General features: G+C 48.0%; 6 protein-coding genes across 12 annotated transcripts; 4 read left to right on the top strand and 2 right to left on the bottom strand.

The window, feature by feature from the left end:
* Positions 1-1,350: 1,350 nt before the first annotated feature.
* On the top strand, positions 1,351-41,113 carry BNC1 (basonuclin zinc finger protein 1). 3 transcript variants are annotated; one of them, XM_059678287.1, is made up of 6 exons: positions 1,351-1,485; positions 20,785-20,884; positions 23,262-23,497; positions 28,136-30,012; positions 31,052-31,171; positions 38,821-41,113. In XM_059678287.1, exons 1-6 carry the CDS (start codon positions 1,477-1,479, stop codon positions 39,509-39,511), a joined length of 3,033 nt encoding a protein of 1,010 aa, XP_059534270.1. In that variant the 5' UTR covers positions 1,351-1,476; the 3' UTR covers positions 39,512-41,113. The 3 variants fall into 3 exon arrangements, with proteins under 3 accessions (XP_059534270.1, XP_059534268.1, XP_059534269.1); XM_059678285.1 differs by lacking the exon at positions 1,351-1,485 and adding an exon at positions 4,478-4,750; XM_059678286.1 differs by lacking the exons at positions 1,351-1,485; positions 31,052-31,171 and adding an exon at positions 4,482-4,750.
* A 16,018-nt stretch (positions 41,114-57,131) lies between these two features.
* Positions 57,132-92,942, top strand: HDGFL3 (HDGF like 3). The gene is made up of 6 exons (XM_059678042.1): positions 57,132-57,474; positions 82,864-82,940; positions 85,722-85,860; positions 86,194-86,352; positions 88,178-88,324; positions 91,694-92,942. Exons 1-6 carry the CDS (start codon positions 57,391-57,393, stop codon positions 91,697-91,699), a joined length of 612 nt encoding a protein of 203 aa, XP_059534025.1. The 5' UTR covers positions 57,132-57,390; the 3' UTR covers positions 91,700-92,942.
* A 1,277-nt stretch (positions 92,943-94,219) lies between these two features.
* TM6SF1 (transmembrane 6 superfamily member 1) lies at positions 94,220-125,326 on the bottom strand. 4 transcript variants are annotated; one of them, XM_059678039.1, is made up of 10 exons: positions 125,096-125,324; positions 117,963-118,066; positions 115,800-115,897; positions 114,703-114,806; positions 111,758-111,840; positions 110,203-110,324; positions 104,363-104,467; positions 101,400-101,492; positions 101,107-101,226; positions 94,220-95,096 (listed from the first exon to the last, which is right to left on the bottom strand). In XM_059678039.1, exons 1-10 carry the CDS (start codon positions 125,185-125,187, stop codon positions 94,905-94,907), a joined length of 1,113 nt encoding a protein of 370 aa, XP_059534022.1. In that variant the 5' UTR covers positions 125,188-125,324; the 3' UTR covers positions 94,220-94,904. The 4 variants fall into 4 exon arrangements, 3 of the variants coding, with proteins under 3 accessions (XP_059534022.1, XP_059534023.1, XP_059534024.1); XR_009450303.1 differs by having other exon boundaries at positions 94,973-95,096; positions 101,017-101,226; positions 125,096-125,326; XM_059678040.1 differs by lacking the exons at positions 111,758-111,840; positions 114,703-114,806; positions 115,800-115,897 and having other exon boundaries at positions 125,096-125,325.
* Positions 125,327-144,339: 19,013 nt separating this feature from the next.
* BTBD1 (BTB domain containing 1) lies at positions 144,340-180,368 on the top strand. Of its 2 annotated transcripts, XM_059678022.1 has the most exons (8): positions 144,342-144,839; positions 153,220-153,376; positions 159,183-159,288; positions 160,124-160,321; positions 167,586-167,778; positions 173,499-173,586; positions 177,521-177,667; positions 178,609-180,368. In XM_059678022.1, exons 1-8 carry the CDS (start codon positions 144,427-144,429, stop codon positions 178,762-178,764), a joined length of 1,458 nt encoding a protein of 485 aa, XP_059534005.1. In that variant the 5' UTR covers positions 144,342-144,426; the 3' UTR covers positions 178,765-180,368. The 2 variants fall into 2 exon arrangements, with proteins under 2 accessions (XP_059534006.1, XP_059534005.1); XM_059678023.1 differs by lacking the exon at positions 173,499-173,586 and having other exon boundaries at positions 144,340-144,839.
* Positions 180,369-184,620: 4,252 nt separating this feature from the next.
* C21H15orf40 (chromosome 21 C15orf40 homolog) lies at positions 184,621-194,980 on the top strand. Its single transcript, XM_059678048.1, has 5 exons — positions 184,621-184,778; positions 185,674-185,800; positions 189,363-189,490; positions 191,761-191,858; positions 192,811-194,980. The coding sequence occupies exons 1-4, from the start codon at positions 184,665-184,667 to the stop codon at positions 191,854-191,856; spliced, it is 465 nt and encodes a 154-aa protein (XP_059534031.1). The 5' UTR covers positions 184,621-184,664; the 3' UTR covers positions 191,857-191,858; positions 192,811-194,980.
* A 12,110-nt stretch (positions 194,981-207,090) lies between these two features.
* RAMAC (RNA guanine-7 methyltransferase activating subunit) lies at positions 207,091-209,648 on the bottom strand. The gene is made up of 2 exons (XM_059678049.1): positions 209,479-209,648; positions 207,091-208,544 (listed from the first exon to the last, which is right to left on the bottom strand). The coding sequence occupies exons 1-2, from the start codon at positions 209,646-209,648 to the stop codon at positions 208,358-208,360; spliced, it is 357 nt and encodes a 118-aa protein (XP_059534032.1). The 3' UTR covers positions 207,091-208,357.
* Between the last annotated feature and the right edge of the window lie 4,397 nt (positions 209,649-214,045).

Consider the following 214,045-nt stretch of genomic DNA (forward strand, 5'->3'; position numbering starts at 1 on the left):
CCCTAGAACCATAATAAATGAGAAAAATCCACTGTTAATAACCCATTCCCGACTTGCCCCCCTATGGGGCGTGTGCCCCACGTTGGGAACCACCGAGCTAGATGGAAGGTAGGCAGCTGGGGTTTGGAATTCACCAAGCAAAGCTTCCTAAGTACATTAGCCACGTGAAAAAAATAACTCTTCCCAACTCCTGTCAGGCAGGGCCGAGTCCCTCGCAAGGGGCCAGGCAACCTCATGCCTGCCAGAGAGGCACAGGTGCTGCAGACCCAGGACAGTCACCTGGCCCCAATGTCCTGCACGTGTCCTGCCTGTGGAAGGGCAGCAGGGCCCCGCTGGACCTCACGAAGGCGCCTCCCTACCCCCCCAGACCCCTACCCCCAGATAGCCACTCTTCCACATGCACCCTTTTCTCTCCTTTTTCTCCTCTTCCTCCCAGAGGCCTGCATCTCCCCTAGCCTGAACCAGGCATTGTCTGACTGCAACTCCCTTTTCCTTCCATCTCCCACCATCCCCCTCAACCTCAGCTTGTAGAAGGCAAGGCTCTGTTTCACCAGCAGCAAGGTGGGTGGGTGGGTGGGTGGTAAAAATCGGGGAGGAGGCAGCAGGAGCCCCCAAGTCCAGCCTTCAGAGAGCACCCCTCTAGGGAACTGCGTTTCCATGAGGTTCTGCGTCCGCCCGCCCGCCCGCCCACCCCGGTCCTGCTGGCAGCTGCGGCCCATCTCCGTCAGCTCCCGGGGGTCAAGGAAGCCGCTGGCTCCTCGGGGCAGGCCCTCCTCGCCATGTGCTCAGCGCGGGCGCTTGGCGTTTGCACATTGAATTTCATCTCATCCCCGGCACCCCGTAAGAGGGGTGAAAACCTGACCCCGTTTACAGCCGAGCACGCGAGGTGCAGGGAGCAAGCCCCTCGCCCTGGGAGCGCGGGGCAGCCGGGGCGGTGACCTCTCGCGGCCACCGCGGGGCAGGGGGCTCGCGGGGGTTCTCGGCAGAGCCTACGGCGCCCCTGCTCCCCGTCGGGGACAGGACCCACGCGGCCTCTGCGATGCAGCTCCCGAGGGCGCCCCGGGGGAGGCGGGCGGCGGCCCCGCCGAGCGAGACGGCAGCCAGCGAACTTCAGAGCGCGAGGCAGACGCGGACACGTCTGTGTCTCCCGACAAGTGCCTTCAAGCCCGGCGGGGCAGACACCTCCGCGCCGGCCGCCGGCGAGGTCTCCGCGGGCTCAGCGCGTCCGCGGGCGGCCCCGGCGGGCGGCGGGCTCCCCGGGCGGGGGACGGGCGGCCGGCGCGGGGGAGGGGCGGGGAGGGGACCGCGCGGGAGGAGGCCCCCACCGGGCGCAGGGGGCGGGCGGGGAGGGGAGGGGAGCCGCCCACTTCGCCGCGTCGCCCCGACGGCCGGAGCTTGGCTGCGGCGGCGCCCGCCGAGCCGGGGCGGACGCGGGCCGGGACGCGCGTGGGGAGCCGGGCTCCGGGCGGCCGCAGGATGGCGGAGGTAAGCGGGGCGCCCTGTGCGCGGGGGGGCCCGCAGCGCCGCTCGGACCCGGGCCCCGTCGGCGCCGGGGGCGCGCCCCGGCCGCCTCCGAGGCCACCTGCGCCGCGCGAGGGGGGTCCCCGCGGCCGCAGGACGGCGCGGCGGGTGGGAAGCGCGGGCCGGCGAAGCGCGTCAGGCCGCCCCTTCCCTCGGCGCCGCGGCCCCGACCGAGCGCGCCCGCCCCGGCGTCCCCGCAGCCCTCGGCTGGCGGGCGGAAGCGCCGCTGGTCCCTGGGCTGGGTTTCCGTGGAGAGCGGGGGGCCGTGGAGAGCGCGGGGCCCGGCGGGCGGCAGTGACCCGGGGCCCGCCGCGCTCGGGGACGCATCTGCAGTGGAAACGCGCGCACCAGGTGCCGGCGGGCGGGGCGGGGGCGTCCGGGGCGCACAGCGTCTCCTCGGCCGAGCGCGGGGCCCGGGACGCAGCGGAGGGGGCGGGGGGCGCGCGGGGAAAAGCCGGGGGCGCGTCTCCCCGCCTCGGGACGGGGCACCTGCGGGGACCCCGGGGACCGGGCGGCCGGGCTGCGCCCTGGGGAACGCGGCGGGCGGCGTCGGGTGCCTGCGGCCGGCCGGCGGGGCGAGCGGCGCGGGCGGGGGAGGCCGCTGCGTGTCCCCGCGGGGCCCCCCGGCCGTGCCCGAGAGGCTGGGGATTTGTCATCCAGATGTGACAAGATCGCGGAGAGGCGAGGGCAGGAGGAGATCTGATACTCATCAGTGCATAGCTCGGAGCCAAACTTTCTCCGACGCGGTGTAGGAACATGTTCTTCTCATTTAAGGCATCTCTTTGTGGCTGCGCGGCTGCCACCGGCCTGACTTTGACAGCGCCATGGAATGCCCGCGAACAGCCTTAATTGTGGGAGTGAAATGCTGTGTGCTTGGGGGGTGGGCGGGAGGGAGGGGGGAGGATCGGACCCCCTTAAGGTTCAGTAATGTCCCCCGGTTTTATGGCCGCGAGCTCCCCGCGCGCCTCTGAAGGACAGGGCGTTTAAATCAGGCCAGACGCCTGGTCGCAGCCAGGCCTCTGCTGTTAACACTTAAGGGGCCTGCAAGAGGCCCCACTGGTGTCCTGGGAACCCCTGTCAGAGGGTGTGAGTGTGTGTAGGGGAAACATGTGTTACTACAGCTTGGGGTCCGCAGAGCAGATCTAGCAACAGTTTTTTTTTTAAAAAAAAAAAAAATTGATTTCTTCTCATCAAAGCGACCAAGATTCTGGTTTGACCATAAGTGAATTGAAAAACAGCATTTGGCAGGCCCCCCCCCCCCTCGCGTGATGTTTTATTCCTTGTTTATTGTTTTAAGTCACCAGTGGATTTCGGGGGATCTTTCCGCGAGATTTCTTGGACCCTTCGCTTGCAAATAGGTGTTGAAATTTTGGCGCAAGGATAGATGTACTGGCTGTTCAATGGTCCCTTCCCAGATCTGTTGATACACGTTAGTAAAACATCGTTAACATCGGATGTGTCAAAATGACGCCACACTAAAGAGCATTCCTTCGGGCGTTATTAATTGTCCGGGATTTGATTTTTTTTTGCTTTAAATATAGGTGTGAAAACAGGGCCACCACTTTGGCTACGTGTGGGTTTTGATAAATAACTTCGTCCTTTCGGGCAAAGAACAAGATGTGAGTCATCATTTGATTTCTCGTCCAATAGGTTTGCCAACTTTAATTTCACCCCCCCCCCAAAAAAAAAAAAAGTATTACCGTTTCCACTCAGCTATCCGTTGAACACGTTCCTGTTAGAGGGGAACGCCGGAAAGAGGTGGTGAAATCTTCACTTAGCACCACCGCTGTTTCTGCTCCGGGAACTCCTAATGACGTCCAGACACCTGTGTCGTTTAATTTGGGATATCATCTGTACCCAAAGCCTAGGAAAGGGTTGAGCAACATGCTGCTTCTTCGGGCAGAGAGAAAGCGATTCGTGTGACGTGCGAGTTTGGCTGTGAAAACATGGCCCGTTTGCTCTGGTTCGAGTTCCGAGGCAGCGTGGGCTAATTGCCATGCAAGCGTAAGCTTTCCAGACACGGTTTTTTTTTTATTATTATTATTTTACATCTTTCCCACGCGGCCCAGGCCCAGGCCCATATTCTGTACCCCAGAATCAGCAGCGTGGAAAGAAGGGGCATCCAGCCTATTGGGCGAGGAAAGCCGTATAGATTCTCCCTGTGGGATAGGTAGTAATTGTGCTTTAAGGACGCACTCCTCGTTTATGAATGCTTCGGGATAAATATAAATGGGAAAACGATTTTAAAGTTCGGTTTTGGCAGTAAAACCAAGCCGCAGTGTACGGGGTGCGGGGCCCGGGTGTCTTTTCAGCTTCTGGTACGTGCTTTAGAAGTTATTTTGACAGTGGCCATTAAAGAGTTGCCCCGAAGGTTCCACGAGGTAAATTACTTGCAGGAGGAGCGAGAGCGTTACCGCAGGGTGAGTTTTCACCTCCACAGATGTCACTGAGAGTGAGTTACTTTCCTCAAAAAAAACAAAACAAAACAAAAAAAAAACAGCCCTGTTGAAAAAGAATTAGAAACCCCCTCGCTAAGGTGAGAACTCAGCACTGAATTCTCATCCCTTTTTTATATCTAACGTCAACACTTAGGGAGTCAGTACATTTTTTTTTTTTTAACATTACCTTATTCCAGGTAGCTTACTACGGGTTTTAAATTCTGTTGGTGGAGATATTCTATTTTTCCTGACTTGCCTCAGAGATTTCAAGATAACTGGGTTCCGCACAGAATGGGGCATCTGGAAGGATTTTAGTCTTTTTTTTTTTTTTTTTTTTTTTGCCTTTTCAATCGGTTTCTACCTGAAAACCTTGCTTCCTCTTATCTTGTCATGCTTTGAAGCCCTTTTTCCTAATTCTGGAAATTCCAAGATTCCAGTGTGGCCCCATTCCTCTACCCAGCCATATGCCTATTTTATCCTAAAAGGGGTGGCTGGGGGAGGGGGGGGCAGGGGGGAGCAGTGTGGTACCGTGAGGTCTAAACAGAGCAGGCCTGTTTCGCCAGAGTCCAATTTGGTGCCTTGTCAGGCTTGGCAGCACACGGGCTATGGCTGTTGCCGTCCACACATGGACTCATTGCTATAAACCAGCCCTAATGATGTATCGCAGGAGGGCTCTGCCTGGGGGGATGATAATTCCACTGAGCTCATGTGAGAGAAAGGAGAGACGGAGAAATAAGACGTCGCGAGGGCCAGGTCCACGCAGCGTCTGTCGAAGGAAATGGTTGTCCCAGGTAAATTGTAGTTCAGGCTGCTAACACCCACCCCACCCCCCATCCAGCCCTCGTACACTTACATTAAATTGTCTCCTCTTACAGATGATTTTCTGTGGTCTTGCCATGCACTCTAACAAACATGGAAGTTATTTCCCAGCTCTCCACCAGCTTCCAGAAGCATTGGCCTTCTCCTCTAACCCTCTGATTGTTTCTTGTCGTCCTCATTTGTGAAGGTAGAATTTTTATCGGGCCATGCTGATACTTCCTGGTACACCATACTGGCTTTGAAGGCAGTGATCAAGGACAGCGTAATTAACTGTCTGGTCTTTCCTTTTTAAAGACTTTTTTATTTTGAACATCTAGGGTGGTGTTTTGGGTTGGGTTTTTTTTGGTTTTTTTTACACTTAGTTTTTTAAATCTAGTTCTCATTAAATGCCTCAAAGAAACGTTTGCAAAATTGTACTGGGAAATGCTCACGATTTCATCGTTCCTTGGCGGCGGCAGCAATAGTGAGGTTGCGTTGCTTGTGTAACTGGCCACCTCAGTTAAAATTACCCTTAGGAGTAAAAAACAGAAATTTATCCTAAAGGGTAAATAAATGTCTTTTTTGTTTTCTTTCTGTTTCTCCCCTGCTCCTCCCAAGCTGAGGGTTGTGTTCAGACATTCGCTACATGTGTAGTTAGCGTCCTTCTGTTTTCTGTTATCAAAGGTTTCTGAAGATGACCCCCTCAAGTCTCCCAAACGTAGGTTACAGCAGAAAGCAATGTATTTGTGTCCCCTACTTCTCTATAGTTTTTGTTCTCGTTATTGTTAGTTCGTTTTTCAAAAACAAAGACTGGGTTGGGTTTCTAAGGTGATATCTGCCTGTTTTTCTACGTTTTCTATTTTTCTGTGTGTAGAACTAATAATGTTAAGGCGGGGGGGGGGAAGGCACAGCTGTTAAATTATTTTGGCACCCCGTTCAGACTTTGATTTATAGAGATCAAAGAACACGCGTTCCCCAGTCACCTCCTTTGAACCGAGCAGCCAGAGAACATCGCGGCGTGTGTCACGCACACTTTCTGCTCCCAGGTAGACTTGGCCCGACATCTGTCCCGAGCTCTCCCTCCCACCCGACCTTGCCGTGCCTTCGGTCTTTTTTGACTGGTCTCTCTCTTTTCATCCAACTCGTTCAGAACCCTCATGGCTTCATGACCCAACACAGAGACTGCCGGCTGCCCATTGGACGGCCCACCCCCGCCCCCTCCCCAGGTAGCCTGTCTAGGGGGGGCTCTCGCCGCCTGGGACAGATCTGGGCTCTGTGGCCCGGCCTCCTGGGCTTGAGACACATGTCCAGGGTGAGCCTTCTTTGTGCCTCCGGCTGGTATTTCCTGCAAACGCTGCCGGGAGCGTGCCTGCTGCCTCCTGGACGGAGCGTCCTCCCTCTGTGTTTGCTATCAACACTCGAAAAGAAGCCCTAGCCGGTTTGGCTCGGTGGATCGTGCATCAGACCGCGGACCAAAGGGTCCTGGGTTCGATTCCGGTCAAGGGCACGGACCTCAGTTGCAGGCTCCTTCCGGGCCCGGGTCCTGGTCGGGGCTTGTGCAGGAGGCAACCAATCGAGGTGTTTCTCTCACAGCGATGTTTCTCTCTGTCTTTCCCTCCCTCTTTCACTCTCTCTAAAAGTCAATGGAAAAACATCCTTGGGTGAGGATTAACAAAAAAAAAGAAAGAAGAAAGAAAAAATGTTGGAGAGGGGGAATTTTTATTTGTTTTATTTATTTCACTTTTTATTAGAGAGAATTTAAAGCAAAATGAGAGTAGTTTAATGGAGTTTAGTGATAGGTGCTTGGGGAGTCAACAGTGATCAACTTTGGACCAATCCCATTCATCCATCCCCCCCCCTACCCATTCCCCCACCATTACCAACACTGGAGTACATTGAGGCAAATCCTGGACATGATATAATTTCTTTTTTTTAAATATATATTTGTATTGATTTCAGAGAGGAAGGGAGAGGTAGAGAGTGATAGAAACATCAATGAAGAGAGAAAACCATTGATCAGCTGCCTCCTGCACGTCCCTCACTGGGATCAAGCCCACAAGCCGGGCATATGCCCGAGACCAGAGTCGAACCCGGGACCCTTCAGTCCGCAGGCCAGTGTTCTCTATCCACTGAGCCAAAACGGGTAGGGTGACATCATATAATTTTATTCATTAATGTTCTAATACATAGCTCTAAAAGAAAAGCCTTTTGTAAGAGACAAAAGCAATATCACCATATAACACCTAAAAAATTAACAACTCTTTAATGTCATTAAATTTCTACTATTCAGATGTCTTTGATTAGCTTGTAAACTTGATATTGCCGTTGGTTGGTTCAAATCAAGATCCAATAAGGTCCATGTGTTGTCTCTCTTTTTAAAATATATATATATTTTTTTAATTGATTTCAGAGAGGAAGGGAGAGGGAGAGAGAGGTGGAAACATCAATGATGAGAGAGAATCATTGATCGGCTGCCTCCTGCACGCCCCCTACTGGGGATCGAGCCCGCAACCCAGGCATGTGCCCTTGGCCAGAATCAAACCTGGGACCCTTCAGTCCCCAGGCTGACGCTCTATCCACTGAGCCAAACCAGCCAGGGTGTATGTTGTCTCTCTTAACCTGTAGACTTACACTTTACTTTTTTCCTTGCAATGTATCTGTTGAAAAAGCTGGGCTGTTTGTCCTGTCGAATGGCTCCCACTCTGCGTTTTGCTTCCTTGTGATATCATTTCAACATTCCTCTATCATCCCCTGTATTTTCTGTGCACGGGAGTTGACCAAGAGGCTTCGTCTAATTCAGATTTCAACATATTTGGCAAGAACAGCCCGTGTGTAATGGGTATATCCTTCCATCCCAAGGCAAATGAGCTGGTTGTCATCTTTTTAATTAGGAGTTGAAGAATGCTGACATTCGAATTCTTTCTTTATTTATCACTGGAATACTTCTGTAAAGAGAATCTTGGTCTCACCAGTGATTTGGTTGTGCTTGAAGGACAGTTTGTATATAAAAAAAAAGGAATACACACTTGAGTCTTTCCCTTTGTTTACCAGGTTTGTGTTTATTTTTTAAATATGTTTTTATTGATTTCAGCGAGGAAGGGAAAGGGAGAGAGAGAGAGAGAGAAACATCAATGATGAGAGAGAATCATTGATCGGCCGCCTCCTGCACGCCCTCTACTGGGGATGGAGCCCACAAACTGGGCATGTGCCCTTGACCAAAATCGAACCCGGGACCCTTCAGTCCATAGGCCGATGCTCTATCCACTGAGCCACACCGGCTGGGGCTGTTTACCAGTTTGGGGAATAATCCGTTGGTTCCCTAGCATCTGCAAAGGTGACCGGCGAGTTCTGCGTTTATTTTCAGGATCTTTTGAATGGCTAGATCTTAATATAGTGAAGGACTCACACTGATTTTTGACAAATCGCATCGTCTGCCCAGCTATTCTCTGCCCTATCAGATTGTATGACTTGTCTTCCCCCTATTGCTCCCCAAGAGCAGACACGGGGGGTAGTTCCTCATCTTGGTACCCCCGGTTACCAGTACACAGTGGATGCCTTAAGCACAAGCAAACAAAAACAGCCCAAAAACCCAGTGTGTTAAATAAATGGGCATCGCTTTGTCCAACGACTGATGGAAGATGATGGCATGAGATGGACATCTGGTCCGAGTGTTTCTCCGGGAGGGTCTCAGGGCGGTGCTGGGAGGAGCAGGAAAGCTGCCTCACACACAGACGGGCCTCATGGGTGTTCTTCTCTCTTCACCCCGGTTGCCCGGAGACATCTGGCAAATCGTGGTGCTGTTTCCAGAATCCTCGCTGTACCTCTGTGGGTTTGCATGTGTTAAGAAAAACAGTAGAGCACTGGCTGGTTTGGCTCAGTGGATAGAGCGTCGGCCTGGGGACTGAAGGATCCCGGGTTCGATTCCGGTCAAGGGCACATGCTGGGTTGCAGTCTCGATCCCTGGTAGGGGGCCTGCAGGAGGCAGCCGATGGATGATGCTCTCTCATCATTGATGTTTCTATCTCTCTCCCTCTCCTTTCCTTTCTGAAATCAATAAAAAAATATTTTTAAAAGCCCTAGCTGGCTTGGCTCAGTGGATAAAGTGTAAGCCTGTGGACTGAAGGGTTGGGGGTTTGAGTCTAGTCAAGGGCACATGCCTGGGTTGCAGGCTCAATCCCCAGTAGGGGGCGTGCAGGAGGCAGCCGATCAATGATTCTCTCTCATCATTGATGTGTGTGTGTGTCTCTCTCTCTCTTCCTCTCTGAAATCAATAAAAATATATTTTTAAAAATTTTTAAATAGAAAAATGGTAGAAAACTTAAAAAATAAAAAAAGTTAGAGAAAAATTAAAGGGCAGAAGGTATGGAGCGCCCCCCCACCCGCCCCGCAAAAAAAAAAAATCTGGTTTTAATAAGAGACGTGAGAAGTACAAACTGTGGGAAAGTGGCAGAGCAGCCGCAAAGAGCAGTTGGGCAGAGATCTCCCGCCCTTGAACGATAGGGTTTCCTGAACCAGAGAGGCTAGATCTGCAGCCACAGAGCGGGAGTGACCATTTCATTGTCGGTGAAGAGAAACCAAGCCCTCTCCCCACAGGCTAAGGTGGGACAGCTGCTTCAGAAGCTACCCTTGTACTAGTATTATAAATTGGCAGTTTTTCCCCCCCGGAACTCAAATATATTAACAGCAATTGTCTATATCAGGGGTGGGCAACCTTTTTGTGAGTGCGCGCCAAAACCAGCAAAATCTCTGACTCAAAATTCTTCTGCGTGCCAACCCTAATTTTTTGAGAACATGTTAGGCCTACCTGATATCTCTTAAGGTGTACGTATGTGAAGAACCTTGAAGAAATAATAAAATTCATTCAAGCGACAAACACACAGTAGATGATAATGAAAAAATACATTTATTTTTTAATGTATACATGTACACTGATAGTCCGACAGAAAACTTTATGACTCCGTTTGATATTATCAGTGGGACTTTTGCTGCTGCATCACTGATGACAGAGATTTTACATCAGGCTTATATTTCGTGACCTTCAGAGATATGCACACGCTACTACTTTCATCCGTCAGGCTACTACTATTATGAGACTTAACGAAATTCATCACTGAGAACAAAGATTCGCAAGCGTATGTGGATGAAACCAAAACACTGGTCGGATCTAGGAAGGCAGGGAGAGTTAAGGCAGAGGCATAGAAATCGCTCTTCCCCTCTCTCATCCATCCATGTCTATGGTCTTTACGATAACTTGTTATGTAAAATTATTTATGTATCTAAGGTGCACCTACACTGAATTTATCTGAAAAATAAAAAAAGTCGATATTAAGAAAAAAATTGTAAATGGAAGATTATAAGAGAGGGTTTCGCCTGCCAGCAAAAGTTACTGGCGTGCCATGCTTGGCACGCGTGCCAGGGGTTGCCCACCCCTGGTCTATATTTAACATTTTAAACATACAACTTGGGAAAACCTGAAGCACTTTCATCCTAAAGCTCGATGACTTATAAACAGCGATACCGTACGTGAGTTAGCAGGCTGGGTCCCTTGATTTCAGGTCGGGAAATTATGGTTCTTACCCCCGAGAATCGGGCACAGCCTTAGGACCTCACACTGAAGAGAGGGCCGCACACTCTGAACGTAGCCCTGGTGGTCTTGCTGGTTAGCCATTTTTCACATGCTTTTTATGCGGTCCCCTCCGTGGTCCGTAAGATCCGCGTGCGACTTAGGAAATGGATTTGTCTGCGAGTGAAAGGGCTCCTAAATAAGGCACCATCCTTTCTGCTCGGCCGTCCTCAGGGCCTGACTTCAGGGTTGCCTCGTGGTTGCAAACTGGCCTCTGCCGTCCAGCCATCACGCCCGTGTTCCCAGGAGGGAGAGCAAAGAAGGCCTTCAGCTCGGCCGCCTCCAGTGTCCGAGGAGCTTTCTGTAAAACTCCACCACAACTTTGCATTCCACTGGCCCAGTGCCTGACCACCTAGCCGCCAAAGGAGATGTGGAAATGGAGGTTCTCTTACCAGGCAGATTGGGCAGAAGGACATCGAGTGGGCATCTATGATTAGTAAGCATGGTGCAGCTCTCTCCTTGGTCCATTCATTATTCTCTTAAATAATACCAGTGAGCCCTAGCCAGTTTGGCTCAGTGGATAGAGCGTTGGCCTGCAGACTGGGGCGGGGAGGGGGGTCCCCAGGATCGATTCGGGGGCGGGGGGACGGTCCCAAGTTCGATTCCGGTCAGGGGCACATGCCTTGGTTGCAGGCTCCTCCCTAGCCAGGAGCCTGTGTTTAGAACTAATAATTTTAAGGGGTCCCAGAGGATGGCCAGGACCCTGGTTGCAGGTGGTAACCAATCGATGTGTTTCTCTCACATCGATGTTTCTCTCTGTCTTTCCCTCTCCCTTCCACTCTCCCTAAAAGTCAATGGAAAGATATCCTCGGGTCAGGATTAACAAAAATAAAAATAAACATAATACCAGTGAAAGGTTTACAAAGTCTCAGGCCCAGGGTCCGCGACTAGGTGTTGGGTTTTGTTTTTTTGTTTGTTTTTCAACATATTTTTTTTTATTGGTTTCAGAGAGGGAGGGAGAGGGAGAGAGAGAGAGAAACATCAATGATGAGAGAGAATCATCGATCGACTGCCTCCTGTACGCCCCCCTACTGGGGATGGAAACCGAAACCCGGGCTTGTGCTCTTGATTAGAATCGAACCCGGGACCCTTCAGTCTGCAGGCGGACGGACGCTCTGTCCACTGAGCCAAACCAGCCGGGGCTAGGGGTTGGTTTTGAGTTTCCTTTTGTTGCCTCTCGCAGGGATGATTCATGGTGAAGCAGCTTTTATGGAGGTCTTACCGTCAGTGTTGTTGGTAGCTCCGTCTGTGCAGAGTCAGACCCCCTGAGCCCAGCGGACCTAAGAACCCACTTGTCAGAAGCCTGGCAGGAACAGCAGTCTTCCTGGGCTAATTGGCCTTTTCAACTCTCCGTCTGTAAATTCTCATTAACGTGCCTTAGGGGCCTCGGAGGGAGGCGGGCGCAGGTAGGCAGCCCACTTTATGGTCAGAGGCTCCCAGTCAGGGAGCTGGAGCTTGTAGGGCTTAGCAGGAAGTAAGACATACGTCGCCGGAGGCCAGTTGTAAATTTTACTACCTCCCGGTGTAGGATGCTCAGTATGCTGGGGGCAGAGGGAGGCGGTGGGGGGGGGTCGCTCAGGTTCCCCAGCTCCGCATCCGGAGGTGTCATTTTAATAGGCAAATCCTATGAATTTTGTACCTTTAGACTTAGAATCAAACCCATACTCCTTGGTTTGCCCCACAGTCCTGTGCAGAGCGGTCTCGTCACCTCTCTGGCCCCCCTTTCCTGCCATTAACGTTACTAACGCCGCTCCGGCTGGCTACACTGGCGCCCTTTTCTGTGCCATGAAGACTCTCACCCCTTTGTGCCCCAGGGCCTTTGCACTTGCTATGCCCGCTACCTAACACAGTCCCGCTGCCTCCAGTTCTTCTCTGGCTCCTTGCCATCCTCTGGGACTCGGTTTATTTTATTTTTTAATACAGACGGTCCTCAGGTTACGTCGGATCCGACGTACGTCGTTTCGTGGTTACGTCACCATCTCCCGTTTATTTATATACTAGGGGCCCGGTGCACGAAATTCGTGCACTGGGTGTGGGGCGGGGGGGAGTGTCCCTCAGCCCAGCCTGCCCCCTCTCACATACTGGGAGCCCTCAGGCGTTGACCCCCATCACCCTCCAATCGCAGGATCGGCCCCTTGCCCAGGCCTGACGCCTCTGGCCTAGGCGTCCGGCCCGGGCAGCGGGGACCTGCAGCTGCAGCGGCCCCACGATCGTGGGCTTCGCTTTAGGCCCAGGCAAGGGACCCCTAGCTCCTGGGACTGCCAGCTTCGACCGTGCCCAGCTCCCATCACTGGCTCCACCCCTACTTCCTGCTATCACTGGCCAGGGCGGAAAAGGCACCTGATTCTCCGATCATGGCTGGGGGGCAGGGCCAAGGCGGCTCCAGGGCCGCCTTGGCCCTGCCCCCCAGCTCTTAGCTCCCCCCTGGTTTCCGATCACTGTCAGTGGCAGGGGGCTTCTTCCTGCTTTCCCTTTCGCCTCCCTGCATTGTGCCTACATATGCAAATTAACCACCATCTTGTTGGCAGTTAATTTGCATATAGCCCTGATTAGCCAATGAAAAGGGTATCGTCGTACGCCAATTACCATTTTTCTCTTTTATTAGTGTAGATTAAAAGAAAGTTCCGTCATTTTGACGTATGTACATATGTGCTTTATGTTTTTTATTATTAACCACAAGTAAAGGACAGGAATTGTTATCTTTCTTGTAATTTTTTTTTTTACTGTTTCACTTCATGACTGCTGTGTATGTGCTCCCTGTGAGTGAGGTAGGTGCTTATGTAGGTGGGTTCCGACTTGCGGCAAAAATCACGTTATGTCACGCCATAGGAACAGATCTCTGACGTAACCCGAAGACCTACTGTGTATCTTTATTGATTTCAGAGAGGAAGGGAGAGAGAGAGAAACCTCAGTGATGAAAGAGAATCATTGATCAGCTGCCTCCTGCAGGCCCCCTACTGGGGATCAAGCCCACAACCCGGGCATGTGCCCTTCACAGGAATCGAACCCAGGACCCTTCAGTCCGCAGGCTAACGCTCTATCCACTGAGCACACCGGCCAGGGCTGGGACTCAGCTTAATTGTCACCTCAAAGCCTTTGAGGACGACCCTATCTAACAGGCATGCACTCCTACCTCTACCCCTCCATGCCTCCAGTAAAATCGCTAGCTGAGACTTCTGCTCAGCTCCTCCATAGCACTTACCTTATTCCGAAAAGGTATTATTTGTTTACCTGATGATGTTCCGCTCTAGGATATAAGTTCCTTGAAGGCGGGGACCTCATTGGTCTGGTTTAACACTTTAACCCTCAGAGTTTAGAATGTCTAGCTCATCAGTGCTGAGTAAATATTTGGATGGTAATGCCTAACTCTCACAGTTGACGTTGGGATCCAATAAACTCATAAAAATGTAAGTGCAGTTATCATCAAATATGCATAGTTCAAGAAGTCATCTACCCCCAGTGTCCAAATTTGAGACCACCCTGATAGTCCCTAAGTCCCTCAGTTTCCTTGTCTATAAAATGGGAATAGTGCCCTAGCCGGTTTGGCTCAGTGGATAGAGCGTTGGCCTGCGGACTGAAGGGTCCTGGGTTCGATTCCTGTCAAGGGCACATGCCCGGGTTGTGGCCTGATCCCCAGTGGGGAGCGTGCAGGAGGCAGCCCATCAATGCTTCTCTCTCATCGTTGATGTTTCTATCTCTCTCTCCCTCTCCCTTCCTCTCTGAAATCAATAAAAATATATTTTCTAAAAATGGGGATGGGAGTACCTACCTCCTGGCTCTTTCCTGCGTTGCTGCACCCACAAGAAATGCTCAGTAAAGCGCCCCAACTGTGTGACCTTGGGCAATGACAACTCTTCCCTACATTTAAGTTTCCTGAGGACAGTTCCCTCCTTGCGGCGATGAAGTGAGGACTAAATGAGACAGCGCCTAACTGAAAGGCCGCCCCGTGGGAGGGCCGATGCGGGAAGGGTAGCTTGTCTCAGAACTGCCCAGCAGGACTCTGCGATGATAGACATGTTCTCACCGCCACTGTCCAGTATCGTGGCCGCCGGCCACCCGTGGCTACCGAGCGCTGGCCATGTGGCTAGTGTGACCAAAGAACCGCATTTTAAATTTGATTTGATTTTAATTAATTTTCATGTCAACAGCCCCACGTGGCTATCCGCCACTGTGTGGGACAGGGCAGAGGAAGTAGCTTGAACCTACAGAGCCGCCTGGCTGTGCATGGTGTGACTTGGTTCCGGACCCAGAGCACAAATGACTCCCCTGACAGGATCAGTGCCATGAATTTGGAAACCCCAAAGGTCCTCTGTAATGTTTCTCTGCCCCCCTTGCATCTAGTTCCCCCAAGAATATCCCCCTGGCCCCAGCTGGTTTGGCTCAGTGGATAGAGCGTCGGCCTGCGGACTGAAGGGTCCCAGGTTCGAGTCCAGTCAAGGGCACATGCCCGGGTTGTGGGCTCAATTCCCAGTAGGGTGCGTGCAGGAGGCAGCGGATCAATGATTCTCTCTCATCATTGATGTTTCTATCTCTTCCTCTCTCTGAAATCAATAAAAAAATATGTTTAGCACTAACTGGTTTTGCTCAGTGGATAGAGCATCGGCCTGCAGACTGAGGGGTCCCAGGTTCAATTCCGGTCAAAGGCATGTACCTTGGTTGCGGGCACATCCCCAGTGCAGGGTGTGCAGGAGGCAGCTGATCGATGTTTCTCTCTCATCGATGTTTCAAACTCTCTATCCCTCTCCCTCTCTAAAATAAATCAATAAAATATATATTTTTTAAATATATGTTTAAAATTTTTTAAAATAAAAAAGGCTATCCCCCTGAATTTATCTTCTACGATATGAAAATATTTACATGTGCTAGAGATGAAACAACTTTGAAGTAGACAGTGTTTATCCTCAAGCTCAGTAACTCAGAGCTCATCAAATGCATGCACTGTCCAGCAGTGGGTGTTGTGTATCTACCCCACTGTGTGTCTGGCGGCCACTGCTGGGAATTCAAGTCAGCACCTTCCCACGCTGAGGGTAGGGTAGGGGTCCCCGGGAGAGGAAGAGAGACCCTCAGACCTACCTAAGAATGAGGGCATAACTTTCCATCTCAAGACTACAAATAACTGAATCGTCCGTCACATACGAGGGGCATCAGGAATTTCTGGGTGAATGAATGAGCAGAGGATAGTTACCAAAAAAAAAAAAACCAAAAAACCAGAATTTCGAACATTGGCTTGTAGCGCATCAAAGCGACTAATAACAATTCAGAAACAGGCTGATTGAAACGAGTGCGGGAAAAGCAATAATCATGCCTTGATGGGTTCGGAATGTTGTAAACATCTGCTGTATGTTTCCGAAGAAAGGTACTTCTATCCAGAGTCCAAAGGAGAGGATGTGAGTTTTAAGAGTTTTCCATTTTGATTTACATGAGTACTTTTCCTCCTGTAATTACAGTGTGTGTGTGTGTGTGTGTGTGTGTGTGTGTGTGTGTGTGTGTGTGTGGTTTGATCTCATTGTAGACGTTTTCATGTGTCTTTAGGGAACAGTGCTACAATTTTATTATGTTGTGGGATTCTGAGCTGGGTGGAAAAACTCGAGGGCCTTATATCAGAAGTTTTCTAAGATACCATCATTCGCCTTTTTAGTCCACAAATAATTCCTCTGAGATTGATTTCCATAGGTTTGTAATGAGCTTTATTAAGCCTCATTCAAATAGGTTCATATAAAACCACATGTTTCTTTTTTTAAAAAAAATATATTTTATTGATTTTTTTTACAGAGAGGAAGGGAGAGGGATAGAGAGTTAGAAACATCGATGAGAGAGAAACACCGATCAGCTGCCTCCTGCACACTCCCCACTGGGGATGTGCCCGCAACCAAGGTACATGCCCTTGACTGGAATCGAACCTGGGACCCTTGAGTCCGCAGGCCGACGCTCTATCCGCTGAGCCAAACTGGTTAAGGCATGAATGTTTCTTATAAAGCAGCATCCATACATTGGAATTGTGGGTAAAACTGCTTAAAATTCTGTCCCCACAGTAGAAACTGCTAAAACTGAATAGTCAGGTTAGGTCAGTGGGTCTCGTCTGGGGGCAGTTTCACCCCCAGGAGCATTTGGAAATGTCTGGAGACATTTTTGGTTTCCACAACTGGGGGAGGGAGGTGTTACTGGGGTACCTGGTGGGTAGCAGCTGGGGAGGCTACTAGATTTCATGTAATGGTTGAGACAACACTCAACCAACTAAGACACACTATGCACAGCCTCCCCCATGATTATTATTCTTATTTTAAATATTTTTATTGATTTCAGAGAGGAAGGGAGAAGGAGAGAGAGAGAAACGTCAGTGATAAGAGAGAATCATTGATGGGCTGCCTCCTGCACACCCCCTACTGGGGATGGAGCCCACAACCCGGGCTTGTGCCCTGACCGGGAATTGAACGGTGACCTCCTGGTTCAAAGGCCAACGCTCAACCACTGAGCCACACCAGCCGGGCGCCTCCCCCATGATTAACATCCCTCACCCAGGTTCATTGTTACAACGATGAACCTCCAATTGACTCGTCACAATCACCCAGCATCTGTAGTTTACCTTAGAGCTTGCTCTCGGTGGTGCCCGTCCTGTAGCTTTGGATAACTGTATGATGCTGTGTATCCATCATTGCAGTATCCTTGGGAGTATTTTCACTGACATTAAAGTCACTCGGCCCGCCTAGTCATGGCGTGTTGGCGAGGAGGGTGGAAACTGGAACCCTCGTGCATTGCTGGTGGGAATGTAAAATGGTCCCACCCCTTTGGACAACCATTGAACCGTTTCTCAAACAGTTACACTGAGAGTGACTAGGTGTTCCAGCAATTCCACCCCTAAGAACATGCCCAAAAGAAATGGAGACACGTGTCCACCATAAACTTGTACCAGGGTTTCTTCGGGGAAGGATGAAAATCAGATTGTGATGAAGGTTGCACTACCCTGTGAATGTACTAAACATCAGTGGCGTGTGTACTTTAAATGGGTGAGTTGTATATGTGAATTACATCTCAATTTAAAGCTGGTTTTAACAAAAGATGAAAACAGACCAAAAAGAATACCACTCTCCCTTCTCTACCACCCATTAGCATTCCCTACCCACCCGTCATCCCGCCTACTCCCCACAATCCCTGGCAGCCACTCGTCTGCTTTCTGCCTCTATGGATTGCCCCTCCCTTTTTAAATATTTATTTATTGATTTCAGAAAGGAAGGGAGAGGGAGAAGGAGAGAGAAACATCAATGATGAGAGAGAATCATTGATCAGCTGCCTCCTGCACGCCCCCTACGGGGATCAAACCTGCAACCCGGGCATGTGCCCTTGATCAGAATCGAACCCGGGACCCTTCAGCCTGCAGGCTGATGCCCTATCTACTGAGCCAAACCAGTTAGAGCTGGATTGGCCTAATCTTGACATTTCTTGTAAATGGAATCGTACAGCCTCCAACTTCTTATACTTCATTTTTTTGTGTACTTCTTTCTTTAGCTTAATGTTTCCAAGATCCACCCATGTGGTAGCATATCTCAGTACTTCATTCTTCCTTATTACCTAACTAGAGGCCCGGTGCACAAATTTGTGCACAGGTTGGGGGGGTCCCTTGGCCTGGCCGGCGCTAGGGGCCAATTGGGGTGGCAGGAGGTTGGCTGTGGGGGTGCACTGACCACCAGGGGGCAGTTCCTGCATTAAGCATCTGCTTCCTGGTGATCAGTGCGCATCATAGCGACCCGTCACTCAGTTGTTCGGTCGTTCGGTCTCTTAGGCTTTCATGTATATATGTAGACTAGAGGCCCAGTGCATGGATTTCGTGCACCAATGGGGTTCCTCATCCTGGCCTTTGCCCTCTCATAATCTGGGACCCCTCGGAGGATGTCGGACTGCCCGAGGGATGTAGTAGTTCAGAAAGCGGCAAGCCGCCAGGGAGGCACCCAGGTCAGTCCAGACACCGCTCCACTCCTGGCCCCGCTGCGCCTGCCACCACTGCCGCTCAGTACCACACTGCCGTGGAGGCAGGAGAGACTCGGACTACCATAGCTACGCTCACCAGCCGTGAGCCCAGCCTCTGGAGCTCATCAATCAGCTGAGAGGCACTCCCGCTGTGGGAGCACACTGACCACCAGGGGGCAGCTCCTGCGTTGAGCGTCTTTCCCTCTGGTGGTCAGTGCGCATCATAGTGACCGGTCAAACGGTCGTTCGGTCATTCGGTCGCTGAGGCTTTCATATATATAAATGGCATCCATGGTATAGATGTCCACACTTTGTTTATCCATTTATCAACTGAAGGACACGGGGGGCTATTTCCACTTTGGGGAGCAAGCGTCTGTGTGGAGAGAGGTTTTCCGGTGTCTTGGGCGCATACCCAGGAGTAAAGTTGCTGGATCCTGTGGTAACTCTTGTGTTTGTGAAACTCTACCAGACTGTTTTCCAAGCTGCCTGCACCATTTACCAGCCCTCCAGCAACTGGATTTTTCAAAAATATTTTTATTGATTTCAGAGAGGAAGGGAGAGGGAGCAGGAGATAGAAACATCAGTGATGAGAGAGAATCATTGATCTGCTGCCTCCTGCACACCCCCTACTGGGGACCGAGCCTGCAACCCGGGCATGTGCCCTTGGCCGGAATCGAACCTGGGACCCTTCAGTCCGCAGGCCGACACTCTGTCCACCGAGCCGAACAGGCCAGGGCAGATGTGGGGCTTTCACACACACACACACACACACACACACACACACACACACACCCCGGGGCCTCCCAAACACGCACACACTCCCCAGGTTCAAGGCTCTCTTGCATCATATGGATTCCACCCAGCAGCTCTTCCCAGGAACCTAGCTGTCAGAGCCCCTGTGAGAGCGTTTTCTCTTTAGTAATAGATTACGTTCTGCAGGCCTCCGTCCCCTTTTGAGGAATTCATCTTAAAAATGTATGGGAAGCTCTGTTGCCGACACCAGACTCTGTTGGCACGCACATCTCTATTTTCTATGTCCGCCATGTGTTTGCACACTCCGCACCCACCCACCACACACGGCACTTCTGACATGCAGCCTGCAGGCGTCCGTGCAGGCCTTGTCCAGCCCGTGTCTGTCTCTGCCAGTCACACAGTCCAGGGATGGGGCTGGGGAGCCGTCCAGCCGGCACATGTCCTCTTATCTAGCCTGGTATTCAGCTACTGCCACATGTTGATGGGGAACAAATTCCACACGTGGGTTTCTCTCCACTCCGATCAATTTCTTTTACTTGTTCCCAGGCAGCCTCCGGGTACATTTCAGCATTGCTGCTCCCGTCACCTAAGAGATTCGGTGAAAATGTGACTCTTTAGTCCTAGCCGGCTTGGCTCAGTGGATCGAGGATCGGCCTGCGGACTGAAGGGTCCCGGGTTCGATTCCAGTCAAGGGCACGTACTTCGGTTGCAGGCTCCACCCCGGCCCGGGCCCTGGTCGGGGCGCATGCAGGAGGCAACCAATCGATGTGTTCCTCTCACATTGATATTTCTCTCTGTCTTTCCCTCTGTCCTCCCTCTAAAAATCAATGGCCTCAGGTGAGGATTAAGAAGAAGAAGAAAAAAAGAGCACTAGCTGGTTTGTCTCAGTGGCTAGAGCGTCAGCCTGCGGACTGAAGGGTCCCTCCCAGCTTTGATTCCGGTCAAGGGCACATGCCCAGGTTGTGGGCTCGATCCCCAGTAGGAGGCGTGCAGGAGGCAGCCACGTGATGATTTTCTCTCATCAATCACTGATGTTACTTTAAAAAATAAATAAATATATATATATATATATATATATATATATATATATATATATATATATATGTATATGTATATATATTGATTTCAGAGAGGAAGGGAGAGGGAGAGAGATAGAAACATCAGTGATAAGAGAATCATTGATCGGCTGCCTCCTGCACGCCCCCGATTGGGCATTGAGCCCACAACCCGGGTACGTGCCCTTCACCAGAATTGAACCCGGGACCCTTCAGTCCACAGGCCAACGCTCTATCCACTGAGCCAAACTGGCTAGGGCATCACTGATGTTTCTATGTCTCCCTCCCAATCCCTTCCTCTTTGAAATCAATTAAAAAAAAAAACATTTTTTTTTAAATGTGACTCTTCTCCCTTTCCATGTCCTTCATAATAACAACCCAGATGTTCCCTCCAACCCCTCATCTTATAACAAGTCCCGATGTTGGTGGCCTATTCTCTCCTGCGGAATGTCTGCGTGAGGTGTGCGCGGTCTCCAGGTCCTCTTTCCAGGGTCCAGTACACGCGCCTGGGCCTGGCACGGAGCGGGCACGCAGTGCTCCAGGAATGCCGCCGAATGCAGGTTTTGTTCTGGACATGCCGTGTGTGTCCCACACACCCCGAACATGCTCAGCGCACCTGTGTTCTCTTTCCCAGGCGATTGGCTGTACTCTGAACTGCAGTTGCCAAAGTTTCAAACCAGGCAAGATCAACCACCGGCAGTGTGAGCAGTGCCGACACGGATGGGTGGCCCACGGTAACTTTACTTCCCTCTAAATAACTCTTACGGTTTTTCAGGAATGGATGGGATATCTAAGAACAGAGCGGAAGGCGAGCACGCCTAAGTTACTGCTGTGTGCCGGGCAACCGCCTAAGTCACAGTGGTTCTCAACCTTCTGGCCCTTTAAATACAGTCCCTCATGTTGTGGTGACCCCAGACCATAAAATTATTTTCGTGGCTACTTCATCGCTGTCATGTTGCTACTGTGATGAATCGTCATGTAAATATCTGATAGGCAGGATGGGCTTAGGCGACCCCTGTGAAAGGGTCGTTCGGCCACCAAAGGGGTCGCGACCCACAGGTTGAGAACCGCTGGCCTAAGAGCTCTAGATATGTCATCTCTTTGATAACAACTCCACATGATACGTGTTTTGTTAGCCCCATTCTAAAGGTGGGCACACTGGTGCCTCACTGCCATCATTTTGAGATGATAGAACTGGTCCGTGCCGTCTAATGCAGTAGCCCTAGCCCAGATAAAATACAGACTTGTTGCGTTAAATTTGAATTTCAGGTAAACAAAAATTAATTTCCTAGCCCGGCTGGTGTGGTTGAGCGTCGACCCCATAAACCAGGAGGTCAGGGTTGGATTCCCAGTCAGGGCACATGCCTGGGTTGCAGGCTCGATCCCCAGTTGGGGGCATGCAGGAGGCAGCTGATCGATGATTCTCATCATTGATGTTCCTATCTCTCTCTCCCTCTCCCTTCCTCTCTGAGGTCAATCCATCAATATTTTTCTTAGTCTAGGCATATCCACTTATTTGGTGTTTATATTCAGATGTAACTGGGCATCCTGTATTTATATTTGCTGAACCTGACCCTACACTAGCCATGGGTGGCTACCAAATTCTTGAAACATGACAAGTGTGACTGCAGAATTGAATTTCCGGTTTTCTTAAATGTTGATGAATTTCTTTTTTGTTTTGTTTTGTTTTTGTTCATCCTCACCCGAGGATATTTTTCCATTGATTTTTAGAGAGAGTGGAAGGGGAGGGAGAGACAGAGAGAAACATCGATGTGAGAGAGACACATCGATTGGTTGCCTTCCCCATGCCCTGGCCAGGGCCAGGGTCAAGCCTGCAACCAACGTATGTGCCCTTGACCGGAATCGAACCTCAGACCCTTCAGTCCGTGGGCTGACATTCTATCCACTGAGCCAGACCTGCTAGGGCATTGTTAATGAACGTAAATCTAAATTTAAGTAGCCATATGGGGCTGATGTCTATCACATCAGACAACATAGGTTTCTTTGGTTTCTTTTTTATTATGTATTTTCAAATATATTTTAAATATATTTTATTGATTTCAGAGAGGAAGGGAAGGGAGAGAGAGATAGAAACATTAGTGATGAGAGAGAATCATTGATCGGCTGCCTCCTGCACGCCCCCGACTGGGCATTGAGCCCACAACCCGGGCATGTGCCCTTGACCGGAATCGAACCCGGGACCCTTCAGTCAGCAGGCCGACGCTCTATCCACTGAGCCCAACCAGTGAGAGCTGGGTTTCCGTGGTTTTATTTGCCAAGTCTGTCAACTAGGGGGTGTCAGGCCCGGGTCTGCTGGACTCCCAAACCCAGGCTCTCACCTGGTGCTTCCCGATTTCCATCCTCTGGGTTAGGCACCTGGGCCTTTGTTTTTACCACCACCACCCCCTTTTTTTGCACTCCCCCTACTTGCAGCTCTGTTCCTCCTCAGGGATGCCACGGGAAAGGGAGGAGAGTCTCGGGCCAGTCCACGTTATAAGTGCCTGTGAAAGCTATTAAGATAATTCATTATTGGTATAGTCTCTTTTTTTTTTCGCTGTTGGAACAGATCGCCGAGAGTTGGCACCAGCCTACTTCCTATGCAGTGTTTCTCTTGAGAGTAGGATCCTGAAAAACGTCATTTCTGCCCTGGCTGGTTTGGCTTAGGGCAGTGGTCGGCAAACCGCGGCTCGCAAGCCACATGCGGCTCTTTGGCCCCTTGAGTGTGGCTCTTCCACAAAATACCGACTTCTGCACGTGGGCCACGAAGTTTCAATCGCCCTGTACGTGCGCGCCCGCACGTGGTATTTTGTGGAAGAGCCACACTCAAGGGGCCAAAGAGCCGCCTGTGGCTCGCGAGCCGCGGTTTGCCAACCACGGGCTTAGGGGATAGAGCGGCGACCTGCAGACTGAAGGGTCCCGGGTTCGAGTCTGGTCAAGGGCACATGCCCGGGTGGCGGGCTCAATCCCCAGTTGGGGGCGTGCAGGAGGCAGCCGATCCATGATTCTCTCTCATCATTGATGTTTCTCTCTCTCTCTCTCCCTCTCTCCCTTCTTCTCTAAAGTCAATAAAAATATATTTTTAAAAAATCGTTCCTTCCTTTGGTTTCCCAGCGCTCAGCAAGCTGAGGATCCCCCCCGTGTATCCCACGAGCCAGGTGGAGATCGTCCAGTCCAACGTGGTGTTTGACATCAGCAGCCTCATGCTCTACGGGACCCAGGCCATCCCCGTGCGCCTGAAGATCCTCCTGGACCGGCTCTTCAGCGTCCTGCAGCAGGACGAGGTCCTGCGGATCCTGCACGCCCTGGACTGGACCCTTCAGGACTACATCCGGGGATACGTGCTGCAGGTGCGGCCAGCGCGCCCCCCTCCTCCGCCAGGGTCTTCTCCCGTCCACTTCCGCGTCCCCGAGGCAGCCCAGGAGCCTCGGGGCGCTACAGCCATTGCGGGCGTCCTTCCCTTTCGTCTTTTTTCTGGCGGCCGAACGCCCTACCCCACCTTCTGGGAGGAATCCAGGGCTTTCCTCAAGATACGTGTGAGCCCTGGCTGGTGTGGCTCAGTGGATAGAGCTTCGGCCTGGGGACTGAAGGGTCCCGGGTTCGATTCCGGTCAAGGGCACAGGCCCCGGTTGTGGGCTTGATCCCCCAGTAGGGGGTGTTCAGGAGGCAGCCGGTCAATGATTCTCTCTCATCATGGATGTTTCTCTCTCTCCCTTCCCTTCCTCTCTGAAATCAATAAAAATATATATTAAAAAAAAAAAGGTACCTGTGAAACTCAGGATGGAGGAGCGTTACCTGATCCTCTGACTTGGGTTTCACTGGGCAGCTCTTCCACAGTAAACCACTGGCCCTGCCTTGGACACTTCTTCTTTTTCTTAATCCTCACCCAAGGATATTTTTCCATATTTTCCCAGGATGCTTAGAGAGAGTGGAAGAGAGAGGGAAAGACAGAGAGAAACATCGATGTGAGAGAAACACATCGATGGGTTGCCTCCTGCACGTGCCCTGACCAGGGCCCAGGTCGGGGAGGAGCCTGCAGCCGAGGTACATGCCCTTGACCGGAACCGAACCCGGGACCCTTTGGTTCTCAGGCTGATGCTCTATCCACTGAGCCGAACCTGCTGCGGCTCCACTTCTTTTATTATCTGCAAACTGCCTATTGGCATAGACGCTGTCTCTGTGAGATCTTACTGAGGTTTTGGGGGTGAGAAAGCGAACTTACCTTGCAGAACCACAAGCAGACAATTCCGGCCCCTGTTCTCTAACACGTCTGCACCCCACTGCTGGTGTTCCCTCCTAGAATGGGTCGTCTTGTGAGGTTTCTGTGCTCTTGCTCTTTTTTATTCTCTGCACCCCCCCGCCCCCCCCCCATTCTCTTTCTGCCTCCTCACATTTTGTCTCTCCATGAAGGAGAGATGGCAGGCATATTTCTCTGTGCCTTTCATGCCTTCTCTCTTCTCTTTATGTGGCAGAGTAGTTTTTGTTTGTTTTAATCCTCACCTGAGGATATGTAATTTCAGAGAGAGAGGAAAGGAGACAGAGAGAGAGAGAGAGAGAGAGAGAGAGAGAGAGAGAGAGAGAGAGAGGGAGAAACATTGATCGGTTGCCTCCCGTACTCGCCCCCACCGGGATCAAACCCCGCAACCCGGCACTGAACCGGGAATTGAACCTTCAACCTTCTGGTGTGTGGAATGGTGCTCCAACCAACCGAATCACCCGGCCAGCACTTCGCAAAGTGGTTTTACCTCCCGTTCTGTAACAAGCTCTGGGGGCAGGTTTCCTGTTTCCCATCTAGAGGCGAAGGATGTATTTCCTGATATAAATGAGGTCGTTTTTATGAAACAGATGCAGCTTTCTACATTTTTCTTCTTGCCACTATTCCTAGGAAATGGTATCGTCCAACTTCGGTCAAAATTTCAGTGAAATGGAGGTAATGAATTTATTTCCAGGACACGCGTCCATGTTGGTCTTACTCAGAGAAAACTGTGTCACTGAAATGAACACTAATGACCAGTTACTGACCTAGACCAGTGGTTCCCGATGTGGGGCACACACCCCACAGGGAGGCAATTCGAGAATGAGTTCTTAACAGTGAACTGTTTGCATTTCTTACGGTCCGAGGGGCCTCGTATACAGTCTATAAATGTATGTTGTGACATGTTTATGCGTTTCAGTTCTCTATTATGTTTTGAAGCTGTATTTGCTATTTTTTCCTATCATTTTATATTATTACTATTCTTTTTAACAATTCCCTAGTGATTTCTTCCTCCGTCCTTCCACTGTCCTTTCGTTCTTTTATTTCTCTCTCTCATGGATTGCCATGTTCTTTGGAAGCTTGTTTAGACCAAGTTCATGGCCTTTGAGGCTTCCTCCATGTGAATAAGGAGCTCACTTTTTGAATAATAAGAATTATATGTGCCGGGGGGGAGGCATTAGGATTTTATTTATTTTTTAAAATATACTTTTATTGATTTCAGAGAGAAAGGTAGAGGGAGAGAGATAGAAACATCCATGATGAGAGAGAATCATCCATCGGCTGCCTCCTGCAGGCCCCCTACCAGGGATCGAGACTGCAACCCAGGCATGTGCCCTTGACCGGAATCGAACCTGGGACCCTACAGTCCACAGGCCGACGCTCTATCCACTGAGCCAAACCGGCTAGGGCGGCCACCAGGATGTTAGAGATGCTTAGGTGGGGCGTGGCCAAAAAAGGTTGGGAACCACTGACCTAGAGCCCCTCCCAGTAATCTTAGGACCTAGACCAGTGATGGCGAACCTTTTGAGCTCGGCGTGTCAGCATTTTGAAAAACCCTAACTGAACTCTGGCGCCGGGTCACATACAGAAATTTTTTGATCTTTGCAACCATAGTAAAACCAAGACTTATATTTTTGGTATTTATGTTATAGATTTAAATGCCATTTAACAAAGAAAAATCAACCAAAAAAATGAGTTTGCGTGTCACCTCTGACGCGCGTGTCATAGGTTCGCCATCACTGACCGAGACCCTTTGCCAGGGATCTTATGAAGCAGGTAGGATATCCCCTTTTTCCGTCGAGAAACCAGAGGCTCCGAGTGGCTTCTCAATCTTGCTGGAGTCATTCAACTCCTATGCAGCAGACCCCGGATTCGAACCCCCATTTTTTTCTGAGCGTAAAGGCCCATGATCCTCCTCTGGAAGCACACGTGTTCACCTCGAGAGCAGGCCCCCCCGCAGGTCGGAAACCACCTTTTAAAATGCAGAGTAGCATTACCGTCTCACATTATGACAGAGATCAATATTTAATGATCCTAATAATCTTGCTTTCCCTCGTGTTGGGATTAAAAATATGGAATCAATTACCTTGAACCTCTGGCGCATGAAAAATGTATGATGTTACATTCCTCGCCATCTTCGGAACGCTCCCATGCACTGTGAAAAATCTCAGTGGGCCATCGAGTACATGTTCTGTGATAAAATATTTATTGCAGTTTTGGGAAAAGTTAGGCCTTGCTAGAGTTTGAACGGTCTCCAACACGCCAGCGTAATTACAGCTGCGCTTTGTGAACACGGGCCGTAGATCAATATGGTTCATTTGTTTTCTGATGGGAGTGGCTTGGGCAGATTATTAATATGCAGTGAATAAATACTCCAGCTATATGGCGGTCTGATTGCTCCATCTAGAGTCTTGAGGTAAGGAAGTTACTATTGTTGCCCTGGCCAGTGTGGCTTAGCAGTTAGAGCAGCGATGACGAATCTATGACACGCGTGTCAGAGGTGACACGCGAACTCATTTTTTTGGTTGGTTTTTCTTTGTTAAATGGCATTTAAATATATAAAATAAATATCAAAAAGATAAGTCTTTGTTTTACTATGGTTGCAAATATCAAAAAATGTCTATATGTGACACGGCACCAGAGTTCAGTTAGGGTTTTTCAAAATGCTGACACGCCGAGCTCAAAAGGTTCGCCATCACTGAGTTAGAGCATTGGCCCCCCCCAGACCAGAGGGTTGCCAGTTCAATTCCCGGTCAAGGGCACCTACTTGGGTTTTAGGTTTGATCTCCGGCCTCCGTCGGGGTACATGTGGGAGGCAATCAATCGATGTGTCTCTCTCACATTGATCTCCCTCCTCTCTTTCTCTCTCTCTTCCTTCCCTCTCCCTTCCCTTCCACTCACTCTTAAAATCAATGGGAAAAATATCCTCTGGTGAGAACCAACAAAAAGAAGTTACTGTTTTTCAAAAGATACATTGTTGGTTTTTATCCTCATGTAAGGCTATGTTTATTGATTTTAAAGCGAGAGGGAGGGAGAGAGAAAGAGAAGCATGGATGTGAGAGAGAAACATTCTATACACACCCCAACTGGGGATGGAACCCCCAACCTTTGATGTCTAGAGCAACCCTCCAGCCACCTGAGCCACCCGGGCAAGGCAAAATATATGTATTTTAATTTTTGTGGCGAAGATTATTATGCCTAATGCAAGGCGACCACTAAGATGGAAACTAATCACCAAATTTCCCTGAGGCTTGAGTACAATTATTTATGTCTCTTTGGGACTGCCACTTACATTTGTACAGTCTATTTTCTTTCTTTAAAAAAAAAATACATTTTTATTGACTTGAGAGAGGAAGAGAGAAGGAGAGGTAGAATCAATGATGAGAGAGAATCATTGATCGGCTGCTTCCTCCACGCCCCCCTGCTGGGGATCGAGCCCACAACCCAGGCATGTGCCCTTGACCGGAATTGAACCCGGAACCCCTCGGTCCGCAGGCCGAGACTCTAACCACTGAGCCAAACCGGCTAGGGCCACAGTATATTTTCTGCACAGTTTCTGGCCTAGGAGCGTGGCATGAGTGGGGGCTGAACCAGCCCCGGGCTCACCCTGAGGGTGTCATTTTCAAATGTGCACAGAGGTGCCCTCTGGTCTGGGTGCCAGAGGAGGCCCTGACCACCCTGCTCCTTTCTGAGAGGACACTGACCGCCCCTTTCGTTTCCGGTCGGGGTGTAGGACGCGTCGGGGAAGGTGCTGGACCACTGGAGCGTCATGACCAGCGAGGAGGAGGCGGCCACGTTGCCGCAGTTCCTGCGTTTCGGGGAGACCAGGTCCATCGTGGAGCTCATGGCCGTGCAGGAGAAGGACGAGCCGGCCGCCGCCGCCCCGCCCTCGGCGGCCAACGCGGACATCAGGGCTTTCATCGAGAGCTGCGGCCACAGGGGCGCCGGCCTCCCCCCGGCGCCCGCGGACAAGGGGAGCCCCGGCGGCGGCGGGCACCCCTTTGAGAACCTCATCAACAGCATGACCTTCATGCTGCCCTTCCAGTTCTTCCACCCCGTGCCGCCCGCGCTGATGGGGCCGCTGCCCGAGCAGTACGCGCTGGAGCCGGGTCCGGACCCGGGCCAGGGCCAGGACCCCCGGCAGGACCTCCCCGGGCCCTTCCCCGACGGCCGCTTCCTGGCCTCCGGCTCCACCCCGTTCCAGCCAGAAAAGGAGCCGTGTCCGAGCTGCCCCGACGCCGCCCCTCACCAGGAAGACGGCGCCCGCCTGAGCGACTCCAGCGCCTACAGCCTCGTCACGAAGCTGGAAGGGACGCAGCTGTCCCCCGAGGCCCGGGGGAAGCCAGAGCGGCACGGCCTGGGCACCAAGAAGGGCCGGGTGTTCTGCACGGCCTGCGAGAAGACCTTCTACGACAAAGGCACCCTCAAGATCCACTACAACGCCGTGCACCTGAAGATCAAGCACAAGTGCACCATCGAGGGGTGCAACATGGTGTTCAGCTCCCTGCGGAGCCGCAACCGCCACAGCGCCAACCCCAACCCCCGGCTGCACATGCCCATGAACAGGAACAACAGGGACAAGGACCTCAGGAGCAGCCTGAGCCTGGCCGCCTCGGACGGCTACAGGCGCCCGGGGCTCGAGGCGGCGTCCCCGGACCGCAGGCCTCTCCCCGGCTGCCCCGGCTCAGGCGAGGATGCCAGGGGCCACGCGGTGTTCCCGGGCGCCGGGCAGAACGGCGTGCTTTTCCCCAACCTGAGGACGGTCCAGCCCGTGCTCCCTTTCTACCGCAGCCCGGCCACGCCCGCCGAGCTGGCCACCACGCCCGGGGTGCTGCCGTCTCTGCCCCTGCTGTCGTCCTCCATCTCGGAACAGCTGGCTTCCGCCGAGATGCCGCCCGACGCCCTCCCCAAGAAGAAATCCCGCAAGTCCAGCATGCCCATCAAGATCGAGAAGGAGGCCGCGGGAACGGCTGACGAGAAGAGGCGGGCGCTCAGCTCCGATGAAGATCGGCCCCTGCAGGTGGTCAGCGAAGACGAGCTGGAGGCCTGCAGCCCCGGGTCGGACGGGGCGCTGGAGGAGCGGCAGGGAGGATGCCCAGGCAGGCCTCCCCGCGAAGGGCAGCCGGCCTGCCGCCTCTTGTCGGTGATCGAGCCCCGGGGGGTCATCAGCAGGACCCCCGAGCAGGCCACGCGCAACTCGGAGAGGGAGACGGAGCTGGAGCAGAAGCCAGCGCTGACCCTGGTGCCCGGGGAGGCGGAGGACGGTGGCCGGGAGCTCCGCCTCCCTCCTGGGCTGGAGCCCTGCATCCCTTTCCCGGACTACGTCAGGCTGCAGCAGCACCTGCTGGCCGGGGGCCTCCTGGGCGCCTTGTCCGCCCGAGGAATGGCTTTCCCTTGTTTCGAGGATTCCAAGGACCTGGAGCCCGCGGGTCAGCACGCGTTGGAGAGGCAGAAGGAAGAGAGTCGCCACCAGTGTGACATCTGTCAGAAGACCTTCAAGAACGCTTGCGGCGTGAAGATGCACCACAAGAACACGCACGCCAAGGAGACGCACGTGTGCACGGTGGAGGGCTGCCAGGCCACCTTCCCTTCCCGAAGGAGCAGGGACAGGTGAGGTGCCTGTTGGCAACTGTTTGTCCTAACGTGGCAGTTCTTTATAAATATACTAGGGGCCCGGATTCGTGCACCGGTGAGGTCCCTCGGCCTGGCCTGTGCCCTCTCACAATCCGGGACCCTTCAGGGGATGTCAGAGAGCTGGTTTCGGCCCAGTCCCCGCAGACCCAATCTAGACAGGAGGGAGCCCAATCCTGTGTGTTGAGCGTCTGTCCCCTGGTGGTCAGTGCACGCCATAGCAGCCGGTCAAGCGGTTGTTCGGTCACTTAGGCTTTTATATAGAGATTTTTTTTTTAAATTGATTTCAGAGAGGAAGAGAGAGGGAGAGAGAGAAACATCAATGATGAGAGAGAATCATCCATTGGCTGCCCCCTGCATGCCCCCCCACTGGGGATCAAGCCCACAACCAGGCATGTGCCCTTGACCGGAATCGAACCTGGGACCCTTCAGTCCACAGGCTGACGCTCTATCCACTGAGCCATACCGGCCAGGGCAAGGTGGCGGTTCTTAAACTCTAACCTGCATCAGAATCACCTGGCTCCTAGAACGTCCACTGTCGGGGCTCTGGGCGGAGCCTAAGACTTTGCATTTCTTCGTGCCCAGGTGATACAGAGGTCACCAGGCCGGGGACCACAGTTTGAAAAACACTATCCTACAGACCCACTCTCCTGAATTTTTGCTTCCAAAACCTTGACTCATTTGGCCCCAAGACGTGACCTGAAATGATGTGAGGCTATTTGCAATGTTTTTTAAAATCACCTTTTGTGTGGAATTTTTTGTATCTGTTCGCGCAGAAATAGCAATGGATTTGTTAGGGAGGCACTAAAACGATATTACAGTCTGTGCATCATTCTGCTTTTTCTGAAGTCTGAGAAATTCTGAATTCAGAGACACATTCCACCCCCAGGCTTTGGCATGAGGAATTTGTGAGCTAGCTCTCCCAGGGAGGCCTGCAGCCCTGGGTCAGACAGGCCGCTGGAGGAGGGCGATTTTATTGTTAATCCTCACCTGAGGGTATTTTTCCATTGATTTTTAGAGCGAGCAGAAGGGAGGGGACGAGACAGAGAGAGAGAAACATCCATGTGAGAGAGACACCTCGATTGGTTGCCTGCCTCACACACCCCGACCTGGGCCGGGGGTCGTGCCTGCAACCACGGTACGTGCCCTTGACCAGAATCGAACCTGGGACCCTTCAGTCTGTGGGCCGACGCTCTGTCCACTGAGCCAAGCCAGCTAGGGCTGGAGGGTGCTTTTAAAACAGTGGTTCTCAACCTTCTGGCCCTTTAAATACAGTTCCTCATGTTGTGACCCAACCATCAAATTATTTTCGTGGCTACTTCATAACTGTCATGTTGCTGTTTTTTTGTTTTTTTTTAATATATTTTATTGATTTTTTACAGAGAGGAAGGGAGAGAGATAGAGAGCTAGAAACATCGATGAGAGAGACATCGATCAGCTGCCTCCTGCACATCCCCCACTGGGGATGTGCCCACAACCCAGGTACATGCCCTTAACCGGAATCGAACCTGGGACCCTTCAGTCCGCAAGCCGACGCTCCATCCACTGAGCTAAACCGGTTTCGGCAACTACTGTTATGAATCGTCATGTACATATCTGATATGCAGGATGGTCTTAGGCGACCCCTGTGAAAGGGTCGTTCGACCGCCAAAGGGGTCGCGACCCACAGGTTGAGAACCGCTGTTTTAAAATGATCCCTTTGGCTTCCCAAAACTTGTCTGGTTTTCACTGTCTAACGTGAAGTCCACCGAATGAAACGTTTCCTCCAATATTTCCTCTGATCCCTAGTTAGCCAAGCTCTATTGGAAAGGAGGGGTGATGGATGGCCTAATGGGGGATTTTTTTAAATATTAAGATTTCAAAGAGGAAAGGCACTTCACAGGTTACTTCGGGAGGTTGGGGTGGGAGACGAGACGTCTGTCAGTGCTGGGTTTGCCTGACCCTCAGGAGTCGAACTGTTTGCAGAGTTTCCCGGGTGTCTCATCACTCGGGGCCCGGCACTGGCATTACCGTCTCGCGTGTGCTTTTCTTCATGAACTTGAGTCCCGTCACCCCGCTTCAGGCCACCTTGCTCCCCAGGCTTTCAGGGAAGGACCGGCTCTCTGACGAAACGCAGTATGATTCATGCTACACATGGTTCTGAGAGTATTAACATGTCACGCATTTTGCTCAAACGAGCGTGACCCGAGGCAGCTCCATGCCACCACCGTCTTAGTCCAAACTCTAAGGCCTGCTTTATTATGGGGAAATGCGAGACTTGGTTGGAAATGCTATGAAAATAATTCTCCAAGAGGTCGAAGGCCTCGAGGGGGACCTGGCCGAGGGCGGCAGACCCTGCCTTGACTTTTCCAAACAAGTCTGAGCCCCCAGGTGTTTTACTGGAATCTCTTTATTTAGTCTTTAGACACGACCTTGTTTAAAAAACACTAACAATACATATATTTTCTCAAAAATACCCTGCTAATAATACCTAAAAATTAATTTTAATTCAAGCTATCACTACAATAAAAGCCTAAAAAGACAAACGGGACTGTCTGGTTCCTTTAGCCAGGCAGCCCCTTAACCCTCTCTTTCACAAAAACGTATGTCAAAATAATCATTCATCCATCACTCGTGGTCTGCTGGTCAGTCCCAGCACTTTATAAACAGGGAGAAACCATAGACCAGAAGAAATTCTGTGTCTTTGTTATGGGGTGGGCGCCACAACATTAGTAACAAAGAAACAGAATTTCCGGAGGATGAGGCCCAGAAATCAGGATTTTAAGAAGATTCCCAGGTGATTCTAATGTGCAGCCAAGGTTGAGAACCACTGACGTAGACCCTCCCCACACTCAGAAGCACACACGCAGAGGAGAGAGCACAGGTGATAGTGGTTAAAATGCCTGTCTCCGCCGCTGCGATGTTGAACCAAACCACCAGGACACCCTGCTGAGCGGCCCCGCCTTCCCCATCCATCGTCCAGGAGGAAGGTCTGTTCGCGAACAAGCTGTTATTGTGAAGAAGAGAGCGGCGTCTGTCAGGTTGTCCTTCATGTTGACGATAACTGTTCTGGCCTACCGCGTCTACTAAACTAGAAGTTATGCTGAATTTCACATAGGATTTCATTTTCTGTTTCTTTTTTTAAAAGATATATTTTTAGCCGTAACTGGTTTGGCTCAGTGGATAGAGCGTCGGCCTGCGGACTGAAGGGTCCCGGGTTTGATTCCGGTCAGGGGCATGTACCTTGGTTGCAGGCACATCTCCAGTGGGGAGTGTGCAGGAGGCAGCTGATCAATGTTTCTCTCTCATCGATGTTTCTAACTCTCTATCTCTCTCCCTTCCTCTCTGTAAAAAATCAATAAAATGTATTTAAAAAATAAAATATATATATATTTTTATTGATTTCTGAGAGGAAGGGGGAGAGAGAGAAAAACATCCATGATGAGAGAGAATCATTGATCAGCTGCCTTCTGCACGCCCTCCACCCCCCCACCCCGCCCCGGGGATGGAGCCCACAACCCTGGGCATGTGCCCTCGCCCAGAATCGAACCCGGGACCCTTCGGTGTGCAGGCCAGCACTCTATCCACTGAGCCAAGCCGGCTAAGGGCTTTTTCTTTTTTTAATTATTTAATATTTTCTTACTTTCTGTCCTACTTGTACATGCACGCCTCCTCCCCCAGCACAGGAAAACATCTTGCTTTCTGAAGTTAAAGTACTAGTTCTAGTAACCTGGGCTTTGGCATAGAACCTGGGGTTACAAAGGCACCAGGTGAGCTAAGACTCTGTGGGCAGCCCCCACTCCACCGGCTCCACCATCGGAGGAGAGACCGTGTCGCCGTGGCGACAACTGTCTTCCCCTCTTCCAGCCACTCTGCTCCCGCCAGGGGCAGTGACCAGGACCCGGCCGGAAGGGGCTGGGGCCGCACCCTCGGTGCTTATGTAGCCAACAGACTTTTTGTTTTGTTAATCCTCACCTGAGGATATTCTTCCATTCATTTACTTTGATTTTTTTAAATATATTTTTATTGATTTCACAGAGGAAGGGAGAGGGAGAGAGAGAGATGGAAACACCAGTGATGAGAGAGAATCATCCAGCAGCTGCCTCCTGCACATCCTACACTAGGAATTGAGCCCGCAACCCGGGCCTGTGCCCTGACGGGGAATCAAACCGTGACCTCCTGGTTCACAGGTTGACACTCAAACCACTGAGCCACGCCAGCCAGGCTTTTGACTTTATTTATTTATTTATTTTTAGAGAGAGTGGAAGAGAGAGGGAAAGACAGAGAGAAACACCGATGTCAGAGAAACACATCGATTGGTTGCCTCCTGCACGCTCCCCAACCAGGGCCTGGGCCGGGGAGGAGCCTGCAACCGAGATACGTGCCCTTGACCAGAATCGAATCTGGGACCCTTCAGTCTGCAGGCCGACGCTCTGTACGCTGAGTCTAACCAGCTAGGGCTCGTCAACAGATATTTACGAACTGTCTGCGTTGGGTGCTGTGGACACATCCCTGCCCACGAAGGCCTGGGTGGGGACAGGCCCATTAAACAGGTGCTGACACTGAAGGTGGTGGCTGCTCTTGTGGGAGAAGCATAGGCTGCTGTGGGCACGGGGGGGGGGGGGGGGCGCACCTGACCAGACTGAGGAGTTAGGGAAGGCTGCCTGGAAGAAGCGGTCGGAGGGAAGCAGTTGCTCTCAAAAGTTTGGGCCGCACAATCCCTTTTACGAGTTCTTTTCCTTTTAGAGAGAGAAGCGGGAAGGGAGATAGAAAGAGAAACATTGATTTGTTGTTCCACTTACTTTCCGCATTCACTGGTCGTTGCTTGTATGTGCCCTGACCGGGGATCGACTCCACAATGTTGGTGTATCAGGACGATGCTCTAGCCAACTGAGCCACCTGGCCAGAGCCCTTTATAAATCTTTCAAACCTCAAGACTCTTTAAAACTGAAAAAAAAAAACTATATATTTTATATCGCTTAAAATACTAAACCTGCCCGGTTTGGCTCAGTGGATAGAGCGTTGGCCTGTGGACTGAAGGGTCCCAGGTTTGATTCCAGTCAAGGGCACATGCCCGGGGTTGTGGGCTCGATCTCCAATGGGGGGCGTGCAGGAGGCAGCCGATCAACGATTCTCTCTCATCATTGATGTTTCTATCTCTTCCTCTCCCTTCCTCTCTGAACTCAATAAAAATATATTTTAAAAATTAATAATAATAAACCTATTATACACGAGCATAAATAACATTTTCATAACACATTTTCCAAAACAAAAACTTAGAAGAGTGGCTTTGTTTGAGGCTTTCAAAAATCTCTTTAGTGTCCGGCTTTAGTAGAAGACAGCTGGATTCTCACAGCAGCTTCTGCCTTCAACCTGTCGCCACGTCACGTGTCATGAAGCCTCTGGAAAACTCCACTGTACACACCTGAGAGGATGAGAGTAAAAACGGCAAACAATGTCTTTGAATCATGATGAAACGAGTTTCCACTTCAGGGAACCCCTAGGGGTGCCCAGACCACAGTTTGAGAACCATGGGTCTCAACTAATCTAAGTAGCCAGCAGCCAGTGGGGAAGAGTTGCAGGGGAGATGGAGGATGCAGAGGAGAAGTACAAATCCAGGCAGTGGGCACGGCACCAGCAAAGTCCCAGGAGCCGAAAGCCTGCCGCGAGGTGCAGAGGGTCCTTGCGGTTGTGGTTGTCACTGGTTTTAGGGGACATGGCACCCCGGGAAATGCATCTAACCCTTGAGGCTTAAGAAGGTTAGAGGAGCCCCAGCCGGTTTGGCTCAGTGGATAGAGTGTCAGCCTGTGGACTGAAAGGTCCCGGGTTTGATTCCCAGTCGGGGCACATGCCCAGGTTGTGGGCTCGACCCCCCAGTAGGAGGCGTGCAGGAGGCAGCCGATCCATGATTCTCTCTCATCATTGATGTTTCTATCTATCCCTTTCCTGTCCTCTTTGAAACCAATAAAAATATATTTAAAAACAAAAAAGAAGCAGAAGGTTAGAGGAGCCACAAGTCAGCTCCTGGCATTTGCGGGACACTTGGCCGTTGAGCGTGGGGCCCAGAGCCTTGCCCCGTTACAGCAGGGATCTTGCCATACAAGGTTCCAGTTGAATGTGTTTGTCTGGCTTTTTTTTTTTTTTCCCTTCAACCCTTGTATGTACTGGAACCTGCATGTCAACCCCGTGTCTGGTTTTCTGCTGACACGTTCCTGCCCCTTCAACCCAGAATGCTGACATAATCACAGGTCAGAGTTGTAGTTAAGAGCTGCCTGCAAAGTGGGTGATCTGGGAATATAATTCTGATGGCGGCCACGAAAAAAAGGACGTGTAAGGGGAGACGGAGAGAAGCCGAATAGTAAATCTGAGGTAGGATTCAACCTCCTCCCCTCCTCATATGTCTTTGGAGATTTAGGCTAGGAAATTCAATCCTTATTTATTTTGTTCCCCCCCCCCTCCCCCGGCATGCATTCTGAGCTGTACTGGGGGAGTATTTTTTCTGTTTAGCATCATTCTCCTATCTCCTTTAAGAATGTAGCCCTTGTTTGCCTGGCTGGCGTGGCTCAGTGGTTCGGGAGCCAGAGGTCCCGGGTTCGGTTCCCAGTAAGACCATATGCCTGGGTTGCAGGCTCGATCCCCAGTGTGGGGCATGCAGGAGGTGGCCGATCACTGATTCTCTCTCACCATGGATGTTTCCCTCTCTCTCTCCCTCTCCCTTCCTCTCTGAAATCAATAAAAATATCTTTTTAAAAAAGACTGTAGCCCTTGGAAAGGGCTGTGTTTGCTCGTCAGGTCAGCACGGAATCTCTGAGCAAGGCCAACAGTGATTGACAAGTTACATCCAAATGATATCATATGCGTCCAAGGCCTGTGTCATAATGGGTATCATTATCTGCCCTGCAGGAGTAATCACCAGGTAGCAGGTCGGTGATTGGTGGTGTGCTCAGTGCTGCATTTGCAAAACCCCTGTCTGGTAACAGTGAAACGTTGCAAATATGAATTGAACTAGGTTCTTTCTCTATCTCTCTCTCTCTCTCCCTCTCTCTCTCTCTCCCTCTCTCACTCACTCACTCACACACCCTACTATTTCTAGCCAGTCAGATTTTCATACCTGTAGAACTTCTGGGATGATATGCCTGCCAATGCGCTAGAGCAGCGGTTCTCAACCTGTGGGTCGCGACCCCTTTGGGGGTCGAATGACCCTTTCACAGGCGTCGCCTAAGACCGTCGGAAAACACATATATCATTACCTATTGTTTTTGTGGTTAATCACTATGCTTTCATTATGTTCAATTTGTAACCATGAAAATACATCCTGCCTATCAGATATTTACATGACGATTCCTAACAGTCGCAAAATGACAGTGATGAAGTAGCAACGAAAATAATTTTATGGTTGGGGGTCACCACCACATGAGGAACTGTATTAAGAGGTTGCGGCATCAGGAAGGTTGAGAACCACTGTTCTAGATCCTGATGTGAGCCACATAGGAAATTTTAAATTTTCTAGTAGCCACATTTTTAAAAAAGTAAAAAGAGCCCTACCGGGTTTGGCTCAGTGGATAGAGCGTGGGCCTGCAGACCAAAGGGCCCCGGGTTCAATTCCAGTCAAGGGCATGTGCTTTGCTTGCAGGTTCCTCCCCGGCCTGGGCCCTGGTCCTGGTTGGGGCATGTGCCGGAGGCAACCAATCGATGTGTCTCTCTCATATCCATGTTTCTCTCTGTCTTTCTCTCTCTCTCTTCACTCTCCCTAAAAATCAATGGAAAAAAATATTCTTGGGTGAAGATTAACCAAAAAAAAAAAAAAAAGTAAAAAGAAACAGGTGAAGTTTTAATTATGTGTTTTATTTCCGTCAGCCCATTCCAAGTGTTCTGGTTTTATTATATGATACAGCCACACCAGCACTCAGTAGCCACATACGAGTGAGTGAGTACCCACATATTTGTGACCAGTTATTTCCAGTGTCCCAGTCGAATGGGTCTAATTGAAATAGTGTAGCCATTCTTTCTTTCTTTTTTTAATATATTTTTACTGATTTCAGGGAGGAAAGGAGAGAGAAGGAGGGAGAGAGAGAGAGAGAAATGATGAGAATCTTGATTGGCTGCCTCCTGCATGCCCCCTGCTGGGGATCAAGCCCACAACCTGGGCATGTGCCCTTGACCAGAATCGAACCCGGGACCCTTCAGTCCGCAGGCTGACGCTCTATCCACTGAGCCAAAGCCTCTAGAGCTAGCCATCTCTTTAGGTCAGGTCCAGGAAGTTACCTGTCAATCAGACGGCGGAAACTGAAGAGAACCACATCTTCCCAGGCCCCTGGCTTTCCTACGAATGCTAACTTCTGACAAGCGGCGAGCAGCCGTGGGCCGGTGTCCACCAGACTCCCATTGCACCCCACGCCCCTGTCATCACTTCTCACATGCTGCCGGCTTCTTCTGGCATCTGCCTAGTGTCTCCACTCAGAATGAGGACTGTTTTTAAAACAACAGCTCAAGCCCTAGCCAGTTTGGCTCAGTGGATAGAGCGTCGGCCCGTGGAGCAAAGGGTCCCGGGTTCGATTCCGGTCAAGGGCACGTACCTTGGTTGCAGGCTCCTCCTCAGCCCGGACCCTGGTCAGAGTATGTGCAGGAGGCAGCCCATTGATGTGTTTCTCTCACATGGATGTTTCTCTCTGTCTTCCCCTCTCTCTTCCACTCTCTCTAAAAGATCAATGGAAAAACTATCCTCAGGTGAGGATTCGCAAAATAAATAATAAACAAACAAACAAACCACAGCTCGATTCGTTTCTAACCATCTTTTCACTCTTGCAGACACAGTTCAAACCTAAACCTCCACCAGAAAGCACTGGCCCAGGCAGCGCTGGAGAGCGGCGAAGACCGTCTCCGCGCAGCCTACCTTCTGAAAGACGTGGCCAAGGAGGCCTATCCCGACGTGGCTTTCACGCAGCAAGCCTCCCAGACGTCTGTCATCTTCAAGGGCACCAGCCGCACGGGCAGCCTGGTGTACCCGATTGCCCAGGTGCACGGCGCCGCCCTGGAGAGCTACAGCTCCGGCCCGCCGGGGGGCGAAGGCGCCGTCCTGGACCTGAGCGCCACCTCGAGCATGAAGTCGGAGAGCAGCAGCCATTCCTCCTGGGACTCGGACGGGGCGGCGAGCGAGGAGGGCGGCGCCGGGCTCCTGGAGGACAGCGACGGGAACGGCGAAGGCGCCGGCCTCGTCTCCGGGGAGGACGAGTATCCCATCTGCGTCCTGATGGAGGCCGACCAGAGCCTCGCCAGCCTGCCTTCCGGGTTGCCCATCACGTGTCACCTCTGCCAAAAGACGTACAGCAACAAGGGGACCTTCCGGGCCCACTACAAAACCGTGCACCTGCGCCAGCTGCACAAGTGCAAGGTGCCCGGCTGCAACACCATGTTCTCGTCCGTGCGCAGCCGCAACAGACACAGCCAGAATCCCAACCTGCACAAAAGCCTGGTGGCCTCCCCCGGTCACCTCCAGTAGCAAGAGGGGAGACGCCGCGGCATTGTTCCTGGGGGAGAAGGTAGAACGAGGGTCCGTTTCGGTCTTTACCACCATTGGGGACAAGCCAGGCCGAAAAGCATTGGAGTTGACTTTCTAGTCTTCGGCTGCGGGATGAGCGGGGCGCTGGGGCGTTGGATGAGCGGGGTGTTGACGTGGGGCAGCCTTTCCTATCGTTTGTTCTCAGCCCCGGGTGTTTTTTCACTGACAACGACGGAAACGTGCAGCAATGCAGTTTTTCCCAGCTCTGTTTACACGTTCCCTGGGAGATCCCTGGGCCTGCAGATGGCCGTCAGGGGCCCCGGGCCTGGAGGCGGCTTGGAGGGAGGCTGGCTGGATTTGGGGTGGATTGAGTGTCCCGGGGGGGGGGGGGGGAGCCGGCTGTCACCACGGGTGAGGAACCAGCCCCCTAAAGATCCCATTTTTTTTTTCAGTTCTTGCTTTCATGAGTCTGAAAGCCAGATTTCAGTTTGGGAGCGGGACTTTCGGAGACAGTCCCTCCGTTCGGAGTGGAAAATCGCCGCCCCCCCCCCATTCCCCCACAAAGGTCTAGGAGGCCGGTTGGCCCCCAAAGCCCGGAAGCAGGAGTGTTACCAACCAAGGATGTTCGTTCTCGCTCTGTAACACACATTCGAGAAGCTGGGGACGGGGGAGACCATGCACTTAAAAATAGCAGTCTTCGATTTAATTTAAGATAATTTTGATGATATTTAATTTGTGTTTATATATGTGAGCATAAGGGGTGAGTGCAGACATGTCACAGTGTGACTGGCGGGGGGGGGGGGGGGGGCGGCGTCTCGATCGAAAGCAGAAGGAGTGACGACCCTAAACGTCGAACCCACTGCCCGTGTTCATTGGGGGAAGTTCAGAGTCTGCTCCCGGCGCTGCCCTGCGGAACGGGCACGGGCGCGGCCCCGGCAGGACTTGTTTGTGTATATATTTTTGACCCAAGCGTTCAGAGAGTGTGGTTCGGAGGGTGGATGTGCGTTGTCAGTGTCCCCGGATCCTTCCGTCTCCATCCTTTATAGACCTGTCAGATTAGGGGGAACTTCCGGAGTTACATGGTAGAAAGAAAAGTAGGATGTTACTGCCACACTGTGTGTCTTAATATTTAACTTATTCTGAACAGCAGTCCACGCTGTTGTACACCTTGGCTGTTGTAGACAGGAAGCATGATCGGTCCCATCTCGTGGAATTCGGCGTTTACGGTTCTCTAAAAGCCCGAGGTAGGGAAAAAGGAGTCAGTTTCATATGAAGACGTCAAGGTCACCGTCTTTGAAAGTTCTGGTTGCTTTCAGTAATGAAAAACATCCTTAGAGAGAATTGGGGGTGGTAAGAGAGAGCATTCCCCTGGCCTAAAGGTGAAAGAAGCCAATAAGCTGTTCCTGATTTATTTCAACGTTTAAAAATAAATAAATGTGACAACTTCAAACTTGTCTGTGCTTAAAGGGAGATGTATTGTTCATCGGTTTTGTTACCCAGCTGTTCGATATTCCAGGTTTCCCCAAATGGAAAAAAAAAAGTGTATACAAATGAGTTTTCTATGATTTAATAAAAATATATGGCATACTTTTTGTTTAAGAAGACGAACATTTTGTAAAGCCAGTTTTGATTTACATGGGCTGCTTGTTGTGCGGGTGCTGGTGGTCACACACACAGACTCATTCACACTCACACACACGCACACACACTCTCACACACACACCATGAATCTTACAGAGTTGAAAACCCAGGGGTGGGCTGGAGGACTGGCCTTCGGATCCGTAACTTCTGCCACCTCAGGACAGGAAAGGCAGCAATTCTTGAGGTCCAAAGAAAGGAGGTGGTGCCCTTGGTCGGTTTGGCTCAGTGGATAGAGCGCTGGCCTGCGGACTGAAGGGTCCCGGTTCGATTCCGGTCAAGGGCACGTACCTCCGTTGCAGGATCCTCCCCAGCCCAGGCCCTGGTTGGGGCTCCTGCAGGAGGCAACCAGTCGATGTGTTTCTCTCTGTCTTTCCCTCTCTCTTCTACTCTCTATAAAAATCAATGGATTCCCGGCTGGCGTGGCTCAGTGGTTGAGCATCGACCTAGGAACCAGGAGATCACAGTTCGATTCCCACTCAGGGCACCTGCCCGGGTTGCAGGCTCGATCCTGTGTGGGGCGTGCAGGAGGCAGCCGATCCATGATTCTCTTTCATCATTGATGTTTCCATCTCTCCCTCTCCCTTTCTCTCTGAAATCAATAAAAAATATATATTTTTTAAAGAATCAATGGAAAAATATTGAGTGAAGGTTAAAAAATAATTTATATTTATATAATATTTTTTAATGACATGTTTCTCTGTGGTGCACCCTGGTCCCTCTTGAGCCTTTCTCACACCTCACACTCACGCTCTCTCGAGGGCAGTGATGGCGAACCTATGACACGCGTGTCAGAGGTGACACGCGCACTCATTTTTTTGGTTGACTTTTCTTTGTTAAATGGCATTTAAATATATAAAATAAATATCAAAAAGATAAGTCTTTGTTTTGCTAGGGTTGCAAACATCAAAAAATTTCTATAGGTGACACGGCACCAGAGTTAAGTTAGGGTTTTTCAAAATGCTGACACGCCGAGCTCAAAAGGTTCGCCGTCACTGGTCTAGGGTGTCTCCTTCGCCCCCACGACCTTGACTGTCTGCCCCAGCAGGGTCCTTGGAGCTGCCCTCTGGACTGTTCTGGCATATCACGGAATGACCAACAGCTTCTCCAGCTCAACTTGTCCCAGTTCAGTGTGTCATTGCCCTGTCAATCAACCTTTCCCTCCTTCTGCTTCCTCGCATCGAGGGGTGGCGCCACCACCTGGCCAACTCCCGGTAAACACCTGGGGCCGCCCTGGGTCTGGTGAAGAGCCCGCTCTCCACGTCCCACTGTTCTTAGCTACTCCGCCTACTAACCGGGTGGCCTCGGCCAAGTAACAGCTTCTATGGGTCTCCCCTCCTCAGCGTTCGCCCCTCATCTGGGGCTTTCCTTGTGGACGAGAGGGGCCACATGCTAACCTGACAAGCTCAGGGACGGCCTGCGTGGCAGTCTTGCAAAGTAACCACAAAGGACGGTCTGAAATTAAAACTTGAACTAGCCCGGCCGGCGTGGCTCAGTAGTTGAGCATCAACCTATGAACCCAGGAGGTCTGGGTTCGATTCCGATCAGGGCATATGCCCGGGATCCCCAGGGTGGGGTATGCAGGAGGCAGCCGATCCATGATTCTCTCTCATCATTGATGTTTCTCTCTCTCTTTCCCTCTCCCTTCCTCTCTGAAATCAATGGAAAAAAAATATGTTTACAAAAAAACAACAACAACAACTTTAACTAAAAGCAGTTACGGTGGGTAGTCATGTCCGAGGCTGGTATTTTCCCTGACAAGGTCAATTTTTACTTAACTGGGCCTATTGTCTTTTTGCATCAAAGATAACACACGTATGAAATGTCTGAGTAACTTGTAACTTCCCTTTCCCCCTCCACAACCAAATGCGCCCGGGCACCAGGTCAGAGACCATAAATTCCTTCACAGTTATTGTGATCACGTTAATTATTGATGTTAACTATCCGGCACCACCTCAGTAAAAGAACTGTGTGTCTATCGTTTTATTTTTTATCCACTCCCAGCGTTTTCCCAGCCTTGCTTTCTCCCACCTCCCTCATCTATCACCAACGGATTTCATGTAACCCACTTACATCTCTTCTCTTGATTGTAACGTCTAAAATACAGCGGTTCTCAACCTGTGGGTCGCGACCCCTTTGGGGGTCGAACGACCCTTTCACAGGGGTCGCCTAAGTACATCCTGCAGATCAGATATTGACATGACGATTCCTAACAGTAGCAACATGACAGTTATGAAGTAGCAACGGAAATAATTTTATGGTTGGGGGGTCACCACAACATGAGGAACTGTATTCAAGGGTCTCGGCATTAGGAAGGTTGAGAACCGCTGGACAAGGTAGGAGGGGGGTTAGAGGTCAACCAAAGGACTTGTCTGCATGCACATTAGCATGACCAATGGACACAGACACTGGGGCGGTGGGGGCTTGCCCTCGGGGTAGGAGTGGTGACGGGAAGGGTTAATGGGGGCAGGGGGAGGAGACATGTAAAACTTTAGACCAAAAAAAAATCAATCAATCAATCAATAAACAAGGTGAAAAACCACCATTCTGCAGAGCATTATCCCAGTCCGTTGAGATTCTGCTTCCAGCAATTGTCGACAGTTTGACTCAAATAAACTCACAAAAACTCTTTACAGGTTTGAATGTTTTTACGTTAACGCAATCCACAGGCACGAATTGAGAACTCACCTACTGTGTGCCGAGCACAGGCTGAGTGTACAGCGGTGAGGTACAGGGTCCCTGCTCTGGTGGAAGTTAGAGGCCAACCAAGGAGACAGGTATGAAACCAAAAAATAAAAATAAATTATACGCGCGGCCTGGCCTCGGTGGCTCAGTGGGTGAGCGTTGACCTATGAACCAGGAGGTCACGGTTCAATTCCCGGTCAGGGCACATGCCCGGGTTGTGGGCTCCATCCCCAGTGTGGGGCGTGATGTTTCTATCTCTCTCTCCTTCTCCTTTCCTCTATGAAGTCAATAAAGATATATTAAAAGCAAGCACATAAACAAATTATACCTGCAGAATTTCCAGAAGAGAGGTCTCTATCATCCACTTGCCAGCATCTCTCCTGGCCAGGCCCACCTGATTAAGAGCATGGGGTCATGCCGAAACCGGTTTGGCTCAGTGGCTAGAGCGTCGGCCTGCAGACTGAAGGGTCCCAGGTTCGATTCTGGTCAAGGGCATGTACCTGGGTTGCGGGCACATCCCCAGTGGGAGATGTGCAGGAGGCAGCTGATTGATGTTTCTCTCTCATCGATGTTTCTAACTCTCTATCTCTCTCCCTTCCTCTCTGTAAAAAATCAATAAAATATATTTAAAAAAAAAAAAAGAGCATGGGGTCATGACCTCTCCCCCTCAAGGTTGGCCACTCTGAGTCTCCCCTCCCAGGTGTGTGGCTACAGAAAGGCAACTTAACTGTCAATTATCAATGCAACTCTGAGCCTCCAGCCTTGAGACAGCATTTTCATTTATTTTAAATATATTTTTTATTGATTTCAGAGAAGAAAGGAGAGGGAGAGAGAGACAGAAACATCAATGATCAGAATCATGGAACGGCTGCCTCCTGCACGCCCCCTACTGGGGATCAAGCCTGCAACCTGGGCCTGTGCCCTTGACCGGAATCGAACCTGGGACCCTTCCGTCTGCAGGCCGACGCTCTATCCACTGCGCCAAACCGGCTAGGGCTGGCATCTTCATTTATATTCAAATTAACCTGAGCCTCCACCGCACACTGATGGAGAGAAAACTGATCTCAGCAATCACGTTCCCCGTCAGCCTCAGAACATCGGAAAAGTATGGGCCTCCCAGATTCTGAGCGCATCCTTTCCAGCCTGCAGACCTTCAACTGACAGGTGAAAACTAGCTTTTTGTCCTTAAACATAAGGATCAGACAATATCTGCTCCTCTAATCAAGCTCTCAAAAACTATTTACTTTAGCCCTAGCCCGTTTGGCTCAGTGAATAGAGCGTCAGCCTGTAGCCTGAAGGGTCCCGGACAACCACTAATCTACTTCCTGCCTCCATGGATTTGCTTATCCAATATAATAAAGAGGTAATATGCAAATTGACTGTCACACCCTTGCACAAGATGGCCGCCCCCACGTGGTCAAAGGACCACCACAAGAGGGCTGACAGGGGAGGGCAGTTGTGGACCATGAGGCTGGCAGGGGAGGGCAGTTGTGGGCCATCAGGCTGGTAAGGGAGGGCAGTTGGGGGTGACCGGGCTGGCAGGGGAGGGCAGTTGGGGGCAACCAGGCCGGCAGGGGCGGGCAGTTGTGGGTGAACAGGCTGGCAGGGGAGCAGTTAGGCATGGATCAGGCTGGCAGGGAAGTGGTTAGGGGGTGATCAGGCTGGCAGGGAAGTGGTTAGGGGGTGATCAGGCTGGCAGGCAGAAGAGGTCAGAGGCAATTAGGCAGGCAGGCAGGCAGGCAAGCAGTTGGGAGCCAGCAGTCCCAGATTGTGAGAGGGATGTCTGACTGTCGGTTTAAGCCCGAGGGGTCAAATTCTGCAAATATGTTTGAGATCAGTGATTAAGAAAAGAGGCGGTTCTTCAAAAAGTCAAACACTACAGTTACCCCACCACCCAGCAGTTCCACTCCTAGGTATCTACCCAAGTGAAGTGAAAACATGTCGCAGATTGGAGAGGGTGCAGGCTGGGCTGAGGGACATCCCCCGCCCCCCACCCAGTGCACGAATTTCATGCACCAGGCTTCTAGTCTATATTATAAAAGGCTAATATGCAAAGTGTCCCCTTGGGAGTTCCACCGGGAGAATGGGAGTTCAATCGCTCACTATGACGTGCACTGACCACCAGGGTGCAGCGCAGAACACGGTGGGCGACCAGCGGAGGTGGGGCACTGAGGGAGCTAGGGAAGGAGGAGGCAGGGAGGCGGGGAGGCAGGGAGGCAGGGGGAACCTCGCGTTGGCAGCACATGGGTGGTTGCCGGCCAGGCCTAGGGACCTGACCCATGCATGGATTTCGTGCACTGGGCCCCTAGTCGTCATATAAATGTAATTATACAATATGTGGCCTTTTGCATCTGGCTTCCTTTACTTAGCATAATGTTTTCAAGTTTCATCCATACTGTAACATACATCGTTTCTTCTCTTGGCTAAATAATATTGTGTTGTATGGATATGCCATATCCCTTTTAATTTGTTTTTTGACTCATCAGCTGATGGGCATTTGAGCGGTTTCCACTCTTTGGCTGTTATGAATAACAGTGCTGCCCTAGCCAGTTTGGCTCAGTGGATAGAGCATTGGCCTGCGGACTGAAGGGTCCTGGGTTCAATTCCAGTCAAGGGCACATGCCCAGGTTGCAGGCTCAATCCCCAGTAGGGGGCGTGCAGGAGTCAACCGGTCAATGATTCTCTCTCATCATTGATGTTTCTCTCTCTCTCTCCCTCTCCCTTCCTCTCTGAAATCAATAAAAATATGTATTTTTTTAAATACTATATAATAAAAACCTAATATGCTAAGTGTCCGACCGTTCATTCAACCATTCGACCAATCACTATGACACGCACAGACCACCAGGGGCACACGCTCCATCTGGTAGGTTAGCTTGCTGCTGGGGTCCAGCTGATCAGGACTAGGCAAGACTGGCTGGACACGCCCTGGAGCCCTCCCGTGGTCCCTCCCCCTGCCGCCGGCCGGACCCGATGGGCCATGATCGGAACTGGGTGAGATGAGCCGGATGAATTCGTGCTCATGGATTAAAAGTAAAGTATTTTTGTTTTATATAAATAAGGTATTATGTAAGTAAAGGAAAAAGTGGATGAATCCGTGCACCAGGCCAGTTTCGGCCTGATCCCCGCAGGCCAGGCCAAGGGATCCCATGGGTGCGCGATTGCACCGGGCCTCTAGTTTTAAATAGTAATAATGCTGCTATGAACATTTGTGTACAAGTTATTGTGTGGACATGTTTTCACTTCACTTGGGTAGACACCTAGGAGTGGAATTGCTGGTGATGGGGTAACTGTAGTGTTCGACTTTTTGAAGAACCGCCTGTTTTCTTAATCACTGATTATCAAACATATTTGCAGATTGGCATTTCAGATTGCTGGTGAATGGTGCCCTCTGCTGGAATTTCTTGGTTATTGCGATTGCCGGTGTACATTTCTCTCTTTTTTTTTTTTTTTTTTTTTTTAATATATTTTATTGATTTTTTACAGAGAGGAAGGGAGAGAGATAGAGAGTTAGAAACATCGATGAAGGAGAAACACCAATCAGCTGCCTCCTGCACATCTCCCACTAGGGATGTGCCCGCAACCCAGGTACATGCCCTTGACCGGAATCGAACCCGGGACCCTTCAGTCCGCAGGCCGACGCTCTATCCACTGAGCCAAACCGGTTTTGGCCATTTTTCTTGACTCATGTCAGACCTAGGAAATGTGTGTGGAAATTCCCCTTGTGTACCATCCATGTCTTCCAGCTCCAAGGCTGGCTGGAAAAAAAAAAACATGTTTCTTGAGTGTTCTTTTTTTTAATATATTTTTATTGATTTCAAAGAGGAAGGGAGAGAGAGAGAGAGAAACATCAATGATGAGAGAGAATCATTGATCGGCTGCCTCCTGCAGGCCCCCTACTGGGAATCGAACCTTGACCTCCTGGTTCATAGGTGGATGCTCAGCCACTGAGCCACGCTGGCTGAGCTCTTGAGTGTCCTGAAGCCTGCTTCCTGGAGGTATGATATCTCATTGTGGTTTATATTTGCATTCCCTGATAATTAGTGATATTGAGCACCTTCTCATATACCTATTGGCTATTTGCATATCTTCTTGGGAAAAATAGCCCTTGACAATTTTTTCCTTTACTTATATAATTCCTTATTTATATAAAATAAAAATGCTTTACTTTTAACGTTATAAGACATTTTCATGAAAAAAAACATATTTGCCATTCAAACACAAAATGTCCATTTTAGGCAAAGGGAAATAATTAGTACTATATGGTACATGGTACATCTAGACCAGTGGTTCCAACCTTGTTTTGGCCATGCCCCAGCTAAGCATTGCTAAAGTCCTGATCTCCTCCCACCCCTTGACTTATCATTCTTATTATTCAAAAAGTGAGCTCCTATTCACGTGGAGGAAGCCTGAAAGGCCATGAACTTGGTCTAAACAAGCTTCTAAAGGACATGGCATCCATGAAAGAAAAATAAAAGAACGCAAGAACAGTGGAAGGACTGAGGAAGAAATCACTAAGAAATTGTTAAAATAATAATAATATGAATTGATATGAAAAATATCAAATAAAGTTTTAAAACATAGAATACTCAAATGCATAAATGTCACAATATATATTTATATACTGTATATGAGGCCCCTAGAACCATAAAAAATGCAAAAAAAATCACTTAATAATTCATTCTCGAATTGCCCCCCTTGAAAATCAAATTGCCGCCCCCCCCGGATGGGGCGTGTGTCCCACGTTGGGAACCACTGATCTAGACAAATATAGACATATACACAATAAGATTCGTTTTAATGTTTAGTATTGTGACATGTTCTTCAGCCACCCTGTGCCACTGTTGGCCAACACCTTGCTAATTCATGCCAGACTCAAGAATTGTAATATGAAGATTAGTCCTGCCTGGAAAAGATATTTTGTTACGCAAAGATGTGTTGTATGCAAGCTATCGGAGGATTTGACGAGCTAATTGTTCATTTCTCTTCGCTAACCCTGTCTCCCACTCAGATCTCCACGTTCCCAGCCCTCAGTATATCCACACTAGCAACAGAGCCATCCCCAAACCAGGATTTCATTTTTGGGGTGTTTTTGTCCATTTGTGCTAGCAGTTCCTAAGAGAACTACGTTGACATCTCCTGCTGTAATTGTGAATTTGTCTCTTCTCTTTTATTCCTGCCAATGTTTTGCTTTATGTATTTTGAGGCAATGTGACTCATGTATACAAGTTAAGTATTTTATTTCTTTCTGGTGAATTGCCTCTTTTATTTTGTTCTTAATGTTTTTTTATTGATTTCAGAGAGAGGGAGAGGGGAGAGAGAGGAACATCGATGGGCTGCTCCCTGCACGCCTCCCAGTGGGCATCGAGCCTACAACCCGGGCGTGTGCCCTTGACCGGGAATCGCACAGGTGTCCTCCTGGAGCGTGAGACAATGCTCAACCACTGAGCCACACGGGCTAGGCGGCCCCTTTATTTTTATGTAATGCCTCTTGATCGCAGAACTTCTCCACTGCAGCACTGTTGACAAGCTGGGAGGAATCATTCTTTTATTGGGTTGGGCATTGCGGAGTGCTGTCCTGTGCACATCCTGGTAGGATGTCTAGCAGCATCCTTGTTCTCTGCCCACTAGATGCAATAGCATCCCCACCCCCAATCATGTCCATCAAAAGTATCTCTAGAGCCCTAACCGGTTTGGCTCAGTGGATAGAGCGTCGGCCTGCGGACCGAAGGGTCCCGGGTTCGATTCCAGTCAAGGGCACATGCCCAGGTTGCAGGCTCGATCCCCAGTAGGGGGCGTGCAGGGGGAAGCCGATCAATGATTCTCTCTCACTGATGTTTCAATCTCTCTCACCCCCTCCCTTCCTCTCTGAAATCAATAAAAATATACTTTAAAAGAAGAAGTATCTCTAGATAGTGCCAAATGTCCACAGGGGGGCAAAAGCCTGCCTGGTTGAGAGCCACTCCTCTATAATAATGCTTTGTGCCTTAAATTCTCTTTTGTTTGCCCTAGCTGGTTTGGCTCGAGCGTCAGCCCGCGGACTGAAGGGTCCTGGGTTCGATTCCAGTCAAGGGCATTTACCTTGGTTGCAGGCTCCCGACCCTGGTTGGAGGGCACGCAGGAAGCAACCAATCGAAAGGTTTCTCTCACATCAGTGTTTCTCTCTGTCTCTCCCTCTCCCTCCCACTCTTTTTTTATTATTACTAGGGGCCCGGTGCATGAAATTCGTGCACTGGGTGTGTGGAGGGGTGGGGGAGTGTCCCTCAGCCCAGCCTGACCCCTCTCACATACTGGGAGCCCTCAGGCGTTGACCCCCATCACCCTCCAATCGCAGGATCGGCCCCTTGCCCAGGCCTGACGCCTCTGACAGAGGGTCAGGCCTGGGCAGGGGACCCTCATTTTCCCCCATCACTGGTTCTGCCCCCAGCCCCCTCTGATTGCTGGCTCTGCCCCTTGCCCAGGCCTGATGCCTCAGCCAGAGGCGTAGACCCCCATCACCCTCCGATCACCTGATCGGCCCCTTGCCCAGGCCTGACGCCTCTGCCAGAGGTGTCAGGCTTGGACAGGGGACCCCCATCTCCCCCCGATCACTGGCTCTGGCTCCCGCCCAGGCCTGAGGCCTCTGGCCCAGGAATCATGCCTGGGCAGGGGACCCCCATCTCCCTCTGATCGCTGGCTCCAACCCCCGCCCAAGCCTGACGCCTCTGCCAGAGGTGTCAGGCTTGGACAGGGGACCCCCATCTCCCCCCGATCACTGGCTCTGGCTCCCGCCCAGGCCTGAGGCCTTTGGCCCAGGAATCATGCCTGGGCAGGGGACCCCCATCTCCCTCTGATCACTTGCTCCACCCCCCGCCCAAGCCTGACGCCTCTGACCCAGGCTTCAGGCCTGGGCAAGGGGACCATCATATCCCCCCAATCCCCGGCTCAGCCCCCCGCCCAGGCCTGATGCCTCGGCCAGAGGAGTTGACCCTCATCACCCTCCGATCACCAATCACCGGATCGGCCCCTTGACCAGGCCTGAGGCCTCCAGCAGAGGTGTCAGGCCTGGGCAGGGGACCCCCAGCTCCCCGCGGTTGCAGGCTCCGCCCCTGCCCAGGCCTAACGCCTCTGGCCTAGGTGTCCGGCCCGGGCAGCGGGGACCCACAGCTGCAGCAGCCCCGTGATCGTGGGCTCCGCTTTAGGCCCAGGCAAGGGACCCCTAGCTCCTGGGACTGCCAGCTTCGACCGTGTCCAGCTCCCATCACTGGCTCCACCCCTACTTCCTGCTATCACTGGCCAGGGCGGCAAAGGCGCCTGATTCTCCGATCATGGCTGGGGGGCAGGGCAAAGGCGGCCCCAGGGCCCCAGCTCTTAGCTCCCCCATGGGTTTCCGATCACTGTCAGTGGCAGGGGGCTTCTTCCTGCTTTCCCTTTCGCCTCCCTGCATTGTGCCTACATATGCAAATTAACCGCCATCTTGTTGGCAGTTAACTGCCAATCTTAGTTGGCAGTTAACTGCCAATCATAGTTGGCAGTTAATTTGCATATAGCCCTGATTAGCCAATGAAAAGGGTATCGTCGTACGCCAATTACCATTTTTCTCTTTTATTAGTGTAGATTATTATTATTATTATTATCATTATTATTATTATTATTGATTTCAGAGAGGAAGGAAGAGAGAAAGAGAGATAGAAACATCCATGATGAGAGAGAATCATTGATCGGCTGCCTCCTCCTCCTGCACTGCCCCCACTGGGAATCGAGCTCACAACCTGGGCATGTGGCTTGACCAAGAATCGAACTGTGGCCTCCTGATTCATAGGTTGATGCTCAACCACTGAGCCACAGTGGCTGGGCCCTTCCACTCTCTTTAAAAATCAATTAACAAAAATATCCTCGGGTGAGGATTTAAACACACACACACACACACACACACACACACAATGTCTTTCATCTACCATAGTTTTAAAAAATTCTCTTTTGTTTGATATTAGTAAAGGCATTTTCTATCAGTCATTGCAAGTTTTTAAAAATCATTTTACTATCAACCTTTCAATACCCTTACTCGAGGTACGCCTCTTGTAAACATAGGGTTGACTATCTTTTTAATCCAGACAAAGAGTCTTTTAATTAGAACTGGAGTATGTGTTCTCTTTACCTTTAATGTGATCACTGATATGTTGGGGTTCGACATCTGCCATATGACTATTTCATATTTAATCTACTACTCTATTTTTTTTTCTCTCCTTTCTTACCTTTCTGGGTTATGTGCTATTTTGCTATTTCGTTATCGCCCCTCATTGATTGAGCATTCTTTTATTATTGCTTTAGTTATCCTAGAGATCATGTGTATCGTTAACTTACTGAAATGTAATGTTAGAGCTTTTGCCACTTTCTTAGACCTTGTAACTCCGTTTACCTCAATCTCATTTTCATGAAAAAAAACAAAAAACATAAATGGACACATATGTAATACCCTTTGTAATACTTTAAGCAATAAAAAAAAAAATACTTGTGACTTAATAAAAAAAAAACAAACATTTTTTTAACCCTCACCTGAGGATATTTTTTCCATTGATTTTTAGGGAGAGTGGAAGAGAGAGGGAACAACAGAGAGAAACATCGATGTGAGAGAAACACAAGGATCGGTTGCCTCCTGCAAGAATCCCGATCAGGAATAAATAAAAGGACGTGTACTGCATCCCTGCCCTGGGCCCGGGAAGGAGCCGGCAACCAAAGTGTGTGCCCCTGACTGGAATCACACCTGGGACCCTTCGGTCCACAGGCCGATGCTCTATCCCAGTGGTTCTCATGCCGCGACCCTTTCACACAGCTCCTCGTGTTGCGGTGACCCCCAACCATAAAATTTTCGTTGCTACTTCATCACCGTCATTTTGCTACTGTTATGAATTGTCATGTAACTATCTGATATGCAGGATGTATTTTCATTGTTACAAATTGAACATCATGAAAGCATAGTGATTCATCACAAAAACAATATGTGATTATATATGTGTTTTCCGATGGTCTTAGGCGACCCCTGTGAAAGGGTCGTTCGACCCCCAAAGGAGTCGCGACCCACAGGTTGAGAACTGCTGCTCTAGGACCTGTCTCTCTCCGTGAGCCAATTTCCCCTCCATACCAGCAGGGTGGGTATTTCACATTATTTATAAGGTGGGTCAGGACTCAAAGAGGATGAAAATAGAAGTCTGTGTGCCTCTTGATGCCCTGGCCTACAACTAGCATCCTTCTCTCCACACATGAGCTGAAGTTAAATAACCCAGCCTTGCCTGACCGGAATGACTCCGTGGTTGAGCGTTGACCTATGAACCCAGGAGGTCATGGTTCGATTCCCAGCCAAGGGCACCTGCCTGGGTTGCAGGCTTGATCCCCAGTAGGGGGCGTGCAGGAGGCAGCCGATCAATGATTCTCTCTCATCATTGATGTTTCTGTCTCTCTCTCCCTCTCCCTTCCTCTCTGAAATCAATAAAATATATTTTTTTACATAATACATAAATAACCCAGCCTCTTTCACTTGACTTTCAAGAGGGTGTCAATATACAATAGCCCTTTCTCTTTCGAGGAATGTGCATCCCAGGACTGGGTCAGAGGACATTTGAGAAATACCTCTACGGGCAAAAATAGTAGAAATGAGCAAAGTCCAGGGCGCTCCCTTCTGACATGCCGTGTGTGTGTGTGTGTGTGTGTGTGTGTGATTAACACCAAATTTTTCTGACTCCCTTCCCACAACTCTTTTCATTACATCAGTAAACCAACAAAGATAACAGTATCAACTGACATTTAATGAGCACTGACTATGTGCCAGGCACTGTTTCTAAGTGCTTTTGGGGTTTTTTTAAATATATTTTTATTGATTTCAGAGAGGAAGGGAGAGGGAGAGATAGAAACGTCGATAAGAGAGAATCACTGATCAGCTGCCTCCTGCACGCCCCATACCTAGGATCGAGCCTGTAATCCAGGCATATGCCCCGACCGGGACTCGAACCGTGACCTTGTGGTTCATAGGTCAACACTCAACCACTGAGCTATGCTGGCTGGGCTCTAGGTGCTTTATATGTGTCATACATAATTTGGGGTGGAGGAATAGATTTTGGGCACTTGAAGCATCATGGAATGGGTGAATTGGTGAAAAAAGATTTGAAGGAACTGTGGGAGTTTTATCAAGAAGCTGAGTCAAGATATGAAAGGGGAAGGTGAAAACAGGAGAGTCAACAAAATGTGTGGGTGTCCGTGAGTGAGAAGAAGACTGGCAAAAAAAACACCAAAAAAATAGACCAGAGTCTAGGGAAAAAGAAGTAATAACCTAAAGGGATTTGAGGACGTGGAAAGCAAATGTGATCCAAAAAAGTTGGAGTTATCATTATTGGTGAATGGAGTTCCTTCCAAGTTTCAGAAGTAAAATTAACGTGTGCTATTGTGACGCAACAAATAGATTAGCTTTTGGGGCCACGTTGACTAAAACGAAATACATCAGGCTCTTTTAGTATCAGTGGTATCTCTAAAGCAGGACTGAGGAAGTTGCCACGGGGGGGGGGGGGGGGTGGGCAACTTGATTTTTAAAGGGGGCAATTTGAGAATAAATTCTTAACAGTCAATTTTTTTGCATTTCTTATGGTTCCAGGGGCCTCATATACAGTCTATAAATATATATGGTGACATATTTATGCGTTTCAATTCTCTATTCTATGTTTTGAAACTTTATTTGCCATTTTTTCATATCACTTCATATTTTTTTAATGATTTCTTAGTGATGTCTTCCTCAGTACTTCAGCTGTCCTTTCGTCCTTTTATTTTTCTCTCTCATGGATGCCATGTCCTTTGGAAGCTTGTTTAGACCAAGTCAATAGCCTTTTAGGCTTCCTCGTGAATAGGAGCTCACTTTTTTTTTTAAATATGTTTTATTGATTTTTTACAGAGAGGAAGGGAGAGGGATAGAGAGTTAGAAACATCGATGAGAGAGAAACATCGATCAGCTGCCTCCTGCACATCTCCCACTGGGGATGTGCCCGCAACCAAGGTACATGCCCTTGACCGGAATCGAACCTGGGACCCTTGAGTCCGCAGGCCGACGCTCTATCCGCTGAGCCAAACCGGTTAGGGCAGGAGTTTACTTTTTGAAGAATAAGAATTATATGGGGGGAGGTGGGGGGGGGGGACACATCAGGATTTTCAAGATGCTTCGGTGGGGCGTGGCCAAAGAAAGGTTGGGAACCACTGCTCTAAAGGGCTCCTTATTATTTGTTAAATATTTGAATAGAGCATTGTTCTGGAACAGCACCAGGAACGCATAAAAGCGGAGGAACCAGCCTGAAAGTTCCGTCTGCCCCAAGGGCCACAGGGCAGGGCTCCATTCCCAGCAAAACCGTGTAGACAAGGCGGGCTGCATCCAACCAGGCTGCAGGGATCGATGGGCTCATAGCTCTTGGCCAGGCACATAGGACATTCCTGATGACCAGTCAGAGGGAGCCCAATAAGGGGACCCTATGTGCGAGCGTTGTTGTTTTCTTTTTTTTTTAATGTTTTTATTGATTTTACAGAAAGGAAGGGAGAAGGGGAGAGAGATAGAAACATCCAGGAGAGAGAAACATCGATCAGCTGCTTCCTGCACACCCCCTACTGGGGATCCAGCCCGCAACCAAGGTACATGACTTTGACCAGAATCGAACCCGGGACCCTTCGGTCCGCAGGCCGACGCTCTATCCACTGAGCCAAACCGGTTTCAGCTGTGCTGGTGTTCTTAAGTCTGACTGGATAGGGCACGAGAGGCAGGCAAACGACGTGTACTGAGCAGTCAGACCAGGCTCAACGGAAAACCTCACGCCAAGAAATGTCCATATTCTCAAAATCACCAAACCCCAGCAGTTACCGGCTTTTGGCCTCTGTCTTCAACCACCCTACTGGTTCCTTCTCCTCATTACCAGTTCATATTTCTCCAAGCTTGAAAGACCAGCTGGCCCTAGCCAACTAGCCGGTTTGGCTCAGTGGATAGAGCATCCGCCTGGGGACTGACAGGTCCCAGGTTCGATTCCGGTCAAGGGCATGCACCTTGGTTGCGGGCACATCCCCAGTAGGGGGTGTGCAGGAGGCAGCTGATCGATGTTTCCCTCTCATCGCTGTTTCTAACTCTCTATCCCTCTCCCTTCCTCTCTGTAAAAAATCTATAAAAGATATATTTAAAAAAAGAAAAAAGAAAATCACCCGATCGAGTAGTAAGGAGACGCATGAATGGGCAATGCCAAGCATTACTAAGGACACAAACAATCCACAGAAAGTCTAGGGACTTGCAAGCCCCATCGCTGGGGGTCCAGCATGAAGGTACACAAGCAGGGGTGCACACACACACACACACACACACACACACACACACACACACACTCACACACACAGTCCTCCAGGGCCAGTGAGAAGGCAGATGATGGAAGAAACTTCGATAAAAAGGAGGGAGGGCAGGCAAACCCAGAAGAGAGGACCGACCCGAACAAGGAGCACTGTCCCTGGGACCAGGCGAAGGCCACAGTGTCCGTTACCCGCGGGGCTGCGCCAGCGGGCCTCTGAGAGGTGGGCCTCGGGGTGCAAGAGGCGCCCTTCATCCACCCGCAAAAGCACCTCGTGCAAAAGGCTGCCAGGGTTGGCAACGAGTGCCCCGCCAGACTTCAGTCCCTTCCGCAAAACTACCGGCTCTGCGTCCCGGGCCTGAGGACACACAGCCACGAGTGGGCTCTGGGGTCCCGCAGAGCCGAGTTCGAATCCCGCCTGTGCCCTCCGGGGCGGGTCTCACTGCCCGGTCAAGGGCAGACCCGGGGCGGGGACCCGGCCAGGTCGCCGCGCGCAGAGCAGTGGCCTCTCCAGCGGCCCGATGGGCCCCGGGCCGGCCGCGCCCCCCGCGGGGGGCCGGGCGGGGGCCGTGGGGCTGGGGGCTCCCCGCGCGGCGCGGACGCGGAGGGGCGGCCGGGTGGTGATTGGCTGGGCCGCGCGGGCAGCTCGGGGCCGAGAACAAAAGAGCGCGGCGGCGGGCGGCCCCGGAGTCGGCGCTCCCGCCCGCCCGGCGCGGGCTCGGTGCTGGGAGGACGCGCCCACCGCCCGCCCGTTCCCCGCGCAGCGGCCGGCGCGCTCCGTGCCTGGGCGGAAGCGGCCGCGGACCGAGGGACTGAGCGCGGCGGGCGGGCGCGGGCGGGGCGCGGGCTGCGCGCGCGAGAACAATCATCCGATCGCGGCTGCGGCTGCCGCCCGAGGAGGGACTCGGGGGAGGCGCGAGGCCGGCCCGCCGCGCCCGGAACCGGGAGGGACCCGGGAGGGGACCGGGAGGGAGGCCGGCAGCGGCGGCATGAGGCCGGCGGCGCGGCGGCCGTGAGCGCGCGGCGGCCGGACCGTGATTTGCGAGCCGCTGCGCCCCCCGCCCGCCCCGCTGCCGGTCGCCGTTGCCCCTCGTCGGAGCGGCCGGCCGCCCGCCCGCCCGAGGCCGCGGGGAGCGCGGCGCAGTCCGTTGGCCCGCGGGGGGGGCGGCCTGCTGGCGTCTTCGCGGCGACCAAGGACGTCCGGGAAGGGGAGCGGCCGAGATGGCGCGCCCGCGGCCCCGCGAGTACAAGGCGGGCGACCTGGTGTTCGCCAAGATGAAGGGCTACCCGCACTGGCCGGCGCGGGTGAGTACGAGGCCGCGCGGGGCCCGCCCGCCCTCCATTTTCCCTCCATGATGGCGCGCCGCCCCCTTCCCCTTCGCCGTTCCCTTCCCGTCGCCTCACCGGCCTGCAGGCCGCCGCCCGGGAGCCCGGGAGCCCGGCGCGGGGGGGACCGCGGCCTGGGGCGCGCGGCAGGGGCGTCGGGGCGCGCGCGCGGCAAATGGCCGTCCGCGGGGCGGCGGCGGCGGCGCGTCCTGGCGAGGCCGGGCGGTGTCACGGCGAGGCCAGCGGCGCCCGCTGGCAGCCGCGCACCCATCGCTCGGAGCATCCTCCGCCATCCGCGCTTGCGGAGCCGCCCCCGAGCGCGATGCCCGGGCCCCCGCGCGCCCATCCTTGTCCCGGGTCCGTGCCTCCCTGTTGGCCTCGTGCCTGCGGACCGACGCCCCCCGGCGCGGGCCGGCGGGGCCAGGACGCCCCGAGCGCCTCTTCACCTCCATGTTGGTTTGAGGTCGCGGCTCCCAGACCGGGTCCCTGGCCTCCTCGCCGCGGCGCGCGGAGCTCCCCGTCCTCGGCGGCGGCGGCGGGGTGTCGCCGGGCGCCCTCCCTAGAAAGCATCGGCCTCTCCTACATGCGTGGCATTCGCCGTGTTTTTAGGAGGCCCTTTGCGGGAGGGCCGTGGGTGCTTTGTGTTTTCAGCTTAAACCCCTTTTATTTCCATTTTTTGTGATCGTTGTCAGTTTCTTGCTTGAAATAGGAAGGATCAGGGCAACTTGGGGACCCGGGTTGGTGTCCTTGAGCGAGAGAACCGGACCTGGGGGGGTCATTGGGATCAATGCGAGGGTGAGCTCCAAAATGTTGTCTTGTGGTCAAGTGATGACAGAAGACAAGAAAAAAAAAGAAAGAGGGAAAATACACCCATTCAAAAAAGGAAGTGACATCATGGGTGACCAGACAGCGGTTTGGTAAAGTTGAAGTAGTGGGTGGACATAATCAAGTTGTTTGGGTTTGGGTTTGGGGTTTTGTTGGTTTTGGGTTTTTTAGGGGGTTTTTTTGGACTTAATGATTGTTAAAAAAAAAAAAAAAAGGGAGGGGGGAAGGACACTGGTATCTGATCTGGGCGCCTCATTTCTACGGTCCGACTCTCCGTTTCTGAAAGAGAGAATTACCATCTCTAGGATTCCTTCCACCACTTACAACCTCAGATTTCAAGTGGGAAAAGGGTTCCTATTGGGGTTGCACTGGGCTGTGCCAGTAGCGTTTCCCCACCTCTGCACTGTGGGTGGTCCTTAAGGCGCAGTTTTCCTGGTAGCACAGCTGGTGATGTGCATGGTATAGTCAGTGCCATGCTGCTTCAAGGGGCGAGATTTGTGACGTCAGGGGTTGTTCAGGGGATTCCTGAATATATTTGTCCTGTAAGAAATAAACAGCTATAGGGCACATGAGTGTACACATAGTCAAAAGTGAATTAAAGATTGTCATCCGCAGTTAGTCATTTCCATGTCACACAATGGCTTTCTGGGTTTTTTAAAAATATACTTTTATTGATTTCAGAGAGGGAAGGAGAAGGAGAGAGAGAAACAGCAATGATGAGAAAGAATCATCGATTGGCTGCCTCCTGCACGCCCCCTACTGGGGGTTGAGCCTGCAACCCAGGCATGTGCCCTTGACAGGAATCGAACCCAGGACCCTTCAGTCTGCAGGCTGACGCTCTATCCACTGAGCCAAACCAGCTAGGGCCACAATTGCTTTCTTTAATCTTAAGAGAAATATTCTCAGAGTCAAAAAGAAAATAGTCTTAACATTTCTTACCTTGGCCACCTATTTTGAAACAATAAAGGTGCCACAGAAGTGGTCCTAGTTGTATATCTGGTTGTACATAAAATTCCTAGAAGTTAGCATTCCAAACCAAGACAAACTGGGAAAGAAAATGAAAAAAATAAAATCCATTGGGTTGTTAAATAAGATATAGTAAATACAGAAAAGAAAAATCTGTTTTCACATTTAACTTGAGCTCCTCAAGGAAAGGACTTAAGTGTGTGTGTGTGTTTTAGTGTGTTAGTTTATAGTGAGTGGCATGTTGTAATTGCCAAGGAAAGGTAAAGGTTAGAAAAAGAAAAGATTTTGCAGTCTGTAGGGTTTGCTAGTTGCAGTGCTGTGTGCTTCATATGTTTTTATTTTCATGCCAATCATATGAAACATTTCTCACTATTTCACAAACCTAGCCATAGGTTTGTAGATGATATAAAGTACTAAATGGGGAAAAAAAAATCCTATTCAGATTTTGAATATTATCACTTCTTTTTAATAATTTTCATTGATTTCAGAAAGGAAGGGAGAGGGGGAGAGAGAGAGAGATAGAGACATCAATGATGAGGGAGAATCATTGATCGGCTGCCTCCTGCACACCCCCTTGTGCCCTTGACCGGAATTGAACCCAGGATCCTTCACTCCACAGGCTGGTGCTCTGTCCACTGAGCCAAACCGGCTAAGGCAAATACTGTCACATCTTATGAAGGCCAGTCATGTGGGGGTTCCATATGGCCCCAAGAAATCCAATTCTAGGAGGAAACCGCAGGGGAGACAGATTTCAGCTTTCTCACAGCAGGAATGGAGAAGTGACTTCCCTGCTAGAGGGAAGACATTCGGTCCTGGGCAGCCCCTTGTGAGGAATGTGTGCCAAGAGGATTTGGATGTGTATTAAACTCAGGTTGAATTCAGCTGGTGCTGGGTTTGAGACTCTGAGACCTCGGGCCTGGTTTGTAATCTTCCTTAGTTTCCGTTTACTAGTCTACAATAGGGACCATTAGCCCTAGCTGGTGTTGCTCAGTGGATAGAGCATCGGCCTGCGGACTGAAGGGTCCCTGTTTCAATTCCCCAAGGGCACATGCCTGGGTTGCAGGCTCGATCCCCGGTAGGGGACGTGCAGGAGGCAGCCCGTCAATGATTCTCTCTCATCTTGATATTTCTATCTCTCCCTCTCCCTTCCTCTCTGAAATCAATAAAAATATATTTTAAAAAAATTAAAAAAAAATAAAATAGGGACCATTCTTAACTCGGACTTGTTAGTATAGCAGTCAGTGGTACTTTAATGTTTCTAACTTTTTTCTTTTTGAGCTTCTACCTTTTCTCCTGTATCACTACACTTTTTGAAATTTTCAACTTTTGAGTAGATTTTTCTTTTCTGACATCTTTATCATGAAAAAATTTAAACAGAAAAGTTAAAAGAATTGTACAGTGAACACTCATATACCTACCACCTAGGTTCTATAATTAACACTTACTATACTTGTCTATCACATATCTGTTCCTCTATGCTTGCATCAGTCCATCCTATTTTAATGCATTTCAAAGTAAGTTGCAGACATCACTAGAATTTACTCCCAGACACTTTAGTATGCATAGTATTAGCTAGAGGTCAGTGTTTTTAAGGTAAGATTTACATAGGCTGAAACACACCTTAGTGTACCATTCATTGAGCTTGACAAATGTATGCACAGGTTACAAACCCCTACCGGGATATAGAACGGCACCAACGCCCATGGGAGTTCCCTCACGCCTCTTCCCAGTTGATTTCCGCGCTCCTCTCTATTCTTATAACCATCTGAATAAGGACTCTAGTGTCGTGTCAATTTTTGTATTAAACTAGGGGCCCGGTGCACGAAATTCGTGCACTGGGTGGGGGGGGGGAGTGTCCCTCAGCCCAGCCTGCCCCCTCTCACATACTGGGAGCCCTCAGGCGTTGACCCCCATCACCCTCCAATCGCAGGATCGGCCCCTTGCCCAGGCCTAACGCCTCTGGCCTAGGCGTCCGGCCCGGGCAGCGGGGACCCGCAGCTGCAGCGGCCCCGCGATCGTGGGCCTCGCTTTAGGCCCAGGCAAGGGACCCCTAGCTCCCGGGACTGCCAGCTTCGACCGTGCCCAGCTCCCATCGCCGGCTCCACCCCTACTTCCTGCTATCACTGGCCAGGGCAGAAAAGGCACCTGATTCTCCGATCATGGCTGGGGGGCAGGGCAAAGGCGGCCCCAGGGCCGCCTTTGCCCTGCCCCCCAGCTCTTAGCTCCCCCCTGGGTTTCCGATCACTGTCAGTGGCAGGGGGCTTCTTCCTGCTTTCCCTTTCGCCTCCCTGCATTGTGCCTACATATGCAAATTAACCGCCATCTTGTTGGCAGTTAACTGCCAATCTTAGTTGGCAGTTAATTTGCATATAGCCCTGATTAGCCAATGAAAAGGGTAGCTCGTACGCCAATTACCATTTTTCTCTTTTATTAGTGTTGATAGTAGTAACATTTACTTTAACATATTCTTATTTTGTTTCATTTTTTTAAATACATAGTTTTTATTGATTTTTTTAACAGAGAGGAAGGGAGAGGGATAGAGAGTTAGAAACCTCGATCAGCCGCCTCCTGCACACCTCCCACTGGGGATGTGCCCGCAACAGAGGTACATGCCCTTGACCGGAATCGAACCTGGGTCCCTTCGGTCCGTAGGCCGACCCTCTATCCACTGAGCCAAACCGGTTAGGGCCACATATTCTTACTTTCACATTCCGTAGCAGCGGGCTGTTTTGAATAGAGTATATTTTATTGTATATGACTTTTAATATTAGAAGTTCATTTATACATAAGGATTACCTAGCTAAATACTTATGCTAAAACATAAGGGGAGGGTCTGAACCCTCTTGATTGTGTACACTGTTGATTAAAAAAAAAAATCAGGCATGCATCCCAAAAATGGGTAAATTTACTTTACAATTATATACACTTGTATTTGGTACTGTTATGTGCATTACAAAATCCAAAAAAGGGCCCTAGTTGGGTTGGCTCAGTGGATAGAGCGTCAGCCTGGGAACTGAAGGGTCCCAGGTTTGATTCTGGTCCAGGGCACATGCCTGGTTGCGGGTTCAATCCCCAGTAGGGGGCGTGCAGGAGGCAGCCGATCAATGATTCTCTCTCATCATTGATGTTTCTATCACTCTCTCCCTCATCTTTCCTCTCTGAAATCTTTAAAAATATATATTTAACTTTAAAGAAGAAGCTAAAAGGGACGACATGATGCAAACAGTATTTTATGTTTTAAAATTCTTATTGTCAAAATATTAATATAATAGTCCATATTTTTAAAAGTGTTACTTTTTGGAATGTTTGGTTTGCTGCCTGTGAGATCTTTCTACATGGTCAGTTTTTCTTTTCTAAAGAGATTTTTTACAATAGAACTGTCGGCTTGGCCTTCCTGGTTTGCTTGTGCTTACTTTATTAGTATTATATTTGTAGGACTCCTTTTAGCCACTCATTCATTTGGTGAGAGTTCAGTAGAAGTAGATATTCCATAGTTCTGGTCAACCAGCCACACACAAATGACAGTAAATCATGGTACGCCCAAAATGAATAAATATAACCATCTGAATAAGGACTCTAGTGCCGTGTCAGTTTATGTATTAAATAGTAGTAACATTTACTTTCTAGGTAAAAGAATAACAACTCTCAGGTTATCCCTGAGATGTGAGCACTCTAGTTATGTTACCTCTGCTTTAAAAGATGAAAAATCAGTCTTAAAGCTCTTGTGTTTCAACTGAAGAAATTTTTTCAAATATATTTTTACTGATTTCAGAGAGGAAGGGAGAAGGGAGAGAGAGATAGAAACATCAGTGATGAGAGAGAATCATTAATTGGCTGCCTCCTGCATGCCCCCTACCAAGGATGGAGCCTGCAACCCGGGCATGTGCCCTGGACCGGAATCAAACCTGGGACCCTTAAGTATGCAGGCCGATGCTCTATCCACTGAGCCAAACGGGCTAGGGCTGAAGAGCTTTTATAAATTTAAAAACTTTATATGAGAACTCTCCACTGATACAGTCGCTTTCAATAACTGGCAGGATCTACTATAGTTAAACCCATGTCTAGACCTAGCAGTCTATTCTAGTCATTTATCCACTAGAAATGAGTATTTATGCCCACTCAAAGACTTGTGCAAAATGCTCAGACATGGCAGCTTTACCCATAATAGTTGACTGACAGCAACCCAGATGTCCATCGACACAAGAACGGATACACAAATATGAAGTATATTCATGCATTGGCGTATCACTCAGTCATAAATGGTATGGCTAGCGATGCCGACAAAAATATGGCTGGGTCTCAAAAATATAAGGTGGAAGGAAAAAAAGCCAGACACAAAACAGTACGTTCTGTATAGTTCCATAACAGTCAAAAACGGGCCAGACTCATCAGTGGTGATCGGGTTGTGGTGGGCGGAGGTGGGATGGGGTTACTTACTGACTGGGAGGAGGCCCTGGGGGTGTTTTGGATCTTGGTCTGGGTGGTAGTTACATGGGTGTGCACATCTGTAAAAATGTATCCAGCTGCACATGTAAGACTTGTGTGCTGTCCTGTATGTACTCAATTTAAAAGCACACACTATCTATGAGGTGGGGAAAAAGAAGACTCTAATACTCCAAGCTGCTGCATGTATCGAGGTTTACCATTCTTGACTTTCATGAGGAAACCGTTTTCTTTAAGGCTTCAGTCCTGCCAGGTTGCTGCTCATCATATTTTTGATACAGCTTCACAACCTCTCACTCGATAAAACAATAAAGCATTAAACTTACCATTCTCTGAGAGCTTGAAGAGCTGGACTTTTTTTTAATAATTTTTTTAAATACATTTTTATTGATTTCAGCCGAAACCGGTTTGGCTCAGTGGATAGAGCGTCGGCCTGCGGACTGAAAGGTCCCAGGTTCGATTCCGGTCAAGGGCATGTACCTTGGTTGTGGGCACATCCCCAGTGGGAGGTGTGCAGGAGGCAGCTGATCGATGTTTCTCTCTCATCGGTGTTTCTAACTCTCTCTCTCTCCCTTCCTCTCTGTAAAAAATCAATAAAATATATTTTTAAAAAATAAATAAATATATTTTTATTGATTTCAGAGAGGGAAGGAGAGGGAGAGAGAGAGAAATTTCAGTGATGAGAGAGAATCATTGTTTGGCTGCCTCCTGAATGCCCCCCATTGGGGATCGAGCCTGCAACCTGGACATGCGCCCTTGGCCGGAATCAAACCCAGGACCCTTCAGTCCTCAGGCCGATGCTCTATCCACTGAGCCAACTTGCCAGGGCGAAGAGCTGAACTTTTCTTGAGCAGCTACTGCGACATGATTAAAATTAAACAAAGTGTTTCCATATCCTTTATTGATATAAATGCTGATTGGAAATCCTCCATTCATGATCCCTAGCACTTTGATTTTTTCTTTCTTTCAATAATAAATTCCTGGACTACGAGACTTTATTCCTAGAGATCAGGCTACATATTTTCAGGGCATCGCTTGGGACTTAAATTATTTTTAATATTAATGTAAAGTAAGATGTTTATCCTCTTCATTACTTTGGCCTGGGTCCAGAGAAGTCCGTCATTGGTTCATTCCTCAGGTAGAGTGACAGGCCGCTCAGCCTATGCCCCAGGGACTATAGTCCTGTTGCCAAGGAACTGGCAACGTGTCTGGCTGTCTTCTGCTGTGATCCCGGGAACAAATAGGCAACTTAAGCACTTACTACCAATATGTACCTTTCCCACTGCTCCCGTTTCAACCAGGTGAACCTGCATTTCTGGCATGTCCCCCTTGGAATGCCTGAATGACTACCGTTTCCCCACGATTTGGAAAATATTAATTCTCTGACGTCAGGTTCCTACCATATGAGACTGTGTTTTGATTCTTTTGGGGAAATGACTGGTGGTTTAAAAAAATTACATAAGACCTTATTGAACATGTCCATATGCATTAGGAAAACATGACAAACTAGTAAATCCAGTAACTATGATAGGGGAAGCACCCAGATGTTACTATTGGTTGGAGAAAGTTGTCTTCTGTTGTGGAAAAGTCTCCAGAGGTTAGATTAGAGTCTCGTCCGTTTGACACAGTGATTAGGCCACTGCAAAAAGGCTTCCTCATCGTTTCATGCAAAGCCACCAAAAGCACGGTTTGTGGGCTGTTACCTAAATAGACACAGAAATTGAGAAGAAGAGTTTAGACGGTTTTTTAGCAACGTAACTCTATGTTTGCAAGTCTAGTAATTTAAAAAATGAGGCTTACATTTTGTATGTCTTTTTATTTTCCTACTAATTCATCTTCAGTGTATTTTATAAAAATGTCAGCCTGTAACAAATTAGAAATTAAAAAATAAAATAAAAACCAGTCCTTTACCACAGATAGAGAAGTACTGACTATAAAGGATCCTTAAAGGTCAGTAGTGGTCCTTGCATCTAAAACAATTTGCTGCCCTAGCTGGTGTGGCTCAGTGGATAGAGCGTCAGCCTGCGGAATGAAGGGTCCCGGGTTCGATTCTGGTCAAGGGCACATGCCCGGGTTGCGGGCTCGCTCCCCAGTAGGGGGCATGCAGGAGGCCGCTGATCAATGATTCTCTCTTATCATTGATGTTTCTCTCTGTCCCTTCCTCTCTGAAATCAATAAAATATATTTAAATAAATAAATAAAAATAAAACAATTTGCTCCTACTGTAAAGTACTTAAACTGTCTTTATTTAAAAGAAAGAATGGAATGGCCTTCATGTTGTAAATATTAATTTCACCTTTGTAAAAAAATTTATTATACAAGTAACTAGGGGCCCGGTGCACAAAATTAGTGCACTGGGTGTGTGTGTGGGGGGGAGAGTGTCCCTCAGCCCAGCCTGCCCCCTCTCACATACTGGAAGCCCTCAGGCGTTGACCCCTATCACCCTCCAATCGCAGGATCGGCCCCTTGCCCAGGCCTGACGCCTCTGACAGAGGTGTCAGGCCTGGACAGGGGATCCTCATTTCCCCCCATCACTGGTTCTGCCCTCAGCCCAGGCCTGAGGCCTCTGGCCCAGGCATCAGGCCTGGGCAGGGGACCCCCAGACCCCTCCGATTGCTGGCTCTGCCCCTTGCCCAGGCCTGATGCCTCAGCCAGAGGCGTAGACCCCCATCACCCTCCGATCGCCTGATCGGCCCCTTGCCCAGGCCTGACGCCTCCGCCAGAGGTGTCAGGCTTGGACCAGGGACCCCCATCTCCCCCCGATCACTGGCTCTGACCCCCGCCCAGGCCTGAGGCCTCTGGCCCAGGAATCATGCCTGAGTAGGGGACCCCCATCTCCCTCTGATCGCTTGCTCCACACCCCCGCCCAAGCCTGACGCCTCTGAACCAGGCTTCAGGCCTGGGCAAGGGGACCATCATATCCCCCCAATCCTCGGCTCCGCCCCCCACCCAGGCCTGATGCCTCGGCCAGAGGAGTTGACCCTCATCACCCTCCGATCACCAATCACCGGATCGGCCCCTTGACCAGGCCTGAGGCCTCCGGCAGAGGTGTCAGGCCTGGGCAGGGGACCCCCAGCTCCCCGCGGTTGCAGGCTCCGCCCCTGCCCAGGCCTAACGCCTCTGGCCTAGGCATCCGGCCCGGGCAGTGGGGACCTGCAGTGGCAGCGGGGGGCGCTGCGATTGCACGGGCTCCGCCCCTGCCCCTGCAGGATGCCTCTGGCTGAGGCGTCCAGCCCGGGCAGCGGGGACCCGCAGCTGCAGCAGCCCCGCGATCGTGGGCTCTACTTTAGGCCCAGGCAAGGGACCCCTAGCTCCTGGGACTGCCAGCTGCGACCGTGCCCAGCTCCCATCGCTGGCTCCACCCCTACTTCCTGCTATCACTGGCCAGGGCGGAAAAGGCACCTGATTCTCTGATCATGGCAGGACCGCCTTTGCCCTGCCCCCCAGCTCTTAGCTCCCCCCTGGGTTTCCGATCACTGTCAGTGGCAGGGGGCTTCTTCCTGCTTTCCCTTTCGCCTCCCTGCATTGTGCCTACATATGCAAATTAACCGCCATCTTGTTGGCAGTTAACTGCCAATCTTAGTTGGCAGTTAACTGCCAATCACAGTTGGCAGTTAATTTGCATATAGCCCTGATTAGCCAATGAAAAGGTTAGCTCGTACGCCAATTACCATTTTTCTCTTTTATTAGTGTTGATAATGGTCATTGTTGAAAGATTAATATCCCTGTACCTAGTTATTAGCATCATGAATATGATCTGTATATGTAGGCACATAATTCTGTAATAATATACAATTTTGCATCCTTTTCCCCCAAAATTAAACATTATATCTTAGATGACTTTCAATGGCAATGAATATATTTCTACATTATTTGTAATAGCCATCCGGTAGTTTATGATACAGACCTATTATAAATAGTAACCACTTCCTGTTATAGGACGTGTGGGTTATTTCCAGGTTTATTTGTTTTTACTATAAAATAATACTCTGAAAAACATTTCTTTTAGCCAAATCATTATGTCCTTAGGAAAAGTCTTTGGAAATTCTGTTTGAGTCAGGAGGCATGCATGTTTGAAGCTTTGGATTTATATTGTCACTGTGCCCTTCAGAGAGCTTGTGACTGTCTTTACCCACTGCCAGCAGAATAAGAGAATATCTGTTTTCTCACATATTCATTAAAAGTAGATGATTCAAATTTTTTTTAAAAAATGTCATTTTAATAAATATAAATAAATTTTTTTGCTTACAAGTTAGGCTGAATATGTATATATGATATAGGACATATATCGAATTACTATTTGTCTTGATTACAAGTTAGAATGGATATATAAGATAACATTTCTGTGAGGTATAGCTATCCCTGTAAGAAAAACCAAGATTTAGTTTAAGAAAAATTCACCTATAAGGTCACACTTCTTAATAAGTGCCTTAATCCCAGACTATTAAGAATGCCACAGGCTGAAACCGGTTTGGCTCAGTGGATAGAGCGTCGGCCTGCGGACTGAAAGGTCCCAGGTTCGATTCCGGTCAAGGGCATGTACCTTGGTTGCAGGCATATCCCCAGTAGGAGGTGTGCAGGAGGCAGCTGATCGATGTTTCTCTCTCATCGATGTTTCTAACTCTCTATCTCTCTCCCTTCCTCTCTGTGAAAAATCAATAAAAATATATTTTTTAAAAAAAAGAATGCCACAGAAACATAAGAAATGTGATATTGGATTAAGTGAAAGGGCTGAAAAAGCATTTGGCAGTGGTGTGTATGTAGTGTGTGTGTGTGTGTGTGTGTGTGCGCGCGCGCGCACGCGCGTGTGTGCATTACAAGTTACTGTGAATCTCGCCGTCTTAGTTGTGACATTTTATTTCTCTAGTCTCTATCTCTTTGAGCACCCTTGGACACAGGCAGTTTAAAAATAAATGTTATGCATATAGAGAAAGCGGGGATCTTTCTGAATGAACAGCATGGTGTATTTAGGTATAGGTTCCAAAACCTTTATGGTGAGAGAACATAATACTTTGAACGTCCAGTAGGTAGTTATGAGATTTGCTAGTTCAGTAGAGCCTAGAACAGTGATGGCGAACCTATGACACGCGTGTCAGAGGTGACACGCGAACTCATTTTTTTGGGTTGATTTTTCTTTGTTAAATGGCATTTAAATATATAAAATAAATATCAAAAATATGTCTTTGTTTTACTATGGTTGCAAAGATCAAAAAATTTCTATGTGTGACACGGCACCAGAGTTAAGTTAGGGTTTTTCAAAATGCTGACACGCCGAGCTCAAAAGGTTCGCCATCACTGGCCTAGAAGCTAAATCATAAGAACTCCTACTAGCCTGTGATAGCTTTTTGCCAGTCCACCGCATTCTATAGCAGCATTTTCCTATGTTAGTTCACTGCCGTTCATAAACATAATCTCCTTCTAGTTGATTAAAATAGAAGTAGCGGTGGAATTTTTGTTGTATCTTATTCTTACCTAGATAAGAACTTGCTGCAGTCAGTCAGGTAGATGATCAGATATGTCATCACAGAGAGCCACAGAGGTAAAAAGAATGAAGTTATCTGATGGCTAGTGAGCTCAAGCTTTCAGAATGACATTCTCCAGATTTCCAAGCAAGACTTCCGGAGGTGCAGGGGAAGACGGCTAGACCAGGAGTTAAAAACAAGCGCGTGCCGGGCACACACACCCGGCCCGCGTGGCTCAGGGGTTGAGCATCGACCTACAAACCAGGAGGTCATGGTTCGATTCCCAGTCAGGGCACATGCCTGGGTTGCGGCTCCATCCCCAGTGAGAGGCGTGCAGGAGGCAGCCGATCAGTGATTCTCTCTCATCAATGATGTTTCTGTCTCTCTTTATCCCTTCCTCTCTGAAATCAATTTAAAAAAAAAAAAAAACAAGCACCCCCTTCCACTGTTTTCTTTTTTTTTTTTCCTTTCTTTCTGAGAGGAAGGGAGAGAGACATGGAAACACCAATGATGAGAGAGAATCATGGATCGGCTGCCTCCTGCAGTCCCCTACCGGGGATCAAGCCCGCCACCCGGGCATGTGCCCTTGACCGGAATCAAACCCTTCCGTCCGCAGGCCAGCGCTCTATCCGCTGAGCCAAACCGGCTAGGGCTCCACTGCAGTCTTGATTGTTAGGTTTACAACTTCTGTAAAATAGGGAGGGTGATCATTCCTTTCTTTTCTTTCTTTTTCTCTAAGATGTACATGAAAGAGGTGTTTGCTAATTGAGTATCTAATAGTTACCTGCCAGGGACAGCAGACTCATTATCAACGCTCAGGACCTTGTAAAGTCGCATTAACTGCCTTTGCGGTCTGGCTGGTGTCCGTCAGCCGCTTCCTAGAGGCTCTAGGAGAGTGAGCTGGCTTTAACTCTGGGGATTGTGGGGACTTCCCACTGTTACCCTCCCTCCGACTCCTGCGTGTGACGGGGCATTCCTCGAGTTTCCACATAGCTGCGGGATTTGCCGGCAAGCTAAACTCAACTGTGGGGCCATACAGGAGGGTCTGGGCGTGTGAACTCTGCCTCCTGATCACGGAGGCCAGGCTCTGACCCTGGATTATCTAGGAGTACTAACTAGTAAGTGATTCTGGAGTCTCTCGGGCCACCCACAAGTACAGAGATCCAGTTTCCAAAGTGTAGGCGCCCGTGCTGACAGCACAGTTCCCTCCATGGGGACTGGAAAACTCTCGATAGCACAGTAGGAACTTCTCAGTGTCTGTGGCAGAATGCAGGGTTGGCAAAAGAAGGTTTACAGTTGTGAGTGCATAAAAGTTTATTCGTGTTTGTTTGTTTTTGTTAAACCTCACCCAAGGGTATTTCCCCATTGATTTTTATTTTATTTTTTTAAATAGATTTTATTGATTTTTCACAGAGAGGAAGGGAGAGAGATAGAGAGTTAGAAACATCGATGAGAGAGAAACATCGATCAGCTGCCTCCTGCACATCTCCCACTGGGGATGTGCCCGCAACCCAGGTACATGCCCTTGACCGGAATCGAACCTGGGACCTTTCAGTCCGCAGGATGACGCTCTATCCACTGAGCCAAACCGGTCTTGGCCCCATTGATTTTTAGAGAGAGTGGAAGGGAGGGGAAGAGACAGAGAGAGACACACACACATCGATTGGTTCCCTCCAGCACGTGCCCCAACCAGGGCAGGGATTGAGCCTGCAACCAAGGAGTGTGCCCTTGACCAGAATCCAACCCAGGACCCATCCGTTCGGAGGCCAGCGCTCTATCCACTGAACCAAACCGGCTAGGGCCATTATTTATTCATAATTGGATTATTTTTCAACCCAACAACACACACCTGCTTTGCCTCACCCTGTGTGTTTAAGATGAGGGTAGTAATGAGCCATAGGTTCACCAAAGGTTAGCAAATATAAAGATACGTTTCGCACGATTCAAAATGTTCTTATAGGGAGGAACATCAGAAACCTGTGGCCCTAGATCCCTTCTCCTTTGTCCCTGAAGCAGAGCTTTTGTACTAATGGCACCTTTCATTTCGGAGGACATGCATATTCAGAGGAACCGTATTATACATTCTCAGGTTGTTTTTTTCCTACAGTTAGCATGTGCTGAAGGGCTTTGAAAAGTGATTCCCTGTAGACCTCCGCTCACCTTCAACACTGCACTGCTCCCTGAGGATGAAGTCAGTAATTGTGCAGAAGGATTCAGGCCTTGGGAATGAGTCACTGCTGCTGATGGAGTCTGGTTAACCCTTTGAGTGCCAACCAGTATCCCAGGAACGATGCTGAAATTGCCACCAAGGCATTTTTGCTGATTCTCCAGCAGTGTAGGGAAAGAATTATGAATCGCAAGTAAATGAAGTTACATATTCAAAAACTTCAGGAAACCTTTACTACATTTGTTTTCATCTTTGACATATATTGTTTGCTGATTGTATTATAAAATACTAGGAGAAAAAAAAATTGAACAAAACATATAATGTTAACATAGAGGGACACCCTCCTCCAATATCTTCCACAAAATCGTCATCTTCACAGCAAGAATTGACATATTGAGCAGAATCATCATCACTAATAAAAGCAGGCTTAGAACTGGACGCCATTTCGAAGCTTTAGGGCTACAAAATCTGAGTAAACTTCGTAAAATCGTAGCACCTGTAAAAAATGAGGCAGATAAACGCCAGTGGTCAATCTTAGAGCTACAAACATTCGGCATCATAAGGAATCTGCACTTAGGTGCCATCTGTCAGTAAAGAGTGAACTACTAGCATCTCATAGTGACACTGCAGGAGGAGCGCGATAGCACTCCCGGCACTTTTGGCGAAAGACAGGAGGAGCGGGATCGCGCTCCCCAGCACTCTAGGGGTTAAACCTAGTTTAGTGGCTTTCAGATTTTTTTTTTTAACTTAAATCCACAGTATGAAATAAATATTAATCTCATACACACAACCAGAAAAATCTTACCATCAAATCATAAATGACATAATCTTATATATTTACTAGAGGCCCGGTGCATGAATTTGTACACGGGCGGGGTCCTGCCGGCCTGCACCAATCGGGCCAATCAGGCTAGCAGGGGGAGGCACACCGGAGGTTAGTGGGCCGGCCCTGCCTCCAGTCAGGGTGCGGTGGGGCCAGCTGGCCCTGCCCCCTGGTCAAACTCCCAGTTGAGGGGACAATTTCCATATTAGCCTTTTATTATATAAGATACTGCATTTTGTATAAAATCAGTTTCACTACCTACAGTGTGAAAAGCACCGGTCTGGTGGCACTGGCCGGTAACTGAGTTGGCTAGAGTGTCATCCCAACATGCCAGTGTTGTGGGTTTGATCCCTGGGCAGGACACATACAAGAAGCAACCAATGAGTGCATAAATAAGTGGAACAACAGATCGATGTTTCGCTCTCTCTTTTTAAAGAAAAAGTACTGATCCGGTCTATTAGGCCAAAGAGAAATTACTATAGGAGATGCATCTCTATGTAGGACAGCAGTTGGGTTTGGGGGATGAATGGATAGTCCTGAGCTAAATCTTCTGTAGTCACAGCCTCATCTGAAGATCATATGAACTTAAAAAGTGAAAGTGATATTATGTTCGGTCGTTTAACCATCCAGGCCAGTATTTCCCTTGGTCTCAAAAGGCTGGGTATACAGAGCAAATCTTTCTACTCTCCTCTTCCTTTTAATCTTTGAACTGCAAATGTACCTACAGCTCTCTTGAAGGTAATTGTAGTTCCACGTACATGCCTTCTGAAGGGTCATGAGCTCCGTACGTTTGCTAACTACTGCGCTGTCAGAGCACCTGGTGTTCCCGGGCTGGTAGCGCTGAGGCTCTGGGGTTTCCCTGGGTTTGTGAAGCTGCGTGTGATTGAGGATGAGGGCCCGTTATTTATTTATTTTTTTATTTATTTAATATATTTTATTGATTTTTTACAGAGAGGAAGAGAGAGGGCTAGAGAGTTAGAAACATCGATGACAGAGAAACATCGATCAGCTGCCTCCTGCACGCCCCCTACTGGGGATGTGCCCACAACCAAGGTACATGCCCTTGGCCGGAATCGAACCTGGGACCTTTCAGTCCGCAGGCCCACGCTCTATCCCCTGAGCCAAACTGGTTAGGGCTATTTTTTTAAATATATGTTATTGCCATAACCAGTTTGGATAGAGCGTCGGCCTGTGGACTGAAGGGTCCCAGGTTCGATTCCAGTCAAGGGCATGTACCTTGGTTGCAGGCACATCCCCAGTAGGGGGCGTGCAGGAGGCAGCTGATCGATGTTTCTCTCTCATCGATGTTTCTAACTCTATCCCTCTCCCTTCCTCTCTGTAAAAGTTCAATGAAATATATATTTTTTAAAGCCCATGCTTTAATATATATATGTGTGTGTGTGTGTGTGTGTGTGTGTGTGTGTGTGTGTGTGTGTGTGTTATTGACTTTACAGAGGAAGGGAGAGGGAGAAAAAGATAGAGACATCAATGATGAGAGAGAATCATTGATCAGCTACCTCCTGCACGCCCCCTACTGGGGATTGAGCCTGCAACCCAGGCATGTGCTCTGACCGGGAATCGAACAGTGACCTGGTTCATAGGTCGATGCCCAACCACTGAGCCACAGCAGCTGGGCGAGGATGAGGGCCTCTTAAACCAGAAGACGTGCAGGCGGAGTGGGCTTGTGGTGCCCTCTGAGGTGGGTGTAAAGTCATGGGCCTAGCACATTTCTCATGGTTCTGTTTCCTTTTCAATCACTTTTATCCAACCAAAAAGGGATTTCCTTGCTATTATTCGATCCAGCAGTCTGAGTAGAGAGAACCTAATATTGATGATGATAGTAAGGGATTCTTTGATTTCTAAAAAATATATATATATATACATTTCTGAAAAGTTATAATCAGCACAGTTTTATATCTCACATCTGGCTGATTGACTCACACAAAATAAGTACACTTCTCCTGGCACATAACCCCATTATACTAAACTGAAATATAGGGGAACCAAAGGGGTAATACCACATTAATCTGAGTGTCAAGCCAGGTATTCAAGAACTCTGGCTGTTTAGCTCAGCCTTTTGTTTTCCCGGGCCCTGTCTTGTGTTATGCAGGTGGCAGGGAACGGACAAGGCCTTTGATAGAGTTATGAAATATGATGGCCTCCATTGCCCATTTTTAATAAGCTCCTTGTTTGGGGTAAGGATGTATTTAATGACAAGGGATCAGGTAACCAAGAACAAATGTGTCCCTTGTTTTGACATTGCTGTAAAAGCAAACTACAGAAATAGTAGTTCAACAAGAGCCGACAGTTGGAGAAGCTGGTTGAAGTGAAATGGAGATGACGGTGATTGAACACCCCTCCTTTGCTCCACTAAATTGCTTCTCATTCACTATCATTGTAAACACCCAGTAAACTCTTCTTTTTCTTTAAGTATATTTTTTATTGATTTCAAAGAGGAAGGGAGAGGGAGATAGAAACATCAATGATGAGAGAGAATCATGGATTGGCTGCCTCCTGCACGCCCCCTCCTGGGGATTGAGGCCAAAACCCAGGCATGTGCCCTTGACCAGAATCGAACCCGGGACCCTTCAGTCCAGAGGCCGACGCTCTATCCACGGAGCCAAACCGGCTAGGGCCACCCACTAAACCAGGGGTGGGCAAACTTTTTGACTCGAGGGCCACAATGGGTTCTTAAACTGGACCGGAGGGCCGGAACAAAAGCATGGATGGGGTGTTTGTGTGAACTAATATAAATTCAAAGTAAACATCATTACATAAAAGGGTACGGTCTTTTTATTTTTTTAGTTTTATTCATTTCAAAGGGGCCGGATCCGGCCCGCGGGCCGTAGTTTGCCCACGGCTGCACTAAATTCTTGCCTCCTCATTTTCTCTTGGTGTACCAGCCCCTCCTGGCTTCACTCCTTCCTTACCCAAAAAGAGACCCATGTGATCACTTGAAGTACTCTCACCCTAATCTCCTTTCCCCTTTGATACATTCACCCCGCAAACCTCTTCCTGGGTCATTCTTTTTTTTAAATATATTTTATTGATTTTTTTACAGAGAGGAAGGGAGAGGGATAGAGAATTATCCAAAAAGCACTGTATTGCCCTGGCTGGTTTGGCTCCGTGGATAGAGCATCGGCCTGCGGACTGAAGGGTCCCAGGTTCGATTCCGGTCAAGGGCATATGCCCAGGTTGCAGACTTGATCCCCAGTAGGGGGCGTGCAGGAGGCAACCGATCCATGATTCTCTCTCATCACTGATGTTTCTATCTCTCCCTCCCTCTTCCTTCCTCTCTGAAATCAATAAAAAAAATATATATTTTTTTAAGTGCTGTATTTTCTGGATGCTATTTATTATGCCAGGAACCAAGTCTTGCCCTCTACGTGTGGAACTGTCGCAACTAGCTCATTGTGCTTTGTTTATTTCTTATTTTATTGACAGAGACATTGAAACAGCGAAAGTTACCATCAGTTTCCTAATCAGAATAATTGCCAATTGTCCACTCTCTTAACTGGCACATATCGGTGTTTTCTTCCTCCTGTCTACTTTCTATTTTTAAATATTTGTTTAGCATTCCTGTCAGAAAACCCATATGCATCCAAGTCTTTTGGCTTTGTTCTTTGCTTTCTTATTTTCAGATTGTTGCTTTTGGCAGAGAGACAAAGCTATCTTCACATCTTTATCCTTAAAAAGAGATAAAGTACAATAGGATGCGTTTAGCAGACGGCCCGGCGAAAGCCTTAGCATGTTATTCATGCTGCTGTAAGTTAGATGTGGAGGCGTTCTCAGACTTGTACTTGATTCGGCCAGTCTGCCTTTTGCCTGTTCCCAGTACTCTAGGGCAGAGGTCCCTCTTTGCAGAAGCATTCTGGGTCATTGCTGCAATCCTCAATGTGAGCGTTTCCTCCCTCCTCCTGTCTTTCTGCTGCGTTTTTCCTCTCCCACAGGCTAAATCAGACCGAGCTAGCACTGGGGAGGGGAAAGGAGGGAGACGAAACGCCTATCACGGAGGGTCTCACAGTTACATTAATGAGTTTAGGATTTTTAAAACGATAGAAAGTCCTTGGGGAGTTTTGGGCAGATGATACGATCTGACTTGTGTTGAGGGTCTGAAGAACTGATTGTTGGGGGTGTGGGTGGGGGGCAGGGAGGTGGAGGCAAAGGGCCCAGTTAGGAGGCTTTTGTAGAGGTTGAGGCGTGTCCTAGCCAGTTTGGCTCAGTGGATAGAGCATAGGCCTGCGGACTGAAAGGTCCCAGGTTCGATTCTGGTCAAGGGCACATGCTCAGGTTGCAGGCTTGATCCCAGTGCAAGGCATGCAGGAGGCAGCTGATCAATGATTCTCTCATCACTGATCTTTCTCTCTCTCTCCCTCTCACTTCCACTCTGAAATCAATAAAAATATATTTTTTTAAAAAATTAGAGGCGTTAGGTGATGGTGGAGTAGACCATAGGGGAGCATAGTGGGTGTAGAAAGAACTGGTTAGGTTGGTATTGGGGTGTAATTGAAGGACTTAGTGATAGATATGTCTTTATGGGAAATAAATGAATAAGAACTTACATATTTTGCCCTAGCTAGTTTGGCTCAGTGGATAGAGCATCAGCCTGTGGACTGAAGGGCCAAGGGCATATACCTGGGTTGCGGGCTCGATTCCCCAGGAGGGGACGCAGGAGGCAGCCCATCAATGATTCTCATCATTGATGTTTCTATCTCTCTCTCTCCCTTCCTCTCTGAAATCAACCAATATCCTATAATAAAAGGCTAATATGCAAATTGTCCCCTCGACCAGGAGTTCAACCGGGGGGCGGGGCAGCCAACCACCCACAGCCCCACCCCCGACTAACCCCCCCATCCCAATCAGGGGCAGGGCCAGCCGGACCCCACCCGCACACGAATTCGTGCACTGGGCTTCTAATAAATATATATAAAGGACTTACAGATTTCTAATGGGAGCATCTCATTGGGCAGTGATGCCCATTACATCAGGAATACTAAATGGCAGGCAGGGTAGGCCATAAGGCTAAGAGTTTGTTTTTAGATCTCTTTTATTTGAAATGCCTAGAGACACCCAGCTAGTGAGGCTGAAGCTCAGACTGGAGGTCTGGAGTTTGGGGGTAGAAAAATGAGACACATAGATGCCCATTCAAAACCTTGAAATTGGATGAAATCACCAAGGGAGTAAGTGGAGCTATGTGAGGAAGGGAAAAAAGTATCAGGAGAGTACAGTGTCCTGGAACTCAAAAGAAAATGTTTCAATAAAAAAAGAAAAAGAAAGAAAATGTTTCAATGGACTTATTATATAATGGAGAAAGATGTTTGCTATGGAAATTATAGATATCAGGTTAATATATTACAAATGAATAGTAAAAAGATAGAACCCTGTACAGAAATGCAAAAATGATAGGAATAGTCAGTTCCCTGAAGGGCAAATCCTAATGGCCAATAAACCTATGAAAAGATGTTTAATCTCGCCATTAATCAGGGAAATGCAAATCTAAAAGAGCATGAACACCTCATGCTGTCGGAGATTGGAAGGGAGGTCATTTTCATACCTTGGTGGAAATGTAAATTTTTACAGCCTGTTTTGAAAGCAGTCTGGCAATACCTATTAAAATGAGAAATACCTCTAATCTGTGATCCAGCAATCTCACTCCTGTAAATCTGTCTTGTGGAAATAGAAGCTGCAGTACATAAAAATCAAAATATGTTTACGGGAGCCCTTTTTAAAGGGCAAAAACACTAAAAATAAGATAAACACCCTCCCAGTAGAGAAAAGTTAAATAAATTATAGGTTATCTAATCACTGGATTATTGTGCATCCATTAAAAATAAATGAGTTAGCCTGACGGGCGTGACTCAGTGGTTGAGCATTGACCTTTGAACTAGGAGGTCACAGCTTGATTCCTGGTCAGGGCACAGCCTCGGTTGCTTGCGGGGTCGATTCCCAGTGGGGGGGTGCTGGAGGCAGCCAGTCAATGATTCTCTCTCATCATTGATGTTTCTGTCTCCCTCTCCCTCTCCCTCTCTGAAATCAATAAAAATATATTTTTTAAAAGTAAATAAATGAGTTAGATCTATGCCATTTGATTTTAAGGACTCTTCATAATGCAGAGAATTTAATAAAATGTGATTCGTTTTGTGTGTGTGTACGCATAAAACACAGGAGTCTCCCTCCAAAACACTTCCTCCTGTGTAGGAAACATTTGTATGTATATAAACATGGAGAAAAGCATACTTTGTTATTAATAATGATTAACCGGGGATAGAAGTACGTCTGAGGGAATCTGTGGAGGTAAGCCTCCACTCACCCACTCTCTTGATAAACACACACACCACAATTTAAAAGAAAAAGGATCTGCCCTGACCGGCTTGGCTCAGTGGATAGAGCGTCGGCCTGCGGACTGAAAGGTCCCAGGTTCGATTCCGGTCAAGGGCATGTACCTGGGTTGCGGGCACATCCCCAAGTAGGAGATGTGCAGAAGGCAGCTGATCGATGTTTCTCTCTCATCGATGTTTCTAACTCTCTATCTCTCTCCCTTCCTCTCTGTAAAAAATCAATAAAATATATTAAAAAGAAAAGAAAAGAAAAAGGATCTGCCCTGACCGGTTTGGCTCAGTGGAGAGATCGTCGGCCTGCCGACTCAAGGGTCCCAGGTTCGATTCCGGTCAAGGGCATGTACCTTGGTTGCGGGCACATCCCCAGTAGGGGGTGTGCAGGAGGCAGCTGACCGATGTTTCTCTCTCATCGATGTTTCTAACTCTCTATCCCTCTCCCTTCCTCTCTGTAAAAAATCAATAAAATATATTAAAAAGAAAAGAAAAAGGATCTCCATGATAAAAGTGTCTGTGATATATCCCATATACATATATAGATGTAGATATGATATGAAAAGGTAGTCATCAAAATGATAATGCAGCCAAAACCGGTTTGGCTCAGTGGATAGAGCGTCGGCCTGCGGGCTGAAAGGTCCCAGGTTCGATTCCGGTCAAGGGCATGTACCTGGGTTGCGGGCACATCCCCAGTGGTAGATGTGCAGGAGGCAGCTGATCGATGTTTCTCTCTCATCGATGTTTCTAGCTCTCTATCTCTCTCCCTTCCTCTCTGTAAAAAATCAATAAAATGTATTTTTAAAAAATGATAATGCAAAAGTATAATTTTTAAAATAAATTTTATTGATTTTTACAGAGAGGAAGGGAGAGGGATAGAGAGTCAGAAACATCAATGAGAGAAAAACATCGATCAGCTGCCTCCTACACGCCCCCTATTGGGGATCGAGCCCGTAACAAGGTACATGCCCTTGACCGGAATCGACCCAGGATCCTTCTTCAGTCCTCTGGCCGACACTCTATCCACTGAGCCAAACCGGTGAGGGCCAAAAGTATAATTTTTTAAGTAAAATGCTCAGTTGGGGTATACATTTCACACAGTTTCTGTGGGTTAGGAACCCGAGAATAGCTTACCTGGACCTTCTGCCTCTGTGTCTCTCACAAGATCACCTTCAGGGGATGGATTAGCTTCCAAGCTCACTCCAATTGTTGGCGGGGTTTGGTTCCTCCTGGGTTATTGGCGTAAAGGCCTTATTTGTTCATGGTTGTTGGTCGGAGCCCTTCCTGGGTTCCAAGCCACGTTGAGCAACTCCAACGGCAGCTGGCTTCCTCGGCAAGCAAGCAAGCAAAAGGGCGAAAGTCAGCAAGATGGACCGGACATGTGCCGTAGTCCATTCATTAGAAGTAAGCAGAGCAAGCCCACACTCAAGAAGAGGGGATTGTACAAGGCCAAGAATGCCCGGAAATGAGGGTCACTGGTGCCACTGTAGAAGCAGCCTACACCAGTATTCCTGGCTTTGTCTCATTTTCACTTCTCTACACAGGCTAATGAGCCTCTTTTTGGAAGAGTCGCTTAAAACTGCCCCCTCCCTCCCTCCCTGGCTGTCTCCCGGTACGTTTCTCCCTTCTTCCTGCTGTGGTCCCCTTCACCTCCAGGTGGCCTCTTGGACAGGTGTTAAGACAGCCCCACGCTATCGCCAGCGAATGGTTCCTGGAAGACTCGCATCTTTACCATGGAAACTCTGGGAGTGCAAGTCGCTCCCCGTTCACGCTGCCATCAGAGCAGCTAACCAGAAAGTCCTGGACCCTTTCTCAAGGTTTCTCAGACTTGAGTCCAACCCCCGTCGTCTGTGACTCCCAAGCCCCGGAAGACCTAGCTCAAGCTCTCCAACAGTCTTGGGGAACGGAGCTTTTCCCCCAAATCCTCTCCTAATGTCCAAGTCTCCCTGCCCTCTCCCACCCTATTTGGTGGTGGTGGCGGCAGAGCTAAGTCCACCAGGGTTTTTTACCGCATTCTTCGCAGGGCTGACGTGGTTACCGCCTCATTTAAGGGTGTGTTGCCTGCTGTCTTGGATCTTCAGCTGAAACTGATTCTCAAGAAGTTCCTTGTTGGCATCCTGTTCCTTTGAAGTCATCTGCCCTGGGTAGTTGCCTACAGTCACTGTAACAAGAAAAGTGATTACTAATTTATTAAACCGAACAGTAAAACAAAACAGAGGAGAGATGAAGGAAAGATTAATGAATAAGAAAGGAAGGAAGAGAGGGGGGAAGGACTAAGTACCTTTTTGCTTCAGATTAGAATACATAAATATTGTCTTTATATTATTAGGTAAATATTACCGTTTAAATGGTGATCTTGGAGTATTTGAAGTACTTGTAGAATTAAAAGTGAGGTATTTGAGTTATAATTCATAGAATAAAGGTAAACACAAAGAGAAAAATGCAGGCATAAAAAGGCAGACATGATATTCAAGCATAAATGGTCTCCATTTGGATTGATAACTAAAAACCAACAATATAATGTTTATAAGAAACCAACCTAACAGAAAATAGAAGGCAAGAATTACCCCCCAAATTGGAAATACCCCTTTATCAAAGTTGAGTAAAAAGAGAAATGGCAATATTTTATATCAGACAAAATAGAATTTAAGGTGAAAAAAGCAGATATTGCATATCATTTTACGTTGATAACATCAAACCCAAAGAAATTGATGCCAAAAATTAAGAGCAATGCCCAGCCAGTGTGGCTCAGTGGTTGAGCATCAACCCATGAACCAGAAGGTCACGGTTCGATTCCCAGTCAGGGCACATGCCCAGGTTGCGGGCTCGATCCCCAGTGTGGGGCGCAGGAGGCAGCCGATCCATGATTCTTTCTCATCATTGATGTTTCTTTCTCTCTCTCCCCCTCTCTCTCTCTCCCTCCCTCCCTCTCCCCCTCTCCCTTTCCCTCTGAAATCAATAAAAATATGTTAAAAAAATAAAAAAAGAGTGATGCCCAGATTGGCACAGTCTTATGAATTGTTTTCACAAACATCTGAATTTAGTTTTCCATGATTCTCTGTCTTTCAATACTTTGGGGGGAGGGTTGGAAGAGCTGAGTCAAGCAGTGAGCTCTCTCCCCATAATTAAGATAGGAAACAAAAACAGTCCAAGGAAATTAGTTCCGTTTTAGGCAAGCCATAGCATTCCAGGTTACCTAGTGGAGCCATCGCATTTTACAGATGGAGAAGTCAGGGTCCCAAGAGATGAAGGGATGCCCGCGATGCCACAATGCAGATCAGAAACAGGACCTGACTTCAGATCCGTGGACTCAGCGTCCGTTTTTGCTCGGTTCACCAGAGCGCCCGCTCCGCGCACAGGGCCTATCAGCTCAGAGGTGCACTGTGGCGAGGAAGCCGCCGGCCGGTGTCTTGCACTGTTAGTTGACGAGGCTGCAGGTTCCTTCCAGAGACAACACCAGGCCCTTTCCTTGCTCTCCACACTCAGGTGCCTGCTTCGCCTCCTGTGGGCAGCCCCTTGTCCAGGTTAAGCTGCTTGTAGGACCTCTGGGTGGTTTGTGGGTGTTTGTGATTTCATGCCTGGAAACAGAGGAAAGGTTGGGGCCACGGATGGAGATTTCAGAGTCAAGGACCGTTTCCTGGAACATGCTAACTATAGAACATTCTGAGTGGTTTGGACATAATCCCCTCCAGCTTCTCCGCCTCAGCTGTACCTAAGAATTGGTCGGTCTGGGGAAAGGCTGCAATATTCTTAGTTTTTACTAGCTCCACGGGTTTCAGAGGCACAGCTAGGAATGCTGTGCTCAGCAGCTGCTGTGGAAGGATTTGAAGCAAGGAGGTGGCATAGTCAGAGTTAATTTTTCATCATTCTGTTTGGCAAGGCTCCATTTCTAGGGGGCGTGTGTGTGTGTGTGTGTGTGTGTGTGTGTGTGTGTAAATTCGCTATTATCCCCCCAAAGTGCATCTTTTGAGGTTTTGTTGTTGTTGTTTTAATTACCTCACTAGATCGGTTCCCAGGAGTAATTTTCTTGAATGGAAGGAAGTGAGGAGTTGCGGTTCCTGATGATGTATGTCCACGATGGTTATAATCCGTTTACAGCGTTACACTCATCTATGCGTTGGGCCGCATTGGTCTTTAGAATCATTTTATAACAAACAAAAATAAATAAATTTTTAAAAAAATTTTAAGAAAAAATAGAAGCATTTTGTAAGGTTCAAGCAAAGAAAAACTATTGGGATTTGGGGTTAGAGTAATTTTATTTTGAAGTTAATAAATTCTCAATGTTTGCATCATGTCTATAGTATTTTACATGATTTAACTGCCTATTTAATAACTGACATTTCTCTCTAACAGATTGATGAACTCCCAGAGGGAGCGGTGAAACCTCCAGCAAACAAGTACCCTATCTTCTTTTTTGGCACCCATGAAACGTAAGTCAGCAAACCGACCTAACATTTCAAAGCTCCGGTTTGACTCTGCCAGACTGCATTGTTCATAGAGGATCTATAACATTTCACATGTTGTGCAGATCATGATAATCAATTATATATAAAATTGCAAACCTTAATGTGTTTTTCTTAAGGTAAAGATTTTCAGACAGTTTCCTTTTAAATGTCATCTTTGTTTCTGTCCAAATGTGAGCATCACCCAGAATTCCCCTGTGGGACACTTCTAAGTCCTACGGTGATCCTCTTGCCACCAGTCATTGCTTTTGTAGCTCTTCCCTGTTTCTGTCCAGAGAAATGTTTCCCATTCCTACTTCACAGACTTCCCATTCATACTTCCTGTAATATTACACTCTGTGATAAATGTAAGTTATCACAGAGCAAAATTGTGTTCTCTACGGCTCTCTCAATTTGTGGGACCCCAGAGCACACATACCACAAATTTTTTAAGGTTTTCTACTTGTATTGGTTAGAGTACAGGCTAACCTGTTGAATAAAAGAACCCGAAAGACAGGTATTTTAAATGATACAGAAGTTTATTTCTTTTGAAACAATCCAGAGATAGGCAGATAGAACGAGGTGGGTAGAATGCTGTGTTCTAGGGACCCAGGCTCCTCTGTCTTGCCATTCCCTGTGGTGTGTTGTCCTTGTCTGCATATTTCTTTTTCCATATATTTTTATTTATTTTTTTAAATATATTTTATTGATTTTTTATTTTTTTATTTTTTACAGAGAGGAAGGGAGAGGGATAGAGAGTTAGAAACATCGATGAGAGAGAAACATCGATCAGCTGCCTCCTGCACACCCCCTACTTGGGATATGCCCACAACCAAGGTACATGCCCTTGACTGGAATCGAACCCAGGACCCTTGAGTCCGCGGGCCGAAGCTCTATCCACTGAGCCAAACCAGTGACGGCCATATATTTTTATTGATTTCAGAGAGGGAGGGAGAGAGATAGAAACATCAGTTATGAGAGAATCATTGATCGGCTGCCTCCTGCACGCCCCCTACTGGGGATCGAGCCCACAACCCGAGCATGTGCCCTTGACCGGAATTGAACCTGGGACCCTTCCGTCTGCAGGCTGAAGCTCTGAACCAAACCTGCTAGGGCTGCTTATTTCTTTAAAAATAAAAAAGTTTTCATTAGAAAACAAACAAATTGGCTAAACAGCACCTGTGCATCTTCCAGGTAGAGGGAAGGGGGAAGGAAGAGAACAAGTAACTTCTCGTAAGGAAACAGCAGGCAAGTTGCAGGTGTCACCTCCGCTTGCGTCCATTCCAGTGGCAAGAAGTTGGTGGTGTGGCCACACCCAGCTGTTAGGGCAGCTGGAAAACATAGGCTCGAGGGAGGGGGAAATCGGGAGGAGTAATCAACCCATTAATAAAAGAAAGACGAGAATGGATACGTGGGGACAGTCGGCAGCCTTGACACACTAAGCATGTGTACGGTGAATTACGCACACGTGGAGTAGAAATGGCAAATGTGGGGGGAAGCTGAAAACTATTGCGAAATCTTACACGTCTTCAAATTCAGGGCCACCCTTATGCTCACTTGGGTGTTAGTAGGGGCAGGATGAGCTGTGCCTTAGCCTGCCGCCTGCCACTCTGGCTTCGTCCGCATACGGGCCTGGAAAGGGAGCTCGCCGCGAGAGGGCCCCGGAGACAAATATCTTCCTCGTCTTCACGTGAGAAATAGTTGGGTTTCATTCAGGAAGTTAGTGTTATATTCTTTTGTTTTGCTTTCATCTAATAGACGCTGTGGCCTATGCAACTGACGTTTTCTTTCATAGAGAGATGGCTGGGAAGTAGCACAATCCAGCCCTGGCTGGTGTGGCTCAGTGGATAGAGCATCTTTCGGCCTGCAGACTGAAAGGTCCCCAGGTTCGATTCCGGTTAAGGGCACATGCCCGGGTTGTGGGCTCGATCCCCAGTAGGGGGCGTGCAGGAGGCAGCCGATCAGTGATTCTCTCTCATCATTGATGTTTCTATCTCTCTCTCCCTCTCCCTTCCTCTCTGAAATCAATACAAATATATTTTATTTTTTAAAAAAGAAGAAGAAAGTAGCACAATCCAGGATTGCTAGTTTGTATACCCAGCTATCTGTTTTTTTCTGCCTTGAAGCATGTCTATAAAACATCTGTGATAGGTGCCTAACTCAGAGGATTTATTTATTCATTTATTTAATTTATATACTTTTTAAAATTTCTATGTATTGATTTGAGAGAGAGAGAGAGAGAGAGAGAGATATCAATTTGTTGTTCAGTTATTTTATACATTCACTGGCTGATTCTTGTATATGTCCTGACCAGGGATCAAATCCACAACCTTATTATATCAAGACGATGCTCTAAGGATTGAGCTATTTTTAATTTGTTTACTAAAATATACTCTGGCACCTTAGTAGATATTGATATTAAAAATACTTTACATTTGGCCCTGCCGGTGTAGCTCAGTGGTTGAGCATCAACCTAAGAACTTGGAGGTCAAGGTTCAATTCCCAATCAGGGCACATGCTTGGGTTGTGGGCTTGATCCCCAGTGTGGGGTGTACGGGAGGCAGCCGATCAAAGATTCTCCGTTATAATTGATGTTCCTCTCCCTCTCTCTCTCTCTCTCTCTCTCTCTCTCTCTCTAACCCCTCTACCCCCTCCCTCACTCCCTCTCCATTCCTCTCTGATATCAATAAATATATATACGTATCTTTTTTAAGATGCCTTACCTGTGAAGGTCAGAGTATCAATTCCATTTCTAATGTGTCTCTACAGTGCATTTCTTGGTCCAAAAGATCTTTTCCCATATAAAGAATACAAAGACAAGTTCGGAAAGTCCAACAAACGGAAAGGGTTCAATGAAGGATTGTGGGAAATAGAAAATAACCCCGGGGTGAAGTTCACCGGATACCAGGTCAGTGCGTGCTTCCTTGTCACCTGCTGTAGCTCATCTCCTCGGTTTTTCGTCTCCCTTTTGGGTCTTCCTTATATGGCCTTCGTCCTAAAAGTTACCCTCCCTCCGTTTGAAGCCAGGCTTCTGTTTTGGTTTCGGGAGCATTTGGGGTTAAATATAATTCTGTTACCCAAGAGGGTTCGAGTCAGGGAAATCGAGGCTGGCAGCCCCTTATTGTGAAAATCGTTAAGCGTAAGCTGAACCCTTTCACATTAAAATAGAGCGATTCTTTTCACCGTCTGTGTTCCTGGCTCGTTTTTCAGAAGTGTAACGGGCTAATGTTTTATCTGTCAGGCAATTCAACAGCAGAGCTCTTCAGAAACTGAGGGGGAAGGCGGCAACACCGCCGATGCGAGCAGCGAGGAAGAAGGGGACAGAGTCGAAGAAGATGGAAAAGGCAAAAGGAAGAATGAAAAGGCTGGCTCCAAACGGAAAAAGTCCTACACTTCAAAGGTTGTTATTCATGTTCTGTGCAGTCACTGAAAGTTTTAGGTTCTTTTTATATATATATTTTATTGATTTTTTACAGAGAAGAAGGGAGAGGGATAGAGAGTTAGAAACATCGATGAGAGAGATCGATCAGCTGCCTCCTGCACGCCCCCCAGTGGGGACGTGCCCGCAACCAAGGTGCATGCCCTTGACCGGAATCGAACCCGGGACCCTTGAGTCCGCAGGCCGACGCTCTATCCACTGAGCCAAACCGGTTTGGCTTTAGGTTCTTTTTGCTTCCTTCTTCGGGCACACGGATGTGTGCTCGCTCTGTGGGGCCTCTGCCTTAGAGACAGTAGAGCAGAAGGGAATCAGACAGGTAACCTCAGGTGAGGGCAACTGGCTGTAGACTCAGGGGGCCGGTTGGACCCCGAAAATACCACCTTCTCAGCGAGAGGAGGACTGTTCTTCAGTCACAGACGTAGGATAGGTGTGTGTCCTCCAATAGCCTCCAGGTGAGAGCTGGAGAATTTAGGGACATAGGAGGATCCAAACAATGCAGGACCGTCTCAGTGTGTTAATGATACAATATTCTTTTTCTTTTTTCTTTTTTTTCTTTTTTCTTTTTTCTTTTTTTTTTTTTTATCATGGATCAGCTTAGTAGATAGAGCATTGGCCCTCGGAATGAAGGGTCCCGAGTTCAATTCCGGTCAAGGGCATGTCACCTCAGTTGCAGGTCAGGTCCCCAGCCCTGGTCAAGGCTTGTGTGGGAGGCAACCAATCGATGTGTCACTCTCTCCCATCAATATTTCTCTCCTTCTCTCTTCCTCTCTGAAATAAATAAAAACATATTTTTTTAAAAAAAAAAAGGGGGAAAGAAAAACCATGAGATTGTGAAAACTGTTCACCTTTTAGAACCTGAAACCAAGACAAACAGACCTTTGAAGAACAAAGATTGGTCCAGTTGGTCTGTCAGGTGATTGAATATTTGGATAAATTACTTCCCAGAGATTCTGGTAACCACTGTGACTGGAAATGCTTAGGAAATGCCTTAAAATCAAGTGCCAAGAGTTTATCAGACTGTAAACATTGTATTTTATGGCCTATAAAATCCACCCAACTTGCATACAGGTAAAATGGAATAAATGCATATTATTTCCCATGCACCAATTAATGAAAACCATGATATTTATTTTGATGGGGATAAAGTTTGCAAATAACAGGATAATCAGAATTTTCCCCGCCCTCCAGGGTGCCTTCTAGCTCTGTAGCCTTCCCCAGGTGGTGCCCGCCCGCCCAGCTGTGCTTTCTCATTGACAGTGTTCTGGGTGGGTGAATCTCTGTTTTCTGCTTTCAACATCTCACTGCTGGACAGGACTAAAAGAAAAAGGACATCTAGTCCACGTGTACTTCTTTTTTTAAAATATATTTTTATTGATTTCAGAGAAGAAAGGAGAGGAAGAGAGAGAGAGAGAAACATCAATGATGAGAGAGAATCATTGATCGGCTGCCTCCTGCACGCCCCCTTCTGGGAACTGAGCACACAACCCAGGCATATGCCTTGACCAGAATAGAACCGTGACCTCTGGGTTTATAGGTTGACACTCAACCCCTGAGCCACACCAGTGGTGCTACCTCTGCTTCTTTTGCAGCTGGTTCAGCTGAGGCCCAGAGAGGTGAAGTGACTGGCCCAAGGTCACTAGCCCGGCCCTGGCACCCTGCGTGTTGTGGACTTACGTCCTGTGTCAAGCCAGAAAGGGCAGGTGTAGGTCGGCCCCTTCTGCACCTCTTACACTTGTGCGTTTGGGTTTCTACTTGGCTATAATTTTTAACTTCTCTAAACATTTAGAAATCCTCTAAACAGTCCCGGAAGTCTCCGGGGGATGACGACGACAAGGACTGCAAAGAAGAGGAAAACAAAAGCAGCTCGGAGGGTGGAGACGCCGGCAATGACACGAGAAACACAGCTTCAGACTTGCAGAAAACCAGCGAAGGGGTAAGGAGGCGCACGCGGTTCTCTCAGCTCATATTTACTTAGAAGACACTTGGCTGCAGAGTCAGGACTCGTATCTCAGCATTAGACGTTGTCTTAGTAAATGAGGAAGTACTCTCAGCCCAGTCGGTCGGTCGGTCCATATACCCCTCCACTGACAGCTCCTGGGTAAGAGCAGCTGCTCGACTGCGAACAGGCCAGCCAGGTGGGAATTGCACCTGCCTGTCAGCTTGGAACTCTACCAACAGTTTATCCTTTTCTAAACTAACTTAAGCAACTTGAAAGCCTTTTAAAGTCAGGCGTGAAATATTGAAATTATGAAATGCCACCTCCACATCTGACAGTTGCATTTCTTTAATTATAAGATAAGCGGGCCGAGGCCGGTTTGGCTCAGTGGATAGAGCGTCGGCCTGCGGACTGGGAGGGTCCCGGGTTCGATTCCAGTCGGGGGCATGTGCCTGGGTTGCGGGCACGTCCCCGGTGGGAGGTGTGCAGGAGGCAGCTGATCGGTGTTTCTCTCTCATTGATGTTTCTGGCTCTCTGTCTCTCTCCCTTCCTCTCTGTAAAAAAATCAATAAAAAATAAATAAATAAAAATAAACGGCATGTTCAAAATAGGGGGTTTCCTACTGCTGCTTCTGTCCTAGAAGCAGTCGTCATTTATGTGCCCGTGGGGGCTTTACATATTTAAATATTCAAACAGGATATGAATGCTGATTTTTTTAAAGGACCCAACAGGAAAACTTGTCCACTTTGAGTCTTGTTTACTTTTGTTAACTTCAAAGTCACAGGCAAGAACACCTTTGCCAAGGTGTTAGTGAAGGCGAACTTTGCCCCTGGCCATTTTCCATGAGCCTGTTCTCTGCGAAGACTGAACAGTGGCAAATGGTTTAAAAACATCAACCCCTGAAATATCCGACCGTTACTCGTCTGTTAGTTAAATTCCGGTGCCAGCTTAGCTCTTGCCTGTTCTTGTTTGTACTGTTTCCCTCTCAGCTCTGTCCCTCCTCCATCCAGTTCCCATAATTCCCCGTGGGTAGGGTTCTAGCTGTTCCTTGGTTTCTCTCGTCCACCTCAGCTCCGCTCCGCCCCTGCTTGTCTTTATTCTCCACACCTCTCTCCATTACATAGTCCTCTGTGTTCCCTTTGCCTGTAGCCTCACTGAATGAAGGCTTGAGTACCTGACACATTCGATTCCTTGTGTCCCACCTGCTACCTTGTTTAAAGACACCCCCCCCCAAAAAAAAGCATGTCATTAAAGTGATGGTCACATTTTGGTGCCGCCTTCACTGTGTGGGGGGCAGGAATGATTTATTGAGGCTGCCGTGCGGCTGCCGTGGGACCATCTGTTCTGAACGATTCTTCGATATGGATTGCTTAGTTGTTGCTATGAATTTCCTACCAATGTGGGCATAGGAACTACTGCCTGTCACATTAATCTTTTTAAAAAGACATTACTAAAGAAGTTTCTGTGGTTGGTTAACAGGGGTTTTTTTTTTATTGTTTAAATGGGTGTCTTCCTCCTTCACAAGGGAGGGAAAGCCTTCAAAGGCTGTATAATCTTGTATCTCGTGCTTTTATTTGGGAATAGTGTGGAGTCATCGGGCATTGCATTTTGCAAGTTAGTTCGCAGATTTTATTTATTTATTTAATCCTCACCTGAAGATATTTTTCTGTTGATTTTAGAGAGAGGGAAAGACAGACAGAAATATCGATGTGAGAGAAACACATCGATTAGTTGCCTCCTGCATGTGCCCTGACCAGGGCCCAGGCCGGGGAAGAGCCTGCAACCTAGGTAGGTGCCCTTGACCGGAATTGAACCCGGGATCCTTCCGTCCACTGAGCCAAACCGGCGAGGGCAGGCCACAGATTTTGTTTATTTTATTTTTTAAAATATATTTTTATTGATTTCAGAAAGAAGAAAGGAGAGGGAGAGAAAGATAGAAACATCAATGATGAGAGAATCATGGATCGGCTGCCTCCTGCACGCCCCACTGGGGTTGGAGCCCGCAACCTGGGCATGTGCCCTGACTGGGAATTGACCCATAACCTCCTGGTTCATAGGTCGATGCTCAACCACTGGGCCACACCAGCCGGGCTGGAGCACAGATTTTAAACGGGGTTTGTTTGTTGGTTGGTTTTAAGACGGGCTTTCCCAATTTGGTAGAAACGGAGGCTGAGAAGTGTATTTTTGCCGCTCGAGGGGATGCCGGGTTTAGCAGCTTCCTCTTCGAAGGCTCTGGCCTGACTCACGTACGGCGTCACGTACAGTCCCGTGTAGATACTGGGTTTGAGCGTGAAAACACTCTCACGCGTGAGCCTTGCGTGCTTCCAAACATCCCTCTACTCGGTGAAGTGAAGGCCTGCAGCAGGCTGTTTTAGAATAAACATTTGGGGCCTGGGTTCCCTCTTGCACTCGTCCCATGAGAGCGTACGAGGGGCTTTGGTATTTTTGGGTCAGTGATGGAGAAAACAAAGACAGGATCGCTGTGGGGACGTGGGGCCTGGCACCGTTTAAAGTGGGCCCCACCCGGAGACTCTCCTCTTTGTCACACGTGCCACCTGAATTCTGAAAGAAAGTGGGACTTTCTTTCTGTCCACCTTGATTTTGCCAACTCTAGTTTTTCGGCAAGTCCGATGTCAAAGTAATTAAGTTGTAAATATTACACAGAATAATTTGCATACACTCCAAATGCTTTTTAAATTTTAAAGCAGTTTGCCTTTTTTAAAAAAATGTTTTGTGGCTCAGTGATTGAGCATCCACTTACGAACCAGGAGGTCACGGTTCGATGCCCGTCGGGGCACGTGCCTGGGCTGTGGGCTCGATCCCCGGTAGGGGGCGCGCAGGAGGCAGCCGATCCATGATTCTCTCTCCTCATTGATGTTTCCATCTCTCCCTCTCCCTTCCTCTCTGAAATCAATAAAAATATATTTTTAAAAAACAAAAACAGCCGAAACCGGTTTGGCTCAGTGGATAGAGCGTCAGCCTGCCGACTGAAAGGTCCCAGGTTCGGTTCCGGTCAAGGGCATGTACCTGGGTTGCAGGCACATCCCCAGTAGGAGATGTGCAGGAGGCAGCTGATCGATGTCTCTCTCGTTGATGATTCTAGCTCTCTATCTCTCTCCCTTCCTCGCTGTAAAAAATCAATAAAATATATTAAAAAAAAAAAACAAAAAAAACCCTAGTCGTTCCCTTGGCTTTTTGCACTGACGGGTAGGAAGCAGACCCCCGGGCTGTGCTTGCTAAGTGCGGTCAGTGCCGCGGTGCCGGTGGGAACCGCTGCAGGCCCAGCTGCACGCTCCGCCGGTGCAGAAGCTCCTGTTGCTGATTTCCTCCGTCTCCTAAAGGCTCGTCTTCTCTCTTCTCTCACAGACCTAACCACCGTGGTGAACGCTGCGTATTTGGGAAACCACAGGAAGGTTGCGCGCTTGGTTGTCTCCTGTTCCCGGATTTGCTACGAACCCACCCGGTCCTTGTTGTCATTGACTGAACCCAGTTTGTATGTCCTTGATTCACATTCCTCTCTGTTTGTGTTTAGAGAAAGAAAGAGATAAAAAAAAAAAAAAGACATTTTAGCCTTTTTTAAAGTTACTGATATGATTTCTTGTTACTTGGTTGCATGAAGCTGCCCTTCACCGCTGAGGGTTATCAAGATGTTTGCACAGACTTACACACGTCTAGGATCCTTTTATCAAGGCAGCGACGTTCTGGAGCCTCCTGCCTCATCCCCGCCTCCACCGCACACTCAGTTCAATATACATGTGCATTTCTTTAAAATGACCACTCAAAGCTGATATGTATCTCCTCTGGGTGACAGGACCCGGGAGCCAGTTCCTAGATACGTAAAGGCTGGCATGTTGAAGATGAAACGAAATGGTTCTTCATCTTCGAGGCCAGGTGTAAAGGTTAACCGTATTGTAAGATATCTATTCCGTATTAGAAATAGCCCATTGACAACTTCTACTTCTCCAGACTCACGCTGTTAGGCACACACACCCAGTTTCTGTATGTGAGGTCAGTGCGTCTTTTTGTGTTAACCCCAAAATAGAGGCCACACTTTCTTCCCCCCCACTGCCAAGACCATTGGAGCGGGTCACCAGAGGTGGGAGCTTGAAGCCGGACATCCGCAGCAGTCCAATGGGAAGCCAGACAGAGCATCGACTTTTAAATACAGACTTTTTAAAAGAACTCGTTTTCTTTCGGGACTAGAATTAGAATAGCTACTCTCCATCCGCACACCATTCTTATGTGTACATTCGCGTTGCTGTTGTGTGATCATAGAGAGTTTTATTTATTTTTATGCCAGCCTATATCGTGAGGACACATCTAGTCAGTTTGGGTTTCCTCAAAATCCTGTTATGCTCGTCTTTGAAACATATTTCGCGTACTCGAGGTTTGTAGTTGAAAAGTTTACTGTAAAAAAAAAAAAAGAAAAGAAAAAAAAGAAGAAAAAAAAATGTATTGTTTTTACAGAATAAATTTATTGGAATGTGTCCTGGGAGTAAGGTTTAAGGTTGTAAACCACTACGTTGGTGTAACTTGGCTTCATAAATGTAATGTGAGGTATTGATGTGATTCACATATTAAAGCGAAGTTTGTTGACAGCAAGTTGGCAATAGAACCAGTGCAGGTGAGGTCTTATTTTCATACTCTCTCCGGGCTGTAGGGGTTTTTTGTAAACACTGGGGGGAGGGGAAGGAATGGCCTGTGGTTGCTTATACATCTAAGATATTTACCAGCTCACTGGGCCCTAAGCTCAGACACTTGACCTCGTCCGGGTTTTTATCTGGACCCCGTTTTCTTCTACTTTTCTTATTCTGGCGAAGAGCTAATCAGTGACATGAAGACAGAATGTGAGAAGCTGTAAAGGCCCAGGGCAGTGGTCGGCAAGCCACGGCTCGCGAGCCACATGCGGCTCTCTGGCCCCTTGAGTGCGGCTCTTCCACAAAATACCACGTGCGGGCGCGCACGTACAGGGCGATTGAAACTTCGTGGCCCGTGTGCAGAAGTCGGTTTTCGGCCTGAGCGAGTCTATTTTGAAGAAGTGGGGGTACGTTTGCTGAGGTCGACCCTCAGATTGGGGACGTTTTTAGAAAGGCCGGCTTAGGAGGACCCTAATTCAGTTCATAACAATGTACCTACCTATATAGTTTAAGTTTAAAAAATTTGGCTCTCAAAAGAAATGTCAATCATTGTACTGTTGATATTTGGCTCAGTTGACTAATGAGTTTGCCGACCACTAACCCAGGGCCATTCATGATGGTGATGGTGATGGTGACCATGGCAGCCGAGGCTCGGAAATCCCCGCCTGCCCACCTCGGGCTCTGAGGAGGCAGATGTGCTGTGGGTTCTCTCATTCAGCAAATACTTTTCTTTCTCATACTGTTCTCACTCACAGTTCCACATGTGAACATTCATTAAAAGATAGTAGGAAATGCCCTCACTGGTTTGGCTCAGGGGACAGGGTGTTGGCCTGCAGACTGAAGGGTCCCGGGTTCGATCCTGTTAAGGGCACGTACCTTGGTTGCGGGCTCCTCCCCAGCCCTGGTCAGGGCATGCAGGAGGCAACCAATCAATGTGTCTCTCTCATTTCAATGTTTCTCTCTCTAAAAATCAAAGGAAAAATATCCTCCGGTGAGGATTAAAAAAAAAAGAAAAGAGAGTAGAAATGACAATCCAGTTCTTTTTCTTTAAAGGTCTTTTTAATTTTGAGTATTTTAATTGAGTTTAAAATTAATGAAGTTTGATTCATCACACGACCTCTTCATTGCTGACACTAAAGCATAAGGAGAATGTAGGTGGCATTTTAAATTGGAGCATATAAATGACAGATTTTTAAAATAAACTACAAAACTGTATGAAAAAAATGTTTCACATTAAATAAGATTTGTCATCATGAAAGGTCAAAAATAATTTTATTAAAAATATACACAGAAATACAATAGAAATCTCTCCTTTCACCAGTAAAACAAGTATTCCCTTAAGGATAATAATAAAGTTATCGATCCCTCCTTAGCTGTTTAAACTCACAAAAACATTTTAGTAAAAGCAGTTTTTAAAACAACAGTAAATAAGATACTTCCCCTGGGAAAACATTTTTCAAATAACATTGTAAAATACTCTGGTAACTTGCCTTGTATATTGATGTTGATAATGAAGCATAGACATCTTATATGCAAAAATATTTCTCAAATCTCAGTTTGCTTTTTTGAATCTTTAATACGCATAAAGCATATTCACTTTTGAGTAGTTTTGTTTCCATGCTCACTGTTGTAGGAGCTAAATAGTCATTTTTCACACATATACTCAGTATGCGCAAACAGATCATTGAGACGGTCAAGTTTCCTCACAATAAATTTTTGAATAAATTTCTTTAAACAAACTGTTTCTCTCAACAACTTCAGCTTTCCTTCAAAGAAAAATAAAAATAAAAAAGAAATTGACCCACGCAGTCCCATAGGTAGCTCACATACTCAGTGCAGAACAGCGTTGGTGTAGGGGAAGGGAGTGGAATGAGACGAAACCCCAGGACCCGGGAATCAGAATCCCGCCATCTCGACAAGAGCCACAGGAAGTCATGTTTTCATTCAGCCTTCTCCTCTGCCTTTGCTTTGAGGAAGAACTCCGGCTTGTAGATGCAGCGATAGGCCAGGAGCTGAGGAAGGGCTCCGTAGGCTAGGTTGAACGCTAGAAAGAGGATCTTGGCTTCCTCGGGGACTCGGTGGATGTAAGCGGTTCTCGCGTGAAGAGAAGCACCGATGTGAGAAAACTGAGCCTGTGGCGTGAAAGCAAAGGGGTAAGCATGAATTCTGTGACCAGCTGGATGCCCGACGAGTGCTGACTCATTCCTTCAGACCATGTCTCTATGCCAGCCGTGGGCAAACTACGGCCCGCGGGCCGGATCCGGCCCGCTTGAAATGAATAAAACGATTGGAAAAAAAAGACCGTACCCTTTTATGTAATGATGTCTACTTTGAATTGATATTAGTTCACACAAACACTCCATCCATGCTTTTGTTCCGGCCCTCCGGTCCAGTTGAAGAACCCATGGTGGCCCTCGAGTCAGAAAGTTTGCCCACTCCTGTTCTATGCCCTAAAGGACTAGTGCTTTTGACCAATCCGTACTCTTGAATATGTCACTGAGTGTAGGGCCGGTCTGGACGGAACTGTTCAAATAAAGTGTACCTTCTTGAGCGTGGCTTTAGCATACCAGCTGTTGTATGACCCATCCAGGGCCCCATCACTAACAAACATCAGCCGGTCAGTGTAACAGAAAAAATCGGAATAAAATCTCAGGTGACTTGTTTTTGCTTTCTGATTTGCATCCTGAGGATCCTATCATGAGACTCAGTCGTGGCTCACAAAAAGTGTTCCCGCCGAAACGGGTTTGGCTCAGTGGATAGAGCGTCGGCCTGCGGACTGAAGGGTCCCGGGTTCGATTCCGGTCAAGGGCATGTACCTGGGTTGCGGGCACATCCCCAGTGGGAGATGTGCAGGAGGCAGCTGATCGATGTTTCTCTCTCATCCATGTTTCTAACTCTCTATCTCTCTCCCTTCCTCTCTGTAAAAAATCAATAAAATATATTTTTTAAAAAAAATAAAAAATAAAAATAAATTTAAAAAAAAAAAAAAGTGTTCCCATATAAATAAAGTACAGCCCTCGCCGGTTTGGCTCAGTGGATAGAGCGTCGGCCCACGGACTGAAGAGTCCTGGGTTCGATTCCGGCCAAGGGCACATACCTTGGTTGCAGGTTCCCCTGCCCTGGTCGGGGAGGCGTGCAGGAAACAACCAATCGATGTGTCTCTCATATTGATGTTTCTCTTTCTCTCCCTCTCTCTAAAAATCAATGGGAAGATATCCTCAAGTGAGGATTAACCAAGAAAAAAAAGAAAAAGTACGGAATTGAGAAACCAAAAAGATTTTTTGACGTAACTATTTAAAAAGCAGCACTGGGACCTCGGTTTCCTGTATCAGTCTTTTACCTGTTCCCTGGAGCAAAAAGCTCAAAGCCCTTGATTATGTATTTTTTGCTGGTTTATTTATTCGTGTATTTGTTTCTCATGCAACTTAAAAAACGCCAGGGTTTGTTTTGCGAGCTGGGGTTGTTACCAGCATGGGGTGGGGTAGGGGTAAGGGGTGCGCGCAGGCCACCTTTTCAAATCCAACTGTACAGAATGGAAAGGCCAGCACTTCCCGCTTGTACCCCTGTGCTTGGTCAGAACACACAGCAGAATGTGCTGGGCCGTCTTTTGTTGATGCTTTTCATAAGAACAGGGGAAAACTGTTAGAAAAGGGCTTCTGTGAGATTTCCTCGGGATCCCGGTATCATTACAAAAGGCAGTCGTGGAGTCTGCATTTCAGTTTCATATCTCACTGAAATGCAAGGTGCACGTGGATAAAGAGCTGGGAGTCTGAATGTAGTAAGTGGTGGATGATTCATCAGGATCAAAGCGAAGAGACAAAAGACGTTACACTCGAAAGAAGGCGCGGAAGCGACAATGAAAACTAACCTGCTTTAAATAAAGGTACGTTGTCTTCTCTTTCCTTCCCTATGAAATCTGTTTCTTCTGCCCAGTGGCTAACGGATAAAGGTGTTACTGAGCCCTGGACCTTATGCATAAGAAAAGGACCAGCTTCCTTCAGCAGCGTGTGTATGGGTCTGTATCAGGGACGTCGTCACGAATTCCCGCTACATTCTGAGGGCCTCTGGTTCAACTCTCCTTGTCAAGGACACCCCTGCATTGTGACCCGTGAGGCCCTGATTGGGCTCTGCCCCACACACACCTCCCCAGCGCAGACTCCAGGCCGAACCCAGCAAGTGGTCAGCTGGGTTTCATTCATCTCTGGGCTCTGAAGCCAGGAGACCCTGAGAGCCCAGGGCATGTGCGGGGCTGCTGCTGTGGACATTCTGGGACCCGGAACCGGAGCTCGGCCCCCGGCACTGTGTTTCCCAAGAGCCTATTTTCAGTAACTGTCTGAATACATAACCAAACTTTGTACCTGAGGCCAGATTCAAACCCTGATTTTCTAAAACGTGGGTTTGGTGTCTCTGTCTTTATAGACGCTTGCACTGTACGCACCACAAAGATCACCAAATTGGGGACGTGCCAACCATCGTGGAGAGAATGGGTAATACGAGGGGTCATGCCCAGCTGCGGAGGAAACCCGCAGGCGGTGAGGCCGTAGGCTCCTCTCCTGCACCAACAGTGCGGCTAATACCTCACTGTCCCCAACAGCACACTCCCAGCGGCAGCAGGAAACAGTCACGTCCTTAGAGCGTAAGCCCGCCGGGCAGGTCCTGTGTCTCATGTTGCGTGTGGCACCCGTCGCATTGTGAGAGCTCAATAAACATTCTACAGTCCTGGTCTCGCGACTGTCAAAACCCTTAAAGCTTCCACAAAGCATTTCTCCAAAATGCGGAGATGTGAGGCTGAGCATCTACCTGATCATTTGTGAGGTGTTTCTTACAGGTTTCCATAAAGGAAAAAGCTTATAAAGGGTGTCCCAAAATTCACGCCAGAAGTAATCTTGATAGAAAACACAGATTTATCATTAAAAACTGTAAATTTTTTATTGGTTCATAAAGTATACAGTATAGGGTTATGTATGGAATAGCATATCGGGTAAGTGGCCTCCACGGCTTTGCTGGCACATATGCACTCTTTTGTTGAAATTTTCCATGACCAAAATGCGGCTGCTCAGGAAATAACAGTTAATGGTGCTGGCTATGGCGACATGATAATCCAGTTTTTTGTGCCGTGGAGGCCATTTACCCGATATGCTATTCCGTACATAACCCTATACTGTATGCTTTATGAATCAAAAAATTTACAATTTTTTATTATACACCTGTGTTTTCTATCAAAATTACTTCTTGCGTGAATTTTGGGACACCCTTTACAATTCACCTCCAGTAGAGTCAACTCTTTACAATCAAAGTCTCCACAGAGCAGCCTCCAGACCCTTCGGTGAGGAAGCGCAGGGCACCTGCCTGGCCAGGGGATGGGAGTCCCGAGGCCGCGGTGGGAAGGGCGTTGCCTGGCTGCTGGATCCGTTCCTGCTCCCGTGGCCCTGAGTGTGTTAACTGGATGGTGCGCCGGGCTCCCTGCCAAACCCATTGTGAGGCTGTCCCAAAACTCTCTCCCGGTTCACTTGAGTTTTAGGGAAAGAGACAATATTCACCGCTGCAGATCAGTAAATGAACCTCCAGGGTCACACAAGGCATTTCCCCTCCAGACTCTTACTGGAACTTCTGACAATAAAAACAGTAATCGCACCCTAGCTGGCCTGGCTCAGTGGATAGGGCGTTGGCCTGCCGGCCGAAGGGTCCCGGGTTCCATTCCAGTCAAGGGCACGGACCTCGGTTGCAGCCCCACCCCCATCCCCACCCCTCGCCCAGACCGTGGGCAGGGTTTGTGCAGGAGGCAACCAATGGATGTGTTTTTCACGTCGATGTTTCTGTCTGTCTTTCCCTCTCTCTTCCACTCTCCCTAAAAATCAATGAAAAAAAATATCCTCGGATGAGGATTAGGGAATAAAAAGAAAAGGTGTTGGGTTCGAGAATTACCCTTGAGACAGCGCTAAGCAGACCTAATGATGGGCTAGATGTAAAAGGGGAGGGAATAGGAGGTGTGAAGAATTATACCACGAGTTAAGCTCCTACAAAGTACCTTAGATGGGAAGTCACCTTTCCAACCCTGTAAATTCTAGTAGTCTTGTTGCCATCATAGTGACTTGGCTGTGATCCAATTAACTGGCTAAGCCTAGAGCAGCAGTTCTCAACCTGTGGGTTGAGACCCGCCTAAGACCAGCCTGCATATCAGATATTTACATGACGATTCATAACAGCAACATGACAGTTATGAAGTAGCCACGAAAATAATTTTATGGTTGGGTCACAACATGAGGAACTGTATTTAAAGGGCCAGAAGGTTGAGAACCACTGGCCTAGAGTTTCTGGAGGAACCTCATTCTTTTTTTTCTTTTCTTTTTTTAATATATTTTATTGATTTTTTACAGAGAAGAAGGGAGAGGGATAGAGAGTTAGAAACATCGATGAGAGAGATCGATCAGCTGCCTCCTGTACACCCCCCACTGGGGATGTGCCCGCAACCAGGGTACATGCCCTTGAACCCGGGACCCTTGAGTCCGCAGGCCGACGCTCTATCCACTGAGCCAAACCGGTTCGGCGGGAATCTCATTCTTAAGCTTGCTTGAAAAGAGCAAGATGAAGACGATCATTTTAAAAGGTAAGTTCATTTGGCTCTTTTACCGACAGTAAGAAAATAAAAGGTACAATGACTTCATTTTCTTCCTTGCTCATAAGAGCCAGTTGTTTGGCTGGTTGTTATTTCGTAAAAATGCACTTTGCGTGATGAAGTCATTCCATAGCTAGTTCCGTTCGCAGTTCAGTGAGCACCTACTGGGGCCCGGGGCGGGGCTGACAGCCGGGGGAGGAGCAGACCCTTTAAAATGAGCCCTCTGGCCCTGACGGCCTGGCTCAGTGGTTGAGCGTGGACCTATGAACCAGGAGGTCACGGTTCAATTCCCGGTCAAGGGCACATGCCCAGGTTGCGGGCTCGATCCCCAGTAGGGGGTGTGCAGGAGGCAGCCAGTCAATGATTCTCTCTCCTCATTGATGTTTCTCTCTCTCCCTCTCCACTCCTCTCTGAAATCAATAAAAAATAAATAAAACTAGTCCCTCTGGTTCTGTCTAGGATAGTACAGTGGAATTCCAAAATCTCAAATTTAGAATGACATCTTAAGGTTAACAGCTCTCAGTTCTCTTTGGTGGCCGTGGTGTTGAGAGACTGGCAACTGGTACTGTAAACAACGGAGCCACCTGCTGCCTCTGTGGCGGTGGACAAACCCCACAACCTCGCTGGGCCTCATCTGTGTAACTGATGGAGCACCTGCCAGGTGGTTACTGCGAGACTTAAGTAAAATAGGTCAGCAGAAACGTCTTCTGAGGAACCACAAAACAAAGGGGCCCTAGCCAGTTTGGCTCTATCGAGCAGTGGTTCTCAACCTTCTGGCCCTTTAAATACAGTTCCTCGTGTTGTGACCCAGCCATAAAATTGTTTTCGTGGCTACTTCATAACTGTCATGTTGCTACTGTGATGAATCGTCATGTAAATATCTGATATGCAGGCTGGTCTTAGGGGACCCCTGTGAAAGGGTCGTCCGACCGCCAAAGGGGTTGTGACCCACAGGTTGAGAACCGCTGGGATAGAGCGTCTGCCTGCGGACTGAAGGGTCCCGGGTTCGATTCCAGTCAAGGGCGCATGCCCCGGTTGTGGGCTCGATCCCCAATAGGGTGCGTGCAGGAGGCAGCTGGTCAATGATGCTCTCATCATTAATGTTTCTATCTCTCCCCTCTCCCTTCCTCTCTGAAATCAATAAAAATCTATTTTAAGCCCTGACCAGTTTGGCTCAGTGGATAGAACGTCGACCTGCAGACTGAGAGGTCCCAGGTTCAATTCCGGTCAAGGGCATGTACCTTGGTTGCGGGCACATCTCCAGTAGGGGGTGTGCGGGAGGCAGCTGATCGATGTTCCTCTCTCATCGATGTTTCTAACTCTCTATCCCTCTCCCTTCCTCTCTGTAAAAAATCAATAAAATATATATTTTTAAAAAATCTATTTTTTAAAAAAGCACAAAAACAAAGGAGACATGTCCACCTAGTGTTTCCTACCCTAAAACACCGAGCAGAGGTGTATGGGATCCTCAACCAGGGCAGCCCTATGCCCAGTCAACGTTCACAGCGGAGCGCGTTCTCAGGTACCTGCGCGAGGCCTCCCGCGTGAATCAGGGTGACGTCAGCCATCCAGGAGCACCCGGGCACCACCAGTCCGTAAAGCGCCACCACGAAGTAAGGGACAGAATAGAACAGGTACACCAGCATCTGTGCCAACAGAGAAACATCATCACACACCAGCCGGCCCCGCCCGAGGAAGAGCACAGACCACGGACCCTGGCAAAGGTGAGCATGTTCATTCCCGCTTCCCAGGCGGAACCACGTGTTCCCATTCTCCAAGAGCGAAGACAGAAAAAACTTAGGCTCCGTCACTACTTGACCTGGATCTTGGGATAAGCGGCAGGGTCCTTCAGGTAGGGCTCTTGAAACTGGGTATAAAATCGGCAGAAATCGGCTGGGCAATCCAGAGCAATCTGGGAACAGAAATGAATTCGTTATCACGATGCAGTCACAGCCCTCGCTGGTTTGGCTCAGGGGATAGAGCATCAGCCTGCAGCCTGAAGGTCCCAGGTTCAATTCCCAGTCGGGGCACATGCCCAGGTTGCAAGCTTGATCCCCAGGTAGCTGATCAATGATTCTCTCTCATCATTCATTTTTCTCTCTCTCCCTCTCCCTTCCTCTCTGAAATCAATAAAAACGTATTTTTAAAAAAAGATGCAGTCACAGCTGGCTCTTCTGTTGGCTGATGAGGCCAAATGCGCCAGCTTTAGTGACAAACAGCTTTGCTCTGTAACAAAAACTATGTGTGGGAGAAGCTCCCAGTGAAAGGGGAAGGTACCCTGCAGGTGCCCTGGGAGCAGAGGAAGCGAACGGGAGCAGGAACTGGAGCTAACGCTCTGCTCCCGGCTGCCTTTCGAGGACTCGGGTTAAGTTCCAGGTCCCGCCAGCAGAGCACGCACAGCCTGCTTCTCCAGGGAAGAGCTGGTCTCCGCCCCCTGCCTTTCCGTACCAGGTTCATCTTACTATGCTTTACAAGATTCAGAAACAGCCGCCTCTGTCCAGTGCCTCACAGCGTGCATGGCCTTCGGGGGCCAGTGAAGAACAAGGGTTTAAGCCCGAGTTGGTTTGGCTCAATGGATAGAGCGTCGGCCTGCGGACCAAAGGGTCCCGGGTTCGATTCCAGTCAAGGGCATGTACCTCGGTTGCAGGCTCCTCCCAGGCCCAGGCCCTGGTCGGGGCACTGCAGGAGGCAACCAATCGATGTGTTTCTCTCACATAGATGTTTCTCTCTGTCTCTGCCTCTCTCTTCCACTCTCTCTAAAAGATCAATGGAAAAACATCCCCTCAGGTGAGGATTAACAACAACAAAAATAACCTCCTCTATCCAGTGCCTCACAGAGTGCATGGCCTTCGGGGGCCAGTGAAGAACAAGGATCTGTGCCCTGGTCGGTTTGGCTCAGTGGATAGAGCACCGGCCCATGGACTGAAGGTCCCGGGTTCGATTCCATCAAGGGCACATATCTCGGTTGCAGACTCAACCCCCGTGCAATAGGCAACCAATCAATGTGTCTCTCTCACATCAATGTTTCTCTCTCTGTCTCTCCCCTTTCATTCTTTCTAAAAATTAATGGAAAAATGTCCTCGGGTGAGGATTAACATAATGAATGAATGAATGAATGAATGAAAAAAGGACCATTGAAATAAAAACACAAAAACTGGGGGGAAAAAAAAAGAACAAGGATTTGGAAGCAGGGTCCTCATCAGAAGTCACCTCCTGCGTCCCTCCAGCGTCCCCTCTGAGAGCAGAGCAGGTTTAGTCCCAACACAGTAGACTCGAGGCCACAGAAGAGACCAAGTGTTTCTTTGGCATGTTACTGGGTCCCCTCTCAGTCACCTCCCTCAGCCGTCATCCGTCATCCCACCCAGACAACACACATGAACCCGGGTCAGGGGCAGAGTCGGTGAAAGGACTCCCAACCTAACAGCCCCACCCACCAAGCATGTACACACACACACACACACGCACACGCACACACGCACGCACACACGCACAGGGAAGTGGGTACAGCTGTGCAAGGTGACAGGTGGCGCTAATTTTGTTGCTGTCCTTTTTTATTATTATTTCAGAGAGGGAGAGAGAAATATCGATGAGAGAGAATCATTGATCAGCTGCCTCCTGCATGTCCCCTATTGGGGATCCAGCCCACAACCCGGGCATGTGTCCTTGACCGGAATCAAAACCAGGACCCTTCAGTCCGCAGGCCGACGCTCTATCCACTGAGCCAAACCGGCGAGGGCCTGTTGCTGTCCTTTTAACTGTGGGCATTACAGCAAACTAACCAAAGGGCAGTTTCACGGCTCTGCGGTCTGAGCAAAGCCCACGGCCTGGCTTTCTCCTTTACTTCCCTCCCCTGAGTCTCTCCTAGTGGCCAGCTCTCCTCCAGGTAGTTTGCAACCACCCACATCATAAGAAAGCTGCTCCCCCTGAACCCAGCCAGCTGACCCCAAAACAATGAACCCGCTACCTCAGCTTACACTGGCCACTCTGCATCCCAGCAGCTGTGCAATAGCAACAGGCTATCGCCATGAAAGCTGAATATAACTGACCGCGTAACTCTGGCTGCTAAGAAGAACTCATGAAACTGGGACGTTGTGAAGGATCCTTAATAAATAAACAGCCCTGGCTGGTTTGGCTCAGTGGATAGAGCATCAGCCTGCGGGCTGAAGGGTCCTAGGTTCGATTTCAGTCAAGGGCATGTGTCCAAGTTGCGGGTTTGATCCCCAGTAGGGGGGGTGCAGGAGGCAGCCGATCCATGATTCTCTCTCATCATTGATGTTCCTATCTCTCCCTCTCCCTCTCCCTTCCTCTCTGAAATCAATTAAAAAATATTTAAAAATAAGTAAAACTTTAGCTGCTGTCCTTTTTTATTATTATTATTTCAGAGAGGAAGAGAGAGAGAGAGAAATATCGATGAGAGAGAATCATGGATCAGCTGCCTCCTGCATGCCCCCTACTGGGAATCGAGCCCACAACCCAGGCATGTGCCCTTGACAGGAATCGAACCTGGGACTTTTCAGCCTGCAGGTCGACGCTCCATCCACTGAGCCAAACCAACCAGGGCAGAGGGAAGATACTTCTGGGTAGAGCTTGATCCAAGGACCAGAAGGAGGTGGCACAAAGCAGCCCAGAATAGGCCCGCCCCTGGAGAGAGGAGGTTTGGGGTTGACCCTGGCAAGTGAGCAGCAGGAAGCAGGCCCCGCCCTCCAGGACCTAATGGGAGGAATATCTGGTCAGTGCGCTAGGAAGTCTGGTATATGTGTCACTTTGATCAGTACTGCTTACCAAGCCTCTAAACAGGCTAAATCCAGTTGCCAGGAGGAGGCAGATGACCAACAGGAAGTCAAATGGTCTTCTCAGCAGGTCCTTTCCTTGGATTTCTTGAACGACCTAAAACAGAGTTTGTAACCGCTGAGCAGGTCCGGGGCCGGAGGAGACCGGAGACCCACTGAGACAAGGGTGGCGGTGGTGACGAGAGAGGCTGGAGATTCCCCATTCATAGCATAACCCCCAGCCGTGAAACTTTAGGAAATCATAGCATAACCCCCAGCCGTGTAACTTTAGGAAAATCCTAGCATAACCCCCAGCCGTGTAACTTTAGGAAATCATAGCATAACCCCCAGCCGTGTAACTTTAGGAAAATCCTAGCATAACCCCCAGCCGTGAAACTTTAGGAAATCCTAGCATAACCCCCAGCCGTGTAACTTTAGGAAATCATAGCATAACCCCCAGCCCTGAAACTTTAGGAAATCATAGCATAACCCCCAGCCGTGTAACTTTAGGAAATCCTAGCGTAACCCCCAGCCCTGAAACTTTAGGAAATCATAGCATAACCCCCAGCCGTGAAACTTTAGGAAATCATAGCATAACCCCCAGCCGTGAAACTTTAGGAAAATCCTAGCATAACCCCCAGCCGTGTAACTTTAGGAAATCATAGCATAACCCCCAGCCGTGTAACTTTAGGAAATCATAGCATAACCCCCAGCCCTGAAACTTTAGGAAATCATAGCATAACCCCCATCCCTGAAACTTTAGGAAAATCCTAGCATAACCCCCAGCCGTGTAACTTTAGGAAATCATAGCATAACCCCCAGCCGTGTAACTTTAGGAAATCCTAGCATAACCCCCAGCCATGAAACTTTAGGAAAATCCTAGCATAACCCCCAGCCGTGTAACTTTAGGAAATCCTAGCATAACCCCCAGCCATGAAACTTTAGGAAAATCCTAGCATAACCCCCAGCCATGAAACTTTAGGAAATCATAGCATAACCCCCAGCCGTGTCACTTTAGGAAATCCTAGCATAACCCCCAGCCGTGTAACTTTAGGAAATCATAGCATAACCCCCAGCCGTGTAACTTTAGGAAATCATAGCATAACCCCCAGCCATGAAACTTTAGGAAATCATAGCATAACCCCCAGCCGTGTAACTTTAGGAAATCCTAGCATAACCCCCAGCCGTGTAACTTTAGGAAATCCTAGCATAACCCCCAGCCATGAAACTTTAGGAAAATCCTAGCATAACCCCCAGCCGTGTAACTTTAGGAAATCATAGCATAACCCCCAGCCGTGTCACTTTAGGAAAATCCTAGCATAACCCCCAGCCGTGTAACTTTAGGAAATCCTAGCATAACCCCCAGCCGTGTAACTTTAGGAAATCATAGCATAACCCCCAGCCGTGTAACTTTAGGAAATCCTAGCATAACCCCCAGCCGTGTAACTTTAGGAAATCCTAGCATAACCCCCAGCCATGAAACTTTAGGAAAATCCTAGCATAACCCCCAGCCGTGAAACTTTAGGAAAATCCTAGCATAACCCCCAGCCGTGAAACTTTAGGAAATCATAGCATAACCCCCAGCCGTGAAACTTTAGGAAATCATAGCATAACCCCCAGCCGTGTAACTTTAGGAAATCATAGCATAACCCCCAGCCGTGAAACTTTAGGAAATCCTAGCATAACCCCCAGCCGTGTAACTTTAGGAAATCATAGCATAACCCCCAGCCGTGTAACTTTAGGAAATCATAGCATAACCCCCAGCCATGAAACTTTAGGAAAATCCTAGCATAACCCCCAGCCGTGAAACTTTAGGAAAATCCTAGCATAACCCCCAGCCGTGAAACTTTAGGAAATCATAGCATAACCCCCAGCCCTGAAACTTTAGGAAATCATAGCATAACCCCCAGCCGTGTAACTTTAGGAAATCATAGCATAACCCCCAGCCGTGAAACTTTAGGAAATCATAGCATAACCCCCAGCCGTGTAACTTTAGGAAATCATAGCATAACCCCCAGCCGTGTAACTTTAGGAAATCATAGCATAACCCCCAGCCGTGTCACTTTAGGAAATCATAGCATAACCCCCAGCCGTGTCACTTTAGGAAATCATAGCATAACCCCCAGCCGTGAAACTTTAGGAAATCCTAGCATAACCCCCAGCCGTGAAACTTTAGGAAAATCCTAGCATAACCCCCAGCCATGAAACTTTAGGAAAATCCTAGCATAACCCCCAGCCATGAAACTTTAGGAAATCATAGCATAACCCCAAGCCATGTAACCTTAGGAAAATCATAGCATAACCCCCAGCCATGTAACTTTAGGAAAATCCTAGCATAACCCCCAGCCGTGTAACTTTAGGAAAATCGTTTTCCCCTTCAAGACTCAGTTTCCTCATCTGTGAAATGAGCAAATGAGGCCATGTGACCTCAAAGGGCCCTTCTAGCTCTGGTTCCATATTTTTTCTTTTTTCTTTTTTTAATAATAACTTTTATTTCTTGAAGTATTACAAAGAGTATTACATATGTCTCCTTTTTCCCCCCTCTTGACATTCCCCCAGCCTCCCCTACCCCCTAGTGTCTTGTGTCCATTGGTTCCATATTTTTTCTTGAAATAGCTTTCTTTTGCGTGATTATAAATATAAGGCATACTCATTTCTAAAATAAACCACAAATCGCCCGAGCCGGTTTGGCTCAGGAGATAGAGCATCGGCCTGGAGACTGAAGAGTCCCGGGTGCGATTCCTGTCAAGAGCACCTGGGTGTGCACTCGATCCCCAGTGTGGGGCGTGCAGGAGGCGGCCAGTCAACGATTCTCTCTCATCGTTGATATTTTTATCTTTCTCTCCCTCTCCCTTCCTCTCTGAAATCAATAAAAATATTTTTTAAAAAATAAATAAAAATAAAATAAATAAACCATAAACCCACCACGCTACTACTAAGAGTTGCTTTATTTTTCACAAAATTAGGACTTCATCTATCAACAATTTTGTGTTTGTTCTTTCGGCTCTCAACATCCACCTAACTGTAAGCACTTCCCCACGTTAGTAAAATTCCTTTAAACACTTAATGTCCCACGGAAGCACCGTATTTGACTTGTTGGACGTTGAGGCATGTCAACTGTTACACCTGAGGGGGCGGTGAGCACCTTGAATACAGGAGTTTGGCAGCCAGAACGACTGGGTTACAGGGCTCCATTCGTTAAGGCTGAGAACATAGCCAGACTGCTTTGCAGAGCGGTTCTGAATTTATGTTCCTGTCAGCACTACATGACAATGTCTACTTCGCCCCGGCTGACTCTGTGTTTTAACTTTTTAAAAAAAATAATAACAGTCATGTGTCTGATGATCACTGCTTGACGCATTGGCATGGAGCCTTCAAATGCACCAGAGGGAGGGCCAAGGCTGTGGGGACTGTTTTTTAACAACCACCTCATTCCTCAAAAGGATGTAAGGGGCGCCCTAGCTGGTTTGGCTCAGTGGATAGGAGTGTCGGCCTGTGGACTGAAGGGCCCCAAGTTCGAGACCCAGTCAGGGCACATGCCCGGGTCAATCCCCAGTAGGGGGAGTGCAGTAAGCAGCTGATCAATGATTCTCTCTCATCATTGATGTTTCTCTCTCTCTCTCTCCCTCTCCCTCTCCATGAAATCAATAAAAATATATTTTTTAAAAATGAACAAATGGGACTACATCAAAATAAAAAGCTTCTGCACAGCAAAAGAAACCATCAACAAAACAACGAGAAAACCCACTGTGTGGGAAAACATATTTGCCAATGACATATCTGATAAGGGCCTAATCTCCAAAATTTATAGGGAACTCATACAACTTAACAAAAGGAAGATAAACAATCCAATCAAAAAATGGTCAAAGGACCTAAATAGACACCTTTCAAAAGAGGACATTCAGAAAGCCAAGAGACATATGAAAACATGCTCAAAGTCACTAATCATCCGAGAGATGCAAATCAAAACAGCAATGAGGTACCATCTCACACCTGTCAGACTGGCTATCATCAACAAATCAACAAACGACAAGTGCTGGAGAGGTTGTGGAGAAAAAGGAACACTTGTGCACTGCTGGTGGGAATGCAGACTGGTGCAGCCACTATGGAAGACAGTATGGAGTTTCCTTAAAAAACTGAAAATGGAACTCCCATTTGACCCTGTGATCCCACTTCTAGGAATATATCCCAAGAAACCAGAAACACCAATCAGAAAGGATATATGCACCCCTATGTTCATAGCAGCACAATTCACCATAGCTAAGATCTGGAAACAGCCTAAGTGCCCATCAGTAGATGAATGGATTAGAAAACTGTGGTACATCTACACGATGGAATACTATGCTGCTGTAAAAAGGAAGGAACTCTTACCATTTGCAACGTCATGGATGGAACTGGAGAGCATTATGCTAAGTGAAATAAGCCAGTCAATAAAGGAAAAATACCACATGATCTCACTCATTCATGGACAATAGAGACCATTATAAACTTTTGAACAATAATAGATACAGAGGCAGAGCTGCCTCAAACAGATTGTCAAACTGCAGCGGGAAGGCCGGGGAGGGTTGGGGGGCAGGAGGTAGTGGGGTAAGAGATCAACTAAAGGACTTGTATGCATGCATATAAGCATAACCAATGGACATAAGACACTGGGTGATAGGGGAGGCTAGGGGACTGTCTAGGGCGGGGGGATAAAATGGATACATATGTAATACCCTTTGTAATACTTTAAGCAATAAAAAAAAAAAAAGAAAAAAAAAAGAAAAAAAAATAAATTGCAGAACCTGAAAAAAAAAAAAAAAAACTTTAAAATTTTTTTAAAAAGGATGTAAGGGGTTCCAGCTGTCAGTGTGCCAACCTCAGTCTACATGGCAGGTGTCTGAATGTGAACAAATGAAATGTTTGCAAATTAAAATGCATTTTAATGAATTCCCTTGTAAATCTTGTTGTCAAATGAATAAGCATGTTCTGATTAGCTCTAGTAATGCATCTTTTCAAATGTCAGTTTCTCTCAAGGGATCTTAAGGATCTATGAAAGGAAGAGAAACTTAGGGAGATGTCACTAGCTTAGAAATAAAGATCTTAAACAGAGTCTCTGCCCAGCCAGTACTATTGCATCTGGACACCTGGCTGGGAATAAGGGAGCTGTCTCAGAAGGCGTCCTGTAGCCCTAGCCAGTTTGGCTCAGTGGATAGGGCGTCAGCCTGCAGACGGAAGGCTCCTGGGTTCGATTCCGGTCAAGGGCACGTACCTCGGTTGCAGGCTCTTGGCCCTGGTCAGGGGCATGTGGGAGGCAACCCACCAATGTGTCTCTTCCCCATCAGTGTTTCTCTCTGTCTCTCCCTCTCCCTTCCACTCTCCCTAAAAATCAATCAATGGGGGAAAATACCCTCAAGTGAGGATTAAAGAAAGAAAAAGAAGGCGTCCTGTAGCTGGCATCCATGTGCCTGGATCTCTTAGTAATTGGACCCTATGGCTGTGAGTGCTACCTCAAACACAGTATCCCTCCAGTTTCCCCTCAGGGCCGTAAAGGCACAGGTATCTCTGAAGAGATGCCCAGGTGCTCAAACTCCAGGCCACAGACAGCCCCAGACCAACCCCACACAGAACTCATGCAGAATGTGAGGGGGGCAGCCCAGGGGACCACTGGCCCCGGAAGCGGGCGCCGTCGGACAGACAGTCTTGGCCACCAGAGCTAAGGCGTGACAGACACTGCAGAACCGACACAGTCACGCCGATGGATCACGGTCCCCAAAAGCTCCAGTCCCCGGAGGCGCGCGGCTCAGTGGCCCGTGGATGCGGGGGCGCCCTGCCAGCGTGCAGACAGGTTACATGTGACTTAATAAAAATCACCTTGGACGGGTAATGACAATATTCCGACGGCTGGTTATAGATTCTGAAGCCGGCCCAGACAGGAAGGCACGTGTACGGTATGCTTAAGATGAAAGCAGGGCAAACGCGTGTTCCGAACTTCCCTATTGACAAGAGAGAAAGGGAGAGCCAGAAGGTTACCAAAAGCATCTAGAAACACAAGTAACATTTAGGATACCTCCTATCTCCAGCCACCTAAAATTTCGCTATGAACCAGACAATATTTTTAACCAGAAAAACCAGATCAACTCAAAACTTAGGTGTTTAGCAGGTATGTCCCGGCTACAGTATTTTTTTGTAATATATTTTTATCGATTTCAGAGAGGAAGGGAAGGGGAGAGAGGAGAGAGAAACTCAATGATGAAAGAGAATCATTGATTAGCTGCCTCCTGCACGCCCCCTACTGGGGATGGAGCCCACAACCCGGGCATGTGCCCTTGACCGGAATTGAACCTGGGACTAACTCTTCAGTCTGCAGGCTGATGCTCTATCCACTGCCACCTACAGTATTTGTAAGGTATGTGTGGAATATCCTGATTTCTCGCATGCATAAATAACCTCATTTACATTAGCCTGAAAGAGTATTTCATTTTCAAGGACATTTATTGAGTTCCCACAGTGTGGCAGCGTTATATACAGGGCAGGGGAAAAGTAGGTTTACAGGTTTTTTTTGTATGGAAAATAACACAATAATTAATAAATAATAATACAAGAATAGACTCTGTTTCATGTACTCACAGCTATCAACTACTTCTGCCCCACCCTGCACACCGCAAAAATTGTAAGAAGTATTTGCACGCTGCATGTAGCCACAAACACAATACTTAACCCCTCCAAACCCCTCTCAAAGTCAGGCATCACTGATATTAAATTGTTTGGTTGTGCCCTAGCTGGCTTGGCTCAGTGGATTGACTGTTGGCCTGCAGACTGAAGGGTCCCTGTTTCGATTCCGGTCAAGAGCACATGCATGGGTTGTGGGCTCGATTCCCAGTAGGGGGTGTGCAGGAGGCAGCCAATCAATGATTCTCTCTCATCATTGATGTTTCTCTTTCTCTCCCTCTCCCTTCCTCTCTGAAATCAATAAAAATATATTTTTTAAAAATTGCCCTAGCCAGTTTGGCTCAGTGGATAGAGTGTTGGCCTGGGGACTGAAGGGTCCCGGGTTCAATTCCAGTCAAGGGCACATGCCCAGGTTTCGGATTCAATCCCTAGTGGGTGGATGAGCAAGAGGCAGCCAATCAATGATTCTCTCTCCTCATTGATGTTTCTATCTCTCCCTCTCCCTTCCTCTCTGAAATCAATACAAATATTTTTTTTAAATTGCCTCGTTGTTCAATGTACATTTCTGAAAACTGCTCTCAAAAGCATTTTTCAAGGTAAGATTAAAGAGGGGAGGGAGGACTAATTCCACAAAACAGCTTTTTGGTGAGCTCGGAAGGTCTTGGTGCTGTGACAACCAAAATAGCATCTCTCTTTAGAAACAATCCCCATTGTTTCAGAAAAGGAAAGTGAATGTCAAGATCAAGTTTTTTCTTACCTACAATGTTTCCTGGCACAAAAACAATCATGCTCATCATAATCGATCCGACCCAGTACAGCCCAATGTTTCTATAACTTTCCCTGCAACGAAAAGACCTTGGCTTAGCATGCCATCTGCCGAAGACGAGCCAGTGTTACCTTTATCCTCACTAACGAAGTACCTGGATGGAAACCCCAGACACAGGGAACCCTGGTGCTCACCCTCCATTTCCTCGTGTGACAAACCACAGAACCCTCCCTGTACCTTTTTGTTATTTCATTTTGGGTTTGTTTGTTTGGGGGTTTTTTTGCTAATCCTCCATTGATTTTTAGAGAGAGTGGAAGGGAAGAGGAGAGACAGACAGAGAGAGAAACATCGATGTGAGAGAGACACATCGATTGGTTGCCTCCTGCACACACCCCCACCAGGGCCCGGGGCCAGGGAACCTGCAACCAAGGTACGTGCCCTTGACTGGAATCGAACCCGGGAACCTTCAGTCCGAGGGCCGACACTCTACCCACTGAGCCAAACCGGCCAGGGCTCTGTCCTTTGGAATAGGAACTACACTGCTACCCTAACCTGTAGACCACAACGCCCTCGTCACTGCGAAAAGAGACCTGTGTTTCACTCTTAGGTACGAAACGGAAAAGGAGGCTCAAAAAAGTATGGAAAATGGATCCCCTTTCCAAACCATTGGAAGTACGAGTAATGGGTGTGAAGTGGACTTTCCCTGGTGTGACAGAATTTTGGCCAAAGCCCTTAAAGGTAAAGATAGTAAGTGATATATAGCCCGGCCGGTGTAGCTCAGTGGTTGAGCGTCGACCCAGGAACCAGGAGGTCACCAGTTCGATTCTGGTCAGAGCACATGCCTGGGTTTCGGGCTTGATCCCCAGTGGGGGGCGTGCAGGAGGCAGCTGATCGATGATGCTCTTCTCTCATGGATATTTCTACCTCTCTATCCCTCACCCTTCCTCTCTCTCTAAAAATCAATTAAAATATATATTTTTAAAAAGTGATATGTACCCCTAATCTTCTTAATAGGCGATGGCTGACAAACAGATCTTTCAACCGATATCCCCATAACCCACCTCCATAAGGGGCTCCAAGACAAAGGAGAGTCTTAGCCGGGACAGAGGGGTTCCCTTCTGAACTGTGTGCTTCCTGCCCCGCCCCCACCCATCCACCACCCCCGCCCCCAAGCCAGACCCATAGATCCCTCCAGGCAGGTCCGTTCAGTGACTGGGCCTGTCAGTAGGACAGGCAAGAGCCCTCTCCCCCTGTGGGCGCTAACAGAGCTGCAGAAACTCTGGCCCACTCCCGACAGCGTCCACGCAGAGCACGGGCAGCCTCAGAAATACGAGACGTGTTCCCTAGAGCTTGGGAAGGGGAGGCTGGTGCCTAGAAAAGTCCAAAAATTAGCTGGAGCTGTCCTTGAGTTCACGATTGGGGGGCGGGGGTGCACGCACAAGCAGGGCATGCATTTGGTCCAGCTGAACTTCAGCCTTGTACTGAATGCGTGTCCCTAGCCGGTGTGGCTCAGTGGATAGACCATCGGCCTGCGGACCGAAGGGTCCCAGGTTTGATTCCCGTCAAGGGCACATGCCCAGGTTGTAAGCTCCTCCCCGGCCTGGGCCCTGGTCAGGGCTCATGCAGGAGGCAACCAATCAATGTGTTTCTCTCACATCGATATTTCTCTCTGTCTTTCCCTCTCTCTTCCGCTCTCTCTAAAAATCAATGGGAAAATATCCTTGGGTGATTAAAAAAGAGAGAGAGAGAGAGAGAGAAGAATGCATGGCTTTCCCTCACCTGCAGCCACGGGAGGTCTGGGAAGGTGGCTGGACTTGACTGTCCTGGGCTAAGGGACCTCAGCGGAGAGAAGCTGTGGTGCACCCCCATGGGCAGGGGAGTCACAAACTCACTCACTGCAGGGATCGGTGCAATGCAGAGCGTCCTGTGCAGGGGTCTCCAGAGAGCCCACGTGTGTGCCCCAGAGCAGACCCAGCATATCCTAAAGCAGGGCCAATCCCCAGGAGATTGTGTCATTGAAGACCCTGCCCCTCTTCCTTTAACCCCGTTTACATACATACATCCTCAGAGAATCCAGCCCAGGCTGACTGGAGAAGGAATGGAAGGACAGACCCCCACGCCTCAGGCCCACACCTGGACGGGGGAAAGGCAGCTTGAACTGGCGTGAGGCTGAAGCTTTGCATTAGAATGTGCTGGGCTCGCCCAAGCCGGTGTGGCTCAGTGGATAGAGCGCCAGCCTGCGGACTGAAGGGTCCCGGGTTCGATTCCAGTCAAGGGCACATGCCCAGGTTGCAGGCTCGATCCCCAGTAGAGGATGTGCAGGAGGCAGCCAATCCATGATTCTCATCATTGATGTTTCTCCCTCTCCCTTCCTCTCTGAAATCAATAAAAAAAAAATGTGTTGGGGCTTAAATTCCTGAAAAACAGTGTTCTCATAAGAGAACAAAATCAGCCGAAACCGGTTTGGCTCAGTGGATAGAGCGTCGGCCTGCGGACTGAGAGGTCCCAGGTTCGATTCCGGTCAAGGGCATGTGCCTGGGTTGCGGGCATATCCCCAGTGGGGGATGTGCAGGAGGCAGCTGATCAATGATTCTCTCTCATCGATGTTTCTAACTCTCTATCTCTCTCCCTTCCTCTCTGTAAAAAAATCAATAAAATATATTTTAAAAAAAAAAAGAGAGAGAGAACAAAATCAATCAGGAAGTTAAGGGCCTGCCCGAGCCATCACCGCGTCAAAGGTAACCTGGAGAGCCAGGTGCAAAGGGCCGGAGAGCGCAGGACGCCGGGTCTGACTCATCTCCAAGGAGCAGCCTTCAGTCCGGGGACACCTGTCTGTCCACTCGCCTCTGTGTTCCCCTTACCTCCCCGAGGACCGGTCGCTAAGGCGGCGGAGACACCCCCCCCCCCCCCCCCCCCCCCCCGGCGAAGTGACTTACTCCCATGCGATGGCCGCCACCATCACCAGGTACATCAGGTAATGGGCGGAGCCGTCCCAGTAGCAGACCATGTGCCCATGCGCCGTGTTCAGATACGGTTCACCCTGAGGGAAGCATGGAGAGGGGTCTGCTTCACATGGGGCTCAGACACCGCGCAGAACCCCAGGCCTGCACCTCGCGTAAAACACAGCAGACCTGATGTGTGCAAGTCTGCTCAAGTGAAACGACGCTGCATCTCAGAAAGTTACGAAATCGGCGGGAAGGGGAAAGTACAACTTTAGCCCTAGCTGGTTTGGCTCAGTGGATAGGGCATCGGCCTGTGGACCGAAAGGTCCCAGGTTCGATTCCAGTCAAGGGCCATTACCTCGGTTGCAGGATCCTCCCCGGCCCGGGCCCTGGTTGGGACTCATGCAGGAGACAACCAATAGGTAACTAATCGATGTGTTTCTCTCACATCAATGTTTCTCTCTGTCTTTTCCTCTCTCTTCCACTCTCCCTAAAAATCAATGGGAAAACATCCTCGGGTGAGGATTAAAAAGTAGTAAGTAGCCTTAACCGGTTTGGCTCAGTGGATAGAGCGTCGGCCTGCAGACTCAAGGGTCCCAGGTTCGATTCAGGACAAGGGCATGTACTTTGGTTGCGGGCACATCCCCAGTAGGGGGTGTGGAGAAGGCAGCTGATCGATGTTTCTCTCTCATCGATGCTTCTAACTCTCTATCCCTCTCCCTTTCTCTCTGTAAAAAAAAATCAATAAAATATATTAAAATAATAATAATAAGTAAATAAATAATAAAAAGCCATATCCTTGGATAAGGATTTTTTAAAAAATGCTTACTGTCGCCCGGCTGACATGGCTCAGTGATTAAGCATCGACCTACGAACGTGGTGTATGGGACGATGATTATCTCTCACCGTTGATGTACCTTATACGCGTAAGACTAACTTGGGCTTTCAGATACAGTGATATTTTAATAATATTACACAAATTCTCAATTCATTTAAAGTTCGTCTTTTCCATTAAATGTAAGTGAAGGAGGCTGGGTGGGTGGATGGCTGGCCCTGGGGCTTAAGGCTCAGACCGCGAAGCGGGGCCATACCTCTCGCAGGTAGTGCGTCATGAACCCGTCGATGACTCCGTCCTGCTCCAGGCCTATGATGAGGTTCACCACGCTGGTAAAGCCGAACACGGCGTACACTGGGGAGAGAGCAGCGGTGTGCACGGAGCAGCCCGGAGACGATGCCACGAGCTGGCATCCGCCAGCAACAACGGACCGTTTTAATGTTTTCCAGAAGGTCCCGTGGACGCTGTCCACACGGGCCAACAGGACACCCCTCCGGCACACGCAGCGGGATCTCCGCCCGTGTCGTGGGTCTGACATCGCTGCCCACGTGCGCTCACCGAGGGGACACACGCCAGGGGTAAGAATGACAAACTCAGCCCCTAACTCTGTCGCCTCCTCCACTCCCTACAAGCAGATGCCCAGGGCACCACCAGCACCCAGCTGGACAAACCTTGTAACCAGTGGCCACAGCGTAGAGGTGACCGCCAGGCTTAAAGTAATGACTTAGAAGAGTTAATTACCGAACAGGCCAACTCCCCACGTGTCTAGCGCAGTGGTCAGCAAACCGCGGCTCGCAAGGCACATGCGGCTCTTTGGCCCCTTGAGTGTGGCTCTTCCGCAAAATACCGACTTCTGCGCATGGGCCACAAAGTTTCAAGTGCACTGTACGTGTGCGCCCGCATGTGGTATTTTGTGGAAGAGCCACACTCAAGGGGCCAAAGAGCCGCATGTGGCTCGCGAGCCGCGGTTTGCCGACCACGGGTCTAGCGTGTCTGCCCGACACCGCATTGGAGATCTAGAGATGGACAGTGGCTGATGTGCAAGGGACAATGGCTTTAAGAGGACAGGGCAGTGCCCTGGCGTGGCTCAGTGGTTGAGCGTCAACCTATGAACCAGGAGGTCACGGTTCGATTCCCGATCAGGGCACATGCCCGGGTTGTGGGCTCGGTCCCCAGTGTGGGGTGTGCAGGAAGCAGCCGATGAATGATTCTCTCCCATCATTGATGTTTCTATCTCTCTCTCCCTCTCCCTTCCTCTCTAAAATCAATAATATATATATATTTTTTTTAATTTTTTTTTTAAAAGCACACCCTGGGGAGCTGCTGGCCCAGGAGCAGGGAGACCCCTGGGACAGCCCTGAGTCCCACCCACAGCCTGAAGCAGAGCCACCCAACCAACCTGGGGACCCACGAACAAGGAAAAGAAACATTTATAGCCACAGCAAGGAAACAACCTAAATGTCGGGCAACAGAGGAATGGACCGTGTGCGTTTATATTATCTACTAGAAACGTATATTCTTGCCCTAGCCGGTTTGGCTCAGTGGATAGAGCGTCGGCCTGTGGACCAAAGGGTCCCGGGTTCGATTCCGGTCAAGGGCACTATCTCAGTTGCAGGCTCCTCTCCAGCCCGGGCCCTGGTCAGGGCTTGTGCAGGAGGCAACCAATCGATGTGTTTCTCTCACATCGATATTTCTCTCTGTCTTTTCCTCTTCCACTGTCTCTAAAATTCAAGGGAAAAATATCCTCAAGTGAGGATTAAAAAAGAAAAAGAAAACATTAAAAAAAAAAAAAAACCACCTGATATTCTTTGGCCATATAAATGAAGGAAGCCCTAACCGCTTTGGCTCAGTGGATAGAGCGTCGGCCTGCGGACTGAAGGGTCCCAGGTTCGATTCCGGTCAAGGGCATGTACTTGGTTGTGGACACATCCCCAGTAGGGGGGGTGCAGGAGGCAGCTGATCGATGCCTCTCTCTTATCGATGTTTCTAACTCTCTGTCCCTCTCCCTTCCTCTCTGTAAAAAATCAATAAAAAATACATTTTTTTTAAAATGAAGGAAATCCTGCCATTTCCAACACCATGGATGGGATCCTGGCAGAAGCACAGCCTCCTCTCCTTTCCCCTCATCTCCATGGCGCTCTGACCTCCAATCGGGACTGGGTACCAGCTGGTGGCTGTGCTTCCCGCTGGGAGAGGGTGGGTCACAGCGTGGGAGAGGGGTAGCTTGGAGGAGAGGCCATGCCACCCTGAAATACTCCTCCACTTCCTGCCACTTTACCCACGGGCTCAGCGTATTCACAGCCACGGAGGGACAGTGCCGGAGGCCGTCCTGCTGAGCTGTTCAGTGGACATAGCAGCCCCCCTGCTGGCGGGGGGGTGGGTGGCCGGGGGGGGGGGGGGGGGGGGGGGACAGACGTACCATAGAACAGCGGGTCCCGGGGTGGTTTTCTCTTGACAAGGATTCGAGCCAACAGGGCCACCAGGAGCAGGATGAGGGCAGCAACCCCTACAATTGTCCAGAAGCTGCAAGGACCAGAACAGGGAGGTGGTCACGTAGCAAAATAAACACGCTGGTGCTGGGAATTTCCTGGCTGTTGAATACAGCCGCTCCCAGCCCTGCCTCTGCCAAATGCTGTGGTGTGAGTGACGTTTCTTTGCGGCTCTGTGGCCCCTCTTGCCCCTGCCCCCGTGAGACTTTGGGGGACCAGAGCCACCAGCTCCTCATTCTCTTTTCAGCTACCCCCGCCCCACCCGTCCCTGCACAGAGGATGTGTCCCAGCTCCTCCAGCCCCTATCCCCTCAGTGCCAGCGGGAAACCCTGGGACCGCGCCCCAGGAGCCACGTGGAGTCACAGTGATGCACACCTTCCGGAGGACAAGGCCACATGTATAATCAAAGGTACCAGAGGGCCCTGGCTGGTGTGGCTCAGTGGATAGAGCGTTGGCCTGCAGACTGAAGGGTCCCAGGTTTGATTCCCCGTCGGGGCACATGCCCAGGTTGCAGGCTTGGATCCTCAGTAGGGGGCGTGCAGGAGGTGGCCGATCAATGATTCTCTCTCCTCATTGATATTTCCATCTCTCTCTCTCTCTCTCTCTCCCTTTCTCTCTCTGATATCGATAAAAATATATTTCTTAAAAATAATAATAAAATAAATAAAAACCAATGGAAAAATAGCCTCAGGTGAGGATTAACAAAACAATTAACAAATGAAAATAAAAACATATGGAGGAAAAATATATATATTCTGCACCCCCTACGTGCCAGGCTCTGCGGATGAACAGGATGGGCCCTGGGGACCCATCTCAATGGACTCTGAGCCCTCCCACCCCGGAGGTCACCGTGGGTCCCACAAAGGCACTCTCCCTCTCACACCTCTGGGACCAGCAGGGTTTCCAGTTCCACAAGAAGCACAGCCTGACCCACTCCAGTGCCTGCCACACCAGAGCCTCAACAGCCCTAGAGGCAGCCAAAAGCACCGCTGCTGCCCGGCCGGCGTGGCTCAGTGGTTGAGTGTCGACCTATAAACCAGGAGGTCCCAGGTTCGATTCCCGGCCAGGGCACATGCCCGGGTTGCGGGCTCCATTCCCAGTAGGGGGCGTGCAACAGGCAGCCGATCAATGATCCTCTCCCATCATTGATGTTTCTGTCTCTCTCTCCCTCTCCCTTCCTCGTTGAAATCAATTAAAAAAAATTTTAATTGTTTTATTGCTTAAAGTATTACAAAGAGTATTACATATGTCTCCTTTTTTCCCCGCCCTTGACAGTCCCCTGGCCTCCCCTACCCCCCAGTGTCTTATGTCCATTGGTTATGCTTATATGCATGCATACAAGTCCTTCGGTTGATCTCTTACCCCCCTACCTCCTGCCCCCCCACCCTCCCCGGCCTTCCCGCTGTAGTTTGACGGTCTGTTCGAGGCAGCTCTGCCTCTGTATCTATTATTGTTCATAAGTTTATAATTGTCTTTCTTATCCAAGAATGAGTGAGATCATGTGGTATTTTTCCTTCATTGACTGGCTTATTTCACTTAGCATAATGCTCTCCAGTTCCATCCATGCTGTTGCAAATGGTAAGAATTCCTTCTTTTTTATAGCAGCGTAGTATTCCATCGTGTAGATGTACCACGGTTTTCTAATCCATTCATCTACAGATGGGCACTTGGGCTGTTTCCAGATCTTAGCTATGGTGAATTTTTTTAAAAATCAAAAACACAAAAGCACCGTTTCTCAGATGAGATCCCTCCAGACCCCTCAACATGCAGACTTTGGATCACCTTCGCCGTATGGCCCTGGGACCCCTGGGAAATACCCTTCTCAGTCACAGGCCCCACAGCCCACGGCCGCCTACTAGGAACCAAGGGACCTCCTGCTGAGGTTCGCTCCATGCACCTGCCCTGGGATGTGTGCCTGGCACCATTGCAAAGCGACCCATCCAGCCTGCAGGGGGACGGTTCCCAAGGAGCTGGGCCACGGGTGCAGGGAGCCATCTCCCCAGCACACGGGAAGGGAGTGGGCTCTGGGTATCTGCTCTCCCCTAGACTTGCAGAAGCAGAATGCTTCAGGGGCAGAGCATGGGAATATACACATTTTTTCAAGATACCTGGATGAGGGTGATGCTGAAAGTCTGCCTGAGGACCCCTGTTAAGGTGTAAAAATTGATGAATGGATGAGGGAGGGAATGAGAGGGACAGGAAGGGAGGAAAGAGATATGGATGAATAGATGGATGGTGGATGGATGATGGAGAATGGGTGGGGGATGGACATATGGATGGATGATGGGTGATGGATGGTGGGTCAATGGAAGGATAGATTATTGATGGATGGATGGTGGATGGATAGATGATGGATGGATGGATGGATGGATGGATGGATGATGGATGGATGGATGGATGGTGGGTGAATGGAAGGATAGATGATGGATGGATGGATGGATGGATGGATGGATGGATGGATGGTGGGTGAATGGAAGGATAGATGATGGATGGATGGATGGATGATGGATGGATGGATGGATGATGGATGGATGGATGGATGGATGATGGATGGATGGATGGATGGATGGTGGGTGAATGGAAGGATAGATGATGGGTGGATGGATGGATGGTGGGCAGATGAAAGGATGATGGGTGGATGACGAATGGATGGTGGATAGATGATGGATGGATAAATGGATGATGAATGGATGGATGGATGGATGGATGGATGATGGATGGATGGTGGATGGATGGATGGATGGATGGATAGATGGATGATGGATGGATGGTGGATAGATGATGGATGGATAAATGGATGATGAATGGATGGATGGATGGATGGATGGATGGATGGATGATGGATGGATGGTGGATGGATGGTGGATGGATGGAAAGATGACACAATTTATGATAAGAATGAATATGACTGTGGTGTCCAGGTAGGAGACTGAAATAGGAATTTCCTAGTGGTGAACATCAGTGGACGCTCCAGGCTCCTCCTGTGGGAATGAGCTGCCGATGGAGGAGAGCGTGGGACCGGAAGCTGGTGTAGATCTGGAATGTGATGCTGAGCTGAAGTATCGTGAAGAGGGCAATGGTTTGGTGCACTACGTAAGCCGACGGGCATATTACTCCCAGCCTGAGGCGGGCGGTGGCCAGGGGATACCCCCATCCCTGCTGCTACCGAGGACCCAGCTGACAGTGGCACCGTCGCACGGCTGGCAGGCTGGCGCCCTTCGGGAGCACGGAGGGCAGTGTAAACTGGTGCACGGCACCCTCTAGAGGAGCAAAGATGGAAGAGAAACTAGGGCAGCACACTATCTGTGTCTCCCGCGGACAGCCACGTGCAGGGCCTGCGCAGAACAGGGAGAGATGGGCCCACAAGGACTGGGGGGGGGGGGGGGGGGGGCTTTGAAGAACCCAAGGGTGGAAAAGTTCTTGGTCTTGGGATGGGGGTCGGGGGTGGGCAGAGGCTACGGACGTCCTTCTGAGAACAGGACACCTACTGAGAGGGGATGTGTATGCGTGAGTATGAGCAGAGTGTGTGTGTGTGTGTGTGTGTGTGTGTGTGTGTGTATGAGTATGTGTGTGTCAGAGACAAAGACAGACAGAGAGCCCATCCCTTTTCTGGCTCCTCAGCCTAATCTGCTTTTTCTGTTTGTCAGGTTTTCGTAAAAGGTCTGGTGGGAAGCCCTAGCTGGTTTGGCTCAGTGGATAGAGTGTCGGCTTGCAGACCAAAGGGTCCCGGGTTCAATTCCGGTCAAGGATTTCAGGCTCGATCCCCAGTAGAGGGCATGCGGGAGGCAGCCAACCAATGATTCTTTCTCATCATTGATGTTTCTATCTCTCTCTCCCTCCCCTTTCCTCTCTGAAATCAATAAAAATATATTGTAAAAAAAAAAAAAAAAAGGGTCTGCCCTAACCGGTTTGGCTCAGTGGATAGAGCGTCGGCCTGCGGACTGAAGGGTCCCAGGTTCAATTCCAGTCAAGGGCATGTACCTGGGTTGCGGGCACATCCCCAGTAGGGGGTGTGCAGGAGGCAGCTGATTGATGTTTCTCTCTCATTGATGTTTCTAACTCTCTATCCTTCTCCCTTCCTCTCTGTAAAAAATCAGTAAAATATATTTTTTTTAAAAAAAAGGTCCGGTAGAAGGAATTAGCTTCAGCTAATTCCAACTTATCTGCCTGCCTACTATGCACAAGGTGCTGTGCCACACAGAACATATGAAGGTGAGCTCTGGCTGGACAGGAAAGTTCTAAGATGCAATTGAGGGGGGGGCGGGCTCGGAGGAGGGAAAGGTCACATCTGCTTGGAGGGAGTGTCAGGAAAAGGAAGAGGTGGTATTTCACTCCGGGGAATGAAAAAAGTCCAGCTGCAGCTCCAACAGTCAGGGACAGGGAGGAAGGGGGATCAGCATGCACCGTGGAAAAGAGGCAGGTCAGTCCTAGCCGACTTGGCTCAGTGGATAGAGCGTTGGCCTGTGGACTGAAGGGTTCCAGGTTCGATTCCGGTCAAGGGCACATGCCGGGTTGTGGGCTCGATCCCCAGGACGGGGTGTGCAGGAGGTATCCAATCAATGATTCTCTCATCATTGATGTTTCTATATATCGCTCTCTCCCTCTCCCTTCCTCTCTGAAGTTAATAAAATATATTTTTTAAAAAGAGGCAGGACAGTTAAGGGATGCCCAAGGGTCACAGAGCAGTCCCGTGTGGCTGCAGCACTAGCATGAGGGGCTGGGCTGGGCTGGGGGGCAGCGCACTCAGGCAGGCAAGCCCTGAAGGGAGGCTCTGCTGTGGTCCAGTTCAGAGAGGACCAGTCCCAGGGGGGAGGAGAAGGAGGGAACAGATGCTAGCCCAGCCCCAGGACTTATGGCCGGGGGGGGGGGGGGCGCGGAGGGAGGAGGGGGACGTCCGGCCTGCAGGCCATGTAAGGCTCAAGAAATCATTTGATCTGGTCCTGCCAAGGCATTAGGGGTGAGTTAATTAAATGTTTGACTAAATATAGCAGGCTAATTTTTTTTAATCCTCACCTGAGGACATTTTTCCATTGATTTCAGAGAGAGTGGGAGAGAGAGGGAAAGAAACATCGATGTGAGAGAAACACATCGATTGGTTGCCTCCTGCCCGCACCCCGACCAGGGTCCCGGCCGGGGAGGAGCCTGCAACCCAGGTACATGCCCTTGACTGGAATCGAACCCGGGACCCTTTGGTCCGCAGGCTGGCGTTCTACCCACTGAGCCAAACCGGCTAAGGCTAGCAGGCTAATTTCTAAGTTGATAACTTTGTATGGACCATGAATGATGTTACAAATATCCAAATGGCCCTTGGCAAAAAAAAAGGCTCCCCACCCTTGACTTCTGGGGAAGGGGACAGTGGGAAGGAGGGAGTGGAGGAAGAAGAGGGAGGAGTCCGAGGCCACTGGGATTGTAACCTGCAGGCGGATGGGAAGAATGGATGGCACCAATTATTCATAACCGCAGGGCTCAGCAGTGCGCTCAATGGTACCTGTTCTCAGTAAATGCCATCACCGTCCTCCCAACGGCTCAGGCCAAAACCTCAGGGTCATCCTCAAATCCTCTCCTCCCCACACAACCCTTCAGTAAGCTAAGCAACTCTCCCTGCAAAACATCCCCGTCACCAGCCACCTCCCTCTCCCTGCACTGCTCCCTGTTCCCCTACCTGGAAGGCTCTGTCCCCAGATGTTCCCGTGGCCACCTCCTGCGGCTCACGGGTCACCTCCTCCAAGAAGCCTTCCCTGACTACCAGTTCCCTTCCCGGTCACTCTCTCGTTTTGCCCCATTTCATTTGTTGTCTGTCTCCACACACGCCTCCCCAGGCGTTTCTGGCTTGTTCATAGCTATATCCCCAACACTTACAACAGTGCCCAGTATACAGTAGATGCTCAATAAGTATTTGCTGAATTGCTTTAAATGCCATTTTAGGAGTGCAGGGTCCCCCAAGAGCTATATTCACAGACATGTGACATTCCCTGGGCAGAGTTGCGTGTTCCAGAAGATGTGCCCCGAGACGGGGTCAGACCAAGGGCAGCCACTGCCCCTGCCTGGGGACGGCTCTAGATGGATGGGTGCCAACTGGGCACGGGAGGCAGCAAGTGGTGGCCCGAGCCCCAACAGAGGAGGAAGTCACGGCCCTGTGGGCAGACACTTCTCCGCAGCCTGAAGGTCTGGAGAGGGTTTGCAGCCTATAGTCTGATGCAATTTCCTTAGCACCAACTGCTGTCGGCAACATAACAGGTTACTTCCTCCTCCCGCAAGCAAGGAACATCAGCAGGCACGGAGCCTGGCATCTTTCCCGTCGCCTGCAGGGCAGGCCTGCAGCTGCTGCTGCTGCTGGGTCACTTAGCCAGGGATCTGAGGACTGAGGGGCAGGTCTCTGAACCAAACCCACCTGGGGCCACCTTGGGCCCCACCCATTTCCTTGGCAGCCAGGCACAAGCCCCACCCCCACCCCGGCTCCCTGCTCCCCATCCCACCCCGGTCTCTGTGGGTCCTGCCAATAGAATGCAAGTGTCCATTGGACAGACCAGAACACTGAGTCCAGGCCACACCCTCGGTGCCAAAGTCGGGCCCGGAACCCAGGTCTTCGCCCCCGGTTCAGGGCTAGCTCTGCTAGGCATTCTGAACAGTTCCTAAAATTACTAAGACATGAGAAGTATGTGTGTGTCCATACATGGTAACATTCCCGGGAAACGCGCACCGAGCAAGGCAGGCGCGCAGCTAGCACGCTGGGCACTTCGCCTGGTGTCCTCCCGCCTCCGCCCCTGCCCTGAGCTCCTCAAGGGCAGGTGCACTGCCTCCCTGACCACTGTCCCCGGGGACCTGGCACTGCGCGGGTCCCCAGCACTTGGCCCAGAATTGCGCCAAATGGCAAGGATGCCAGCCTGAGCCAGGACCCTGGTCGGTATCTCCCGGGCGCCTCCTTTCCCCTCCTCACCCCTCTCCGCCCTCCCCTTCCCTGTCCAGACTGGAGCCCTGGAGGCCAGCGACCCATGACCCCATCTGCAAAGTTGCCGCTCTCCAGCCGCACATCCTCCAGCCCCACCCCCGTGCGCCCACTCACTGGTGCTGGGCCGCCAGGTGGTTGAAGACATAGGTGACCGGGATGGCCGAGAGGGACAGCACGAAGACCCCGGTGGCCGCAGTCGCACTCATCGCCGCCACCCGCCGCTCGCCCTTCACCACATTTCGCGCGGCCGCTCCGCCCCTGCTTCCGGCGGGAGCCCTCCGAGCGCCCAGCGACCTGCCCTGCGATCACAGCGCCCCCTCCGCCCGCCCGCTCCGCTCGGTGCGCAGGGCGGCCGCGCCGACCCAGGTGGCGCCCTCGCGGTCCTCCAGCCCAGGGACCGGGGCTCGGACGAGAGCGCCAGGCCCGCCGAGGGGCGGCGACAGCGTCCTGCCCGGGGACAGGGGCCCGCGGGGCACGTGCGCTCTGCGGGGAGGCGCGGCGCCGCCTGGAGTCTGGCGGCTGAGAGGCGCACCAGCCAGGGCGGGGCCAGAACTGGGGCGGGGCCCGTGCGGGGCGGGCCCACAGAGCATCCACTTGGGGAACCCTCGCCCAGAGTCAGGAAGGGACTGATGACCCCGAAACCTGGGAACCACTCCACGGAGCAGCCATCCGCGGGCAGCAAGCACAGCTCCTGCGTAGAGTCCTAATTCCGTTTTATTTTTATTTTCTTTTTTTAAAATATGTTGTATTGATTTTTTACAGAGAGGAGGGTAGAGGGATAGAGAGTTAGAAACAGCCATGAGAGAGAAACATCGATCAGCTGCCTCCTGCACACCCCCTACAGGGGATGTGCCCGCAACCAAGGCACATGCCCTTGACCGGAATCGAACCTGGGACCCTTGAGTCCGCAGGCCGATGCTCTATCCACTGAGCCAAACCGGTTAGGGCATTTTTTTTTTTTTAAATTTCAGAGGAAGAGAGAGAGAGAGAGAGAGAGAGAGAGAGAGAAGATAGAAACATCTATGATAAGAGAGAATCATTGATCGGCTGCCTCCTCTAGGCTCCCCCCACCCCCACCCCCCAGGATTGATTCCAAAACCCAAGCATGTGCCCTTGACAGGAATCGAACCTGGGACCCTTGGACCCACAGGTCACCGCTCCATCCACTGAGCCAAACCATCTAGGGCCCAATCCCGTTTTAAACCCTGGGTGCTCACTCCCCGGCTGTTGACCTCCGTCAAATTACTTCAGGTCTCTGTGTCTTTTCCTTTCTCTATCAAATGGGGATGACCCAGGTCAGTGTGACTGTGGATTCACGAGTCAAAGCACTTACCCTGCATCACTCACTCTCCTGTCGCCGGCAGTTCCCAGTTTGGGGGTTGAAAGTGATTGAAGGGGAGCAATGCTTTGACTTAAAAGATTCAAGTGCGAGTTGCCCAGCCGCTTAGCTCAGTGGTTGAGCTTCGACCTATGAACCAGGAGGTCACGGTTCGATTCCCAGGCAGGGCACGTGCCCTGTGGCCTCCAGAGAGGGCCCGACTGCACACCCAGATTTGGGGACCATCTGCCCAGAGATGTGGCTCAATGTCAAGGAAATGAATTCAATTTCCCAGGAAGAGGGCAGAGTCAGAGAGAATGGTCAAGGGACGCCCACCTGAGAGGGGTTGGTCAGCATTGCCACCCGCAGAGCAGCCCATGGACGTGTGAACTCAGTGGCAGAAGCATCCAACATCCCAGCCCTGAGAGCTGCTCCCTCAGAGTCTGCAAGGGACCACAGCAAAGCGCTGAAGTACTGCGGCCGGCACACACATGGGAGATTACCTTATTTTGTGGACAACAGTTTCTATTAACTGTTGAAAATACGAGTGGTCAGCATACTTGAGAGTTGAGAAGACTGATTGACATGGGCCCTCCCAGGGTTCTGGGGAGCTCACCAATCCAGTGGACAGGACCAGGTTCTGCAACAGTCCAGTACTCGGCAGATTATAAAGGAATTCTAGTCCCAGCCGTTTGGGCTCAGTGGATTGAGCATCGGCCTGTGGACCACAGGGTCCCGGTTTCGATTCCGGTCAAGGACATGGACCTTGGCTGCAGGCTTCTTCCAGCCTGGACCTGGTCGGGGGCGTGCAGGAGGCAGACAATACAGTGGGGCCTTGACTTACGGGTTTAATTCGTTCCGTGACGGAGCTCGTAACTCAAATTACTCGTATGTCAAATCACAAAGTGGACGAGTGAGACACGTGATGCCGGGCTGATGTTGTGGCGTTCACTGTGACGTTCGCTGCGCCCACTAGCGGTGGGGTGTCTGAAGCTGGCTCGTAACCCGAATTTTAGCTCGCAACTCAAAGCAAAAAATCGGCCGAGAGACGGCCCGTATCTCGAAAAACTCGTTAGTCGGGACACTCGTAAGTCAAGGCCCCACTGTATATGTGTTTCTCTCACATGTCTCTCTCTCTCTCTCTCTCTCTCTCTCTCTCTCTCTCTCCTGCTCTCTAAAAAACAAACAAAAATTAATGAAAAAATATCCTCGGGTGAGGATAAATAAATAAATAACAAAGTAATTCCACCGACATGATCTCCTTTGATCCTCACAGCAGCTCCCTGTGGATGAAGAAATGGGAGCTCAAAGAGATGAGAGGATTCGCCCAATGTCAAAGGGCTAAGAAGAGAAAGAGGGTGAATTTGAATTCAGGTTGTCTGATGTTAAGTCACTCTAGCCCGGATGCCACAGCCAACCAGTAGCGAAGCACCAGGCTGGGCACTGTAGAAATGGTGGGGTTGACACACCGTAGAAATGGTGGGTGGACACACAGCCGCGTGACTCACTCATTGCCCAGGGGGCTGAGGCCTCTCTGGAGTTCTGCTCTGTACAGATCGGTAATTACTAAGTTCCTACTCTCTTGAAAAGGGTTGAATATGACTTAAAATACAAGGCATTTAGCTCTAGCTGGTTTGGCTCCGTGGATAGAACGTCAGCTCATGGACTGAAGGGTCCCAGGTCCCGGGTTCAATTCCAGTCAAGGGCACCACCTTGTTGTAAGTTCCCCAGCCCTGGTCAGGGTGCGTGCAGGAAGCAACCCATTGATGTGTCTCTCTCACATCGATGTTTCTCTCCGTCTCTCCTTCCCTCCCTTCCACTCTCTCTAAAAATCAATGGAAAAATATCCTCGGTGAGAATTAACAACAACAATAAAATACAAGGCATTCAGGCAATAAAGCTGTTTGATTGGTTTTTGTGGGTTTTTTTTTTTTTTTCAAGAGCCCCAATCTTGCAAGCCATGAAGGCTGATAGTATAGCTGTGAACTTTTGACTCCAAGCTTCCCAGAGGCAAAAATAGAAACATAGAGGGCCGCACACTGCCCATTCTCTGAAGGGAAAGTCGCAGTTCTTTGTTGTGTCAATTCAAACCTAATTGACTGATCCAGGAATTAAATACAAGGGCCCTTCACCATGCCTGTTTCTGTCGTGGAGAGGAAGTGAAAGCAGAACTCGCCGCTGGGCAGGGAAGTGCACCCAGCAAGTCTCTCCCAGGAGAATAAAGTGGAAGTCGGCCCCCACTTCTCTCTCTAGCCTCCAGTCCATGGCTCGCTCTCTCCTCTTCCCCTCCTCACACGCTTGTTTCCCATTCTTTTTTTAAAAAAATATATTTTTATTGATTTCAGAGAGGAAGGGAGAGAGAGATAGAAACATTAATGATGAGAGAGAATCCTTGATTGGCTGCCTCCTGCACACCCGCTTCTGGGGATCGAGCCCGAAACCCAGGCATGTGCCCTTGATGGGAATCAAACCCAGGACCCTTCAGTCTGCAGGCCGAGGCTCTATCTACTGAGCCAAACCGGCCAGGGCTCATTTCTTTAATCCTTCTGAGAAAAGTTGTGTTTGTCTTCTTATGAAAGGCTGCACACTCTAGATCAGTGGTTCTCAACCTTCTGGCCCTTTAAATACAGTTCCTGATGTGGTGACCCAACCATAAAATTATTTTCGTGGCTACTTCATCACTGTCATGTTGCGACTGTGATGAATCGTCATGTAAATATCTGATATGCAGGATGGTCTTAGGCGACCCCTGTGAAAGGGTCGTTCGACCGCCAAAGGGGTCGCGACCCACAGGTTGAGAACCGCTGCTCTAGATGTATATGCAAGGGGCAGTCAGACTGATAGATCTGTGGAGTGTATAGGGACAGAACAGGTGACCTGAGAATGACCAGGGCAAGGATGGTGTGCCTGGGTGGGTAGATCGCTAGGATCCTGTCCGGAGAAGGGACCACACACTGACCAGTGTACTCAAAACACAGTAAGCAACTCTAGGCGCTAAGTTGCATTAAATGCTAGGTTTGTCTTCTGTAACCATGAGTGCCCTGACGAAGGCCCAGCTGGCACGTGAGAAGAACCCTGTTGGTGTGTTCCGTGGGGAGGTCTCAGAGCTCAAACAAACGGGGGCTCTTTTGGGAGTGATGATGGCTGTATGCCCAGCACTGAACACAGTGCCAGGCATAGAGCACATGCTCTCAATGGATGTTAACTCAAGAGAAAAAAAAAAGAGAGAGGAAGCAAGCAAGGTGGGGTTAAAAAAATCGGGGGAGGGAAATAGAAAGAGAAGGAGGAAGTCTGCAAGAAGGTGATAAGAAAGTGACGGTAGCGGTAAAGTTAGCTGTGAATGTTTGTCCAAGGGTCCAGTGCAGTTACTCCATGAAGTCTGCACCCTTGTCCTGGGCTTACTAGCAACCAAAGCAAGAGAGAAGCACAATCAGTGCTCACGTTCACAGTGCCCATAAGATAAAACCAGAGCAGATGCTCAGAAGAGTTCTCCCAGGGGACCTCTCCAAGGGAACACTGTGTCGTATAGCGTGTCCTCAGCACCGTTTCCTGCTCCAAATATAGACTCTGATTCTGAACAGTTGTCTCTTAGCACAGCCTCCATGCGAGCGTCTGGCTTATTGCCAAGAGCCCTTCAGTGCATCCACGAAGTCAAAAGAATTTCATACAAATGAGCATCTTTCTGGTGCTTTAGCTTGGTCCGGAGATAAACGTTAGAGTATCTGGGGGGAGAGGTGGAAAATACCTTCTCGGCGAGCACACCATCACTTCCATCCAAGCCCAGACATCACCATGGAGATGGGGCATGAGCTCAGAGACCTCCCCACAGGACACACCAATAGGTCCACGTGCCTATCAAGGCATACTGATGAATACCCTTCAGTCAATGTTCTATGACTATTATTTCATACTAGAGGCCCGGTGCACGAAATTCATGCACAAGTAGGGTCCCTAGGCTGGCCGGCCATCTGGACCAATCAGGTTCCCTGTCACCCCGCCTCCCCACCTCCCTGCTTCCTCCTTCCCTCACTCCCTCAGCACCCTGCTGCCATCCCTGGTCACCCACCATGTTCCGCACTGCCCCCTGGTGGTCATAGCAAGTGATTGAACTCTGGGTCTCCCGGTCGAACTCCCGAGGGGACACTTTGCATATTAGCTATATATATATAAATGGTGCACAGATTCGTGCACATTGAAAGGAAATTAATTAGAAGAAATATTTTAATATCGCTATTCGCCCTTTCTCTATAATAGAAGTGCCAACCAAATTCACGATCAACAATGACAGATGGAATCACATGCATGCGATTGGTGCCAGTGAGAGCTTTATATGTATCACACATGCATGTGTCAACTTAGCCTTTTATAGATACAGAATAAATTTGCTTAATTAGACCTGCTTTCTGATTTAGTTAAACTTTCTCCAGCCCAGTGAAGCACCTCAACTTCTCTTTTAGGTAATTGTCAGCAGCACAGCAGTAAATATCAACATGAAGCAGATTATTATTGTAGACCACACAGGGAGAACAAAGGGTAAAATATTTAACTGCAGCAGTGTTTGACTATATTCTGCGCAGTGAGAAAACCTGAAGTTATTTTCAAGGTCCACCATTTCTTACTTCTTTTCAGTTGGGTCAAGTTTCTAAGCTTTCTACATCTCCATTTTCCAGCTAAGGAAAAGAAAATAGGATTCCACTAAGTCTCCTATCTACCTACTGTGAGGATCAAATGAGATGAGACACGGGAAAATGCTTCACAGACATTTGGTTAAAGTGTGAAATGTTTCCACCTGGCTATAAAGCAAGCCATGTTCCTGGGCTGAAGAACCTGCAAGGAGGCTAGTCGCTGGGGAGAGGAAGCCAGGCATTGCTACATGACATCATTACCCAGATGTCAGAAACTTAGCATATTAGCTTTTTATATATACTGTATAGATAATAATGTTTTTATAAATATATTTTTATTGATTTCAGAGAGGAAGGGAGAGAGAGAGATAGAAACATCAATCATGAGACAGAATCATTGACCGGCTGCCTCCTGCACACCCCCTACTGGAGATCAAGCCTGCAACCTGGGCATGTGCCCTTGACTGGAATTGAACCTGGGGCCCTTCAGTCCCTTCAGAGCGTCGGCCTGCAGACCAAAGGGTCCCGGGTTCTATTCTGGTCAAGGGCAAGTACCTCGGTGTCAGGCTCCTCCTCAGCCTGGGCCCTGGTCGGGGCTCGTGCAGGAGGCAACCAATCGATGTGTTTCTTTCACATCAATATTTCTCTCTGTCTTTCCCTCTGTCTTCCACTCTCTCTAAAAATCAATGGAAAAATATCCTCAGGTGAAGATTTAAAAAAAAAAAAAAAAGGAAAGAAGATAACACAGTGCTTGCACAGGAAAGGGTACTTCTGATAGACCAGAAATGTGAAGGGTACATAGAAAATGCGATAGCTATTATTTTGGTGGTGCCCTGACCCACAGGGACTCCAGACTTGGCTGGCTTGGCCAATAGGATGTTAGAACACATAATGTAAACAGAGGCTTATAAGAGCTGGCACATTAGAGTTCGTCTTCTGACGCTGCTCTTTCTTGTAAACCAGCCGCCATGCTGTCAGGAGGCCCAAGCAGCCATGTGGAGGAGAGGCCAACATGGAGCAAAACCAAGGCCTCCAGCAGACAGCCTGAGTTGAGATCCCAGCCAGGGACCAGTATCAACGTGGAAGAAGGTTAGTTGACCTCCTGGCCATCCCAACATCACAGCACATAAAGCAAAAGAACTGCCTGGTCTACCTGTCTGCCGTGGCTCAGTGGTTAAGCGTCGACCTATGAACCAGGAAGTAACGTTTTTTGTGGTTTTTTGTTTTGGTTTTTTTTGTGGTTTTTCTTTAAAATATATTTTATTGATTTTTTACAGAGAAGAAGGGAGAGGGATAGAGAGTTAGAAACATCGATGAGAGAGAAACATCGATCAGCCGCCTCCTGCACACTCCCTACTGGGTATGTGCTCGCAACCAAGATACATGCCTTTGACCGGAATTAAACCTGGGACCCTTGAGTCTGCAGGCCAATGCTCTATCCACTGAGCCGAACCGGTTAGGGCAGGAAGTAACGGTTTGATTCCCAGTCGGGGCACATGCCCTGATTGTGGGCTCAATCCCCAGTGGAGGACATGCAGGAGGCAGCCAATCAAAGATTCTCTCTCATCATTGACGTTTCTAGCTATCTCTCCCTCTCCCTTCCTCTCTGAAATCAATTTAAAAAAAAACAACTGCCTGGCCAACCTGCAGAATCATGAAAAATGACACTTTTTGATGTTTTTGAAGTCTTAGGTGGCTTGTTAGGCAGCGGGGGATAGTGGAAAAATAGAAAACAGTGATAGAGAAAGGGCAGAGGAAACTTAAACCTGAGACCCATATTTTTCCCAAAGGAAACAGGAGTGGGTTTGTTTTTAGGTAGCAATAATTTCACAAGGAGTTGAAGGAGGTGGCCAGGGAGGAGATGTGGTTCCAGTTGGATGTGTTTGTGGGACTCCCCAGAGATTTAGTCACGATTCGATTCCCGATCAGGGTAAATGTCCAGGTTGTGGGCTCCATCCCCAGCGTGGGGCCTGCAGGAGGCACCTAATCAATGATTCTCTCTCATCCTTGATGTTTCTATCTCTCTCTCCCTCTCCCTTCATCTCTCTGAAATCAATAAAATATTAAAATAAATAAATAGCCAGAACCGGTTTGGCTCAGTGGATAGAGCATCGACCTGCGGACTCAAGGGTCCCGGGTTCGATTCGGTCAAGGGCATGTACCTTGGTTGCGGGCACATCCCCAGTGGGGGCGGCGTGCAGGAGGCAGCTGATCAATGTTTCTCTCTCATCGATATTTCTGGCTCTCTATCCCTCTCCCTTCCTCTCTGTAAAAAATCAATAAAATATATATTTTAAAAAATAAATAAATAAACACACAAACTTTTTTTAAAAAAGAGCAAAGGTGGAAAAATTAGCCTTGAAAAGAAGGGAAATTTCAGAGGCGGCTGGGAGAAGAGCATGCCGACCTACTTATACCTGGGTTGGTCTAGTTTCTGTTGCTGGGAAGTGAGCAGCGATGGGCCACATGAAATGCAATGTGTTCACATCGTCGCCTGGTCTATATTTACTTCCCCGTAACCAGAGAGGCTGCATGGCCCAGGGATGTGAGCCCTGAAACCGGACCTGCTGCTTTGGATTTCATTCCTGGCCATGGCATGTTTTTTCGTGGAAGGTCATGCTTGTATCACAGCAACCGTGCTCCGTCTCCGTGACTGACTTCAAAGATTTGGAACGCGCGGGACAGATAATTCCAGCTCCTTAATGACCTTGGGGCCCTGGGAAGATTTTTGTGAACACGACAACAGCCTTGATAATCTGTGGTGAACTGGGCGAATGACAGTTATCGATCTCATGCTTGACCGCATCAAAATAGTAGGTGAGAGGGCAAGTAAGAAAAGTACAGCTGTGACTCTGGGAGGTGGGCCCACACCATGCAATACCCAGATCGTGTATCATAGAAAGGTACGCTTGAAACCCATATGGCCCTCTTAACCAGTGTCACCCCAATAAATTTACGAAAGTAAAAAATACAATAAAAGTTCAACTGGATAGTTAAAATAGATTAAAAAGGAAAAATAGAAACTGTGACAAAAAATTTGAAAACTATTTAGCCTCCATAGTAGTTACAGAAATGTAAATTTGAAAAATGAGCCCTAGCCGGTTTGGCTCAGTGGATAGAGCATCAGCCTGCGGACTGAAGGGTCCTGGGTTTGATTCCGGTCAAGGGCATATACCTCGATTGCAGGATCCTGGCCCTGGTTGGGGCATGCAGGAGGCAACCAGTTGATGTGTCTTTCTTGCATCAGTGTTTCTCTCTGTCTCTCTTCCTTCCACTCTAAAAATCAATGGGAAAAAATATCCTTGCGTGAGGATTAAAAAAAATGAAAAGAAAAATGAGGCACCATCTATTAAATAATCCAAAGCAAAGTCAAATTATTAAGTCTACGCAGATAGACATTAGGAAAACAGCAATGCAGAATGGCCAGGGAATATTACACTGGTTCAGTTTTTTGAATAACTACGAACATTTATTGAGCATTTCTTCCACATCAAGCACTGCTGTAATGTGCATCCACCTGATCTTCATTTCACTATTATCATCTCCAAATAAGCAAAGTGGGGCAAAGTGTGGTTAAAGAAGATTGCCCAAGGCCATGAAGAAAGTAAGTGGCCGAGCTGTGATTCAAAACCAGCTGGACTAGATTACAAAGCCCTGCTCTTTTCTCTCTCTCTCCCTCTCTCTCTCTCTCTCTTTCTCTGTGTGTGTGTGTGTGTGTGTGTGTGTGTGTTTTAATATATTTTTATCAACTTCAGAGAGGAAGGGAGAGGGAGAGAGAGATAGAAACATCAATGACGAGAGAGACTCATTGATTGGCTGCCTCTTGCACACCCCACACGGGGGATCAAACCCGCAACCTGGGCATGTGCCCTGACCAGGAATCGAACCGTGACCTCCTGGTTCATAGGTTGATGCTCAACCACTGAGCCACACCAGCTGGGCAAAGCCCCGTTCTTCCTTTTTAAAAAAAATATATTTTTATTGATTTCAGATAGGAAGGGAGAGGGAGAGAGAGAGAGAGAGAGAGAAACATCCATGATGAGAGAGAATCATGGATTGGCCGCCTCTTGCATACCCCCTACTGGGGATCAAGCCCACAACTGAACATGTGCCCTTGACCGGGATAGAACCCAGGATCCTTCAGTCCAGCAGTTCTCAACCTGTGGGTCGCGACCCCTTTGGGGGTCAAAGACCCTTTCACAGGCGTCGCCTAAGACCATCGGAAAAAACATATATAATTACATATTGTTTTTGTGATTAATCACTATGCTTTAATTATGTTCAATTTGTAACAATGAAAATACATCCTGCATATCAGATATTTACATGACGATTCATCACAGTAGCAACATTACAGTGATGAAGTAGCCACGAAAATAATCTTATGGTTGGGTCACAACATGAGGAACTGTATTAAAGGGTTAGGAAGGTTGAGAACCACTGCTTCAGTCAGCAGACCAACCCTCCATCCGCTGAGCCAAGCGGGTTAGGGTCAAAGCCCTGCTCTTACTCATACTGGTTACCAGCAGTTTTCCAACTTCTTCACACTTGGGGTGCCCCTCCACATGTTTGATTTTTAATTTCTGGAGCCATGCCCTTAGGAAACGCGCTCTCGGAAACTCCTGACCCTAAGGAGAGAGGGCGATGTTGGTTTTTAGGGCTTTGGTCAATCACCTCTCTCTGAAGAGCGCTAATGCTCAGCTGGAAACAGGTCAAGTGTGGGGCGGAAGAAATGCCCTGTGGGCTCAGAGATCTTGCAGATAAGACTGTGTTAGTGTTTTCCCAGTGAGGTTTGGCCAAGGCTTGGGTGGGCTGGTTTAGGATTTGCAAGAAGGGAAGTCTTGGTTCCTCCAGACTTTGACTTCCCTTCTGCCCTGGAGATATACAGTGGGGCCTTGACTTACGAGTGTCCCGACTAACGAGTTTTTTGAGATACCAGCTGTCTCTCCTCAGATTTTTTGCCTTGAGTTGATAGAGTAATTTGAGTTAACGAGCTCGGTCTCGGAATGAATTAACCTCGTAAGTCAAGGCCCCACTGTACTTGCAGCCTGATGAGGAGAGGGAGTGATTTCACCTGCTTATGGGTCTCTGCTGGACACACGAGTCTTTTTTCTGCCTGTAGCCTCTTGACCTGAGCTTCTATTAATACCTGCAAGACTCATCGCTCAGGCAGGGGTGACCCAGTAGCAGTTCCCTTTTCATGCACCGCTGAAATAGAAAAATCCTAAGGACATAATAAAGGCCTCTTATCTATTTTAAACGTCTCCTCTTTCTTTGGCATTAAAATAATTTCCAAAGCCGGGCTCTTCCTCACCCTTTCTCCTGACTGCCTTTTCTCGAGTTGTACTAAATGTGTTGGGGTTTTTTTTCTTCTTCTTTCCAACAGGTCTGTTTCTTATAAGTCCTCACTTTGGTTCTAATTATAAACTAGCACCCATGACGACATACACGGCTTGCCTAGGCGGCATTCCAAACAGCAATGACAGGCAAAGAAAGGAGAGCGCCGCAAGTGAGCTGGATTTAGGGTAGGGCTTTGCACGTTGCCTTGGCTGCCGCATTTTCTTTTAAACGGAAAAGAAATTTTATTTCTAGCTGCACAGGTCATAATGGGTTTCCCCCTTTTTATGAGCTTCTTTGGGGTGAGTGATGTGTTCTAGTGATCTTTGTAATCTCACCCTATTGCAGTGATGGCGAACCTTTTGAGCTCGGTGTGTCAGCATTTTGAAAAACCCTAACTTAACTCTGGTGCCATGTCACATATAGAAATGTTTTGATATTTGCAACCATAGTAAAAGATTTATATTTTTGATGTTTATTTTATATATTTAAATACCATTTAACAAAGAAAAATCAACCAAAAAAATGAGTTCGCGTGTCACCTCTGACACGCGTGTCATAGGTTCGCCATCACTGCGCCTAGTGCCTTGCGCATAGCATGCGTGAGTGCTGAAATGAATTAAATGGCATTTTAGTCAAATGAGAAGTGCTCCCTAACAGCATTTCAGAGGAAGTCAAAGATATAAACTGCATGCTATGGGATAGTATACGAGTGTCCTTGCTATCGCTTACCAGTTAGCTAATTCAACATTTGCATATAGTCAAATCTCACAATATTTTTTAAATATATTTTTATTGATTTCAGAGAGGAAGGGAGAGGGAGAGAGAGATAGAAGTATCAATGATGAGAGAGAATCATTGATCAGCTTCCTCCTGCACACCCCCCACTGGGGATCGAGCCCGCAACCCAGGCATATGCCCTTGACCGGAATCAAACCCGCGACCCTTCAGTCCACAGGCCGATGCTCTACCCACTGAGCCAAGCCACTAAGGCTCTCACAATATTTTTACTTGAAAAGAAAAAAAAAACACCTGAAAAGCCTTTTTCTTACCCTCAGATGAGAAAAGTAATATGAAGTGGGAGGAGTCATCCACAATCTCTTTACCCTGCAGTGTATCAATTAATAACAGCGGTTATAAACTTCCAGTCTTTCATGTATATAATACCAACATTTAAAGCAAAACGGGGTACTCTGAGCTCATAAGACAAAATGGTAAGCTATGTATTGTGCTCTGTATCCTGTTCTTTCACTCGTGTTTGTCTAAAATATATTTTTATTGATTTCAGAGAGAAAGGGAGAGGGAAGGAGAGAGAGATAGAAGTATCAATGATGAGAGAGAATCATTGATCAGTTGCCTCCTACACGCCCCACACTGGGGATCTAGCCTGCCACCTGGGTGTGTGCCCTTGACCAGAATTGAACCCGGACCCTTCAGTCCGCAGGCCAAAGCTCTATCCACTGAGCCAAACCAGCTAGGGCTCACTTGTGTTTTTGATACTTTCTCATCTCCATAAAGCTTCTTCAAAAGATCTTTATTGTGCCGAAACCGGTTTGGCTCAATGGATAGAGCGTCGGCCTGCGGACTGAAAGGTCCCAGGTTCGATTCCAGTCAAGGGCCTGTACCTGGGTTGCGGGCACATCCCCAGTAGGAGATGTGCAGGAGGCAGCTGATCGATGTTTCTCTCTCATCGATGTTTCTAGCTCTCTATCTCTATCCCTTCCTCTCTGTAAAAAATCAATAAAATATATTTAAAAAAAAAGATCTTTATTGTTCCATCCTGTGATTGATTGGCTGATGGTTTCCTTTCTGTGAGCTCTCATGGTCAGGTTTTGCTATCAGAGTTAAGCTAACGGCATGATGTGAATTTGGAAGCGCCTCATCAGAACTCTCAATAGTTTATTTAGCATCTCTATTCTTTGAACGTTGGAAAGCATTCCACTCCCAAACTGCTTGGCCTGAATGGATTTCCACAAAAAATAAAGTTTCAGAAAAATGAAGTTTCAATAAAGAATGATAACATTTTTTATTGTATTTAGGGTTATATTTGTTTAGATAGGTAGGTAATGTTCTTAATTATACAGGCAAAAGTTCAAAAGTATACATATCAAACATAATTGTGCCCTCCCTGGTTTGGATCAATGGCTAGAATCGTCGGCCTGTGGACTGAAGGGTCCCGGGTTCGATTCCGGTCAAGGGCCCATGCCTGGGTTGAGGGCTTAATCTCTGGTAGGGGGGGCGCCGGAGGCAGCCGATCCATGATTCTCTCTCATCATTGATGTTTCTCTCTCTCTCTCCCTCTCCCTTCCTCTCTGAAATCAATCAAAATATATTTTTTTAAAAACGACAACAACAAAACATAATCGTAGTTATTCCAGCAGAGTGGTTGTAACATGGAACAAGGGCAAGAATTGCCAGGCCAGCCACGGCCCCTTTACTCTGGGCACCGCGCTCTGGGATACGCGCGCTGGCCGCGGGGGTGGCGGGTCTTGGGGTCGCAGGTGTGGGGAGTAGGAGGAATTCCCTGTGAGAAGACAGCCCCAGCCCTCACTACTGCTTCCCCGAGCAACAGATTTCAGGACCAACCCTGGCTCAGCCGCTGGGTTTACGTCCTGATTTCGTTATTCACCTATTGTGTACTCTTGGGCAACTTCTGTACATATGCGTTAGTTAAGCCTTTACTTCACACTATGGCGGAGGCTTTAAATAACAGTGTTTTATTGCTTCAATAACAGCATATTAAATACGCAATAACAGTGGCTAGATCTACAAGTAGGGTGGAGGTAAAGAGGAGCGTACCTTCTATTTACCTTGAGTTATAAACTTGAGTTCACTCAGGATGGGGGGGCAAATGTTTTCAGTTTTTAAAAATACAGTGGGGCCTTGACTTACGAGGTTAATTCGTTCCGAGACCGAGCTCACTCAGGAGCTCGTTAACTCAAATTACTCTATCAACTCAATGCAAAAAATCGGCGGAGAGACAGCTGGTATCTCAAAAAACTCGTTAGTCAGGACACCCATAAGTCAAGGCCCCACTGTATATTTTTATTGATTTCAGAGAAGAAGGGAGAGGGGGAGAGAGAAATATCAATGATGATATGCCTCCTGCACACCCCCTGGGGGGTGTATCAAACCCACAATCCGGGCATATGCCTTTGACCAGAATCGAATGGGAACCCTTCAGTCCGCAGGCTGTCGCTCTATTCACTGGGCTAAACCTGCTAGGGCTGTTTTCAAATTTTGAACCTGCTACTAAAGCAGAGTGGTACCATCCTCAGATACAAAGAAGTCGGGGAAAAGAGCAGGTTTTAAAAGGAGTTTGGGCCAAAACCGGTTTGGCTCAGCGGATAGAGCGTCGGCCTGCGGACTGAGGGGTCCCAGGTTCGATTCCGGTCAAGGGCATGTACCTGGGTTGCGGGCACATCCCCGGTGGGAGATGTGCAGGAGGCAGCTGATCGATGTTTCTCTCTCATCGATGTTTCTAACTCTCTATCTCTCTCCCTTCCTCTCTGTGAAAAATCAATAAAATATATTTAAAAAAAAAAAAAAAAAGAAAGGAGTTTGGGAGATGAGGAATGAAGAGAGCAATTAGGAAACAATTGTAGAATTTAGAGATAAAGTCTGGCTCTTCAAAAAAAAAAAAAAAAAGAATTTCCAGGCCACTTTCTACATTTCTCTTTATAATTTTTTTACAGGTTTTTCACATTTCATTTACTTTGTTACATATAATTTATGTAAAGGACACATGTCTCCAGTATGAACTTGGTACATATGTAAACACTTATAGCTGACTGCATTTCCCAAAGATGACTCAGTTCTCACAATGTGACTTGCCACTCCCCCATCAAGAAGAGAGTCTATTTTTTAAAATCTTTATTGTTGAAAGTATTACATATGTCCCTCCTTTCCCCCCATTGGCCCCTTCCAGCCCACCCCCACCCCCACCCCCACCCCAGGTCTTCACCACCCCATTGTCTGTGTCCATGGGTTATGCATATATGCATACAAGATTACCTCCCACCCATTCTCCCCTGCCTTCCCTCCGAGATTCCGCAGCCTGCTCATGCTTTCATGTCTCTGGATCCACTCTGTTCATCAGTGTATTTTGTTCATTGGATTCCACATAGGAGTGAGATCATGGGATATTTGTCTTTCTCTGACTGACTTATTTCACTTAGCGTGATACTCTCCGGGTCCCTCCATGCTGTCTCAGAGGGTAAGAGAGCCTTCTTTTTCACTGCTGCATAGTATTCCATGGTGTAAATGTACCACGGCGTTTCTATCCGCTCATCATCTACTGATGGACACTTGGGCCGTTTCCAGATCTTAGCTATTGTGAATGGTGCTGCTATGAACATAGGGGGGCATACATTCTTTCTGATTGGTGTTTCGGGTTTCTTGGGATATATTCCTGGAAGGGGGATCACTGGGTCAGATGGCAGGTCCATTCCTTTTGAATCCGGCAGACCTTTGTGACCCCCTCCCCCCGCCATGAAGTGCGGAGGACATATGCTGTATGACTGTCAGGGCTGGGTCACAAAAGGAGATACGGCCTCTTCCTGGCCCCCTGGCTCTCAGGCCACCTGCCCTTGGAGCCACCATGCTGGGAGGAACCCGGTTACCCGGACTGGCTGCCATGGAGAGAAATCAACGTCCTGGGCCCTCAACTCCGACTGAGTTCCCAGCCACGTGAGGGAGCCTCCTTGGAAGTGGATTCGCTAGCCCTCCGCCAAGCCACCTCAGATGACTCCGGTGGAACAGACAGGAGTCTGCCCTGCCCAAGCCCTGCCCAGGGTCCAGCTGCACGAGGAAAACGAATCATTGTTGTTTTAAGCCGATAAGTTTTGGGCTGGTTTGTTACACAGTAATAAGTAACCAGAACTACACCCACTAGTTCTCGATATAGAACATTTTTTAAAAATATATATATATTTTTTTTGCCGAAACCGGTTTGGCTCAGTGGATAGAGCGTCGGCCTGCGGACTGAAGGGTCCCGGGTTCGATTCCGGTCAAGGGCATGTGCCTGGGTTGCGGGCATATCCCCAGTGGGAGATGTGCAGGAGGCAGCTGATCGATGTTTCTCTCTCATCGATGTTTCTAACTCTCTATCTCTCTCCCTTCCTCTCTGTAAAAAATCAATAAAATATATTTAAATATATATATATATATATATATATATATATATATATATATATATATATATATATTTTATTGATTTCAGAGAGGAAGGGAGAGGGAGAGAGAGATAGAAACATCCATGATGAGAACCATTGATCGGCTGCCTCCTGCAGGCCCCACCCTGGGGACTGAGCCCACAACTCAGGCATGTGCCCTGACTGGGAATCAAACCGTGACCTTCTGGTTCCTAGGTCGACGCTCAACCACTGAGCCATGCCTGCTGGGCAGGACATTTCTGTGATCCGAACTCGAAGGATCCTGTATGTATCCTCCCTGTCAACAACTCCTGGAAACATGACTGCTATGCTGACATCTCGCACCGCATACTAGTTTTGCCTATTGTGAGGTTTCACGTAAATGGAGTCATGATGTAATCATTGTGCCTGGCTTCGTTTGCTCAGCAAATTTATGAACGTTCATATTGTTGCAGTATTAGGGTTTGTTCTTTTTCATCCATTGTATGAATACACCACCATTTATCCATTCTACTATTGATAATCATTTGGCCATCTATTTATTTATTTATTTATTTGTTTATTTATTTATTTTTAATCCTCACCCGAAGATATTTTTCCATTGATTTTTAGAAAGAGTGGATGACAGAGACACAGAGAGAAATATTGATGTGAGAGAAACACACCGTTTGGTTGCTTCCTGCACAAGCCCCAACCAGGGCCTGGGTTGGAGAGGAACCTCTAACCGAGGTAGGTGCCCTTGATTGGACTCGAACCCGGGACCCTTTGGTCTGTAGGCCAATGCTCTATCCACTGGGTCAAACTGACTAGGGCCATTTGGCCATTTATTATCAATAAAGCTGCTATGTACATACATGTACTTTCCTTTGGTGTGAGTAAGTACTAGTTTCTGTTGGATGTGTACCAGGAGAATGGCTGGGTTATAGGATATGGGTATATTTCGCCCAAGTAATGTGGCGTTTTAAAACATGTTGACAAATTCTTTGATACCACTCCATTAAGAGGTGGGGGACTTGGAATCTGGGCTGGTCTTTTGTTTTTTAACATTTTAAAAGCAATATATTTTTTATTGATTTCCAAGAGGAAGGGAGAGGCAAAGAGAGAGATAGAAACATCAATGATGAGAGAGATCATTGGTTGGCTGCCTCCTGCACACCCCCTACTGGGGATTGAGCCCGAAACCCAGGCATGTGCCCTTGACCAGAATCCCTGGGACCTTTCAGTCCACAGGCCGACACTTTATCCACTGAGCCAAACACGCAAGGGCTAGTCTGGTCTCGGTGACTCATTAGTAACCAATAGAATTCAGTGGCTATGACCTTGCATGAGTTCCAAGGCTAGGTCCGAAAAGCTGTGCAGCTCCCCCTGGTTTTCTTGAGACAATTGCTGTGGGCAATTCCCAGCCAGTGTTTCCTTAACTGTTCTTCCTAGCTGTCTATCTAGCACTCCATTACACACGGGTTAGTGAGCCAGTGGTTCTCAACCTCCTGGCCCTTTAAATACAGTTCCTCATGTAGTGACCCAACCATAAAATTATTTTCGTGGCTACTTCATAACTGTAATGTTGCTACTGTGATGAATCGTCATGTAAATATCTGATATGCAGGATGGCCTTAGGCAACCCCTGTGAAAGGGTCGTTCGACCGCCAAAGGGGTCGCGACCCACAAGTTGAGAACCGCTGGCCATTAGTCCTTTTAATTTTGTCTCATATAATTAACAGACATACAGTCCTTTCTGTATTTTCTGTCTTTTTTTTTCCTCCCTGTGTTTCAATGTGGACATCTTGTACTGACTTGTCTTTGATAGTTATACTGTGATGTGTTTCTAGGAATTTGTCCATTTCATCTAGGTTACCCAATTTTTTTGGCGTACAGTTGTTCATAGTACTCTCTTATAACCTGACCCTTTTATTTGTTGCATAGGTGGGAAAGTCTACACTTTCCTTTCTGATGTTAGTAATTTGAGTCTTCTCTCTTTTTCCCCCCCCTTAGTCTATCTAGCTACAGGCTTATCAATTTTTAAAAAAATATATTTTATTGATTTTTTACAGAGAGGAAGGGAGAGAGACAGAGAGTTAGAAACATAGATGAGAGAGAAACATCGATCAGCTGCCTCCTGCACATCTCCCACTGGGGATGTGCCTGCAACCCAGGTACATGCCCTTGACCGGGTTCGAACGTGGGACCTTTCAGTCCACAGGCCGACGCTCTATCCACTGAGCCAAACCGGTTTCGGCTCAATTTTTTAATATATATTTTTATTGATGTCAGATAGGAAGGGAGCGGGAGAGAGATAGAAAAATCAATGATGAGAGAGAATCATGGATCGGCTGCCTCCTGCACGCCCCCCACTGGGGATGGAGCCCGCAACCCGGGCATGTGCCCTGACCGGGAATCGAACCGTGACCTCCAGGTTCCTAGGTGGACGCTCAACCACTGAGCCACGCTGCAGGCAGGGCTGCGCCGATCTTGTTCTGATACATTTGGGTTTTCTTTGAGCTTTAACATACGGTTATCTATGGGTAAATGGATTATAACACATTAAACAAACAGGAAAAAAAGGGTCCATAAGTCCCCACGGACACTCACAATCAGAACAAAAGAGAGCAAGAAAGAGGCGAAGGGAAGGCGCTGGGTTAGGGGAGGTCGGCGGGCAGGTGCAGAGGGGGCAGAGTCGTCTGCCTTGGCCTCGCCCTCGCCCTCCGACCCCTCCCCTTCCAGGCGAGAAGCAGCCTGGGGAACCGCCCGGGGTCCCGGCCCAGGTCCACGCGGGTGGACTCGGCGGCCGGCGAACCGGGCCCAAGGGCGGGCAGAGGCCGGGGGGCGCGCGCCCAGATGAACGGCGGAGCCTGGGGCCGGGCCCGCGCGTGCGCGCTCCCCAGCCGGCGGGGGCGCGCGTCCCGGAAGCGCCTTCCCGGAAGCGTTGGGGGCGGGGCCGGTGGGCGGCTCCGCGGAGTCGGGAGGCGGCGGCGGGAGCGCTCTCCGTAGCCGGGGCAGCGGCGCCGCGGGAGGATGGCTTCGCTCGGGCCGGCCGATCCGGGCGAGCAGGGCCCGGGGTCCGAGGCGGAGGCGGGCGCCGCGGGGCCGCCGCCGCCGTCGCCGCCAGCGTCGTCGGCGCTGGGGCCCCTGCTCCCCCTGCAGCGGGAGCCGCTGTACAACTGGCAGGCGACCAAGGCGTCGCTCAAGGAGCGCTTCGCCTTCCTCTTCAACTCGGAGCTGCTGAGCGACGTGCGCTTCGTGCTGGGCAAGGGCCGCGCCGGCGCCGCCGCCGCCGCCGGGGGCCCCCAGCGCATCCCCGCTCACCGCTTCGTGCTGGCGGCCGGCAGCGCCGTCTTCGACGCCATGTTCAACGGCGGCATGGCCACCACGTCCGCCGAGATCGAGCTGCCCGACGTGGAGCCCGCCGCCTTCCTGGCGCTGCTGAGGTGAGCGGTCCGCGTCCCCGGGGTGACCTTGGCCGGGCCCCCCGTCCGGCTCGGGGACGCGGGAAGGCGCCGTCCGACCCGTCGGCGCGATCGGGGCCTCCGGGGGCCCCGCCGTTGAAAGGCGCCCTCGTCTCGCGTTCCAGCCGCGCGTTGTCCCGACGGCCCCTGTGCCTGGTTCCGTGTCTGGGTTGTAGAGAGGCGACTGGTGGAAAGGCTTGCTCGATCCCCGACTACATGGCCATTTTTTTTTTCTTTTCCAACAAAAAACCCCGACCCCTTCCTCCTTAGCCCCAAGTGCTCGTGGTCAGGACCCCGCGGAGCGAGCGCCCAAGGAAGTCCGCGGCGCTCACCTGCCCAGGTGCGTTGCTGCAGACGAGGTCACATTGGCTTGAAAAGGCATCGGTTTGCACTAACTCAGCGGTTCTCAACCTGTGGGTCGCGACCCCTTTGGGGGTCGAACGACCCTTTCACAGGGGTCGCCTAAGACCATCGGAAAACACATAGATAATTACATATTGTTTTTGTGATGAATCACGATGCTTTCATTATGTTCAATTTGTAACAATGAAATTGGGGGTCGCCACAACATGAGGAACTGTATTAAAGGGTCGCGGCATTAGGAAGGTTGAGAAACACTGAGGCCCTAACCGGTTTGGCTCAGTGGATAGAGCGTCGGCCTGCGACTCAAGGGTCCCGGGTTCGATTCCAGTCAAGGGCATGTTCCTTGGTTGCAGGCACATCCCCAGTGGGAGGTGTGCAGGAGGCAGCTGATCGATGTTTCTCTCTCACTGATGTTTCTAACTCTCTATCCCTCTCCCTTCTCTGTAAAAATTTAAAAAAAAAGGCCATCGTTTTTTTAGGATCACAATTTTATTTATTTTTTTATCTTTAATTTCTTTATTGGTTAAGGTATTACGAATGTGTCCTCATCCTCCCATAAACCCCCAACCTCCCCACCCCCCTACTCATGCTGTCATCCCCCTGTTGTCTGTGTCCTTTGGAGGGCATTGGTTTTTTGCTCTTGTCTTGTTGGAGGTTAGTTGGAGTGACTTTTGGTTAATTCTGTGTAATGGAAGGGAGCTGCTAGTGTGGCAGTATTGATCTTTTCTTGACAAGGAGTGAGGTATAGGGATTGCTTTGGCACCGTTTTACAAAGGGGGCGGAGGTCCAGTGCAGGCAAGTCACTGGCTGGGACCAGATGGGTTTCCTGATGTCGAGCTGGCTTTGGCTGCCCGAGTCCCGTGAGTTGTGAGTCTTGCGTGGTACCCAGGCAAAGTTGTGCTGGAGTGGTGAGAAGTGATACTCCCTTCTGTTTTCTTCTTTTCTTCGTTTTTTGTAACTAGGTTCAATTACATATAAAGTTCCAAGACAGATGGATAGTCCCAAAGGCACACAACCCAATAAGGAAGATCGATGCCAATGGGTAGAGGACAGGATAGATGACTTAGGGGAAGAAAAACAACACAACTAATTAGCAAAGAACGCTTAACTTCGTTAGTAATTAAAGAAGCACAGACTAGAAGTGAAGTACTTTGCCTCTTAAACCCCCAAATTTTAATTTTTCAAACACTTTATTTTTCAATTACAGTTGACATTCAATATTGTCTTCGTTTCAGGTGTACAGCGTAGTGGTTAGACAATTATATAATTTATGAAATGATCCCAGGATAACTCTAGTACCCACCGGGCACCATACATAGTTATTACAATATTATTGTCTGTACTAGAGGCCTGGTGCACGAAATTCGTGAACTGGAGGGGATGGGGGCTTCCCTCAGCCCAGCCTGCGCCCTCTCACAGTCCTGGTCCCCTCGCTCCTTACTGCTCGGCTCGCTGCTCCTTAGCTCTGCTGTGGAGGCAGGAGAGGCTGCCACCACCGACGCTAGGCTCGTCAGCCGTGAGCCCAGCTTCTGGCTGAGTGGTGTTCCCCCTGTGGGAGCGCACTGACCGCCAGGGGCAGTTCCTGCATTGAGCATCTGCCCCCTGGTGGTCAGTGAGCATCATAGTGATTGGTTGTTCCAGTTGTTCTGCTGTAACAGTCGCTTAGGCTTTTATTATATAGATGGAACTACCTGACAGTCAATGTGACCCCCTGAGGGGTCCCGGATTGTGAGAGGGCACAGGCCAGGCCGAGGGACCCCACCAGTGCACAATTGGAGCTAGGGAGGGACGTGGGAGGTTGGCCAGCTCGGGAGGGACCATGAGACGGCTCCAGGGTGTGTCTGGCCCATCTTGCTCAGTCTCGATTGGCCAGACCCCAGCAGCAAGCTAACCTACCAGTTGGAGCATCTGCCCCCTGGTGGTCAGTGCATGTCATAGCGAGCGGCTGAGCAGCCTCAGCATATCCTTAGCATATTACACTTTGATTGGTTGAACAGACGACCAGACACTTGGCATATTAGGCTTTTATTATATAGAACTAGAGTCCCGGTGCACTGTGGGGGCTGTCGCTCAGCTGGCCTGCGCCCTCTCACAGTCTGGGAGTCCTCAGGAGATGTCCTACTGACAGTTTAGCCGCAGTCTGGCCTCCCTCTGCAGGAGGTGACCAGGCCAGCCGATCAAGGGACAGCACTCCCATCACCCCGCTGCTACTGCCTGGCCTCCCTCTGCGGGAGACAACCAGACGGGCCGATCAGGGGATGGTGCCGCCCCCCGCCCCCCAATCACCGTTCCCTCCCTCTGCCCACTGGCATGTGCCTGGGCTGGCCTGGCACCACCTGCTCACTGGCCCTGCCCCCCACCCACTGGCAGTTCCACCGTTCGGTCGATTTGCATATTACACTTTTATTATATAGGATTCCCTGTGCTGTGCTTTACAGCCCTGTGATTATTTTGTAACTGCCAATCTGTACTTTTTTATTTTTAACTTATTTTTAATCCTCAACTGAGGATATTTTTCCATCGATTTTTAGAGAGAGAGGGGAAGACAGAGAGAATTATTGATGTGAGAGAAACACATTGATTGGTTGCCTCCTGCATGGGCCCTGGGTGCCCTGAACAGGGCCCCTGGCTGGCTGGGGAGGAGCCTGAAACTGAGGTACGCGCCCTTGACCGGAATTGAACCCAGGACCCTTTGTTCCACAAGCCAACGCTCTATCCACTGAGCCAAACCAGCTGTACTTTTTAATCCCGTCACTTTTTTCACCCAACCTCCCATAACCCCCAAATTTTAAAAATACAACATTGGAGGAACCCTCTCAGACAAAGCTGGTGGTAAAAGTTTGGCACTGTAGATTCTTCTCCCACACCTAGGAAGTATTCAAGTGCTGAAAAAATGTTCTGTACTGAAATATTTACAGCAGGATTATTTAGAGTACTGAGGAAGTAGTCAACTGGAGGGAATGCATAGCTAATAGGTTCATTTAACAGAACTAGTGCAGCTACCATATAATACTTATGAAGACTAGGTAATAACATTAACATGCAAAGTATCCTATATAATAAAAGGGTAATATGCAAATTGACCCTAACAGCAGAACAACTGGGAATGACTGGTCACTATGATACACACTGACCACCAGGGGGCAGATGCTCAATGCAGGAGCTGTCCCCTGGTGGTCAGTGCGCTCCCACAGGGGGAGCTCTGCTCAGCCACAAGCCAGGCTGATGGCTGCCAGCACAGCGGTGGTGGCGGGAGACTCTCCTGCCTCCTCAGCAGCACTAAGGATGTCCAACTGCAGCTTAGGCCTGCTCCCCACTGGCAAGTGGACATCTCCCGAGGGCTCCCGGGCTGCCAGAGGGATGTCTGACTGCCAGCTTGGGCCCGATCCCCCAGGGAGCGGGCCTAAACCAGCAGGTGGACATTCTCAGAGGGGTCCCAGACTGCAAGAGGGCATAGGCCAGACTGAGGGGACCCCCCCCAGTGCACAAATTTTTGTGCACCGGGCCTCTAGTCCTATATAATTAAAGCCTAATATGCAAATTGTTCCTTCGACCGGGAGTTTGACCAGGGGGCCAGGCCAGCCAGCCAAGTGCCCATGGCCCCTCGCCCTGGCCAGCAGGTTAGCTGGAGCACACTTTTTTATTATGTTTACAGCTTGAATTAGTTAACATTGAAGGCTTTGGAACTTGAGTTTGAAGCACTTGAAGAAACTGCTCAGTTTGATCTGCCTGACCCGTGTCAGTGATGTTTTTCAGTTGTTCATTTGGGAAATACTGTGTGCCTGCCCTGGGCTGGTCACTGTTTTAGATGTGGGATACAGCAGTGAGCAAGCAAAAGTCCTGCCCTCATGGAGCTTGTACTCCACTAGGGAGAAACAAAGACACATGTCAACCACTAATAAGTGTTTTGAAGAAAAAGTGACCAAGCCACTAGGGAAGGAGCTTGCCAAGCAAGGGAAAGCCCTAAATGTCTCCTGTTGGAGAGCAGCAAGAGTGAAGCAGTGCGATTTGAGCAGAATGAACAACAGGGAAAGTGGTGGGAGGTGAGGTGAAAAAGACGGCCGGCCAGGACCTGCGGGGCCGCCGAGCCTGTGCGCGGACTTTGAGTTTCATCTGGTGTGTGGTGAAAAGCTTTGAGAGAGGGAGTGCTCTGATCTGATTTACATTTTTAGAAACTCACTCTGGCAGCTGCTTAGAAATTAAATTAGACCAGAGAGGTGTCAGATGGGCAGCAGGGAGTTGAATGGAGAGGTTTCTGCAGTAGTCCAGGCAAGAGATGATGGTGGGCCCTACCAGGGTGGTAGAGATGGATGGATCTGATGAGAAGCGGTCAAATTCTGCATAGATTTTTAAAATATACATATTTTTATTGATTTCAGAGAGGGAGAGAGATAGAAACATCAATGATGAGAGAGCATCATGAATTGGCCGCCTCCTGCACATCCTACACTGGGGATCGAGCCCACAACCCAGGCATGTGCCCTTGACCAGAATCGCACCCGGGACCCTTCATTCCGCAGGCTGACACTCTATCTTTCCACTGAGCCAAACCAGCCAGGGCCTGCATAGATATGGAAGGTTGAATCAATAAACTTTCTAAGACTTCCAAGGAGGGATGTAAGAGTAGACAGAAATATGAACCTGGAATTTAAGGAAGAGCTTCTTCCTGAACACAAATTCGAAAGTTAAGAGTGAAACCCTGAGAACAAATGAGACTTCCTAGGCAGGGAATGTAGACTGTTAGGAGGAAAGAGGCACAGGGTGAGCCTGGGGTCTCCAGCCTGCGGGGGTGCAGCAGGGGCTCAGGAGCATAAAGTGAGACTGAGGGACAGCTGTCAGCGGCACGAGAAGGGAGGCAAGGAGGTGGTATCTTGAGTTCAAGAAAGTTTCCAATAGCCCTAGCCGGTTTGGCTCGGGATAGATCGGCAACCTGTGGACTGAAGGGTCCCGGGTTCGATTCCCGATCAAGGGCACATGCCTCGGTTGCAGGTTTGATCCCCGCCCTGGTCAGGGCATGTGCATGAGGCAACCAATCAATGTTTCTCTCTATGCCTCTCCCCCTCCCACTCTCTCTAAAATTCAATGGAAAAATATCCTCAGGTGAGGATTAACAAAATAAAACAAACAAAAAGGAAGTTTCCAATAAAGAAGGAATTGGCAACTATGTTAAATGCTGCTGAGAATTGGGCAAAATGAAGACATTGAATTGATTTCTGATTTTGACGAAATGGAGGCTGTTGAGAACCCTGGCAAGAGTGATCGCAGCAAACTGAGTAGAGTGGATTGGGGAGAATATGGGAGGTGAGAAACTGTTGACATCTAGATAAATAATCCTCTCGAGGAGTTTTGTTGCAAAGAGGAACAGAAAAATGGAGTGGTGGCTGGAAGGAGACCTGGGGTAGCTCTTCTTCAGGATCTTGTCTTCACTCTCTTCTTCCTTTCGCGCTCACCAGTCCCCAGTCCCTCCCCACTGCCGCCACCCACCCGGTTCCCTGTGGTTCCCTGTTCGGTTCCCTGTGGTTCCCTGTGGTTCCCTGTTCGCCATCTGGCAATTGGAGCCTGTGGGCCGGGGGAGGGACCAAGAGTTGGTCAATGCATCTCATAGCGACTGGTCGTTCCGGTTGTTACGCCATTATGGTCGCTGGGCTTTTATTGTATGTTAGTCAGCTTTTGTCTCACTAACTCTATAAAGTACCCCAAAACTTAGGGGCTTAAAAAAATGATCACATATTTTTGCTCAGTGGGTCAGTTGGGGATTTACTCAAGTGGGGTTGGATCCAAGCTGTCGTTTGGTTCCAGTCTGGTCCGCCTGTTTCTTATCCTTTTGGACTAGTCATGAAGGTTCTCTCAATTGATGGATTCTGGCATTACAGGGAAGGCCACGCAGTGATTTGCTTTTGTGTGTGTGTGAGTGACTTGCTTTTTCAAAAAGTCCTGGAAAAAGGAAATCCACATGCCATTGGCCAGTTCCTTATATTGTCCTGGCAGATCTGTGTCATGAGCAGTGGAGCTCAGAGAAGGGAGGTCTGCATGTCGGGGGTGGGCAGGGGGTGACAAGCTGGATGGAACCCTGCCACCCCCCCTACTGCCCCATCCCCCCAATAGGAACCCATAGACAAGGAGCTTAGGATAGAATGTTATCTTTTTTTTTTTTAACATATTTTTATTGATTTCAGAGAGGAAGGGAGAGGGCGAGAGAGATAGAAACATCAGTGATGAGAATCATTGATTGGGCTTCCTCCTGCATGCCCCCCACTGGGGATCGAGCCCACAACCTGGGCATGTGCCCTTGACCGGAATCAAATCTGGGACCCTTCAGTCCGCAGGCTAACGCTCTATCCACTGAGCAAATGGACTAGGGCTAATTTCCTCTCTTTTTATCCATCTCTTTGTCCCTGGCTGTGAGTGGCTGTGCCTTGCTTGGTGTTTGATTCCCGTCCTCATCCCAGAGTGTGGCAGTGACGTTAGGTGAGTCTTGCGATGGCGATACGGATGAATGACTTGAGTCTCTACAAGGAGGCTTTGGAAACAGTGTAATCCTGAAAAACAGCAACTTTCCCTTTTGAACTTGAGATATAGGGGAGCATGAGAATGAGTAGCCTCCACTCTCTGTTATAAGGATGTGGGATTATTAGAGAAATGCCAGCATTTGGTTAGGGTGAGAAGTTAGGGGATGGACCTGGCAAGGCTTTCATCTTGGGTGGTGATTACGGCCACAGGAATAAAAGTAGAGGAAATTGAAAGGTAGAGGGGACAGGGACATGAAATAGAACTTAACTTTCCTCACGCCTTCACGGTAATAGACTGCTCTGAAAGGATGGGTTTCTTAAACACATGCTTTATGACTTGGGTCTGGGGAGTACAGGTCTAGTAAGTGTTGTAAGCCTTTAGTGTCACTCCAGTGAAACACTAGCTCTGAATGCCATTCTCCCCCAGCAGCCCAGCTATTCTGAGTGTAGCTGAGAACTGACAGCACGGGGTGCTCTGAGGAGCCACAGCGGGGGCCGGAAGTGCAAATGTAGAAGCTCAGATAGCCTCAGCAAGAACCACCAGGCCTTCCCTGAGACTCGTACATTTATCCTCAGTTCTATAGAGCTGATTTTACTTTATTTTTGTTAATCCTCACCCGAGGATATTTTTCCATTGTTTTTTTTGTTTGTTTTTGTTTTGTGGTTTTTTTTTTTAGAGAGACTGGAAGGGAGAGAGAGAAACCAATGTGAGAAAGACATATCTATTGTTTGCCTTCCGCATGTGCCCTGACCAGGGCCAGGGATCGGATTGAGCCTGCAACCAAGGTATGTGTCCTTGACCAGAATTGAACCCAGGACCCTTCAGTCTGAGGGCCAACGTTCTATCCACCGAGCCAAATCAGTTAGGGCTGTAGCTGATTTATTTAGTGACCTAGCCTTTATAGGCAGCAAACTGGGAGGAAGGCAGTATTGGTCTGATTGTATTTTGAGAGGAAATTGGATCTAAATATCCCACAGCACCTAGCAATATTTAAGATATTATTAAATTGTTTTATTCCTCCAAAGCCCCAGGACTCTAGTCTTGGTCATAATGCTAACTCTTGGGATAAAAAGGAAAGGTTAGAAAATGCCCAGAATAAGAAAACACCACCACAATCTGGAAACGAATGTTTTGACATTTAGAGATGTGAACTTCCTCTCTCTGTAGATTTGCTTAAGTGAGCACACTTTGATGAAGGAGAAATAAGTGAATCACGTCACCCAAAGCTGCTATGAGGTGTTAACTGAAAATTTGGCTTAGAGATAGGGGTCTGTCTCAGGATTTGGGGAGACGCCCTGCCTCTCAGGATTGGGTAAGAGTAAAGGAGACGCTGTGTGTGCAAGGGCCCTGTAGCCCTGTAAGTCTGATGCATGTTTCAGGTTTCCAGTTTGCTCATCGTCTTTAAACCTATTCCTCAGAGGTTTAAGGTTGGTGGATTGCTTATCGAAAACCTTACTGACCAGCTCTGCAATTTCCCCTTGCTTTCCAGATTTCTGTATTCAGACGAAGTTCAAATTGGCCCGGAAACAGTTATGACCACTCTGTATACTGCTAAGAAATACGCAGTCCCAGCCTTGGAAGCACACTGCGTGGAATTTCTCACCAAACACCTTAGAGCAGATAATGCCTTTATGTTACTTACTCAGGTAAGTCCACGTGACTAAGGGATGTACCGTTGGAGCTTGAAAAATTGAGTGTAACTATACAGTGGAACCTCGTTTCTCAAACTGAATTCATTTCAGGAGGCTGTTCGAAAAGCGATTTGTTCAAAAACAGAATCATTTTTCCCCATTAGAAATAATGTAAATTGAATTAATCCGTTCCAGGCTCCCAGATGATTCCCTGTTTCAACCTTTCTTATATACAGCACATGTCTAATGTGCTGTTTAATCCTGTATAATAAAGAGCTGATATGCTAATTAGACCGAACAGCAGAATGACTGTCCAGATGACCTTCCAGACAAAGCCAAGGCTGCGAGGTCCGAGGCAGCCAGGGCTTCAAGGGCTGAGCCCCTTGCATGAATTTTGTGCATCGGGCCTCTAGTTTATAAGTAAACACTTTTAAAATTTATCCAACCACCCCCATCGGGCCTCTAGTTTATAAGTAAACACTTTTTAAATTTATCCAACCACCCCCATCGGGCCTCTAGTTTATAAGTAAACACTTTTTAAATTTATCCAACCACAGCCTTAAAGGAATTTTTCATCAATCACTGCCTCAGAAATGCACTGCTTTTCATTTATCCAATCAACAACAGTTTTTCTAGCTATTGAAGTGCCTGTGATTGTTGTTTTGTGAGCATTTTCACACCCTTAGCAACATTAGCACTCTGGATGGTCTCTTTATGTTTTAAGATTGTGCTGATCACCAGCAACGAAAGCATCCTCTCCTTTGCTTGTTGCCTGCTAGACGCTTTCTGTCCTGCTGAGGTATCAGCATGAAAGGGTTGTCGGGTCAAAAACTGAAGTTTTGGTCGACAACTGAGACATTTTTGTCTGAACAACTTGGTTGAGAACTGAATTGTTTGAGATGGGAGAGGTTTGAAAACCGAGGTTTGACTGTATGAATATTTAGTATTCCCTGATGAATTAGTTCTAGATCATTATTTTTAAAAATATATTTTTATTGATTTCAGAGAGGGAGAGAGAGATAGAAACATCAATGATGAGAGAGAATCATTGATCGCCTGCCTCCTGCACTTCCCACAATGAGGATCGAGCTCACAATGGGGCTTATGCCCTGACCAGGAATTAAACCTTGACCTCCTGTTTCATAGGTCAATGCTCAACCATGAGCCACACCCACTGGGCTCTAGATCATTATCTTAAAGTATATGTAATTGTTCTTATATTACCATTCAGGGAAATATAGCAGATTTATATGATTTCACAATAGAAAAGCAATTAGAGTTAATACAGTAACATATAGGTAAAGAACCTGAAGCCTCCCTAGCTGGTTTGGCTCAGTGGGTAGAGTGTCGGGCTGTGGACTGAAGGGTCCCAGGTTCGATTCCAGTCAAGGGCACATGCCCGGGTTGTGGGCTCGACCCCCAGTAGGGGGTGTGCAGGAGGCAGCCGATCAATGATTCTCTTATCATTGATGTTTCTATCTCTCTTTCCCTCTCTCTTCCTCTCTGAAATCAATAAAAATAAAAACATTTAAGAAAAAGAGAGAAAGAAAGAAACTGAAGCCTTATCATGAGTATAGGGTGCTGTGACTCAAAGTTATGTAGCTCTTCAGGACTGGGGTTGGGATTAGGGTCCGGCGTGGCTCCAGCTGTGGGTGAGAGAGTTTTTTGGACATCTAAATTTTTGTTGGGTCCAAAGGTTTTTATGTGTAGAGATGATCACTTAACTTCTTTGTTTTAAAACTTCAGTCATAAAGTTCAGAAACCAATCAATTAAACTTTGATAATTAAAACAGACTTGCTAGTTCAGTAAGTACAATAGGAAGTAAATTGCATTTATTTTCAGCAGACTCTCAGAGGTGGGGCCTGAGAGCCTGTGTTTCTAACAGCTTCCGGATGATGCTAGTGTCTCTGGACCACAGTTTGAGCAGCAAGGGCTGACAAAGATTGCCGCAGGACAGAAAAGGGACTTTTCAGTGCCTTGTTTGTCTGAGAGCCCAATGTTACCCACATTTTTCATTGGTGGGGTCATGTGAATTATCCAGCAAACTGTCATGTGAGCCTCTTGTTCCTGCCAAGTGAGTCATTTGAACTGAGCCGGTTCATTTACTGGAAAAGACCCAGCTTCGCTCCAACACAAAGGGCCAGTGTACTGTGCCAGCATGGTTTGCACAGGGAAAACACTTATGATGAAGTGATAGGATCACAGTGATGTTTACCAGAGATCATGCCAGACTCTTAAGTAGCAGTAATGGATTCCCTAGGAAATTGATGCTGCCTGTATAATCTGAGTGGCTGAAGTATTGCTATTCTAGTTAAAGTAATTTTTACAAAAACTTGTTTTTCCTAGAGTGAAAGATGAATTTTTACATGAACACTGAAAATACAGTTGAGTTCGCCATTTAAAATATTTGCTCATATTAGAATTGTAATGGTTAAAAATGTACTGTGTTTTTTTTATATATATATATATATATATATTTAAATACATAAACTGTGATCCTAAGGCAGGATTCTACACTAGAAGGAAAAGTGTTGTAAAAAAAGATCACTGGGTCAGTTGACAAAAAATGAATACAGTCAGTAGGATAAAAATATTGTATTGTTATTTACCAAAGTTAGCACTAATAACAGAATATCCTTATTCTTAGGAAATACACACTGATGTGTTTAAGGGTAAGAGTTGTGATGCATGTAATTTATTGTAAAACTAGAGGTCTGCTGCACAAATTCAGGGCTGTCTTGCCCAATCCCGATCAGGCCGATAGGGGCCGCAGGAGGGCTCCAGGGCATGTCCGGCCCACTTGCCCAGTCCCAATTGGCCGGACCCCAGCAGCAAACTAACCTACCTACCAGTTGGAACATCTGCCCCCTTGTGGTCAGTGCGCATCATAGCGACTGGTCAAGTGGTCAACCAAACGGTCGACAGATTGGTAGGACACTTAGCATATTAGGCTTTTATATATATAGATGGGCCAGGCACCCCCCCTTATGTATAAATATATACATATATGTAATATACATAGCCTCCTTTCTAATACATTACTTATTTTGATCATTAATGAACCCTCTAGGTTACATAAGGTAGACATTATCATCCCATGTATGTATACACATATACATAATTTATTTTATACATATTTGTGTTTCTATTTAGGGCTAAAATTTATTAAAACTTCGACGAAGCAAATTAATGTAAACAGACTTGGTATGTAATCTAAGAAGAGGATTTATAAACATATTTGAATATTCTATAACTTCAAGAAATGTTCTACTGATTAAAAATATATGTTTATATTTATATACAGTGGGGCCTTGACTTATGAGTTTAATTCATTCCGTGATGGAGCTCATAACTCAAATTACTCGTATGTCAAATCACTGTGACGTTCGCTGCACCAACTAGCGGTGGGGTATCTGAAGCTGGCTCATATGTAACCCGAATTTTAGCTCGCAACTCAAAGCATAAAATCGGCCGAGAGACAGCTCGTATCTCGGAAAAACTCGTTAGTCGGGACACTCGTAAGTCAAGGCCCCACTGTAAATAAAATTATGAATCATATATTAGAGATATATTTAAAACTTAAGCCAGTGTGTTTAATGTATTCATTTCTGCCCCTTAAAACACAGATAACTTTTTTTTTTAATATATTTTATTGATTTTTTTACAGAAAGGAGGGGAGAAGGATAGAGAGCTAGAAACATCGATGAGAGAGAAACATTGATCAGCTGCCTCTTGCACACCCCCTACTGGGGATGTGCCCCCAACCAAGGTACATGCCCTTGATCGGAATCGAACCTGGGACCCTTTAGTCCGCAGGCTGACACTCTATCTGCTGAGCCAAATCAGTCAGAGCAACACAGATAACTTTTTAGTTTAGAGATGTGATTCATTTGTTCAGTAGCATCTGAGTTATTGAATCCTTTGAAAATGAATTTTACTTTAAAATTAAATGAAGAGTCATCAACTACACCAAATAATGGTGTCATTTATGGTGTGGCTAACTAATGGCAGCCTTCTCAGCAGGTTTCTGCATCATCCAGCATGAGCACCTCTGAGCATCTGGTGTTTGTCCATACTGTTCAATTAAACAGCTGATGCTAGGTCAGGATGAAAGACTGGCATACGATCATCACATGTCCTTTTTCAGTGTTACGGCTTTTAAAAATATCACTTGAGTTTAGATTTCACTCCCTGTCCCTCAGCTTTTTAACTTTAAAAAAATGGATAATATGCATCCTGATAAAACACATATAATCTTGACTTCTGACTTTTTTAAAATATATTTTTATTGATTTCAGAGAGGAAGGGGAAGGGAGAGAGAGAAACATCAATGATGAGAGAGAATCATTCATTGGCTGCCTCCTGCATGCCCCCCACTGGGGATCAAGCCCACAACCCCGGGCATGTGCCCTTGACCAGAATTGAACCCGGGACCCTTTAGTCCGCAGGCCGACACTCTAGCCACTGAGCCAACTAGGGCAACTTCTGACTTAAAGCCTAGATTAGCTTTGCTGGAATCATGCAGTCTCTACTGTTTTGCTCAATGTATATTGTGGCTTCTTTTATCATTACATTTGTGGGATTCAGTCATATTGTTATGAGAAGTTGTAGCTTTTCATTCTTGTTGTATAAATTCCATCATTAAAGTATGTGAATTTATTTACTTGCTCTTCTGTTGTTAGGTCTGTTGTTTTTTCTTTATTGATGAAAGTATTACAGATGTCCCCATTCCCTCCCCCATTGACCCCTTCGCCCCAGTCAGGTTCCTAGAGGTTCCATGCTCTAAAACTCTTGTACTGTATTCTCTTCCATTAATCAAAACGAGAAAAGGGAAAAAAAATCTGGTCTGTTTGTACCAGTATGCTTGACCAAAGTTGATATTATTGTTTAGTGAAAAGATCATAAAAAATGTGGCTTTAGCCCTAGCTGGTTTGGCTCAGTGGATAGAGTGTCAGCCTGCAGACTGACGGATCCCAGGTTCGATTCTGTCAAGGGCACATGCCCAGGTTGCGGGCTCGATCCCCAGTGGGCAGCGTGCAGGAGGCAGGCAATCAATGATTCATTCTCATCATTGATGTTTCTATCTCTTTCTCCCTCTCTCTCCTTCTCTGAAATCAATAAAAAATATATTTTTTAAAAATGTGGCTTTACATACTAGCTTTGCAACATAACTAGCTTCATATTTATAAGGCAAGTCAGAACACCCCTCTGAGCCTCTGTGTCCTCATCTGGCAGATGGGATAAAAATGTCTCCCTTATGTGTCATAGGGCGTTCATTAAGGATTAAAATAAGTAGTGCATATGAAAGTAGGCAGTGTATACATAAGCATATGAAAATACAGATTACAGGGCTGGGAGTGGTGATGTGAATTTGTTATCTCAGCAACACACTTGTTCTTTTAGCTTTTCGTTTCTAATTGTGGAATGAAAAGTTTTAAGAATATATAGATGTTGTAACTATATTTTAAGTAGGTGTTTTTACATAATCAGCAATTACAACTGTTTATAGTATTAACTTTGAATATGCACAGCCTGAAGATAAAGAAATTATGGAGCCCTAACCGGTTTGGCTCAGTGGATAGAGCGTCAGCCTGGGGACTGAAAGGTCCCAGGTTTGATTCCGGTCAAGGGCATGTACCTTGGTTGGGGGCACATCCCCAGTAGGAGGTGTGCAGGAGGCAGCTGATCGATGTTTCTCGCTCATCGATGTTTCTAACTCTCTATCCCTCTCCCTTCCTCTCTGTAAAAAATCAATAAAATATATTAAAAAAAAAAAAAAGAAATTATGGAAACAAAATAATTGTGGTTTTATGTGTTTAGGCGCGACTATTTGATGAACCTCAGCTTGCTAGTCTTTGTCTAGATACAATAGACAAAAGCACGATGGATGCGATAAGTGCGGAAGGATTTACTGATATCGATATAGGTAAGTTCACAGGGAATTAAATTTTACCTGTAAGTGCTTAATGCCTTACCAGTCAGCCTTGGTGGACGAGCTGTTTTTTGATTAGGTGTTTTTTTTCCAAATGATTTATGTCTACCCCTTTAAGAATTTTACTTTCTTTATTTTGGTGAGATATTCCTAAAAGTCTTAACTACCCCATTGCCTTTTAAAAGATGTCAAAGCAAATAAATATTCATTGACTGTTCACATACGCATGGCATTATACTAGGGTCCTGTAAAAAAAAAAAAAAAGAATTACAAAGACAGGTAAGATACAATGTTTCTTAATAAAACTATCATCTAGTTGGAGAATCAAGGAAACAAATATGTGAAAGTTAAGATTTAAGACATTAATAGAAGAGATGGCAAAGGATGAAATGTGATTTTTTTTTTATTTTTTTTTTTTTGCCTTTCCTGAGCTAGATATATAGAAAATAATTACAATGGAAATTCAAAACATGAAGAGGTTACCTCAAACTGGAGTAGAGTTAGGAAAATCTTGACAGAGGAGGTCCTGGTAATGACTGTTTGTATAAGGAAGAGGGGAGGGCATGAGAGGCAAGAAGTACCACATGAAGACGTGTAAAGGAAGGGAAAGGCAAGGCAGGTTATGTTAAACAAATACTTGAATCTACAATGAATGCATAGATCATTGCAGAATATAATTTAAAAAAAGAAAGTATAGAGTGTGTAGTTTTAAGTATCACCTATTTTTATTGAGATTTGACAACTTAATATAAGCAAATTGGTCTGTATTGTTTTGTTATAGAGCAAGATATTCCTCATTTATTTTTATGTTTTTTTTTTTTACCTGTAGACACACTCTGCGCAGTTCTGGAAAGAGACACACTTAGTATTAGAGAAAGTCGGCTTTTTGGAGCTATTGTACGATGGTCAGAAGCAGAATGTCAAAGACAACAGTTGCCTGTGAGTTTTGAAAACAAACAGAAAGTTCTAGGAAAAGCTCTGTCCTTGATCCGGTTCCCACTGATGACCATTGAGGAGTTTGCAGCGGGTAAGGCATAACTTGACCAAAGTCTAATTTTTAAAATATATTTTTATTGATTTCAGAGAGGAAGGTAGAGGGAGAAAGAGTCATTGATTGGCTGCTTCCTGCAAACCCCCTCACTGGGGATTGAGCCTGCAACCCTGGCATGTGCCCTTGACCAGAGTTGAATCTGGGACCCTTCAGTCTGCAGGCTAGCATTCTACCCACTGAGCCAAACAAGCCCGGGTGATCAAACTCTATTAGAAACTGTTTCAATGGTTAGTCAGCCAGTCTCCCTGTGTGAGAGAGGAAAATAAGCTATTAATTACTGAGGACTGGTCACTCTTCTAGTTACGTGATATATGTATGTGTGTCTGTGTTTATAATTTTATGTAATTCTCCTAATAGTCCTTTAAGATAATATTATAGATTACTAGAGGCCCAGTGCACCGAGGGGTGGGGGGGTCCCTCAGTCTGGCCTGCACCCTCTCGCAGTCCAGGAGCCTTCAGGGGATGTCTGACTTGCCTCTCACAGTCCAGGACCCCTCGCTCCTTACCGCCCACCTGCTCGCTGCTCCTTACCATTCGGCTTGCTGCTCCTAATGCTGCCGTAGAAACGGGAGAGGTTCCCGCCACTGCCGCGGCACTCGCCAGCCGTGAGCCCAGCTTCTGGCTGAGTGGTGCTCCCCCTGTGGGAGCACACTGACCACCAGGGGGCAGCTCCTGCATTGAGCGTCTGCCCCCTGGTGGTTAGTGCGCATCATAGCGACCGGTCGTTCTGTTTGTTAGCTGTAAGAGTCACTTAGGCCTTTATTATATAAACTAGAGGCCCGGTGCACAAAAATTTGTGCACTTGGGGGGGGAGGGGGGGTCCCTCAGCCCGGCCTGTGCCCTCTCGCAGTCTGGGACCCCTCGGGAGATAACGACCTGCTGGCTTAGGCCTGCTCCCGGGTGGCAGAGGGCAGGCCCAATCCCTAGGTGCAGCCCCTGGTCGGGCTCAGAGCAGGGCCGATTGGGGAGTTGGGGCGCCGCCCCCTGTCATGCACAGAGCAGGGCGATCGGGAGGTTGTGATGCCATCCCTAGTCACGCTCAGGGTAGGGCCGATTGGGGGGTTGGGGCACTGTCCCCTGTCACACTCAAGGCAGGGTCGGTGGGGAGGTTGCGGCACCACCCCCTGTCACGCACAGAGCAGGGCCAATCAGGGGATTGGGGCCCTGCCCCCTGTCACGCACAGAGCAGGGCCAATCAGGGAGTTGGGGCGCCGCCCTCTATCACCCACAGAGCAGGGCCGATCAAGGGGTTGGGTCGCCGCCACTCTCACACTCAGGGCAGGGCCAATGGGGAGGTTATGGCTCTACCCCGTCACACACAGAGCAGGGCCTGTGGGGGGGGGGGGGCGGCGGGGGTTGGGGAGCCGCACCCTGTCACACACAGAGCAGGGCCGATCAGGGGGTTGGGGCGCCGCACCCTGTCACACACAGAGCCGCAGGGCAATCAGGGGGTTGGGGAGCTCCCCCCTATCAGGCACAGAGCAGGGCTGATCAGGGGGTTGGGGCGCCTTCCCGTGTCACGAACAGAGCAGGGTGGATAGGGAGGTTGTGGCCCCACCCCCTGTCACACAGAGCCACAGGGCGATCAGGGGGTTTGGGCGCTGCCCCCTGTCACACTGATCACGGTGCTGGGAGGCCTCTCGGCTCCGCTGATCCCGGTGCTGGGAGGCATATTACCCTTTTACTATATAGGGTAGAGGCCTGGTGCATGGGTGGGTGCCGGCTGGTTTGCCCTGAAGGGTGTCCTGGATCAGGGTGGGGGTCCCCACTGGGGTGCCTGGCCAGCCTGGGTGAGGGGATGATGGCTGTTTGCAGCTGTTCACACATCCTTCAGGGTGGGGGTCCCCACTGGGGTGCCTGGCCAGCCTGGGTGAGGGGATGGATGATGGCTGTTTGCAGCTGGTCACACACCCTTCAGGGCGGGGGTCCCCACTGGGGTGCCTGGCCAGTCTGGGTGAGGGGCTGAGGGCTGTTTTCAGGCTGGGGGTGACTGAAGCTCCCAACCGCTCCTTTTTTTCTTTTTTATTCTGGGCCAGCTTTAGCTTTGAGGCTTGGCTCCAGCTCTTAGGCCTCAGCTCCTGAAAGTAGGTTTCTGGCCTTTGCTTACAATGTTGCGATCCTGCTGGCTGAAGCCCGGCGGACTAAAGCTGGTTTCTGGGGTTTTGTTTAGCTTCTATATTTGTTACATAGTTGCTTAGAGTTGCAGCTCAGAGGCCTGCAGCGGCAGGCGGGGAACGTTGGAGTCCTCCATCACTGAAGCAAGCAAGCCTCATGTTAGTTTCAAGCTGCCTGGCTGCTGGCCGCCATCTTGGCTGGCAGTTAATTTGCATATTGCCCTGATTAGCCAATGGGAAGGGTAGCGGTCGTACGCCAATTACCATGTTTCTCTTTTATTAGATAGGACTAGTGGCCTGGTGCACAAAATTCGTGCACATTGAAAGGGAATGAATTAGAGGAAATATTTTAATATTGCTATTTGCCCTTTCTCTATAATAAAAGTGAGAGATAAAAGGAAATGAGTACAATGTATATGAAAATAATACATAATTTTTTTAATAAATAGTAATAAAATGATATAACAACAAACTCATGATGTAAAAACAACACTGATGCGAGAGCAGGTCGGGGGCGTGACTGCGGGCGGACGCCACAGCCGCCCTGCCAGCCCGGGTCTGGGTCTGCCGGCGGTAGCAGGTCGAGGGCGTGACTGCGGGCGGAAGCCGCAGCCGCCCCGCCAGCCCGGGTCTGGGTCTGCTGGCGGGAGCGGGTCGGGGGCGTGACTGCGGGCGGAAGCCGCAGCCGCCCCGCCACCCCCGGTCTGATGGCGGGAGAGCCGGTTGGGGTCTTGGCCAGTAGGGGACAGCTGCGGTCATGCCCCGCCAGCCCTGGGTTGGGTTGCCTGCCATCCAGGTCACAGATAGCAGGCCTGGATGGCGGAGGGGCAGGCAGGATGGTGCTGTCCCATCCTGCCTGCAGTATGCAAATTAGCCGCCATCTTTGTTGGCGGTTAACTGCCATCTTAGTTGGCAGTTAATTTGCATATCGCCATGATTAGCCTATGGGAAGGGTAGCGGTCGTATGCCAATTACCATGTTTCTCTTTTATTAGTGCAGATTAGAGGCCCGGTGCACAAAAATTTGTGCACTGGCGAGGGAGGGGGGTGGGGAGTGTCCTTCAGCCCCACTTGTGTCCTCTCACAGTCTGGGACCCCTCAGGAGATAACCACCTGCTGACTTAGGCCCGCTCCCCGGGTGCCAGATGGCAGGCCCGATCCCTTGGTGCCTACCCCGCCTCCCTGGGTCGTGCACACGGCAGGGCCGATCTGGGGGTTGGGGCGCTGCCCCGGTTTGGGTTGCACAGGGGACACCCGGATGGAGGCCGAGCGGGCTGGCCGATCACTGCTCTACTGCCGGGCCACCGCGGGTTGGGTTGCACATGGACGCCCGCCGTCCCAGGTCGCAGATAGCAGGCCCAGATGGCAGCAGGGCAGGTGGGATGGCGCTGTCCCGCCCTGCCTGCAGTATCAAATTAGCCGCCATCTTTGTTGGTGGTTAATTTGCATATCACGCTGATTAGTCCATGGGAGGTGTAGCCAATTACCATGTTTGTCTATTATTAGACAGGATATATGTCTTAAATTTTACATATATTTATAATATATTTAAAAAGTATGTGTTTTATGGGTTAGACAACTGAACTTGAGAGTGGTTAAGTACTTTGTTCAAGGTTATAATGCTTCTAAAACACCTGAAATTTCTGTGTAACTGTTTTTTTAAAATATTTTTTTATTTATTTCAGAGAGGAAGGGAGATGAAGAGGGAGATGGAAACATTAATGATGAGAGAGAATCATTTATTGGCTGCCTCCTGCATACCCCCCACACTGGGGATCGAGCCTGCAATTCAGGCATGTGCCCTGACCGGGAATCGAACCGTGGTTGATACACAACCACTGAGTATGCTGGCTGGGCTCTGTGTAACTCTTTAGTCTCTTAGCAGCTTCTTTCTGCTTGGTTTCTTTGTCTCAAATTCCTCTTGTTTGTGCATACCTTAGGAATCAGCAAATACAGAAATTATGCACAAAATGTTGGTCTTGTCTCTCCATTTGATCCTTTCTATGAAATCATTTGGTTTGAATTCCAATTTTTGTCTCCTCAGTCAAATGAGGCCTGCCATAGTTTCTAGGTTGCCAGTTTCTCCTTGGCACTTATGCCCCATGAAGCAAATCAGCAAATATCCCATGGGGAGAAAGTGGTGATAGGTACAGAGCTTCTCACTATATTTCCCTTCTCAAGCACTGACAGCCTCAGTTCTCTGTTAACTTGAAGTAGCTATTGTATGTATTTTATCCATAGTTCTCTGGCATAGGTTGTTCCATCCTACAGGCTTCTTAATATTTTTAGTAGTCAAATAATTCATTTTCCCAAATTATCTCTGTATTTATAAAAATGTTTTTATGGAGAGTTTCCTTTATTTTCTTTATTTTGCTATTGCGTGTGCTTTCTTTTCTATCTAGAGATTTGGAAATTACACATTTTGCATTTACCCCCCCGCCTAAATTTTCTTAATTTTCCATCCTATATAATAAAGAGGTAATATGCAAATTAATCCTCACACCCTCACAAGATGGCTGCCTACGACCAGGCCAGCAGGGGGGTTAGTGAGGGACGACCAAACGACTGAACAAGCAGGCTGTGTGTGGGGCCACCAGGCGAGGGAGCCGGAGGGCAGTAAGAGGCGACCAGGCCAGTGTGGGGGCAGTTAGGGGTGACCGGGTCGGCAGGGGGGCAGTTGGGGGCAATTAGGCTGGCGGGGGGGGGGGGCAGTGAGAGGTGACTAGGCCGGCGGGAGTGGGAAGTTGGGGGCAACCTGCTGGGGTCCAACCCCAGCAGGTCCAGGGGTTCCCAAAGGCGTAGACGGAGTCGCCGAAGAAGGAAGGACACGGAGACAGTGTTCAGTTGATCAGCAGCCTAGCCAGGATCTCCAGCCAGGATCTCCAGCCAAGTTCTGGTCTGGGTCTCCAGAGAGGTTCTGCTTAGGATCTCCAGCCAGGTTCTGTGTCCATGTTGTCTTGCTAGGCTCTCCAGCCAGGTTCTCCAGGTTCTCCAGCCAGGTTCTGTAGCCATGTTCCCTCACTAGGTTCTCCAGCCAGGTTCTGTCCAGGTTCTCCAGCCAGGTTCAGTCATCAGGTTCTAGTCAGGTTCTCTTGCCAATTTCTATAGTCAGGTTCAGTCCAGGATCTTTTGCCATGTTCTCTCGCTAGGTTCTGTCTCTAGATTCTGAGGCCAGTTTCTATCCAGGATCTTTTGCCATGTTCTATCTCTAGGTTCTGTGTAGGTTCTGGTCTAGGTTCTGTGCCTCTTGGTTCTGTCTTCTAAGTTCTGTCTCGTTACATCTGTATTTATACCAGTTGATTCCAATCCTATCAATCTCTATTCCAAAGGTTAGGGCGTTTCTTATCTCCATTCCAGGGAGTAAAGATTATGTAGCTTAAGCATGATTGTTCGTAGTTAAAGTGATTAATTACCCGCCTGGCACTTAGTTAAGAGGTTTTATTCCCTCTCTAACTTCAGGGGAAAATCCCTACCTGGGGAAACAACCTTTCTCAGAGACCTTGGTTAAAACACATAGTGCCAAGAAGGTGAGCAAACATATTAAGAACAGTATGCCATATATGCCAGGTCCCTTGAAACAGCAAGCATGGACCGGCTCCCGGCAGCAACCAGGCCAGCAGAGGGGGTCATTTGGAGGCGATAAGGCCAGCAGGGGGGGCAGTAAGGGGTGACCAGGCCAGTGGGGGGGGTGGCAGTTAGGAGTGACCAGGCCGGCAGGGAGGGCAGTTAGCGGCGACCAGCACACAGAGGCAGTGAAGGGCGATCAAGCTGGCAGGAGGGGGCAGTTAGGGGCGACCAGGCTGGCAGGCAGGTGAGCGATTAAGAGCCAGCGGCCCAGGATTATGAGAGGGATGTCGAACTGCCGGAAACTCTCCATAAAAACATTTTTAGAAATAGAGAGATAATTTGGGGAAATGAACTATTTGACTACTAAAAATATTAAGAAGCCTGTAGAATGGATCAGGCCGCATTGGGCCTAAACCAGCAGTGGACATCCCCCAAGGGGTCCCGGATTGGAGAGGGTGCAGGCTGGGCTGAGGGGACCCCCCCACCCCCATGCATGAATTTCATGCACTGGGCCTCTATTTAATAATAAAACAATATTTATTGACCTTCCCTATTTAAAACAAGAATGTTAGGATGGTGTGTTCTTCCTTTCAGCCTTTCCAAACCACTTTATGGTACCTGATTTCTCTCTCTCTCTCTCTCTCTCTCTCTCTCTCTCCCACTCTCTTTCTCTCCATACTACAATAACACAATTACTATATTAGACATCGTTCTAGGTTGTTTTGCTTTTAGTGTTCATCACCAGTTCTTCTAGGAGAGAATTTCTTAAGTTGTTTATTTTGACTCACTCTCTGTTAACTAGCCTGTGTATCAGATAACTTTCTTTAGGTAGGTATCTGGTACATGTCTGAGAATGTTTTTTCATGATCTGAAGACTTTTTTTCAACAAAGGAAATTTTATTAAAGTCTTGAATTATGACATCTTACTTCTTATTGTTAGTTCTTTGGGAACATTAGTAATGTTTAAAAATCAGGGTTTTTCATTAAAATCTGAATTTATGGCTTCCTAAGCCAAATTTCTAGCTTATCAATTTTTTTTTATAGTTTAAAAATTTATAATTTAGTTTTGTAGTCTCATTTAGATTGTTTTTAACCAGTCTTGGGAGGGATCTCCTGGCTTCTTTTATGAGGAGTAGCCTTTATTTATTCTTGGATAAGTTGAAACTGTTTGGAATTTTTCTGTTCTCAGAAACATTGTATGGGGAAACCATAAGCTATATGATATGCAGCTTCCCCAGCTCTTCCCATTTTAGCTCCTGCCCTCTGCTAATTCCTGAACCCCAAAATGAAAGCACTATCCTATTTCCACTTCTAAATATATTCCATTGTTCAGATTATACCCTCAGACAGGTACTAGGTGGGGAACAGAAGTAACATTGGCTCTGGCTACCCATAGGGAATGACTCTTTCTGGTAAACGAAAGTCTGTGGTACTCGGAGGAGGGGAGTGGATAGAAAAATCCAGGCTTTCATCGAAGCTTTGATTAATGATTTTAACACGTACGTTTATGCGGTTAACATGTAGGTTAACCTCAAATGGATTTTATTTGTATTTCTACAGGCCCTGCTCAGTCTGGAATTTTGTCAGATCGTGAAGTGGTGAATCTTTTTCTTCACTTTACTGTCAATCCCAAACCCCGAGTAGACTACATTGATCGACCGAGATGCTGCCTCCGCGGAAAGGAATGTTGCATCAATAGGTTCCAGCAAGTAGAGAGCCGTTGGGGCTACAGTGGGACGAGCGATCGAATCAGGTATCTGTCACACTGTATGGACGCCATGGTGGGCTGGGCGGCTTTTATCCCCATATTGTGGGAGATAATGAACCAACATCTTATTTTATCCTATAAGAATCACACAGGCAGTGAGGCGTATGGTCTTTTCACTGAATTACGAGGAAACAAGTAATGTAAGGCGGGGTTGGGCCGGGCCTTCTGTTACACGAGTTCTGCTTGGCTTGCTGCTGCGGGTGAGCTGAGGTCGAGACATTAATTGGTCAGACACTGTGTTTACAGTCTTAGGGCTACAATTTATTTTCTCTGTTTAGTGTGAGTTTTTTTCTTTGCACAGACATTGCATGGGAAATATCTCAGTGTAGCAAAAAAGAAGAAAAGAAAAAGAAAATATCTCAGTATACATTTATAAGAGCTTTGAAAGGGAAAGTAATCTTAAAAGATTCAGGTGTATTATCCTGTTAGGAAGTTATCTTTGTTTTATTGTGTTTCTTTAGGTTAAATGTCAAAATTGAATAAGTACCAATTTTCCTAAAACATGCCTTTGGATTTTCACTTATTGAATAGCACTTTTATATAAAACTAGAAATTCATAACAAGTTTGTCAAATATGGGACTCCCAGGGGGAGAGGACCCTTGTAAATAATTGGAATAAGATGGAAATTAAAAACGCATTTGTGGATTATTTAGCAATCATTCACAACGAGAATACTGTATCTGAAACTCATAATAAAAGACAAAGTAGACAGTGTCGCAAAAATAAAGTCATAAAAACTACTTTTACTAAATAAATTATAGTAGAAATCATTTAAGCATTCAATTCAAGTAGCTAGAAAATGAATAGCAAAAAAAGAAAAGAGAGAAAGGAGATAGGTAAATATAGAAATTAATGAATTAAAAGTAATAGAATTGATAAACCATTAGCTGGTTCCTTAAAAGACCAATAAAATAAATAAACCTCTGGCAAAGGTAGTGAAGAAAACAAGCGTACATTTAGAAATAATGGGAATATAATCAGATACTGAGAAGATTTTAATTTTAATTCTGGGTTTACTCTGTGCTAATAAATTGAACGTCTTGATGGAATGGATCATTTTATAGGCAAATATAATTTATCAAAATTGACTGAAGAAGAAAGCCTGAATAGACCCATTACCATGGAAGGAATTAAAAGTTATCAAAGAACTGTCCCTTCACAAGGTGGTTTTTACAGGTGAGTTTTATCAAAACTTCAAGGAACAAATTGTTTCCTTGAGCATTAAAAGAAGAAAATGCTTATTGGTTAATTATTGAAAGAAATATAAACCTCACAGAGGAATCTGACAAGACATAAAATTTGTAGATCAATCTCACTTACATAGAAGAAGAAATTCTGTGTAAAATATTAGTATATTGACTCTGACAGTACCTTGGAAAAATAATACTGTGTGAGCAAATAGAGTTTATTTGTAGATTGAAAGAATGGCTCAACATTAGGGAATATATTAATATAACCCACCACAATAGCACATCAAAGAAGAAAAACAGTTTGCTGATTTCAGTAGTTGTCAAAAAGACTTTTGATAAAATTGCACCTTTGTTCCACATAGAATCATTAATACTAGGTCTCAAAGAACACTGCTTTAAGATGATAGACCAGCCGTGGGCAAACTACGGCCCGCGGGCCGGATCCGGCCCGTTTGAAATGAATAAAACTATTGGAAAAAAAGACCGTACCCTTTTACGTAATGATGTTTACTTTGAATTTATATTAGTTCACACAAACACTCCATCCATGCTTTTGTTCCGGCCCTCCGGTCCAGTTTAAGAACCCATTGTGGCCCTCGAGTCAAAAAGTTTGCCCACCCCTGGGATAGACTATTAAAACCTCAAGAAAGGATGCTTGCTAACCTTGCTGTTTTCAGCAGTGTTCAAGTCTTGTGGCTATAAACACGTGTCTCACCACGTGAATTCTGACAGGACACTTGAACGCTGATTGGGACTTGTTTGGGGAGACTGTCCTAAGCACTGCAGTAAGTCCGGTGTCCCTGGCCCCGCCAGCAGTGCCCTTTTGTAAAAGCCAAAGCCTCCTTGTGGCTTTGGAGAACAACTGGTCCATCTGAACAGCCTCAGCATCAATAAAAATGTATTAGAGCCAATAAAAGAGTAGTGACCACTTATAAAATACGCATGCAGAAACCAATGATGTTCCTATATGTCATCAAAATTCAGTTACGGATGGTTGATTTGGTTCACAACAATGTGAATGTACTTAATGCCACTGAATCCTACACTTACCAGTAAAATGGTTAAGATGGTATATTTTGTTATATATTTTGCCACAATAAAAAATTTTAAAGTGTTTACATTTTCAGTTACAATATCAAGTAAAAACAGATTCCACTTAAAATAGTAACATATGCCTGGCTGATATGGCTCAGTGGTTGAGTGTTGACCTACGATCCAGGAGATCATGGTTCGATTCCTGGTCAGGGCACATGCCCAGGTTACAGGCTCGATCCCCAGTAGCGGGTGTGCAGAAGGCAGCCAATCTATAATTTTCTCTCATCATAGATATTTCTGTCTTTCTCCCCCTCCCTTCCTCTCTGAAATCAATAAAAAAATATTTTTTAAAAATAGTAATATAGCCGAAACCGGTTTGGCTCAGTGGATAGAGCGTCGGCCTGCGGACTGAAGGGTCCCAGGTTCGATTCCGGTCAGGGGCATGTACCTGGGTTGCGGGCACATCCCCAGTATGAGATGTGCAGGAGGCAGCTGATCGATGTTTCTCTCTCATTGATGTTTCTAGCTCTCTGTCCCTCTCCCTTCCTCTCTGTGAAAAATCAATAAAATATATTTTTTAAAAAAATAGTAATATATAACAAAGTAATGGGATTAAATCCTATAAGAAATGTACAGTATAGCACCTTTAGAAAGAACTGGAGACCTTTGACTGGACGCAGACAGTGTCTTTCCAAACTAACTAGCATATCAGAAGTCACATGCTTTTGTTGGGGAAGACTGGCCTGGCAAAATTATCCTAATGGTTATCTGGAAGAGGAAGTGGTTCATTTTAAAGAAGAGTGGTATGGGTCAAACATAAAACTATAGTACGTTAGTGTTGTATGGAAGATACTACGGAGTTTAGAAACTAGTGTAACATAAAGAGCATCTGAGGGAAAGATTAACCACCAGGAAAATAAAGTTAGATCCTTACTGATTCCATCTACCAATAATCGTATAAATTAAAATTTTAACATTACAAATATAAAGCCATGTAGTGCTGGAACAGGGGACTGTTTATTATGAGAAGAGATAGGCCTCTATAATCTTGGCATAAATCATAATTTGGCTACAAAGAATTCAAAATTTTTATGTCCAAAACCACCATAAAGTCAAAAGATTAGTGACAAACGGGAATCTTTTTGTCATGGATATTACTGACAACACACAAGTAGCTATGTAACATAGTCTTTCAAAGAAAAATGGGAAAAGAACATGAGTATTTCATTAAAGAGAAAATCCAGTAGACAGTAAGCTTGTGAGCAAATATAGCAACTCTAATTAATAGAGCGATATGAATATAATGTGTTAATCATCAATTTCTCGACACCAAAAAGAAATGGAAATACTCATGGTTGTTGAGAGAGAGGTATAAATGATTTTAATTTCTTGTGTATGTAGGGTGTTGTAATCAATTGGATGTTTAGCTAGTGCCTTAAGAATATGCCTTTCATTTTCCCCAGTGTTTCTATTTCCAGGAATTTATTCTCAGGAAATAATTAAGACTACAAAATGATCATCGTGGCATCCTATATAATAAAAGGCTAAGATGCAAATTGTCCCCTTGACCAGGAGTTCGGGAGTTTTACCAGGGGGCAGGGCCGGCCCATCAACCACCTGCGTCCCCTCCCCCTGGCTGGATAGGCCCGATCGGTTGATCAGGGCAAGCTGGCTGAACCCCACCCATGCACAAATTCATGCACCGGGCCTGAATAGACCCTGCTAGATTATCCTATTTCCATTATAATAATAATAGACCCTGCTAGATTATCTAACAAGCGGGGTTATTTAAATAGAATGAATTGGTACTCATCTTTTACCTTTATATGAAAAAGAAGATATAAAAATATGTATATTCTGACATGATTTTAAAAACAATCTATAATAATAAAAGCATGATATGCTAATTAGACCGGACATCCTTCCGGACGACCTGCTGGATGAAGCTGGGGCTGTGAGGGAAGCCCGAGTCCCTGGTGCCAGCTGGTCCTGGATGCCAGAGGGAAGCTGGTGCTGGCAGCCAGGGGAGGGAAGGCCTACTCTTGCACGAATTTTGTGTATCGGGCCTCTAGTACATATATATTCATAGAAAAGAATCTTTCCTATTTAAAAAAAGAGTGAAAAGGGAATGTGCCAAAGGGTAAATGGGGGTTCTCTCTGGTGGATTCAGGGATCTTTTAAATTTTTCCTCTTGCTTATTTAACTGCATTTTCTACTTTTTGAAAAAGAGACTATATTGTTCTTTTATAATAAGAAAAAAGTGTATAAATAAGACATTAAGAGTTGTTCCAGGCAGTCCTCATCTGTCCTGGGAGTTGAACATAGTGGTAAGAAATGGGCTTTAGTGGAGACCTGGATCTGTGTCCCAGCTCCGCCACAGGTTCTGATCCAGGCAAGTTGGTTTCTCTAAACCCCCGTTTCTTTAGCTATAAAAACAGCGGATAATAAAAGTAATCCCGTGTTACTTAGTTTGTAGAGCTGTTATGATGATTAAAGGAAGTAACTCATGTGAAGAACTGAAGCTCAGTACCGGCACAGGAAGTATTCTGAGCTGGTGGTTTTAACTGTTAGGACCAAACTGGACCTGCTGATCGTTGTAGTGTGAAATCTCATTCGGCTTCACCTGTTAATTAGGTGCTGTCCCCAGCCCTTTGCGTCCTTCACAGCTCTTATCACCATTCATAATGATTTATTCCTTTATTTGTTTATTATCAGTGTCCTTTATTAGGCCGTAGTGTAGGGGTAGAGACTGCCTTGTTGGCCATCATTTCCCAGTGCCAGGTTGTCAATGTGACGTCCTCAGATAATATTCTTTGTGCTAATGCTTGTCGTAGTTCGGAGTGCTGTGGTTCAGGCCTGGTGACCGATACATCTGTTCATGAAGATGTACAAACATATTTGGACAAAAATCACTGTTACAACAAGAGTGGGTGTTTAGGTTAAATAAATTCCTTTGACTGAAAGGAAACAGGTTCTACTTCAGTTTTCATTAAGTTAACATTTACTCTAGAACAGCGGTCGCCAACCTTTTGGACCTCACGGACCACCAGTGGTCCGCGGACCACTGGTTGGCAACCGCTGCTCTAGAGTTTTTATTTTTATTTTTGTAAACAGATGGTATTTCCAAGGATGTCTAATTTGTGATAGTTTTTCTTTTTTCTGAGCAAAATTATACATTCTGGGTAACACTTTAAAAAGTTTATAAGCCTTTAGAACAGGGGTGGGGAACCTTTTTTTTCTGCCAAGGTCATTTTGATATTTTTAACATCATTTATAGACCATGTAAAATCATTCACTTAAAAATTGGCCTGCTGTATTTGGTCAAACATTTAATTAACTCACCCTAATACCTTGGCAGGGCCAGACCCAATGATATCCGGCCTTATGTGGCCCTTGGGCCAGATGTCCCCACCCCTGCTTTAGAATATGAATTTGTACTGAGTTACATATGTTATTTTATATTTGGTTCATTCTCTCAGGTTCACAGTTAATAGAAGAATCTCTATAGTCGGATTTGGTTTATATGGATCTATTCATGGTCCCACGGATTATCAAGTGAACATACAGGTATTTTTTCCCCCTCACTATATGTCATCTTGAAATATAACAAACTGTAATTTTACCATAAGATACTGTTTTTGACAAAATCCAAATTTCGGTATAATTATCAAAGGAATCAGAAAGCCTCTGAGTGGCGTTTTAAGCCTGGAGAGTTCTGTTTTACAATTGATCTAAAAAACCTGGTTTCAAAAAATGGGAGTCCTGGGGTTCTTCATGGCAGCTTCAGTGTGCAAGGAGCTTTCTTTCCTCCAGGACGCCTGTCCAGCAGTCCTTCCTGCTGTGCATCGACCGTCTTAACACCCCCCCTGCTTTTCTCACGGCACTTTGAACTCTACGGCTTAAAATGGTCTCATTCCTTCTAACTCTTCTGAACACCCTCTGGTTTCTGATTGTCTGACTGCCCTGCCCCATTCCTCAGGCCCGCCCCCTCACTTACAGATATGACCCTGTTACTTCGTCCGGAAGAAAGGTAAGAACCTCTCCGTTTCCTTCCAATCAGTTGGTGTTCCCCACATTTTTTATTGCACACCCCACTTAGTTGTTTTTGAAACACATCAACATGTACTTTTATTTATAAACTGTACATATGCAATACTGTACTTATATATTACACATAAATTAAAACACAGAAAATAGAAATGAGAAAAGTAAACAGTGTTTCGCTCTAGCCTGTTTGGCTCAGTGGATAGAATATTGGCCCACAGACTGAAGGGTCCTGGGTTCGATTGCACTCAAGGGCATGTACCTGGGTTGCAGGCTCTATCCCTGGCCCTGGTCAGGGCTTGTGTTGGAGGCAGCCAATTGATGGGCCTCTCTCACATCAATGTTTCTCTCTCTGTGTCTCTCCCCCTCCCTTCTACTCTAAAAATTAATGGAAAAATATCCTCAGATGAGGATTAACAAAAAATAAAAAATTTAATGTTTCAAGCTTTTGTTTATCAGCAGAAAAAACTACCCTCTCTAAAATCTTATTTATATAGTATTTTTTAATAGTAAATACCTTGGTGAACTTTGTGATCAGACTGCATCATTAGGTTTCAAAATATGCAATTCAAAGACCTGGTTCAATGGCAGCTGAAAGATGCCTCACTCCTCAAAGAGCCCTTGCTCCAAATAGGAGAACTGCATTATTACCTACTAGTGAAATCTTGCTCATTTTAAAAAAACTATTTTTTTTTTATTAATTTCAGAGAGGAAGGGAGAGGGAGAAAGAGATAGAAACATCAATGATGAGAGAGAATCATGATAGGCTGCCTTCTGCACAACCCCTACTGGGGATCGAGCCCATAACCCGGGCATGTGCCCTGACCGGGAATTGAACTGTGACCTCCTTGTTCATAGGTCAATGCTCAACCACTGAGCCATGCTGGCGGGGCTCTTGCTCATTTTTTAATCCTATGTGCTATGGTTTATAGTGAAATTTATTTGATAAATTTATATCACTTATCTCAATTTGTCACTCTTTCTTACAAACCAATTAAAAAGTTCCATTTTTAATATTTTTAACAAATAGGTTCAAAACCCACTGAACTTGTTTATTTGAAAGATTTTCAAAACAGGTTAAAAAAGTTTTTTTCTGCTTTTTTTTTTTTTGAGTGCATAAAAACCATAGCAAATCTCTGAAAGGTATAAAAGATTTTCATGATCACTCTCCATTTAACTTTATTTTCTTATAAATACTAAGTTTCCATGCAATAGGATCGACAAACCCATTTCAGCAGGCTGGATAGTTTGCAGTCCTGGGAAGGAGCCCCACAGTCAGCCTCTTGGATTGTGGAGCCCCTTCCTTCAGTGTCCCTCATGTATTACCAAAGTCACCAGACTCCTTGTGGACAAACTGAGGAGGGCATCAGGGTTCAATGATCCTATATAATAAAAGGCTAATATGCAAATTGACCGAGCAGCAGAACGACCGGTCGCTATGACGTGCATTGACCACCAGGGGGCAGACACTCCACGCAGGAGCTGGCCCCTGGTGGTCAGTGCGCTCCCACAGGGGGAGCACCGCTCAGCCAGAAGCCCTGAGCCGGGCTCATGGCTGGTGAGCGCAGCAGTGGTGGCAGGAGCCTCTCCCGCCTCCACAGCAGTTGGACATCCCCTGAGGGCTCCTCGGTACAGGTGGGGCCAAGGGACCCCCCCCCCCCCGCCCCAGTCCACACATTTTGTGCACTGGGCCTCTAGTAAAATATACTCTGAGTAAAATGAATAAAAATAGGACTTTTTACTTTCTTACCCCAAAGGCTAATCTCAGGCACTGTCCAATAGACCTGCCTGGTTTGTTTTTTTTATTTTTTCAGAGAGGAAGGGTGAGGGAGAGAGAGATAGAAACATCAATGATGAGAGAGAATCATTGAGTGGCTGCCTCCTGCATGCCCTACAATGAGGATCGAGCTCACAGTGGGGCTTATGGCCTGACCAGGAATTAAACCTTGACCTCCTGGTTCATCGGTCGATGCTTAACCATGAGCCACACCCACTGGGCTGTAAATTCTGTACTGAATGAACTGTGATACACATACAGAAAAGTGCACATATGTATAAGTGATGCACATGGCTCCCTTCTTGTAAACTGAACACACTTGTGTAGCTAGCGGCCAGATTAAGGACCTGGGCATTACAGCCCCCACGTGTCCCCTCGTGGTCTTTTCCAGTCACTGTCCCTGCAGAGGTGACCACTGTCCTGACCTCACGGCACACGGTGGTCTGGTCTGGTTTACTATTACTGGTTTTATCTGATGTGGGCAAAAGGCAGGTGTGTGATCCTTGGCCTTGGCACATGCTGTTCCCTTGCATGGGAGACCTTCCTCTTGTTACCCAGTGAGTTCTGACTTGAATTTTTAAAACTCATCTCTGGAGCCTCACCCCTTCCTAACAAAATCTGCTTTTCCTCTGTTCAGCCACTTCACCGTTTGCACAGCCCTCCTCCGGCAGGTCCTGTGCTGAGGCACTGTTTATAGTAACGTCTTCACTGATTGGAAGCCCCTTGAGGGTGTCCCTCAGAGCCTGGCACAGGTTGTGGAACTAAAAAAGACAAAAATTTCACATTTTTATTTTTATTATCTTCTTATCCTCACCTGAGGATCTGTTTTTATTGATTTTTAGAGAGAGAGGAAGGGAGAGAGAAACATAGATGTGAGAGAGAAACATGAATTGGTTGCCTCTCATACGCGCCCTGACCGGGATCGAACCTGGGTATGTGCCCTGACCAGGAATTGAACCCACAGGTGTATAGGATGATACTGCAGCCAACTTAGCTACCCAGCCTGGGCAGTTTTCACATTTTTCATATCCATATATGTGAATACTGCATTTAAGGTCATTTTAATTTCAGTAAAATAACATTTAGATATAGGAAATGCCATGGTAATTTCCTAGGAATGAGACTTAAGCTAGCAAGGAGTAAAGGCTCATTTCCCTCAGCTACCTCAAATCCATGCATTCACCCTAGCTGCTTTGGCTTAGTGGTTTGGCGTCGGCCTGTGGACTGAAGAGTCCCCGGTTTGATTCCCATCAAGGGCATCTGCCTGGGTTGTGGGCTCGATCCCCAGTAGGGTGTGCAGGCGGCAGCCAATCAGTGATTCTCTCTCATCATTGACTTCTCTTATCTCCCTCTCCCTTCCTCTCTGAAATCAATAAAAATGTATTAAAAAAATAAATAAGATACATACATTCAAAAAAGCCTGTTGCTAAGCCATGTATCTTTAATGGAAGCTCCTTTCTCCTGCAGCCACGCTCCCATCCTGGCTGCATGAGTGATAGCCATTTCTTGACGGCATGTCTAAAGCCATCTTTCTGGCGGTTAGAGGCGAGTATAGAAAAATGCCAACACACAGCTATAGAGGCCTATTCTGCTGTTCCTGAGGGCTTTATACAATTCTTTCCTCTGAGACTTCGTTGTAGTTGGTTTAGCTTAAATGAAATTCTCTTTTGGAAATTACAGATCATTGAATATGAAAAGAAACAAACCCTGGGACAAAATGATACTGGATTTAGCTGTGATGGCAGCGCGAGCACATTCAGGGTCATGTTCAAAGAGCCCATCGAGATCCTGCCCAACGTGTGCTACACCGCCTGCGCGACCCTCAAAGTAAGTCGTCGGGGTGTCCTGGATGGGGAAGCCGGGCCCAGGGTTCCTCCTGCGTCTCAGCTGGTGACAGTGAGCCCCTCAGGAAGAGGGAGAGCGTCTGGGCAAGGAAGTGCCTCTCAGCACAGCTCCGCTCTGACAAATGGTTCTTCATCGGGCGTAGCTCTTTGAGCAGGAGAAAAAGTGTTTGGCAGAGATAAAGTAAAACAGCTTTTAAAGATATTTTATTTTACTTTATTGATTTTTTAGATAGAGGAAGGGGGGGAGAGAGAGAGAGACAGACAGACAGACAGACAGACAGACATTGATTTGTTGCTCCACTTACTTATGCGTTCATTGGTTGCTTCTTGTATGTGCCTTGACTGGAGATCGAGCCTGCAACCTTGGTGATTCAGTACGACACTATAACCAACTGGGCTACCCGGCCAGGACATAACTCTTTTCTCTTTTTTTTTTTTTTAAATCCTCAACCGAGGATATTTTTCCATTGATTTTTAGAGAGAGTGGAAGAGAGTGGGAAAGACAGAGAGAAACATTGATGTGAGAGAAACACATGGATTGGTTGCTTCCTGCACGAGCCCCGGCCAGGGCCCGGGCCAGGGAAGAGCCCGCAACCGAGGTGCATGCCCTTGACCCGAATCAAATTTGGGACCCTTTGGTTTGCAGGCTGATGCTCTATCCACTGAGCCAAACAGGCTAGGGCCATAACTATTTTCTTAAAACAATATCACTATTCTCTAATAGCTGAGCTCTCTATTCAGTAATTTTAATAATTAATTAGCTTTGTAGCAACAATACCATTTTCATTAAATGACTTGGCATAAAATTTTATACAGGAGCTATAAGGTAACATAGTAAGTAGATCATCAATCGAATATAAACACCACCTTAAATTGAGTGTATATTAAAGGGAAATGACTAATGAACCTTTTGTTCTCATTTAGGGTCCAGATTCCCACTATGGCACAAAAGGATTGAAGAAAGTAGTGCATGAAACATCTGCTAGCAAGACTGTTTTTTCATTTTTTAGTTCACCTGGCAATAATAATGGCACTTCAATAGAAGACGGACAAATACCAGAAATAATATTTTATACCTAATTTAGCATTATAATACATCTTGGCTAAATTGTACCATACCGTCTAATCTCAGCGGCATAAAAATCTGGCCACACAAAAAATTTGAGTGTTATGCATATTTATAATTTTAAGATGAGAAACATTTTAGTTTCTTAGAGGAGATAGATAAATGTTTATTTAAATCTCTGCATAATTTAAAGGCAGATTTTCCATTTTCTTAAAACATTAGGGGAAAAGAAAACTGGGTTTGTTTAAAAAAACACAGCTATTTCAGCTTTATCTTGTGTAATTTCATAGATCAACTGACTCATGGTCTTTCAACAGTTTTATAATTGAAAGATTTTTGTTATATAGCTGGTTTGTTTTGTTTGAATTATTTTTAAGGTTACATGAGATGACATGGGTCAGTTTTCCTATAGAATCCCTATTCCTCTAATTTCAGACATTAAGAAAACTGACCTTATATTTGGAGTTTTGAAATACCTGTTTGTTAACATTTGGAATATTGCTAGGAATAGGCCTAATAAATGCCCAAGAAAAATTTTCAATGCTTTTACAGAAAAGGATATTTTGAAATAGTTTAGTAATGTGCTACACAGTAGAGTTTTAAAACACAAATGGAATTTGTACACATTCACAATACTGTGATAAAGGATCTGAGGTATAGTCTAAGATTAGATTCTTTATCACTGAACCACACCATTACACCTGTCTGTCTGTAGGGGGATGCTGCCGAGAGTTCCCAAGGTTGAGATGGGGGTGGTGATGGTGGTGAGCGGGTAAACACACTCAAGGTCAACATTGGGGTGACAAGCTTACACGGCACGAAATAGAATGAAATACTAACATTGCTAACAACTACTTTGAAATTTTAAAGATTTCCAACACATCCCACCTGCTGAAGTGACACCATCTTTTGTCACCTACACACTTGTACCCAAGAAGTCAAACATGTTTAATATTCATGACCTCACACATGTCACAGGAACAGCCGTACTAGGAAGGATAGGAAGTCGATGTGGCAGAATGATATTTATACACTTTTATAAAGGAAAATTTTTATATAAATAACATTGTTTTTTCTTTTGAAAACGATTATCTTATAAAAACTTACGTAAAATTAAGTGTAAGTTGTGGAAGATGGTTAAAAATCACAAGTCAAAAAGTACCAACTTAAATAGGATTCATTTTTTCAAAGAATAGTAATGAGTATGTAACATTTCTTTCATTGTATTTCATTGTATATTTTTAAGAAGGTCGTGAGGTTGCATGTGGCAGAGGTTCCCTGACATTGCTGAAGAAAAGGGACGTTTTTCTCTCCCTGGTTCCATGGCCTTATGGATCTAATCCTGAGTTAACTGGAGTACCTGTGGGAAGTGTGGTCCTGGTTAACCAGCAAACACTCTGCACCAGCCACTGTGGAAAACACTTCTGCCTTAAACAGGATGGTGTACTAGCGATAAGTTCATGTTTTCCAATGTTGGAGGCATTTCAAATGCCTCCAGTATGTTGCACTGAACAGTGATTGTAACTGAAGATAGCTATAGCGGAGGCACCAGAAACGGGATTGTTTACTGATATGGGGCATCCCTGGAATTTTTAAAAAAATAAATATTATCCATTTATTTTTTTTGTCACTTGTCTTTTTCTTCTAAAAGTTTATTGTAAAGATGCCATTTTGGCACAAGAGTTCTAGTTAATTGATGTTTAACTTTTTTATTTATTTTAAATATATTTTTATTGATTTCAGAGAGGAAGAGAGAGAGAGAGAGAAAGAAACATCAGTGATGACAGAATCATTGATGGGCTGCCTCCTGCATGTCCCTACTGGGGATCGAGCCTGCAACCCGGGCATGTGCCCTTGACTGGAATCGAACCTGGGACCCTTCAGTCCGCAGGCTGATGCTCTATTCACTGAGCCAAACCAGTTAGGGCAGGTTTAACTTCTTAATTTATAGAAGTAATGCAACACAAATTAAGAATGCCTCGCTGCTGTCGTAAAGCAAGTCATAGGAGCTGCAGCAATGACATCTGCTGTCATCTGTTTCTTGATGAGGTTTTCGTGGCCTTAGTCTAATCTCAGGAGGTAGGAAGTGAAGACGGCTGGTTCCTTACTCTCTGGCAGTGATGGCCGTCTCGCTGTGGTTAGTGTCAGTAACAGCTACCGGAGTGGTTACTGTGCACCAGCCTCTGTACTAAGTACTCAGCACCCATTCTCACTTGTTTCTCACAACATCGCTATGAGGTAAGTGCTATTATAATACCCACTTCACAGGCAAAGGACTTCATGTTTAAAAGGTTATTAACTGCCCTAATGGGTTTGGGTCAGTGGATAGAGCATCGGCCTGCAGACCAAAGGGTCCCGGGTTCAGTTCCAGTCAAGGGCATGTACCTCAGTTGCAGGCTCTCCCAGGCCCGGGCCCTAGTCAGGGCTTGTGCAGGAAGCAACCAATTGATGTGTTTCTCTCACATCGATGTTTCTCTCTGTCTTTCCCTCTCTCTTCCACTCTCTAAAAATCAGTGGAAAAATATCCTCAAGTGAGGATTAAAAATTTTTTAAAATAAAAATGTTATAACTCATTTAAAAAAAATTGATTAACTGGTGGGAGGCAGAATTTAAGCTCAGGTCTATCTCCCAAGCTACAGAGTTGGGCAATATTCTTCTGGGTCCCAAAGTAACATGTCGCCATTTTCTCCAACTTCACAATAGGACCTGACTAACCTGTATTTACTATAGAAAATAAAGTGTTTTCTTTTTTTTTTTTTTTTAAATATATTTTATTGATTTTTTACAGAGAGGAAGGGAGTGAGATAGAGAGTTAGAAACATCGATGAGAGAGAAACATCGATCAGCTGCCTCCTGCACATCTCCTACTGGGGATGTGCCTGCAACCCAGGTACATGCCCTTGACCGGAATCGAACCTGGGACCTTTCAGTCCACAAGCCGACGCTCTATCCACTGAGCCAAACCGGTTTCGGCAAGTATTTTCTTTTTTTAAAAAAAGTGTGATGATTCCAGTACCTACCCCACAAATTGAGATGATTAAGTATTCTTTGTTTTAGGTCTACGTAGTATCCATTGGCACAGGATGGAGTTGTTACGTGGAACTTCACTAAGAACGGAAAAAAGTTAAAATAGGAGTCAGTACAAACATTTACAGTTGGTTTCCTGCCATTTGGATTATAGTCCCTGTCCTTTCCCACACCATTGGGCACTACCCCACTCTTTTTCCCTCTAGAGGCCAAAATTTTGGGCAGAAGCAACAAGTCAGGGAAACAGGTTAGGTGGCAAATGGAGCTGATACCTTTAGGAAAGGCTGAATTTTTTATTTTATTTTTTTGTATCGCAAAGGTGGAAATGTATTGAAGAACACGTAGAGACTCCCACGTGGGGAAGGGGAAAGAATCTCACAGCAGACTCCCACGTGGGGAGGGGCAAAGAGCCCCCTGAATGGTTCTTTCTAGGACTCCTCCACCCTCTTTCTTTACCATCGAGACAACTGCCAGATACCATTCATAATTCACCGTAGCAAGTGCTCCTTTTATATCCATCATAACTGTCAAAGCTCTAATTGAGGCTGTCATGACTTAACCAATTTTATTTAATACAGATTCAGCTTTTGTGCCCCCTTTCCTTTTATATATATATATTTTAAATTGATTTTTTACAGAGAGGAAGGGAGATGGATAGAGAGTTAGAAACATCGATGAGAGAGAAATATCCATCAGCTGCCTCCTGCACCCCCCTACTGGAGATGTACCCGCAACCAAGGTACATGCCATTGACTGGAATCAAACCTGGGACCTTTCAGTCCGCAGGCTGATGCTCTGTCCACTGAGTCAAACCGGCTAGGGCTCCTTTTTTCTTTTCTTTTTTAACATTGTTAGGCTGGGCCTTTATTTTCATGTTTTTGTATAATGAATATTAAATTTAATTGGTTTCTTTGTTGCTATTCTTGTTGTGTGTTTTTTTGTATTTTTTAATCCTCACCCGAAAATATTTTTCCATTGATTTTTAGAGAGAGTGGAAGAGAGAGGGAAAGACAGGAACATTGATGTGAGAGAAACACATTGATTGGTTGCCTCCTGCATACCCCCGACCAGGGCCAGGAACCTGCAACCGAGGTACATGCCCTTGACCGGAATCAAACCCGGGACCCTTCAGTCTTCAGGTCAACGCTCTATCCACTGAGTCAAACCAGCTAGGGCTGTGCCCCATTTCTTAACTGATTTCAAACAAAATATGTCTCTGGTTTGACACCTGATTCACTTCCTACTACCAAAGCCTTCATACTGAGTGGCCTCGGTGTCCATGTGGGGTAGACACCTCATCCGAACCTAGCTTTCCACTTTCTCTCCTCCAGTACCTTCATTCCACGCCAGCCACTTCTCAGGTTCACACGGTGTGCCTTATTGTGTGGAATTGCACGACCTCTGAAAGGTGCAGACATCCTCTCCGACCACAACCTCGATGCTCTTCAGGTCTCCCTCGCACCCCACTCACGTTATTGAACCTTAAGAGTGTCGTTCCCTTCTCGCTGTGTTCTATGAAACCTCTTCATTCTCTACCCAGTTAGACTCCACCTTTGATTCTTCGTTTTTCCTTCTCCACTTTTGACCTTTGATCACTCTAACTACTTCGTCAACAACCCAGAACCCCCTCGCACCCACCTGGATGAATTCAACTGTCCGCCTTATCTTTAACTTCCTGGCTGCTGGGTCCAAAGTGTTGAAAATGATAGTGTACACCTGGAGGCCGTGATGATTTTATGGTCTCCAAGTTCAACTAGATCATTGGTGCAGCCAGGGGAGGGTTCAGTAGTCAGCTCTTTGCCATTCCCCTGAGTATTTAAATCTGTTATACTCTCCTAACACCTCCCCTCCTGTAGCTGATGAAAGAAGCTCCAGCTCCCCCCAGCAAACCTACAAACACACCTGCCTGAGCAGCGAGGCTGTCCGTTTATGAAGAAAAGGTGTCTTGACTACGGCTTCCTGTGGAAGGGTCATTCTCTCCCGTTGTGCTCAGAACCCCACCCTCTGCCTCTGTTTTACCCTCCCTCTCCTGGCTTCATTCCTATCAACATTGATAGGATATCCCTATCCTACTAACTCCCATCCACTTTTTTTTGTGGTTTTTGTTTTGTTTTGTTTTTTCAAAAAGTCAATGCCATGTGCCCCTCCAGATACCAGTTAACTCCTCCACAGTGAAGTCAAATTACTCCCTGCCCCACCGGTGTGGCTCAGTGGTTGAGCCTCCACCCATGAACCAGGTCAGTCAGGGCACATGGCCGGGCTCCATTCCCCCTAGGGGGCGTGCTAGAGGCAGACAGTTGATGATTCTCATCATTGATGATTCTCCCTTCCTCTCTCTGAAATCAATAAAAACATATTAAAAATTTTAAAAAGTATTCCCTACACCAGTTAGCCTCCGCTCCTTACACTGTGGGAGCCCGAGCTCCTGGCACAGGTGGGTGCTTCCCATCTCTGGGTTTCCTGGGACACATCCCAGGACAAGAGGGACCCGCGCAGGCTCTGGAGCAGTGGTTCTCAACCTTCCTAATCCTGCGACCCTTTAATACAGTTCCTCATGTTGTGGTGACCCCCAATTTCATTGTTACAAATGGAACATAATGAAAGCATAGTGATTAATCACAAAAACAATGTGTAATTATATATGTGTTTGCCGATGGTCTTAGGCGTCCCCTGTGAAAGGGTCGTTTGACCCCCAAAGGGGTCGCGACCCACAGGTTGAGAACTGCTGCTCTGGAGGATCCCGAAGTCTTGCTCCCGCCGGCCGACAGGTGTCGCCCTCGCACCGGAGCCGAGGGCGAAGCCCCCGAGGCCGCTCCCGCCCGCGGTTTGCGCAGGCGCAGAGGGCATTTCCGACGCCACCGCCCGCCCCGCCGCCTCCCAGGGGAGGATGCTCCGGCTCGGCTGCGCACTCAGGCGGCTCGGGGCGGGACCTGGTGCTCGGGCCTCCGGCCGGCTCCCTGCGGGCGCCGAGATGCCGAAGAAAGCTGGTGCGACGAGCAAGGCCAGTAGCGAGTCCCGCGGCCGCGGAGGGGTGGGCGCGGGAGAGGAGCGGGCCGCGCGGGTGGGGGCTCCGGCCGCCCGCTCCCGCCTCGCCCGCCGGCCGCCTCCGCCAGGGGGCTCCCTGGGCCGCGTCTGCTGCCTGCGCCGGCCTCGGCCCCCCGCGCCGGGCGGGTGTGAGTCGGGAGGCGCCTTCGGCCTGCGCGCTCCCCCCACCCCCCCGGCTTTGTTCTGCGCCCGCCCTCCGCACCCCTCCTGTCGGGGCCTCGCCGCGCCCCCTCTGCAGGGCGGACTCCGGCCGGTCTCCCAGACCCCGCGGCCAGGTGCCGGGGTGACCCGGCCGGACAGCCCTCCTCCTCCGGGAGTGACGCCCAGCGCGCGGTGCCTCCCTGCAGCCCGAGCTCCCAGGGGGCCGGGGCCGGGGCCAGGGGGCCTTAACTCCCCTTGACACACAGCCTTTGCCTGCAGGCTGCCCGGCGCAGAGTCCGTGTGCGCCAGACGAAAAGTCCTAGAACAACTGATGTTGCACAGCCGGCCTGTGAAAGGCCGCCGCTTTCCCCCCAAATTCACAGACAGAGGCGCTTCCGGGTTTGGTTCACATTCATTCATTAGCTCGTGCCGCACGCGTGGTCCCTGCCTCGGCGGGACGGGGCGGACCGAGCGGACGGGGGCCAGGAGCCAGCGCTGAGGTGCGGAGCCAGAGCCAGGCCATCAGGTCGGGAGGAAAGGGCGTGGGTTGATGGGACGGCATTGGTTGGAGCCACGAGGAGGTTGGAGCCATGTGGCCCGAATTCCCCGGGCGCCGACGGTTTGCCTTGGCTCGAGGTGGAAGGACCACGTGTGTGGGGACATGTTTTGCAACCTGTGAAGTTGTAGTGTGGTTGTTGTTGTCGTTTTAGGGTAAAAGCCAGAGCAAGGAGCCAGAGCAAGCGCTGCCTCCCTTAGGCCCCGTGGCAGTGGATGCCAAAGGCTGTGTCACCATAGCCATCCACGCCAAGCCGGGCGCTAAGCACAATGCCGTGACAGGTACCGCCGAGCGCCGGGGTGGGCGCCCCTGGGAGCCGGGGCTCCCTCCTCCCTCCTCCCTCTGCCTTGGTTATTGGGAGTTTATCCTGTACAGGCAGGTTGTGTTGTCCAGATCTACAGTTAGAGGGCTTTTCATTTCCAGATGCTAAATTCTGATGTACAGTTGTAAAGCCAGTGTGTAAAAGATGAAAAAACAACAACACTGTGGTATACTTTCCTTTTTTAAAAATATATATATATATATTTTTTAAATACATTTTATTGATTTTTTACAGAGAAGAAGGGAGAGGGATAGAGAGTTAGAAACATTGATGAGAGAGAAACATCCATCAGCTGCCTCTTGCACACCCCCTACTGGGGATGTGCCCGCAACTAAGGTACATGCCCTTGACCGGAATCGAACCTGGGACCTTTCAGTCCGCAGGCTGATGCTCTGTCCTTTGAGCCAAACCAGTTAGAGCAGCGGTTCTCAACCTATGGGTCGCGACCCCTTTGGGGGTCGAACAACCTTTTCACAGGGGTCGCCTAAGACCGTTGGAAAACACATATATAATTACATATTGTTTTTGTGATGAATCACTATGCTTTAATTATGTTCAATTTGCAACAATGAAAATACATCCTGCATATCAGATATTTACATGACGATTCATAACAGTAGCAAAATGACAGTGATGAAGTAGCAACGAAAATAATTTTATGGTTGGGTCACAACATGAGGAACTGTATGAAAGGGTCGCGGCATTAGGAAGGTTGAGAAACACTGAGTTAGGGCATATCTTTTTTTTTAAATTAGGATGTTTTAGAAAGGACGCATAAACGTGTCGCTTATTAGTAGTTTGTCCTGTTCCAGAACTAGAGACATTGGCCAGAGAAAGAAAGAAAAGACATTTTGGTGGAGTTTAAGGATCATTGGTCCAAGGAGGCAGAGTTCATCAACTCCCCTGTGAATTTGTTTTAAATCAGAATGATAGAAAACATTTCTGGGTCTAGGTCTTTCATCTGTTTGATGGGATCATTGGACTAAGTTGAAAGCTTTTAAGTTATTGCCTGGAGCCCAAAAGGTGGGCAAAGGGGGAGGCCAACAGCCCGGGTTTCTGAGAAGCTGTGTTTACGTCTGTTTTAAATGGGATTTCAGGGGAAATTGCTGTGTGTGTGTGTGTGTGTGTGTGGTGTATTGGCGGGGGAGGGGGCAGGAAATTCTGAGTGAGGGAAAAAGTTTAAGAACCATTGATCTGAATTATCTTCTGAAATTTTTTTAAAAATATACTTTATTGATTTTTTTACAGAGAGGAAGGGAGAGGGATAGAGAGTTAGAAACATCGATCAGAGAGAAACATTGATCAGCTGCTTCCTGCACACACACACCCCTGGGGATGTGCCTGCAACCAAGGTACATGCCCTTGACCAGAATGGAACCTGGGACCCTTCAGTCCGCAGGCCAATGCTCTATCCACTGAGCCAAACCGGCTAGGGCAATCTGAATTATCTTGAAGGTCTTTTTCACCTCTACAGCTCTGTATTCCAATTTCAAAAAATATTGTGAAGATGAGACCTCAGAATTGGGGTGCTAGGCCTGGTTGTGTGATTGACTATGCCCGCTTGGCCGTACCCTCCTTGGCCAGCGTTTTCTAAGTATTGCTGTGGGCACTTCTGCTGTTGGAATACCAGGTTTCTTTAGGTCTAAGATGCCATCCACTGCAAGGTACACAAGTATTTTATGCACCGGTAAGAAAGGCAAAATCTGTATCAAACACTTTATTTAAAATGTGAGAAAATGTACACCTTAGAATCTATAACAGGAGAGGACAGTTGTTTTACCTCATTCTTTTTATATATATATATATTTCTTTATTGATTTCAGAGAGGAAGGGAGATGGAGAGAGAGATAGAAACATCAATGATGAGAGCGATTCATCCATCGGCTGCCTCCTGCACGCCCCCTACTGGGGATTGAGCCCTCAACCTGGGCATGTGCCCTTGACCAGAATTGAACCTGGGACCCTTCAGTCCGCAGGCCGACCAGCACAGTGGTCGGCAAACTGCGGCTCGGCAAACCGCGGCTCGCGAGCCACATGCGGCTCTTTGACCCCTTGAGTGTGGCTCTTCCACAAAATACCAACTCTTCCACAAAATACCGACTTCTGCACCTGGGCCACGAAGTTTCAATTGCACTGTACGTGCGTGCCCGCACATGGTATTTTGTGGAAGAGCCACACTCAAGGGGCCAAAGAGCCGCATGTGGCTCGCGAGCCGCAGTTTGCCAACCACGGGGCTAGGGCTTTTCCTCATTCTTGTGGATCCTGTGGCCAGGTTGTTCGCACAGGGAAGGTGTGATTGTGTGGAAATGCCTGCGTAACCCCGGGTGTAGCACCAGCTCAAGCTCACTTACAAACTGCTTTGAGCAAGTACTTCTCTCTCTCAGAAAGAACAGGCAGGCTGCTCTTTGTCAATGCAGTATTGATGGGGGAGTCTGTTCCGAAGCAGTGTTCATTGTCCCTGGATTTCACAGCATGGGTTTACGTTTATTTTTGATTCACAACATCACTCGTCTTGATTCCTATTTCATTTTTAAAATGGAGATAATATTGGTAACCGTATCTTCATAAAGCTGTTATGAGGATTACACAAGTTCATATTTGTAAAGCCCTTCAAACATGTTCGTGTGCCCTTAAAATTAGTGTGTGTGTTATGTAAATATTTATTACACGTTACGGTTTGAAAACATTGAGAGGCATTTCACATACGAGACAAATGTAGCCCCGTGCTCTCGTTGTCCTGATGAGGAAACTGAACGACCCTGTACAATCCAGGGCGCTGCCCTGCTCATCCCTCTGCAGGGATGTTCGATGGGCCTCCACCCCAGCTCCTGGCTCCCTCCCTGAGCACTTCCTGTCAGATAAGCGTGTTTTCCAGTTGCCTAAATCCAGGATACTGCCCAGGCTTTTTTGTTTTTCTTTCTTTTTTTTTAAGATATATTTTATTGAATTTTTACAGAGAGGAAGGGAGAGGGATAGAGAGTTGGAAACATCAATGAGAGAGAAACATGGATCACCTGCCTCCTGCACACCCCCCACTGGGATGTTCCCGCAACCAAGGTACATGCCCTTGACCGGAATCGAACCCGGGACCCTTCAGTCCACAGGCCAACGCTCTATCCACTGAGCCAATCCGGTTAGGGCTTGTTTTTCTTTCTTAATAAATCCTTATTGTTGGAAGTATTACATATGTCCCCCTTTCTCCCCTTATTGACCCCCTCAAGCCTGCTCCCACCCCCCGCCCCAGGCCCTCACCGCCCCATGCTGCCCAGGATTCTTTAGGCCCATCCTCGTCAGCGTCAACATAGTTTTTCTTCTCTGAATTCGTTTTCTGTATTAGTGAAGGCATATTTATCATGTTTATGTTCCCCTTACGTCTGACTAGTTTAATTCTTCATTTCTGCCTCTAACAGTAAAAACCTACTGTGTGCCAGGCAAATGCAAATGCAAATTCTTTTACAAAATACTCTCACTTCCCAAAGAAGAACCCCTCAAGGATAAAGTCCACGCTGCTTTCCTTCCAGATTTGACAACCGAAGCCGTGAGTGTCGCCATTGCAGCACCTCCATCGGAAGGAGAGGCTAACGCTGAGCTCTGTCGGTATCTCTCCAAGGTCTTAGAACTCAGGAAGAGTGATGTGGTTTTAGATAAGGTAGGTATCTCTTTCTCGCTTTTATATCTTTTTTTAAAAATCCTCACCTGAGGGTATGTTTTATTATAGATTTTTTGAGAGAGAGAGAGAGAGAGAGAGAGAGAGAGAGAGAGAGAGAGAGAGAGAGAAACATGGATTGGTTGCCTCGCATACGGCATCCTGATCAAGAATTGAAACCGCAACCTAGGTATGTACCCTGATCAGGAATAGAACCCACAGCCTTTTGGTTTACAGGGTGACGCTCCAACCAATTGAGCCACCTGGCCAGGGCTAACTATCTTTGATTATTACACTTCAGTTATTTAAAAAGTACTGATTTTTTTTTCTTTTCCAAGTAATTGAAAAACTAGTTGTTTTTCATTGTCATAGTCATTTAACCCCTAAAATCTAAAATCTGAATTCTTCCTATCTCATCTCCTTCATTTCTGCTGCATCAATCCTTATTAAGACTGTCCATGCACACCTCTTACTTTCCTCAGTGGCCACCATTTCCAGCACTTTCTCCTGCACCTTTTCTGTCAGATTAATTTCGCTCCTCTCTTCCTTCAAGTCACCGTAATAAACAATCTAAAATGGTTCGTATGGTTGGCATCTCCATTAGTGAGTCCGTCAAGTGTTTCTGGTCCTGCACGTTACCCGTGCTCACGGGCAGAAGCTCCTATGAAGTCATTCATACCACAGGTTTGCACTAGGGGTGGGCATCGCGACCACCTGGGAATGCTTTCTCAAACTCGGGTTCTTGGGCACTGCCCTAGACCAGGGATGGCGAACCTTTTGAGCTCGGCGTGTCAGCATTTTGAAAATCCCTAACTTAACTCTGGTGCCTTGTCACATATAGAAATTTTTTGATATTTGCAACCATAGTAAAACAAAGACTTATATTTTTGATATTTATTTTATAGATTTAAATGCCATTTAACAAAGAAAAATCAACCCAAAAAATGAGTTCGCGTGTCACCTCTGACATGTGTGTCATAGGTTCGCCATCACTGCCCTAGAATTACTGAAATAGAATCTGCAGTAGTGAGACCGGCCCCGTCTATATCTCTTAAAGCTCAACTTGTTTTCCAGTGCTACACTCTGCAGCTCCCATCCAGGTTCCAGCCGGCATTCGGTCATTGATTAATAGGCTGCACCTGAAAATCCATTGCACACCAGGTCCCTCATTGTCCACAATAGTTGGCAGGTCATTTCTGGTTTTCTGCCAGTGTGCATGCTCTGCTATTTGCTTGTAAGGCACTCCCCACTCTTCTACCTGAGAACTTCTACCCAACCAGATAAATCCCTGCCTCGATTTACCTTTTTTAAAGGATGTGTTTCAAAACAAATGGTTTTCAATAGTTGCCTTAAGTGGTTATGGAATCACAGCACTTAATATGTGGAATTTTTTTTTTTTTTTAATTTTCAGAAATGTGTAACAGCATAGAGAGTAACAATTTGTTCTGTATTTTGGAATTATTTTTTATTATCTTTTTTCTTTATTGATTAAGGTGTTACATATGTGTCCTTATCCCCCCCCAATAGCCCCCCCATCCCCCCACTCATGCCCTCACCCCCCTGGTGTCTGTGTCCATTGGTTAGGCCTGTATGCATGCATACAAGTCCTTTGGTTGATCTTGGAATTATTTTTATACAAAGTTCATATGAAATTGCAATATTTGTTTTAATAATTTAAAAAATAATTTTCACTCTTTATTAAAAAAATATATTTTATTGATTTTTTTACAGAGAGGAAGGGAGAGGGATAGAGAGTTAGAAACATCGATGAGAGAGAAATATCGATCAATTGCCTCCTGCACACCTCCTACTGGGGATGTGCCCACAACCAAGGTACATGCCCTTGACTGGAATCAAACCGTGGACCCTTCAGTCCACAGGCCGATGCTCTATCCGCTGAGCCAAACCAGTTAGGGCTGATTTTCACTTTTAATTTAAACAAAAGAATTACTGGAAACCAGAATACTATACATCTGGATTCCATATTCATTAAAGAATTTTAATGCCCAGCTTTTATTATTACAAAAATTGATATATGAAGGTAAAAACACTGGAGAGTTATAAATTTTATAATAAGGTGGAATCTAAGAGATAGTCTTTGGTGAGATCACAGTGGCCAGGAGACAGTGGCAGTGAAGCCGTCAGGAAAGTTGCAGGTCACCTGTAAGAACCCCACAAGGATGTGTCCACAATGCATACAACTGAGGTCTGTTTCTAATAGTGTTAGACAGTTTAGTATCTTATCCTCACACTGTCTTTTCCTTTTAATCCAGGGCAGCAAATCTCGCGAAAAAGTGGTGAAGCTTTTGGCCTCCACAACTCCAGAGGAGGTCTTGGAGAAATTGGAAAAGGAAGTTGAAAAAAAATAAAAGTAAGAAAGAAAATAATATGTCCTTGAGAAACTTTTGTTATTGCTAATGATGAAGAGGCTGCTAAATAAGAAAATGCAGTTAAATGCACAGAAGAACATGTAAAATAAATGTATTTAAATAAGAACAGGTCTCCAAAAAGAGGTAGAAATTTTAAAGGTACTGCACATTGGATATAGGTTCTAAGATCCCTGACCCCAGATGGCTTGGAACATGTTGCTCTGATTTCACGGCATTGCAGAATAACAGAGCTGGGTAGGCTATTCAAGATGGCCTCATTCAGCCCGTTTCATTTTGTGATGGTGCTTCTGACATCCCGGAGTTGAGAGATAGGATCACACTGTGCAGAATGACAGCCAGAACCCAGATCCCTGGACTCCCACTTGAATACACTCTATCCTGATTGTAAATTAAAATGACAATATTTCCGCAACACTTCTGGAATTCTAGGGATCGCCTTCTAACCCAGTTTACAAGTGACAGGAAAGCTTGCCAATATATTTTGTACTCTATATCATAAAACGCTTATCTTTATGCAAAAATGTTTTCTGCATCTTTTTGAAACCCTTGAGCATTTTTATGAAAAAGTAAGAAAGAATAACCAAGACTTGTACAGGCATGCCTCGTTTTATTGCACTTCACAGATACAGGGTTTTTTACAAATTGCAGGCTTATGGCCACTCTTGTGTTGAGCAAGTCTGTCCGTACCATTCTTCCAACAGCATTTGCTCACTTTGTGTCTTTGTGACACATTTTGGCGATTCTCTCAATATTTCAAACGTTTTCATTATTATTATATTTGTTATGGTGATCTGTGAACAGTGATCTTTGATAATACTATTGTAATTGTTCTGTGGCACCACAAACCACACTCATATAAGATGGTGAACTTGATAACATGTATGTGTTCTGACTACCCACCAGCTCTTCCCCTATCTCTCTCCCTTTCCTCAGGCCTCCCTATTCCGAGATACAACAATAGTGAATTTAGGCCAATTTATAACCCTACAATGGCCTTTAGGTGTTCAAGTGAAAGGAAGAGTCGCACGTCTCTCACTTTAAATCAAAAGCTAGAAATGATTAAACTTAGTGAGGAAGGCATGTCAAAAGCTGAGATAGGCCGAAAGCTAGGCCTCTTGCGACAAACAGTTAGCCAAGTTGTGAATGCAAAGGAAAAGTTCTTGAAGGAAATGAAAAGTGCTACTCCAATGAACACACGAGTGATAAGAAAGCAAAACAGCCTGATTGCTGATATGGAGAAAGTGTTAGTGGTCTGGATAAAAGATCAAACCAGCCACAACATTCCCTTAAGCCAGAGTCTAATCCAGGCCAAGGCCTTAATGCTTTTCAATTCTATAAAGGCTGAGAGAGGTGAGGAAGCTGCAGAAGAAAAGTTTGAGGCCAGTCGCGGTTGGTTCATGCGGTTTAAGGAAAGATGCCGACTCTGTGACATAGAAGTGCAAGGTGAAGCCGCAGGTGCCAACGTGGAAGCTGCAGCACGTGACCCAGAAGATCTGGCGAAAATAATTAATGAAGGTGGCTACACTACACAACAGATTTTCAATGTAGGTGAAACAGCCTTATATTGGAAGAAGATGCCATCTAGAACTTTCATAGCCAGAGAGGAGAAGGCAATGCCTGGCTTCAAAGCTTCAAAGGACAGGCTGACTCTCTTGTTAGGGGCTAATGCAGCTGGTGACTTTAAGTTGAAGCCAATGCTCGTTTATTATTCTGAAAATCCTACCGCCCTTAAGAATTATGCTAAAGCTACTCTGCCTGTGCTCTATAAATGGAACAACAAAGCCTGGATGACAGCACATTTGTTTACATCATGGTTTACTGAATATTTTAAGCCCACTGTCGAGACCTACTGCTCAGAAAAGAAGATTCCTTTCAAAATATTACTGCTTATTGACAATACACCTGTTCACCCAAGAGCTCTGAAGGAGTTGTACAATGAGATTAATGTTATTTTCATACCTGCTAACGCAGCATCCACTCTGCAGCCCCTGGGTCAAGGAGTAATTTCAACTTTCAAGTCTTATTATTTAAGAAACATATTTTGTAAGGCTATAGCTGCCACAGATAGTGACTCCTCTGATGGATCTGGGCAAAGTAAATTGAAAACCTTCTGGAAAGGATTCACCATTCTAGATGCCATTAAGAACATCCGCGATTCGTGGGATGAGGTCAAAACATCAACCATAACAGGAGTTTGGAAGAAGTTGATTCCAACCCTCACGGATGAGTTTGAGGAGTTCAAGGTTTCATTGGAGGAAGTGACTGCAGATATGGTGGAAATAGCAAGAGAACTGGAATTAGAAGTGGGGCCTGAAGATGTGACCGAATGGCTGCAATCTCATGATAGCTCTTTAACGGATGAGGAGCTGCTGCTTATGGATGAGCAGAGGAAGTGGTTTCTTGAGATGGAGTCTGCTCCTGGTGAAGATGATGTGAAGATCGTTGAAATGACCACAAGGGATTTAGAATATTACATAAACTTAGTTGATGAGGCAGCAGCAGGGTTTGAGAGGATCGACTCCAATTTTGAAAGAAGTTATACTGTGGGTAGAATGCTATCAAACAGCATCGCGTGCTACAGAAAAATCATCCATGCAAGGAAGAGTCAGTCGATGAGGCAAAGTTCATTGTCTTATTTTAAGAAATTCCCACAGCCACCCCAGCCTTCAGCCGCCGCCACCCGGGTCAGTCAGCAGCTATTAACATCGAAGCAAGACTCTCCACCAGCAAAAAGATTACGACTCCCTGAAGACTCAGATGATGGTTAGCATTTTTTAGCAATAATGTACTTTTTAATTAAGGCATGTACATGGTTTTGCCTCCATTGACAGAGCCTGAGAAAGCAAAACCTGGACTCCTGATTCTGTGGGCCTTTCCTCCTTCGCCAGCGAGGGGTTGGAGAGAGAACCAGAGTGTGTAAGTGACACCTTTGCATTCAAAATTCCAAACAGTTAAAAACTCACAACTTTGGAGGCAGTTCTTTTCTGGGCCGTGGGCTCCCCCTACCCCCTTACAAATTCAGGGATTGGGTTAAGTAGCTCCTTTAACTGTATTGCAGAATATACATTTTGGAATCTACCATGGCTCCTGCTTCAGATTTTTTTTAAGTATTGATTTCAGAAAGGAAAGGAGAGGGAGAGAGAGATAGAAGCATCAATGAGAGAGACTCATTGATCTGGTGCCTCCTGCATGCCCCCCACTAGGGACCGAACCCGCAACCCGGGAATGTGCTCTTGACGGGAATCAAACCTCGGACCCTTCAGTCCACAGGCCGGCACTCTATCCACAGGCTAGGGCAGATAATTTTTTAAAACGTGCCTAGAGACTACAAAATGTAAAATCTAGATTTTCAATTTACATCCAAGAGGTGGCACCATAATGCAAAAGCAGCCACATAATTTGAAGGAACTGAGCTGCACTATTAGGAAATCACTTCTGCAGTGCCTGACACCAGTAATCCTTTTTATCTCATCCTCTCAGAGGTACTCCTGAGGCTTGGTCCCCTCATATCTTTGAGTTTCGCTCAGGCCAGAGTGTGGTGTTAACCCAGGCCAACTGTGTGTTCAGAAGTTCAGGGTCACTGCCATAGTGGAGTCAGCATGGTCCCGAATGCCTCCCTCAACTCTGCAGCTTTCAGAAACCCCTTTTAGTTGCCATTTTTGAAAATGGAATTGGGCTAGACAATTGACAGAAACTAATTTCTTAAACCAGATGCCAAATTTATTAACTTGATTCAAGAACACACCTACCAATTAGACTGCATACTGGCATCCTTTAGTGGGTACATTCTGTTCCTTTGGGAAATTTCATAAGAAGCCAGTTACTTGGAGTCTACTTAGAGATCTTGGGATCAGAGCCAAGGAAATTATGGGCCTGGGTCAGGGAGCTATGACCATCCCCTTTCTGCCGCAGGAATAGGCCCATTATATCCCATCAACCCCTCTCCTGGGACAGTGCTGGGCCCTCATGATTTATGGCATAGGAACTCCCTTTTTCTAGGCTCGAGGAGCCCACCTACTTCTGTCCACATAGGCTTTCTCTAGACTGTCCTTATAATTCAGTTGGTAAGATTTTTTTTTCAGCATTTTATAATCCCTACTAGAGGCCTGCTGCAAGGATTTGTGCACCGGTGGGGTCCCTCAGCCTGGCCTGTGGGGATTGGGCCAAAACCAGCCTGGTGCACGGATTCATGCACTGATGGGGTCCTTTGGCCTGGCCTGCGGGGATTGGGCCAAAATTGGTTCTCCAATATTGCCTGAGGGGTCCCAGATTGCGCGAGGGCACAGGCCAGGCCAAGGGACCCCACTGGTACACAAATCTGTGCACCAGGCCTCCGACATACCCTAATGGGTCCAGGGTGTGGGTGAAGCAGATTCAGAGCCTACAATGCTCCAGCAGCAACCTGACCCACGGCCAATTCTGTGAGGAATCAGGCACCCTCCTCTACTGGTCGGAGCACCTGCCCCCTGGTGATCATTGCGTGTCATAGCTACCGGGCAAACCGTCGGATGGTTGCTTAGGCTTTTATATATATAAACTAGAGGCCTGGTGCACAAATGCACCAGCGGGGTCCCTCGGCCTAGCCTGCAGGGATCAGGCTGAAACTGGCAGTCAAACATCCCCCAAGGGTTGTAGTAGTGCGCAAAGTGACAGGCAGCTGGGGAGGAGCCTAAGCCTGGGGCCGGGCGCTGCGCCATTCCTGCTCATCCTGGTACTGCTGCGTCTGCTACCGCCGCCACTCAGTAGGCTCGCTGCCGCTCTGCTGCAGTCTCTGCGCACCCATCCTAGGGCGATAACGGTGCACCCATGACCGAGAAGTGACTGCGGGCTCGCGTCTGTTCAGTCCCGATTCCGGTCCCAGTCCTGGTCAGGATTGGAGAGGGGCACACAGGGGGAGTGTCCATGGGAGAGGCTTACGCCGCCACAGCTGCGCTTGCCAGGTCGGTCAGCTGAGTGGCGCTCCCGCTGTAGGAATGCACCAACCACCAAGGGGCAGCTCCTGCGTTGAGCATCTGCCCTCTGGTCAGTGCGCATCATAGCTACTGGTCGAACGGTCAGGTACTTAGCATATTAGGCTTTTATATATATATATACTAGAGGCCTGGGGCATGAAATTCATGCAGGGGAGGGGGGCTTCCCTCAGCCAGCCTGCACCCTCTCCAATTGGGCACCCCTTGGTGGATGTCTGACTGCCGGTTTAGACCTGATCCCTTAGGACATCCCTCTCGCAATCTGGGACTGCTGGCTCCTAACCGCTCACCTGCCAGCTTGATCTCCCCCAACTGCCTCTGTCTGCCTGCCTGATTGCCCCAACCCAGGGGTCCTCAAACTACGGCCCGCGGGCCACATGCAAATACAAATACTGTATTCCTGTTTTGTTTTTTTACTTCAAAATAAGATATGTGCAGTGTGCATAGGAATTTGTTCATAGTTTTTTTTTAAACTATAGTCCGGCCCTCTAACGGTCTGAGGGACAGTGAACTGGCCCCCTGTTTAAAAAGTTTGAGGACCCCTGCCCCGACCCATCTGCCTGCCTGCTTGATCACCCCTAACTGCCCTCCTCTGCCCGCCTGATCTCGCCCCCAACTTCCCTCCCCTGCCCTCCTCCCTCCTGTCAGGGTCTGGTTTGAAGGCCAGCCATGTACCGGATTGCAGGAGACCCAGAGTTCCACTGTGCCCCAGCTGGCCAGGACTCACAGCCCCCTCCCGCCGAGGGGCCCACAGACTCCTCCTGCTGCGGGCACTGCAGCGACCCAGAACTCCCTCCATGGGCGCTGTGGCAACCCAGGATTCACTGCCGCCGCAGGCGCTCCGAGGGTGGGATCTTCCCACTGGCCTCGCTGGAAACAGCTTTGGGAGGGCGTCTCAGGGCCGGTGGGACTGACGGAAGTGAGGGTGTGGCATGGAGGTGGTGCCTACGCTTCTGTTAACTTACACAGTTTGTTTTATACCACAGCAGATGGCGGCGGCTGTGAATGGTACCAAGTGGAGCCTGCAGGCCGAGCTGAAGCAGCGTCTGCAGGCCATCGGGAGCGCTCACAGCCGCCACTGCCATCTGGGAGTACAGGCTGCCCTTCACAGGGCCTCGCCTCCCCTTCCCCCATCCCCACTGCCACAAGTCCCCGCCCACCCGTGCCTGCTGCGCACGCAGCCTGGCGTTTGGTCGTCCCTCTAGTCGTTTTGGATGTTACGGACCCTGGCTCTTTATATATTAGGATAGACTAGAGGCCAGTGCATGAAATTTGTGCCCAGGTAGGGTCCCTGGGCCTGGCTGGTGATCAGGGCTGATCAGGGCCTTTCTCCAACTGCCGGCCGGGGCCTTCCTTAGTTCTGCGCCGCCCCATGGTGGTCAAACTCCTGGTTGGTTGAACTCCTGAGGGGGCATATTAGGCATATATATATGTATACACACACACACACACACACACACACACACACACACACACACACACTAGAGGCCCGGTGCACAAAAATTTGTGCACTCGGGCAGGGGGTTCCCTCAACCCGGCCTGTGCCCTCTTGCAGTCTGGGACCCCTCGGGGGATGTCCACCTGCTGGCCTAGGCCCGCTTCCTGGGCAGCCCGGGAGCCCTCGGGGGATGTCCACTTGCCAGCGGGGAGCAGGCCTAAGCTGCAGTCAGACATCCATAGCGCTGCTAAGGACGCAGGAGACGCTCCCGCCACCACCACTGTGCTGGCAGCTGGCAGCTGGCAGCCGGTTGGGGGTGTGACTGTTGGTGGACTGCTGCGGTCACCCCACCAACCCCGATCTCCCGGCGGGAGAGCCGGTTGGGGGCGTGACTGCTGGCAGACTGCTGCGGTCGCCCCACCAGCCCCGATCTCCTGCGGGAGGGCCAGTTGGGTGTTTGGCCAGTGGCAGACGACTGCAGTCACACCCACCAGCCCTGGGTCAGGTCGCACACGGGTCGCCCGCCACCCAGGTCACAGATAGCAGGCCCGGATGGCGGCAGGGCAGGCAGGATGGCACTGTCCCATCCTGCCTGCAGTATGCAAATTAGCCACCATCTTTGTTGGCGGTTAATTTGCATATCGCCCTGATTAGCCAATGGGAAGGGTAGCGAAGTTATGGTTAATTACCATGTTTGTCTATTACTAGATAGGATATATATGTATATGTACATGTACACACACCAGCGGCCCAGTGCATGAAATTTGTGCACAGGGTGGGGGGGGGGTGTCCCTCAGTCTGACCTGCACCCTCTCCAATCTGGGAGCCCTCAGGGGGTGTCCTACTGATGGCTTAGGCCCTCTCCCCATGGTTCTCTGCTCTCTGCGGGGCCTGCCTGCTCCACACCGCGGCAACTGCCAAGCAGGCTGTGCTGGGAGCTGCCTGCGGCTGTGCTGGGAGCTGCCTGCGGCTGTGCTTCCCTCCCTACTCCTGGGTCACCACGGCGATAGCCAAGCAGGCTGTGCTGGGAGCTGCCTGCGGGCCACACTTCCCTGCTCCCGGGTTGCTGCAGCAACGGCCAAGCAGGCTGTGCTGGGTGCTGCCTGCTGGCCCACTTGCCTGCTCCCTGGGTCGCTGTGGCAGTGGCCAAGCAGGCTGTGCTGAGAGCTGCCTACGGGCCGCGCTTGCCTGCTCATGGCGACAGCCAAGCAGGCCCACTATCTGCCATCAAGCTGCGCGGCTGCCCTCGCCTCCCAGGGCCGCAATGGTCCCGGGACCCTGCGGCGTAGCACCCAACCCTGGGACCCAGGCTGCTTGGCACCTGCGTATGCAAAGTAACTCATCATTGTTCAGTTAATTTGCATACTGACTACTGATTGGCTGGTGGGTGTCGTGGAGGTATGGTCAATTTGCATCTTTCTCTTTTATTAGTGTAGATATAGATTTGTTGCCTAGGATAGGAAACCCCTATGACAGCTAACAAAGGACAGTATTTCTACAATAATGATGATAATGTTGAAAATTACAAGTGCCTGCCTTGTGATAGCCAGAGTTGTTATAAACATTGTATAAATAGCAACTCATTTTAGTGGGTAGTGTTACTGAACACTGGGCACTTGGCATCCTTTCCCTAATCCACCTGACCTTGGTGACACTAATGGGAGGTAGGCCATGTCTATAAAGAAATAATTTATTTTGATGATGGTAGATAAAGGTTCTGAACCATGAGCTGCCCTTATCAAAGAATGGTAATGGTAACCCAACAAAGAAAGGTACCTTTATTTACCTGTTTTCTTTTGCCATCTTAATGTGCAATGATAAAGAGTTTTGTTTTCACTTTACTTAGATGAAGAAGTTGAAAGACAGGCTAGGCAGCCATCTTAGTCTCATCTTCTCCCCCTCATTCCCCACCCCCACCCTCTCCTATAATAATTAACATAGGACAAATGGGTTTTTCAGATTTAAGTCTTGTCTTTTCATTTTTTGCTTGTGAGATAGTTGCTTTTTCTCTTCCCTTCAGAATGTTGCCATTTTATTCAATGCATTCCCCAGACCTCTTTCTCTCAGCTCAGATCTTGTACTGGAGCAGAGTTACAGCTGCTGAAGGCCACGCCGCATGACCAGTAAGAGGCGGTGGCTTAAGAAAGGGGTTCCCTTAAATCAGCTACCAAGAGCATGAAGGCCAGTCCGCTGCCTCTCCCTCCGCTGGGAGCGCTCACCACCCCAGGCCCTGGAAAGCTACATTTCCAAAACCACACGCTCCCATTCCACACAACAAAGCTTTCTCGGAGCACACAGCACAGCACCCTCTTCCCCAGTCCCTAGAAAAACGGCACTACCAGGCCGGCGGCTCCTCCCTGAACATGCCTCCTGCAATCCTGGGCCAGGACGCTTCGGACCCTCTGGGCCCCTCTGGGCACCCAGTGCTCTGGTTTGAAAGCGGGGGAGTCAGGCGAAGGGAAGCTGAACCCAGGGCAATTTCCAAAAGCCCAGGGAGTCCAGACTGCTGGTGAGCTGAACCTCGCCCACTCACCACCCAAGTCCTGTAACACCACAGCCAGGCCGGCCCCTTGCAGGGGTTGCAAGTTTCAGTGCTCCCTGCAAGAACCGGTGTTCCCTGCATCAGGCAACCCCCCGCCCTCTGGCAACGCTGTCCCTCCTGAGTTAGACACACACCCTGGGATTTCTGTTCCCTGCGTGGAGAGAGGGAGAAATGGAGGATGGGGGGGGGGGGGGGACTGTGAGGGAGTAGGGTGTGGCGATTTGTGGAGGGAATGGGTAAGGGCCGGTAGTTACCTCTCTGCCTAGGACAGAGCCGGGTTAGGGGCAGCGGGCCTGCCCATTGCTTTGTTGTCGGTGACCTGGTCACTGACGCGCACGCTGTGCACAAACACGCCCCCTAAAATCATTGCAACAAGCCACGAGGCCCTTAACAGCCCCAACCCTTGGCAGAAAGAGGACACTTGGCACTCCAGCACCAGGTGCTGCAGTTTGCCTCTGAAGCCAGAATAATAATGATCCTAATACATAAAGAGCCAGGTGCCATCAAAACTGAACGGACGACCCGTCACCATGAAGTGCATGGAGCACCTCTCAGTCCCGTGCCCCCCAAGCCCCTGAGCCGCTCGCCATGGGGGGTGGGGGCGGCAGGTGGGATTGGGGACTGTTGAGTGGCAGTGGTGGCTGCAGGCTGCTTCCCAGGACAGCAGCGAGCTTTGCAGAGCAGTCAAGGGGCAGGTGGAACCTCGCGGAGGATTCGCGGAGCAGTGGCAGGGCAGGGGGTTTCATGGAGCAGTCGAGGGACCATGAGCATCGCTGAGTGTCCTGGGGCGGGGAACTTCAAAAAACATCGCAGGGTGGCAGAGGCCAGGCTGGGCCTAGGGACCCTAACCGCGCATGATTTTGTGTGCGCTGGGCTCTAGTCATTAAATAAAAGAATTAATAGTGTTTTGTTTTCTTCCAAATCTTTGGGAAAATGAAATCAGGTTTTCAACTGATCTGCTAACATTTATAGTTGCCTGTGGTGAAGTGGGGGTGTGTGTGGGGGCTGGGGGCAGATTGGTGCTCAAGGCGGGGAGCGCGAGGAAGGTGCAGAGGTGCACTGCAGGGAGGGGGCAGTCTGGGGACCCGGATCCCTGACCTCATTTGCGGGCTGCGGCGCCTGCCCACTTTACCTGTGGATGCAGTTTCCATGACCACAGCCAGCGGCTGGGTGGGGTTCAAGCCCAGTTCCCAGGGCACCGCTTCCCCAGCCCCTGTGCCAGTCCCTAGCCAAAATCCCCTGCCTGCAGTGTCACCATTTCGTCCTCCCCTTCCTCCCGGTCCCCAAACTACTGGGGCCGGCCAGCGGCAGCAGCTCTTCTTGGGGATCAGGCGCTGCGGCCATGACTGGCGGTCCCGGGCCTGGTGACGGCAGCTGGGGCGATGGAGCTGTGGTGGCTGGACTGGCCAGCGCTCCCTGCTGCTGCCCCCCCCCCCCGCGCCCCCCCCCAGACTTGTGGCTTGGGAAGCTGCAGTGTACATGCCGCTGTGCCCCAACTCCAGCCAAGCTGCTCCCTGCTTCAGCTCCTCCTCCTGTTGGGGGCTGATCGGGCTGGTGGGGGGCGAGTGGGGGGATGGGGGTGAGGGGCCAGCATCGGGCTGGTGGGCTGCCGCAGTGCGCGTCATAGCCACAGGTCGTGCTGGTCATTCTGCCGTAAAGGTCGCTGGGCTTTTATATAGAGAGAGTCTAGCCGTGTGCCACAGTGCCCATCTAGTCTCCTTGCTGTTAGAGCTTGGGCAGGGGATACCCACACTTCGCAGCACCAGTTATAGTCTCTGGTCATTTCCACATGAAACTCATCTCACCCATGATGTGGTTTTACTGTTGCAGTGACTTTCTAACTGTCTTGGAGCCTTAGGTTTCTCCAGTGACGCCCTGGGTATTAGCACTGAGGAGAATAAGGAAGTGAGTTGAGTCAATAAAACTCCAAGCCTTTTGTCTTCTTCTAGTGCTTTGCTGCCCATACTGTAGCTGGCAGCCACATGTGGCTGTTTAACACGTGAAATGTGGCTAATCACATTAAAAAATAAAAGTATCATAAAAATAAAGGCCATGTTGGGAACAACAAAAATGCTGAACATGGCATGTGATTTAGAGGGCAGGACAGAAAGGTGAGCAAAGAAAGGAAAATGACAGGAACAGAAGTAAAATATCAGCACATCATTATTGGAGCCCTTAAGAACCAAAGAAATGGAACAGACAAAAATTTAAAGATATTAAGAAAATGCTGAAGAAATAAGAAATGTACAGAATGAAAGGCACAGTGTCCCAGGTGAAACTCTGACAAAGAATCATCAACACTGAGACACAACCTAGTAAAGTTCTCTGATCCTATATAATAAAAAGCTAATATGCAAATCGACCAAACGGCAGAACAACCGGTTGCTATGGCGCACACTGACCACCAGGGGGCAGACGCTCAATGCAGGAGCTGCCCCCTGGTGGTCGGTGCACTCCCACAGGGGGAGCGCTGCTCAGCCAGAAGCGTGGCTCACGGCTGGTGAGCGCAGTGGAGGTGGCGGGAGCCTCTCCTGCCTCTGCAGCAGCACTAAGACTGTCCAACTGACGGCTCCTGCACTGCAGAAGGGCGCAGGCTGGGCTGAGGGACCTCGCCCTCTCAAGTGCACGAATGTCGTGCACTGGGCGTCTAGTTAAAAAAAGCATGTGGCCACCTACACAAAAAGTTGAAGTCCTAGGGAGGGAGAGGAGAGAAACAAATGCATGCTTACGTGTTCCCGATAGGACTAAATTGCTACAGTACTTTATAAAATGAGGCAGCTTTTATTAAAATTAAAACTACCAGTCCTTTGCCCTAACCAGTTTGGCTCGGTGGATAGAGCGTCAGCCTGCAGACTGAAGGGTCCCAGGTTCGATTCCGGTCAAGGGCATGTACCTTGGTTGTGGGCACATCCCCAGTGGGGAGTGTGTGGGAAGCAGCTGGTCGATGTTTCTCTCTCATCGATGTTTCTAACTCTCTATCCCTCTCCCTTCCTCTCTGTAAAAAATCAATAATATATATATATATATATATATATATATATATATATATATATATATGTATATATATATATATATATATATACCAGTCCTTTTAACCGAACAATTTTACTTTTGAGACTACCCCACAGAACATATAAAAGCACCAAAGGATATATGGACAAAAGCAATGTAGCATTGTAGGGGCAAAAAACTGGAAACAACCTGTCTACCTATAGGAGGATAATTACACTGTCGGTGGTGAATACATACTGTAAAATGTTATTAAAATTAAAGCACTAGTTTTTAACCAATATCTACTGACCTGTTTGTTATATTCTGTTGTGTAAGCAAAGAATAATACATATATGTGCGTGTATTTTTATATATAATCTCACTTTAGTAAAAGGAAAATGTTTATGTATATCAAATTTAGATGTAAAGTCAAACCTCAGTTCTCGAATGTCCCCATCTTGAACAATTCGCTTCTCAACCCTTTCATGCTGATTAACTGTGTGATCAGTCACACCCCTCTCAGGCGACAAAGGAGTGCAAGTGTGAGTCAGTTTACTGTCAAACCTCATTTTATTTTTATTTATTTATTTATTTATTTATTTAAATATATTTTATTGATGTTTTACAGAGAGGAAGGGAGAGAGATAGAGAGTTAGAAACATTGATCAGCTGCCTCCTGCACATCCCCCACTGGGGATGTGCCCGCAACCCAGGTACATGCCCCCGACCAGAATCGAACCTGGGACCCTTCAGTCCGCAGGCCGACGCTCTATCCACTGAGCCAAACCGGTTTTGGCGTCAAACCTCATTTTATGTCCTTTTTGCTTATTAAGTGTTTGTAGATTAAGCAGTACATTACACATGAACTGTATATAAGAAAGGTTAACACAGGGAAACATTTGGGGGACTGGACTGGAGAAATCCAATTTATATTATTTCTAATGGGAAAAAATGATTTGGTTTTCGAACAGTCGAGAACTGAGGTTCTGTATAGTGTGGGCATGGGGAGAGACACATACACAGCAGACCATAATCAGATTATGGGTGCAGATTATTCCTGTTTGTATCGTTTCACTTTATAGTATTTATATAGACACAAAACGCATGTAGAGAAGGGACTTTAAAATGAGAAAAAGCACCCAGGAAAGAAAAAGCTTTGGCCTTTAGCCATTGAGCAGCTTTAGTTAATTCAGGCGAAGACGCCTTTAGGGGGCGTTACAGGCACTGGCAGTGGGAAAGAACACCATGAGATCATCATATGCTACCCTGAAGCTGGAGAAGTCACTGAAACCCAGAGAAGATCTAACTGGTAATTAAAACACATTTGGGGGTCTCTGTGCCCTTAGGGTCAGGGGCAAACACACCAACTGGATTAGCCCATCAGCCCAGGGAGACATTGGCGGGAGATTTTAGAGCTGCCCTTGCACCCGTGTCAGCCCAGAGAGACCCCACACTGCTTCTGAAGCACAAAGCGAACATTGGGCACCTATGGGGGTTCAAGTGCTTGCACTTCATCCTGCAAGGGGGCAGCCAAGCCACGGTACTTTTGAGGGAAGATTTGTTAACTTGCTCCTCCCATACCATCCTGTAAATGTTAAATCCTGAGGGGTATTACCCACAGCTCATCTCCACTTTTGCAATCTGACAGCATCCGTAGCTCCTCATTCACATGCTAATTAATATGTTAATTCATGTAAGGAAAACAACTCTAAGTCTGCCTACCTCCTCAGTCAGTTATTCTACATCCTTTATAATGAACACTACGTTTTACATTTTACCAAATACTTTCCTCTCATTGATTCAACAAATGTTTATGCAGCATCAGTTACGTGCCACTGGTGGTTTAATGATCACAAAGTTCTAGTTCTCAAGCTCTTGTGTTTGGTCATTTATTTTTATAACTGAGAGTGGCAGGGTAGGTATTATTCCCATTTTTCCAGGTGAGCAAGTAAGCTCAGAGTTGAAGTGATTTCCTCAAGGTCACATACCTTGAAAGGACAGGACTAGAAGCCAGAACTTATGCTTAATGCTGTATGCTGTGACAACACTCTATTTGAGATTAATTCCATTTGACACTATTTTAATTCTCTTAAGGTATCATTACATTTTTTGATGTTATTTTGTACCTATGCAGGAAGCAGAAACCATATCTTTTATTTCTCCTGGTTTTGAGCATATAGAGGGCAGTCTGATGGTGACTGCTGTTTATAAAAGAAAAAAGAAAAACCGCCAGCACATAACGTTGATAACTCATGCAGAATGCAGAAATAACTCATCGGGAAGATTCTAACTAATTTCAAGCAGGGCTGGTAGTCAGGTCATATATACCCTACTATATCAGTGCTAAAATATTTAAATATTGTTGGAAAATCACCTTTCTTCTGCGCTGCCTGAGGTGCCTCTCCCTCCGACCCTGCTGTGCACACTTCGATCTCCCTAATTAGTGTCAAAAGCGGACACAGCAGAGGGCCTCCAGGATCCTGCTCTAAAGCTGTGCTCAGCTGCTGTTCCCGTTGGGAGTGACTGGGCTGTATCAACTGATAAATGTTTTTAATAACCCATCTGCTTTTAGAGAACTTCCTGGGGTACAGTCATGCCATTAACTCTCTAGGCTAAATAGGTGGAGTGTCAAGACCTACCATCATGGAGCAGCACTGGCTTGCTGCCTACCGATGTGATGAGAGGGCCAGAGGAAACCCCTCCTCTATTTACACTGAGTGTGAATATGTGGTTCATTAGAGCTGTCCCAAAAATGAGTTACATGAGAGGATGGCTCTTCAGGAGCCAGGGAGACGGGGGAGAGTTGGATCCAGAGCATGGAGAAGCGATACCTGGAGAAGTCAGCCTCAAGGGCTGAGAGCGGAATGCTAAGGGAGAAGGCAGATTTAGGAAGTTGCCTTTTAATTCCTTCGACCTATGATGAAACTTGTACTTTTTTTAAAAAATATATTTTATTGATTTTTTACAGAGAGGAAGGGAGGGGGATAGAGAATTAGAAACATCGATGAGAGAGAAACATCGATGAGAGAGAAACATCGATCAGCTGCCTCCTGCACACCCCCTACTGGGGATGTGCCTGCAACCAAGGTACATGCCCTTGACCGGAATCAAACCTGGGACCCTTGAGTCCACAGGCTGACGCTCTATCCACTGAGCCAAACCGGCTAGGGTGAAACTTGTACTTTTAATATTATTTTTAAACCAAATAAACTGTTTTCAGTGGACGTGAAGGACAGAATAGTAAAGACAAAAACCCATCTCACCACATTGAGTAGGCTAGCTGCCAAAACAGAAATTGATTAATCTAAGTATTTTATTTAAATAAAACCACGTAACGGCCATTACAATTATTTGAAATATAATGATCACCCTGAAAGGACGTTACAGCATCACAGTGTTTATAGAAGAGAATGCAGAAAGGTGCACATTTGAAAATGATTATAACATTGTAAAATCAACCTACATTAAGTACCATAAAAGTAAGTAAAGTCAAATAATGCAACCTTATTTTACACAAGATTGAAGAGGAAGGGGAATATTACAGAGGTTTTTGTCACACTTTTATATAATGTATAAATTTTTACCTACTAGGTTTAGAGTTTGTATAAAATGATTGTGCCTTAATCCCACCCTAGATCATTAGATCAAGACACTAAAACTGAGAATGATTCCTTCCTCATTTTGCAGTTTTATTCTTGATATTCCTTTAAAAAGACCAAGCCCTGGCAGGCGTTGCTCAATGATTAGAGCACTGGCCTGCACACACAGGGTCGCTGGTTTGATTCCCAGTCAAGGGCACCTACCTGGGTTGGAAGTCCAATCCCTGTCCCCAGTTGGGGGAGTGCAGGAGGCAACCAATCGCCTCTCTCTTCCTCCCCCTTCCCTACCACTCTCTAGACTCAATGGAAAAAATATCCTTACTCCTCAGGTGAAGATTAAAAATAAAAAGAGACCAAAATGATTGGGGAGCTCATACCTAAAGAGTAATTAGAAAGTACCATAGTCACATAACAAGACCCCAAAAAGAAATACAACTACAGTTGCTTTACCTTCCAACTTCTGAAGTTAATGTACAACACATTACGACGAAGGATAGCTGTGCATTCACTAGTTCATTTTACCAGTCTCTCAAAATTTTAGGAATGAGCACATCCAAGTACATGGATACTTCCTTATATTACAAAGTAAAAGCAAGCATTTTCTATTTTAAAATTCCTGTTTTATTTCTGTGTAAAACAAAGACAGAACTGAAGGTCAAACAAGGAAAAGATATACCAAGTTCAAAGTACTATTAAGTCATGAAACGAAGAGTCTGAGGTAGAAGTTAAGTAATATCCACAACTTTTTTAGGGAAGTGTTTATTCCCAGCAACCATCACATCGCTCCAGAAAGATCTTATTTTATTAAAAATGTCTCAAGTTCCAAAAAATTAATTCATTTTCTAAAATCAGATGCAAATGATGACCAACAGAAAATACACGCAAATGTTTGTCTTGTTAACAAAGGAAACAGTTTTACTAAAAGCTGCGGACATTTCTATCAGTAATAGCCATAGGGAGGCCGTTGGTTGTAACCGTAGTTTCCATACTGGTGAGGGTGGTAAGGTTCTTGTCTGTGCTGCTGGTAATTGTTACCCCAGGGTCGTCCATGCCATTGATTGGATCGATTGTCGCTTGGCCACCCCCGTCTGCTGTCCCTGCCTCTAAACTGTCTGTTATCTTGCAACCTACAACAACAACACAATTATACTTGTCTTTTAAGAAAACACATGACAAATCTGTCCTGTTGCATGTGACTTCTCAATTGAATACTTAATAAACAAAAGAATAAGAAACATTTTTCTCTATAGGATGTTATAGCACCAGTTATTAAAAACATTCTTAAGATTTAAATCATTCTCCTAGTTACATTGGACATGTTTTGCAGAGAAACAGGCAGACTACAACAGGCTAGTTTTCAATCAAACTAAAAACTATTCAATTGTTTAAAAAACACAGTATGGTAATTTATTCCTTTTATCTATTTTGAATTATTAAATAGAAGTAACTTCCACTGTATAAACTTTCTAAAATGAAACCAGAAACATTACCTTTTCATGGAATTGTATACAAAGTTTTGTATAAGACTCTAGGTTTCTAAAGTGTATTTGCATATAAAATATTAGTCCACAGAAGGAATGTTTTAAAAAACAGCATTAACACACATAGGGACACACAATTGAACACTAAGGAAAAAATACATGGGCTGATAAAATATTAAAGCAAATATTTACCAGCCACTTAATTAGTGCCAGGCACTAGGTATATCATACTGAACAAAAACACTGGTCTGCTCAGCCAGCATGGTTCAGTGGTTGAGGGTTGACCTATGAACCAAGAGGTCACAGTTCAATTCCAGGTCAGGGCATGTGCCCCGGTTGCGAGCTCCATCCCTAGTGTGGGGCTTGCAGGAGGCAGCCGATCAATGATTTTGTTTCTATCGTTGATATTTCTCTCTCTCTCCCTCCCTCTCTGAAATCAAAGTATATATATTAAAAAAACAACAACAACAAAAAAAACAATCACTGGTCCCTGCCCTCAGTGGTCTTCTGGACTAGCAGATTAAAGCTATTCTCTTCTGGATCAGCCATCTGCAACTCATTCTTCTGAAGTAGTACATACCAGTTGCCTCGATTTCTTTGGCTCCCACCAGCTCTGCTATTCCAGTCCTCGACAATTGGAGGGGTTGCAGGAGGGCGTGTCAGGTACTCCTGGTATTCTTTGTCATCGTTTGTGAATCTACTGGCAAACATCTCTTCAAAATTTGGAACAGCTTCAGGAGTATCAGTCATTCTGAAATCATGTACAGTTTTTAATATGTTTCTATTAGAATTTTTTTTAAAAAAGTAACACTATGTTACCAGTGGAAAAACCAAGAAGTAAACAATTTCAGACAGGTTATTCTAGACATTCAACTGAGTATTTCTTGATTATTATAATACAGGTACTGTGCTAACCAGAATCGTGGGATACAAAGATGAACAATATATCATGGAGTCTGTCCCCAAAGGGCTCTTAGTCTAGTAGAAGAAACAGATATGTTGTAAATATAAAGGGAGAAGTGAATATGAAGAGATGAAATTGGAAAAGTAGACAGTGGTCAAATTGTGAAAAACTTCGTATTCCAGACAACTTTGCACTTTCTCTGGTAGCAATGGGGAGTCATAGGTAGTTTAAGCAGGGAAGTCTCAAGAGCAAATTTACTATTTAGAAAGATCACTTTTCTAAGAGGGTAGAGATAGACTAGCGAGATTAGACTAAACGCAGATTGCTGCAATAATGCAGGAGACATGCAGAGGGCTTAATCTGAGGCAGGGGCTGCGAGAGTAGTTTTAAAAGAATTTCAGGAGGCATTCATCACTGACTAGATACTGGGAGGAGAAGAGGAAATAAAGGATAACTCCCATGCTTCTGGCTAAATGATTGGATAGGTTATGGTGCCATAGGAACTATAGAAAGAAGGATGGGTGAAGATGACACTATGACACACAGTGACCACCAGGGGGCAGACGCTCAATGCTGGAGCTGCCTCCTGGTGGTCAGTGTACTCCCACAGGGGGAGCTCTGCTCAGCCACAAGCCAGGCTGACGACTGCTAGTACAGTGGTGGTGGTGGGAGCCTCTCCCTCCGCCTCAGCAGTGCTAAGGATGTCTGACTGCAGCTTCGGCCTGCTCCCCGCTGGCAAGTGGACATCCCCGAGGGCTCCTGGGCTGCCAGAGGGATGTCTGACTGCCAGCTTAGGCCCAATCCCCCCAGGGAGCGGGCCTAAGCCAGCAGGTGGTCATCCCCCGAGGGGTTCCAGACTGGGAGAGGGCACAGGCTGGGCTGAGGGACCCCCACCCCCACCCCGAGTGCACAAATTTTTGTGCACCGGGCCTCTAGTACACTGATAAAGACACACACAGATAAGAACCAGAAGAGATCACAGAAGGTGAGGATAAAAAGTGAATGGTCATCAGTGTTGAATAGTACAGTGACAGAACCAGGAAGAGAAAATTAATTGGGTTTAGCCATTAGGAGGTGATTATTTTAGAGAAGTACAGATTGAAGGAGGATTACAATTAATGGAGAAGTAATTGGAAGGTAAGGAATTAGAAATCTACACTGATTATAGGCTTAAGCTTTCAGGAACTTGACTGAAAAAAGGAATAAAAGACAGGGTCATGGTTAAGGGGTTACTGGAAGCCTAGCTCTTATTTCTCCCAGGATAAAGTACCCGAGATTATTTAAAGGAAGAGAAAAAAAGAGCTAATTTTTAAAAAATGAAAAATCTAGAGTAGGTATTTGAGGATGCTATCCATGTATTCTTGTCCCAGATTCGCTGATGAATGAAAAGTAACTACTATAAATGTTGTCTAATGGCTATAAGAACTGCAATCTGGCCTGGCCGGTTTGGCTCTGTGGACAGAGCGTAGGCCTGCGAACTGAAGGGTCCCGGTTTTGATTCCCATCAAGGGCACATGCCCCAGGTTGCGGGCTCCATCCCCAGTAGGCGGCGTGCAGGAGGCAGCTGATCAATGATTCTCTCATCACTGATGTTCTATCTCTCTTTCCCTCTCCCTTCCTCTTTGAAATCATTAAAAAAATATATTTAAAAAAAAACCCCTGCAATATGTATCAGCTGGGTTTTCCTGGACAATTATGGATTCACTCAATAACCCACATTTTCAGAGAGCCCTCTGCATCTAAGAAAAGGTTTGGCTTAGGCTGCACAGGCCTAGTTCAGGGGACAAAGAGTTCACTTCTTTTCCTCTTCACCCAGATCCTGGAAGCCAGCCCTCGCAGGATTCTGTAGGTGAACCTCACCTCTCATCTTCTTCAACCAAACAGCGTCAGTATTCCCGTCCTCTACCTGTCCGAAACCAAACCCATCCTTTTGCTCTTTGCCTCAAGACTCCTAAAACCTGTTGTCTGATTCGGGGCACCTGCGACACCGTGCTAAAACTTTGAACCCAACATCTCCCTCTTATCTGACATCCCCAAACTTATTTTTCTTCCTGTATTTTAATGTATATGACAAAGTCTTTGACAAAGAGATGTGATATTGGAAAGTGGCTGCTTCATTAGTTTGTCTTTTCCCCCAAATCCCTCCAAACATGCAAATATTTATAATACTACCTTCATCCCAACAAAATTAGAATGAAATCATTGCTCGGATGCAAGAAACAGAGATGTTTTACCTCTCAGGCTACTGCTGTCTTAGAGAGTATCCCTATTAAACACCAGACTTTCCATGGGTCTGGGATTGGCAAACTGCTGTCAAAAATCTCAAATCCAATGTATGATTTAGAATAAATTCCGCTAATTAAAATTCATGTCTGAGTTTCTATAGGGATCACAGAAATCATCAGAAAGATGGCCCAGACCTAACCAGATGGGCAGTAAGAATCCTAAGGCAAGGCAAATGTGCCGTTCTATTTTTATGTTCTCCCATAAGCAAGCATATTTAGCATTACTCATGAGAATGAAATTTAAATAGGATGTTATTTACCAATGTTACCGCAAGAAATTTAATTAAGATAAAAAAAAATAGAATTTCAATTGATCCAAGCTTTACTTATCCCCGGGATTTGGGGCTGTGCTGTTTAATGTTTGGGTTGTCTAGATCCGTGGGAGGGAAAACAAAACAAAACGTGACTCTCGCCCTAACCGGTTTGGCTCAGTGGATAGAGCCTCGGCCTGCGGACTGAAGGGTCCCGGGTTCGATTCCGGTCAAGGGCATGCACCTTGGTTGTGGGCACCTCCCCAGTAGGGGGCGTGCAGGAGGCAGCTGATCCATGTTTCTCTCTCATTGGTGTTTCTGACTCTCTATCCCTTCCTCTCTGTAAAAAGTCAATAAATTTTTTTTTTTTTAAACACATGACTCTCAAGAAAACCCTCAAAAGCGGTGGGTGGTGGGTAGGCACCATAAGGGCTTCAGTTAATTGAAGGGTTGGATTAAATGCGCTCTCAAGTCTTCCAACGCTAACTCGAGAGCCAGCGAGGCCCTCGCCGGTTTAGCTCAGCGGATAGAGCGCTGGCCCGCAGACCAAAGGGTCCCGGGTTCGGTTCGATTCCCGTCAAGGTTAGGTACCTTGGCTGCAGGCTCCTCCCCCGCGACCAGGAGGCAACCAATGGCCGTGTTCCTCTCCATCATGTTTCTCTCTGTCTTTCCCTCTCTCTCCCACTCTCCCTAAAAGTCAACGGGAACAAATCCTCGGGGGAGAAGGAACAAAACCAACCAAGTGCGAGCGAAGAGCTAGAATCTAGCTGCTAGATGATGACACGAAGGCGTGTCCTCGGGGCCTGCAACGCCAATGAGCCAGCTCCAGCACGAGCAACAACTTCACGTTCTTTGCCCGATGAAATACAAGCGCACTGCCTTTCAGATCTGTGCCCCAACATTAGTTTGTTTACCACAAATAAAACCACACCGAGCTCTTCTGGCTGCAGGCGGCTGCCTGGGTAAGGGCTCACCAGAATGGGGTTGCGCTGCCCCAGGAGGGTGAGACAGAGGAAGGTAAGGACGGGAAACCACCGCGATGGTCACTCCCCCGCAAAGCCCAACGGAACCGGTCTCCCAAGGGCGCACCGTGGACGTCCAGCTCGGAGGAAACGACTGGCCGTGAAGGGTAAGGGGCTTCCGATCTGGCGAAAGCGCCCGGACCTGGAACCGCAGACCGAGGACGCCGCGGCTCGACCGCCTCCCTCCTTCCCGGCGCCCAAACCCGCAACTCACCCGCCCAGCGCGGTGTCGCCTCCGCTCGGGCCGAGCTCGGCGGGCGAAACGCGCAGGAAACCCACCTCCGCGCCCCCCACGCGTCAGAGCGACTCCACACTCACCTCACACTCCGAGGTAGCGGAGCCACTCCTGTCAGACGGAATCCGACAGCCCCGACTTCCGCTTCCGGCGAGCTCCGCGCAGGCGCGCCTGTCAAGTCTCGCGATAAGTGGGGCTCGGCGTGTGGCGGTTTTCGCAGTTGAACCGTCGGCGGAGCGACTCTCTTGCGATGATGGGACCTGTGCGCTCGGCGCCTGCCGGGCGGCCGTGCAGGAAAAGACGTCGCCGGGTATTAAGTCCCCGTGACTGGGAGCCGGTGGCGGGTGGGGACGGAGGTTGGGAACTCTGCAGAGAAGGGAGGGAACGGCAGCTTCCGGCAGGACGCCAGGCTGAGCGGGTGGCTTCAGGGACGCGGTGCCTTCACCTCCT

The sequence above is a fragment of the Myotis daubentonii genome, chromosome 21, assembly GCF_963259705.1.
Source record: "Myotis daubentonii chromosome 21, mMyoDau2.1, whole genome shotgun sequence".
In the NCBI taxonomy this organism is placed as follows: domain Eukaryota; kingdom Metazoa; phylum Chordata; class Mammalia; order Chiroptera; family Vespertilionidae; genus Myotis; species Myotis daubentonii.

Excerpts from the sequence above, each read along its gene's own strand:
- BNC1 (XM_059678285.1), top strand. The coding sequence starts at position 4,565 with ATGGCTGTTGCCGTCCACACATGGACTCATTGCTATAAACCAGCCCTA. Across the intron at positions 20,885-23,261 it reads ACACGGATGGGTGGCCCACG|CGCTCAGCAAGCTGAGGATC; the intron begins GTAACTTTACTT and ends TTGGTTTCCCAG. Across the intron at positions 23,498-28,135 it reads TCCGGGGATACGTGCTGCAG|GACGCGTCGGGGAAGGTGCT; the intron begins GTGCGGCCAGCG and ends GTCGGGGTGTAG.
- HDGFL3 (XM_059678042.1), top strand. The coding sequence starts at position 57,391 with ATGGCGCGCCCGCGGCCCCGCGAGTACAAGGCGGGCGACCTGGTGTTC. Across the intron at positions 57,475-82,863 it reads ACCCGCACTGGCCGGCGCGG|ATTGATGAACTCCCAGAGGG; the intron begins GTGAGTACGAGG and ends TCTCTCTAACAG. Across the intron at positions 86,353-88,177 it reads AAAAGTCCTACACTTCAAAG|AAATCCTCTAAACAGTCCCG; the intron begins GTTGTTATTCAT and ends CTAAACATTTAG.
- TM6SF1 (XM_059678039.1), bottom strand. The coding sequence starts at position 125,187 with ATGAGTGCGACTGCGGCCACCGGGGTCTTCGTGCTGTCCCTCTCGGCC. Across the intron at positions 104,468-110,202 it reads ATTGTCATTACCCGTCCAAG|GTCGTTCAAGAAATCCAAGG; the intron begins GTGATTTTTATT and ends ACTCTGTTTTAG. Across the intron at positions 101,227-101,399 it reads CCGCTTATCCCAAGATCCAG|ATGCTGGTGTACCTGTTCTA; the intron begins GTCAAGTAGTGA and ends CTGTTGGCACAG.
- BTBD1 (XM_059678022.1), top strand. The coding sequence starts at position 144,427 with ATGGCTTCGCTCGGGCCGGCCGATCCGGGCGAGCAGGGCCCGGGGTCC. Across the intron at positions 144,840-153,219 it reads GCCTTCCTGGCGCTGCTGAG|ATTTCTGTATTCAGACGAAG; the intron begins GTGAGCGGTCCG and ends CTTGCTTTCCAG. Across the intron at positions 177,668-178,608 it reads CCGCCTGCGCGACCCTCAAA|GGTCCAGATTCCCACTATGG; the intron begins GTAAGTCGTCGG and ends GTTCTCATTTAG.
- C21H15orf40 (XM_059678048.1), top strand. The coding sequence starts at position 184,665 with ATGCTCCGGCTCGGCTGCGCACTCAGGCGGCTCGGGGCGGGACCTGGT. Across the intron at positions 185,801-189,362 it reads TAAGCACAATGCCGTGACAG|ATTTGACAACCGAAGCCGTG; the intron begins GTACCGCCGAGC and ends CTTTCCTTCCAG. Across the intron at positions 189,491-191,760 it reads GTGATGTGGTTTTAGATAAG|GGCAGCAAATCTCGCGAAAA; the intron begins GTAGGTATCTCT and ends CTTTTAATCCAG.
- RAMAC (XM_059678049.1), bottom strand. The coding sequence starts at position 209,648 with ATGACTGATACTCCTGAAGCTGTTCCAAATTTTGAAGAGATGTTTGCC. Across the intron at positions 208,545-209,478 it reads CAAAGAAATCGAGGCAACTG|GTTGCAAGATAACAGACAGT; the intron begins GTATGTACTACT and ends TTGTTGTTGTAG.